Source organism: Peromyscus californicus, unplaced genomic scaffold (genome assembly GCF_007827085.1).
Source record: "Peromyscus californicus insignis strain IS unplaced genomic scaffold, ASM782708v3 Scaffold_1__1_contigs__length_55948999, whole genome shotgun sequence".
Lineage (NCBI taxonomy): Eukaryota > Metazoa > Chordata > Mammalia > Rodentia > Cricetidae > Peromyscus > Peromyscus californicus.
The window spans coordinates 37,480,218-37,703,069 of record NW_026294492.1 but is presented as its reverse complement, the minus strand read 5'-3'; the positions used below and the strand labels follow the sequence as shown (position 1 = coordinate 37,703,069).

Below are 222,852 nucleotides of genomic sequence, written 5' to 3'. Positions count from 1 at the left end.
CATATATATATGTATTGCTGTACCCATAAAAACAAAATATCGAACTCCCTTGATGTCTAGCCCACTCCCAGACACCAAGTTCAAAGTACTTGCTCAATAATTACTGGAATTTAACTCTTATTGCTAAAACAACAACCAAAAAAAAAAGAGTGTTTCTTCATCCACTTTTTTTGAACATTGACAAACGCTTTTAAAAGTTACAAGTAAGAAAAACAAGAGACAGGACTGGAAAGATGGCTCAACAATTAAGAGCACTGGGCTGCTCTTCCAGAGGACCTGAGTTCAATTCCCAGCACCCACATGGCAGCTCACAACTGTCTGTAACTCCAGTTCCAGGAGATCTGACACCTTCACACAGATATACATGCAGGCAAAATACCAATGCACATTAAAAATAAATAAATGAATTAAAAAGTAGACGAAAGGCGTAAGTCCTGTTCTAGTTTTTGGCTGGATTTTGTTTTTGATTTTGTTTGGTGGGGTCTCGCTTTGTAACTCTACTTGCAATTTGCTGTGTAGATCAGACTGGCCTCAAACTCACTGTGGAGTCAGGGGTCACCTTGAACTTCTGATCACCCCGCCTCTTACTCTCTGCTGCTCCAATTTGGAATTGTAAACATGTGCCGCTAATCTTGGCTTTCAGCAGTGCTGGGTGAACCCAAGGCTTCATGCATGCTAGGCAAGCACTCTGCCAACCCATTTTCTACTTAAAAAAAAAAAGGTAATGTTTTAATTTATATTTTTTATGATGTTTTGCCTATATTTATGTCTGTGTGAGGGTGTAAGATCCTCTGGAATTGGAGTTGCAAATGGTTGTGAGCTGCCATATGGGTGCTGGGAACTGAACCTGGGTCCTCTGGAAGAGCAGCCAGTGCTCTTAACTGCTGAGCCATCTCTCCAGCCCCGACTTTTTTTTTTATTCCCCTCTCTCTCCCTTCTTTACTGCATCCCCTATTTTCTGACTGTTCTATGTAGTCAACTCTGGTCTCAAATTCCTGATCTTGCAGCTTCAGCATCCTGAGTACTGATGCTACAGGTATACAATATCCTTGGATAGGCATGATGTTGCATTTCCTCTTGTCTTTTCATTGGTGCGTGTGTGCGTGCGTGCGTGCGTGTGTGTGTGTGTGTGTGTGTGTGTGTGTAGTATGCATACATGTATGTATGTGGTTTCCTATGTGTATGGGCTTATGTGTGTATGCATGCCTTCATGCGTGGGTATGTGTCGATGGAGGCCCAAAATTGGTTTAGGGTGTCTTCCTGGATCCCTCTTCACTTTATTATTGAGACAGGGTCTCTAACTGAACCTGGAGGTCACATGTTCCAGCCAGTTTGCTAACCAGCTTGCTAACCAGCTTGCCTGGGGAATTCTTTGTCTCTGCCTCCCACGTGCTGGGATTACAGGTGACTGCCATGAGCATCTGTCCTCATGTTTACAAGGCAAGTACTTTATTCAATGAAGCATCTCCCCAACCACCTCTTGAGGTTTCTTAACGATTATACTTATTATCCTTTAGAGTAAAACCCAGGCTGCTGGTTTCTAAGAGTCTCTGCTACGTATGTTGACCATTGACAATGGTTTCCAAACGTGTTGCACATTGCAATGAATGGAAGGCTTTGGAAAATTCTCATACCCATGAATCACTTCTAGCAATTGGGACATACTTGGTCTGAACTGTAGGCTGGACCTTGAAAGTTTTAAAAACACCCCCTAAATGGTTCAAATGTACAAGTTTGGGGAATTTAAGGCTCATTTTAAAACAAAATTTCTCTGTACTTATTTTGAGGTTAATTCTCGTCTGGGCTTGCCCTTGCGCCATTTCGCTTGTAAATTGTGGTAGGAAACAACAGGAGGTTAGCCTGAAATCCTTTCTTCCTACTGTGAGTGCCTCGGTCTCCATTAGGGTAATTGAACTCTCTGCTCTAAGTGCAGGGAAGCCATTAATGGAGGCTTCACAGATCTGCATTCCTGTTTCCTGTTCTGCTGGGTGTTCCCTCTGGCCGGCTAGGTCAGGATCTCTCTCTCTCTCTCCCTCCCTCCCTCTCCCAGTGCCTTTTCACTGTACCTGACAGGTCATACAGGTTTGACTTCCTGCTCTTATCACTATTCATGGGCAGCATCTCTCTGGTCCATCGTCCGCCCGTCCGTCCATTTATGTCACAGCCATCTTCTGGATCCTGTCACCCAGTTGCTACCAGAGTTTCTCAGACTTCCTCCTAGTCTGAGACATCTTGTTATTCCGATCCTGGCCAGCCTGATCAAGCAATTTTGCATTCTCTGTTTACCTATCCCTCCATGAGTGCGGCCAGATGGATCTGCGGTTGATGGAGGACTGTAAGCAAACCCTGTCGGGGATCTTCCACTGGCTCTGGTTGACAGCACGTGGGCCATCTTTGACAGCCAAGGTGATCTGAACTTGATCATGCTTTCCTTTGGGCTGGTAAGGCTACCCACTATCCTAAAAACACAGAGCTTCAAATCTGCAAGAAACGTGAATGCCTAAAGTCAAAACAAGGACTGTTACACCAGGGACATCATCCCCATTCAGGATGAGTCACTGTCTGTCGTCTGCCCTGGCCCTCTCCAGGGATGGGAGCGTGAGTGGGGACAACAGAAGAATAAACACTTTCAGTCCAATGAGCATTACAGAGTCCTGAGCTTTTTTTTCAGGCCATATGGTGCCCATGACAATCCTCATTGCCTCTCCTCTGCTGTCAATCACTCCCCCTTCCGTCGGCCACAGCATCATTCCCAACTGAGAGTGGGAGTCCAGACCAACCCGGGACATCAGTAATGGGCCTGAATCATTCTCGTTCTCTAAGAAAGTCTCCATTAAGTTGTTTGAATTCTTTTCTCTCTGTCTCTTTCTCTCTCTGAAGGCACCAAATTTTCAAAAACAATATTTGAGATGTTTTGAAGAAGTGTATCGCCCATACACAATACTGAGCATAAGAGCTCTTTCCCATTTTACCTTTGCTCAGGTGGAAATCCAGCCTGGGGCAACAGTTGCTTTGCCAGGATACAAGGGTCACTTTTCTTGTGTATTATTAATGCCGCGTCACTATTAATAATGACTGAACCTACTGAGCGTTTGCTCTGTGGCAGACACTGTGCCAGGCCCCTTCCATAATTCATTTCAGCAACTCCTTGCCCTGCCCCATGGGGGGGGGCAGGTCTTATTTATTCATTTCACCTTTGAGACCTTGCCGTAGAGCACTGAAAGGCTTCCATAGCTAGTGAATGGAGGTTCCGGGTACAAGCCTGCTGTGATGAGTGCCAAGTGCATGACGTTTGTCTTTACAGTTTTCTGGGACAGCCTTTCCTTGTGAGACCATTGTTTTTAAATCCCAGTAACAGCTAGGTGTTGTGGTGTACGCCTATAATCCCAGTATTTGGGCGGCGGCGGAAGCAGGAGGATTCACTCACAAGTTAGAGGCCAGTCTGGTCTTCATAGTGAGTTCCAGGACAGCTAGGGCTACATAGAGCCTGTCTCAAAATAATAAAATCCTCCTCTTTCTCCTTCTCCTCCTCCTCCCTCTCCTCCTCTTCCTCTTCCTCCTCCTCCTCCTCATCATCATCAGGGGCTGGAGAGATGGCTCAGAGGTTAAGAGCACTGGTTGATCTTCCAGAGGACCTGGGTTCAATTCCCAGCACCCACATGGCAGCTCACAACTGTCTGTGACTCCAGCTCCAGAGGATCCAGCACATTAATACAGACAGACATGCAGACAAAACACCAATGCACATAAAAATAAATAAATCTAAAAATAATAATAATAAAAAAGGCTGATGAGACAGCTTAGCTTATATGACCTGAACTTGATCTCCAAATCTGCAATGGAAGGAGAGAACTGATACCTGAAAGTTGTCCTCTGACCCCTGCACCCATACCTCACACACACATACCCCTCCCAAAAAAACCACAAACAAATAAATCCAGGTAACGTGGCTTTCTTATTGTGATTTTGAAAACTAAATTCTAATAATCTACAATAATCTATAAGATTATTAGAATTGTAAAAATGGGGGTGCAACTTTATACACTTAAATCTCACTTGAAAAATCATGATCAATGGGTTGATTGGCCAATTTTTGTTTCCTTAGTTCCTGGGAAGGGTTCTGGACATAAGGAGGTTGTGGGAAGGGAGCCACTGTGATATCCTGGGAACTGAGTGCAGATACCTGTTCAGGCACCTTTGGGTCTGGCCTTGCTCAGTCACTGCCCCGTCTAAAAGTCTCCTTATTTCACAGAGACCTAACACAGTGATGGGGCTGCGCAACCAGGCTGAAGCCTGCTGGGGCTCTTGAAGGAAAAGATAGCAATTTCCAGAAACGAGTCTTGTGGCTTAGAAATAAATCACCCGAACTGATGATGTGAGCTCATCTTCTTGTAGCCTACTCAAAAAGCAATAAAGAAGGTGGGGAGAGAGAGAGACAGAGACAGAGACAGAAAGAGAGAGAGAGAGAGAGAGAGAGAGAGAGAGAGAGAGAGAGAGAGAGAGAGAAAGTTCCTATGACAAAAATTAAAAAAAAATAAAAGCAAGACATCTTTAGACCTAGAGAATTCCAGTTTCTCCGCAGAGCCTGGCTGGAGCCCTCTGAAGTGCCTAAAAGGAATTTTGCAGGGATCCTTTTCACCCTAAAAAAATTGTGGCTCCAAGAAACCCGACACAGCTAGTTCACGCACCGTGACTCCGAGTTTTTCCTCCATTTCCACTCCTCCTTTGTGATTTTGCTTCACATCCATTAGAGGGGAAAAAAAAAGAGGTAATTTCTGCTTCTTCAAGAAAGACCAATAGAGGCTAAAACTTCTAGAAAGATGGGGATTCAAATGATTTAATGTAATTTCAGGACTAGCCTTGGTTTTATTAGCCGAGGACTAATAGGAACTGAAGGAAGAGGCCCTCCAAGGCAACATTCATTTCTGCCTTCCATGAAAGGAGAAGGGAAACACATGTTGGCTCAATGGGGGTTCAGGCTATAACTTAGTTCTTCATCTGTTTAGAGAAACAACCCACAATTCCTTTTTCTTAGAGAAAAAAGGAATTGAACTCAGGGCATCAGGCTTGTTGGTAAATGCCTGACCTCTGAGCCATCTAGCTGCCCCAAATGTAGATGATGCTTAAAAGAGAAATTCAGAATCAAAAAGTACTCCGTTCTCTTCGTCGGGTGTTATCAGTACAAGCAGGCTGCAGCCTCTGCCCAGGCAAGCTCAGAAACCCAGCTGGAGGAGGGACTTCATTCTAGCAAGCCTTCATATTGAGGAACAGGACTGCTTCACCCGTGTTGAAACAAAAACAGTGTTATCCACTATGGGATCTGATCCAGGCCAGTGCCCATCAGATCAATCAACCTCTTAAAAGTCTTTTTGGGATATTCAGCTACAGTCATGAATTAAAGATTCAAGGGAGAGAAAAATGGTGCACAGCTTCCAGTGGTTAACACTAGGTTCACATCCAAAGTGTGGGGCTGCGGCTCCTTCCCCAGGAGGCCTGAGAGGATGGAGTAAAATGGAAATGACTTCAGTGGGACAGGGGAGTCAAGTTATAGCTAAATCACACTTTAAAAGATCAACAACAAAAATCCAGACTTTTCTGTTTTCTGACGCTCTGTCTGATTACGTCCAAAAAGTGGCTGAGTGGAAGGTTTCACTAATCTGCCTACAGCTATACTTCCAAGTCTCTGATGAACCAGCCTGCCTCCATCTTAGGCTTGCAAACCATCTCACACTAAAGACAAACAGGCTCATTCCTGTTTATGATTGAACCTCTGTTTCTCAGGAATTTGTCTATGCCCTACCTGGACCCTTAACTACAGATGGTTCCGTACTGCTTGCTCCAGGAAATGGCAACCAAGTCTTCATTTTAAAAAGTTGTTATGACCACCTCGCATTCATGTTTTTGTTTCTGGAGGTTGTTATGACCAACTTTTTATTCATATGTTCTGTTCCTGTAACTCCACCTATTTGCCTACCAAATCCCCCATTTGGAAACCACCTATTCCTAAGCTATAAAAACCTTTATCTTACTCATGCCCAATGCTGATCTCTTTAGGGAGAGACAGCCTGTGTAAAAGAATTTTAAAAAAGCTTGCTTTATTTAGTTTGGCCATGATGATTTGGGTTGGTGGTCTTCTTCCCTCTAATCTGTAGGACTAACATCTCTAAGTCATGAATCCTATGTATGTGCAAGACTGTGGATGTGGTAAGGGGTGGTAGCCATAACCTCTAGATTTTACTTTCTGATTCTTTAAATTCTTCCAAGTTTTTGCAGGTTAGAGTTATGCAAACAGGTTGGCAAGCAGGGTGTCTTCAGGGGCGACAGTGGTCACACAGGCCTCCCACCATCCACGTAACACAAAAACTGTAGAATTCTGTAATCGACATCTTGAATTCTCTGTTGTTGTTGCTTTGAGACAGAGTCTCATGTAGTCCAGCTTGGCCACAGAGTCACTATGAGGTAGGAACATGGCCTTGAACTTCTGGTGTTCTTGCCTCAACCTCCTAAGCCTGTGAGGGTAAGTGTATGCCACAACCACACCTGACTACCATCAGGAAACTCTTGTTATCTTTGTATTTATGTTCTGTGAATGAAGTCAAATGGGACAACGGAGTCTTGACTTCCTTGTGGTCCTGTTTCAGTTCTCCAGGACAAACTGACATCTACTCCCTGTCCTGACACCCAGGCCCTGCCAGGCCTCTGTCTCTCTTGCTACACTGTTATTGCTGCCACCCTCCACTTGGGGTGGTCACTGGGGTGTAGCAGTGGAGAAGGCCTGTGTTCTGTTGCTGGATCCCTGGCAGGGATCTGGGCACAGCACGGGGATGGTTGGGATTGGCTGTGCTCCCCCCCCCAGGCATCAAAGGTCAGGACAGGTAGGCAGCAATCCCTGTCCTGGGGTGGCAGTGCCACTGTACATTTGACTGGTGATGAGGTTACAGCCTTACCCAAGGACAGAGTGGCCTGTGGGCCACGGGCTGGGGCAGAGGAACTCTGGGAGTGAGGTGGCTGAGTGAGTCCTCATTCTGGACTTGGGCTCTACGTCATCATTTTGCAACAGAACTTCTTGAACAGTGATCAGCTTCAAAGACTAGGGACGGGAAGTGGTGGAAAGAAGATTTCCTGTTTAATCCAGTTTTTAAATATCTCTAGCTTGGCACAGACAGGGAGGTTTCCCCAAATGAAGTGGAACTAGAAAGTGGGGGTATGAATGCAGAATGGAGGGGGAGGAAAGGCAGAAGTCTTGATCAACGTGATCCCACAGGCAGGCCTGAGCACAAAGATCCTCATCACAGCAAGGTAACGGCCACGTGGCCTTCCAGCGTAGGCTGACTCAATGCCCACGGAATATTTTTGGCTCCAGGCCACGCCTTCACAGTGTCCTGTGGGGAGGGTCATTTTGGCAAGAGAGGAAGATGTAGGGACACTCATGGCTGACATAGACCAGTGAGGAACGGGCCCAACAGGATAAGTGGTGTGGGCTTAGTGTAGCAATGGCTTCCTGTAGGGCTTCCTGAATTGTGGCGGGCAGAGACGAGAAAATGGGTCAGAACCTCCAGGATGCACACACTGAGGCACAGCATGCAGGTGTAAATGCGGCAGCCTGCTCCCGGTTCTCCTTAGATCAGCGGAGAAGGAGCCAGGTGACCTTGCACTTGAGCACAGAATGGAATGAAGTCGAGTCTCAGCTGTGAGCTCAGCGATGAGGGAAGAGCAGATATTCTCTGGTGAGGGCTGACTTAATTAGCCATTTTAATAATTCATGAGTCTTTAAAACGCCTGCCAGATCCAGAGCTCAGATTCTGCTTCTGGTATTTAGCTCTGGGTTGTCTCTCCCACAAATTGTGCCGCCTCACAGGACAGCCAGGAGGGAGCCTGGCAATAAGAGGCCTGGGTTTGGCCAGACCGCGTCCAGTTCTTAACCCTTTGGGGTTCAAAACCTCTTTGAGTATCTAGTGGATGATCTGGACCCTTGCCCTAGGAAGATATGCATATGTACTTACGATTCAGGGCTCGACTGTCTCACCAGAAGTCCCCTTTCTTGAACCCTTGCTTAAGGATCCTTGATTTAGATCGGTTCTGAATCTATTTTTAGCTCACCCCCTAGCCAGGCTGTGAATCTGTCACCGCATTGCTGTGACTCTTTGGGTTTGCGGGGCAGCCGTCTCATGCAGATGTCTGCAAAGTGAAAAATGCATAATGCGATATTTGTCCATTAGGCTTAAGCAAATGTGAATGCAGAAAACAGAACGGAGTGAATGGAAAGCCGTGAGTCAGCTCCCTGCCTGCCACCTGCTACAGAGGCTGCCTGCTGAGGCCTAGGGGGTGGGCTCTGGGGTCAGACAGACTGGGGCCCTTGAATCTCATCCCAAGTGCCTTCTGGCTGTGACTTGGAGGAGCATCTTAACCATCCCGAACCTCAGTTTCCACAATTGTAAGCTAGGGCTAATAGGATGTAGCCTGTATCCAGATTCGGAGGACCAGGCTAGCTCAGTTCTGTAAACGCTTCTGCATGGCACTTGTGAAATGCCGTGAACTCCAGAACGCTGCATTGGTTCAGTGCTGGGGGAGGGGACATGCTGCAGAGGAAACGAACACTCTGGGCTGGAGGCCTGTCCCCTTCCTCTCAGCCAGGCTAAGGTCTGAAGAGGCTGCAGGGGTGGGTGCTGGGGCATTCTGAAGCATTCTCTTGTCACAGCCTTGATTTCTTCCTCTCCATACGGCGGAAGGGTGTGGAGATATAAGAAACACTGAGGAGGGGAGACTGTGCTGAGGAGGGCTTTCTGGCTGCAAGCCCGAGTGCAGCAGAGAACAGAGCAGAGAGAAGGGAAAGCTAGCCAGAGCGCCGAAGAGCCAGGCTTCTCTTCTATTTCAGAATGGTGCAGGAGCGGGAGGGAGACGCTGCTGGATCCACCCCCGCCCCTACCCCCGCCCAGGGAAATGCGGAGCCGGAAAGTCAGCAAGGTGTATCTCCTGTTCTGCTGGGCCTCACAAGGACGTGGAGAAAGGGGAGTACTGGATGGATGACAAATGCCCCAGCCTGGATAAGGTCTGGGGTGGTGGAGGGGGACTTGGTGCCAAGACACGGGTGCTAACTCATTTTTCTAGTAACACTCCAAGATAAACGGTATTCTCCTTCACTGCCAATGAGGAAACCTGACTTCAGAGAAGCAACTCCAAGGCGGCAGCTACTTATGTGTTGCCAAGGGATCTACACCCGCTCGGGTTGCTTTTCTCTGAAATCCTCTTCTCCTTCCCCAACACCGGCTCTACTAGGTGAAAAGGGGAAGCCTGGGCAGTCCTAATTCTAGGTCCTGGAAAGCCATCCCCAGCTGCGGGACAGTGCTGTGTAGAGTCTCAGCTTGGTAAATATTTGCCCCGTGACTGAGACAGAGAGAATGCTCCTTTCTTGGTCCTGGGCAGCCTCTTGGCAGTTCACACGCACTGTTTACCTTTCCTCCCACATTCCCCCCTGAGGAATCATCATCCCCGCCCCCCCACCCCTTCCTTTCCGTCAGTCTGCTCAACCGAAAACAAGGCAGAGCGGAGTGAAGCACAGTGCCTGCCGTATATAAAACCTGTCTCCAGTCTGTCCCGTGTGGCCTCAGGTAGGCCTCCAAACAGCAAGGATTCTAGGGAAGAAAAAATACTTTCACATCATTTAGTCAGGTGGACATAATGGAATGGGTGTCTTGGGGGGATCTCCCAGCCCCACCCCTGAGGAAAGTATTTGGGATTTCCTGGGGAAGCTGCCATCCCAGGGACTGAAAGTGAATCAGTAGGAAGTTCTGGAGCAGGGAGCAGGGAGGTTCGGTCCGCTGGGGCCCCTACTGAGGTGGAACGCTGTTGCTCTAGGGTGAAGCTGTGTCCTGGCTGTTTTGCAGCTCATGGTGCCAGGGAGAGAGCACAAGACCTCCACCCCCTTCCAGCCACCGACTCCATGATGCTAATGAGCCCTGATGGTTAAATGGAGGGCTTTGTCATCCTGGTGTCTCTACAAAATCCTAGCACGGCTCTGTATTTTCTAACCAAGGCCCTAGGCTTCTTTTTATAGCGTGTCGGTTGGGTATGACATGTTCCCCCGGGGGTCAACTTTCTATTTTATTGCCACTTTAAGAGTATCTGAGCACGTGTTTAGAATTTACATCTAAATAATAGATTTCTGGATGGAAACAGCATGTATCATTACTTACATTTGGTAAAGTCCCCTTGGATAAGAAGAACCAGCATAATATTAATTTTCCTTGCTGTCACTTGACAATATGAATTGGTTTTGTATAAGAACCAGGAGTTCATTGGATTGAATTTAGGAAACTGGTAAAACAAATCTGTCTTCAGTGGGTTTGAATGATTACAGCATCATAAACACACACAGGCTGAAAGGTTAATTTATCATTGCTTCCAGTTTTATTTATTTGAGACTCCTTCATCATGGGTATAAACAGCCTTTATTAAAGATTATGAATCCAATTTCCAAATGAGCTGTAAATGGCTTTCTATAGAGAGATTACTTGATTTGTTGTTTTCTTGAATAAAACATGGTTTTGCCCCATGGGTTATGGAGCCTGTATATTAATACTGGAAGATAATTCTGTTGTGCTTGGCATCTGTGATGTGCAATGTTGGATTTGTTCTCTGATCTATCTGTCTTCACTCTCTTTAATAAATGCCAAGACCGAATGCATAACCTCTTAAGACCTGCACTCCAGTGAGTCACAAAAGAATGTCTGTCTGTATGGCGGTTTATCACTGGAATGATAATTCTGGTTCCCTTTAAAAATGCGAAAGTGTCTGCTCTTCAAAACAGACTGCGGTGAAAGGCTAGAGAGATGCTTTGGGTCACTGCGGGGAGTCATAATTGACCTCCGCCTTTGTCGCATAGTAACAGGCTGACAGGGCATTAGCTCATTGCATACCGCTGAACTACCAATATGCTGCTCTCTGAGGTGGAGGCTGGGGGCAGGACTTTGCGTTTGCAATTTAGAAAATTACCTACAGCAGACCCTTGAGGAGAGGCAGCCTGCAGGAGAGCCGTGTGCCTAGTATTTCCCCGAGTGCTGCAATGCACAAATGCAAATATTACAAAGGAAATTGGTGCCTGGGTGGGGTATTCAGAGTGCTGGGGCTAGGAAAGTCCTAGGCAGGCCAATTTCTTCCAATCCCTCAAGGCCAGTCAGTATACTTTAATATATTAGAGCTGTTGTCTGAAGGGCTAGAAAAGTTAACGTCTGAAGAGATCCTATCTCTCTAGGCAAGTTCCCTTTGTGTTACTATTTTACTGTATCGTGGACTCCAGAGTCAAAGGCATAAAGTTCTAGTGGCTGAGGGTTGTCACTGAATGTCAGTTTCAGAAGAACTGAGTCCCTGCTGCTAATGACAGTATTGTGTCCAAGTCTATAAGGTTAACAACTTTCACATTTAAAAATTCTTTTTTATTTTTAAATTAGTTTTTTTTTTCCATCCTCCAAAGGATCTCCTTATACAGCCCTGGATAACCTAGAACTGGCTATATAGACCAGGCTGGCCTCAATCTTCAGGTTATTACCCTCTCTCAGCCTCCTGGGGAGCTGGGATTGCCAGCTTGTGCCACCCTACCCGCCCCCCAGCCACAGCTGGTCCATAGAACTTTAAAGCAGCATCCAACCAAAGGCCTGGGTATCCAAATTAAATTGGGCCACAGCCTGGTCTTTGAACTTTATTGTCATTGGGGTTTTAAGCTGCTTCAATAATCCTGTAGTAAATACACATAGTTAAAGTATGTACTCTTGAATGTGTTGTGTCTCAGGAATGAGTCAGCCTAGACCAGTACAAGGCATCAAGTCAGGCTAATGTCTTAAGGGGGCTGGCCCCCTTGACACAGAGGGTGAGGGAGGCCCCGAGACTATCTGACATACATCTAAGTCTTCTCTTCAAACTCCAGACTCCCCCAAGGAATTCAAGTTTATCATTTCTCTCTGCTGTGGAAAGTAATTCTCTTCCTTCCAAGATGTTTCGGATAACCTTACTTCTGATCACATCTACAGCCAGGCATTACACTGGATCCGTTACATGGATACCAGGAGAACAGAACAACCTTCCAATACCAATAGACCGGCTACTTAACCCGACTCGGTAAGTCATGCTTTATTCAAGAAAACAACAACTCAAGGAATCTCTCTATTTACAGCTCATTTGGAAATTGGATTCTTAATCTTCATTCTTTTACTTTTGGAGACAGGGTCCCCGGCTGGACTCAAACATAGCCCAGGCTAGCCTTGAAGTCTTGCTTCTCCTGCCTCTGCTGGGAATTTAGGTGTGTGCTACTTCTCCTGTTTCATTTATTATCTTTAATAAAGCCTGCTTTAACCTCTGTCTGGACGGAAGGTTCTGGTTATCTTCTTTGTCTTGTTATCTTGTAGGTGTCCGCTCCTACATTTAGCATATGGCATATGTAATAACACTCAGCTTTTCTATTCACTGATAGATTATTAATACGTACATAAATATGACATAATTTATCTTAGCTTATTTTAGTGGGATCTGCAAATTTTGCATGATCTTAGGATTTCAGTTTGACTCTTAGCAGTAAAACTACTTTTTCAAACCTAACTTTTACTTTCTATCTGACAAGAGATTATTTCTCTTCATTATCTGTTTCAAAAGTCCATTCTATTCTAAAAACCGTGTTTTTTTTTTTTAATTTAATTTTATGTCTGTGAGTATCGTACCTGCATGTAAGTGTACTATGTGCATGTAGTGCCCATAGAGGCCAGAAGAAGATGTTGGATCTCCAGGGACTGGACTTATAGATAGTTGTGAGCTGCCTTGTGAATCCTAGGAACCAAACCTGGGTCCTCTGCAAGAGCATTAAGTGCTCTTAGCTGCTGGGCCATCTTTTTGGCCACCCCACCCCACCCCAAAACAAAACAAAAGAAACATAAACAAAAAACCCTGAATTTAAACCTTGCCCTTCAAAGTTTTTAGACTACCAACACACACACACACACACACACACACACACACACCACATTTTTATGCTCTGAGTTCCTAGATTAAACATGTTATAGTCTAGCTTCATATTTGTAGACTTTTACATTTACATTTAGAATAGGAACTTCCACTTCTATTAAAAAAAAAAAAAGATTTCTTGAACTTCAATGTAAAACAGAGCCTCTCCCTCTCCCCGGTCCCCAGTAGGAAGAGCATTAAGTAGCAATGACAGTGAGTGTGTGGTGAGAGTGGGGTGTGGGAGGAGGAGGCCTCTGTAGAGGCAGTTCTAACGCACCTGCCCGTGGAGGGCCCATGCCTCCCCCCTCCCTCCTTTCCCCCCCACCCTGCCTCTCTAAGCCTCCTTCCACCAGCTTCCCATGGGCTTTGGGTTTTCCAGTCCGGTTCAGGGTTCTCTCACAGGAGACAGCATGGGGAAGAACCTGAAATGCTCAGGGCTACTCAGAGCTCGCCTAGAGAACAAGGCACCAGGATAAAGGCTGTGTTAAGAAGTTGTGAGGACCAACAGATAGCCAGCCAAGCATTTATGAACAGGCTGAAAATAAACACATAATGATGATTTTTAATGTGTTTAAAGTGAGCAGTGTGTGTGTGGGGGGGGATGCATTTAAAGTCCCTGTGGATCCTTGAGTAAGGTGGCTTCTTCTAAGAGTTGTCAGAGAAAATACAAGTTACACTTGGGACATTTTGTACCAGAAAGCCAAACAGAACTCCAAAATTGATAGAGCCACAGCAAAAGGACATAGGAGTTGATCTGAACTGCTCACACTGACCAAATCTGGTATGACTTGAGTATCAAAAACTAAGACACTGGGGCTGGAGAAATGGCTCAGCAGTTAAGAGCACAGGCTGCTCTTCTCGAGGTCTGGAGTTCAAGTCCCAGCACCCATAGGGTAGCTCACAACCATCTGTAATGGGATCTGATTCTCTTTTCCGATGTGTGTGAAGACAAGATAGGTCACTCATGCACATTAAACAAACAAACAAACAAATAAAACTAAGACACAGAGAGAGAGAGAGAGAGAGAGAGAGAGAGAGAGAGAGAGAGAGAGAGAGAAAACCAAAACTGTACTAATGTTCACAAAAAAAGAGAAGGGCTAAGGAGTTATAAGAATACCAGATCTCTACAGAGGGACAGAGTGTTGCCCCACAAACCACTTATTAGTTAAAAGTGGAAAGTACATCCCATGATGAGGTCTGCCATCTTAAGTGATCAAATTTACTATCATTGCTAGTAGAACAACGCTCTCACATGCTCTTTAGAGTACACAATGTGGGATATACAACGCTCTCACATGCTCTTTAGAGTACACAATGTGGGATATACAACACTCACATGCTCTTTAGAGTACACAATGTGGGATATACAACGCTCTCACATGCTCTTTAGAGTACACAATGTGGGATATACAACACTCACATGCTCTTTAGAGTACACAATGTGGAATATACAACACTCATATGCTCTTTAGAGTACACAATGTGGGATATACAATGCTCTCACATGCTCTTTAGAGTACACAATGTGGAATATACAACACTCATATGCTCTTTAGAGTACACAATGTGGGATATACAACGCTCTCACATGCTCTTTAGAGTACACAATGTGGGATATACAACGCTCTCACATGCTCTTTAGAGTACACAATGTGGGATATACAATGCTCTCACATGCTCTTTAGAGTACCCAATGTGGGATATACAACGCTCTCACATGCTCTTTAGAGTACACAATGTGGGATGTGCAGATAGCACCTGTGAAGCATTTCTTCCTAGAGTCTTCAACTTGAATCTTGTCAAGTGTTTAGAACTCTATTCTAGGTTATCATAAACACAAGAACTAGAGGAACAAACTGAACGATGCTCTAAAGAAATGAACAGACAAACCTAGAATATAGATATTTTACAGGTAAGCTGAATTGAATATTTCAGAAATATCACTGTTGGGGGTTAGGGGTGGGGCTCAGTTGGTAAAATGTCTGCCTAGCATGCATGAAGGCAGAAATAGCAATATCATAAATAGAACATGCAAAAACAATTCAGAGAGGGGACATTGGGACCCAGCCCCTTCCTCTCTGTTCTCTGTGTCCTGGCCAGCATGAAGTGAACAGATGTCCTTGGCCGTGAACCCTCAGGGCCATGACATGTTGTTTCACCACAATTCCAAAAGCAATGGGGTCAAGTGACCGTGGAATAAACCCTGGAGTCAAACCACATCTTTCCTCTGTGTAGGGCAGTTTAGTTAGATCATTTAAAGCCCTTCAGAGCAGATAGCCATCTCCCCTAAGTTCCACAAGGGGAGCCTGGAAAGATGGGCTGGATAACCAATGAGAATGGGAAAAGATGAGGAGGAAAAAGGAGCAGTCTCCAGTAATGCCAACCTTCAAGTCTTGAGGACCGACGTCCCCAGTTTCACCTGTCAGTCTTACAGTATTCAGAAACCAAGTCACTACTAAGTAATTTGAGGTACATTTGCAGATACATCTCCATGCAGTCTTCCCGTGCTACCAATGACATAACAAGATCAACTCTTTTCTGAACAAACAACCTGAGAATAAAAACACACTTTGTTTAAGCTTAATTATCTGGTGGTTAGCTGCTTTAATTCTTAATTTCATGGTGCTAATATATTTTCAAAATAAGACGAGAGGCAAAAACAATTAGAAACTCAATTTAAAAATAACATAAACAAGATCACACAATGACAAAAGAAAACCCTGGGGAAGGTGTGGTTTGGTGGTGCACACCTTTGATTCCAGCACTTCCAGCACTTGGGAGGCAGAGGCAGGTGGATATCTGTGAGTTTGAGGCCAGCATGGTCTACATAGTGAGTTCCAGGACAGAAGAGCTATGTAGTGAGGGCCTGTCTAAAAAAAAAAAAAAAAAAAAAAAAAAAAAAAAAAAAAAAAAAAAAAAAAGTGCATGCAACCATGTCTACCAAACTTGTTTTGTTTGAAACTAATTTGTAGGTTAGCATACAAAGTGATGGTTTGTGTGTGTGTGTGTGTGTGTGTGTGTGTGTGTGTGTGTGTGTGTGTGTATGTGTGTATGTGTGTATGTGTGCGTGTGCGCACGCACATGCGTGTATGTGTGTGTGTATGTGTGTGTGTGTGTGTGTGTGTGTGTGTGTGTGTGTGTGTATGTGTATGTACGTGTATGTGTGTGTGTCCCTGTATATATACACCTGGAAACCAGAGGAGGATGTTGGATGTCCTGCTCTGTCACCCGCCTTATTCCCTTGGAGCAGGGTCTCTTTCTGTCACTCCTCCTTATTCCCCTGGAGCAGGGTCTCCCTCTGTCACTCCTCCTTATTCCCCTGGAGCAGGGTCTCTCTGAACTTGAAGCTCACATTTCAGTTAAGCACCCAGGATCTGCTCAACTCTACTCCCTAATGCTGGGGTCACAGGCATCATGGCCAGGTCTGGCTTTTATGTGGGTGCCAGGAAGTCAAACTCAGGTCCTTGTGCTGGCGAAGCAAGAGTTCTTACCCACTGAGTCCTCTCGCCAGCCCAAAGTGATAGATTTCATTTTGGCATCTTTATACACAAACTTTTATCTTATTCCTCGTCCTCCACCGTTCCTCCTCCATTTCTCCTGCCCCTTCTTGCTGGTCCCCTCCTTCCTCCCAGTAGTTCCCACAAGAATTTCATTACCTTCTCTTTTTCCCTCCCTTCCTCTGTCCCCATTCCCCCCCCCCCACCCTCTTTATCTCTCATTCATATCCATTTAACAGATTTTGAGAAAACGATCACTTCTCTTCGAGTTAGGAAGACATAGTGGGGGTGGGGGATGTAAGCCTTGGGCCAAGTATGAGCCAATGTCCAGTAGAAAGGAAACAGGAAGCAAATCAGCAAAGACTCGTGGGAGTGGGCTCAATACACACAGACACTTGTGAGTGATTGACGGGTGAGCGGGGCGGCTCCTTTCAGTGAAGCTAGAAAAGACAGGCCAGAGTGAAAGGCAATGGGTTGGTTATGAGATATGGTTGTTTTAGGGCATCTCCCTCCCCCTGCCCCCGGGCAGATGCCAGCAGCACTTTCAGTATTTCTAGACAGGGCCTCCATTTTGAACATCCCGATCTGTTCACCCTCTAGACACCCCTCCCCACAGGACTGAGGGGCACTTTCCAACCCGGATCATATTCCACCATACACACCTTCGAGGCTACTCCATTTCTCCAGGACTGGAGAACTCCCTGCTCAGACGGCCAAACGGTAGGCTCCTTCCTCAGTCTACTCTCCTAGGGATGCACGTTAGCTCTCTGGAGATGACATGATGACAGACAGAGCAATGATCACATCTCCCTGTTCCTTCATCCTTTTGTCACGTGGCCTAAAGCACCCCTTTCCTCCTCTTTTGCTTCCACTCAGATTCCCGAGTGTTATATGGATGTGCCCTCTAAGAACTCACATGTGAAATTTAAATCCCAAATTCATGTCACTGGTAATTAGAGGTGTGGCCTTTGGGAAGCCATCAGTATTACATCAGATCAGGGTGCCTGCCCATCAGTGGCTGTGTAAGAAGACAGACACAAACTAGCTTGGTCTGTGTCACATAGTGAAGTCCTCCACCATGCCGTGATGGAGCAAGAAGGTACTTAGACCACACCGAGTGCTGGAACCATGCTCTTGGACTCCCAGCCTCCAGAACCAGGAGACGAATTTTTGTTCCTTGTCATTTGTTGCCTCAACAGAAAGTGCAGAGATACTAAGTGTCTAGAAAGTGTCTCCCTTGCCCATTAGTATATTCTCCATGGCTTCCCATGCTCACTTCCATCACAATGCATTTATGTGTCTAACAGGCTATTGGTATTTACTGAATGAGTGGTCAAGGTTTTTAGGATGATCAAACATCCCGATTTTCCTGGAAGGGTCCGGTTTTAGCACTGAATGTTCAACAGCTTCAGAAACCTGTCGGTTCTAAGAACCCCAAACTAATATTTCAATTTTTTTTTTTGATGAGCAAATAAAAGAGTAGCAGTATATCAACATCAACATTGAAGGCCCTCACCTTTTCCTCTGTGTACGAGCATGAGCGATTTAGGATGATGGGATGATTTAGTTCCTTCCCTATATTCTTCAACCCTCATTGAACTGAGAATGCAGTAGGCAAAACATGATCTGGCTGGATTCCTGTCTGTTAGCATTTAGGGTGTGTGTGTGTGTGTGTGTGTGTGTGTGTGTGTGTGTGTGTGTGTGTACTCTTGCATGAATATGAGTGTCTAGGCTCGCGGAGGCTGAAGAGGGCATTCATTGGATTCTTTGGAGTTGGAGTTGCAGGCAGCTGTGAGCTGCCCAGCGTGGGTGCTGGGAACTGAACTCTAGTCCCCTGAAAGAACAGCTAAAGCTCTTAAGTGCTGAGCTATCTCTCTAGCCCTGGATTGGATCATAGATATTCTATAACAACTCATGTGTGAAAGGCTTGGTATCCAGGCAACATTGCCCGGATTTGGGACCTTTCAGCAGTGATGGGACCACGAGGGCTCTGACCTCACACATGGATTCATTCATTCATGGCTGCATGGATTAATGGGTTTGGGGGAGGGGCTTGATCAGAAAAGCAAGTTCTCTTTGCTTCTTGGCTGCCAAGAGTAGCTTTGCTCTGTCTCCTGCTGCTTCTAGGATATTCTCCCCCGCACTAGAGGCCCCAAACAACAGAGCCAAGTGACCGGGAAGCCTCAGAAGCAGGAGCTGTAGCTCTTTCGTCCTTTTGAGAAGTATTTTGTCACAGTGATGGAAAGCTAACAAACATATCAACCCTGTTTTGCCTCACTAAAGGAAAAACAGCTTAACTTTCTCAACCAGGTCTCCTAGTCTCTGAACTACAGAAGAAAATGATTTCTGTCCTGGCTTCCCAATTTCTTCGAGGTTACATACCTAGTGCACAGTCCAGACGCACAGAAGTGAAGTTGAGTTGTTACATACGATCAATGCCCTGGAAAATTTAGGACTTAATTTTTTCAGTTTGTTGAGAAGCCCTATATTCAAGAATGTCATGATGACCGCCCCTCTGCTCCTGTTCACCAGCAAAACCGGCTAGAAGAGAGAGGCCGTGGGGAGGAAGTTGTCCAAAGATAAGACTTGTGGTATCTCAATTCTGCAAATGAGGAAGAGGCGGTGGAGGGAGGAAGTCCATTCTCATTTTTCCCAAGATGGGCAAAGGTAGAGAACGCTAAGATCTCACCATGGGAACCGGACAGAAAAAAGATACGGCCCAGGCTCCGACAGGGTGGTCATCGCTGACTTTGCTTCTCAGCTGGCTACTGCCGGAGCTAGGCAGTGCTCTATGTCATGTTGCGGAAGACAAGTGCTCTATAAATAAATTGACTTGGAACAGTCTCAAATGCACATAAACCGCAATGGCTTTAAATGTAACCCTTGACTTTTATTTTCTTTCTCTTCTTGAGAGGTCGGCAAGGAAGGTTATGCAAGAGAGCTTTTACCAAAATCCAACCTAAGAAACCTGGATCCTTTATTTATTTTTGAGACAGGGTCTCTCTGTGTAGCCCTGGCTATCCTGGAACTCACTCTGTAGATCAGGCTGGCCTCAAACTCACAGAGATCCGCCTGCCTCTGCCTCCTGAGTGCTGGGATTAAAGGTGTGCACCACCACCACCACCGGCTCCTTCATTCTTTTTTTTTTTTTTTTCAAAAAATCATTCCCATATTCTTGCTAACAAGCATCTGGGCACCCCCACACTCTCTAAGCACACTTCTGTATATTAGACTTATTATACATTATGCACCAACCCTCTTAAAAATCCCTTCCCTAGAGGAGGTGATTATTCATTTTGTCATTCAATTTCCCACCGCTAAAAATTTCATATGTAAAATCACTGCATGCTAATGGGGTGCTGTGTAAAGAGAGAATATTTTTAGTGAGTCAGCTGAAAGGAAAAAAAAATCATTAGTAGGTCTTCTATCTGAAGATCTGAGGAGGACAAATTTCTGAGGTATACCTTGGAAAAACTTGGAAGTTACCAGAATGCAGTGTACTGGAATGGTGGCCTTAGATTCTTAAGTAGAGGTGCCCATTTTAAAGTAATATTATCACTTAATGATCTTTTTTTTTTCATTTAGGATAAGGCTGGTTAGCTCTCTTTCCTACCAGTATCATTGGCCAGGACAACAGAAATAGAAATCTGAGGTGGTGGTGTGTTTGTTTTCATTGAGTGGGCGTTCATTTGAAAGAGTCTCAGGTTTGTCAAAAGCTCATTAGAAGGCCACTTAAGGTCTGGTTTGCATGATCGAAAGAGGGCCCAGCTCTGCCTTCATTTAAAAATATGTTTAAAGGTGTGAGGGGATGTTTAATTTTGGTAAAGGAGATAAAATTCAGCTGAAGCTCTCAAAGTGAGCGCTGATAGCTGTTAGCATCGCAAATGTTCTTGCCAAATAGGAAACGATCGTGAAGGCAGGCTTCTTTTCAGTAGGTGAGGGTTCATCTTGGCTTGCCTTTTAAAAAAATATTGTTCTCTAGATTTCGAGGGTCTGCGTGGTTGTGTGGGCTGTTTTTTTTGTTTTTGTTTTTTTTTTTTTTTTTCTTTTACTGGGAAGTTCTTTCTGGCTTCGCCATCTTCGGAATTCTTTCTGGGCCGTGGTTACGCCATCAATCTTCTCTGGGCACTGTATTTTGAGTATTAGACCCTTATTTCCTCTTCAACTTCCGGCATCCTTTTTGGGCTTCTGATTTCAAAGGGGCTACTGGGGGAGACCCGTCCCACAAGCTCTCAGATACTGTGAGTCTGAGTGGCTTTCTGATAAATTACTGCTGGGCAAGGAAAGCAAAGGGGAAGTGTAAACAGAAGCCCCTTTCTGATTAGTCTGTTAGCTGAGCTGCATGGGTTCTGCACCGTAAAACAGAAAATGAGCGGCTTCCAAGACGCAGCAATACTGAGAAGCTGGGCGCCGGGTGGATGATGATTAGTGGGGGGTCCTTCCGCTTTATTTATTTATTTTTTATTGGCTTAGCTTGTTTTCGACGACACCTCCACACGGGGCGGGAAGGTGTGTATGTGTGCCTGTGGCAGGGAGGACCGGGTGAAGGAGGAAGGTCCTCCAGCCAAGCGCAAAGAAAAGCCACGCTGCCTCCTGGCGCAGTTGCCAGGACAGCGCGGCCGGAGCAGCAACGGCAGCAGCCGCACCGCGTTCCGAGTGCGAGAGCAAGTGACGCATTGCAGGTACAAACCAGCCAATCAGAAGCCGGCTCAACGACCGTCGCCGTGCCCGTCGCCGCCGCGGTGCTCCTCCGCGCCGCAAAGTAGCGCCAGCCGGGCGCGATTCCCCCGGCCTTCTAACGGCTTGCCTGGGAATGAGACCCACTTACGTCATCCGTCCCCCTGCTCCCCTTTACCTCCTGCCTGGGTCTGCCAAGTGCCTGTGGGGCAAGGGGGTCTCCCGGAGAGCCGGGGGGGGGGGGGGGGGGGGAGGGGGTGGTGGCCGGGACTCGTTCGCTGTGTTCCGTTATCTGGCGTGAGGCGGAGGGATCTGGCGGAGGGAGGTGTTTATGAGGAGCTGGGGGCCGGGGAGGAGAATTAGTCCGAGCGCAGCGAGCGAGCCGAGTGGTTGTGTGGTCGCGTCTCGGAAACCGGTAGCCCTTGCAGCATGGTGAGTGCGTCGCCGAGCTGCCGGTGGGGCAGAGATGCCGAGGCGCATTGACAGGAGAGGGGGACCTCCGCTCCCGGACACCCGCGAGGCGCCCACTTAGCCAGAAGGATGGCGCCAAAGAGGCCAGGAGGCCCCCCGCGACGGTTATGTCGCAGGTGTCCCCCGCTCGGGTTCCCCCCCCCTCGGGTTTCCTCTGAGTCGGGGGGTGGGGGGACGACCGCTGCGGGGCTTGGCCGGGGCGGGGTGGCGTGGGGTGGGGGGAAAGGATCGAGGGGGTGCGGGGCGGCGTGGGTCGGTCGGGGCGAGCGAGCGCGCGAGCGCGCGGCGCCGGAGCTGCAAGCTGCTCGAAAGGTCAGCCCCGGGGGCCGGATTCAAACCGCCAACGGCCGCCGCGGAGAGCGCGGGCGCCAGGAAGCGCCTTTGTGTCCGCCCGGCCGCCATGCGCTGGGGGTGGGTGGGTGGTGGTAGTGGGGGGGGGAGGGAGGGAGCGCGGGGCCCCGGGGCGAGCGGGCGCCGTTAGCCCGCATCCCCGCACGAGGCGAGGCGAGCCGGGCCCCGGGGGCGCGCTGTGTGGGTCGAGCCCGGGCGGGGAAGCAGCGGCGGGGGGGGGGGGGGCGGGCGGGCGCGCGGAGCCGGGGAGCCACCGCCCGGCCCGGCCCGGCCCGGCCCGGCTCGGCTCGGCTCGCGCCCCAGCTGCTGCGCTGGCACCTGCAGGACTGCGGAGGTCTGCGGGGATGGGCGGGGGAGGGGGGGCCCCAGCAGCTCCCCCCCCACCCCCCCCGCAGCGCTGCTTGTTCTACCCCATCTGGTGCTGTCTCCCAGCACCAGACTGGATGTTGAATTTTTTTTTTTTTTTTTAATCATCGTCGAAGAAAGCAAGCTTTTTTTTTTTTTTTTTTTTTTGCTTGAAGTCGGGCGCTGTCTCCAAATAACACAGCGCGTTAAAGCGAAAGCAGCCAACTTCAGTTGGGGGGCTCCGAGGCGTGTTCCGCCCACGGCGAGAGCGAGCTGGTGAAAGTGTTAAAAGTAGCAATTTAAGGGGCGGGTCGCTAAATTCTTGAGTGCTCAGGTGCACTCCTGTTCACCTCGACCACACGCGGCGTTCCTTGAAAACGACTTCGTGTTTTGGTGTGGAAGTTGCCATCTGATCTTAGTTCTTTTAGACAATAATGGCTGTCAAGAACTGGACAGTAAAAGAGTATACCGGAGAGCAGGAGATTTTAGAGGATTTTTTTTTTTAAAAAGGGGATCCTCCCGTTTCCTCTTTAAAAAAAAATAATTAATGAGGGCGACAATTTGCAATACTTATTTTACTCCCTCTGCCAAGTGGTTACAGCAATGGGTGTGTCCAGGAGGCAAGGTGACATCTTACACTCTAGTTGGGGGATCCTTGCCAACTGAAACCTCCAGCCTGTTTGGGTGTGGGGAGAGTTCACCTTGGAGAGAGCTAGCATTCATTTAAGTTTGGTGAATTCTTTGTGTTTTGGTATATATTATAACTTCTGAATTTTAATATGCTGGCAGAGTTTGTTCTCTGTAAGGCGAAATAGTACCTAAATTATAGGCATGTAATTGACACTCGTAATTGTAGTTCTTTTTTTTTTAAGTTACCAAGATAGAATTTAAAATTTTATTGGAAAATTATAATTTATATCTTACAGTGGTCCTTTTCCCCAGTAAGTTTTTATAGTTAAATACATCATTAAGGGTTTTTTGTTATATGACAGCTGTTCTGGTTACTTCATAATTTATTAGACTTGGATTCTGCGGACTCTGATAAAGAGAAAAATTACCCTATAGGGACAGACATGTATATATAATTATTAGAAAGCTCTTGAGTTACATGTAGTCAATGTAGTTTTATTGGAAGGACTGTATTTAATTGAGGTCAGGGTGATAAAAGATATGAAGAGGTAGGAAATGTTTTGTGTTCAAGTTGTTCCACTAAGCGGAAAGATCTTGACTGGCTCAGAAAATAGAAGAGTTTGCTTTGACTCCACTATAATAGAATTGTATAGCTTCAACTTAATTTAGGCTTTCAGTAAAGATCTTGATTTGTGTGAAGTTTGTACTACAGGTTTCTCTTTTGGATCAAGATGCTTTGTAGTAAAGTACCGTCTGTCAGAATAAAGACCCTCTTTTCTTACAGAAATAACTTAGCCTTTGATGCTGGTAACAAATAATTTCTATAATTGGAGAAAATAATAATGAAGCCTTTAATGTGTATCTAAGTAGCATTTGGGAAAATGAACAGATAGATGAAGATGTAGCATTTGTGTTCAATTTAAAGCCCATAGAATCATAAATTTATTCAGATAAGTACTCTAGATTTTTTTAACCACTTCTCAGCCTTTTTGAGTACTATTTAGAAAATGATTAAATGTACACAATGCATTCAATGCAGGTAACTTTGTAATGCAGATTGGTTTCTTGATAAAGGTCTACAGTGGTAACCCAAAAGGCAGGATCTAGTTCAGTAGGTTGGGGTGGAACCTGAAAGTATATTGGAAATCTCTGGAATGACAAGAACAACAGGAGGGATTACATCAATGGTTGCGGAACTAGGAGTTAAGAACTAGTCGGCTCTCCGGTGAATTAGTCTTCACCTTATTGAGATAAACACATGTTAATGAGCTGGTATTTTCCCAAAAGAATTAATTTTGGTTCTAAGAAAATGACACTCCATAGACGGAAGAGTAGTTGGAAAAATTGAGTGCCAGGAAGCTTTTTAAGCTCTTGATTTTTAGGAGTTTTTATTCAAGAACTTATTGGTAAAGTTTATTTTAAAACTTTGAACTCAAGAAAGAAAAATTTTCCTGAAACCTTGAAAGCAAAGTTGATCGGTTTTCAAGCTATCTGAGAGAGAAACTTACTTTCTGTGTGCCTGGTTCATTCCTTGAAGTTGGTTTTTATGCTGTGTCCTAAGATTATGTTTGCCAGGAGACGGAGCTGACAGTTTGGGGACCTTAAATTTTGACTTTATAAGCCAACTTCAGACTATTAGAAGATTGATTTATTGTTAGTGTCTTGTCTCCCTAAGACCTCATTTTTATGTATGCACATAAGCCCTCCCCCACCTTTCACCCAACGTATTGCAGATGAAATCACTGGAGGCACTGGCTGCTTTTCTGCGCTAAGTCATACATGCATTCCTTCTGATTTCCACATACTGCAATGCCTGCTACACATTTAAGCCTAACATTTTTAGGCTTAAAATCATTTCAGTTGATTTCACGTGCCTCATTTTGTTTCTAGGGTGCTGCTGGTGCCTTTGGGTTTCAGTTTGTGCAAGTAAATTCAAAGTTAGTGTGGAACATAGTGAGTTTAGCTGTAAAAGGCTTTGTCTAGCCATGCTTTTTACGTTTGGTATGACAATTGTGAGTTGTTTGGTTAGTTGATATACATTGATAGCTAATCATTAACTACATGATTGGTGTTGTAGATGAAATCCCTGAGAGGTTGAGTAATATGTCCACAGCTTATAGAAACCAGGGTGCTGAAGGATTGGTACTTAGAGGGGGAAAATACTTTTTTTTTTTTTTAAATCATAGGCTCTTGTACACTTGAGCATAATTGATGGCATTTTAATTTTAAGTCAACTAACTCCTTACCCCCCCCTTTTTTTTTCTTAATACTAGTAACTGCACCCAGGACCTAACATGCTTGGCAAACACTGTATTTATTGATGAACCTATATTTTTTTTTTAAAGAGAAATAAATTAATTCAGTTTATATTGTTGTGTGGTTAAATTGAATGTTGCTTTTTTTTTTTTTTTTAAATTCTTTTTTGTTTTGTGTCACTTTTGCTTTTTTTTTTTTTTTTTAAAGATTTATTTATTTATTATGTATACAGCATATGTGACTGCAGGCCAGAAGAGGGCACCAGATCTCATTACAGGTGGTTGTGAGCCACCATGTGGTTGCTGGGAATTGAACTCAGGACCTCTGGAAGAGCAGTCAGTGCTCTTAACCTCTGAGCCATCTCTCCAGCCCCTGAATGTTGCTTTTTAAATTAAGGTCTTGCTGAGTAGACTGGACTGGCCTTCAGCTAATGACCATGCTGCCATGAATCCAATCAAAATGGTTGAGGAAAATTATTGGATTCTCTTTCATATCCTTACGCTGTGCCCTAGAGAAATCTGTGAGGCCATTCCATATAAAGGTTCAACCCTTCCCCAGGGATATGTTCACTTAAAACATGAGGGACCAGGCTGTTTTTCTTCCCTCAACGAGATAATGGAGTAATCATGGTACATTTAACCCCATGTTGGTAGGGATTTTTATTTTTTATTTTTTTCCAGACAGGGTCTCAGTATGTAGACCAGGCTGGTCTGGAACTCTTAAGCATTGAGATTAAAGTCATGCACCACCATCGTCTGGCTTCTTGGTGGGATTTTAAATTAGCAGTTTGGCAGCGCCTCTCAGAACCACATTAACAGGTGTTAGATGTAAATATACATGAGCAATGGAATATTTTTACAGGTGGGGGCTATAACAACAAGAAACCTGTGTATTTTGTTTAGAATCCTGGGTTTCTTTGCATTTGCCTGCCAGTCAGGTGAGTAGTAAAAGTGAGTGGTACTTCTCACCCCCTAACCTCAGTTAGGTTGGGGAAATAACTTTGGTGTCAGGATATTATGTTTAGCCATTTATGGTAGTGGTTTTTCAATTTGAGATTCTTAAATCATTGAATGGCAGTTTTTAGTAATTTGATATTTAAAAGCTGCCATGGGAGGTTAGTTTAAATTTGGGTAGTCTATGCCAGAGGGTGGTGCATGTCTTTAATCCCAGCACTCAGGAGGCAGAGGCAGGCAGATCTTTAAGTTCGAGGCCAGCCTGGTCTACACAGCTAGTTTCAGGGACAGCCAAGGAAAAGCAAAGAAATCCTGTCTCTAAAAAGGGGTGTGGTGGTAGTCTACCTGAAAAAGGAAACTGGTTTTATAGGATTTTGCTGCTTAAAATAAGAACCCTAAATGTCCTAATATTTCTAGATATATTTTAATTGTGTATAAATTTTAGGTTTTTAAAGTTTCAGTTCATTCTGAGGTATTTGGCATAATCTTGGAGTTAACTTTGCTTAACTATGAAGTTAAACCAGTGTGTACACATTCTGCCTACCCATTGTGTCTAGGGATCATAGCACATCATGAGCTGTAACTGCTCATCTGCATACTTGTAAATCATTAACCCACCTTCTGATCTCTTTGTAGGCTGACCAACTGACCGAAGAGCAGATTGCAGGTAAGAAATACCCTGCTGGATTATAGCCATTGGGGCTTATTAAATAAATTTAATAACAAAACTCAATATCCTTAGATAAAATAATTGACCTTGTTGTATGTCATTAATGGTGTCAAATTGAATGTAGTATAAATACAGTAATTGAACCGGCTTTGACAAGTGTGAATGTGTGTGTGTGTGTGAATGTGTGTGTGTGTGTGTGAGTGTGTGTGTGTGTGTAGGGGGAGAATGAGGATAGATATACAGGTTTTATTTTTATTTTTTGTGGGTTTTGTTGTCTTTTAACTACTGTCCAAAAGGTATGCAACTTCAAATAGTTACCATAACAAAAGGGGGCAAGTAGTACATACATACATACATACATACATACATACACACACACACATATACATACATACACACAGTAACTCAATTAAATTGAAACAGAGTGAGAAAAAGGACATGGAATTTACCCTACTTTATTTAGTTGGTGTTTTTTACATTTAGAACTACGGACAGATGAAGCAATCCCTAATCCCTAAGACTGGTGTTCTCCAAAACCTAAAACTTGAGTGCTAACATGACACCATTAATAAAAGATTGTGCATTCTACTTCATACACAGATGGGTCGTGGTCAGAATGCTTGGACAACCAAAATACTGTATAAAAGTGCACTTTGGTTGTGTGTAAAGATATATATAACACATGAAACATTTCTGACCCCAAGCATTTCAGATAAGCAGTATTCAATCTGTATAATCGATTGGTGAATAACCATTTCCCTAGAGAAAACTTAACAATTGTCACTGGTATTCTGGTTTCTTTTCAGCTTTTATAACTCTTTTAGCTTTTACAAATGCCACTGTAGGGAAAGCTGTGACATCTATTGAGATGGACCTTTTGTAAGAGAGAACAGAAATTCTTGCATAAAACCCATTGTCTTTATGCTGTGCTGTTTAACTGCCAGGACTTTTGGGTTTATTCTGCTAATTCTGAAATGATGTGGTTCCGAAAACCAGGTCCTGTTAGGATACTGGCTGGACTGGAACTCATTGGATCCTGCCTCCTGAATGTAGGGGTTACAGGCATCACCACCATGCTCGGCCTCATTAGACTTGTATCGGATTTCACTGTTTTAGTTTTCCCAGTAACCCAGTGGCAGTTTGGTTTTCCCTCTCTGGTGTTGGGGATTGAACCTAGGACCTTCTGCATGCCAGTCAAGTGCTCTAGCACTGGTTCTATCCCTGGCACTTGGATTTTTGAGACAGTTCAACTGTATCGCTTAGGTTGCTCTTGAGTATCCTCTGAAGGACGAGCTGGTTTAGAATTTATGACCCTCTACCTTCCCCTCCCGAGTGCTCTAGCTTGCCCTGCTACTTGAGCATTTTAAAGCTCAGTTGTTATATCACTTGTTTCTGTAGTCCAGAAACCTGGATGCTGTTAGAAATAAATGACTAGTCCTCCGAATAGCCATCCCCCCGTATTTGATGACTATGTAAAGTAAAAAGCTACTGAATTAAAGACAAAGTTTAAATAGGGCTTTAACTGCTTCATATATATGTAAGTCTAGGGCTTGCTTTTGCAGGTTGGTGAAATACATCTGTTGTGTATGTTGAGGCAGTAAGGCAGAGCTTTGACTTCTGTTGAGTTGTGCCATTTTATTTGTTATACTATTGAATAGTCACAGCTGTACATAAGCTAAACAACTCCAACCTTCGTTACACCATAAATTACCAAGATTTCTTTCTCTGGGCTCTTTTCATGTATTTTCCCCCCTTTGGGGACTAGCTTGGGCTAATGCTTGCTGTCTGAAACTCTTGACTGTCTCATGTATCTGCCCTTTGTTTCTCAATATTTCTAGTCAGATATATTGGTCCCTCCAACAGACATTTCAGGAGAGAAAATGTATCCATTCAAGGTCTCTACCATATTTGGTCCTTCTAAATACATAGTTCTTTTAAAAAGCTTTTTTTATCTGGTCAGTGTAGTAGAATATAGTCTTCAATGACTTGTGGCATTTTTATTAAAAAAAAATTCCTGTAATTACCAGAAAATTATTTTTCCAAGGTAAGTTCTAGCTGAGATTGGTGGCATATATATGCTAAGTACTAAAGAAATGTTTTTCGAAAGGGTAAATTTTGTTCTCAGAGTTGTGTAACACCAAAAGAATACAGAACACTGCATAGATCCCAGTGGTACTAATATCGCCAAGGCCCTTCCTCCTAAAGTTCAAGGTCTGCTTTAGAGGCACAATATTTTTTTTCTCATAGCCGATAGATGACTGGTAGACAGTAATGTTCTAGAGTCTAAAGGCCGCTTGTCCTTCCAGAAAGGAAGGTTGACCAGCTGGGGACATACAGTGCAACATTGTGTGAACAGTTGAAACTATTTTTATCCTCATACTGTAATCATCACTACTACAGATTTGTTTAGAAATTCTAACAGTAAATTACTTGGTCTAGGAAAAAACCCGACTTGTTCAGGTTGAAACAATTACTAAAATTTATATCGCTTTATTAAAGAATCCCCATTCTAGTATGACATCAATAACCAGTTAATTTTGTTACAACTCTGCACTTTATTGTTTGACATTTGGAAGACTTATAGGAAAAGGTACTTTTTAAAAAGTGAAATCTACCTCAGTCTTAAACTTTCAAAGTCCAAATGTGATTAAAACCAACATTCTTACTCAGTTTATATTAGTAGTGGACATAATGACAAGGGGCTGCTGCTATTGAGATAGCTGTGACAGTCAGGGTTTTTATTGCATACTTACATTTTAGCTCCTGGACTTGTATTTCTGGTAATTAATGGGAATTATGCTTAGAATAAAATGTTTCTCTGTGTGTATACAGATTGTGCTAGTTTTGAAGAGCAAGTGAACTGTAAAGACAGATGGATACAAAGTATATATTTTGAGATAGAGGTCTGAAAGGAGTTACTCATAGCTCTGAGTCTTTAGCATAAAAATAGTCTTGGGGCTGGAGAGATAGCTTAGTGGTTAAGAGCACTGACTGCTCTTCCAGAGGACCTGGGTTCAATTCCCAGCACTCACATGGAAGCTCACAACTGTCTGTAACTCCAGTTCCAGGAGATCCAACACCCTCACACAGACATGGATGCAGACAAAACACCAATGCACAGAAAATTTAAAAAAAAAAATCCTTCAAATATTAACAACAAGCCGGGCGGTGGTGGCGCACGCCTTTAATCCCAGCACTCGGGAGGCAGAGCCAGGCGGATCTCTGTGAGTTCGAGGCCAGCCTGGACTACCAAGTGAGTTCCAGGAAAGGCGCAAAGCTACACAGAGAAACCCTGTCTCGAAAAACCAAAAAAAAAAAAAAATATTAACAACAAAAGCACATGCCTTTAATCACAACACTCAGGAGGCAGATGGATCTCTAGTGATGTCTACCTGGTCTACAGAGCTAGTTTTAGGACAGCCAGGGCTGTACAGAGACACCCTGTCTAGAAAAAACAAAATGAGAGAATGGAGAGCCTTTAGTATATGAATATAAGTTTGGCCTTTAAATAATGTCATTATTTCCTTTTTTGTGTATATAAATAGTGGGTATAGCATGAGTAATCTTTTTTTATTTGAGCTAAGACCTAGGCTCTAGTTCATGATCCTCCTGCCCCAGTTTCCCCACCCAGTGCTGGGATTACAGGTGTATACCACTGTGGCCTGGCCTGTGGATGTTGTAAACCTTTGAGATCTAGAGTGTGTAAATTTAGCCATTTCCTACAATTTAGCTTAGTTGCATCTTAAAAACATTGGAGTTTATGTACTTAATGATCATAGCCAGGTGTGTCATGGTAGAAACTATAAACAATACTGAATTCTAAATATTTTAACCTGGTAGTAAGTTAGTAGGTGATAAACTATGTGCCTGCACTGAATGTTTCTAGGTGTACCTTGTTTGTAAAAAGGCACTTAGAACTTCAAAAAGTATATAAATTAGTGAATTAGACAGTTTTCATCAAATCCTGTCTGTAGATAGGGAACACCTTGATTTGTTTAGTAATTAGGTTGATCTAGGTTAGTACTGTGTATAATTATTCAATTATTGCAGTCAATTCCTAATTAAGCTTCTGACTGATAATAGATGAGTTCCTCTGGAAATAAGTAATATTTAAGTGGACTAGAACTGTCTATACACGTGGAGAGACCAGTGAGTAACTGCAGATGAGTCAGCAATGCCTAACTAAACGACCAGCTAAGCAATTGTTTGATGCTGAAGAAAGGGACTAGTATCTGGTAATTGTGGGTAGTTTTCACAAAAGAACCCAATTAGGAGGCAGTTTTAATAGTACAAGCAAAAGATGAGGGGAGCTTTGAACCAAATATTGGTTGCAGAAGTGGGAAAAAGAGTCAGTAGCATTTAATACAACTTATTTATAGGCTTCAGAGGGGACCACTTAAAGTGACTTCCTTGGAGTTGCTGGGCATTATAGAATTTGTTACATATCTTGCTTGAAGTCAGCCAATGGGAAGCTATTTTATTGGGCAGTCAGAAAGGTGAGTAGACGAAGGTTTTGCTGTGAGTAGGCATAGATGAAATGATTAGAGATTGAAAGGATAAAGCTGGTAACATTTGACCAGAAAAACAGACAAAAACCAGAGCCTTGTTAATGAAAAGTGGGAAGAAAATCAAAATGCTCTTCTGGAAGCCAAGAGAGTTGTGAACTTTGACTTCTCATTTGGATGAGTCAAGTTAAGTGAAAATTTTCAGCTGATGAATTTGTGCTATAAGTAGTATTATCAGTAGTGGGTTGATACAGAGGGATGTTTATGAGTAGTGGTGCTCTCCAACAAAACTGATTATAAAATTAGAAGTTTTATATTCATGAGCATACTTGGATGTCAGTGGACAAGTCAGTGGAGATGTAGGTGGGTCTATAGACAGACGGTGTGAACTGGAAAGTATAGATGGAAACAGAGACAAATGTTATACTGTATACCACTTCGTAAACGTTTTGTTGATTGTCGCCATACCTTTAACCTTTGAAGGGACCTCTAGGCATCTGTAGATTGGATTTTCTAAGATTTGAAAACTCTCTGGTAGCTCAATATGAACACATAGTGATTTGGTTGGCCAAAGATTTTGACAGATTATCACAAGGTTTTTCCACCTGACTTATTAGGAATTGAAGCTCCATTTGAAATACTGTACATCTTTGCCTTCTTGAAGAGTTAGTACATCATTTTTGGGTTTTTGAGACAGGGTTTCTCTGTGTAACAGCCCTGACTGCCCTGGAACTCACTCTGGCCTCAAACTCACAGAGATCCACCTGCCTCTGCCTCCTGAGTGCGGGGATAAAAGGGGTGCACCACCACCAGATGAGTTAGTACATCTTACAGGCTGGTTTATTATTGTTAATGCGCATGTTTGGATTTTCGGTCTTCCTGACAGAATTCAAAGAAGCCTTCTCACTATTTGACAAGGATGGCGATGGGACTATAACAACGAAGGAGCTGGGGACTGTGATGAGGTCTCTGGGGCAGAACCCCACAGAAGCAGAGCTGCAGGACATGATCAATGAAGTAGATGCAGATGGTGAGTCTGCATGGGGGGGGGGGGGGGGGGAGCTGGCGGGTTTGCTGTAGAGGTGTTTGCACTGCACTTCACGTGTGTACAAACTGTTTTCAGGTAATGGCACAATTGACTTCCCTGAATTTCTGACCATGATGGCAAGAAAAATGAAAGATACAGACAGTGAAGAGGAAATTAGAGAAGCATTCCGCGTGTTTGATAAGGTAGAGTTCAAGGGCTGAATGTGTAGAGACTGAAATGGAGCTAGTGGGACCTACCTGTAGTCTTTGGAGACGGCTTTTCTGATGGTTTAAACCAACAGAAGGGTCAGGTGAATGCTCTTAAGAAGTCAGTGTGAACTTGCTCTTCTTGCCTTTGGAATGTATGGATATCCTACTTAATGACATTCATAAATCCAGTGTGGATTCTCCTCACTTTATGTGAATATTCTCCCCACACCCCGCAACAGGGTTTCTCTGTGGAGTCCTGGCTGTCCTGGAACTCACTTTGTAGACCAGACTGGCCTCGAACTCACAAAGATCTGCCACCACCGCCCCCACTTGACGTGATCTTCTACCATGAAATTGTTGGTTAATAGTGCAATTCAGATATTCCTCAGACATCTGTTCGCACCGTTTTATAGGATGGTAATGGGTATATCAGTGCAGCAGAGCTTCGCCATGTGATGACAAACCTTGGAGAGAAGCTAACAGATGAAGAGGTGGATGAAATGATCAGGGAAGCAGATATCGATGGGGACGGTCAGGTAAACTATGAAGGTGAGTCACAGTTGCATACTCTGGGTTACTCACTTAAATTGTGAGGCTGCTGCATAGCTGGAAAGCTGGAATCTTTACCCCCCAAATGAGGGTGTTGAGATAACTCTCACTAAACTTATGTCATTTAAAATGTCTGCCAACAAGACACTATCACTCAGCTAAGAATTTTGAATGTCATTTCTGCACCTGCACCTAGCAAATGGACATTTTAATAAGGGATTAACATTTGAGTGGAACTGTACAGTTTCTGTAGAAGGCGATGGGTAAAGTAGACTTGTGTCTGACTGGGTTCTGGCTTGCTTTCTGACTCTTGTCTGAGACTGAATTCAAAAGTGTCCTAGACTACTCAGAACTTGAGGATGCCTATTGCAGCAAGTATGGCTTTAGACGTGGAAGACTCTAGGGAGTTAATCTTTGCCTTTTACTTTTCACTTGTATTTTTCCTGACATAACAGTTGTAAATTTAGCCTTATAGAAGTTAAATAGTTGCCACACTGAAGGTACAATATTGACTGCTAACCCAGCAGATACCAAATTCAAGTCTAAACTCAGCCAAGATTGCTTTCCCATCCTGTTGCTGGTGATGAGCTCTGTCTGGGCCTGCACATTCTAAGCAAGCATTCCACCAGTGAGCTATATCCATAGCATTAATTGGCTCGTGTTTAAGGATCCCAAATACAGTGATTTCTGAAGTTCCAACTTGGGCCATAAACTGGCCCTCCTGTTACTGTGTAATTCCAGAAAAGGAATAGAAAATGCAGTTTAGAGTTACGATTGCTTTTGTCCTTTTGCCATTGACTCATAACTCTGTGTTTCTTATTTTTTCAGAGTTTGTACAAATGATGACAGCAAAGTGAAGACATTGTACAGAATGTGTTAAATTTCTTGTACAAAATTGTTTATTTGCCTTTCTTTGTTTGTAACTTATCTGTAAAAGGTTCCCCTACTGTCAGAAGAATATGCATGTATAGTAATTAGGACTTCATTCCTCCATGTTTTCTTCCCTTATCTTCTGTCATTGTCCTTAAACCTTCTTTTAGAAAACAAGTAACATGTTGCATGTGGCTTACTCTGGATATATCCAAGCCCTTGTGCACATCTGAACTTAGATGGAGTTGGTCAAGTGAGGGAACATCTGGGTTTTGCCTTTTAAAGTCGTTGTAGGAACTGTCAGCATGTTGTTGTTGAAGCGTGGACTGTGGACAGTCAACAATGTGTACTTCAAGTTGCACTACTGCAAAACGGGTGTTTTATCCAGGTACTCGTACACTCTTTTTTTGTACTGCTGGTGTTGTACCAGAAACATTTTCTTTTATTGTTACTTGCTTTTTAAACTTTGTTTAGCCACTTAAAGAAAATCTGCTTATGGCACAATTTGCCTCAAATCCATTCCAAGTTGTATATTTGTTTTCCAATAAAAAAATTACAATTTACCCAATTGTTGCTCTGAATCTGAGTGATTTAATACCTATTGGTGTGATAATTCTGGGACAGCGTGGAATTCCTTTCTCCTTGGTGTGATTGAGCTGTGGTCTTTGGAGATGGACTCCTGTTGGGAACTTCCTGTCTTGCTCTTAGGAAGATTGTGGCCTGGCGTGGTGGGGCACCCCTTTAATCCCAGCACTTGGGAGGCAAGAGGCAGGTGTGTTTCTCAGTTCTACAGTCTACAGAGTGAGTTCCAGGCCAGCCCAGACTCTACAGAGTGTTTCCAAGAAGAAAAAAAGGAAACCCTTTCATAAATGAACCCTTTGTAAGGAATTGGCATCCGCACACATTTAGTGTTTACCATCTTTTTTTAATTTAAAAATTTTGGATTTGTGTGTGTGTGTTGCCTGTACGTATGTGTACCATGTGTGCCTAGTGCCCTCAGCAGTCAGAAGAGGGCACCAGACCCCCAGAACTGGAGTCACAGATGGTTGTGCACCACCATGTGGGTGCTGGGAACCAAACCTGGGCCCTCTGCAAGAGATAGCAACAAGTGCTCTTAACTTCTGGACCAACTAACTTTTCAGCCTTGCTTCCTTCCTGTCTTTTAAATAGTGGAAGGATACTGTGACGTACCTTTGTCTCAGTTTGTCAGTGTGCTCTTTTAATTTAGGAATTTCAGCTGGGCTTGCTTATCTGCTTGCAACATGTTCTACTGAAGGGGTCTAAGATAAGCAGTTAACTGAGCCGTGTTTGAGGTTTTGTTTGCTTCTCCCATTGCTTTCTCTGTTATTTAAGATCAAGATATGGTTATCAAGGGTTTTCTTGTTCTAACTGCCTTTAAATACTTAATTCCATAGCAAACCAGAGCAAAGACTTTGAAACATAGTTGTTACGTGCCTATTGTGGCCCACAAGTTTCGGGACTGCCCCAGAGAGTGGGTCAGCTCTTTACACAGTGGGTGACTCCCTCATGATATAGAGGAGGGAGGGAAGTGTAGACACTGCTGACTGCTGGGCCTAGTCCTCGGGAGAGCTTTGTAGAACTAGGTGTCCACTTCTGAGGCCCGCCCATCGGTGGTAGAGTTCTAAAGGCTCCTAAGCAGCATTTCTGGCTGGAACATTTCTTTCTGAGGTGTTAGACGGCTTTCACGATCTGTGGCTGTTGTGTTGACACCACTGAATGATTTTCAGGTCCATTATCAGAGCCACAGTTAACCTGTAAGACACCATCACGGTTTCTAACCTTTGGGAAATGGCCAGTGAAATGGTGACTTCGAGCATAGTCTCTAGCCTTTTGGCCAAAGTGCCCAGCCAGTGATACCATGGTAAACCAGGGGCTGCTGGAAAATGAGAACGGGCAATTAATCATGGTATTTCTCCAGGTAACAATCTGGAAGTCAAATTTTAATACAAGATAACCAAGAATACTGTTAAAGGGAGAATACCGTGTGTGGTTGTGTGTGTGTGTGTGTGTGTGTGTGTGTGTGTGTGTGTACACATGCTAGCTGGACCCAAACTTGGCAGCAGTCCAGCCTTTGCCTTCCCAGTGCTGGAAGTGCAGGTGTGCGCCACCATGTCTGGTGTTTTCTTTCCCCAGGACTGGGAATCAAGGCCACTGAGCTACATGTCCAGCCCGCTTGTGTCAGTTTTTAATAGTTTTAGTTTTCTGTAGTCATAGACTGCAGAAGACATAAAGGAGGTAAAGTATAGAGCAGATAATTTCTGTCATCACAGCTGTTCAAATCTTTGGAAGTACGTTGTAAGTGATCATATTTGAACTCAGGGCTATGATTTTAAACTATCTCCAAGTCTCTACCATGTTACTGGTTTTAGTTTAGCAGGAGTATGGTAGTAAATTCTTTAATATTTGTAGGGTGTTTGCTCTCAGATTTCTGCCAGTAAAGCACTTTTTTTTTTTTTTTGTTTTTTTTGTTTTTCGAGACAGGGTTTCTCTGTGTAGCTTTGCGCCTTTCCTGGGACTCACTACTCACTTGGTAGCCCAGGCTGGCCTCGAACTCACAGAGATCCGCCTGGCTCTGCCTCCCGAGTGCTGGGATTAAAGGCGTGCGCCACCACCGCCCGGCCAGTAAAGCACTTTAAAAAAAAAAGAATTACATGAGTGTATGTGCATCATGTGCATGCAATACCTGTGGAGGCCAGAAGGGGGTGTCAGGTCTGGAACTGAACAGTTAACTGCCATGTGGGTGCTGGGAAACGAACCTGGGTCATCTGCAAGAGCAGCAAGTGCTCTTAATAGCTGAGCCGACTCTCAGGTTTGGGAAATCATGTTTGTGTCAGAATGTTGTTTAACCATTTATGGTAGTGAGTTTTCAATTTGAGATTCTTACGTCCATTGAGTGACAATTTTTAGTAATTGGTTTTTTTTAAAGCTGCCATGGGAGATTAGTTTAAATTTGGGTAGTATAACTGAAAAAGAGGAAACTGGTTGTATTGGATTAACAACCCTAAACTTTCTAATACATATATTGTATGGTTTTTCAAGACAGGGTTTCTCTGTGTAGCTTTGGAGCCTTTCCTGGAACTTACTCTGTAGCCCAGGCTGGCCTCGAACTCACAGAGATTTGCCTGCCTCTGCCTCTGCCTCTGCCTCTGCCTCCCGAGTGCTGGGATTAAAGGCGTGTGCCACCACTGCCCAGCTATATTTTTAATTGTGTATACATTTTAGGTTTTTAAAGTTACTTTCAAAGCATTCTGAGGTATTTGGCATAATTTGGAGTCAAACTCTTCAGCCTTCAGAGATGAAGTTTATCATTGGGAAGTACTGTATTTTCCCAAGAAATTTTAGGAAAAGAGCATTAAACATCTTGTGGTTCTGTCTTAAAACTTAGTGTTAACCAGAAAAGAACTCCTCATGGCCCTGTGTACAATGGCGGTGCCTTTGGCTGGTTCTGTTTTTCCTTTTCAGACTGACTCCTATGTCCCAGGCCTCTAACTCTTCCAACTTCTCCTGAAGTCCCTCATTCTCTTGTCTACCTCCCATGCGCTAGGATGTCCCCCAGTCATGTGATGCTGGAGGTAACGTCAGGACCGATGGATGCATGCTAGCCAAGAACTCTGCAAGTGGACTTGGGCCCAGCCCCGGCCATATATATTTTCTTAGCTATGTTCCGTGTGTTTTATTGGTAAAAGTCCTTGAAGTTATTGACCCATGGCGTTTCTATTTTTGAGGTAAGCCACTGTTCCCTCGGAAGGTTCCCTTCTCACTCTGACACCTTGTGTGGGTTTCTGGACTTCTCTGTACCTTCTTCATATTCTTCGGTCTCTAGGGTCCCAGTCCCTAGTCTACTGAGCCAGTTTTACAGCCTCAGCCGAAATAAGAAAACGAAATGAACACGGGGTGGACTTGATTAACCTGTTATATTTATTTCCATGTTAACCATGCAATCTCCAGTCATTTTTAAACTTGGTTTCTGGTACTTTTAAAAATAGTACATTGAAGCCAAGTGTGGTAGTGAATGTCTATAACCTTGGCACTTGGAGAAGTGGAGGCCTGGGCTGCAGGAGACTGAAAGAAGAATCCCAGGGATTTGGAGAAACTAGATGAAATCCTGGTTTCTCCAGGTCCCCAGCACGGTTCCAGGGGAGCTGGGGCTGGCCTGCTGCGCAGCAGGTAAAACGTACCAACCTGCTGAGCTAGATCCCAGAACCCACGTGTCAATGGAAGGAGACTGGATGTCACAAAGGTCCTCACATGTGCCGTGGACACAATGTCACACACACACACACACACACACACACACACACACACACACACACACACACAAAAGCAAATCTTAAAACTGGCCGAGTTTTTCTTAGTTCCTGTCCTGGGATTGAAATCAATTTTCATTTTAAAATCACAAGATGCTTCATTCAAGAACATCCGTTTTTAAAATTTCTTTTTTGTATATGGGTGTTTTGTCTCCGTGTATGTCTGTGCACTATGTGTTTGCCTGGTGCCCAGGGAAGCCACATCCCCTAGAACTGGAGTTACAGTTGTGAGCTACCACGTGGGTGCTGGGAATTGAACCGAAGTCCTCTGAAAGAGCACTGAGCAGTCTCTCCAGCCGCGAACATCAATTTTTGAAAGGTCCCACTGTTAAGATAAATTGGTAAACCACTCCTATGAATAGTTTAGTTCTTGTGTTCCGATTTTGTTTTTGTGTTATTCTGTGTGCGTGCATGTGCTGCAGCCCAGCACTTAAGTAGAGATCCTAGGACAACTTCTGAGAGTCAGTTCTCTGCCCACCATGTGGGTCCCAGGGATATCAAACTCAGACCATCAGGCTTGGCAGCCTCGGGCACTATTTTTCTCCCATCAGAGCCCCCGGCCCTGAGACTATATATATATATATATTTTAGATCAGTTTGTTTTCTGTGTATAAGTGTTTTCCCTGCATGTATGTGTAGGTACCATGCGTGTGCCTGGTGCCTGCAGGGTTCAGAGGGCGTCAGATCTGGAATTGGAGTTACTGGATGGTTGTGAGCTACCATGTGAGGGTTGGGAATCGGACTCCGGTTCTCTGGAAAAGCAGCTAGTGCTCTGGACTCGGGTTCTTTGGGAAAGCAGCTAGTGCCCTTAGCTGTGGAGCTGATTCTCCAAGCCCACATTGAGGTGAGTTTTAGGAAACAATGGAAAGTTGGAGATGGGAAACCGAAACCTCGTGCTGTTGAGGGCAGCCGAGCGTTGCAGCCAGACCGGGATTTGAACTCTTCAGCGACAGTGTGATGGTGTCACTAAGGAACCTCATTCTCCAGATGGAACTAATTAGCACGGGCGCTGCGGCGCTGCTGCTGTGAGGGTTACCTGAAATGTATGTGGAGTCCTTGGAACACAGTAGGTCCTCCACAGAAGGAATCAAGGTTGAAAACGCCGTTTTTAAAAACAATCTTTCTAGGTTGAGAAGCTACAGCCAAGAGAGGCCCAGAGGGCAAAGGGCCTACGGAAGAGATGGGTGGTCTGCTCTCACAGCTAGTGTTCCGGGTGGCCCCCCACCTCACCCCGGAAGTGGATGTTAAGGAAGAACACCTTAAAGCTAAAGGCGCCTACCCGTTTCCCTCTCTAGGATGTAGGATTGGGGGTAATTTGTGAGGGAATGGTAGAAATTGTGGGTACCATCAGATGCGGGCAAGCCTGCCTATATACACACTGATACCCAAGAACTCGGGCAACTTCACAGTCCCCTATACTTTATGACACACGCACACGTGACGGTCTCTAAGGATGTCCACTGAGTCAGCTTGGCTGAGGCCTGCACGGGGCATCACTTCCCTGTCCTCACCCGTGGAGGTGACCTGCAGGACTTGGCACTGGTCTTTTACACGCGCAAGCTCAGAATCGGCGGGTGGCCGGGGCTCCTAGCACAGGCGCGGAACCGGCGGGTGGCCGGGGCTCCTAGCAACCGGCTGCCAGCCCGGACCGGGGGAGAGAGGAGGTCGCAATGGACGAGCCAGCCATCGCCATCAACCCCTCCGCAGTACCAAGAGAAGACCTGGGGCGTGGAGAGCCGCTCGTCTCGACCTCGGTAGGGTAGCCCGCCCCTTGCGGCCCCCCGCAGCCTCATCTCACGGAGCCCCGGTGCCTTTTCCGCATCCCTACGCCCGCACCTGATTTCCTTCGTTTTATTTGATTTCTTTTTTCTGCCTTACCTTCTCTCTCCATCTTTCTTTTCCTTTTTCTTTTGTATTTCCCCCCACAACTACTTGCTTCAGTAGAGCGATTAGATTTCCTGCCCTTTCTCCTTCTGTTAAAGAAGGAACTGTTGGCAATTCTGCCAGACGTCCTCTGCCCTGCTTCCTAGTTGAGTACTTTTAAAAATAAATTTGGGTGAGGGTGTTTAGCCTATCATTTATCTTCTCCTTTAAAGTGAATTTAAAACGACAGATGTTCGGAGTATAGATCACTTGCCTGAGCCACACGGACAGCTCCTGTCTTCTGGACTAGTCCTGTTTCCCCCTCCTAACCAGCCCACCCCACTTCTCTGCTTTGGAGGGAGATGTGAGAAACCTGTCTTGACCTGCTTGAGAACATTTTCCAAGTGCAAAATGAGCAACTGAAAAGTCAACAGGAATTTAATAAAGAGCGTGCTGGATGGAAAGAGGTTGGTTCGGATGCATAGCATGGCATATCAAACCACGGGAATTCTTTTGTCTTCTGGAGAAATGTACATGTCTCACTGGAGCACTATAGAGCTTGTGAAGTTGTTGCAATCAGAAGAGAGTGAATTACGTCCATTATGTTTACCAATTATTCATTTTAGTCCATTCTTGGCTGAGATAATCCTTATTTCATAATCAATATTACAAACAAAGAGTTTGATTTTTTTTTTTTTTTTTTTTTTTTTTTTTTTTTGGTTTTTCGAGACAGGGTTTCTCTGTGTAGCTTTGCGCCTTTCCTGGATCTCGCGCCGTAGACCAGGCTGGCCTCGAACTCACAGAGATCCGCCTGCCTCTGCCTCCCGAGTGCTGGGATTAAAGGCGTGCGCCACCACCGCCCGGCGAGTTTGATATTTTAATGATTTGCAGTAGCACAATAGGAAAAATTCAACAGCTGGGTTCTGTGGACACTGGGGCTGAAGCAGATGTGGACGCATCATAAGCACACAGAGTGCTTGCTGTGGAGACAAGAACCCCACTGGAAACTGAGGCATGCCCAAACCATCTGCTTCTTAACTTGGCCGATGAGATACTAAAAATAAAATCTACCATTTCTCAAGCAATGATTTGGTAAGTGTGGTTGTGGATGTGTCTTCCTTTCCTGTTCCCCACTTCTCGAGACAGGGTCTCATTATGTAACCCCCTGGCTGGCCTGGAGCTCACTACGCAGACCAGGCTGGCCTAGGAGGATGCACCACCACCCCTCCACATGCAGCTAGTTCATATTTTTATACTTCTGTGAGAAAGTACAATACATGAAGATTAGTTGAACAACTTTCTCATGTGGATTTCTCACTGGGCAAAGGAGCTGTGGCCTAACATCAAATTTTGTCACATTTATTGTTCTTAGAACATCTCTGTGAGATAGGAATTGTTCGATATTTTGTTTGTGTTCTGACAAATAAAGCTTGCCTGGAGATCAGAGGGTGGAGCTAGCCACTAATTAACCTTAGAAGTCAGGCAGTGGTGGCACAAGCTTTTAATCCCAGCACTTGGGAGGCTCACGCCTTTGACCCCAGCACTCCAGAGGTAGAAGCAGGAATATAAGGAGGTGGAGACAGGATCTCACCACCCCCCTATTTGGTCTGAGGTTCTGTAGAAGTAAGAAGTCTCTAGTGGCTGCTGCTCTGCTTCTCTGATCTTTCAGCTTTCACTCTAATATCTAACTCCAGGTTTTTATTGATTAAGACTAATTAGGATCACACTTCATCTGGTGCCCAATGTGGGGGCATGAATTACGAAAAAATTGCTTGCCCATGGCTTTGTAGCTACTAGTACGCATCGGAGCTGCATGCAGGGACTCCCACCAGAGTCACAACCTCACCGGCTAGGTTTTCCTTTTTTCTCCAAGTCCTCTGAGCGAGTTCGGGATTTTTCTGTTTCAGCCTCTTTACAGCCAATGCCACAGGCATTTGGACCCCAAATGCCTCTGGAGTTAGCTGCTTTCACAGGCCTACCTCCCCCCGCCATGCAGATGGCTGGCTCTTCGGCTTTTCTGCCCCTGTGGGTCATGGGTTTTCCCTGAACCCCTCCTTGGGCTGCTGCCACACTTGGGTGCCTTACACCCACTCAGCTTCTACTGTTCTATGCAGCAGCAGTCAGCCTCACACTTCACTGTCATCATCAGCAGATTTGGTGAGACAACTGGGAATTCTTAAAGGGGGGGATTAGTTTTTTTAAAAAAGTGAGAGTTTTTCCCCCATGTTAAAAATAGGAAACACTATTACAGTGGAGAGAGTTAGGTCTCTGTATGATTACACAATGGATGGTTTAAAAATGGAACAATTAAATGAAAGGGTAATGAACTTTTTGTTTTGTTTTGTTTTTTTGAGACAGGGTTTCTCTGTGTAGTTTTGGAGCCTGTCCTGGAGCTCGCTCTGTAGACCAGGCTGGCCTTAGACTCAGAGAGATCTACCTGCCTCTGCTTCCCAAGTGCTGGGATTAAAGGTGTGCACCACCACTGCTGGAGTAATCAACTTAACAGGGATTGACATAATGTTAGTTACCATTTTGATAATTCTTATTCCCTTTGATAATTCTTGGTTTATCTCTAAAAATGTTGGTTGATATGAGTGCCAAGATACAGGTTTTAGAAGAACTTACTAAAACAGATCATAGAGGTATTCAGACCCTGACAGAGAAATTTAAAGGAGAACCAAACTTATTACATTATAAGATTAGAGAGGAACAGCCCAAGGTTTTCAAACAGCTAACCTTAATTTAACTAGTCACCTTACAGGAACAACTGCCAAATGACAGATACCCCCAAGTCCATGAAAGAGCTGACAGGGTTCCTGTGGAAATGTTAGATTTGAGGAGATTTAAGGAAGTGATAGTCTCATATGGTATACATTCACCTTTTGTGAAGCAGATGTTAAATTATGGTCAATTAGTAACAGAAATATCCCACAAGACTGGAAAGACTTGGTTACAGCAGTATTGGAACCTGGTCCTCAATTACAGTGGAGGACATAGGGGAAATATGAGGCTAAGACCATTGAACACTGAAGTGTAGGGCTAGAGGTATTGAAATCTCCCAAGACCAACTTCTTGGAGAGGGAGATTATGCTGATATAGAAAGACAGTCTCTATATGATGACCACACCCTGGCTCTATGCCATATAGCAGTTTTGAATCTTGGGACAGAATTGAAGAAGTCAGAGAACTAAGTCATTTACAAAAGTTACACAGGGCCCAAAAGAAACCTTCACTGATTTTTTACAAAGGCTGTCTCCAGCTGTAAATAGAATGATACCAAATTCAGAAGCTAGATAAGTAATAATTAAATCTTTGGCTTTTGAAAATGCTAATTTTCAATACAAAAGGGTAATTAGGCCTTTAAAGGCAAGATTAGCACCTATAGAGAAATGGACCTGAGATACAGTCAGTATTAAATTTTATAACCATGATGATGCTTGGATAGAAGAGGTGATTTCCAGAGGCTTGAAGGAAAATAAAAATGTCAAGTGTTTTCATTGTGGCAAACAAGGTCACCTCTAAAGGGACTGTAGACGGGGAGTTCCTAGAAATAGTGTTTTTTCTAGAAATAATCCAAAAGAAGGTCCCTCCCTTCTGGATTATGCAGAAGGTGTGGCAAAGGCCAACAATGGACCAATGAATGCAGATCAACAAGGGATAGACATGGTAACCCTTTGCCATTGGGAAACAACGAGCGGGGGGTGGGGGTGGGGGGGGGCTCTTGCAGACCCCATGTCAAATTTGGTTCAGTTATTCCCTGTCACTGTGGGGGAAACTCCTACCCAGAGCAATTAAAAGACCTATTGCCTATTGTAAAAAACCGTACTGCTCTGGATGACAGAACAGCTTTAGAAGATAAAACAAAAATTTCAGGAGAAACCAGAACAAGAGAGACCTCTTGATTAGAAGAGGTGATAGTTCATCAACCAGCATGACCACTCAATATAATTTAACTTATAAGACTAGCAAATGCTTTTCATTTGATCAGATATAACTTGCCAAAAGGGAAACTCCCCAAAGTTAGGGTTGGGGCAGGGTTTTGTTTTTGTCTTTCCAGAAAAATAAAAACAACCATCTCGAGGAATTTAAAGACCTTTGGACAAATAAACATCCAAAGAAGAAGGGAGAACTTCCTGGAAAAAAAAATTATGAAGAAAAGGAATAATCCAACTTAATGCAATCTCTGAAGTCTCCAAAAAGATGATGGGCCCCCACAATGATGATTCCACATGGACTATGGTAACACAACTAAGCTGACAAACACCACCTAAAGATCGACTTTGGACTATGAACTGCTCAGGACAATTTCAAAGTGGCTAGCTGGGATGATCCAGCCCCAGAGACTACCCTAGCCAGGACTTGAGACAAGCCGTGCACTTTCCCATGACATAGAGATGGGACAACAAACAGTAAAGCTAGCTCTCTCAGGACTTGACAGTAATCCCAAATACTTCTTTCAGGGCCCCCTAAAGATGCCGTCGCCCCCGGACAGCAGGAAGTAATCTTAAGAACACTACATTCACATTCTCAAGAGGTGGGGTGGGTGGTTTTTGGTTGTTCAGTGGGTTATGGATGTTTGTTATTATTTAGGGGGGGGTTGGTTACAAGTTGTTATTGGTGATGGTCAGGAAAAAAAGCTGAAGAAAGGAGATTAGATTCAGAGATCTCATTTTAAAAATAAGGGGAATACAGGAATAGGATAAAAGGGTAGATTATTGAATCTACTTTCAAAAAGCAACTACTAGTTTTAAATATTCTACATTGGCTTGGATTTTTGTATACTGATACAAATTTGAGGTTATTTTTGTTGTACTGTATCCTGTTATAGAAATGAGAGGATAAAAAGGTAGATTATTGAATCTACTTTTAAACCAAAAGAGCAGCTACTTAGTTTTACATATTTTACATTGATATGGATTTTTATATATTGATACAAACTTAAGGTTATTTTGGTTAGAACATACTGTACATACATTTCTACTCTTGTTCAAGGTATTGTACCTATACAGCCCATCTAACAATGCAATATAAATTTCTAGTGCTTGGAAGTTATTATTATAAACTATTTAGGACAATAAAGAAATATAGGTTAGTAGTCACCTATTACAATCAAACTTGTAGTCATGTTAGGTTTGTTTTCAAGGTCAAACATATATTTTAGATAGGCAAGTGGTCTTCAAACACTTCAGAGATCTACAGAATATGGCGTTTAAGGTTTTTGGTTTTTTTGCCCTCTGTGTAGCTTTGGAGCCTGTCCTAGAACTCGCTCTGTAGACCAGGCTGGCCTCAGACTCCAAGATCTGCCTGCCTCTGCCTCTCAAATGCTGGGATTAAAGGTATGTGCCACCATGCCCAGCTCATTTAAGATGTTTTAATAATGTAAGTTTTTGGTGTTTTTTTTTTTTTTTATGACAATGAGACATATCTGCTCCTGGCAGCACCAATCTACTTGAGAGAAGATGACGGGCACTGAAGAAATGCCATATGGAGTTTACTTTTTTGTGGCAAAAGTTAGCCACTGAGCAAGAAACTGCCCTTGCCTCAACTGCTGACAGTATGCTGTCCAAATTGGACAAGCAGAATAGAAAAGAAAGTGACTGCTGAACTTTGCTAAGACAAGGCAGGATAGTCTTTCAAAAATCCTGCTTCACAGAAAAGTCTATCAGATATTCCAGATCTGTAGGCTGAAGATGGATGCCTCAATGTTGCAGAGGAACCTTGGGTGACTGTCCAGGCAAGCCAGGTGTTTCTGTCACTTCTTATTTTTGGAAGTTGTTTGCTCTGCACTTCCTGTTTACTCAGGTAATATATCCTTTTCAGATCTTTGATGGAGTTGAAGACCAGATAATTATAGTTACAGTTTTTCTTGTTACCAGATTCAGAACAGAAACTCATAAAAGTGGTATAAAGTGTATATGGTTGAGAGATATAAAAGATAGTTTTGGGCTAGTAATACAAATTAGAACAGAAAGTGAATTAGATATAACACTTTGGACTCACCAAGATAGGATAGATAATGGAGAATTTTCTCTGAATTTGTCAAATGCTAATGGACTAGACATTGTTAATGTAATTATTGCCTGTATATATTTGTATATAGTTATTGTATTTATTGTATATAGTTTTTCTATGTTAGCTAAAACCTTCACTTTTTATTTGGACAAAAAAGGGGAAATGTATGATATTTTGTTTATGTTCTAACAAATAAAGCTTGCCTGGAGATCAGAGGGTGGAGCTAGCCACTAGTTAACCATAGAGGCCAGGCGGTGGTGGTATAAGCCTTTAATCCCAGCAGTTGAGAGGCTCACATCTTTGATCCCAGTACATGGGAGGCTCATGCTTTTGATCCCAGCACTTTGGAAGTGGAGACAGGAATATAAAGTGGGTGGAGACAGGATCTCACTCCCTCCCAATTTGGTCTGAGGATTTCTAGAGGTAAGAAGTCTCTAGTGGCTGCTGCTCTGCTTCTCTGATCTTTCAGCTTTCACCCTAATATTTGACTCTGGGTTTTTATTGATTAAGATTAATTAGGATCATGCTTCAAGGATGCTTATTTTAATTTCACCAAAGGGATTTTTAGATACTTAAAATCACTTGCTAGCTTAACACTTTAAGGAAATAGTATGGGCGAAATATATCATTATGTATCTTTCATTTTCATGATAGCTAATAAATAGGTTTGGTAGAGGCAATTTAGTTTCTTCAAGTAAATATTTTATACATCATATATAGTTTCAAGAGATCACCTTCTAAACAAATAAGCAGATTTTGTGTTTGCTCATAGAAACAGATCCGGAAGAGTTCAACTCTTGATAGAGAAGGATGGTGGAGGGTAACATTAACGGTGTGTATATTTCCACTCCTTCCCATTTACATTCTTTTTGTTCCTGTTAAGGTTTTAATCAGTCTTCCTTTTCAGTCGGCAACACTTAACTGTGAGAAAGTGGTTTGTTCGGATCTACACAGGTTACATTTCCCACTTGTAGCTTTAGGATTGGCCATATGAACGAGAAATTAGCTTAAGTGTTGGACACAGTGAGAGTTTAGAACTAGGGTTCCGAGTCCTTTACTGGGTCTCCAGCCAAGGCTAACCATGATCTCATGGTCTCTGTCACACCTATCGTTGGAGGGGATTTGCCTTCCTATTTTATCACTTATGGCAGAGAAGCCAGTCTGTTAACGTTGTGTCTTAGGGTGACCATTGCTGTGACACAACACCACGGCCAAAGCAACTTGAGGAGAAAAGAGTTTATTTTGCTTACACTTTCACATCACTGTTCATCACTGAAGGAAGCCAGGACAGGAACTCAAACAGGGCAGGAACCTGGAGGCAGGAGCTAAGGCAGAGGCCATGGAGGAGTGCTGCTTACTGGCTTGCTCATCATGGCTTGCTCAGCCTGCTTTCTTATAGAACCCAGGACCACCAGCCCAGGGATGACACCACCCCCAAGGGGCTGGGCCCTCCTCCACAAATCACTAATTAAAAAAATGCCCTGTACACTTGCCAGCAGCCTGATCTTATGGAGGCATTTTCTCAATTGAGGTTCCCTCCTTTCAGATAAGTCTAGCCTGTGTCAAGACGAGCCAGCGCAGGTGGTCAGTGTATAAAGTACATAAAAACAAGCTGGTAGCCTATAAAAGAATGGGCAGTTCACTTTCTCAAGGGACGATTTTTGTATTGTGGGCGTTTTCTATCAAAACGCTTCAACGATAGAGGCAAATTCCAATTGAATTAATTTTAGCAGAAAAAATGGGATGAGCTGGAAAGATAGGCACAGAATAGCAGGGACTGAAACTTCAGATCCAGCCACTCGGCCGCACTGCGGTCACAGTTTGAAGTACCAAACCTCTTCTTTGTCTATAGACCATGTGCTGTGCTAATTCATTCTCATCCTGAGGTTGGTGTTAAATTCCACCTCACTCTCAATGCTCCTTAAAAACATCACACCCAAATCTGAAAATAAAAAGCTGTTAAAAGGGACTGGATAGATGGCTCAGTGGTTAAGAGCACTGGCTGCTCTTCCAGAGGACCCAGGTTCGATTTCCAGCACCCATGTGGCAGTTCACCACTGTCTGTAACACGAGTTCCAGGAGATCTGACACCCTCACACAGACATACATGCAGACAAAACACCAGTGCACATAAAATAAAAATAAATTAATTAAAAAAAATACCTGCTTTTAGGGGAGCCTTTAGCTATCCAAGAAACTGTTCTGTACTCACTGGCCTGCATGGTCAAAGGACAACTATATCCTTGTTACCTTTCAACAAACTAACTTTTGGGCTAGAGAGAAGGTTCAGCAGATAAAGGTGCTGGTCCCTAAGGCTGAGGACTTGTGCTCAATCCCCAGCCCTCATGTGGTGGAGGGACGTTTTGTCCTCAGACCTCTACATACACACCGTGGTAATGCCAGTCCTCACTCTCCTCATACACAAAATAAATATAGAAATAAATAGATAAATAGGGTCTCACTCTGTATCCTTTGCTGGTCTGGAACTCACTGCATAGACCAGGCTAGCCTTGAACTTGCAGAGTTCTGAGGTTAAAACGTGCCTGCAATGTAGTTCACAGGTAGCTTTTAGGGTTACCCTTCTACATTCATTGTTCAGCAGTTGCTTCAGAAAGGAAAACGTCACAGTGCCTTTGAAATAGTCTTCTATCAAGGGTGTTTGGGGTGGGGGTGGCTGGAGACATGGCTCAGCAGTTAAGAAGAGCACTGGCTGCTCTTCCAGAGGACCTGAGTTCAGTTCCCAGCACCCACATGGCAGCTAACCATTGCCTTAACCCCAGTTCCGAGGGAGTCAACACCCTGCTCTGGCTTGTGTATGCACTGCACAAATGTGGCAAAACACCCTTATGCATAAAATAAAAATAAATCTGTTTCTAAGAATGTCTGTTAGGGCCTGGAGATATTGCTCAGCAGTTAAGAGCACTTGCTGCTCTTGCAGAGGACCTGGGTTCAGTTCCCAGCATCTACGTGATAGCTCTAAATTGTCTACAATTTCAATTCCAGGGATCCAACATCCTATTCTGACTTCTGTGTGCACCGGACACGCATGTGGTGCACAGACACACACGTGAGTGAAACTCTGATGCACACCCTGATAGCACTTGGGAGGCAGAGGCAGGCAGATTTCTGTGAATTCAAGGCCAACCAGGACTACATACTGAGATCCTGTCTCAAAAACCAAAATTAAACAAAACAAAACAAAAACACTGATTCACATAAAATAAATAAATTAAGAGTATTTGTTAAAATTGATAAAAAAAAAAAACTTTCTTAGATTCAGAGACAAAGAAATGCCACGTAGAAATGGCTGTGCTGCACAGTGGTCTTACAACCGGTGTCGATTTCCCACAGAATACTCCAATACCTGGCACTTACCACATAAAGACTTTTATTGAAGAGTCCCTATTAAACCCAGTGAAAGCAACCTACAACTTTAAAAACGAAGGAAGGAAAAGGATACCGCTAGTGCAGAGAAACGATCCAGTCCCAACCGACCTCCCGCATTACAAGCCTCCTGACTTCCTGGAGCTGTTGAAGAAGCAGATGGCCTCCTACTCGTTCAAAGACCGCCCCCGGCCAAACCCCACCACACTGGTTGACAAAGACGAGGTAAGGAGCCGCGGTCAGAGAGAGAAGCTGCTGATAGTACACTGGGGGGGGGGGGGGGGAGAAGGTTCGTTAGACGCAGAGACTAAACCCCACCCCCAAGGGGAACCCCTAGGATATCTCATTCCCTATAGAAATCGGACAAAGCAGAAGATGGCTCACAGCCCCGAACACTTGTTCTTCCAGAGGACCTGAGTTCGGTTCCCTGCACCCATGTCAAGCAGCTCACAGCTGTCTGGATCTCCAGCTACAGGGGATCCAGTGCCACTGGCCTCCTCAGGCATCTGTATTCACGTCTACATACCAACACACACACACACACACACACACACACACACACACTCAAACCAGAGAAATCTAAAAATGGAGCAAGGGCATTGTGCCTTGCAAGTGTGTCCAATGAGATCTTTCCTGTGAGGTCTTAACCCAAGGAGAGTGCTCAGAGGCACATTCTGGCAGGCCCCCTCACCCGGGGAACCTCTGGATCTGGCATTGGGCCACACACACTGGTCTCTTGAAGTAGTTGATGTGGTGGCCTCTTCTAAACGGAAGGTGCTATCTCTTGCTGATCAGCCTTACTAGAGTGGAAGCGTAACCTTTAAAACTCTCTCTTGGCTGGGGTGGAGCTCAGGGGTGGAGCCTCAGCTCACGGCTCACAAAGCCCTGGACTTGCTTGACCCTTAGCACCAAAAAAAAAAAAAAAAAAAAAAAAAAAAAAAAAAAAAAAAAAATTTTCTTACAGAAATGAGTCTGTAATCATGGAAGGGTCCAATCCCACTCAGCTCCACCAAAAGTTCACTGATAACCGAGCGCTGCTGTGCTTATGGGACTAGGCTGTGCCAAGGGAAAGTGCTTCTGGTCCAGAATACTTCAGTAACAAGACAAGACACGACATATCAAGGGCTGAGATAAAGAGTGTGGCAGGGAGCGCCAAGGGAGAGCTCAGTGTAGGCTGGATGGGAAGTGTCCAGTTAAGAGTAGGGTTTAGCTGGCCCTTGATGATAAACATGGTTTCTTGTAGGTGACTTTGTTGTTGTTTGGTTTTGGGGGACAGGGTTTCTCTGTGTAGTTTTGGCTCTCTTGGATCTCACTTTCTAGACTAGGCTGGCCTTGAACTCACAGAGATCTGCCTGCCTCTGCCTCCCAAGTGCTGGGAATAAAGGCGTGCACCACCACCGCATGACATGACTCTTTTTTTAAAATTAATTTATAATTGTGTATCTGTGTGTGGGTATGTGAGTGTGAGGAGAGGCCAGAGGTGCCGGATCCCCTGGAGCTGGAGTTACAGGCAGTTGTGAGCTGATTGATATGAGTGCTGGGAACTGAGCTCAGGGCCTCTCCAAGTGTCCTTAACCACTGATCTCTCTCTCCAACCCCCTCATGTAACTCAATGCTTATTACAGGCTTCCTCAGACTCTCTTAGCTGGGAACCTTGAAGAAGGCTGAAGAGATGTTGTTTCTTTCTTTTTTTTTTTTCAGACAGGGTTTCTCTGTGTAACCCTGTCCTGGAATTAGCTCTGTAGACCAGGCTGGCCTCAAACTCAAGAGATCCACCTGCCTCTGCATCCTGGGTACCGGAACAAAAGGTGTCTGTCACCAGGCCCTGCTCAAGACAGCACTTTTTTTTTTTTGGTTTTTCGAGACAGGGTTTCTCTGTGTAGCTTTGCGCCTCTCCTGGAACTCGCTTTGGAGACCAGGCTGGCCTCGAACTCACAGAGATCCGCCTGGCTCTGCCTCCCAAGTGCTGGGATTAAAGGCGTGCGCCACCACCGCCCGGCTAAGACAGCACTTTTAACTGAGGGTTTTGACCACAAATGGAGCCTTCTTTCCTGTCTATCATGGACTCTACCCACAATGAGAGGGGCAGGCAGGGTTTTGACAGCTGGAACCGAAAGGATGTCCTTCCGGGCCCTTGCATAGCCTTTTTGAAGGCCTGTGTGATGAATAGGTCTCTTCAAGGGACGTTGGCTTGTTGCTTCACTCATTTCCAGGCCTCCATGTCTTAAACGAAGAGAGGCTACCATCAGTCCTCAAGATTCATGGCCACTGGCTGGACACAAGAGGTTGTAGCTGGGTACAGTGGTACACGCCTCTAATTCCAGACCGAGGCTGAGGCAGGAGGATCTCAAGTTCCAGATAGCTTGGGCTACATAATACTCTATCTTCAGCCAGGCAGAGGCAGGCGGATCTCTGAGGGCTACACAGAGCCTGGTCTACACAGAGAGTTCCAGGACAGCCAGGACTACATAGAGAGATCCTGTCTCAAAACAAAACAAAAACCCTTTGTCTTCAAAAGCAAAAATAAACAAGAAAGAGGTGTGATTGCTAAGTGAACGTAAAACTTCCAGCCGGATGTGGACACACATGCGACATGGAGTTGCTTGCTAACGCCTCCCTGATCCGGACTATGAAAAGAGCAGACTGTAAGGTTCCTTGGGTAAACCTGACTCTGTTTGCTTCAGTGAACAAATACATACCCTGGGTTATACTTGGCTTTACGACTTGGTATCAGGTAACCGAGCTATGGGTGAAATCCTGCTGGCCACCTCGCCTCCCAACTCGTTCTCTGCCATTTCCTCCCTTCTGCTCTCTCTCTGGTTCTTCACCCACCCCCAGGGGCCAGCCAAAGGCTCACCGTGGAAATACCACACAGAAAACCGTGCCGGGCCCAACTAAAAACCTTAATTAACAGACCCACGAGCTGAGCTTACCCAGAGGGCTGGACGAGCCCTCTGCAAACACAGCCTTCCTGTGTCTTTATGTTTTCTCTTCCCCTCCCCACGGCCCACAGAGGATTACGTTCCAGAAGCTGGGGAGTTTGGTGTTTACCTCTGTGAAGGTATCCGAGAATGTTCAGAATGGAGACAGAATTAATCTCTCTGCTCGCCTGTACAGTTCAAATGCTGATGTTTCAATAGCCAACCTCGACAGAAGAATTTGGATCGGGATAGGCATAGGAGATGTACATCGATGCCATTTCCTAAAATAGTATGGCAGTCAGTTTTAGAGTATAGCTCATCCATATTGGTGGCTTTTTGTTTGTGTTTTTGGTATTTTGAGATGTAAAAATGTGATCTCTCTCCCCGCTGCCTGCTTTTCCCACTGGTCCATGGTTTCTCCCCTTATTTCTGAAAGAATTCGGCTTCCTTTACTCCGTCCCCCCCCTGCCCCCCCCCCGCCCCCCAGTGATTTTTAGTACCCATAGAAGTGGCTGGCTTCTTGGTTTCTTCATCCTTATCTTAGCCACTCAGATTTTTTTCCCCAAGACTCATAATTTCAACGCTCCATAGTGTCAATCAGATGACTCTTCTCCGGTCACCATCCCGGCCCCCATTCCACCCGAACTCACTGATTCTTGCACTTTTACACTGCTCTCACCCATCTCGTGTTTTCTCTTTGTCACAAGCTTAAATTTCACAGTCAGTCACGATGCCCCCTCCCCATGTCCCCCGTCATCATCTCTGGCTTGTTTGGCAAAGCCACACCTTGGTTCAGCCTAACTGTGTGCCTGGCAGCTGTTCACGTTCTCAAGGGACTGTCTCAGTTTTTAAGGCCTTCGCTGCCGGTGAGATCAGACGGCCTCTCAGTCTGTTGACATTCTCACTGCTACGGGGCCCTGTCTCTCATCCCTTCTCTGACACCTCTTTCCAATCTGTCTTGGTTCTTCTTCTCGGCCTTCTTCACTCTCTCCGCTCCTCTGTCCTAACCTGTTCACCTTGGCATGCCCAGGAATTCACGATCTCCCACATCTGGACTGTCCCCCTGGACAGTGAGCTCAGCCAGTCTCCAGGTAGTAAACACCGCCGACTCCTCAGTGATGGCCGGAATTCACATCTCCTGCCTAGATGTGTCCTTGAGTCCCACTGCCTCTTTGATCTCTTGTGCTTGAATGGTGCCTGCAGGGTTTCTCAGCCTCAGGACTCCTGCCGTGTTGGATAAGTCTTCGCGTGGGAGGGCTATTCTGCACGTTGTCACTGGCCTCTACACATTAGATGTCATTGGTATTCTTCCCTCTCAGTTTTAGTAACCCAAACCATCATTAAACATTGCCAAGTGTCCCTGGTGGACCACAGTGCTCTGGCTCCTGACCCTGGGTAATGGCATTGTGATGTGTGTGGCCTCCAAACACTTTTTTTTCCCCTCAGGGTTGACAGGTCTGTTGGGAGTGGAATTTGCTTGCTCAGTTTCTTCCTTAGCAAATTCATTCTGGGCCCATAGGAATGCTACTGCTGTCCTTTGCCACACATGCTGCTCTGTGTTCTGTGGCTCCACTGCATCGCTTTTCCAGTTCCCAGGGTCCTTTGGGGGAGTCCTTAGATTTTTCAGCATGTGGTTATCTGTGACAACATGTTGCTCCTTGCTCTGCAAAATGTATTTTTGTGAATTCCCCAAGGCCTGGGCTGTTTTCCTCCCAGAGAAGGTTCACTTTTTCCTTTGAAACTTGAGGGGAGCTGTTGGGCTGGCCCTGCGCAGAGGGCATCGTTTCTTCGGTGATGGCTCATTTCTGCAATGCAGATCTTGATCGGAGTCTATGCAAAGAACTAGCCCAGGGTTATATTTCCTCAAGTGCGGGTCTCTTTCTGACTCCGCTTGACATCAAGGCAGTCCTCTGCAGTCCGTTGGCAATGGGGTGAGGTGGGAGAGCTGACTCTCAGGAACTAACCTTTTGGGGTCTCAAAGGCATATGGGTGGGGCTCTTTTAGACTACTCCACCCTATCATTGGCTGGCCCAGGCTTCGGCCTCTGGGTACTTCTGGGGCTCTGTAGTTCCCTCAGACTCAGCTGTACTCTTATGCTTGATTCAGTCTGTACCAGCAAACATCAGCAGGCTAAAGCCTTTATCTCCCTGGTTTCTCACTGTCCTTTGGAGTCTTATCCCTGTTACCTCATCAGCAATGTCATGTTTAAACTGTGCATGTTTAAATGCTCTCCCTTGTTTTTAGCATTTTATCCCCCCCTTTTAGTTGCCAGTGCTAAGAAAACTCATCTGAATAACCTAACCTGTCACTGGCAGGAACCAGGGCTTTCCAGAACCTTTCCCGAACTATTTTGAACTCTCTACACATCATTTTTCTTAACAGCAGACAAATCTGATGTTCAGACAGATCTTTCGCACTCAGCCACGCCCTTGTCACATGTGGAGTTACTGAGGATGGCGTAGACAGAGCTCTAAATCTGTCCGTCTGTCCCAAGGCAGGAAGTGCTGTGCTCAAGACCACCTGCGGAGCGGGCGTGTCTTACATCTTAAATGCCCCCGGTGTACTTCAAACAGAAATCTGAATCCTGAGACTTAAACACAGGCATTCCAGCTTGAAATAAACATGATAGGGGGGATTCAGGATAGCCTCAAGTCAGCTCCCCCCACCCCGAAAGAATGTGGTTCCACAATGAACGACTAGGAGAAGGTGGTGGCACTGTCCAGACTGCAGTCAGTGACTGAACACAAAGCCTGGTCCCCGAAAGAAGGTGGATCCACTGCCTTAAAGATGAACAGCTTCTAGAAAACGCTGACCACTGTGTCATCCACACCTGCCTTCGAGGGTGAGAATGGGCTGTGTTCTCTTACCATGCACCTGAAACAGACATCCTGGTTTCCAAATGGGCAGAGGACAGGAGCTAGCGGCTCACCACAAGCTACAGCACCGACTGGAAGACAAAGTGACGCTTGGCTTCAACTAGTAATTCGTCACAAAGGAATAGTGACAGTGGGGACAGTTTCCCCTGATGACCAATGTGCAGAGGGGACAAGAAAGAGAGGTCATCGTCATGACTAATACGAAGAGCAGTTGGAGTATTTTGTAAGGCAATTTGGCAACCTAGAAATCTTTTTTTTTTTTCAATACAAGTCTTTTATTGTCCCCACAGACACCCCAAATCGTACTTATAATTCAGGATCTTGTTTCTGGAGCTGGGTAACTTAGGTCTTACTCATCAGCCTGCCTCACCGTTCCCTTTTCAGACACACAGACGCCACCCCAAAACTTTCATGTCCTTGTTTTTAAATGTTGCGGCTTGCTGAATCAAAGCTGCCGAATTTGAGACAAGTTCAATGTCATTTCCTTCAAGGGTTAATTCATCCTTCTGGGCTGGAGAGAAAGAACGAACAACGCTTGTTCTCATCTGCACCCTGCGGACGTATTTTCACCCCCAAAATTTCAGATTTCAACCAAAGACCCATTCTCCTGAATAACGACATTGATGGAGAAATGAGCATACACAGCAGTCCAGCGTGATATCATTGATCCTGTTCTGAACGTAACTGCCGATGGTCGGACAGTGACCAGTTCCTTTCTGTTAGCCCATTTCTGTTACCCCACCTGGAGCCTCTTCTTTTTCTTGCCAAGGAGACTCAGCTCCATGTTGTTTGATGGAAGTCCCTCTGGAAGGTTCCTCTGGGGCCCTTCGCAATGACTGTGTGCCCCTTCAAAGTGATGTCGACATTTTCTGGAATGATGATCGTCTGATAGCTGAGAATGGGCTTCATTCTCGCAGTAGATGGGGCAAAGAGCAGCAACCTAGAAATATTTAAAGTACAAGTAGCCTTAACTGTGGTGACACCGAGTTAGGCTGTCTAGGGAGCATGCTCACTTGAGTGAGATCTACAGTCTCGCTAGTTCATCGAGTGCTTATATAACATGGCAGCATTATTTGTATTTCATTTAATTAGAGGACTGATACAAACACCGGACCCCCACACATCCGTGCGGCGGCACACTACTAGGCACCCCACTAAAAACAATGTGGCGTTAACATGAAAGCGCCCCAAGTCATCATTAAATGAAGAAGGTAAATGTAAATGAATTTTATAGCCTAATCCATTTGTGCAAATGAAAATAAATACACACTTGGGCGAGGTTTATTTCTCCCTTTTCCTTGAGAAGTGCATAATCATGATTGGTGAACCTCCATTTGGGGAGTGGGCGTAAAGGGGGCCAAGAGACTCAGCCTTGGTCTTTCTGAAGAGTGGAGTTGTTTCCAGCGTGTGAGCCCTGCACTTTCTCAATTGTGTTCATTTGTAAAGAAAAAAAATCCCAACTAATGCTTGTTCTCCTGTCCGGTGCTCTCTCATGCTTCCTATGTTCCAGTTTAGAGAGTCTCGATTTGACTTCCTAGCTTAGGAAAGTCTATGAAAATCACAATTAAACAAATGAAGTTGAAGACGGCCTGAAGCGCCTGTCTCCATTGGCGTTTGTGTTGCCTGTGAGAAGCTCAGGTAATGGACAAGGACATGGATTTGGTGACACTGCCCAGGGAGAGGCAGGTCGGGACCTTTCTAGACTAAGTGGACGGTACCTAGTAAGGAGGGGAGGGTCCAGTCATCACAAGAGCGCAAGACCCAACAGCCTGAGTCGAATCCCTGGACTCCATGGCTGGAAAGAAAACTGACTCCTGAAAGTTGTCCTCTGACCTCTACACACATGTCACCTGATACATGCACAAGGTACTCACATACACACTTACATCACACACACAATCATGCACACACACTCTTACACAATCATTAACACACTCATGCACACACTCACACACTTATACACACACTTACATCACACACACAATCATGCACACACACTCTTATGCAATCATGCACACACTCATGCACACACTCACACACTTATACACACACTTACATCACACACATAATCATGCACACACTCACAGACATGCACACATATCACACACACAATCGTGCACACAAACACTCTCACACACTGACACACACTCTCACACACTTACGCACACACACAAATACACACACACACACACTAAATAAAATCTTTTAAAAAAGGAAGAAAATGTAGAGTAGATGAAGCACGGATTTATTGCTGCAGTGAACATGGCCGCAGGAAGACGCTGAGCCTGGGGACATTTCAGCAACATCCTCCAAAACTGAAAAGTAAAGAGAACAAAGACTGGAAACCTCCTGAGTGTCCAAGCTCTACAAAATGTGTCGAATGAACTTGTGAAAGGAAGGGAAGAACTATTTGGGAAAAAAAAAGATGTTTCTCAGACTGTATTAGGTACCAAGAAAAAACTCTGAAAGAAGCCAGAGGTGAAAACATCTACCAAGGAGCCAGGCTAAATCTTCCACCCAGCTCCTTTGCAGACACCTTGCCAACAAGGAGAGACTGGGGTGGAGTGTTTAAATGTCCAGAGAGAACAAATCCACCAACCTAGAACTCTGGACCCCAGGAAACGGCCTTCCAAAAGGGATGGAGAAATAAAAACTTAGATCAACAAAAATGGTGGAAATTTATCACTAGTAGACTCTGCAAGAAACATTTAGAAAAAGTGTCTGAGGCCAGGGAGACAGTTCATTTGGTAACGTGCTTCCACTCAAGCAAGAGGACCTGCGTTTGGACCCCCAGGCACCATGCTTCGGAGTCGGGGTGAGGCAACAAACTTCACATCTGTAACCCAGTTCTAGGAGGCAGACACAGGAGCATCCTTTTAGTTAGCTCACTGGCCAGCCTGCCTAGCCACTCAGTGCTCCCTAGAGTCAGCGGGAGAACCTGTCTAAAACAAAACAAAACCAAACCAAACCAAACCAAACCAAACCAAACAAAACAAAACAAAACAAACAAAAAACCAAGATGGCGAGCCACTGAGGAATCACATGATGTTGACCTCTGGTATTCTTTCCCCTCTCTCTCTCCACACACATGCATGCATACACACACACACACACACACACACACACACACACACGAACATTCCACACACACACAATCACATTTTAAAAGAAGTTTGTTTAAAAAAAAAAAAAGAAAAGAAAAAACCCACAATGGTGTATGTCAGAAACTTAACTCTACATTGCTGAAACGAAGAGCCACTGAAGAAGGACACCCCAAGGTCAAAGTTTTCATTGTGTTGTTTCATTTTTGTCTATTGACTAGCTTTTGTTTACTGAGGTAGAGTCTTGCTGTGTAGTCCAGGCTGACCTTGAACTCATGATCCTCATTCATTTGCCTCCTGAGTGCTGGGGTTACAAGTGCGTGCTATCACACCTGGTTTCTAATTTATTTTTTATTTTTTTAGTTTTTTTGATAGTGTGAGACAGGGTCTCTCTGTGTAGCCCTGGCTGTTCTGGACCTCGCTGGCTTCAAACTCAGAGATCCACCTGCCTCTGTATGTGGTCATGCATATTTATAATACATGTAAACACTGTATGTATGTGCATGCTTATCAATAAATGCAGTGCATGATAATGGAACAAGATACAGGAGGAGAGAATTTTTTTTTACATAGACAGGCTCTCTCTACATAGCCCTGGCTGTCCTAGAACGTACCGTGCAGACCAGGCTTGCCTCAAACTCACAGAGATCTGCCTGTCTCTGCCTCCTGAGTGCTGGGATTAAAGGTATTTGCCACCATACCCAGCTTTTTTTTTTTTTTTTTAAACTTACTACATTTTATTATAGCTCAGAGGCTGGCTTTAATTTCCCCACACTCCTGTGTAACAAGGCACTTCATTGTCTACAAGATGGCATAGTGTCATTTGTGAGGACGCTGGGATTCAGTAGGGATGTACTTTGCAGATTCCAGGGCAACCACTAGCCAAAGTTAAAGAAAACACTAAAGGTGCTTTGCTAAGAGGGGAGAGAAAACAGAGGAGCAGAACATGCTCGAACTTAGAGGGGAGAAGAACACGGAAAACTAGAAAAAGAAATGGCATTTTCAAAACTCAACCCCATTCATGATAAAAACAAAACCAAGCAACTACGAAAAACTCACTATCAGTAGGGACCAGGGAGACAGCTCAGTGGTTAAGAGAACTGGCTGCTCTTCCAGAGGACCCGGGTTCAATTCCCAGCACCCACATGATGGCTCACAACTGCCTGTAACTCCAGTTCTAGGGCATGACCTCTTCTGACCGCCATGGGCACCAGGTATTTATGTGGTCCACAGACATATATGTGTGTAAAATACTCACTCACAGAGAAAAGTCTAAAAAAAAAATAAAATAAACATAACATACAAATCCCTCCTAAAATGCAATGATAAGAAAGCGACTCAAGATCGGGGAGATGGCTCAGTGGTTAAGACACTTGCCACCGTGACTCCCGGAAGTTGTTCTCTGACCTCCACACTCACATGGTGCACACAGCTTCTCGTGAATCACACACACACACACACACACACACACACACACACACACACGCACATTAAAAAATGGGCCAAATACCTTAGCAGACATTAAAGAAAACACACAGCTGGCAAACAGGTTTGTATGTCATCAGGAAAATGACGATTAAAATATCAACCCCAGAGTGGGATCCCACTGTCCACCAAGGCCGGAACACAAACACCACCAAGTACGAACAACAGGGACTCTGGTCCATAGTAAGTGGGAACACACAGTGGTGGAGTCACGTTAGAGACAGTTTTTCAGACGTTTACATCCCTTTATCATGTGATTCAGCCATTTCATGCCTTATTACCTATAGGATTCGAAATCACACGTACATGCACACACACACACACCAAACTCATATGATGGTTGTGGAAGCTTTACTCATGATTGTCAAGACTTAGAAGCAGCGAGGATACTCTTCAGCAGTTAACAAAGATGTGCTGTGGTACATCCAGACAACGGAACATCATTCAGCTCTAGAGAGAACCGAGTTTTGAAGCCATAGAAAGACATACAGGAAGCCTAATATGTGTTCAGTGAATGAAGCTGCTCTGAGGAGACCACCTACTGTGTGGATCTAATTACGTCAGCATCAGGCTTAGGAGCTGAGTGCCAGCAGTTTTTATTTCATCATTTCTTTTTTTAAGACAGCCTTAAAAAAATGTATAGCCAACATTGGCCTCAGATTTGCTATGTAGATGAGACTGGCCCTTAAGCTGAGTCCTGAGTGGTGGAGTTCCAGGCCTGTGTAACCTCATCGAATTTGGGCTGTGCTGGGGATCAAACCCAAGGCTTTGTGCACGCTCAGCAAGCACTCTGCCTCCTGAGCTACAAGCCCTACTTTGTAAGCTTTCTCATTTCATCTGCTCTTGGTGCTACTATCTCAACCTTGAGTTTTTTTGCTTAATCAAGGACAGAAACCAGGAGGAAGCAAGAATACCATCCAAATGAGGCTTTACTGGGGCGTGTGCTCCTGCATGCTTGGTACAAGCATAGAGCTCTCGAGCTGGTTCTTAAGGATGCAGAGAGCAAAGCTCTCTAGACAAGAAGGCAAGCGGGACCCCAGGATTTCTCACACAGCTTGACCGTTCTTCAGTGAAGGCCATTGATCTTGTCCTTGACATGACAGTCTGGGCGTGTGCATTGTTTTGAGTCTGCGTCTAGCTCACAAAAGATGGCGGAAGTGCTTACAACTGTTACCTCAGAAAGGTCATAATATATTGGTCAAGTTCAGACAAATTGCCTATGCAAGTATTGCCAGAAAGCATGGGGGGGAGGGGAGGCAACGGCTCCTGTATGTGGTCACTTACATCTCTGAAGACAGCTTACATCCTAGAGACAAATCTTGACCAGATGTTAGGCCATCCTACTCAGTCTCAATATGACATGGTGAGTGAAGAGGAAAATCCACAGAGGCAGTGATATCTGTGGCTGCCAGGAGTTAGGAGGAAAAGAGGGGCTAACAGGCAGAGCCCGGAAGATTTTAGGGCAGGGAAAATTCTCTGTATCATCTATAATGATGGGTGTGTGTGTGTGTGTGTGTGTGTGTGTGTGTGTAAACCACTGTACATCTGTCCAGATTCACAGGGTGTACAATGGCGAGGGTGAACCCTATGTCATGATGAACCTTCGGTGCAGACAATGTGTGATGTAAGTTCAGCAGCCTAAACAAGTACGTTGCTCTGCTGGTTAATGTTAATGGGGAACTCCCAGACACATGCAAGGGCAAGGGAGCTATGGGAAACCATTGTGCCTGCCTCAATTGTATTGTGAACCCCAAAATTCTACAAACAAGGTTTTAAACTTATGTAAGTGGGGGGGGCAGGCATACTGGTACATGCCTTTAATCTCAGCTCTGGTAGGGGTGGGAATGGCAGAGGCAAGTGGACTGCTGTGAGTTCAAGGCCAGCCTGGTCTATATATCGAGTCCCAGGACAGCCAAAGTTGCACAGTGAGATCTTGTCTCAAACAAACAAACAAACAAACACCATACATATATGTGAAAAGTGAATACATGTTGACTGTCTCGAAGCTCCGCTTTTGAAAGTATACCTTTTCCAGTAGTAGAGAAGACGTAGGGGAAATGTCGTGTGCCTGTCCAATCGAAGGTTATGAGTGAAGGTAACACGGTGAGCTTATGAGCTGTATTAACCTGTCGTTGTGTCTGTCCCCTCTCTGCAGTCACTCCAACTTTGCCCAGGACAGTACGAGATACTCCCCGCACCTGTTGCCAAGAGTGCTTCCAGGTAACTATAAGCCCATCAAGCTACTTTGGATCTCACACGAGACCTCATATTTGCATATGTGTTTATGTACCGATCCTGGTGGTTTTCAAAACCTCACCATGAACCTCATATCCAGATTGACATTTTAAAGTATTTAATGAGAGATGAGCAATAAATTAACAAAGATATCTTCACTTAAAAAATAGATTTAGAAAACCATTTTTAATTAATTAATTAATTAATTTATTTATTTTCTACATATAGGAGCTTCGTATTTCGTTCTGCGGTTCAAAGATTCCCACCGAACTATTTCACACCTGTAAGTAAAATGGAGAGCGTTAGTGCAAAACGGACTTGATGCTTACTCCTGATGTATTATCATTTTGCTCACATAATAGTAAGTGATGACTGAATGATTAAGGCAGTTAATACCAGTTATACATGTTAGCTCCATTCTACATAACTGCGACAAAAATACCTGCCCAAAGCAACTTAGGTGAGGGGAGGGTTTAATTTCAGCTCATAATGTCAGAAGCTTGAGCGCATCGTGGTGGGGAAGGCATGGCGGAATTCATGGTGGTGGAAGCATGCGACCCTGGCTTGTTCACATCACGGTCACATTCACAGAACGTACGGTGCCAAGCGTGAACCCTAATGTCATTACGGACCTTGGGTGCAGAAATAGCGGGCCAGAACCAGAAGTGGGTGCAAGCTTCAAAGGTCCGCCCCTAGGGACCTGCTTCGGCCAGCCATGCCTTACCTCCTAAAGGCTCCATGGCCTTCAAAGTAAAGGCACAAGCTGGGGACTGGGCATCTAATTCACGAGCCTGTGAGGGACATTGACTTTCGAGCCCTAATAGTCTGGTTCTGGGCCCTCAAGACTCACGGCCGTCTCAGAACACAAAATGAATTTAGTCTACCTCCAACCTGTCCCGACCCCGTTATCAGTCTCAGCAATCCGAACACCATTCAAAGATCCAAAGTCTTTTTGGATACTCAAGGCAAACTCTTAGCTGTGAGCCCCAGTAAAGTAAAAACACAAGTTTATGTGTTCTCAGTGTTCAATGGCACAGAGTAAAAGAGTCCCTCTCCGAAGGGATGAGTGGGGACACAAAAAGGAAAAATGAGACCGAAGCGAGACCCACAGCCCGCAGAACAAACATACTGGGCATGTGGTGGAACCGTCTGGGCTCTAACCGGTCAGAGTCCGCATTCGCACAGCTTTGCCCTTTGCAGCCTGTGACCCTCGTGCAGCTCTGCTGGGTACCCACACTTTTCCTTGGCAGACATCTTGTGTTCTTGGCATCTCTAGCATTCTGGTGTCTCCACTACAGCTTAGGCTTCACTTCCACAGCTTTCTGCACAGCCCTGTCAGGGGCTACCTGTGGTGGTATTGTGTTCCCCAAAATATTGTGCACGCTAATAAACTTATCTGGGGTCAGAGAAGAGAACAGCCACAATATTAAACATAGAAGATAGGCAGTGGTAGTACACGCCTTTAATCCTAGCATTCCAAGGGCAGAAATCCTTCTGAATCTCTGTGAGTTCAAGGCCACATTGGAAACATCCAGGCCTGGTGACACACACCTTTAATCCCAGGGAGTGATGGCAGAAAGCAGAAAGCTATATAAGGCGTGAGGACCAGGAACTAGAAGCATTTGGCTGGTTAAGCTTTTCGGCTTTTGAGCAACACATTTCAGCTGAGATTCATTCTGGATGAAGACTGAGAGGCTTCCAGTCTAAGGGAACAGTATCAGCTGAGGAATTGGCGAGGTGAGGTGGCTGTGGCTTGTTCTGCTTCTCTAATCTTCTAGCATTCACCCCAATACCTGGCTCCAGGTTTGTTTTTATTAATAAGACCTATTAAGATTCATGCTACAGCTACCTGCAGGGAACACAACCTGGTTACGCATTGCCCGGCCTCCCAGGCTTTTCTCTGGAACCTTGGTGCAAGCCTTGCCGACCCATTGCTTTTGCAGTCTGCATGCCCACAAAACCAGAGCCATACAGATAACACCAAGCTTTTCTACCAGCTCTAGATGGACTATTGCTGCCCTGGCCTCCTAGAATCTGTGTGGCTAAACCTGGAAGAACATTTCCCTTTGTACCCATGTCCAGCAAGGCACTCCGGCTCTTTTTAAACGGGAAGTCTTTTGAATGCATTTTTAGTTTTGCATCCTGGCTCTTTCAATAAACGGGGTCTTGCCCTCAAGGTATCTTTCCTATTGTCCCAGTGCGAAGTGCACGGTTTCTCCTAAATGTCTCCCATCTCTCTAACCGCTGCTGCTTTGTCTGTAGTTCTTGCTAGCCTACAACTTTAACTGTATTCATGCTTCTTTTTTCATCATGCTGCACGTTTTCCAAATCCCTCTGCTCATCTCTTCACCCTCTCTTACTGTAAATCTAGCAAAAAGCAGCCAGCAGCAACCATGCCATAGCCTGACTGCTGTTTGGAATTTCTTCTTCCAAATTAATTGGTCCATTTCTTTTTAATTTGTTCTCACTTCAATTTTCAGGACATGGGAAGGACACGAGCCATTTTTAAAATATTAATTTTTGTTTGGTCAAAACGTAACCCAAATGACCGCAGTCTGATTCCTGACAGATTCTCGTTTCCTTCTGAGACCCGTCTACTGTATGCATGTCTGTCACATTCTAGTGTTTCCAACTCTCACCGGAACGGCCCATCATGCTCTGCGCACAAATTCTAGGGGGTCTATAGCCTGCAGGTCCAAGTTCCCACACGTTGATTTTACGAACCAATCCCCAAAGCCTGGGAACTACAGGGCCTGCTTCACCTCAGCAATGATTCCAACTCTCAGTGCTGATTTTTTGGGGGGGAGAGTGCTTGTTGTTGTTGTTTTACTTTTTTAAAAAATATTTTTAGACATATTTATTTTATGTGTGTGAGTGTTTTGCCTGCATGTGTGTGTGCATGCATCATGTGCATGCCTGTTGCCCGCAGAGGTCAGAAGAGGACACTGGATCCTCTGGGATTGGAGCTATAGATGATTGTGGGCTACCAGGTGGGTGCTGGGAACCAAATTCTCCAAAAGAGTGGAGGACCTGAGCCATCTCTCCAGCCCATGTTGTTTTTCCTTGAGACAGGATCTTATTATGTAGTCTGGCTGGCTTGAAACTGTGTTAGACCGGGCTCTCTCTGAGCTAACAGGGACCCACCTGCCCCTGTCTCCCAAGTGCTGGACCTAAAGGTGTGCAGCTCCACTCTAGTACCGATTTTTCTGTATTAGCTACTTTTCACATTGCAGTGACCAAGACAACTTAAGGGAGCCCACAGTTTCAGAGGGGCTTCAGTTCATCATGACAGGGACAGCGCATTCATGGAAGTGGCTCCGTCAGTGGCTTGTGGGAGTAGGATTGGGTAATGGGGGGTCTCCACATGGCACAGGCCGGAAAGCAGAGGACTAGCCTAGAGCCGTGAGCTAGTATGACCTCTAAAGACCTGCCCCTCTCTGATCCACTCACTAACCAGGACCCACCTAAAGGTTCCATAGCCTCTAAAATGGTGCCACAAGCTGGGAACCGAGCACCCAACACATGAGGGTGCCCCCCTGCAGGAGACATTTCCAGTTCAAACACTAACAACGTATTTGAAGTAGACATCTGCGAATTTCATTGTGAATCTCATTCATAAAAAGTTATAGAATTAGATGTCCATCTCTTTAAATATGTATTCTTACACACACACACACAATGTAATTTACTGTATGGCACTGTGGATTTAACTCAATGGTACCGCACTTGCCAGGCATATGAAAGGGCCTAGGCTGAATCATCAGTACCTGAAAAAGAAAGAAAGAAGGAAAGAAGAGAGAAAGAAAGATTGACTGATTACTGTGTAATTTAGTGACTTTAATTAATAACAATGCACTATACTGTTGGAAATCATCAATAAAATAGACTTTGTTTTCATACAAAAATGATAGCTAGGAGGTAATGCATTTATGAATGATTAATTTGTTTTTAAACAAGACTTTATTTTTTATTTACTGTGTTTGTGTTTACCCATGGAGGCCAGAAGAGGGTGTCAGATTCCAGAAGTGGGGTTCCAGCTGGTTGTGAGCTGCCTGATGTTGGTGCTGAGACTGGAACTCAGGTCCTCTGGGAGAGCAATAACGGATCTTCACAGCTGAGCCATATCTGTAGCCATTCTAACAATGATTATACAATGCCAATAGTACATTTACCCGTGTAAAAAAAACTAGTCTGGGGAAAACTAATCAAATGTGATTTCTTAAAATAGTTTTATTCTTACCGAAAATAATACGTGAGTCAAATGTCAAATGTCAGTTGATGCCACAGAGCATAACAGCAGGCCCTTTCTCTGTCTCCCTCCTTCTATATCCACTTCCTTGAGGGTGATCATCTTTAATTATCATAGCTACTTCTTCTGGTATTTTCATCCATATTTCTTATACAACTAGTTTTTAAAAATTTAGGCACGATCTCTCAGTTCTCTCTGTATGGAGTATGATCCTGTAGCTCTCTCAACCCACCCCTCCCCCATACACACATAGCATTTGATACATTTTGATTTTGCTTCCTGTCAAGCTATATACTTCTAGAACTTTTTATTCTCTTGACATCAGTAACTGCTTTAATTTGATTTAGTTTGTTAAGAACTCCAGCTTCACAAGACAAAACAAACAACAAAACAACAAGAAATTCTTCCCAGAAACACTCAAAGGCATCCGATAATTTTTTCAGTTGCTTTTATGTTTTTCTCCTCTGGAGAGGCATCCCCGTCCCACCCACAACGTTCTGTTGTCTTCTTGTAGTCTAAACTCATGCTTTCTAGCCTCATGCATGGTCTTTCTGGAACATTCCTTCATCGTCACCTTGGCTATGTCTTGCTGCATGCCACCATCTTGGTAGAACACACTGCTTCCCCTCCTTCTCAACTTGAAGGTGGCTCCTTTTTGGAGGCTTCAGATCTTCTAAAATGCGTCGTGGAGACACAATGTCCCCAGCTCTGTAGTAAAATAGCACAAGACACTCGACTAACATTCTTTGCAAGTATTCTGGAATGTTTCTTGTGTGGAGGTCCTTGCCCTGGTCTCTTTTCAGACACGACTTTATCCATTCCATCTTCTCAATAAAATCATTTTGGTGACTTGGAACATCCTGTCCTTCAGAAAAGGGGAAAGAATACTTTCAGGAAAAATGTTCACAGGCAAAGAATTAGCCTGGGGCTGTGATTCATGTCTCTCCTGATCACACATTCCTGGAGCAGCTGTGGGTTTGGTTTAGACCCATAAACTTGTAAGCTGCCGAGAGCAGAGTCCTTTGATCCCGACAGTGGAAGACAATGGCCTGTGGTGTGAGTGTGGAAGACAATGGCTTGTGGTGTGAGTGTGCAAGCACAGAATGCTTGTGAGAAGAACTTACTGTCAACCTTCCGGTAACAAATACAAGAACTTAAGCCAGATAAACTCACAAACTCTTATACTTAGGCCATTGTAATCCAATTTCTTATCTGAAAAACTTCCTGTGGCGGACATTATCATTTAGTTTAATTTCCGTAGAAATTAACGTGAAAGTTCTAGAACTATTAGGGACTCAGCCCTGGAAGGAGCTTCAGGAGTTAACTGTGCGGTGGTTTCTGGCTCTAGGCACGGTATTCTGTATTGGCCCTAGACGGTCTCATTCACCCCTCACCACTCGAGCAGGTAGAATTTACTTTATCTCTATTTGGTAAGCGGAAATTCATTGCTTAAAGTCACATGGTTATTGAAGGGAGAGTTAAGATTTAAACCTAGCCTATAATGATGTAAAAAACATGAGCTGTAGGCTATCATGTCTAGGGAATGACAACAGTCTTCAGGCAGGAGAAGCTGATCTGGGGTCTATTGGTTGCGATTGTGTCCATCTGTCCCTTAACATTATTAGGGAGCTAGGTATTTGGAGGAATGGTAAAGTTCAACATCAGGGACTTAATTAAAACTGTATCCAGAGGACTTTGATCTGGAACCTAACTCCCTCCTCATATGGAATGCCGGCCACTGGATATTTTCCCCTTGGGCAAAAGATTGGTGGCGTTAGTACAGTGGCATATGCCTACAGTCCCAGCCACTTGGGAGGCAGAGGCAAGAGAATTGATTGAGTTCAGGAGGTCAAGGGTGGCTTAGATTACATAGAAAGGATAAACGAGGCAAGATGTCCATATAGGTGAATGGTAGGGTATTTGCCTAGCTTGTGAAGGACCAGTGTCCTTCCACCCCACCAACCACCAAAAAGAGAGACATAATTTAAAATAGTAATGGAGTTTATTCTATGGAACAATCTCAGGAAAACCAGAGGGAAGAGAACCACACACTTGATCCCAGGAAGTACACTGCAGTGCTGTGGAGTTGACTGATCTCAGGATATCTGTCTTAGTGTTTTACTGCTGTGAAGAGATACATGACCACGGCAACTCTTAGGAAAGAAAACATTTAATTGGGGCTGGCTTCCAGTTTCAGAATCCATTATCATCATGGCGGGAAGCATGGCGGCATGCAGGCAGACATGATGCTGAAGAAGGAGCTGAGATTTCTACATCTTCATCCCCAGGCAGCAGAAGGAGACTGTGTCCACACTGGGCATAGCGTGAGCATAGGAGACCTCAAAGCCCACCTCCACATTGACAGGCTTCCTCCAACAAAGCCACACTTCCCAATAGTGCCCCTCCCTATGGGCCAAGCACTCAAACACATTCGTCTATGGGGTCCATGCCTATTCAAAGCACCACCATATCCAAGCCATGTGCCAGAGTTTCTGTCAGGCACATGAGATAAACCTCCAGGAGTGATGGAGATACGCAGCATGGAAACGTCAGACAGAATTCTGTGAACAGAAGAGGAAGAACTTCTCAGTAATACAATTACTGTCCACAGTGAGATGAGACAGTTAGTTGTCAGCCTGGGAGTCTCTGTCCAACCAAGCTAGCAATCAGCTGTGAGGACGGGATAAAAATATCTTCAAACAAGGTAAGGCTGAGGGGATGAGGTGGTGAATAAAGCATGTGCCACACAAGCATGAAGATCAGAGTTCAAATCCCCAGTGCCCATGTAGAGCTGGGCACAATAGTGAGCTTCTTCAGTATACCTCCATCCTAGGGCAGGATTTGGGATGGAGACACGAGAATCCACAGAAACCTGTGAGTCGGTTAGTTTGGCATATGGATAGTGAACAACCAAGAAGGTGTCTTAGTTAGGGTTTCTGCCATTGTGATGAAACACCATGACCAAAGCAACCTGGGGAGGACAGGGTTTATTAGATTTACATTTACATATCACTGTTTATCATTGAAGGAAGTCAAGGTAGGAACCTGGAGGCAGGAGCTGATGCCAAGGCCGTGGAGGGGTGCTGCTTACTGGCTTGCTCCTCATGGCTTGCTCAGCCTGCTTTCTTATAGAACTCAGGACCACCAGCCCAGGGATGGCACTACCCACCATGGGCTAGGTCCTCCCCATCAATCACTAATTAAGAAAATGCCCTACAGGCTTGCCTACAGCCTAATCTTATGGAGGCATTGTCTTAATTGAAGTTCCCTCCTCTCAGATGACTCTAGCTTGTGTCAAGTTGACATAAAACTGTCCATCACGGAAGGTGAGGATCAACACTCTAGGCTGTCCTCTGACCTCCACAAAACACTTTCAAACATGAAAAAAACTACATACAGTGACCTCCAAAATGCCTTTTTAAAAAGATACTACAAGTGAAAAAGTACAGGAAAATGAACATACTCTGAAAGAAGTCACGGGACCCAAAAGAGCAGTGAGATGTCCCAGGTGGACCACTCTGCAGCAAGTTCCACAATTTATACTGAGAATGAAAGCAGCACACGCCCAGGGAACCGTTCCTAAGGAAAAGGGAACTGGAGCACACCTGGCCTCATGGGGGAGGGGTAGGAAAACACGTACAGCAGCTTATGCAAGTGAAAAAAAAAAACCAGGGCACCCATTAACTCCAAGTAAAACAAATGACTGTGAAGAAAAGAAGAAAAAAGAGAAATCCTGGTGTTACTTGGCCTTGCCAGGAATAATGTTCATCTAGCAAACAACTGTTGAATGATGTGAACCGCTGTGTTGAGTGGGCAGGGGTGAGAGCCACACCCCGATGCAGAGAACCAGCCAGGAGGTAACTTCTACAGCAGAAATCAGGAGATAACAGAACCACACCGCTGCCCAGCTACAGCCGAGAGTTGAGCAAGCCTGTTTCAGGTTCTCTAGGTGACACGTGGAGAGCTGTTTCCGAGAGTTAGTCATGAGGTGGGTCAACTAAGTGTTGCGTCAATGAAATTCTGCACGCACCTTTCTGGGCTCCGTGTCATATGCTCTTAGAAAAGAAAAACAAAAACATGCCTCAGGCAATGAAATTGGAGAGGCCCTGGACTAGACTTTTGGTTTTCATTAGAAGGTTTTTGCTACCAATTTTTTTTTTCCAAACTGTATTTTTTAAAATTCATAGTCTCAAAAAAATTTTTTAAATCGCATTTATTTGAGTGTGTGTGCTCGCACATACATGTGTAGAGGTCAGGGGTCGGGTCACATTCGTAGGAGTTGGTTCTCTCCTTCTACGGACCCTGGGGACTGTACTCAGGCTTAGTAGTAGGCTCTCTTAACTGCAAAGCCATCTGGCCAGCCCAAAATTTAAAACTTAGTAAAAGTGTAAGAGTAAAGAAAAATGAATATAAGTTTCAGTTTTTCTGATAATATTTTATGATAGCATAGTAACATTTTGTTTTGTTTTGTTTTTCGAGACAGGGTTTTTCTGTGTAGCTTTGCGCCTTTCCTGGATTTCACTCTGTAGACCAGGCTGGCCTCGAACTCACAGAGATCCGCCTGGCTCTGCCTCCCGAGTGCTGGGATTAAAGGCGTGCGCCACCACCGCCCGGCTCCTTTTTTTTCTTGATTTTGATTTATTTGTGTGTGAGTCTGGATACCTGAGTGCAGCGATCTATCTGCAGAGGTCAGAGGACAACTTTTGAGTCAGTTCGGGCCTTCGTGGGTCCCGGGGACTAAGTCGGGTCTTCAGGATTGTGTGGCAAGTGGTTCACCCCAAGTCTTCTCACCAGCCCACATCTCTAGGTTTAGTAACTTGATTTTAGTTCTGAGCAGGGTTCTATAGCCCAGGCTGGCCTTGAACTCATGATCCTCCTATCTCAGCCTTCTGGTGCCCTCCAAGTGTGTGCCGCTACCTCCCTCCCCCTTTAGGAAAAACAAAACACCAAAAAAAAAAAAAAAAAAAACCCAAAAACCAAAAACCAAAAAACCTTGAAATTATATTTTCCTAAAAGCATCTCTCAATACTTCGGTATTTTAAGTCATTCTTTTTTGAAATACTCATAGTGTCGATAATCTGGTCTCTCTCCTCTTTATCATGCATTGGCCAAGCTAACTCTGTCAGTTCTCACGATGCACCAAAGGCTTTTCCTGCGATCTGGGTACGGCATCGCGTCCATCGCTTCGTGAAATGCTGCTGCATTTCATGCTCAAACTTGCATTTTCACCTTGAAGCGGGTTTATATTTTGTTTTCAGTGTATTGCTTGATGATCATTTCAACACAGGGGGGAAAAGCTGACTGATGTGTCAACCTGCCCACAGCCGCGGTGTTACATGAAGAGAGATTTTTGAGAAAAGTTTTCATGCAGCCTAGGTCGGCCTCCAACTTAGTTACAGTTGCTGATGACCTCTGAACTCCTGCCCCTGTCTCCCAAGTGTTGGGACTACAACTGTGCCCCGCCACACCCTGCTCTCCATGCTTGTCTTGGCCTTAGTTCTATTGCTGTGAAGAGACACGTGACCAACTCTTACAAAGGAAAGCATTTAATCGGGGCCGGCGTCCAGTTTCAGAGATTTAGCCCATTGTCATCATGGCAGGTGCTGGAGTAGCTGAGAAGCTGAGACTACATCATGATTTGTAGGCACAGAGAGAGAGAGAGAGAGAGAGAGAGAGAGAGAGAGAGAGAGATGAGAGAGAGATTCAGGCTTGGTGTGGGCTCATGAAACCTTAAGGGCCACCCCCAGTGACACACTTCCTCCCATCAGGCCACACCTCCTAGTCCTTCTAATCCTTGCAGACAGTTCTCCCTGGTGACTAAGCCTTCAAATATATGATCTGCGGGGACCACTCTTGTTCAAAGCACCACAGTGTTCTTTTCGGGAGGATGTGGCACATGCAGACGACGGAGAAGGCTTCTTACTGTTTAATGGCACCATCCCTACGTGTCCCGTTAGTCACCAGGTGAGATTTTTAGTCTTCTTGCTACTGTTGACTTGTATAAACTCTACAGCAAAAAGGCATTAACATGTATATTTTCTGAAGTTTTTCAGAGATTTTACTTTATTCTTTGGTTTTATTTATAGAAAAGGTCAAAATACAACATTTTGACGTCAGCACACTTGTTAACCACTTCTGGTCCGGAGGCCTCAGGGAAGAAGAGCGTGCCTTGGCTTTCTTCCCCACACCCCACTCTTCATACAGTGCTCAAATGTGTCAAATAGAGGAATGAAATCTATATTTCTCTTTTTTAAACTACAGATTTAAATTTGAATTTTGATTTAGACATTCTTTAATTTCCTTCTAAATTTTAATTTTGATTTTTTTTTTTTTTAATGACAGGATCTCTTCATATAGTCTTGGGGTTGGCCTGAAACTTACTATGTGGACTAGTCTGGCCTCAAACTCACAGAAATCCACCCACTTCTGCCTCCAGAGTGAAGGGATTAAAGACATGCACTTCCATGCGCGGCTTATAAAACATTTAACTCTCTAATTCTCCTGAAATGGGTTTGGGTTCGGTTACACGCTAAGGTCACAATGCCACCTGAGCCCTGTTGACTCAGCACAAGCTGTCTGTCGCCTTGCTGTGTGTGTGAAACCTGCGGTCACCAGAAATCTGACCTGTAGACCTCAGGCAGTCCAGCACAGACACTGGCCGGGTCATCTTCTCCTTTTTAGAACAAAGTTAGGTATAAAATATGCACGCACATGCTGTTTCTCTTCTCCATGTGGCCTGCGAGGAGCTCAGTGGAGTTTGTTTATTGGCTAAGCATTAAAATCTCAGAGCCGCCTAGTAGAACTAATTGGCAACCATATGAAAGCAGAGTGGATTATTTTGTGTGATTTTATTTTTAAAAATATATAATGGATAAACTTATTTATTCTGTTGCCATTGTGAATTCATGAATATATTGAACAACATATTTGAATTCATATTTCCTGATTTCTTTCTCCATATCCTGGTCTGTAGGGCGTTATCCTTTATAATTATTTTGTTTTCTATCATATACATTTCAAGTTAACTTGTAGAACTGTTAGGAAAAAAACCTAAAACAACATCTGCCTCAGTAATGTGAAACTTGTGTTACAATGCTCAAAATGCTTTGAATCATTAAAGAAAATGAAGCCACGACTTTAAATTCAAAATCAGGAATAGCGAAATGCCTTCAGTGGTATTCCTATGCCCTTCAAAGGATACTTAAAATGTATCCATTTGATGAGTAATTTTTAAATGTTTTAATTTTTTTATTTTTTAATTTGATGTGTATTGATGTTTTGCCTGCATGTATGTCTGTGTACCATGTGTGTGCAGTGCCTGTGAAGGCCAGAAAAGGACATTGGATCACCTAGGACTGGAATTACAGACAGTTGTCAGCTGCCATGGAGTGATGGCAATTAGAAGTCAGGTCTTCTGCAAGAGCAGTCAGTGCTCTTAATCACTGAGCCATGCCTCCAGCCCCTAAAAAATATTTTAATTAGCAAATATTAATGAACGTACCAATGGATTTAATGATGACATTCCCATACATGTACAGAATGAACTTTGACCTATTGTCTCCTTGTCCTCATGTGTCCACTCCGACTCCCGATGACTGCCTTCCCCAACCCCCAGTCCCCCCTTCCACTTTCTTGTCTTTTTTTTTAATATAAAAAAACTTAATGAGGTCTTTTTGTAATTCAATGGGACCTGGGTTCAATCTCTAGCCTCAAAAGAGAAAGAGTGTGGAAGGAAGGAAGGAAGGAAGGAAGGAAGGAAGGAAGGAAGGAAGGAAGGAAGGAAGGAAGGAAGGAAAAAGGAAAGGAAAGGAAAAAGGAAAGGGAAAAGGAAAAGGAAAGGAGGGAGGGAGGAAGGAAGGAGGGAGGGGAGGGGTGGAGGCAGCTGAAAAGAAAACCAAGTGAATTGGCTTTGAACTTGAAAATCAAAATCACCCCAGCATGGAGAAGTCATCTCACTGTGCTCACATGCATGTGGGCACCACGTGAGTGTGCATGTCAGCACAGTGAGAATGACTTCTTTTGTCCCAGGTAAAGAGGGTCTTTAGGTGCATTTTTGGGTAGATGCCGGGGGACGGGCTGTACCGTGAGTAAAGGGCCTTTTTCCACCCTCAGAAAGATGATCATATTTGAAATTCAGCAGCCACCATTTGCTTCAACACTGTGATAAAGACCAAACGCCACACACCCAGGACTAGTGCCATTCCTGAGACCAAGAGAGCTCTAGAGAGACACACAGAACCAAGGCTACATCACTCCGATCAGAGACCCCAGGGAGGCCACTGCTGGCCTCTGGGGAAACTTCTTCTCTTTAACCATTTCATTGGCTTTGCAAACGACCTAAGGAAGACTCTCGATCTTAAAAAAAATCATAATTGTATTCCATCATGACTGTGTTTCAGAATGTGGACATGAAACATACCAGATATTCAGTACAACTATTTGGGACATGTGGGAACTACTGGTGGTTTTATTTAGTATTCCTGTTAGGGAAATTGGAGGTAAGGAATTTTCTTACAAAAAAAAAAAATCCTTATTATGTACTTGGCATGTGGGCTGCAGAAACCCAGAGTTTTTCTTATCTGCCGTTGGTAGGAGTGAACATAAGTGCAACCCTTTGCAAAGCAGTTGAGCATTAAGTGTTGAGCTTTAAAAAACTACATGACCAAGCCAGACGGTGGTGACGCACGCCTTTAATCTCAGCACTCAGGAGGCAGAGGGAGGCAGATCTCTGTGAGTTTAAGGCTAGCCCGGTCTACACAGTAAGTTCCAGGACAACCAGGGCTGTTATGCAGAGAAACCCTGCCTTGAAAACAAACAAAACAACAACAAAAACTATGTGACCAGTGCTAGACAGAGGGCTCAGTGGTTAAAAGCACCTGCTGCTCTTGCAGAGGACACAGGTTCGGTTCCCAGTACCCACACAACAGCTCATAACTGCTTATAACTCCAGTTCCAGGGGATCCACACAGTTTTCTACCCTCTGTAGGCACCAGGCATGCATGTGGTATGTACATAAATGCATACACTCATACCTACCCCCACACACAAACCAACCTATGAGAACCAGGGTTTAGATCAGGGGTTCTCAACCTTCCTAACCCTGAGACCCTTTGATACAGTTCCTCATGTTGTAGTGACCCCCAACCATGCAATATTTCATTGCCACTTCATAATTATAATCTTGCTACTGTTATGAATTATAATATAAATATCTGATATGTAGGCGATATGATAGGCAATCCCTGTGAAAGGGTCATCTAACAGTCAGTCCAAAGGGGTGATGACACACAGGTCGAGAACTTCTGGTTTAGTTCAATGGCATGTGGGAGGCCTTGGGTTTGATTCCCAGCACCAAAACCCACACCAAAACAACCTCACTAATTCCCCATTGAGACAATCCTCCTCCCAGATACAGAAATAGCCAGTCATACAAATATTGCATCAAATGAGCCAGGCGTGGTGGTTCATGCCTGTAATCCCAGCACCTGGGAGTTGGAGGGCAGGCTATCAAGATTTCAGGCCATCACTGGCTACATCAAAAGTCCCAGACCATCCTAATCTAAGAAAGACCGTATCTCAAATGAAAATAAAACCGAACACCCAAATACACCATCAAGGAATTGTTTCTAATGATAGTAAGTTTAGTTAGAAGGAAGGAATTGACCTTTAAAGAATTTTACATATCCACCCAAAGGAGTATTTGTAGTCATTAAAATGATTACTGTAAACATTATAAATGGCATCCCAAACTTGGATGACAATGTATAGTTAAAATGCAGCTGACAGCAATTCCAGCACTCAGGAGTCAGAGGCACACAGATCTCTGTGAGTTCAAGGCCAGCCTGGTCTACATAGTGAGTGCCAGGCCAGCCAGGGTTTTGTAGTGAGACCCTGTCTCCAAACAAACAAACAAACAAACAAACGCAGTGAGCAGGCCTGGTGAGATGGTGGCTTGGCTGTTAAGAGCACTGGCTGCTCTTCCGGAGGACCAGAGGTTTTGGCTCCCAGCGCCCACATAGCGACTTACAACTGTCCGTCAACTCTGGTTCCAGAAGACCTGATGCCCTCTCCGGGCCTTCAGAAGCACCACATGCACATGGCACACACACATACACTCAAGCACACAGGCAAACATTAAAGGAATAAATGAATAAGTTTTTTAAAAAAGAAAAATGCAACCTACAAATAATATATAAATTATGATCAGTGCGGGAGAGATCATGTATATGAAAAACCAGGAAATATGAGCCAAACTGCTCTCATTGGCATTGCGGAAATACTATGGACTTGGTAAGGTGGTCGGTTACTTCGATGGCACTGTGGAGAGGCTGTGACTGGGGGGTAGTTATTTCTTTTCTAATGCCTCACAATCTCTCAGAATACAATTTTTGAAGACAGAAAGTAGATAACATCTTGGTAGTGGAAACAAATTTGATGTCCAAGGACCATGGTTTTTCTACTTGACGGCAAACATGTTTCCAATGCTTTCTGTATTTCCTTAACCTGACAGCCTGATGAGGAAGAAGGAAAGTATCAGGGAGCCAGGAAGAGCCCGGAGACAAGTGAGAGTTTCGTGTTGTTTGTGTTGGCCACATTTAGGAGAAAGTGCCCTGGATGCGAGTATCAGAGTGTGGCCTCCTCCGTATTGAGGAAAGCTGGCTCATCCCAGCTCTTCCTGGATTTAAGGAATGGGTTCAGTTAAAAACTAGGCTAGCCGGGCGGTGGTGGCGCACGCCTTTAATCCCAGCACTTGGGAGGCAGAGCCAGGCGGATCTCTGTGAGTTCGAGGCCAGCCTGGGCTACCAAGTGAGTTCCAGGAAAGGCGCAAAGCTACACAGAGAAACCCTGTCTCGAAAAACCAAAAAAAAATAAAAATAAAAATAAATAAATAAATAAATAAATAAAAAATAAAAACTAGGCTGACAGCTTGAAATTCCACGGGGAACAGAAAGTAATTAATAAACATGGTCGGAATGAATAAAGCAGAAAATTGATTTCTGCTTGGATGGAACTTGGAAATTAGGGTGATTAAGGCAGATCCCAGTCCAGGCTCCTCATAGATGAACCATACTTGTGGATAACGTATTTTGAAAAAAATACTTTTCAAATATAGCCACAGATCTACTAGGATTTAAAAATAAAATGTCTATGCTGGCATTTTTTTTTCTTAAAAATGTAGTCTGTGCAACTTTTCCCATGGTGTTAACCTCACAGAGCTGTGTTTTCCTGTCCAGCTGTGAGTGTGAAGCACTTCCTGAGTGATTTTCCTATAATACTATCTGATTAAAATAGGGAGAGAGAAGATGAAGAATGAAACAGGACTTTTTTTCCCATTGCAAGTGACAGAAACCCATCCCAAACTAGCCTGAGCAAAAAATAAAAAAATGTAAAGGCCAGTTGGTGTCTCGGTCTGTTTTCTAGTGCTGTGACTAAGCACCACTGACTGGAAAGGTTAGGTAGAAACTGGTCTTAGGCATGCTATTGCTGTGATGAAACACATGTCCAAAAGGAACTTGGGGAGGCAAGGGTTTATTTCACTCACAGTTCCATATAACGGTTCATCTTCAAAAGCAGTGAGGGCAGGAACTCACACAGGGCAAGAACCTGGAGGCAGGAACTGATGCATAGGCTATGGAGGGGTGCTACTTGCTGGCTAGCTTCCTCTACCTCGCTCAGCCTGCTTTCTTATAGAACCCAGGACCACCAGCCCAGGGATGGCACTACCCACCATGGGCTGGGCCCTCTTCCATCAATCATTAAGAAAATGCCCTACAGGCCTGCCTACAGGCTCCTATCATATGGAGACATTTATTTGTTATTTTTTTTTTTTTTGGAGCCAAATTTGAAGCAATCTTTATTAATTACTGATTGGCCAGGTTCATATCCAGAATTTCCCAGAGCATGGGGCTGAATTACATTAGTCAGGGAGTTATAAAGGCAAACCGCACAAAGCTATGTGTGTACTTCCCTCCTTCCTTCAGTCAGGGGCAAGCATACATCCTACCTGTTACATACCTCCTACCTAAGTGTGATCAAGCACACAACCTGTGCAGTTTGGGTAACCAAGCCTGTTCACAGAAGTGAAAACACTCAGTTTGCTATCTTACATGAGCAGCACCTCCCTACCCCACCCCTCCCCCCACCTCACCTCCCTCCCCACATTCCAGGAATTTATCTGTCCTTGGGCAAGTGGAGCTTTACAGGTTAGAGGCATTTTTGTGGAGGCGCTGTTTTAATTGAGGCTCCCTTCTCTCAGATGGCTTTAGCTCGTGTCAAGTTTGTATAGAACTATGCTGCACAATTGACCCCTTGTCAAGTTGACACACAAACACATCACCATTAAGCCACACCTTTCCCTTCTCATTTATCCCCAAGATCTCACATTAAAAAACATGAATAACTTTAAAGTCCAAAGTCTTTACAAATTGAAACACATTAAAAGTTCAATCTTTTAATATTTAATATTTTAATACCCAATCTCTTTAAAAATCCAAAAATTCTTTTAAAAAAAAGCCTTTCAGGCCGGGCGGTGGTGGCGCACGCCTTTAATCCCAGCACTCGGGAGGCAGAGCCAGGCGGATCTCTGTGAGTTCGAGGCCAGCCTGGTCTACAGCGCGAGATCCAGGAAAGGCGCAAAGCTACACAGAGAAACCCTGTCTCGAAAAAACCAAAAAAAAAAAAAAAAAAAAAAAAAAAAAAAAAAAAAAGCCTTTCAGCTGTGAGATCTTGTGAAAACCAAAAATTAAGTTAAATACTTTCTTCAAGAGGGAAGAACCAGGGCACAATGACAATCTGAAAAAAGAAAAGCCAAACTACCAACAGTGTAAATAACTCGCTGTCCAATTATTTGGGATTCACTCACGATCTTCTAGCCTCCTCCAAAGGGCTTGAGTCAGTTCTCTGGCCCAGCGCTCTGCAGCACACACAGCTCATCTTTTAGGCTCCAGCTGGCCCCCCTCCATGGCTGCTGCTGTCCTTGGTGGTCATCGCATGGTGCTGGCATCTCCAAAATGCTGGGTCTATGCTGCAGCTGGGTTGTGCTTTCACCAATAGCTTCTCATAGGCTCTCCTCATGGGGCCAAGCCTCAACTTCTCTGCATGACCCCTTCAATCCTGAGCCACCAACTGCCACTGAGGCTGCACCTTCACCAATGGCCTCTCCTGGCCTCTCACAGTGCCAAGCCTCAGCTGCTCTCCATGACCCCTTCATGCCTTCAGAACCAGTACCACCTGGGTGACTCTTACACTACCAAGTTCAGATGCCAGCATGAGGTACAACCTTGGCCACCTCTGGCACACAGCTTCTGTGTGCTGACTTTCAGGAAATAACTTCCCAGAAGATTTCACCCCAGTGATACTGGTTTCTTCTTAATCGACACTAATTTCTCAGCTCCAGCCGACCAGCATCAATTGTCCCAGGAAAACAAAGGATTTACTTTATTGGTTCTGGTCTCTTGTTAATCACAGTTGGCTCTTCAGCTCCGGCTGACCAGGCACCACAGATTCTTCATACACATGGCCCGGTAGAAAAACAAAGGTTTTACTTTATTGGTTCTGGTCTCTTGTTAATCACAGTTGGCTCTTCAGCTCCGGCTGACCAGACACCACAGATTCCTCATACACATGGCCCAGTAGAGACTTCGCTTCCTGCTGAAGTTTCACAAGCCAGGCCTCCATCGTCTGCACTGCTGAGAGCATCCTTGTCCTCAAAGCTCCGACAGAACATCCCACCGACCTCGCAGCACTCAGTGGCTCCTCTAGCTCAGAGTTCCAAAGTCCTTCCACATCCTCTTCAAAACATGGTCGGGTCTGTCACAACAACATCCTGGTACCAACTTCACTGAGGCTCCCTCCTCTCAGGTGACTTTAGCTTGTGTCAAGTTGACATAAAACTAGCCAGCACGCGAGGTTTCACTGGGGGTCTTGCCCCCTCCTCCCATCGCGGTTCTTTAGGCTGGGAGGTTCAAGGTCAGGTGGGTATATCTGGGAGGCACTTCTTGCTGATGTTAGGTAGCCCAGGCCATCATCCTTGCTAAGGGGCCTCTTCCCTTAGGAAATGGCAGTCACATTGAATGAGGACTCAATGCTGATGGCCTTATTTAAACCTTAATAACCCCTTAAGGGCCCCAAATATCATAGATTAATATCTCACAGTGGTGACAAGATCCCAACATAAACTTAAAAGGGGACAGTCCATGGTGGCATTTATTGGTGCGTGTACCCAGAACAGTGCCTAGGTGTGGCTTTAGCTCCATCCCCATCCTTCAGACTTCTTTCCTTCTTGAGCTAAGACAGCCACAGGAGACCCACATCCACATCTTGCCTCCTCAACCAGCGGGTGTTAAAAGGCAGGATCTTCTGACTGGCCAGATTAGGCCATGTGACTGCCCTTGGGCCAATTACCATGACCAAGGAACAGAGGATTCTCTACCAGACTGCCTCAGTTGTCCATCTGTAAGTTGATGGTGGAGAGGGAGGCTTCATCCTGCCCAAGACATGGGAATGTGTTTAGGATGGGCCAGGGATGCTGGCCCTCCTACCACACCACTGAAACAAGACAGATAGCTTCTGTGGTCTTAGAGAAAAGGAATCTACATGTGCCAGAAACATGGAAACTAGGAAGGGGCTTTTCCAGATGTTTGAGGTCGCTGGCTCCCTTCTGTTTCACTTGTATGAAGTTGTTTTCTAGTTAGTTCAGCAGCCTGGAGAGACTTGTGTGTGGCCTCCCAATGCCACTGCTGCTGATGCGGAACCTGTGAAGTTAGCTTTGTCTGTGATAACGGCATCAGCAGGGGGAGATGGTTTCTGCCAGTAGCCAGCCCCAGTAGCACAAGTTCCAGGCCAGAAGTACCAATTCAGATCCCAGTTACCAGTGAGATCCTCTGGCTGCCTCGTTCCCCTAGAAACAAGGAAGGACTGCTAAATAAATCTTTTTCTCGAATTACGCTGTCTGTGCTTTTCAGTTATAGCCAGAAAAAACAAACCAAGGCGGTCATTCTCCTGCAGACCCTATAGCTCCTGCTTGTTTTATCTGTATCATCAGAGATCTCATGCTGGCCTGGAACTCACAGTCTCTGCTAAGGCTGCCCAGGTTTGTGATCCCTTGGCATAGCCTAGCTTACCTGCCTAACCGGAAGCTCAGGCCTCCTCACTTCCTGTCTTGTTCAGAAAACTTTATCACCCAGGTAGACCTCAGAGCTGTGGTCAGATTCTAATTTTACAAAATGTGTTTGGCCCCTGGCAGGTTTGCTGAAGCACATCTCTGCTGAGTTTGTCTATCAGAATCTGTAGAATCCCAGCATCTCCCCTCCTCTCCCCGCTCCCCACAACATCTGAAAGTTGCCTGTGCCCAGGAAAAGACAGGGACTGATGACGTATTCATTTCCTTTCTGCTGTGATAAAACACTCAGACCAAAGACAGCTTAGGCGAGGAAAGGATTTATTGGTTTGAAACTTCCAGGCTGTGGAGGGTGCCACTGGCTGGCTCACTCTCAGATTCGTGCCTCGCCAGCTTTCTTACACAACCCAGGACCACCTGCCCAGGAAGTGGCACTGTCTACAGTGGCCTGGGCTGTATCAATGAAGACAAGACAGTCCTTTGTAGACAGGTCCACAGACTAACCGGATTGAGACTACTCAATTGAGACTCTTGGCTGGGCCAAGTTAATGCTAACCAGGACAGGCTGTGTGCTTTTAAAAATGGTTTTTCTTTTGCGCTGTCACTCTAGCAGACCTAGTACTCATCACGTAGCCCAACCTGGGCCTCAGACGCTTGGCAAAGCCTGTCTTAGCTTCCTGCATGCTGGGGTTACGGGCCCACACTACCATGCTTGGCTTGAGCTCTTTTCATTTTATTTTATTTATTTATTTTGGTTTGGTTTTGTTTTGTTTGGGACAGAGTTTCTCTGTGTAGCCCTGGTTGTCCTGGAACTCACTCTGTAGCCCAGGCTGGCCTCGAACTCAGGGATCCGCCTGCCTCTGCTTCCTGAGCGCTGGGATTAAAGACTTGCACCACCACCACAGTCCAGATGCTTGAGCTTTTTTTTATCTTAAAGAGGAAAAGCTTAGATCTAAGTGCTTGTATTTCCAGTGCTGTGCTCCTTCCTGTGCCTGGGTGCTAAGTCCCTAGCTCTAGCCTTTCAGAGCCTCTCTTCTCACTCGGTCAGTGGTGGGAACTGTACCGCCTGCTCCAGGCTGTTGTGAGGGTCAGATGGGGGCAGATATGTGAGGAGGCTCTGCCAGCGAGGGGCGGCAGCAGGGATGGAGCAGCTCCCCTGGGGCACCTGTGATGATGGGCAACGGGGTCTGCTGAACAGGCTGGGGAGAAACCCCACCTGCCTGCAGGAGAGAAGACGTCACAGTGACCGATGGGCAGAGACTGGCAATCCACGGTGACATTAAGCATTTACATCCCCTATCCAATTGTAAATACCCTTCTCAATGCTCATACGCACACACAAAGCAGCAGAGCTGTGACGGAGGAAGTTGACTGTTTGCTCTCTCACTGTCTCTCCCGACAGGAGCACGTGCAAGTGTCTATTAATGTTCACCTTCTGTGTCGTGGCAAAGAGAGTTCTCACCCGAGATGTGAAATGTGTCTACTTTCTGTAAAAAGACGCCGCCGCGAAAGTGGGTGTAGCGAAGGCACGCTGATTACTATAGAGGAAGGTTTAGCCATTTCTCTTATACTAGAAGTTTTGTAGCCTGCCAGTGGTGTCTCAAGTCTTTAATCCCAGCACTCAGGAGGCAGAGGCGGGTGGCTCTCTGAGTTCAAGGCCGGCCTGGTCTACAGAGCAATTTCCAGGACAGCTAGGGCTACCCAGAGAAACCCTGTCTCAAAAGACAAAACAAAAGTACTTTGTCATATAGTTTATTTTCCTTCTGTATGTATATAATCTCATGTACCTTAAATTTTTAAGTAAAATATCAAATTGTATAACGTAACACAGTTATTTCTTGCTCTCCGTGGAGCATTAGTTCCTGGAGCACCTCAGACATGAGACTCCATGGATGCTTAAGCTGCTGGTATAAAAGAACACAGTGTCTGCACCTCACTTGCAAGCCATCTCCCGTATCCTGAGAATCATCTCCAGAGTCTTTGCGACAATGGCAATGTGACCAGATCAGTGACCCTGTGTGCTTAGGGCACAAGGACAAAGGTTCGTGTGCTCAGTGCAGACATGTTTGAAACAGTCTTTCTGACCCTCCATTGGCTGACTCTGTGAGTGTGCGGCCTGTGGAGACAGGGTGGAAGAAAATGATTCAAATTCCCTCTGCATGCGTGTGCCCCGGTCCAGCCTCGAACACTAGCCTCTGCTTGATTGACGTGTAGCTTCCTCTCCTCCTGTGTTCTTATCTCCCTGTCTATCGATAGTCTGCTTTCTTCAGGGTGTAACCCCAGACCCCTGTCACATTGAGCTTGCTGTGTACCCCACCCCATCTCCATGGCCTCTTCCTACAAACATCTCATGATGGTATCTCTCAATTCCTTTTTTAAATTTTTGTCTCCACCCATTTTTGTGCGTGTGTGTGTGTGTGTGTGTGTGTGTGTGTGTGTGTGTGTGTATATGTGTGTGTGTACAGTGCATATGTTTGTGTGTGTGTGTATGTGTGTGTGTACATGTGTGTGTGTGTGTGCAGTGCATATGTTTGTGTGTGTGTACGTGTGTGTGTACGTGTGTGTGTGTGTGTGTGTTGCAGTGCATATGTTTGGGTGTGTGTGCAGTGTGGCGGTCTGAGATGGATGACAAGCATCTCCCTTGATCATTCTTCCACCTTATTGATTGAGGCAGGGTCTCTCAACCAAACCCAGAGCTCTCCAGTGTGGCTGGTCTCACTAGCCAGCGTCTTCTGGGGAGCCCCTAGCTCTGCCCTTGGAAGCTGAAATGACAGGCAGGCTGCCACACCCAGCAGCATTTATTTGGGATTCCGGAAGCTGAACTCTATTCCTCACGATTGTGTGGCAAGTGGTCTCACGGCTGAGCCGGCTCTTCCGCCCGTATACTCCTTTCCACCACAGCCGGCTCTGCTGTGGCACTTTAGTTCTTGTTCTCTTACTTTGAATCAGTCTCATCCTTGCAATGAGATCGCAGCATCCTGTCGTCAATGTTCCTACGCTAACGTTTCTGATATCTCCCAGAATCCCTCACTGTAATACTTTGTATACAGCAGGCTATAGTGAATGTGTGTGGGGATTTAACCGCTCAGCTTCGTTTGGCCAAGATTTGACATATCCATCAGTTCCAACCACTGGGGACAATACATGAATCAGAAAGGTAAATGGAAGAGAGATGTTAACTTGCCTAGCGTAAACTCTCCCGGGCCTGCTAATCTGCTAGTTTTTTGGACTTTTCCATGAATTAGATTAGCACAGAGCAGTTACTGCTTTCATTTACTTTTCGAATGCGGCGATTATCCCGCCAGAGTTGAAATGAACGGTATACCCTCTCTGCCCCTTTGGGCCTGCCTTGACCTTCCTGGGCCAACCTAGCTGTCTGGCCTCACAAACGCTTCCTCTTCCTTCTGTCCATCCCAGATCAGATACAGCTCTCCAAGGGGCTTCTTGGGGACCCTGAGACCATATCAGTGTGTCCTCTGACATCACATCCATCCCTTTGCGTGACATATACACTATATATAATATTTTATATTTTTTCTGGTGAGATAGATGTTCCCCCACTAAAATATAAGCTATGAAAATAAGAAATGTATGTCTTTCTTGCCAACTAGGACTCAGTTCTCCTAATAAGAAGAGCAGCGATTTTTTTTTTGTTTTTGTTGTTGTTTGTTTGTTTGTTTTCAAGACAGGGTTTCTCTGCATACCCCTAGCTGTCCTGGAACTCACTCTGTAGACCAGGCTGGCCTCGAACTCAGGGAGGTTCACCTACCTCTGCCTCCTGAGTGCTGGGACTAAGGGCATGTGCCACCACGGCCCGGCTGGAACAGCGGTTTTAAGTTGCAGTATGATTAAGAAGGCAGGGATTTGTTTCTATGCTGTAAAAGGCCCTTTAGTGACCAGTTCAAGCCAGGCTGCTCCCTGTGCTGCTCCGCTGAGAGTTTCTTCTGTTTTCATCGACAGAGAGCAGAGGATGTGGGGTCAGCCGGGAAAGACGGTAGGGAAAAGTGCGTCTGTTCCCCCCAAAGGAGGGCCCCTGAAACTGTACATCTCTGCCACTTCCCGCTCCTCAGCCTGATGTAACTCATGTGGACACATCCCGAGAGGTCAGGAGATTGAATTTTTATTCTGGGTATATGTATGCTCAATCCAAAATTGTTCTAAAGCCCCCTAATAGGAGACCAGATGCTGGGAGACAGTGACTTTCAGCTACGTTCTCAGATTCTAGCCCATGGCCTGGAACATGTACATTGGTTGAATGATGTAACTAGAGAAACACTTCCGTATTTGTTTTCTTGGCTGCTGTAAAGCAACAAAGTACGACCAATGGGGTGTTTGTTATACCCAGTGCGACAGATGTGAGAAGTCCCAGGTCAAACTGTCCCTCAGCTGCTTCTTCTGAGTGTGGTGAAGACCTTCACTCTATGTTTTCTCCTAGCTGTGGGGCTTGCTGGAACATTTTGGCATTCCTTATTTTATAAATTTCTCTCTCTCTCTCCCTCTCCCTCTCCCTCTCCCTCCCCTCTCCCTCTCCCTCTCTCTCTCTCTCTCTCTCTCTCTCTCTCTCTCTCTCTCTCTCTCTCTCTGTGTGTGTGTGTGTGTGTGTGTGTGTTTGTGCATGTGTGAGTGTGTATATATGTGTGTGTGTTCAAATGTCCCATTTTTAACAAAGGGACACCAGCCACACTGGACATGCGTTTACCATGAGATGCGATCTCAATGAATTAGACCCTGTATCCAAGTCATGTCATATTCTGAGGTCCTGGAATATGAATTCACAGAACTTAAAACTGTTTGAGGTATAGGTGGAGACAGTATGTGCCCAGCTGGGACATGATCTGCTGCCACACAGGCTGCAGGTGCTGGACACCGCTGCTCTTATTGCCCCTGAGAAGCCGCTGCAGGCAGATGCACCACTGCAGGCAGATGCAGCTGTCCCCATCCTCTTAGCCCAGAGGAACAACGGACTCAGGGAGGTTAGGGGTTACTAATGGCCTACCATTTCTACAGTGTCATCGGCCATTCCAAGTCAGAATCAACAAGTCAAGGTATAAGGCATTTTCTTAATCAGTGATTGATGTGGGAGGTCAGCCCATTGTGGGTGGGTACCATCCCTGGGCTGGTGGTCCTGGGTTCTATAAGAAAGCAGGCTGAGCAAGCCATGGGGAGAAAGCTAGTAAGCAGCACTCCACCATGGCCTCTGCATCATCTCTTGCCTCCAGGTTCCTGCCCTGTTTGAGTTCCTGTCCTGACTTCCTTTGATGGTGAACTGTGATGTAGATCACAGCAGTAGTAACCCTAAGAAAGATGTCTCTGCAGTGGTCAGTTTAGGGAAACTGAGATACCAAAGCACGGCCCTAAGGAAAGCAAGGCTTAGGGACCATTTCTCTTGACTATTTGAGAGGGGCTGATGGCTTCTGCCGTGCCACATCCCTCCTTTCCTGACCACATCACACACCAGGGAAGCCAAGGCTCAGGCTGCCTTCTATGATGCGGTGATCTGGCGGTCCTCAGTGTGGGAGGCGTCAGAAATCTCAACTTTAGAAGGGCGGGCACAATGCCAATGGTTGCTTTCAAAGCCTCCTCTTTGAACTCGGTTGAGAAATGGCATCTCCAGCCACCTGCGCACTTTGCTGTCCTCGTGGGAGGGAGTTGGACTCCGCTGGAACTGCTTTCTGGCTGTTACAGGACCAATCTCACCTGGCACAGTTACACCTTTCCCTGGCATTCCTGTGGCTTTGGAATATGCTTTGGGGACCGTATCCACTTCCCTCATGTTACCACTGGACGATTCCATCTGTCACATGTGGCGGTAATTTCTTCCCGTTTCAAGCCTTAGTCCCTGTGATTCAGAGGACTGCCCATGCAAGGCAGCTGCCGGGTGGCAACAGGAACACATCAGTGCTCATCGGTGTTGACACTCAGACTCCCACGGGATTCCAGACTTGGCAACCCAGGAAAAGAAAATCACTTAGGGAAAAGCAGGCAGGATGCCGCATTTCCGTTCATGCCAAAGGCAGGGCCCTAGGTGCAGAATGGAGGCCACACTCGGCATCATCTTTGGCCGCTTGAAAGTCTCCATTGTCACAGTGGAAAAAAGAAAAGGCTGAAGAAATGGTCACCGCAAAATTCTCACGACTTTTACTTCTTTGTTCATGGTCCCTCGACGCAGGCTCAGGCAGAGCTGACACCATGTAGAGACCTTCTCCCTAAAGATGGCCTCTGTCACCTGCGGGCATCAGTTGGAGACGTTAGCGGTTTCATCTCGGCGGTGATTTATGAAAATGAGCGCCTCCCTTGGTGACCAGACTTGTCCCTGGCTATTAGCAACAGACTGCCCTCAGGGCAGAATGATTAGAGCGGCAGTCCTAATTGCATGGCTATTGTGACCACCAGCGGCACGGGAGCCTGGCTCATAAATCCCTTGAGGATCTCTGGTCCAGGCACTTGTTCTGCCAAATCCCCGGGGCCCGCCTGGAAGAGTCCTACTGAACAGCAGGCTCTACCGGGCATATCTGTATTCTGACCTCATGCTGACTTAGCGCTTCTGTTCTCTCCTTTCCTTTATCCAATTTCCATAGTCACTTATCTATATATATACTAGCTATGGTTATTCTTCATATTTTGAGAGCATTTTTGTTCATTGTAGAGAAATTGGAAATATAGATCATTGCCAGGTGGCAGTGATGCACGCCTTTAATCCCAGGACTCAGGAGGCAGAGGCAGGTGGATCTCTGTGAGTTCGAGGCCAGCCTGGTCTACAGAGTGAGTTCCAGGACAGCCAGGGCTATGCAGTGAAATCCTGTCTGGAAAAACCTTGTAGTTAAGATGAAGTCTAACATCTGTTCACATCAGTTTAATATCCGATGTACCCTCTACCTGAAGATACTATAGTAATGGGACTCTTGGAGCTGGGGAATGAAATAGGAGCTGGTTTGCCCAGCCCACACTTTGGCCTATCCTATCAGTGAGTCCAAGAATGGTGTACTCCTGCCTGGGACTTGGAAACTTACACACTGGACATGGTAACCCATGCTCAGCACTCAGAGGCCATTTGAACTAAGCATGGTCTACACATGGAGATCCTGTTTTGAAAAACAAAACAAACAAAAAGCTATTTTATACTCATAACAACACTGAGTCAAATTACTTAACCAGAAACACATTACTAGTCACTTAGTTTAGTTCCAATTTTTTGCTTTTGGAAGCAAAGTCACTGTGAATATCTCTGGCTAGAATTTATCCAATTCACATTCTTTATTTCTTAGGACAAACCCCTAAGTGTGGAATGGCTAGGTCAAAAGAATACACATTTCCTAAAAGATTTATTTTTACCTTTTGAAAGTTGTGTGTGTGTGTGTGTGTGTGTGTGTGTGTGTGTGTGTGTACGCACGCACACGCGCAAATGCCCTGAGAGACGAGAAGAGGACATCAGATCCCCTGGAACTGGAATTACAGGCAGTTCTTAGTCCCTATGCTGAGGCTGGGAACCCAACCTGGGTTTTCTGCAAGGGCAGTATGAACTTTCTTCCTTACTGTTATTTTATTTTATTATTCTTCCTCTTCCTCATCCTCTTCTTCTTCCTCTTCCTCCTCCTCCTCTTCCTCCTCCTCCTGCCTCATCTCTTTGCAGAATGCACTCTTAACCACTGAGCTATCCCTCCAGCCCTTGATACTGTTTTTAACTTCATACTGTGAACACACAGCCTATGGTTTGGGATACAGGACTGTGGCAGGATGCTTACCTAGTGTCAGGAGGCCCTGAGTTTGATCCCCGTGCCACAAAAAAAACCCAAACCAAAACAGCATCCATACCTGGACATGTGAGGCTGACTATTACAGAGAGCCCTCCTCGGCTCCGCTCAACAGTGATTAGCTTCTGGACGTTTCCCCACTTTCTCTCCCATCTTCAACCCATTCCTTCATTTGTTTTAGGAGCAGAGCCAAGACACTCTGCCAGAAAGAATCATTTCTGCTTTTTATCCTGCTCCACCCTTGAGGCAATGAGCACTAGCTATTTGAAAGTGGGAGAGAGGTTCTTGCTCACCCACCCCAGCTTCCTCTTTGCCTCTCTGAACCAGCATGTGCATTTTAAAGTAGATCCTGCCAGCCCACTGCAGAGACTTCAATCAAATTATTCTTCTGCCACCATCCCCGAGGAGTGCCCACGCTTGCTAACCCTCAGGTCATTTTTCTCCTCTCCTCTTGGCTTCTCTACACCCACCCCCTCTCCTTTTTCAGTTCTTTTTCGTAGAATACAAGCTACGTAAGTGCTCTGTCCTTGAACACCACTGTGGTGGTTTGAAAGAAAATGGCCCTCAAAGGGAGTGGCACCGTGAGGAGGTGTGGCCTTGTTGGAGTGGGTGTGGTCTTGCTGGAGGAAGTGTGTCACGATGGGGGCGGGCTTTGAGGTCTCTTGTCTCAAGCTTCACTCAGTGTGACAGTCAGTTGACTTCCTGTTGCCTCTGAGTCCAGATGTAAGGACTCTCAGCTTCAGCACCACGTCTGCTTACATGCCGCTGTGATGATAATGGACTGAACCTCTGAAACTGTAAGCGAGCCACCCCAATTAAATGTTTTCCTTTATAAGAGTTGCCGTGGTCATGGTGTCTCTTCACAGCAATAGAAACCCTAACTGAGACAACTGCCAACAGTCCTCTTTTCCATTTGGAAGAATACCACTGTTACCTGTTACTATTGGGAGTTATCTGGTTATGAATGAGTTCTCTCATTGAATATTTGCATTTCCTCCTTTGTGAATTGTCCTCTGTTAATTTTTCTGCAAAGTGTTTGCTGTTTTTTGAGATTGCCATTTGTGTTTACCCAATAGTGTTGCGCTTGCACCAGTGAATTGCTAGGACTACTTTTTCAGACTCACAGTCACAGATATATGCCTTCATAGGAGAGTCAGTATGCTTTCTAAAGCCAACAGCTGATCCACAATTCACAGCTCACAGCCAGACCAACAAGCAGGGCAGACTGGCTGGAGGTGTGTGCATGCACGGTTACCGAGTGTGGGACAGGAGCCTGCAGGCACTGGAGATCCCAGCAGGGCATGGAGAAACACCCTGCATGGCTAGTTTATGTCAACTTTACACAAGCTAGAGTCATCTGAAAAGAGGAAGCCTCTATTGAGAGACTGTCTCCCTAAGATCTGGCTGTAAGGCATTTATTAATTAGTGATTGATGCGGGAGGGCCCAGCCTATGGTGGTGGTGCTATCCCTGGGCTAGTGGTCCTGGGTTCTATAAGAAAGCAGACTGAGCAAGCCATGGTGATCAAGCCAGTAAGCAGCACCTCTCCATGGCCTCTGCATCAGTTCCTGCCTCCAGGTTCCTGCCCTGTGTGAGTTCCTGTCCTGATTTCCTTCAACAATGAACAATGATATAGAAGTGTAAGCCAAATAAACCCTTTCCTCCCCAACTGGCTTTAGGTCAGGGTGTTTCATCACAGCAATAGAAGCCCTAACTCAGACACACCCCCGGGTCACTCAGTCTCTCTCCCTCCTCTCATGGTTATTATACCTGGGACAGGTAAGATAGATAGCATGCTTACTACTCCGAGTTCTTTTCTCTCTCTCTCTCTTTTTTTTTTTTTTTGGTTTTTCAAGACAAGGTTTCTTTGTGTAGCTTTGGCGCCTTTCCTGGAACTCACTCTGTAGCCCAGGCTGGCTTCGAACTCACAGAGATCCGCCTGGATCTGCCTCATGAGTGCTAGGATTAAAGGTGTGCACCACCACCGCCTGGTGCTACTCCAGTTTCTTATGATTTTAGGTCACACTCATGTAAGATCCTGTAGTTGGAATTTTCCTATCCTGACCACCCACTCCCCATTCAGGTAGTTTCTTCCAAATTACCACACAGAGACTTAATATTATTTATAAATGCTTGGCCAATAGCTCAGGCTTGTTACTGGCTAACTGTTACACTTAAATTAACCCATATTTCTGTTTATGCTTTGCCACGTGGCTCATGGCTTGTTACCTCATTTTCTTTTTTTTTTTTTTTTTTTTTTTTTTGGTTTTTCGAGACAGGGTTTCTCTGTGTAGCTTTGCGCCTTTCCTGGGACTCACTTGGTAGCCCATGCTGGCCTTGAACTCACAGAGATCCGCCTGGCTCTGCCTCCCGAGAGCTGGGATTAAAGGCGTGCGCCACCAACGCCTGGCCGTTACCTCATTTTCTACACATCCTGCTGTCTCGGTGGCTGGCTGGTGTTTCTCCTGACTCCACCCTTCTCCTTCCCATCATCCTTAGTTTGGTCATCCCACCTATACTTCTTGCCCAGCTATGGGCCAATCAGCATTTTATTAAACCAATTCGAGTGACAAATCTTTACAGTATACAAGAGGATTATTCCACAGCAAGATCCTGCAAACCCCAGTCTGGGAACTTTCTATCACATCATTGATGATGTGTTTATTTGTAAGAGGCAAATAATGCTTTAAAACACACCAAATGCTAGTGAAAATGAACTCTCTCTCTCTCTCTCCCCACTCCTTTTTAAACTATTTTTCAGCATGAAGGCCCTGGACCAGGTGAATATAACTTAAAAGCACCCTCAGTGGGCTGCATCACTTCTTGTTTTCGATCTAAGGTTCCCCGATTCTTGCCTGTCGGCTCAGTAAGTATTCCAAGAGAGAATGTGCGTTCGGGGGGTGGGCGGTGGGAGTGGGGGTAGGAATGGGGCGATGAGGGGGGATGGGCAGTCTTAGAATTCCACCTGTGTGGGTGGGGGTTGTCACACACAATGTAGGTTGCACTGAATTCCCAAGGCTTCGGTTAACCCTCGAGTTACTTCTGTCTTAAAGGCAGGCCACTGAAGGCTCTTAGGTAGGCCAAGCCTGGGAGTTATTCCAGAAAATAACATTGTAATTACCTCAGTGGCCTTTTCTGTTTTACATGGGAAAGTCTCCTCCCTGTGAAAGTGTCTACCAAGGGAGATGTTTGGAGTTAAACCCACCAAGCACAGAGGGGTTTGCTTGTCAGGTTTTTTTTTTTGTTTTGTTTTGTTTTTGGTTTTTCGAGACAGGGTTTCTCTGTGTAGCTTTGCTCCTTTTCCTGGAACTTACTTGGTAGTCCAGGCTGGCCTCGAACTCACAGAGATCCGCCTGGCTCTGCCTCCCGAGTGCTGGGATTAAAGGCGTGCGCCACCACCGCCCGGCTGCTTGTCAGTTTTTTCCAGGGAAGATGCTCTGTCTCTGGGTACTTGAGGCTGCAGACATCTGCTCAAGGGATTACTTTTTTGACACATTTCACACCTTGTACTGCCTGCTGGATTGTCTCACTTAAGCCTTGTCCTAGAAACATTTTTCCCCCTCTCAAAAATAAATGTGTTTTTCTGTCTCGGGTGATAGATCTGATGTAGGGACTCCACGACGTTCCTTTGTAGGACACTGGCAAGAGCAGTTGGTCCTTTGGATGTTAACCACCCCCATCCCCTGGGGTCTGGATGTCACTCTGTCACACAAGCAAAGACCACTTCCTCTGAGGGATATTCGGGTCTCCCGAGAGGCAGCAGGGACCCTTCCTGAAGGGTGGGGCTCTGTAGGTGTCTAGTGCAGCTCTCCTGGCCTCAGAATCAGCTGTCTAGTTCCATCTTGTGTAGGGCCATCCTCCCTGGTGCTCAGGGCAGCGCATCACAGCCACTCGGGTGGGTAAAAGGACCGCATCCGGAAGCCCGACAATTCTTGGGAATGTTTTACAGGGGTCAGGTCCCAGCTGTACTGGAGAGGCCTCTTTGCTTCCAAATAGTGTCATGGGCGTGGAGGACAGGGAAGGCATATGTGGAGTCTGTGTAAATATTAACTCTGTTTCTTTGGGGACCCATCTAGAGCCTGAGTGAGAGCTATTGGCTCTGCTAACTGAGTCCTCTAGTTTCTAGGTGTCGGTCCTGATCCAGGCACCTCGAGGTCAACGACTATTGCATATTCTGCATATCGGAGCCCCTCTTTTACAAGAACTTTGTCTGTATAGAGGACCAAGTCAGGGTTTGCCAATGGTTGGTTTGAGAGATCGGGACGAGCTGTATAACCATCCACGAGGACCTCCTCACAAGAGTGGGCAGGCTCCCCTTCCTCTCCTGGTATATGTGAAGTCTGTTACCAGCCAGCCAGAGGTTTCCCTTGGAATTAGAATGTTTGTTATGTGATGAGGTTTATGGACCTTAAGGGGACAGCCAAGAGTCAACTTTTGGGCTTCAGGAATTAGGAGTCCAGTGGCAGCCACTGCCCACAGGCACCCAGGCTAGCCCTTTGCTACCTGATCTAATTCTTTACTTAGGTATCCTACAGGCCGAGGAGAGGTGCCTTTGAGCTGGGCCGTCACTCCCGAAGCTGGGCCCTGTCTCTCAGCTATGGACTCATGATTTTGGGCTGAGTAGGTGACCCTAAGGCAAGGGCTGTCGCCTTCAGAATGTCAACTGCAGAGCGGCTGGACTACACAATTGGTAGAGGGACCCTTGGAGAGTTGATACAGTCAGTGTAATTACAGACAGATGGACAAGTGGCTGGAGAACTTCCATACATCAGTGGCATCAGCACTCTCCAAAACAGACACCCGACTGGGTCTATAGGGCAGACCTTTCCCATGATAACCAAACTGCCAAGAACACTGAGAAAGTTACCAGAAACTACAGTGCCCACCAAGCAGGGACTGGTGTCTGGGGTTGCTGCTTTCTCATAGAGGGAAATTTCAAGGTCACCTGGTGACCGTGAAATTAGAACCAAGGGATCCTATTGGATGTTCTCTAGCGGGATGACAAGGTGACAGAGCCACAACCATCAGCCTTCCAAGGTGTGGTTTTGTGTGTGTGAGTGAGTGTGTATGCGTGTGAGTGTGTGTGTGTGTGAGTGTGTGTGTGTGCGCTTGCGCGTGCGCCTTGCCCAATCTCTCATTCTGTGGGCCGGCCTTACAGGACTGCACACTCTCGCTGTATCCCATTAGTAGCACTAATAAAGGCTTCCGCTTCCCTTGACGTGTGGCCGGGACTTGATTAGATTTCCAGGCTGCCCCTTTGCTTTTGGCCGAGCAAACATCCTGTCTCTAAAAAGCAGCTTTTGTCGGCAGCTGATGTCATCCACCAGGCTGACTGCTCTGTTCCATGCTCAGGGGTGATGCTGTTTCCACCCACTGCCTCCCAAAGGAAGAGAATGAGCAGCAAGGAAGGGCAGGCGTGACCAGGAGTGAGATTAGTGAATGATAGTGATGGAGCCAAGACGCCGAGTGCTGGCCGGGCAGAGCGCTGTCTGATTTGGCAGGGCTCCTGTGAGCCTTACGTCCCCCTACCAGGCAAAACCACCGTACAAGTTGGCGGCTTGGGGCCATACTGGTATTGGCACCAGGATTCCAACCCAGGCCTGCTGGATGTGGAAACCTTATCATTGTCCTTTCCTCCTTCCTCATTCTTTCTGTGTGTGTGTGTATGTGAGTACGAAGTGTGTGTGTGTGTGTGTGTGTGTGTGTGTGTGTGTGTGTGTGTGTGTATGAGAGAGGGCTGGAAGAGGACATTGTCTGTTTCTATCATTCCCTGCCTTACCCCTTTGAAGCAGAGTCTCTCCCTGAATGTAGAGCTCACATTTTTCAGCTAAGAAGGCAGCCAGCAAGCCCAGAAGTCCCTCTCTCTGGAGTTATGAGCACATTCAAGATTATGATCGCCTTGTTCCATGGGTGCTGGGATCTCAACTCAGTCCCTTCTGGTTGCACATTCAAGATCATGATCGCTTTGTTCCATGGGTGCTGGGATCTTAGTCCCTTCTGGTTGCACAGGAAGTCTTCTTGACTACTGAGCTTCCTCTGAAGCCCCTTTCTTCCTCTTTTTTTTTTTTTTTTTTAAAGACAAGGTCTTACTATATAGTCCAGTTGGGTCTTGAACTTATGACCTTCCTGCCTCCACCTAAGTGCTAGGTTTACAAGTGTGTACCACTGTGCCCAGAAAGCCCAGCCCTTGGCCACCACACTGATGTTCTTTCAAGGGGCCCATGATAATGACTCTGTGGCTTTCAAGACCGTGTATGTGTGCACCTTCAACATGAGAATCAATGACCAAGAACTGGTCTCAGTCTGAGGGAAGGATACTCATTTCTGCTTTAAAGACAGACTTTGACTAAATACTTGATAAAATGTTTTGTTCAAGAATTTCAACAGACAGGCGGCGGTGGCACACGCCATTAATCCCAGCACTCAGGAGGCAGAAGCAGGCAGATCTCTGTCAATTCAAGGCCAGCCTGGTTTACAGAGTTAGTTCCAGGACACCCGGGACTGTTACACAGAGAAACCCTGTCTCAAAAACAAAACAAAACAAAACACCAAAAAAGAATTTCAACAAAACAAATACATGATGTCTAAAAACAAGCACTCAGGCTGGAGAGATGCCTCAGGCTAAGAGCCCTTGCTGTTCCTTGCAGAGGACTCATGTTAAGAGGCTCACGACCATACCCTTGTGCATATGCCCACAAACATACACACAATTAAAAGAAGGTAATTATGGGAGCTCATGGAGTCCATAGCGGGAGCTAAGATACACCTCACTCCATCATACTGCCCGTGGTGGGAACAAGGGAAGCCATCTGGGCTATGGACTTAGACGTGTAGTTGCAGGATCCAGTCTCCCCAGCCTCTTGCTGCTAGACCAGGGGTAGTAGCCAGAGGGGAGATGGCATCCTCTATGACAGGAACTGCCTGGGCCAGTGCCATGGGAAGAAATCACACTTTGAGGTATCTGGAGAGAGCAGCCTTTCCCTCACCCCCAGCAGGTGTCAGTGGCCTCTGGCTTCCCTGTCCTTGTCACAGCCTCGCAGTGCCTCCAACAGGAGCCCCTTCAGTTCCCAAGACACACTCCTTATCTCTCTCCGCAGGGGATGGGTCAGCCACAGCTCATCCAGCAGCCGAACCAGGAGTTCAGACTGTCAATTTCACCAACCCCACTCCCCCTTTTTTTGTCTGTTTCAGAAAACGCCGGGTCCAGGAGCATACACAGCTTCAAGACAATTCCCTAAGCAGTCCCCAACCATTGCCAAAATGGGTAGAGAGCACAGCCTTTTCTTCAATAACACAATTGGCTTTTAAAATAAAAGAATATTGGTGCCATGCTACTTTGAGCTTTAACAAGTTCTTTTGTCTAGAAAGATCTTGCCTATTGTAATCTGGCCCGTTTCTTGTGGGGGTTGGCCCCGGATCAGTTGCTTGGGTGACCACCCTGTAGGGTCCTAGTCTGAACAATTGGTTGCTCTGCTTAATCCAAGAGGACAGCTGTCCCAGAGGCCGGCCCAGGCTGTGCCTTGAAGCAGTGTGCATGGCCGATATGTCCAGGCTATGTGGTGTGTGGCCTTCTCCATCACACTAACGTTGGAAGACCTCCAGATCCCCTCGAAGGCTTCTATGGGTCGGTTGCTTCAAGCCACAGGTAGATTTGGCAGGCTCCCAAAAGGTGGCACTTTGTTCTTTTTCAGCTTCCTGAAAAGAACAGTTTGACTCAGCCATGTGTCACATCACAGCTAACGTCCTGGTCACTGATGGATACATATATGACAGAGGCCTCTGGACACTACAGTGTAGCAGAAAAACCTCCATGGCCTAATGACATTGTGGTACAAGGTAGTGCAAGTTTGTGGTGGCAAAGCCATTAGCCTGCCTGTCGTGTGCAAGTATGACACTGTTCCACAGGACTGTTCTCCTGGACAAACAGCCACCATCTTCACCGTCTGCTTGGTGACTACTGGTGTTCCCTCAGAAGGAGGGGCCTGGTCGTGGGCCACCCGGGTGTCCAGCCATGCCACTCTGGTTGTTATATCAACTCTGTGTCCTAGCTGTACGTGGCCTCAGTGAGGAGCTTCCAGGAATGCAGGCTGAGAAGGACTAGGGAGGACGTCATTGTCCACACAGCCGGGTGGGAGCTATCATCCACGCTGGCTGCAGACCTTCCAGCGTGCCTGCCTTAAGGCTACCCATGCTCCTTTCAGTCCATAAATCCTCTGTACATGGAAGTTTCTGTCCTAACAACTCCCAAATACTCAGCAGCTGCTTCCCAAATTACCGCACAGAGGCTTATATTAATTATAAATGCTCGGCCGATATCTCAGGCTAATTACTAACTCCTACACTTAAATTACCCGTATTTCTCATCTATGTTTAGCCGCATGGCTTGGTACCTTTTCTCAGTATGGCATTCTCATCTTGCCTCCTCTGAATCTGGCTGGCGACTCCTGACCCCACCCTTCTCCTTCCCAGCATTCTGTTTGGCTTTCTCACCTAACTTCCTGCCCAGCTACCAGCCAATCAGCCTTTTATTAACCAGTGAGAGTAATATATGTTCATAGTGTAGAAAGGATTGTTCCACAGCAAACCTCACCCACTACTCTGTAAGCCAGCCTAATAAACCCACTGGTTTCCCAGCGTGAACTTTAGAATTATACCCTAGTTTGTCATTGGGACCTTAGGAGGGGTAGACATTGTTTGTGTCTTCCTCAGGAAGGAATTTTAACCATAGATACATTATAGCGATTGTACAGAGCAAAATGCTTGGTAATAGATGGCTATATTACTGGTTTGATTATTGTATTACAACTTTACCCCTTCTCTTGCCAAGTATAATTTTTCTATATGTTTAACTTGTGTATGTGTGTGTGTGTGTTGGGAGTCACACACAGGGTCTTATGTACGATAAGCATGGGTTTTATCACCAAGCCTCAGCTCGGCTCATTTATCATTAGTTTAGAGTGTAGGCCTTTTTTTTTTTTTTTTTTTTTTTTTTTTTTTGGTTTTTTCAAGACAGGGTTTCTCTGTGTAGCTTTGCGCCTTTCCTGGTACTCGCTTTGGAGACCAGGCTGGCCTCGAACTCACAGAGATCCACCTGGCTCTGCCTCCCGAGTGCTGGGATTAAAGGCGTGCGCCACCACCGCCCGGCTGAGTGTAGGCCTTTTACTTATTTAAAAAGAAAAAAAAAAGCAAGTTCACAGTAAAACAGCATATTATGGGATAGGGAGATGGCTCAGTAGGTTAAAGTGCCAGAACCATATAAAAAAGCTGAGCATGATAGTGTGTGTATAACTCCAGTGCTGGGGCAGAGGGCCAAGAGGCTGGGACAGGAAGATCCCAGGTTCTCTGGCCAGTCAGTCTAGCTGAATGGCAACCTCCAGATTCAGTGAGAAGTATTGTCTCAAAAAATACTATGGAGAATGACAGAGGAAGACACGCCAAGTTGACCTATGGCCTCACATGCAGGCATGGGCCTGTGGGTCAGTACACACTGGTGTGCACACATGCACAAATATCACACACATACACAAACACCCCAGTGTACAATGTTATACCCATAGCAACCTCAGGCACCTCATGTTCGCTCATGATTGTATCATTTTCTTGTATTTAATTGAATCTCATATTTTGTCCATCATGGCTATAGAAGCAATCACATAGGTGTTCCATATATATGCACACATATATATCATATAACATATGACATCTAGGTTTATGTTTGCATACAATAGTAAAATCAATTAGTGAGTGTGTATGTCCCCATTCTGATTCCAAGTCAACGGAAATCATAAGTATCTACTACGTGCTGGGTGCTGTGCTGGGGTTGAGGGCCTTGGATCAGAGATGAAGTGTCTTGGGATTGAATTTGGCAGGGCAGGAAGGGAAACCAGGCCTGAGAAGGAGCCTAGGAGCTATGCCAAGAAGCTCCAGCAGGTCTCTGAGGCCTGAGGCTCCAAGAATGTCCTCATGCAGGTGACGGCTCTAATGTAAAGACCAACCCTAGTCTTTGAAAGATGTCAGATCACTGCCAGTGCCCAGAAGAGGACCACAACCTGCCACACGTGTCCGGTGGAAGGAGAAGACAGCAGAGTCAAGCCCCAAGACATGCAGACAGGAAGCCTGTCCAGCACCCAAGGGACCGAGGCTGAGATGAGCGGGGAGGAAGGGGAGGCTGGTCAGGAGCAAGGACCACCCTCTGTGTAAAGGGCCAAGGCAGGGACAGACATTTGTTGAAGGAGGGAGCCGAGGAAATGTGACTCTGAAGTGGGGGGAGAGGGCATGGAGCAGGTGCATCTGTCAGACGGCAGGACTGTGAGCCTCGTACACCAGAAAGTCCTTTCCCAGGTCCAGGAGGACCAGCAGATTGGTCCTATGAAAGACAGTAGGGCTCAGCGAGGAAGAACAGCCCAGAGTTTGGCAAACACTTTAGAAATTAATAAAAGTAAAAAAAAAAAATCCTTTTGCATTGTGATAAGCAAAGAGTGGACAAGGCACCAGGGTCCCTCTCTGAATTGAGAAGCCCTTATAACACATACTATTCCTGTCTTCAGTTTTGGGGAAGAAACTCCCCTCCCACCTGAGAAACCATCCTGGGCACGTGGGATGTCAGAGTTTCTTGCCTGTTTTGATCAGAACACAGTGACAGGGCAGAGAGTTGTAGCTGGAGCTTTCTCCAGTCCTGCTCAGCCCCACGGACCCCACAACCACTTATAAAATAATCACGCAGAAGCTCAAATTAATTAAACTGCTCGGCCATTAGCTCAGGCCTACCACTGACTAGCTCTTACACTTAAACTCAGCCCATTTCTGTTCATCTATATGTTGCCACGGGTTCTGTGGCTTTACCTGTGTGCCATTACATGCTGCTCCCTGGACGGCAGGCTGGCGTCTCCTAACTCAGCCTTCCACTTCCCAGAATTCTCTCTCTTTGTCCTGCCTATACTTCCTGCCTGGCTACTGGCCAGTCAGCATTTTATTTAGCTATCAATCATCCACAGCAGAGAGTCTCAAGGTTTTTTTTGTTGTTGTTGTTGTTTGTTGTTTTTGTTTTTCAAGACAGGGTTTCTCTGTGTGGCCCTGGCTGTCCTGGAACTCACTCTGTAGACCAGGCTGGCCTCGAACTCAGAGCTCCGCCTGCCTCTGCCTCCCAAGTGCTGGAATCAAAGGCGTGTGCCACCACCACCCAGGAGTCTCAAGTTTTATTCTCTGAATGGGCCAAAGTTCCTGCAGGATAATTCCAAGATGAGGAAAGAGAGGATAGACCTGGTTTGACATTGAACTTGATGAAAAACAGAAAACAACAAAAACACTCAGGAGGCAGAGGCAGGCAGATATCGTATAAGGTTCAAGGCTAACCTGGTCTACAGAGTGAGTTCCAGGACAACCATGGCTACTCAGTGAAACCCTGTCTAGGGGGGTGGGGAGGGGACTTGACACATTGAGCTTGGCTATGAGACTGGAATACTGACACTTAGCAGCTAAGAACACTCCGCTCATAAAATGCCATGTCTGAGAGGAAGCCCTCCATAGAGCACTACAAATCTAAGGGACTGCAGACCTCCCTGGACTGGTCCCCACCCCATCTTAACCCATCTTCAATTCCTGAGGGTCTTCCTTTAGGGTCTGAAGGGGGCAATCCTGCCTCCCCTCCTCCATTAGCTCCCCTAGGTCTCTGCCCTGGTTCCCCTGAGCAGCTTCCTCCTCCCCACTCCCACCCCCCCTCCAGCTTCTCTGTGAGTTTGGCTCCAACCGAAGGGAATGTGTCTTCTTGGCTGCAAATGTCTCATGCTATGTCCATGTGAGGTTTCCTCTTCATTAAGCAGAGGACGTCAAAAGTCACGGCACCGAAGGGGACAGCCAGCCTGGCCCTTTCCTCCCTTTCCCATCCCTGTCCTGTCTCTGCGCTCTAGACCCACAGGCATAATAACTCCTTCCCCCTCAGTGGCTATGTGGCAGGTGTAAATATTGAGGCTAAGGACAGCAGGTTGCCTGAGTGACCAGCCCTGTGTCCAGCCTAATATGAAACAGGCTAGATGTCATTTACACACACACACACACACACACACACACACACACACACACACACACACACACACACAAGCTATGCTTAGCTTACCCAGTCATTTGTCAATGGACATGTGGATAGCTTCCATGGTTTAGCTTTTGTGAACAATGCTGCTATGTACACGAATGTATAGATATTTCTCTCTAGGACTCAACTTTCAATTCTTTGGGGGAATCCCAGTAGAATTGAGGATCACAGTCGTCCAATTTTTAATCTTTTTTTTTTTTTTTTTTTTTTTTTGGTTTTTCGAGACAGGGTTTCTCTGTGTAGCTTTGCGCCTTTCCTGGATCTCGCGCTGTAGACCAGGCTGGCCTCGAACTCACAGAGATCCAGAGATCCGCCTGGCTCTGCCTCCCGAGTGCTAGGATTAAAGGCGTGCGCCACCACTGCCCGGCCAATTTTTAATCTTTTGAGGAACCACCATACTGTTTTCCACAGTGAAGGAACTGTTTCATGTTCCCAAGAGTGCATAAGGGTTTACAGTTAGCCTTATAATCACCAAAATGATTTCTGTCTTGGTAGCAGCCATCTTAATGGGTGTGAGGCGGTACCATATAGCTGTGATTTGCATTCCCTCGAATCGTTAGTGATGTTGGGCATCTTTTCTTAGACTTACTGGTCCTTAGTAAATTTTGTGGAGAACTCTGGAGAAATCCTCTGCCTGTTTTTAAAGCAAGCTGTGTGTTTGGGGTTGTCACTGTGTTTTAGAAATTCCTTGATAGTCTGGCTCTGGGCCTTACGCATCCCAGGCAGGAGGTTGACCACTAACCTGTATCCTCAGACCCTGGACTGTAGTACCTTTTTTTGTTTTCTTTGTTTTGTCTTGTTTTTCCAGACAGGGTTTCTCTGTGTAGCCTTGGTTGTCCCGGAACTGGCTCTGTAGACCAGGCTGGTCTTGAACTCACAGAGATCCTCCTGCTGTGAGAGCCAAAGTTACATTTTAAGTTTTCATTACTATGCCTTAGAGATCCATGAAACAAAAATGCCTCTGGTCTGCAAGCCCCTTGCCCAAGGATGGATAGTTCCTGAAATGCTGGAGGCTATTGTTTGTGTAAAATAACAAGTCACATGTTTTCACTCCCCTAAACAAGTTTGTTTGACCCATTTGTACCCGATGTGCTTGATGATATGTGGGAAGCAGGAAATATGTCAGGATGTATGCTTGCCCCTGATTGGACCTGATGGGAAATGCAATGAATCATGGGTTTTCCTTCTTAAGCCCTCGCCATACTTGATTCTGGGCCATTTCCTGGTAACTGGGGTATGGACGTGGCCAGAGCCTATCCACCTGGCCAATATGTAATTAAAGCTTGCATCAAATTTGTCTTTAAATTGTGGTAGTGGTCTTAGTCTCAATCAGTGGGATTGACGCTGCCTCTGCCTCCTGAGTGTTGGAATTAAAGGTGTGGTACAGTAGGAGGTGAGGCAGATTGTAGTATCTTAACAGAAACAACACAGTTTGCAAATATTTTCTCCTACTCTGAGGAGCTTTTTAACACTGTTGATAATGTCTTCTACGTACGATTTTTAAATATGCATAAAATAGTCTCTTTCTTCCTGTTGCCTGTGCCTTTGTTACCACAACCAGGAAGTCTTCAGAATATGTGTTCTCAGGCTCCACGCTGTGTTTTCTTCTAAGACTTTAATATTTCAGGTCTTATATTTAGGCTTTGATCTCTTTTTACTTAATTTTGTGTTTGGTTTTAGGCAGGAGTCCAACCCCATCCATTTGCATATGGATATCCAGTTTTCCCAGCCTGTTTATTGGAATATCTATCCTTTCCCTATGGAATGGTCTTGGTGTCCTCGTCAAGTTATTTGGCCGTATATGTTGGGGTTTATTTCTGGGTAGACTGTCAATCCTACTCTGCTAGCCTGTATATCTGTCTCTATGCCAGTAACTGGCTGTTTCAGTTTCCATAGCTTTGTAGCGATTTTGAAATCAGAACATGTGATCCTCTAGCTTTATTCTCCCCTTTAAGGGGTGTTTGGCTTGAATGAGGGGTTCCTAACTGTGGCTGTGTATTAGAATCCCCCGGGTGTCTTTACAGATCCTACTGCTGGGTGACTCTGTTAGGTTTTGGTGGGAGGGTATTTTATGTTTCTGTGGTTGTAATAAAATACCCAGAAAAAGGCAACTTCAGGAAGAAAGGGCTTATTTTGGCTCACAGTTCAAGTACAGTTCAACTCAGTGAACTCAAGGTGGCAGCTTGAAGCATCTAGTCCCGCCCACAGTCAGGAGCGGTGGTTTGGATGAAAATGGCCCCCATAGGCCCACAGGGCGTGGTACAATAGGAGGCGTGGCTTTGTTGGAGGAAGTGTGTCCATGAGGGCAGGCTTTGAGGTTTCAGATGCTCAAGCTAGGCCCAGCGTCACTTTCTCTTCCTGCTGCCTGAGGGGCCGATGTAGAACTCTCAGCTCCTTCTCCAGCACCATGTCTGCCTGCATGCGGCCATGCTTCCTGCCATGATGATAATGGATTAAGCCTCTGAACTGTAAGCCAGCCCCAATTAAGTGTTTTCCTTTATAAGAGTTGCCATGGTCATGGTGTCTCTTCACAGCAGTAGGACCCCTAAGACAAGCAGAGACAATGGGTTAATCTATGCATGCTTATGCTCAGCTTGTTCCCACTGTTTGTGTAGCCCAGGTCCTAAACACCAATCAACATGGGTCTGTCCTTATCAATAAACACAAGATAATCCTCCACAGGCATGCTCAGAGATCCATTTCTCAAGTGATTCTAGATTTTGACAACACCAACCATCCCATTGGATAATGTCTTAGCCACTGTTCTATTGCTGTGAAGAGACGCCATGGCCAAGGCAGCTCTTATAAAAGAATGCACTTAACTGGGGGCTGGCTTACAGTTTCAGAGGCTCAGTCCATTATTATCATAGCAGGTGGCACAGGGCCAGCTACCAACATCTGAACTGAAACACTGGTAGCTTTAAGGAACAGGGTCCTGCTGGAGGAGGTTGTTCCGAGCTGTTGAGGACAAGATGGATTCATTTTGGCATCTGGCTAAGGGTTAGAGAATAGGAAGGCACAGCACAGAAAGTGTTCTGGGGGAAGCTGGAGCCTCGCACATTGGCAGGGGTTGATAGTTCTTGCTAAGTAAGACAGTCAGGGGCCTGACTCCTGGCTGAGGTTCCCAGACCCTTTGGTTTTAGCCAAGCATATGTGGAGTCTACCAAGCCCAAGGGGAAGGTTCCAGGCTTGGATTCAGGGCCTGCCTGCTCCACCTTCTCCTTACAGGAACTGGGTGGGGGGTGGGGGGAACTATGCTTGCGGCTCCAGACAGGTTCTCCAGTGGCCACATTATTCAAGGGTTTTAATAGTATACTGAGAACAACAGTATACTTGGGTGAACATAAAAGCAAAGGTTCTGACAATTGTCAGGTGGCCCAAGTGTCCCTTTGTCTCATAGATGAAGATCCTAATGGTGACGGTACACATTTCTAACGTAGTTTATAGACTAGGATGTGTAACTTTATAATATATATATATTTATATATATATATATCCAATTTGGGTCTCAAGGCACAGGCCTGTAGTCTCAGCTACTCTGGAGGCTGAGGCAGGATGCTTACAAGTTTAAGACTAGCCTAGGAAACTTAGTTAAGACCTTGTCACAAATAAATATGAGAGGGGTTGAGGGTAGCTCAGTGGTAGAGCACTTGTCTATCATATGCAAGGCCCTAGATTAATATTTTTAATATGGAAAGGAGAGAGAGAGAGAGAGAGAGAGAGAGAGAGAGAGAGAGAGAGAGAGAGAAGAGAGGAGAGGGGAGAGGGGAGAGGGGAGAGGGGAGGGGGAGAGGGGAGAGGGGAGAGAGGAGAGAGGGGAGAGAGAGCATGCACAGGCCCCGTAATCTTAGTATCTGTCACCCACTAAGTAATAGTAGGTAAGACATGATGATCTTTTTCTTGGGGACAGAGTCCCCCCCCCCAACCTCCCCCACCTCCCACAAGTTTGTGGACTATCAAAGGGGTGATCAGCAGTCGATTAGGAACAGACACTCAGGAAGTCCCAGCTCATGCATCACTGTAAGGATCCTAAGAAGCCAGTTCAGCTGCTGGAATTGGAGAGGCACGGGGATGGAATGGAGCCTGAGCTCCGGCCGTCCTGTTGCCCTTGAGAGCGGGCAGCCATCTCCAGACCCAAGTGTAGAGATCCATCCGCTCCCCACTCTGCACCCATCCCCTCCCCCTCCCCGTTCCCAAGGCAGCTCTTCTCTGCTGTCCTCTCCACCATGGCTTCTGCTGCTCCTCAACTTCTTCAGCCACCGGCAGCTGCTTCTCTCCTTGTCTCCTGGTTATCCTGAGGTCAGACCTGCTGCCACCTCTGGGGATGTCAATGGCCAGAGGAGGTAGAGAGGAGGAGGAACCGTATTGACTGAAAGACCAGAGAGAGGACAGCGGAAGGGATTCCGGGATGCTGGCCACCAGGAAGTACTGCTGTACAGAGCACTCCTGCAAAGTGGGAGGATGGAGAGAGGACTGGCTGAGAGCATCAGGTCAAAGGGAAGACAGCAAACTTTGGTTTGAAAGACGCCCCAAAGTGTGAAAGAGTAAAGGGGGCATGGTCGCTACACATATTTACCTCAAATGGTTCAAAACCAAATAGTGGTTTTGAAGGTGATGAATGACAGCTTGCCGAAGTCTAAAGACGTAGTTGAGTGAGGGAAAGGTCAAGTGATGGAGAACAGGAGGATGATGACCATCCGTACCTGGATAGGTTCTCCCATGCATGTGTACGCCCAGTCCATCCGCCAGCCTGTGGACCAGCACATGGACCCACAACGGTCCATCCAGTCAGCTGGACATCAGGGTTCTGGAGTCCCACAGCCTGACACACAGTTCCCGTAGTCTATTTATACTCCTCTTCTGAGCTCCATTAGTATTTGGGGAATCCACAGCCTCTCGAGTGACCTTTGCTTAAGGAACTACACCGCTCTAGCTTCAGAGGGGCCGGGTGATGGGCACCATGGAGCTCTGTCTTGTCTCCTTGCTAGACAGCCTGGAGATACTGATGGTGATGGTGGCGGGGGCCCTTCTAGGTGCTCAAGGCCCCTGGACTGGTGCGGCCTTCCCAGGACCCTGTCAGAGAAGACTCCCATGGTGCCAGTGTCCAGGAGCCCATTTTCCTTCTACCATGGCAGTGAGAGATTGCTTGTGTCTCCTCTCCAGAGCCCCTGAGCTCTTTGTGTCTTTAGAGGATAACAGAGGACGGAAGACAAAGCCTGTATTCTCAGGCAAGGGTGGGTAAGACATGACAGTCTCTTTGGGACAGAGCCTCCCCCTACAGGGCTATGGACTACCAAAGGGGTGATGAGCAGTTGACTGTGAGTCCAGCGTCATGTAAGTGGCTGAGTGCTGGGCATGGATATGTGTTAGGTTTGTCTCCATCACCTTCATCCAAGAGAAGACCTAGGAGGAGAGGGACCTACCACGCTCCACAGGTAATGAGGACAAAGACCAAGGTGGTGTGCTCTCCTGTCTGCCCCTCCAGAGGGATCCATGCTGTACCCATCAAACGGAGGCGGCCCGGCCTTAGGAAGGACTAGCCGGTGGAGCATCTCAGCAGGGACTAGAATTCTAGTCACATAAGCTGCTATCTTTTGTGTCCTGTGGTTTCTGTCACAAATGACTGGATCAGGGCAATGCACGTCCCCAAGGGGAGCCAGCCTGTAGGATGCCGAGCGACCCACACAACAAGTGGGACCAAGTGGACCCTCTGGCCCAAGAACCGAGTGCTGGGTGGCATCGTGCCTTAGGAGTAGGGCAGGGGAGAGGGGGGCTGAGGGCCAGTGTGGTGGTGGTCGAGTCCTCGAAACCGTTCTTACATAACCATAATCCACAAAGCAGGCGCTAGTTCGCGAATAGTTGCAGGTGAGAAAACAGGAACAGAGGTTCAGCAATGTGCTCAAGGCCACCCAACGGGTGTGGGGGGGGACAGAGAGGGGTTCCGGCTTGGTTGGTAATCACGGTTGTCACTGTTCTGCCTCATCAGGGTACAATGAAGGTCACGGCCGCTTTCGTACCAGGTCTGTTTCCAAGTATCTGACCTAGGGCTCCCCGGAGCAACTCTTGCCCGCCGCCCCGCCCGCCCGTTGTATTATTACCTCCAGGGAACCTGTCTTCTTTACATCTGAAAGCACTTGGTGACAGTTCCAGAGGACCCCTGGCAGGGCACAGCAGGAATTCTCCAGGCACCTTCCTCGAGCCCCAAGATCCCCGGCTCAGCACTGTGGGGCTGGCCTCGAGGCCGCTCAGGGAAAGGGGAGGAAGAGCCCGCAGGTGGGGTGGGCAAATGGGAGGCTTGTTTCCCAAGGCCAAGAAATATCTGCATGGTGATGATATTTGAATCCCCGGTCAGGGTGCTTGTACAACAAAGCACTCTGGCACCCAAAAGGAGCTGGAGTGGCGACATCTGAAATTCCATTCATATTCGGGTCCACAGATTAACACTGTTAATTGAGACGCCCACAAGTGTGTGTGTGTGTGTGTGTGTGTGTGTGTGTGTGTGTGTCTCGGGGTGGGGATATGCCTTAGAAAGTGGAAGGTGGGTTAAGAGGGTCAGAGTGAAGGAGCAGGGGGCAGCCTCAAGTCTTGTCCCCAGACTTACGCCCTTATCGGGCACAACGGGTTTAAATAGGAAGCTGGCTTTTTTGTTCTCTAATGAAAGCTGGTGAGCACAGGGTCTGTGGACGGGAATGCGGGCAGGGATGGGGTGGGTGTGGGTGTCAGGAAATGCCCGGATTCAGTGAGTCTCCAATGTCTGACCCTCCAACGTTTGACTAGTTCTAGGTCAGCATGGCAACACTTTCTCAGATAGAAGGCTGAGCCTCCGCCCTTCCCCCTAGGCCCTCTCCTAGACTGGCAGACAACACCACCATTGTGTCTACGACAGCCTTAAAGGGCAGAACATTGAGGGCTCGGGCGTGTAACAAGTAATATGATGTCAGCTGTCAGTCACTTAAGTTTGTGAGCTGCCTGAGGAAGAGGGGAGAGCTAAGGAAGCTGGTCCACTTGGGAGAGACAAGAGGATCCAGAATTCAAGGTCATCTTGGCTACATCCTGATTTCAGGCCAGCACAGGCTACATGAGATCCTGCCTTTGAAAGAAGGTGGGGAGGGGGCTAGGGATGTAGCTCAGTGGTAAAAAGCACACACGTTTGCCCTTCTTAAGGCCCTGGGTTCAATGTGCAATATCACCATTACTGAATGGGGAAAAAAAATCCAAAAACAGTTGGGCTCCCCCAAAAGCCCTTCCTCCCTAGGCTACCAATGTCACGTGACACTGGCAAGGGTAGGGATGGAGGCTGGCTGCAGTGGGAACCTGGGGCAGCAGAGGCCTCTGGGGGAAGTCACGTAATGGCCGTCCTCAAAGCATGGGAGTGGGGGTGAGGGCTGCCGTTCTGGGGGTATAACAGGCAATCCCTTGGGGTCATGATAAAATAGAGCTTCCCTGGGAACTTACATCATTCTTTGAAAATATTTGGTGCATGTTTTGTAATAGCTTATATTTGTAAAGTTACATAATTACTGAGATGCATTGTTATGGGCTTCTCAGCAGGCAGGTCCACCTGGATGTGGCCCAATCACCCCCAATCTTAGAAGTTCCCTAGTGGTCAGGCTTGTTTGAAGGATAGGCCACAAGCCAGGACCAGCCCTTGCTTAGCTCCCTCTGCCTCCTCCTAGCACTCCCAGGCATTGGCCCTGACCCCTAGTCTCCCTGCTCACCCGACAAGGCTTTCCTCTTGGAGCTCCAGACCTTCTCGGAGGCTGGCCCTTTTTTCCTCCTCCTCACCCTCCTCTCCATCACCCTCCCTGTCCAATGCCAGCCTTCGGGGCTTCTCCTCACCATTGTGTGCATGCCAGATAAATGAACACACTGCTTCAGACAGTCCTGTTTCCCCGTCAAGGGTCTTTTATTCAATTTCCAAGGTCACTGTCAGGTACTGGGCCCTGTCCCCCATGGCCTCCAGAGAGGGAACTCTTAGTCAGAATGCATTTGGTGTCTCTCCCACTGCCAAGACTGACCATCTCTTCAAGATATACCAATAGTATCTGCTTATGTTTCACTCTTTCTAACAGAATTCCATAAAAATATAGATCTCTAGCATATATATCTATCTATATTTATATATATACACACACACAGAGACCCTTCAACCAAGAAACCAAGGATTGAATGTCCTCCCTCTGGCCCGGGGCTGTGGCTAAGGCAGTATAGCATGGAGCCAGGCTCCAGTGGTCTTCTCCATCCAAGGAAGCTGTGGCCAGCCATGGTAAACCGGGCAGCTCTCAACCCCTTCCTAAACATTTTAAAATGAGAGCAAGGTGAACCTGAGGGAGATACGAGAGTGTGGGGCAGACAGAAAGGAACTCTCTGCCAGGCCTTGGGGGATGGTCTCCTAAGGGAACATTCCAGAAGCAGAGTAGCAGGTTGACAAGCCAGCCAGGAGCATCTGCCCAGCGGCCTGGACCCTGGCAAGCAAAACACAGGGCACAGCAGGGGGAGCAGGCCAGGTTCCTCCTCCACCCATCCAAACACGGCTTCTGTGGCGATCTGGGCAAGGGAGCCTACAGGGCCAAGCTGGGGCTTTGGGTCACTCGACAAAGCCCAAGGTGAAGACCAGGCTGTGGGTGATGATGAGTATTGGGGTGAGTCCTAGAAATCGTCACTTGGATCTCACTCACCCGAGTGGGACCTGCACTGTAGGGAAAGCCTTGAAGGAATGTGTACTCAAGGTACTAGAAATGGCTAGGCCAGAACCGTTTTATATCCCAAGGCCCATCCTAGAGGTCCATGGAGCCTACTGGCTGGGGCATGTTTCCAGGGAGACGGGAGTGGGTAAAAATGGAAGACATAGGGACTGTGTTTAGGAGGCCTGGCCTGTCATGAGCCCCAAAGGCACTTAATGGCACAGAGAAAGCTCTCTGGAAACCTCTCCCCACGGAGGCAACAGCGGGCATCAACAGTGCTAATTCAGTCTATAGGAACCTGTGTCTGAGACCTCACGCTGTGGCTGTCCTGGGCAGGGCCCAAGAACAGTCTTCAAGGTTGCCCTGCCCTGAGACTGGGAGGTTCTCGAGCCTGCCACAGCTCTGTAGAGTCACTTAGATTGAAGCCAGTTTGTCTCCCAAGGCACCAAGAAAGGCCAGGAAAAGCCTGGCCCAGCCAGAGGGCAGCTAGCTGGCAGGTTCATTTCTACGGGTACACCAACTCAAGATTGGTTCATCCCAAACCAGGAAATGGGGGGGGGGGGAAGCTGAGGGTGGAGCTTGGGTCCAAACACACCTTTTTATCTAAAGGGGCCCCCCTGCCCAGCAACATCACAATGCCAGCCTCCAGGGAGCAAGGCATTTGCTTTGGATGCAAATCTCGCCCACCCAGCTTCAGAGGGGATCTCAGGCCTAGTTGGCCCTGCAGGGGGTGGGGTGCAGAACTGGCTTCACAGCCTGTGGAAATGTTCACTAGTCATCTATTCCCTGAGGCCCCGCACCTGAGTGCAGGGGTCCTTCCCTGGCCCCTGCTTGTGTCTGCAGCGTGCACGGGACAGCCCGCAGCTGCGGCGGCGGAGGCTCATAGCTCTCTGGGGATGATGGAGAAGGGGAGCACAGGGCTGCTGGCCTCCAGCTCCAGGGCAGTGAGAAAGCAGTCGACGGCAGCCTCATTCTGGCCTTGGTCCTGCAGCACCTCACCCAGGCTCTGCCACGCTTCATGGCAGGTACTCTGCCTCTCCACAGCATCCCGCAGCACCTTCTGGGCCAGGCTCTTGTGGCCCAATTGACTCAGCATCAGACCCTAGAAAAAGCAGCACAGGGCAGGGTTAACTAGACCTGGGCAGGGGGAGCCTAGCAACCAGGGTGAGCGCAGCAGAGGCTTGCTCCTGGCCACCAGCCGGAGAGGCCCTAGGTCTGGCTTGGCCACAGACAAATGATCATGCCCTTTATTCATGCAAAACCTATCTGTCCTCGACCAAGCCCTGCTTCAGCTCTGCAGGAACTGGGTTCCTTTTATCTTCAAGAGACAGGCCTTCAAGTCTAGACCTGATTTTGAGTGGCTCCATGGGGGGAGTTCTAGGCCCTCAGTTCACTCTTCAGCAAATGGGGGAAAAGTTAATGAAAAATATCACAGCATGGCTGTTTAGGATGACGCGGCTGAAATGAGCCGCGGCTACAAAGCTGTCCAAGACATCCCGCCAGGAGCATGCTGCCTGCAGCAGGGAGCGGTCCCTCACCCCAGGAGCACTGAGAGCACAAGGCACATCTAGTCTGTGACAAAGAGGGGAAGCATCTCTGCTTACATCTGCATCCTGGGGACAGCTGGGTCCTGAGAGCTGAGCACCCAGCAGAGTCCATGCTGGCAGGTGAGGGGCAGGGGCGGGAGAGGGGCAGGGTCAGAGTTAGACGGGGCTCCGGGATGAAAGACCTTGGGTGTCCAGGTCAGGAGGCAGGAAGCGTGGTCCTGCAGTTTACCTCCAATAACTATTACCAGAGAACTAGAGGGAGTGCAGGAACAGTCACCAAGCAGGTGGGAAGTGGAGCTGGCAGCCTTGAACATCCTCCCCCTTCCCCCTCAACACACACACTGGGGACAAGGGACATGGTGACGGGGGACAGGGAAGGCCTCGGGTTCCAGAAAGGCTGCTACGGACCATTCTACTGATCCCTTTGTCAAGCTTTGAAGGCATCCCAAGATGCTGAGAAGTGGGCCCTTTTCTTGTTCCAAAGAGTGGAGGTAAACCTCCAGCTCTGACTTCCTGGGTAGGCAGGGGACCAGAGTGGGTGTGGGGAGCTGTCTTTGTGCTCGAAGCCCCCTCTCTGCAGCCCGCCCACTGACGGCCATGTACATTTTTAGCTGGATTATTTTCCTCCTCCCTAAGCTCCCTAGAGTTAGTTAGGCCTTTGGTTTCTATGGAGACGCACCAGGAAAGATGTACATGGCTGACTTCATAAAGTCCTAAGAGAGCTTGGAACATGACCAATTAGGCAAGAAAGATGGTGCTCGGGAAGACCAGGGAAAGCTGTCTCCAGAGGTGTGGGCTGCAGGCCCCGGGGCCAGAAAGCAGGGAGGCAGAACTGACTTCCGGGATGGCACCCTCCTGTGACCCTAAGCATAGACACACCCAAGGAACTACTCAGCTCAGCAATCTCCAGGGAGGCTGTAGAAGAGCGGGTGGGGGCAGGGTATAACCTCAGCAGGGCTGACTCAGGGTTGCCGGAAGCAGGGGCAGTGTGTGTCTGGCCAGCAGTGCCCCAGGCCACACTGTCCTGCCCACATGGCCCAGGGCAGGACCTTGAGTAGCTCGCAATGGAACAGGGCCCATAGGGTGGAGGAAAGGAAGGTTCTAGCTGATAACTGCCAGACACCAAAATGAGGTACCCGAAAACGGGAGGTCTGGAGCCTGTGAGCGTTAACCGCAGGGAGTGACCGAGGCCCGAGGTGGCCAGCAGGGCCCACCAGAGAGGGTGTTCTGAGCTTGCTTTCTGGCACTTTCCTCCACAGCAAGTTTTACTGGCAAAAAAGAGTCCCACTGCAGAGGAGTTAGAAATCCCATGGATCTCTAGCTGAGCCTGGTGGTGCAAGTCTGTCATCCCGGCCACTTGGGAGGCTGAGGCAGGAGGATGACAAGTTCAAGGCCTGCGTGGGCAGCAGAGTTCCAGGCTGGCCTGGGGAACTTAGTGAGGTCATATCAAAATAGAGAACTGGGGGTGTAGCTGAGTGGTACACCACTTGTCTAATATGTGGGAGGCCTTAAATTCAACCCCAGGATGACAAAGAAAGAAAAAAAGAAAGAAAGAAAGAAAGAAAGAAAGAAAGAAAGAAAGAAAGAAAGAAAGAAAGAAAGGGGAACGGGTGTTTGGGAAGGAGCCAGATGTGTCTGCAGGCTGAATACGTGTGTCTCAGTAGAGGACAAAGCCCAGAGCTCAGCAGTCAGAAGGCCTGGCTGGGTTGAATCCCAGCTCTGCCACTGACATGTACTGTGACCCCAGCAAACAGACATCACTCTTTTCCCTATCTGAACCTGGAGATGGGACAGTCCTTCCTCACAGGGCCATTGGGATTCCGGAAGGACGGAGTTGGAGAATCCAGACACCCGGTAGGCAGCTGGCACACGACAGTCTCTTTAGGAGGAGCACAGGGATGTGGGGCAGGGAGAGGCCAGCACTGCCCACGTCTGGGAGACGGCAGGATCCTCCGTTAGGGAGGGCTGCGCCGTGGATATGGCTCATGGCCCCCTGCCCCAACATGCTGACCTTAGAGCCTGAAAGAAGACACCAGGCCAGGCCGGGGTCAGGCTAAGGCCTGGAGGCCCAGGGCCTGTAACAGGATCCGTGGCCACCTGCCCCTGACACCAGCAGCATTTGTGTTTGGTAGCAACTCGGCACTGTTTGCTGCCCGACAGCTGGGTGGGACCCAACCACAGGAAGATGCAAGGTCTCACCTGCTGTCCCCAGCCTGGCGCTACCCCAGGGGCCATCAGCACCCTCTGGGACGCTTCGTGGGCTGCGGGAACAGGTCTCCAGGGAGATGGTGGGAACACAGAACTGGTGTCTCAGTTCCATCCGCATGTCCCCATTAGGTCCTCTCTCCCTCCCTGGCTGTCCCTTGTCGGCTGAGAGGAATCTAGTCCTGTGAAGAGGCCCTTAGCTGCTGACCCTTCACTGGGGTGCCGTGACTGGGCTGCCGAGTCACAGGGATTTGGTAGCCATGGACAAGTCATCTGTGACCATGGAATACTATAGCTGTAAGGCGTACTTGGGCTAGAAACAGCCACCACCGGGGGACAGGCCTGTGTTCAAAGCCTCCAGAAGTTCCTGTCTCTAGGCCCTCTTTCCCCAGCTCTCAGGGCGGGTACCTGCCCATATCCACGTTTCAGGGCTCTGCTCTCCCAGGAAGCCTTTCCTGAGGAGAGCAAGCCTCAAGAGACACCACCTCCAAATCACATTAGGTTACTGTGGGGCTCTCGCGTGTCTCCCCGGCTTGTCCTCCAGGAGGAGAGGGACGGTGCCATTTGCCTGCCAGCCTCTCTGCTCTAGGCAGGGCAGCAGCTTGACAGAAGCCAGGGGGGAGGGACCTGGACGCAGAGCCAAGGACACCTGGCTCTGCCTTAAGGGCTTCCTGGGCTGGACTTCAGGCCTCCCCGAGCCCCCAAAGCAGGCAGTCTGAAAACCGAGGGGGATGCGGGCATTTCCCTGTTAGGAGCCAGGTTTTCTGTGGAGCTACAGGTTAGAATTGAGGCTACAGTTTGGCATAGAGAGGGTCTTGCCAGCCTTTTCCTATGCTCTGCCACTCAACACTACCTCTGTCTCACCCCACTGATCCAGTGCCCGTGGTGTTTCCTAGAGTTGAGGCCAGGCCGGGTTGGGTGCGGCTTTATCGTCTTTTGCGTCTACCCTGGGAAGCAGTCCTTAGTTCTAGGCCAGCTGTGGGCCAAGCTGAGTGTTCCTCCCCACCCCTGCCCTAAAGTATTTATAGAAGCTATTTTGGGAATTTTCTTTCTGAGCTCCAGGCACATTCCTGGGATTCTGTAACAGCCTTTCCAGCTGGGAAGCTGGGAATCAGCTGGGAGGCTGCGGGAGTCAGCAGGTCCCTGGAGGCCCCGGGAGCCATTGCACAGGAAGTCTCCTCTTCAGGCACATTTGGGGAGGCTGCATGCTTCCAGGCCAGTGCTCCAGGTCTGATCAGGTGTGTCACTGTCAATCTGTCTAGCCAGACTGGGGACATACCCTTCAAGTCCCACATCCCTTCCAGAACATGGTCGCTGGAGTCACAGGCCAGTTCTACTTCCCTGTTGGAAGCGAAGGATGCAACTCTTTCCAGATCCACCCAGTGCCCAGCGGATATGCTAACCCCAGGTCTCTTGAAGAGGCCCTTGCTGAGGAAGGTACCCAGATTCCCCGGGAGCCCAGCCTAGGAGGAGTCATCTAGGGTAGGTGGTGGCTGCTGACCTTATGTTACCAAACTCATGCCCTTTCCTTTCTCTTGTGGGTCTCCGGGGTGCGGTGTAATGGTCTAGAGACCCAGCTGGCTTCTCTGACTGGCTGGGGCTATCTGTCTTCAAAGGAGCCTCTGGGCTAAGAGGCCAAAAGCACTGCCCAGAGGCAGGTCACATCTTGTGATGCTGTGGCTCACAGAGACCAGGAAATAGAAGTTTTCGAAAGCCAGGCCCACCTCTGGCCAAGGCTGGCCCTGACCCATCCTCTTAAATTCTCAGGGGTCCAGCAGGAGGCTGAGCTTTAGTGGAGAGACCAACAGCCATTTGAGGAAAGGGTGGCTTATTGGACAAGGGGGTTAATTAGGGGGGTTGCACCCTGTGGCAACCTCCAGACCGTCTTTCCCGTTCCTTTGTTGATAAAGTGGATTCTGGAGCTAAATCAAGTCAACTGTGCCCAACTGTCATCATGATCTGAACCTGTGCCCAGCCAGGCAAGCCGGGCCGGGCAGGGTGGGGGTGGGGAGGAGATTCTAAACCCTGGCGGTCTGATGCGGGAATGGGTAGCACCTTGCACCTAGGGAGCACCCAGAACTCTTCCCCACCTCTGCTTCTGTTTGCCACCAGGAGCATGCCTCCAGGGAGAAGTGGAGAGGGACTCACAAAGAAATCACCTCAGCTGGGGGTCGGATGGCCAAGATGGTCCTACCCAATGAACTTGCCTGCCAGAGGGCAGCGGAAGCGTCAATCGATGGCTCCCCCGACCCCCATTCTCCACAAACGACAAGATTTCTGGTCTTCCCACTCACCCAGTTGCCTGCACTTCTCAAGCGATGCACTGCGGCTCAGCTCTGGAGCCGGCAGCACACCGCTTTGGCCCCTGCGACCCAGGGCGCATGCAGCAGAGGCAGATGGGTCTGGGGGCCCTGAGGTCCGGCTGCTCTGGGTGCCATTGCTCTGCCCATCACTAGAGAAACCCCCAGCCCCCAAATGGCAGGGCACCAAGCTTTACTTCTCAGCCTCTCAGGACACCCTTCCTCTGGAACGCCAGCAAACAGATGGTGAACCAGCCTGGCAGGGTGACAGCCCAGAGCGCAGGGCCAGCAGAGCCAGCAGAGAGCCTCCCCAAAGCCAGTCAACCACAGCGCCTCTTCAGCTACCTCAGCTCAGCCAACCAAAGAGGCTGCAAGACGAAGTCGCAAATCCCCCCTCTTCCCTCCGCCTGGATCCTCTGGGGAGGCAGTCACTCCTCGCCTTAGCTAAGGTCAGTGTGGCCTTGCACTCAATTCATTCGGTCCCATCCAGGACACACGTGGGGCCTGTGCCCTGAATACCTGTGCCCGGGTCACCTTTTTCTGGGGGACTTGGTGCAACACGCCTCCGAGCTTGCCTCAACCAGGAGCAGTGGAACACAGCCCAGGAGCTCCACTTCATAGTGACCAAGGTACAGATGACCTCAGCCACTGGCCCCTGACCTTACACAATTAGTTAACGTCATTCTAACAGCAGCCCTGTGTACTAGGCACAACCATGCCCATTTTACAGACAGGAACACTGAACCTCTGAAAAGGTGAAGGAACCTTGGCCAAGGTTAAAGAGTGAGCAAGGCAAAGTGGACCACAAGTGCAGGTCAGGTGGGCTTGAAAGCCACGTTCAACCTCGGGCCAGCTCTCCCTGAGCCAGCTCCTAAACTGCGGTCTTAAAACGCATTCTAGCTAACCAGTGCCAGAAGCAGTCCCAAGGGAGTTCTGACCTCTCTGTCTTGGCTTTTCACTTCCTCCTCAGCTCCCTACCGATCATCAATATTCCCTGGAACTACAAAGCAATCTGTACCAAAGACCCTTACCCACATTGATACGATATGGTCCAACAGAAGTCCACATAAAGGTACGGCTAGAGCTCAGGCTACTTGCCACTGTGGGACTCATGGGCACTCTGCACAGCTTTCAGCTCATCTGAGCCCTAAAACACGCTTTGAAGTCACAAGGGCCAAAATCATTATTCCCCGTGACATAAGGAAGAAAAAAAAAATCTAGCCCAGCAAGCGACATAATGCCTCAGCTCTCTCATAAGTTGTGGGTGGGCAAGGCTGGCCACTTCTGGTTTGCCACCCCTAGAATCTAGTACCACTCCTCCAGGACTGGGATGGCTGGGTGGGGATGCCACACAGGCCTTTATAACCAGAGTCCACCTCTCTGGCCTCAGAAACCAGTCCTCAGTGCTGTAGATGGGAGGCGTCAAGAGTTGTGGAAGATGTGCAAAGATGTCTCTGAGGTCACGGCCATTTCTGATCGCCTAGGGTGGCTGCTGCACGCTGTAAGGAGTGGATCAATGAGGGAGAATAGTTAAAGTCACTCTGCTATCAGGGAGGAAAGAGCTGGAAACAGTGCTACCTCCCTGCCTTCCCAGGGCATGTGGAAGAAGAAAGAGATGGCCGCAGAAGGAACTGCATCCCTGGGCATTAGACTATGAGCCAAAGCTGGTACAGAAGAGCTTCCCACTGTGACTGTGGTGCCCAAGGCGGAGAGGTTCTGGCAGAACCTGCAGCTAATCCCCAAGAAGTGAGCAGGAAGCTGTGTCTCTGGGGTCCATCCCTGGGAAAGCAAGGCAGATGCTACCCACAAAGACCTTGCATGCCCATGAACACCCACTCAGGGCTGAGGGCCTCAAGTTGTCCCGGGAGCAGAGAAGCACCTTGAACTCCGTGGGCAAGCCAAGGGTGGAGGGAGCGGGGCCACCCGAGGCTGGAGCTCGAGTCTTTAGTGGAGCCGAAGGGCTGCAGAATGTACTATCCCTACATAGGCCACCTTGGCAAAAAGGCTATTTTGAGCTAACGGCAACTAAAGAGGAGCAGACACAGGAAAAACTCTGCCTTCTGCCCATTTGCCCAAAAGCAAAGACATTTACAAAGCCCGCTTTCATCTCTATCAGAGGGACAAAGGTCGGTTACAGAAGTCAACACTATGTCCTTATGGGACCCAGAACGGCACCATAGAACGTACACAGCCAAGCTCACTCAGGAGCCTCTGTCCACCATTAACTTCCCATTTGTCTTCCCCAAACCTGCTGTCCCCAGAGATTCGAGGCCCTACTCCTTTGTCTGGTCACCCCTCTAAAACCTCATGAACGACCGATGACCTGTTAAGGTGTCAACATAGGAACACCCCCTGGGAGGGCCATCACTGACATGGCCAGTCCGTTGGCCACTGTCCGGGCTCCTGTGTTCTATTTTTTTTTTTTTTTTTTTTTTTTGGTTTTTCGAGACAGGGTTTCTCTGTGTAGCTTTGCGCCTTTCCTGGGACTCACTTGGTAGCCCAGGCTGGCCTCAAACTCACAGAGATCCGCCTGGCTCTGCCTCCCGAGTGCTGGGATTAAAGGCGTGCGCCACCACCGCCCGGCCTGTGTTCCATTTTTGTTGGAGGTGTCCAGTGCTGCTGAGAAGTTCTGTGACAGAATGTAGGGCGAGAGCCCGGGGTCCCTTCCTGCCCTCCCTGAAGATCAATCCTCCTCTGAGGACACTGGCAAAGGCCCTGCTTCTCTACTCATGCTCTGTGGGGCAGGCAATGTCAGGCTTCTCAACTAGATCCTTCTGCTAACACACTTGAGTCCAAGTGCTCCAGCTGAGGGGGCTTCCGGTGGGGGAGGAAGGTGGAGACTGCCTGGTCTGATTTTCATTCGGAAACCCCTGAACGTGCATGGGTAACAGTGGATCACTGCTCTGGACTCTGCTGTGGGCACAGTAGAGTGTTTCTGTTTTTTCTCTTTTTCCTGACACAGAACTACCATGGAAGGCAATCCTTCCTGCCTGGTCTGGTGCAGAACCCTAACTTGTGTGGAGGGTGAAGTTAGAACCAGGAAGAGAGCTCCCCCATGGCATCCAGGGAGGGTGATGGCGGAACAGAGCTACAGAACATCTTAGCTTTGCAGGCTTCTGCCCCCAGTGAGCATTCCTCTCCTGGTACTTGCCAGCCCCACCCTATGACGGTGGGGTCAAGCCTGGCCCCCTACACAGTACCCTAGGAATATCCCCACCCCCTTCTTTCCAGACCCCAGGGAAGGGGGACTTCCCCATGACTTCAGAAGAATTTTCCAGCCCAGGCTTGTACGTGGCTGAAACACCACAGGGAAAGATGGCTCTCCTAGTTGCACCTACTAGGGGTTGAGTTTATGTAAAGGTTCAGTGGTGTTGGAATAGCTAGACTGTCTTCCCTGGGAACCTGCCTTGGCAACGGCTTCATGGTGGGGAGCCAGTACCCACCCCTCTATGTTCTTTTCTTTGGATAATTCTCTAAGGCTGTATCTATCCCGGAATACACGAAATGATGTCTCTTTCATTCTCTACGGATACTTTCACAAGGAATTCTTGATAGAAATAGCAAGCTGACTTAACCCACTAGAACTATTTTCCATGGTGTTATAGCACATTTAAAAAGAGCTCAGGCTCTACTGATGCTCGGTGGAAAGCAGTGATATGATTGATTACTAATGTCTGTCGGTGGAGGGGGCTGGAAAAGAGAGGTCTGTATGCTGTCTTTCTTCCTTTCCCATTTCACTGCAGACTTTCATGGGCACGATCTCATTTGATTAGAAAACCACTATAATCTGGGGACAATTATTATCCATTTACAAAAGGGGACATTGGGAACAGAGAAGTTAAGTCTCTTCTTAAGTCACCCAAGTAAACCAAGGCCAGAGCCAGGATGAGCACCCGCCCAGATGTCCTGAGTCGCAGGGCAGCACAAGGAAGGCATTTGGATGAGGGGAACACTCGAGATCAACATGCTAAAAGCATTCACACGTCTTTAGGAAAATATGCTTAGTAAATCTTCTCCAGGCTCGCAGTTTGCTATTCTTTATGCATATGTGTGGGAGGGCTGGCAGGAACAAAGCCTGTGGAAAGGGGATGGGCTGCCCACGCAGGAGCCGACTGCCCCTCTGCTCGCGGGTAACCGAGAGTGGGCGACCTGGCTCCGACTCGCTCCAGTTTCATTAAATCAGCAAGGCACCCCAGGAAGAGAAAAAAGGGACCATTTCAGTAACATCTGCAGGGAGCGACTCTGGACAGCTATTCGGTTACCATGGAAACCCATGGTTGGCAACCACTTCCATTTCAAGCAAATAGCTACAAACAATAATAAGCATAAATGAAAAATGGTACGCTGTTCCTTCAAAACTGTACTTGTTACTGGACGTTGTTGGGCTTTGGGGCTGAGACTGCAGGCTGGCATTCTCGAATCATGCCAGCCCAGCCCTCCTCGATAACGGGGTTTTCTGGACATGACCCCCAGTGAGGCATTAACCAGCAAAGCCGATGTCTGAAATGCAGGAGGAAGGGGGATGTGCCTTGTAGCTAGCAGGGCTGACCACGGGCCGGGAGGGAGCTATGGGAAGGGACAGGGCTGTGTGACGCTGTGGCCTGTGATTTCTTTATCTGGGGCTCAAAATGCAAACAGCCGAAGGAACGTGGCGGCAGGATGAGGGCTGAGCAGGGAAGCTTTGCTTGGCTCTGTTTTCAAGGACTGCTGGGGTTAGAAAGGATATAAAGATGCTTTGGTCCAGCCTTTCCCCCATTCCCTCAAGTGATTTCTGAGTATACACCCAAACTCTTTAAACCCAGATTGAAAACCAACTCCTATGGCCTCTTATCGGGGCTAAATTCCCTTCTGGCAATGGAAACCATCTGACCACACGGGACTATTCCCATCCTGTGATCTCCACGTGCCAGATGTCAGGGATACTGCAACAGCCATCCTCAAGGTGAGGGGGCATCCAATTGGAACCTAGACCTCAACAGGACCTCGCTCACTGTGGGCTCTGAAATGGTCCTTCAGAGACCACTCGTGCCTCAGCAGGTGGGCTTACTTCATGCCACTCCATCTGTCCTGATCTCTGTTGTCCAGAAGCAGCTGCAGAGAGCAGGGGCAAAGGTCACCTGCAGAGTCTTACTCTACCAGAGTAAGAAACACAATGATGTTTCCTGGACCATAGACTCTTCACTGGATGGATAAGCAAAATTAAGGTTCAGAGGTGGTGACTCACCTACCCATGATCACCCAAGGTAGAAGGTAGGTGGGACAGGATAAGCACTTCTCAGCTACCGAACCTCTCCACCCATGGGTGTAGGTGTATCACTGTGCCCTTGGTACCCAAGTCCTGAATCCATGTTCTAGAACTAGCATCTGGTGGACTCTTTTACAACCCCGGGGCCATTCTCCATATCCACTCATGCCAGACTTGACATGGCTCACCCTCGAGAACCTTGAGTCCTCCAAGGACACAGAGCTGCCATGGAATGAATGGAAGAGGCAGCCCAATGTCTGGGGAAGAGTCTGAGGACCCTCATACAAGGTATGTTGGGAAATGCCTAAAGTCTGGGGTAGCTCCCAGGTTAAGACTCTAACAAGTGGTCATGGAATCTTGGGGTATAGATCACACATAGAATTTCACAGCAATATGGAAGCCACACACACACACACACACACACACACACACACAAAATGCCAACCAACCCTTCTGGATTTTCTTTTTCATCAATGTAGACTCTGGTGGTGGGGGAAACAGCTTACCCCTCTAAGACACATACAGATGCCCCTCACAGCAGAGCTTGCAGGAAGCCTAGAGACGCCCTGGCAGCGGCAGCCTCAAGGGGCTGGTGTGAAGGGTGAAGAGACGGGAAAGGAGGTGGGGGGAGGCGAGGGGGACTCACCAGGCTGTGCATGATGCACACGCCGTCCGGGTTCACGGTGAGCGCTTCCTTGTACAGCTGCTTAGCCTCTTCCAAGTTGCCCTTCACCTCAGCCAGCCGGCCTCGCATGTAGAGCACCGAGTGAGAGGTGGGGAAGAGGCCCGCAGCCTCCTGGATGCAGAAACCTGCTTCCTTGAGGTGTCTCTGCTCCATGAACAGCTCAGCTGTGAAAACAGAGGGGCCGAGGGACGTGTGAGGGGCGGGTGGTTAAGTCAAAGGCAGCGAGCAGCCCCAGCCCACATCCCTGAGCCAAGAAAGTCACAGCACAAGGCTACCTTGCTGGGAAGTATAAAGATGACACTGAGTACCAGGCTCTAAGTGCCTACTCTGTCAGTCACGTGCTGGATACAAACTGCCTCGGCCAATGCCACACAGACCCTGGAGAAAGTACTTTCACCACCCCACTTTAGAAACCCGGAACTGCATAGACAGAAACGGATCGAGTCAGGGTTGGTACCAGGCTGTCTGACTTTAGACCCACCCGGCAGCGGGGGAATCGCGTGGCCCGGGGTGGAATGCCTGCTTGCGTGTCTTTGACACGCTTCAGTGTCTGTCCACTGCCTTTGTCCATTGCTTCTGTGGGCGAATGACAGGGTGGGGACAGACCTGGTGACTCTCCCGGAGGCCTCTCCGTCCAAGCAGATTAGCCGAGGGACTTACTAGGCCCTGGCATGCTCAGGATGAGGTGGGAGTGTGCTTAGAGGCCTGGAGGGTACCAAGTCCTGTGAAGGATGGGGGCAGTGAGATCTGGGGCCTCTGATGAGGCACCCAAGGCTCAAACCAAGTGGCACAGTGACATGGCTACCACCCGTACTTAAGGAGGCCAACTGGGGGCAAGCCCCAACTTCCCTTACAGGTAGTCTTGGAGGGAGGCACGCGTAATTAGGATCTTCACTATAAACAGTTAAGCTGAGGGGGTGGTGGCGCAGCCCCTCTTAGAAAGGCCAACTGCTGGACTGGCCTCCCCTCCCCCCACAGCCTGTCCCTAACTCTGTCACACACACACACACATACACACACACACACACACACACCCCTTGCGGCCAGCAGGCAGCATCATCAGCTCCTTCTGCAGATCTAGGGGAAGAGGTGCAGTTTCTCCCATCCCCAGGCAGCCCACAGAACTGCGCATTTCAGCCCCACACGGCACAGGCATTCGCCCACCACCGACGCTTTTAGCAACGCCGCCGCTCGCTGGCCCACTCTGCCTTTCTTTCCAAGCAGCTCCCCGGGCTGGGGCTGGGGCTGGGGCTCGGCTGCCCCCTCCCGGAGCTGGTGCCCATACGGAAGTCACAGAAGGATGGCAAGGCAGATGGGGAGCGCGGGAGGCCAGCGGAGTCTGGCTTGCGGCGCTGCCAAGAGCTTTTCCTAGCGCGGGGCTGCAGGCTGAGGTTACACCAGTTCAGAGCATGTCTGGGGTGGGGAAGGTAACAGACGCTCCCCAGTGGAAACTCCCAGAGAGAGGTGGACAGACCTGACTCAGGCGTCCCTTCTGCCCGTCGGGAAGACAGCCTAAGAACTGTAGTAGGCAGCAGGGGGGGTTCTTAGGCAGGAAGGCCACCTAAAGTTCATTGTATAATCCAATCAGCTTGCCTCATCCCAAAATATGACAGAGAGCGTTTGGAACACTTTTTTTTTTTCTTCTAATGTGGTAAGAAGCTGGGATAATCAGAGGAGGCAAACTCTCATGCTGTGGTTATAGGGACAGGTAGACATCCAAGGCTCCTCTCCTTAGAGGCAGAGTGACACCAGGAGATGGGGGCTTTGAGCCAGGCCCTCACAGGGCGGGGCTGGCCAGTGGTCAGGGATCCGGCTCTCTCCCTTTTCTGCTCTCCTGCTGAGCGGTCCCCGGGGCCTTTGCACAGGCTGTATTCCTAACCGAGTGTAGACTACGCAAGTATAGTGAGCCCTGACTACATGTCCAGTCCCCCGTAAGGAAAGACGTGGTAGTGGCAACTGAGCCACCAAAGCACTTGAGGGGTCCAGGACAGTGACACGACAGAAACCATTTCGGGGTGTTACAGGGACAGGGCAGGCCAGGTCGGTGCCACTGTGGTGTGGCCGGGGAGGTGTTTCTAGAGGAGTTCACATTTGAGCAGGTAGAGAGAAGGGAGAGGCCAACCTGCAGGCAGGCTCCGCTGTGGCAGAACCCCCAGGGGACGGTGGAGAGACGGGGGCGGGTGGGGGGGGGTGGGGGAGAGGGTGGGGGGGGTGAGGCTTGGTGCAAGGTGGATGCCCCCCCACACACACCAGCACCTGTGGGGGGGGTTCTCTGTGGATAGGAGCTCTGAGGATCCAGGGTCATACTCTTAACGCCTAGATCTCACTGAGCAGCCCCAGCCAGGCTGGGCCCACTTGGCTCCCGTCATGGCTCATTAAGCTGTTTACAACTTGCTGCCCTGCGCCTCCAAGCCCCCAGGAGACTGTCCCTAGTCCCAGCCTTGGGTACTCCTCAGTGTGGTCCTATCAACAGATTTCAATTAGTGCTGGGGACCCTGGGGCGTTCTGAGGCCCTGGACCCAGGCGAGAAGCCACACACCAAGGACCACTCCCCGAGAAGTAAGTGGGCTACTCTGCTCTCCCACGGGTCTCTATATCACTTAGGAAGCCAGGTGACGGAGTCAGAGAGGCAGGTCTCCTGAGGGCTCTGGCCACGCTGTGAACAGTCCCTCACACACAGGTCCAGCCCCTCAAACACAGGTCCAGCCTCCTTGGCAAGGCCTCAGCCTTGAAACCAGCCGCTCAGGTTCTGGGGGCTTCGATGTACCATGTCTTCCTACCCTCCGTCCTCTGGGCAGGTGCCCTCAGCAACTGCTTGCTGTTTTACCAAACATGGTGCTCTTAGCCAGCCAGCCGGCCAGCCAGCCGAGACTGCAGCAGGAGCCTGGTGGCATGGTGCCCACCACTGCCTGGATCCTCTTCCTCCTGGCTGTCGGACTCGCCATGCCCACACCCGTGTGCTCCCCTGGCCAGGGCTGGGTTAGTACGCATTGCTCCGAGCTTAGCCTTATCTAGGGCAGCCAGCAAACCTTTGTTCTTCCCTGAGTGCCAGAGCACATCCCTCCCCCAGCTCCTTTTCCCTCTTCCTGCCTTCTTTTCGCTGGTCTCATTATCCTCCCTGCCGCAGGCTCTGCCTCCTCTTCAGTCTGTTTCTGGTTCTCTTCCTCCTGGCTCCCGGGTTCCCTCCGCTACCCTCCACAGGGTACAAATGGAAAACATCTGCTCCCTGGAGCTTTGCAAGCGGCCCTTTTATTGTTCTTCTCGGAGACATCCTGGTCTAACCCTGCACCCGGGGGCTGAGTTCTCTCTCTAAGGCCCATTTCCACACTCTTGTGCAACAAGGCGGGGGGGGGGGGGGGGGGGGGAGTCTTGTCCTCAGGCTGTTCCTACGCTGAGAAGCAGGGGGCCCTTCCAGGATCTCGGGGCCTTCCCAGGTGAGAACCTGCCAAGACCTCAGAAAAAGGAAGGGGTTGTGCAGGGCCTGGGACAGGAAAGAACTAGATACAGCTCTAAAACAGTGCTTCTCAACCCGTGGGCCATGACCCCGGTGGGTCCAACGACCCTTTCACAGGGGTCGCATATCAGATATTACCATCACGATTCATAACAGCAGCAGAATTACAGTTATGAAGTAGCAATGAAATAATTGTATGGTTGGGGGTCACCACAACATGAGGAACTGTATTAAAGGGTCGCAGCATCAGGAAGGTTGAGAGCCATTGCTCTAAAAGGCATCTCCCCTGCCTGGCCTTGACCTCCACAGTGAGGACATTTTTATCCATCTCAAAGGAGGTAAGCGTGGCTCCCCCGTGAAGCAGGCCCTCAGGAGATGCGGATGCTCAGAATAAAGGTAGAGAGAAAAGGAATGTGGGTAGAGAAAGGTCAGAGGGTCACGGAGACTCCACAGAAGAGCATGGCCCTCCAGCACTGAGTCCCAGAGAGCGTGGCTGAGGTGCGGGCAGTCAGGGCCCAGGACCTCACTAGTCCTGACTGTGGGAAGGGGGGGGGCAGTGTTAGAGCGAGTGAGGAGCAGGCAAAGAGCCAAGGAAGACAGAACCAAGAATAATGAAGGGCAAAGAGGGATAAGGGGAGGGAAGGTTGAAGTCAGGTGGCTTGTGGGGCCCTTTTCTACAACATGCTGTCAGCCTGGCTCTGCCCTGAAAGGCAGGGCCCCTCCTAAGGGCTCTGTGTGACTTTCTAGCAAACTTCAGTTCAGACACACACACACACACACACACACACACACACACACACACACACACACACACACACACCCGGGGTGGCTTCCACTTGCAGGGTGAGGCCCCTAAAGCTCTCAGGTAACATGAATGACTGGGGACTGGAGACCAGGTCAGCTTCCTGCAGCAGAGAGAGCCCAGAGCTGGCCAGGAGTCCTTGGACCTCCAGGGCAGGGGAGTCCCCGTGTCCACACCCCTTCTCTCTGGTACACCATATGATGACAGAGATGCTTCCAGGAGTGAGAAGGGGTGTGTGTAGGTGTGTGTGTTGTGGAAAGGACCTCTCCACACTGGAGATTCTGGCACACACGTGCGTCTGGTAGCAGCATTCCCATTCTCACAGACCCACTGCCCAGGAAGCAAGACACCCACCCCCTACCGCTAGCCTCAGAGCAAATCCTCCCGGAAGCTGGGGGGCTTGAGGGAGTAGAAGGAGAACGTAAGTGTGGGAGAGAAAGCATAACTTTGCCAGCCAGAGTTGTTTCACGGGGGAACTTACTGACCAGACTTGGCGGCGGTTTATCCCGAACCACACTCGGGATGAGCTGGTTCAGAAGTGATGAAGGATCGGTTTCTTCTCGGCACATTCACGGGATCTATTAGCATTATTGTGTGTGCAGGGGCGGGGCTGGGTTGAGGGGGGATGCTGACCTTTATATGCTCAGCCTGGGTCAGGTAGGGCAGTTTGGGGATGAGTTGTGGCCTTGGTGACCTGGTCCTGGCAGCTTTTCCTCCAACAGGTACTCAGTACGTGCTGGTGAACATGGCGGCCCAGGGACAGAGGATGCAAATGGGTCCCAACATGCTCATGATGAGGGACCTAGGACACATTCTCTCACTCCCTTCTCGGCCATGGGAGCTGTACATCCGTCTATTTCCTGCTTCCAGAAGGACAGATCTCATGATGTATATAGTGAGGCATAGGGACATGCAGAATAATGCCAGAGTCCTTTGCAGTTGGGGACAGTCAAAGAATGGAGCCCCAGCCAATGAATCATGAGATGAGGGGATGCATGCAAATTCTACGGTATGTCCTTATGGGAAGAGGGAGGGCACTTCCCCCTCCATGTTTATCTTCTGCCTCAGAATGTGAGTGTCACAAGGAGCCACTGTGAAGTACATGGATGTGAGCAATGCCCTAGAGATGGCAGAGTGTCACCTGAGGCTGTCGTTTCTGTATGGGTGAAACAGGCTTCTCCCTTGTATAAGACAGTTTCGGATCTGTGACCACACCCGATTTGTCCGCTGTGACTTATGCTCTTCCCTGTGTCCACAGGCTGCTCTCAGATTTCTCTGGGCAGTGACATCCAGGATAATGTCCAAAGCAGGAAGGCTAACGTGTGACTTACTGAAGGGTGTATGCTTACGGTGTCATGCCCAAATTTTGCTCCAGGTTTTGAAAAGCCTTCCCCTTTCCTCAGAGTTATTGCTGGCACACGCCACTACCCCAGTATAAGGCGATGCGTCTGAGAAACCCAAGGTGCTTTCAGACGCATCCCAAGTGCAAATCCAAGACACATCAGGAAAACAAAAGGCCCGGGGAGCTACCAGCAGGGGCTCTTCAAGGGTGCAGCCCTTGAAGCTCACATGACCAAGGTGAGCTCCAGCGTGGGCTCTGTTACACCTGCCTCTCCACAGCTCTCTGAAAGGAGTAGAAGCATCACTGTTTTTCACGCCTTTACACTCCTTCAATGTTCCCTTTACTCTGCAGCCCCCGCCCCCTGCTCCCCAAGCATCCTAAGGAATCCTGAGATGCGAAGTGGGGCAAGATTTGCATTATTATTACCATGCTGTCGTGTCTAGGCTTCCTGGGAATCCTGGGCCACTTTTTCCCCCTCCAGATTCAGAGTCCACGACAGGATGCATACTAATGTGTCCACATGTGGATAGATGCCCCGGGGAGTAGCCTTGGGCTCTCATTAATGAGCATTCTAACTCTTGCCAACACCACCTACCCAGGGAACTGGTTATCTACTTCCTACTGCTTTCTATTCCATCCCCCTCCTTGGGGACTATAGCCCACTCCAGTGAGGACAGCGGGGAGGGTGAGACTAACCAGGGGGACAGGGGGACAGGGCCCCAGGGCCCCAGGCTTTGGCAGTTTCAGACCAAAGGCAGGGTGGCCTGGTGTAGGTTCAGACCTCCTCTCCTCCTCCTCGACTCTGCTGGAGACATTTAATTCTACTGTTCACTCTTACTCTTGATTTTTCTTTCCCCTGTAATCCACCACACCACGGTCAGGTTAAATTGCCAAACACTTTCCAGCGAGTCACTCCTTGGCATTTCAGAGCCAAGCACACAGTCTGGGGGTGCCTCACAGCCTCTGGCCCACCATGAACCCAAAAGGCGGCTCCAGAAGCCATGTGCTAGCTGCGGAGCACCCACGATGGGTTGTAGGAACTGCTTTTGCTTATGAGTCATTGCAGACCCGGGCTAGCCAGTTGTCAGCCGGCGAGCACGCACGGGACTCTAATCTGGGTGACTCCAGCCAGGGCTTCCGGAAACCTACCCTGCTAGCACTCATTTGCCTGTAGGAACAGTGCTGGCTGGGGATCAAAAGGCATGTCACCTGGACAGCCGTCTCCATGTCATTAGCCCTCTGGACTATTCATTCTCGCAGCCCCACCTGACCTCAAACCTCTCACATTATTGCCACCAGGAACCTCTCAGGTTAGGGAGGCAGGCATTCTCCCCACTGGGCAAAGAAGAAACCCCCCAGCCAGCCAGCCAAGACAAGCAGAAACCTCAGGGAAAGGGAAGTAGGTGGTCTTGTTCTTCCGGAACATGCCTCTCCTGGGGCACCAAGACAAGATCCCAGTATCTGAGTTCTGAGTACAGTCTCTGAGGCTAGGATGGGGAAACTTGAAGAGGGGAGGGAGGAGAGAAAATGAGTTTGGAAAGAGAACTACAGAACTCAAGAGTATAAGCCTATGTAAGCTTCTTCAGAAATCTCCACCTCCCCCACCTTCATCCTCAAGGACAGGGTCTGGGCATCTGGCGGCTTCAGCCATACAGATGAGCATGGATCAGGGGACACTCACCAGCCTGGAGCCAGATCTGTTCCAGTGTGGTCCACAGCTGCATGGGGCCCTGCTTCAGGACTGAGGTTGTTATGGTCAGCTCCGACATGGCCTCCTCCAGCCTCGAGGCTGCGATAGATGATGCCCGCCGAGAGCCTGCAGAGCAAGAGGGCATAGGGCTGAGCAAAGTCAGGGTACCACGTGCCCCTGGCCTAGAGCAGTCAATGCCTAGCTACAGGGCAAAGAGAGCATCCCGGGCAGCTGCCAAGAAACCAACTCACGGACCCTAGGAGGGTCTTCTGTCCACCCCTCTCCACAGAGGGGCAGATGTGCTTTTTAAGGGGTAATTTGGCAAAAATTCCACTGAGGATTTATCCCCAGGGAAAATAATCATAAACGACAGCAAGGATGCTCATTTGACTCCTACCTTTAATACGGGAAACAGAAAATTACCCAAATGTTCAACAATAGGAGCTGATTAAAAATAAGTGAAAGTGTAGTCCCACAAGGCTCTGAAGACACGCTCGTGTGGCACTGATATGTAAAGGTAGCTGTCACATTATTCAGGTGAATGGAGAACAGTACAAGCACATTACAACAACTAAGTATGAGTGTGTGCGGAAGGAATTCCCTTTCCTTAGGTGGTGAATGGAGGGGTGATACTTTTCTTTCTTTTGTGATTTTGACTTTCTGTTTTCACAGTACACACGGTTCCACAGATGTTGAGACCCCACACATTTGAAGCTGGGAGGCAAAAGATCCTTGGACAATAGCTCACAGGTAACCTATGCCCTCAGAGAACCTCTCTTGCTGTGGTTATGGGCCGTGTGGGCCCTGCTCAGGATAGATAAGCTGTTGACATTTGAAATTCCCATGCAGGTGAACCACGGGCGCTTTCTCTTTCTCAGAGACAATAACAGCTGCAATAAACTCAGGAGGCCTCAGGACAAACCACAGACGACCGGTGTATGAGACAAGAACATGGGAAGCCTTGACAACTGGACGCAATTCTTCTCTCTTTAATTACAAGAGCCTGCCCCCCTCCCCCCACCGAAACACACACCATGCCCTTCCTTGGAGAAGGTAGTTTCCCAAGCAGCCAAGCAACCTCACAGTATGTCTCTAGAGTCAAGTGCTGGGTTTGGCTAGTGAAGTCCACTCCATCTCTCTAACAACAAAGCATGGCTTAACCAGAGTGGGTGGGTGGGGGGAGAGGGAATAAGAGCAGTTTTACCAAGTCCAACCCCACTCACACTTCCATCCTGCGACTAATTTCTCTCGTGTCCTCGAGGGAGGGTTCTACTTGAAGCAGGTCCTCGGTTTAAAGATGGACATTTGTAATTCCTGATCTCATTTGAATTTTATGAGCCCTGGGTTTCAGGATTAGTTTTGCAGTAAAGAGTCCAGTTTGAGGGACTGGAGAGATGGCTCAATGGTTAAGGGCACTGACTGCTCTTCTCGAGGACCTGGGTTCAGTTCCCAGAACCACATGGTGATTCACAGTTGTCTGTAACTCCAGGTCCAGGGGATCCAACACCCACACACAGACATGCATGCAAGCAAAACACCAATGCACATAAAATACAAATCATTTTAAGAGTCAGCCTTGAGCTTCGAGCTGGAACGAACTCAACCCATTCCTTTCTGTTTGACCCCAGGGTCAGACACTGGGCAGACTCTGGCCAATGGCTTTGCTCTGAGGGGCAGCAGTCTCTGTCCAGGTCAGCTTTCTGTCCCATTCTCCTCCCCTTCACTCTGCTGAGGAGGTATGAACCTCCTTCTGTTGCCCACAAAGGGTGGCCACCACCCCTCTGTGGGCCAATTGCCAGCCCCACCCAGAGCCAAGATCAATCCCGATCTTACCGGAATCTGCGTCATGGGCATCCGGCAGAGTCAGGTGAATGCCATTCTGTTTCTTCACCGTGAGGCCTTCAAAGCTGCCATCCCTCTCCAGGCCTCTGGAAGGCAAAGGAGGGCAGGACTCCATGATGCCGAGGACGGGCACCCTCAGGGCCAGCAGGGAGCATGAGGGAACCCCATTTCAGCAGACTCTTAGGCTAAGAGTCCAAGCTCAAGAAAGAGAGAAAATCCAGAATGGCCGGAAAGGACAGACAGACAGACAGACCAGCGTGGGTCCTATACACACACAGGCAGACACAGACACACCAGTGTCCATGCCCTCTTTGAAGGTGAGGCCTCTACCTCCAGGCACAGGGACTGTTGGCTGGCTCCAGTCTAAGAACAGTCTGGGTGAAGGGCCAGGGGCCACGCTCTGCAACGGAACCCCCAGACTGCCAGGCAGCCCCAAAGGAGCTCGGATTAGGGAGAACAAGTGGCAGACAAGCAAATGTGGGGGTCTCATTTTGTTTTCCGTCCATCTCTAAGTCCCTGCGTCTCCCACCCCACTGGGGGGAGGGGCTTTCATTTTCTCAGAGTGGGAGGTGGGAGGGGCCAGGAAGGAACCTTTGCTCAAAAAGGCAGAAACTGTGGCACTCTGGACCAGCCCCTTCCCATGTCCGAGGAAGCCAATGGCACTTGGCATGGGTTGGGGAAACTCAGGAGAGCCACCACAGGAAAGGTGCCAGGGGGTGTCTTCCCATTGGAGGTACACCAAGATGTTGGCTCCATAGACGATGGCGCCACAGTCGAGGGCATCTTTGTTTCCTGACAGAATTTACACTGGCCCTGACGTGGTTTGTAGATGCTCAGTCATCTTAAGTGGGCATCAAAGAAAACCATCTCTCCAAACATAGCAGATCAGGGATGGTTCCTTTCCTTCCTCACTGTGGTTTGAATAAGAATGGCCCCCATGGGCTCATATAATTGAATGCTAGTCACCAGGGAGGGGCACTATTGGAAAGAATTAGAAGGATCAGGAGGCGTGGCTTTGTTGGAGTGTGTCACTGGGGGAGGGCTTTGAGGTTTCAAGCCCAGTAAGTCAGTCAGTCTGTCTGTTTCTGTCTCTCTCTCTCTCTCTCTCTCTCTCTGCTTGCAGGTCAGGATGTAGCTCTCAGCTACTGCTCCAGCACCATGCCTGCCTGCACGCATGCATGCAGTCATGCATGCTCCCAGCTAACATCATAATAGACTAAGCCTCTGAAACTGTAAGCAAGCCCCCAATTAAATGCTTTCTCTTAGAAGGTTGCCTTGGTCATGGTGTCCCTTCATAGCAATATAGAGCAGTGACCAAGACTTTTTCCCCCTAATTCCAGAAGCACCTGAGTGGGAAGTCAATGATGTCCTACTCTTCTCGCCTACCTGACTTTTCCCATGGTCCTTTCCTTTTGAAACCGAGCATGATGTGCAGCTTCAAGGCTATTGACCGACACCTGCAGAGGAGCCTAGGTTAGAGCTCCCTTCCATGCAGGCGCCCATCAAACCTTTTCTCTTTCCCCATGAGAGATCCTCTGCTCAGGCACTGAAACAGCCCCTCTTGAGAGACTGTGCTGCACAGTTTAAGGTTAACATTGCAACATGTTACTTTGAAGGACCTGTACCAGGTTGTGGGAGCCCGTTCTTGGGTTCCTCGTGGCTTTACCCAGCAGGTCCGCATAGAGGATGATTAGACCACGGGCCTGAGTGCAGGTGTCTGGGATGGTCTGCACTTGGCTGTGCTGGGGGAGGAGGTCTTTTGCTCCACCCCTTGGCGTCTCTATAAAAACCCTGGGGCAGAGACAGGGCCCATTGGAATAGGTTCCAGGCCCTCTCGAGGCTATCCTTTATTTTCTATCTGTTTATCTCCGCGAGATTCTCCGCAATAAATCCTTCTAATATTTCCTGCTGCTCACACTCAAGAAAACTCTGGGGAACTGTGGGGGTGGTGGGTAAACGCCCCACACCAGGTGAAGGATGGGCCAAACTAAGCAAGTCACCAAGACTGTTATGGACAGGGCTGAGTGGCTGCTGGGTGGCAGTAGCTTCATGAAGCAGGGACTAGGGGTGATGAGAACATCGGGCTAGCAGCGTGGTTTGAGCAGAATACAGGGGTGTTGAGTGTGAGTGGTGTAGGCTGGCTAGGTTCGTGGTAGGTCGGTCAGACCCTCCCGCTGTGGATTTTGGTCTTAGTTTATGATTGCCCAAAATTAGATTTTACAAGCAGTGGTTTCTGGCTCTAGGTTTCAAAGAAAAACCCTTCCTGTCTCCTGAGGCAGCCAGGAAGGACTGGATCCAGATTTGTGGGCCCAAGCAGTGACCTGGCTGAGCTCTGCTGTATGTTGGGATGAGATAGTTGTGGTGGTTTCCTGAAGAGGTAGTCTGCATTATGAGCTCTACCAGCCTCTCAGGACAGAATGGAATATGTGTGTGGTGACTTGGAACATCAGGGTAAGCTCAACTGTCCCTGCCCCTGTGAGAACACCTGGCAGCTCCACAGCCTGCTGCTGAGTCAAAGCTACCACTCTGTGGGGCCTTGTCTAGACTGGCCACATGTACAGCCTACCCGCCAGCCAGATAAGGAGCAGCTAGCTCCAGGGCAACTCCTGGGCAAACCGAGCCAGGCTGGGAACCTGCTCTAGCAAAAGGCATTTGAATGCAAATCCACCCAGATTGGAGAATGGTCTTTGGGTTTACAGTGCCCATCACTGGGGAGTGTTTCTACTACTTGTGTGAAAAATCCATCACCCATAGCTTTCTGGAAGTTTCTACCCACTAGTTCTGCCCTGCTCTGGAACCTCCCAGGCTTGGTAGCCTGCAGAGGTTTTTTTCACTCCATCCTATTTCCTTGGGTCTCTGATTTCACTAGGAGAGAGGTTCCTTCCTCTAAGGAGAATTGAGGCCTTCTAGGTTCCCAGAGTGCCTGTGCATATGCTCCATGGTCTGGGATTCAGGGTTCACTTCCCAGTATTATCACTTACCAGGTAAGCAACTGGCAAATTAGACAAATCTCCAAGTCTCAGACTCTGCTAATGCAGAAGACGTAAGTGGCTCATGAATCACAAAAAGGAAGAAGCCCAGGACCCGACTCAGGAGCTCAAGCATGGCTTTTCTACTTTTCCACCACCCTGAGCTCTGTCTTCTAACCAGGTCTTCATGTGTGGTATAGAAGACTGCCAAGGGATTAAAACTGAGCCACGATCTAAAAATCCCTAAACACCGAGTTCCACATCTCCATCCAAACCAACCACCACATTTTGTAGGGACCGTGGCCTCTGAGACAACCGCTAGCCTGGCAGCTACCACCTGTCAACTCTGCCCTCTACCCTGGGACAACCCAAGGGGCAATGCCAGCCACTTACCCCAGCTGAGAGAAGTTGTAGAGGGTCTGCCACAGCCTCAGCATTTGCCTGCAGGTCACGAGGGCTTCTTCTGGGCCTTTGAGCACCTGCTCCAGCTTCACCTTGGTGAACATCAGGCTACGGGGAAGGATAGTCACAGTCAGCAGGCCCTGGCTTTTCTCCAAGGTTGGGGCTTTGGGGGGGAACCCCACATGCTCACCTCCCCAGCCCACAGAAGGCACAGCCTCTGACACGCCCATCAGACTTTCTGTCCATGCCTCAGTTTCTTCCCTTCTTCATAGCCAAACAATGAGATACCTTTCAGCGTTTGCCGGTGTCTGCCCTGTTCACCCTACCATCTGCCCTTGATCAGACAGTATATCTCTCAGCTGGGACTCCCAGCCCTGCCTGGTGTACTCTGCCCTTTTACAAGCTCAGCTAAGCAACATCTGGAATACTACCAACACATGGCCAGGATTTATACTTCTGTGCCCAACAAGGCACAGGATGGCACCTCAGTAGGAGCCACACTTAGAAAGCAGCCTTTTTATCTTATGTGTATGGGTGTTTTGCCTTGCATGTGTGTCTGGGCCACACTCCTGCAGTCAGAAGCAAGCTCTGAATCACTACCCTGAACACATCAGCAAAGGCCAAAGCATTTAACCCAGATCATTAGCACCCTTGTTCACTAAGGATGAGGAAGGGCTGGGAAGCCCTGCTGTGTCAAGTGCTAGCCCTTCCTCATTAAGGAGGTCCACCTGTGCTGGAAGAGGGGGGGCCAGGCAGCATGGAAGTATCACAGTGTTTTGGTGTTTTTGAGATCAGCACACTGGCAATACTATTATACAGCCGCTACCGGGCAGCCTTTGCAGAATGGCTGAGCCACCGAGACCCACACAAGGCTGGGGCCTAGCTCCCAGAGTGGTCAGCAGCAGCGAGCCCCTTCATCCACTGCCACCGCTGCTGGGAGAATCAGCATGACCATAGACTTGGTCACGGTCCGTGCTGAAGCATGGCGCACGTGGCCACACATGCCAGCTCCAGGAAAGCTGAGCTGTGCTGGGAGCCCCACCCGAGGTGCCCGGGCTGCGGCCTGACCCACGGAGAGTCAGCCTTACTTTTCTCTGCAGAGACCTGGGCCTCCATGTCCCCCCCCCCTGGGCTTTTCACCTCTTTTTGACTATGACTTCATATATAAATAATAAAGACGGTGGAATTTACCCTCGTGTGCATTTCAGAAGAGGGGTCTGGGCTCTGGGCACATATTTGTTCCCACTTTCCCTCAAAAACGCCTTTTATGCTGCTGCAGATAGCATCTGCCCTCTCCCTACCACGGCCTCATCTCTCCATTTCACACAACCTGGGCTTACCTTATTTTTGGTAGGCTCTCACGTAGCCTAGGATCGCCTAGAACTCATTATATAACAGAGAACGACCTTGATCTTCCCATCTCTACCACCAAGTGCTGTGATTACAGGATTACAGATGGGTACTATAATGCCCTTATGAACAAAAACTTCTGAAGGGAACCTGTCTGCAGAGGCCGATTGGCTGATTAGAATTTCAGGACTGTGGATCCCGGAATGTTGCAAGTCCAGAGGCTCCCTTATCTTTGGCTAAGTTCTGGCCCTCCAGAACAGCCATTCCTTGCCCATATCTCTGTTGGAACTAACATCATGTGACAGTAGATAAAGAACTTTCTAGAATCGATCGGCTTAGCAAGCAACTAGCTTCTACCGATCCCAAAGCTGAGAGCGCCGTCAGACAGGACCCTGGGCCTCTAGAAAAGCTTCCCCCATCTCGCTGACCCCGCCTCTGATGCACCCGCCAGTGCATTTTAAACTTGCCCCGATTTATGACGTCCTCTGTTCTGTAAAACTAGAAAACCTTTTAAAATGGCTCACACATTGGAACACGGAATTCGGAGTAATCTAAATCTGTGTTCCTGGGACCGTGGTCACCCAGAATGGCTCCAGAATAAACTATCTCTTCTTCTCTTTAAGATGGGAGCTATGGTTTTTTTTTATGTCAATACCCTGTTCTGTGTGGTGTTAGGGATTCACCCTGAGTCTCTTACATGTTATAAAAGCACCTTACCAATTTTGAGGTTTTTTGTTTGTTTGGTTGGTTGGTTTGACTCTTGAGATAGGCCCTTGCCATGGAGTTCTGTCACACCTGGAACTCTCGATGTAGACTAGGCTGGTCTTGAAGTCGTGGATGAACCACTTGCCTCTGGGATTATAGGCATGCACCACCATGCCCAGCTCAACTTAGACTTTAAACCCCACTTTCCCCAACCCTTCTGCAACCTTTCTTGAACATGAGCTCATGACCCATCCCCTGCCTATGAGGTCCTGAGGGCAGAAACTGAGCAGAACAGGTCCCAGTCCTGAGCGGGGGAGCTGCAGGGGACAATGGGCGCTGCCTCCACCTGTCCTTTCCAGATCCCCGCAGAGCCCAATATACCACTGTCAGGAGGTGCCTCTGCTTCCGGAATTCGAAGTAGAAGAGACAATTTCTGCCTCAAGGCAACAATTAGAGTGTTATAAATGTCAAGCTGCCCAAAACCTCAAATGCTGGGTGTGTGGATCTGACTCCAGTGCAAGGGAAGGAACAGGGAAGGGGGTCTCGCTGGAGCTGGTGTCTGATGACAAAGTGGGTGAGGGACAGCAGGAGTGTGGGAGAGTGAGCAGGGAGGAGGAGCGTGGGAGAGCAAGGGAACTCGGGCTGGACAGGAAGACTACTTAGAGCAATGGTGTTGGGGGTGGGCGTCGGTCTAAACCAATCTTCCCTTAGGTAGCCAGAGCAGCAGAGTCCTAGACCAGTTACCAGGGCTGACCAGCCTCCAGCTTTCCGGGACTCTCCACAGACAGCCCTCTTGGCCAGATCCCCCTTCCCATGGCTGCCACTGAGTCACACCAAAGTCCCGGTGTCAGAGCTAGGATGGGTCCCTGGAAGAGGCCAGAGGTACCATGTGCCTGGGATAGAGAAAGCTGAGCTTGATGGACATTCTCTATCGACACAGGACGTGTCCCCCTGGTGCCTGACATTCCACTTGCATGAGTGACCTGGAGTGAAATTTCTCAACCCAACCACATCCTCTCCAGGTTGGGCAAGAGCTCCAACCATCACCCTTGGGTGTGAGCCTCAGGCTGAGGGTCCCGAGGCTCCAGATTAGCTCCCGAGGAGTCTTCCTGGGCGGGTAGTTGGACACTGCCAGAGGGCTCTTTTGACAGAACTTGTCCTGCCTGGTGTCCACACCATCAGCACACATGCCTCAGTGTGGCCTCAAGGCCTTCCAGTTTGGACTCCAGCTCACATTCTTCCTCTCCCCCTGTGACCTTGGCCTGAGGACACTGGGGTCAGCAGCTCCTTGACACCTTTTCCCACTTTGTTTCACATTGTGGCCTCTGCTGGGGCTCACCCTTCCCCCTGTCACATCTGGCCAAATCCTGCACAGATGTCACCCTCCAGCTCTTTCAGTATCTCCACGGGGCTGTGGCTCAGTCAGGGGTTCTACTGCTGTGAAGAGACACCATGACCATGGCAACTCTTACAAAGGAAAATATTGAATTGAGGCAGCAGCTTACAGTTCAGAGGTTTAGTCCATTATTATCATGGTGGGACATGGTGGCTGGGAGTATGGCAGTGTACAGGTAGACAAGGTATTGGAGAATTCTACATCTTGACCCAAGGGCAACAGGAAGTGAACTCAGATACTGGGTGGTACCTTGAGCATATATCAGACCTCAAAGTCCACCTCCACAGTGACACACTTCCGACAACAAGACCACACCCACTCCGACAAGGCCACACCCCCTAATGGTGCTACTCCCTTTGGGGGCCATTTTTTTTCAAACCACCATAGGCTGACTACACCCCTTGCCAGTGTAAGACTTCACAGTGTCTGGAAGTGCACACTGTTGGCCTGTCTCTAACTCAGCAATCCACAAACCCAGGTCTGTAAAAAACTTGGATCCATTTCTTCTAAGACATTTGTATCTAGCCCAGAAAATGCACACATTTGTTCCCTGCCCAGCTATTAAGACAGAGCCCTTGGCATGCCATTGAGGCTGGCTGGAGTTATGGCCACGGCCTCATCAGAACCCTGTGCTCCCAGGGGAGTTTCTGGGGGACAGGTAGGGCAGATTGAACAAGGCTGGCTCTCCCTCATCTTCAGGCCCATCAGATGCCAGATAGGTATCTTTGAGTAAGTAATGATAAGACTTTAGGAAAAAATTCCAAGGCCCAGGTCCTCTTTCAAGAAGCCCCTAGGTGGCTGTGTGTTCAGTTGGCACTTAATTACACGTCATGTCTCTCTTGCTTAAAAGTTTTAATGAAGATAAGTTCATATGAGGTATTTTTAGCCGGATATTCCAGGAACAAGTGTGTGGCCAGTGCCGGGGTATGTGGGAAAGTAACCATTTATCTTTGCGTTCCCATCTGTTTGTGTCCACCTGGCCAAGGAGTTTCACCAGCTTGCTCACGTCCCTCAGGGGCAGTGTGCCTCACTTCCCCAGTTCCTGGGTGGGTACTTAGCATAATGCAGTGTGTGCTCGGCACGGGAGTCTGGTCACTTGAGTTCTTAGGGCTGCAGTGTGGGAGAGACACACAACACCAGGCAGGCAACACACCACCACTCCAAGCTGCTCACAAACAGGGTCTGACCTCACAGGACAGGCTCTGAGGAGGAGCCACATGCCCTAGGTGTGCCGTGTGGGTTCTAGGTGCAATGTGTGGGTTCTAGATGTGTGGGTTCTAGGTGTGCCGTGTGGGGGTCTGGCTCTTTCTGACTGGGTGTGTTGGTAGGGTCTTCCTCTCTTGGGTCAAAGGTAAAAATGTATAACTGAAACATGTCCGTAAGACTGGAATACCAGAATCTACTGGACACCCCAACAAAAGCTATTCTAGGAGAGGGATGGTCATCTTTGATGACATTATTGTCTTTAAACTGCACCGTCAATACCGGCCTGGGAGACAGAAACTTGAACCAAAGTCCCACCTCTGTTGAGCATGTCACAGGTTCCATACCTGTCAAACAGGAGGGAAATCACCTACTCACACACTCCCCCTGAGGCTGAGCCCTGATGAGCTGGCAGCAGCAGCTGAGAAGCCCCAGGGAGGCACACAGCTGTCCACAGCTCATCCTGCCTGATGTTCAGGGCAGGCCCCTGCTTTGAAGCTGAAACCATATGAAACACAGAAGACATTTCTAGGCCAGCTGCCTCTGAAGGCTCTGGAAAGTGCCTTAGCTTCCTGGCCTGTTCAGGAAGTTCTCTAGCCTCTGAGATGAATGGGAAAGCATCCTCCTCAGTTGGGATAACCCTCTTGCAAACATCTGGTCCTAGCAGGGAGCTAGAGTGCAGACTTCTAGAAGCCCACTGTCTAGTTCTGCTCTCTTGAGCATGTCCCAGGCTTGGGCTCCCTCACACACATCTTAACTGTTCACCTTGTGTACCGTGATGAGTTAGGGGATCACTTCCTGCCAAATGGGATTCGGGGATACTTCATCCTTTCCGGCTCATTTTGGGTTCTCTACGAGTGCCCCAGCCTCTCCGATGAGCCGATGCGGCTGCGAGGCAGAGATTGCATGACCTAAGCTCTCCAGGGCCCGCGCACGGTTCCCCTTGAGAACGATTCCCAGTTGCCCTCAGACCTGTCTTCCTGCCAGGCCTGGGTTTGCCTAGGCTGGGGCCAAGCTCTTATCTTCCGGAGTTTTTCCTTCATACCCAACTAAGAAACCTGTGCCAAAGCACAGAAGAATGTAGTTGAGTCGGAAGGATTCCTCAAGGCCTAGAAAGCTGTGGATGTCCCCAGGGCCCGAGCAATTTGAAGGAAGCAAGGCTTCAGGGAAGCTTCCAGAACGTTCCATTCTCCCTGGCCCCACTGGTCCCCGCTGTGCTCTTGGGATCTTGGGAGGCTTTTCTTGCTCTCCCTGGCTCCTTGAAGGGTGGCAGCAGGTGTGGCGAGTGTAAGGAAGGGAACATTATCTCTTTAAAGGACAGTAATTAGTAATTCTAGCTGGGCCTGCTGCGCCGCATTAATGAAGACTTCTATTTTTATAGAAAACATATAATTGAGTGAACAAGCAGGCTATTCTCTTGAGCGAGGTGGCCATACCCCTGTAAAGTCTAACTCCTCAGGCCAGAGCCTGCACACAGCACGGAATGCACGTGGAGGGTTCCCTGGCTTCCCCAGCTCAGACGCAGAAAGCTTAGCTGACTCTGATGACTCTGGTATCCCTGCCCCTAGCCATGGAGCCTGAGGTAAGACACGGATTCAGAGCCTCATCGGCGTCCTCACGTGTAAAACAGAAACGGCGACAGTTCCTACCATTCCTAGGGCTGCTGGGAGGGGAACAGGGAGATGCAAGAATGGTGAGGCCCCCACGGGTTTCCAGCATGTCATAGTGTCTAGCTATTGCTGGCATAGGTTCTAATCCCTCCTCGGCCCCTCACCAGGTATTTAATCTTGCTTGATATATTATCTAACCTTGCCATTAACTTCTTCATGTGAGAGTTAGAAGGTCAAGTCATGGTGAGTGGTGGTGCATGGCTATAATCCAACCACTCAGGAGGTAGAGGCAGGAGGATCAGCAGTCCAAAGCCAGCCTGGGCTACGTGAGATCTCATTTTACTAAAAACACCACCAGCAAAGAGTCCACCCAGAACAACTAGGCAGGAGCAGGGCTGTGAGATGCCCTGTTTCCTCCCTTCACTTTCTCCCGTCCCTCAAGTCCCCTGTCCTGCCAGTCAGGGGGTCTCCTGAGATGTCCAAGCGTCCGGCCTGCACCCATCCTCCACCCTCCACTGGGGCAGTAGACAGAGGAGAGGCCACAGTCTCTGCCACAGAGGGAATTTCAAACTCAAATAACACAATGAGGAAAGGTCAGCAGCAAGTCTTCAGGGGGGTAGCTTGGCTCTGAAATTCAAAAACTAAGAACGGAGGAGTCTCCAGGGACTAGGTAATTTGGACGCCAGAGAGGTCAGGAGGGTAGCCAGGAGGGCAAAAGCAGGAATAAAGGTCTGGAGGAAGCACAGGGGCCCCCATCTTGTGACAGGATGACAGGAAGGGCACAGAGACGGGGGGGGGGGGGGGAGGGACGTGGACTCCCCACCCACAGCACCACCCAGTCCTCTTGTCCTGCTTCAGCCTGTGATCATCTGGCTCTTACAGGTAGGCCCAGACCTTGTTTAGGATGCCAGGGTCATGCTAAGCAATGCAGGGCTCCCTAGATCCTCTAAATTCCACTGCTTTGGGAAAGCCACAGGGGCAAAGGACCGATTACCCACCCACATGCTCTTTGACAGTGTGATGTGTACAGGGACTCTAACAAGACTGGCCTCCCTGGAAGGAGGAGGGGCCATCTCTAGTCCCGGTTTTATTACTTTTCCCCAGACTAATCTTTAACACTCAAGGGATTCTTTTTAGCAGTCCTTAACCCCAAAGCTAATGATTTTTCCCTGGTGCGGAGGATTACTGTGACCCCTGTTCCCTAATCCTTGAAGGCTCACAATGATCCTGCACCTCTTAATGAATTGAACTCGATCCGACTCTTTAAAAAGCAGCGGCCCCAAAGTCTCAGCTTCCTGGAGTAGCTCCTGTCCTTCCGAGTTTCTGCTCCACCAGTGAGGAGCCCCAGCCCGTGGATCTGGCACACCGTGCTCTGAACGGGCAATTCCCATCCGTGTGTAGTGCGGACTGCTGGCTTGACTCCACCAGCCCGGTCTCCCAACCTCAACTTCCTTCCACCACAGGCCACCTCCAGACAAACTCCCAGTGACCTCGCCAGACTTGAACATAAAGCACAGAACACAGGGCCTTGCCATTCCAGGTAGACTGTCTGAGGAGATCTTAGGTAGGACAAGGGCAGGTTCTGACCTGGTATATACAGCTGTAGTCTTTTTATCTATCATCCCCGTCCAGTGTGCTGACTCTATGACCTCCCATTAAAGAGGCAGGCCAGCCCTGCTCTTGTGGACAGAGACCTCTCAAGTCACACAGGGCGAGACCAGAGGTGCTCACGGGATAGGCGAGGAGGGGAAATGCTGAATGTCAACCCAGCTCAGCCGAGGAGGAGCTGACCTTTGAGAAGGATCCCACGGTGCCAGTGATTATGCCTGGCTTTAGCACTTCCTCGGCCACATGGCCGGCGAGTCCTGGCTGCTGTCCCCACGCACTGTGGCAGCCAAGCATGTTTAATGAACCCAGCAAAGTGATAAACTATGTTTGTGTTAATACCTTTGATTCCAACCCCCCTCCGTGAGTGTTGGTATTTTAAGCATCCTTTTGATGTGCCACAAGTCCTTAATAAGAACAATCAAATAAACACACTGGGTTTAAGGCAGAAATGCTAGCAGGAGTCCCAGGACTCTGGATCCCTTCTGCTTGGTGGATTGCACCTCCAGAAATATGTCACACGCAACCTGAAAAATAGGGGAAGGGGGCCAGGTGGCTCAGGGAAATGCCCTGGAGGTTCAACTTTAGCCTCCACTGGATCTAGCTACAGTCTGGCCCCAGTTAATACCTAGTTATTTCACCTCAAACATTTTCCAAAACAGCCCTGGTTTCCCGGGGCAGATGGCTGCAGTACTGCATTTGTTTATCTGGGGCGAGCAGGAGCTTGTAGAGAGGGCTATATGGTTCCTACCCTGGCAAGTGCCTCTGGGGCTCCAACACACCTTCCCTCAGGACTTCCCAAGTCTCCTGGGACTAGGGGCTGGGCCAGCAGGGGCTCTCAGGAATGGCTATTCTGGCGGATAAGGGTGGGTAGCCCTGCCCACTGTGGAGCAGGGGAGAGAACACATTTACTCCCGAGTCACTTTTGGTATGCCCTGGGCCCTCAAAGTCAGCCTGGCAGGCTGCCAGGGCTGGGCAGGGGACATGACTGACAGCTTCGTTATTGGAAAGCTCCCATCATCAGCCTAGGAACTTTGTTTGGTTTCTATGGTGACCTTCACTACAAGGGCCTGACTAAAGCTGAAGGAATGTGTTACCTAAAACCATCGCCTGACAGGGCTCATGGCTTCAAGGAAGTATGCTCTTCAGCGATCCATTCCTCTCCGGCCCGTATCCCTGTCCCTCCTGGTCAGGCTCCCCAGCTGCCTCTTCCATGAGAAGGAAGGACCAGCAAAGACAACTCTGGACCTGATCCAAATTCTCACATTCCCCACAGGAAGCCTGTGGTCCTCCTGGCCTTGGGCCTCCTGGCCAGCTGGCACATGTGTCTCGGGCTTAGTCGGAAGCCCATGGGATTTCAGGAAGCTGCTAGGGGTATCTGGTTCCCATCATACCAGGTTCACACTGTCCCCAAGGAGGCATCGTCTCTGCTTTATCACGTTTCTCCCTTTTTAAACCTGAGCCGCACTACCCAAAGGCCATCCTACAGCATGGAACTCAAGGGCCCCTCCATTTTGCTTCCTAATCTCTGAGTCAGAAGGGTTTTCAGAAGCTAGACTCCATGAAGACTGGGTTTGTGGGCCTAGATGGTGCCTGGAGCCTGTGTGGGAACAGCGATCCCTACAATGGACTCCAACAAAAGCTGGGTTCTGCTTCGCATGCCTAGATGGTGCCTGTGTGGGATCAGCGATCTCTCTACAACGGACTCCACAAAAGCTGGATTCTATTCTGCACGCCTAGACGGTGCCTGTGTGGGATCAGTGATCTCTCCACAAAAGCTGGGTTCTGCTCTGTGTGCCTACATGGTGCCTGGTGCCCGTGGGGGAACAGTGACCTCTCCATAAAGCTTTGCCTTGGTCCCCAGAGCTGCGTCACTACTTGGCTCAGCCTCACCCGTATCCCCTTCCTTCAGCTCCTGGCTCACTGCACACATTCAGTTCCAGGTGTCAATGAGACTGCTTGTGGCATTCCCTCCACACTCCGACCTTAGAGACAGTTGTCCATCAGCCCATGACCTTCTTTAGTGTGTCTCACAGTACACTTCAGAAGCAGAGGAGGCGGGGTAGATTTTTTTTTTTTTTAAGGAGGTACAAGTTGCTGTGGTTGGCATGGGTAAGTAACAGAAGTAATTCCAGGGCCGTGACCTAACTGGATCTCATACTGGGATAAACTTATAAGATGGGGGTCCACTCCCAAGCAGTGGCAAAGCCGGTACCCCCACACAGACCTCCTGGCTTTCTTCCCCTGGGGGACAGTTCTTGAGTCTGCAACACTGATGACTTTGCAGACAGGATAAGCCTCTAGAAGGCCTGGCCACCAGGATAATGGCTGTAAGTTGCTCGGTGGGAGACAACCTATATCATGGGCCTTAAGTATCCCCTAAGAATAGACTTCGATCAGGACAATGAGGTCAGGCCAAGGAGGTACGGTCTGCTGTTTTGCTGAGTGATATTTACTGGACTGGTTGTTTAATTAACTGCTAGCAACAGCTGGAGCCACACATGGCTTGTTCCCAGCTCAGAGAGCAGCTGGAGAAGCAGGACGCACAGTCAATCGAAGAGCAATGACATTTTTCAGTGATCCCTGACCCGTAATGGACTCAATGACATTTCCTGCTAATCCATGGGTTTTTGTACTCCAGGGTTTCATCTGTGGGGAATAGTATTGACTTATTTGCAAAGGGACATAGTCACTCAATAGAACTGGGGATGTATATGCATAATTTTTTTTCTATAATACAGATTTATTTTCTCACACTCCCGTGGCCTGAATCCCATGAATTCCTCTTCTGGTTAGTTTTGTAGCCTTCTAGGGCCAGATCAGATCAAAGCAGAGCTCCCGAGTCTGGGAACTGAGGGGCTCATGATAAAGAATGACTTCTCCACCTCATCTGACCCTTCCTAACTGAGCAGACTGAGTGTGTGTGTGGGGGCTTCTCTTCAGGGTAGAATACACTCATTCCCCGCTACTCTGCAGAACACTCTGTAGGACAAGGAATAAACGTGCAGGGTCTCACACCCTAGAGTTCCCGCTGTCCCTCGAAGCAGTGTGATGTCTCTGAAGGAGAGCAGTTCCCACGGCATAGGCTGCCCCCTTAAGGCTCTGCCTGCAGAAGCAGAGACTATTTTCCAGGCTGCTCCACACAAACATGTGCACAGGGCTTGGAAGAAGCACCAGGGAGTGGGCACAGTGAGGCTGCATGATGGCAAACAGCACAGTCTACACCCCACTACCTCTCTGGGGTCTTGGCCCATCTAAGAACCTGCAGAAAGCTAGCTCCCTGCCTGCAAGTAGGAAAAGTTCTCATTCATGTACACCCATAGGGCTGAAGGGGTGAGGGTAGATGTGGTGTGAGCTCAAAACCTCTCTGTCCTGCTGTAAGGACACTCAGGGGAACAGGGCACACCTAGGTGAGGGCAAAGGAAGGTGTGGAGAGTGCGGCCTCATAGAGCAGTGGGGCTCACTCACATCACATGGGAGGGAGGGGGCTGCCCAAGCATCCTCAGAGCAGGAAGATGGGGAGGAAGCCACTGGGAACAGGAAGGCGGGAAGAAAGCCACTGGGAGGAAGCATCTTCCTGGGGTGGTCCAGGGAAGCAAAGGAATAGCTCTCACAATACCCCAGTACACCTCACACTGCTTGGGGTTCAATTAGACTTTCAGCAAGGGCATTAGCCTTCCACAGCAGGTCAGGGAGGTGCACGGGGCTAGAAGGCCAGAGCTGTGAAGCCGTGAAGAGATGTTGAGGAGCAAAGTGGGAGACCCAGGAGTGGAAAGGAGTAGCCCTGCTCCTCCCTGTTCCACGTCTGGGTTTCCATGGAAGAGCTCATTTGGAAAGGAGTTGGGGCTAAAACAACTTTTAGCACAATGGCCCTTGTGGCACCTTTTCTCTTCAGTGCCCAGCCCTGGCAGTGGGCGGGGGGTTCCTTCTCTTCCAACCCTGGGGCTCCAAGCTTTTTTTTTCTTTGAGCATTTCTTTTCCCACTTAGCCCAACGGATAGAGTAAATACACAGGCACGCACAGGCACACACAGAGACGTGCAAGCATGTAGAGAACACACACAATGGCACACGTGCCAGCAGCAGCCAGTCAGGACCTGCCAGGCCCGTAAGGATGGAGCTTGGAAAAAGCAAGGTAACACTGTGAAGAGGACAGGCCTCCTCTTTTCTGGATTTTTACTACGTACAAAAGTCATAAGGCTGGGAAGACGTCTGAGTGGGTGAAGGTACTCGCCGCCAAGCCTGCAGACCCGAGTTCTATCCCCAGGACTCACAAGATACAAGGTGAGAACTAACGACCTCAAGTTATCCTCTGACCTCCACACAGGTGCCACTGCATGTGTGTACCACCCCATATAAATGTCACTTTTTAAAATTAAAAATAAATAAAATAAAAACACTACCACCTGGTCCTGCTGCATTATACTTGGGATTCCTACTGTCCACACCTGATTTATCTGTGTTTTATAATTCCTGAACGGTGTGTCTTATAAAATGAATAATCACTTCTCCAAGGCTGGAGCAAGGCTCAGAATCAGGGCTATTCCTCAGTACATGGATGGATTACCAAAGTGGACACACACTTTACTTATACCTGGCTGTGTGTGAACAGCTGGGACCCACTGGGGCGGGACAGTGCGGTATGTATGGGAGGACCAGATAGGATCCACCAAGCTGGGGTGGTTTAGACTTCAGACAGCAGACAGTCGGGGCAAGGAGAAGCAGGAGTCATCAAATCATGACCTCCCCCTGGATCCCTTCACAGAGCCATGATTCAGCTTTTGCCTTGGCTAGGTCTGATGTCCTGGTCTGATGGCAATAGGTCCTCCGTGGTGGGTAGGGGAAGGAGACCGACTCCTGCTCCACCTGCAGCTGCTGCCCTGTCCCAGTGCATGTGAACCCTGCTCTAAGAACCCCGCAGGGCACGTGACTAGTGTAGTAAACATGCAGGGTCAGGGCCACCCTGGAGGAAGATAATGATTTCCCCAGCTTCCAGTAAAGGATGCAGTTAGGATGGCTCCTTTGTCCTCCCAGTTAGTTTTAGAATTTCATCCTTGGCGAGCAGTGTCAGGGCCATGATTACGTCTCATGCCTTACCAAGTGGTACCCTCTGCACTGGAGGGCTGAGTGAGAAGCATTGCATTTATACAATCCAGCAGTTTCTCCCCTCTGGGCCCACAGCCTCTAAGGGGGGGGCCAGGAGCACTATGGGCTCATTAATCCCCACCAAGCATCCTGTGCATACTGCCACAGCCCCTTGTCATTCCTATACCACCTTGTCCCTCTACCCAGGAAGTGTCTAAGCAATGGGCACTTATTCTCCGTGTACTGGCTAAAATATGCCAAACTGAGGTGTGCCCAGGCAACTATGTAATAACCAAGCCAGCCCTCCCCCCAGCAGTGAACCCAGGAGACTCACTTGAAATTCTCAGGGTACTCGGTGATGGCCATGTTGATGACATCCAGGGCATGCTGGTAATGCTTCTGGGCAGAGAAGAGCAGTACTAGCAAGTGGAGGGCGTTGGCATCATCTCTGCACACCGTCAAGGCCTCCTGAAGATGCTCCATGGCGCTGGAGATCTGCCAAGAGAGCCCGTCAGTGTAGGGACCTCACCTACGACTCAGATCCCAGCCATGGCTCAGCTCAACTCGAGGGAGCCTGGGCCGGTGGCAACCAGGGTGTTCATACAACATTTCCCATCAGGCAGCCTGGCAAGGGGTTTGGGGAGACGAAGGCAAGCATTTTGAAGGGGAGGAGTTGGGAGCCTGGACAGGCTGCCTGCCACATGTGGAAACCCCTTCCCAGGGCCTTGTCAATGGGTCAGAGTCCCACCCAGGGGGAAGGCAGGGAAGAAGGGGTGCTCTAGGGAGGTGGTGCGGTGTGGCCAAAGGCAGCGGGGAGGGGCAGCAGAGATGAACGGCAGAAAGGAAGGTGTGTCCTCCAATGTGGGCAGTGTGGAGCCCAGCAAGAGGTGAGGCTTGGTTTTTGTACTACATTGTGTTTTTTCAACTTAATAATTAAGTGTGGTTCTCTAGTCAGCTTAGATAAGGAGGATGAAGCCAGTTGTAGAGGTCTGAGAAGCTACCACGGGTGGTTCCAGGGTAAAGCAAAGCCTTTCCTTCAGGTGCGGCAGACCTGCTGCCACACAGAGCCCCAGCGTTCACGGCTTGGGTTTGCCTCCCTTCCCAGTGCTGAATGTGGGGGTGGGGTAGGGAGGCAGGCTCCCACTGCTCTGAGAATCCTGCAGACAGGCAAGGAAGACAATCCACCCCTGGCCCTGTCGTCTTGCCAAACCCTTGCTCCTCACTGGGCCTGGGAAAAATCAGATAGTCTCCTCTGTTGAAGAAGTTGCATGGGGTACAACACGGCTCAGGATGGATTAATAGGTCACCCTGGATGCTGCTCCCCATCCTACCTGAGTACCTCCACCCACCCCCTGCTCGGCCACATAGGTCAGTAAGCTCAGTAAACTCTCCTCACATGGCCTGGCCTGCGAGCGCTTGGCAGAGGCTGGGGAGTTTCCACAAGTATTAAAAAGTGAAAGAAATTATGGTCGTCACTAGTGTTAACACGCTCCTTCAAAGGAGGCTGGGTCGTCCTTCACTGTCCAGTGTGACCTGCCAGGTGGTCCTGCATCCCCCTTCACTACCTCCTCCTTCTCCAGCAAGACCGCCTCTTGTTCCCAGCCCCCTGCGCCCTGCTATTTGAACCCAAAGAGCATGCTCTTTGGGGGGTACTATTGGGGTGTTAGAGAAAGCAACACCTTACTTGTGAATTTGAAAGGTCTGGGTCTCTTGTGCCTGGGAGCCCCTGCCTCTCGGAATTCCATGTCCTACACATCAGGCATATGGTGGAGCTGGAGAGTTTCTCTCTAGCTCCTGCCAAGCCCCGGCAGTCCCACAGGCCACTTATAAAATAAACACACAAACTCTTATAGTATTTAAACTGTTTGGCCTAATGGCTCAGGCTTCTAGCTATCTAGTTTTTACATCTTAAATTAACCCATTTCTATAAATCTATACCTTGCCACATGGCTCGTGGCTTACCAGTATCTTACATGTTGATACTTATGGCAGTAGCTGGCAGCGTCTCCTGCCTCAGCCTTCCTGTTCCCAGAATCCTCTTCTCTGCTTGTCCCGCCTATACTTCCTGCCTGGCTACTGGCCAATCAGCATGTTATTTATACAGAGCAATATCCACAGCAGCCTGGGAGCCCATGCTTCTCGGAATTCCATGTCCTACACATCAGGCATACGGCTTACCTGAGATGGGTTAAACTGGTAGGGTATGTACACCTGGACACGCTCACTTACCTTCTAACCCTTTGTCTGCTCAAGCATCCCTATCCTGAGAGGTTGGTGTTTCAGTGCTGATTAGCACAGGCTAAACCCACACAGTCTGCTAATGCCACACTGGATGAGTGAGGAGCTCAGTGTAGGCTGGCGGCTCTCAACCTTCCTAACGCTATGACCCTTTAATACAGTTCCTCATGTTGTGGTGACCCCCCCCCTGCCCCAACCATAAAATCATTTTTGTTGCTACTTCATAACTGTAAGTTTGCTACTGTTATGAATCGTGATGTAAAATATCTGCTATGCAGGATGTCTAACATGTGACCCCTATGGGGGGTCGTGACCCACAGGTTGAGAACCACCGACGTAGGTCAACTCTCCTTAAGCTGCAGGTTCAGAGTGCACATTACAGTAATGTCCAGCCCATCATCTCCATCCTCAGACTTCTGGCATTCACTCAGCTCGGTTGCCCAGAATGCATGAGGCGTGTTCTCCCTGCTGTCTCAGTAAATGGCACCCTCATCGCAAGGCCCTACTTCTGTGGAAATGCCCATCCATCCCCTGCCTTCCTCTCAGCCCCCTGCCTCTCGTGTGTGTGTGGAGACTGTGACTGCACAACCAGAGGGGACCGGGAGAGACACAGCACCAGGCATGGGAGAGGAGGGCTAGGATGGCCTATTTGGACAATACACCATCTACGAGCCCAGCGCACAGGCTCTTCTGTTACTCTCTTCATGCACGCCACAGTGGGGTATGTAGATGATGGAGAGACACCCCTCCTATTCACACCCTCACAGAGCCAAAAGTGCACCCCAGCTCTTCCACTGCTCTGCTGGTACCTACGGCCAGGTAGACACACCTCTCTGGTCTGCATTTCCTCTATAGAAGGATGTGGTCAGGCTCCTGTGGTTGCTCCAAGGCTCGGGTATGAGACACATCCTGCAGCACCCCAGCTCAGTGGCGTTCCCAAAGCCTCTCTTCCCCACTTCAGCTTCCCGAGACCCCACAACAAAAACTGTAGGATTCTTCCTCCTAGTTCAAGGGTATGTGCTCAGGGCAGCTGCATTTGTTTTGGTGACTGTCCACATCAGGACTCCTTAGTCCAAAAAATATTTTTTTAATGCAGTGCCAGAGACTATACCCAGGGCCTTTCATACGCTAAGTACGTGCTCTACCACTGACCAGTGCGTAGAGCCTTTAAGAGTCTTGCTCCTTAGCATACCTGAGACACCAACCTCTTGTGTTCCCTATGGTGCTTTGCATTCCCAGAGTGCCAGGCCCAGCACATGGTCTCCTTCTGGCCGCTAAGTGTCAAGCCCAGAATTGTGTGTAGGTCAAGGAAAGTGTGAAGAAGTAGCTAATAAGATCGGTGTGGCTACCACCTTAGCATATGTGACTCTCCAAGGCTGGTCTTGCCCCGTGCCTCACCAAAACAGACTCCAATATCCTGGGAGGGGTATCCAAACCCCCGATATCACAGCTCAGGGCAGCAAACCATGCTCTAGGCAGAAAGTCACAGATACTTAAACAGGTAAGGATTACTACCTTATGAGTCCACTCAAGGCCCTCAACCTTCTGGGACTCTCTAGATGTGGTGTCCACAAGAAAACAGCACCAGACCTCACTGGCCTAACAAACATCATTTTTGGAAGATGGGCACCATTCATCAAAGACGGGTGAATAATTGAAGAGATTAAAAAATGTCACAGAGAAACCCTGTCTCGAAAAACCCAAAAAAAAAAAAAAAAAAAAAAAAATGCATCACCGAAGGTTTATCATTAACGTAATTGGCAAAAAAAAAAAAAAAAAAAAAAAAAAAAAAAAGCACCAGGTTCCTTTACAGGGGGCTAAAAATAGAGCCGTCTCAGGTACCTTTCCGTCTGTTCCCAGAAGCTGAGTGATGTTCCTAGAGGAGAGGCATTCAGTGAGCAGGGCCTGGGAGTCAGGATCGTGGGTAAATAGTGGAGGTGGGGGAGGGATGAATGAGTCACAGAGGAGGAGGTGGTGTGAGAGGAAGGGAGAGGAGGGGCAGAAAGCAGGAGCAGTGACGTGGGGGGACCGCTGGGTAGAAAGCAGCTGAGACAGAAGGACTCGGAGGTGGAGGTGGAGATGGCGGATTCAGACCGACAAGTCAGGCTGGACAAACACTGCTAAGAGTCCAGGTGGAAGGCAGGAGGAAGGGCTTTCGGTGGTGGGACTACGGGGCAGTGGGAAGTCAAGAACATGTGGGCTCCAGGGGAGGGTGAGGAGGGAGGAAGAGGAGCCCCACTGCTCCTGAGTCAGAGGAGACAGCTAGCGAGCTGCTCCAAGGTCAGGGGTGATCACCAGACCAGCCTCCTGGCAGGGATCCAGGTACCTGGGGCCCTGTCTCCAAATGGGCCAGGCGCCTCTCAGCTGGGGCAGGGTGAACTTGGGGTCAAGGCGTGAAATGAGGCCGTGTGGTCCCTGCACGGGATGTTGAAGAGGAAACGAACGAAGCAGCTACCCTCTCTTGTCCGAGCACGAATGGGGGTCTCTTTTTTTCTCTTTTGCTCAGTTTCTTGAGACAGCATCTTGCAGTGTGTCCCAAGCTGACCTGGAGCTCACTCTGTAGCCTAGGCTAGCCTCAAACTCAAGAATTCTGCCCTAGCCTTCTAAGTATCAGGACTGCAGGTGTGCACCACCATGCCAGGCTGTAGACAGAGCCTATGAGGCTTCCCCGGAGCTGTCCTGGGGCCTCAGGCCACCTACAGTCCCCAAACAGTCAGGGTGTATCAGAATCAGCAGGCACTGAGTCAAGGCCACCACAGATACCCAGAGTATAGCCTGAGGGCTTCAGGGTGCATAAGATCAAAGGAGACTCTGAAAGGCATGGTTTAGGGGAGTGCTTATGAACTTGGGGTCCCCTGACACTGACCTCACAGATCACTGGGGGAAAGGTGGTTCTACCCGGAGAGCTGCTGGTGGCCATGGTGGTGATGGTTTTGGTAGGGCAAAGGTAGCTTACCTACTGAACCCCTGAGGTCAGGAGCCTGCAGTGGGGTCTTTGGGGTCAGGAGAAAGCTTTGGGGTCACACAGAACCCATCCAGAAATAGCCCCATGTGCCAATCACACTTTGCCCATGTCGAGGGTAAGGCCAGGACACAAACAAATGATGCTGTGGTCACTTACCCATTTCTCAGGAGACTGCCGTATTCTAAGGAAAGTCAGGGCACTGAATAACCCTTTCTGTGTGCCCATCATAAGTGGGCTGAGGTGTAACCACACTGACCGAATCCTCACTGGACCCCTCACACAAAGATGCTCACATCAAAGACAAGGGTACCGAGGGACAGACAGTCACACAGATCTGAGGATTAGGAACACACCTGTCGGACGAGGGCAAGCTGCAGGGCAACATAGAAGATAATCTGGGGGTCATCGGGTGCCAGTGCCTGGGCTCTGTAGGGGAGAGAGAGCCGAAAGTCAGTTACTGTCAGTGGTGTGCTGGGTGCGGTGGGCAATATGGTGGGAGATCATGCCAGCCCCCCTCCCCTCAGATGGCAGGGGATGGCTCGGGCAGAGGTCCCCAGGCAGCTCATGGTAGAGGACAGTAGCTCATGGAGGGCTGGCACAAGCTGAGGTAGGACATCACCGAGGTGACAGATCTCAAAGGAATGGTAGGGCAGGGAAAAGAGAGTGTGACATCTGTGAATGGCAGCCTGGCTGTTTCTCTGTGGACATTGGTTAGTCTGACTACGGCTTTCCTACTAAAGGACACTCATACTGCCCCGAGGAGGATGCAGGGCCTCTGAACTGCCCATCTGAGCAAGAAGTCCCAGGAACGTAACACTGGCGGGGAGAGGTGGGGGAGTCCCAGGGCTGGAATATCTTGCTTTTTTGGTTGGGGAACAACCTGACCCAGAGGGAGGCTGGTGTGTCATATGCTCCAATCACACTGGTGCAAGGAGTCCTAGCCAGGTCCTCCCCAGTAACAACCCTCTGCCACTTCAGTGTGGGGGACGGGGACACACGGTGGGTCAGACCGGGGGAGGGAGTAGCAAGGCAGGTCTGATGAAGGAGCTTCAATGCCTTCCTCCCTCCCTGACTCCAGGAACTCTCTGTGAAGCTGGGGGTGGGAAGTTCCTACAGCTCTGGTGTGGTCAGGCTAGAGGACACCGACAGCACTCCCGAGGCCCTGCTACCTGCAGGACACCGTGGAGCAGTGGTTCTCAACCTTCCTGATGCGGAGACCCTTTACTACAGTTCCTCACGTTGTGCTGACCCCCCAACCATAAAAAGATTTCGTTGCTACTTCATAACTGTAATTTTGCTACTGTTATGAATCGTAATATAAATATCCGATATGTAGGGTATCTGGTATGCGACTCCCAGAGAGGTCATGACCTACATGTTGAGACCCATTGATGTACAGACTGCTTTTCCTGCTTTCTGTCCAGCATCACAGTACCAGTGGGAGCCTGAGAGCCCCAGGAGCAAGGGCTGGGCCTGGCAGCTGTAGTAACCCAGTTCCGAGCTGAACACAGGGCTCCCCAGTGCCCAGCACTGAGGGCAAGGTCACCGGACACCCCAATAACCCCCTTCTGCCTGCTGGGTGACCGGCTGGCCTGTGGTCTCCTTATCCATAAAAGGGACGACGGAGACACCCATCTCAGAGGGTGAAACCTCACTGTGGGACCCTCCATTTTACCGCTCTGCACGTGAGGAAGCAAAAGATTAGGCGGGCGTCTCCTCACCGCTCAAGTGTCTGCAGGGCCTTGCGGTGCAACTCATCTTGCTTGGACTTCAGGGTGGCTGCAGGAGACATGATGGATCGGGGTCACTGAAGAGGTGCAAGCATCTCCCTAGTCCATCCCCAGGGCACAGGAACCTAGCAGGAAGGAGCCTAGCAGGGCCCGGTTTGCAAACCCCAAGGTCCCGTGACAGGGTCCAAGACACAGAAGACTGCTGTGACTAAGGGACAGTGCCTGAAGATGCCATGCCTTTGGGTGTGAGGAGCAGAAGACAGCCGATACGAGATGGTCCTGTTATGGCTTCCAGGGTCCCTGGAGCCTACACACAGGGGCTGGCACTAGGGGGCACGGGCAAAGTCTGGGTGGGGGTCATCGCTCCCTCTCTTCCAGACTTCAAGGACACAAAAGCCGGTGTCTGCCCGTCCAATGGGGAGGCCCTGGGCTGAACTAGAAGGGCCGAGAACAGAACACCAGGCCTGGGCCAGGAGGGATGAGAGCCATAGGAAACTCCCCTAGGTGTTTGGTACTGTGTAATGTTTGGGAAGGGACTTCAAAGACCCCAGAGGATTGCTGCAGAGCTGAGGACAAAGGCCCATGAGAAGTAGAAGGAAAGCCACAGTGGGGTGGAGGGCTGACAGCACTGCAGATAGGAGGTACCCGGAGGACCACAGAGGGCAGTGTGGGCTGGGCGGGACCTACGTGGTGACAGACCTGGGTCCATGAAGAGGAATGGCCCATTGGTGGGTAGGTGTCTGAGCAACTCTGGGAACTGAGGGGTATATGTGTGTGTGTGTGTGTGTGTGTGTGTGTGTGTGTGTGTGTATGTGTGTGTGTGTGTGTGTGTGTGTGTGTGTGTGTGTGGTGGGGTGTGTATATGCATGCACATGTCCCAGAGGAGTGCTTCTGTCAGTGGAAAGTAGCAAGGAGGGATCACGAGTGGAATGAGACCCCTCGGAGGCAGCTGGGAATCCCGAGGCCTCGTCCACAGGCCTGTTCTCCTGGGACCTGGCACTCACCATCAGTGGCCTGCAGGCTGTAGGTGAGACCCAGGGCCAGGTAGGCTTTAGGCAGGAACTCTCCTGCTTCCTCTCCAAGGCTGATCACCACCATGGCAAAGTGTTCCGCCTCTTCCAGCTGGAAAGAGGAAAGGCAGTGGTCACTGGGGTGGCCTTTGCTGTCCTGAGCAGGACAGGGAACAGAGTCACCAACCTGGGACAGTGTCAGCCCCAAGTATAATAAACAGAACAATTCCTTACGCTGGAACTGTGGGCAACGTGACTTCTCCAGGCCATACAACTACTGAGCAGAAGAGCCAGCTGTTTGCTATACCAGGAAGTACCTCCCTGGAGCTATGTCCCCTCCAAGGAGCCAGTACTCAAGGTCACAGGTGCCAGCTCTTCCAAAGAGACAGACAGACAGACAGACACTCCCTGCCTGGGAGAGCCAGCTCCCAAAGTCTGCTGTGCTGAGAGTATGAACTCAAAACAGGCCAGAATGTGTGGCTCCCTCCTCATGTGGTCTCTGTAGGGAGGACCCGCTCAGCAGACAGAGGGGAGCCAGGGCTGGCTGGGCCTTGGGAACATGTGCCTTGTTGAACATGGCCGGCCCTGCAGAGTAGGCAGGCTGCCACACAGGCTAGTCTGGAGCTCGCTCCCTCCCTTCCTGAGCAGGAAGCCAGTGAGCTTGAACATTGAAGGGAAAAAGGCCTTAGGCTGTTTTTGTCCTGGGAGCAGAGGGACTGGTCCAGTTGGAAAAGGCCCAGCTGGCACTGGCCACGTGAGCACACATCATACACAACATGGGACCCAAGGAGAAGGCACATGAGCGGGGATTTATGGACACTTTGTGGCACCCCTAGCCATGAGGCTGGCTGGGGTGCAGGGCTGGGGCTAAGGCTGTATCCATTCTCATGTGTCTCCACCAACTCTTTCCCACATGCCCCTAACCTGCTCTGTGGAAAGCACAGCAAGACGTCTATGTGTCACCCAGGATATGTCAGCTCCCAGGGCTGCTTCAACATCTCCCTCCCACTCACACCCCACTTCCACACTGCCAGACAGACAACCATGTTCCTAGTGCAGGTATCCCGTCCAGCTAGAGAACCACACAGGTGGACCAATGGGGGCGAGAGTCACACTCACGTTGGCTTCTAGCAGGGCCCGACCCTCCTCATATCCTGACTTAAGCTGGTTCCCTCGGCAGGAGTAGGGTAGCTCTGACTGCTGGCCACAGCTGGGGAGGGTGCCCAGGTAAAGCATCTCCCTGGTGGGTAGTAGAATTGCCCGAGACAGAGGTCACGGAGAACTGAATGGGCTGAGTCCCCAGTTTGGACACAGCCATGATGAGCCATGTGCAAAAAAGAAAACAAACAACACCCCCACCCCAAACCTGAAGGAGCGGAGCACCCACTGTGCGAAGAACGAGACTCCTGAATGTACCATGTTCCCTACAGGGCCAACACTATTTTGAGATCTGTTGCCACCCACAAAGCAACCCTTCTGCATGTGGATTTACTGCGGTAATTATACAGGAAAAATAGTATTAATTCCAAGTAAGTTAATGTACAATACAATAATTACACATGGTATTAATAGACATGGGTGCCTTAGCTAGCAAATGGGGAGAATGCTGTCATGGCCAGAGTGAAAACCGAATAAAAACAAAACATTTTCCTAGGCACACAATCTCTCCTCATCTAAAGCAGGTGTGGCAATCTGAAAGCCTTAGAATTCAGCTCTGAAGGGCTAGGAGCCCAACCAGGTTCCAAAACAGCCCCTGACTCCCAGGTCAGGTCTCTTCGCAGAGGCAGGGGCAGCTCGGGGACAAGGACAGTGCTGAGCACACTGCTTGGGCTCCACTCCTCTGAGGTTAACTTGCAGGCCTCAGTTCCTTCTTCTGTAAAATGGGGACAACGGTGTCACCCTCAGAGGGCTGCTGGGAGGACTGATGTGATGTGAATGCTTGGTGTGCTTGACTAATAATTGTCAAAGATGAATAGCAGTGAGTACATGTAATATGTACAGAGGCCACAATTACTACGCATATATGTGTGCATATGTATATATTAACCACACATCATTGTGCTGAAAAATTTGCAAGCAGCATCAAAGGACCTTCGGAATCCAAAAAAAGGACGCTAATACAGCCTGCCTTTTGTCTCCGGGCCTGGCAGTTCATCCCAGAAAAGCCTCAATGACACAGGACAAGCCAGCACCCGGCAGACCTGCCCAGTCCGCTGCGCAGGTACATATGCTCTCCAACCCCATCTGAGGCCGAGGACACATTTGCCACCAAAGACCACCCACTAGACACTCACCCTTTGCGTGGAGGACAACAAATCAGAGTATTTTCCACCCTTCTCTTACGGTCTTTTTTTTTTTCTTCCAAGAGTTCTATTCCACAACCCACTGAGTCTTTGGCACATGATCTGAAAACAGTTTCCATCTCTCAACCGCCCAACACCATTTCTACCAAGTAACCCTTGCCAGCCTCCTCCTGCTGGGGACCTCGGGTCCAGACTCCAGACACTTCCTCCTGTGGCCTCCGGGACGATGCTGTCTCTGCCACCAGCTCAAGATCGTGGCACGAGGTCCTCTTTCTCACCAAAATGCATCTCGATGAGGGGTTCCCAGTGCGGTCTCCTCCCCACCCCACTATGCCACTGTCTCTAACGCCCAAATTCGGAGCAGCCAGGTGACCTTGCCATGGCCACCTAGGGAAGGTCCTCCCTGCCTCTGTGCTTCTGAACAGCCTGGGGCCTGACCGCCATGTCATAGCACCATGGCAGGAGATTATGAGGAACAGGGAGCTTGTGTGACATCCCCACCCCACGGTCAGCCACTCAGCAAATGTAGAACTGTGACCCCAGCCCGGGCAGGTCTGAGGGCTTCATAGCTGCCCCTCTGCACTTTCTCAGTTTTCTCAACCCTGATACTTGGAAAGAACGATGCGCCGCATAGGGTGCCCCTTCGGTGGTTTGGTCTTGCTCTTTGTAAGTACGGAAACACTCTGTGCCTTCCCAAGTTCCTGGGTCTCCGAGGCTTTCCTAATTTGGTCCCTGCGCAGCAGACTCGGCTGAGCTGGCGCACTGGCTGGGGCTCAGGGCTGCCTTCCGTCCCCGGGCAGCCTCATTCACCTGCACTGAGCAAAGAGGATCCCGCCTCAGATTCACCACCCGCTTTCTCTCTTCCCAGGGACCGGGGAGAGTTCCATTCTGAGACTGCAGGGCTCTGTTTAAAGACCTCCAGCTTCTCCTGAGTCCCTTCCTGTAGGACTGGAGCTACTTTGTGGAAAATCTGCTTTTATTTTTTCCTCGGGGTGTAATGGGCACTTTTTAACTTCTGCAAGATGGTGGCAGAAGAGTGGGTGTTCTTCCCTGCTCCGTCAACAACCCATCTTCCCGGGCTTCAAAGTCGAAAGCAAAGGCATGTCCTTTCTAAGTGATTACTATTCTGAAGGTGCTAAAAAGAATAATGACAACCATTTGTCACATGCCTGCAAAGTGCCATGCAGACACACACCATCTCCTAAGGCTCACAGCCACCCTACTAGTGGGCATGCCAGTCACCAGATTATAGACAAGGAAACTGAGGCACAGAGAGAGCGAGTCACTCCCTCCAAGTCACACAAGCTAGTGAGTAAGGTAGACTGAAGGGCTTGAACCCTATCTGTTCTCCACAGCCTACGCTCTTTCCTGCACCCATGCTGCTCCCTCAGGGATATGAAGCCTGTGAGAGGTATTACAGGCCTTTGCACGGGAGCTTACCTGCGTCTGATTTCACCTCTTCTGCTGTCTGTGTGGTCCTCTACACCTCCTGAAGGGGTTCCAACTTTTTAAATTAAATCAGTTTTAAATAACTGGGTTTGGAGGGATCCAAGAAAATATCTACATCTTCTTTTCTATCTCCGCCCCAAATTTGCCTTGTGGCCAGAGTGCAAGGCAAAAGACGAGGAGGAGGAGGCACTTAACCAGACACAAAGCCCATACTAGGCAAAGTTCATAATGAAGGACAGAGTTCCTGGAGGGAAGGGGCACAGGTACTGGCCGGCATCACCCCCTGGCCTCAGGAAAAGACACAGCTCTGTCCTGGAGAAGCACAGAGGATCATACCCCAGTTCATACCCCAGTTCATACCCCAGTTCAATCCACGCCCAAGGTAAGTACAAACAGGACTCTAAGAGGTCCAAGAGCAGGACTGGTAAGGCGGCTCAGTGGGTAAGAGCACTGGCCGCTCTTCTAGTGGGCCTCCATTAGATAGATTCCCAGAGCCTACAAGGTTGCTCACAACCCTCTGTAACTCCAGTCCCAGAAGATCCGGCGCCCTCTTCTGGTCTTTGTGGGCATTACACACGCATGGTGCACAGACAATCAGGGAAAACACTGTCACTTAAAATAAAACAAAGGAAAACTAATTTTAGGGGAAAAAGAGGGGCAGGGGCCCAGGGGAGGCATCCAAGTCCCCAGCAGCTCGCCCCCATCCCTACTCACCTGCAGAGCCTTGCTCCCTCCTGTGTCTGACCCCCCCCCACCAAACTCTGACCCCCCAGTAACAGACGGCCTTTCTCCCTTTTCTGATGACAAGTCTGCGTGTTTAAGTTTCCTTCTGGGCTTTTCTATTTATGTTGTCATTGATTCCTTTGCTCCTAACTCATCTGATTTCAATTTGGACTGATTTGATCCTAATTTTATTACCATGTAATCTGAATGCACATAATCACTGTAATTATGCTGCGGAGGGAAACAGCTCCTCCACGGTGGGAAGACCTAAATTTAGGGCTTCCTGGCAAGGGCGCCATTGGCTGGGTGGACTCACAGCTCCTTGGAGCTGGCAGCTCGGGGGAGCACATATGCCCTCCCCAGCCCTGCTCCCAGAGACATGGGTATTTTGGGCTGCCACGAAGGGATGAGCCCAAGGTTTCCTCTCAGAAGTCCTGGAATAAGAGGAAGTCTGACTGGGGGTTGGGTAACAGCACCTCCAGTCCTCTTTGCTGCAAGGGTTTGGCCCGGGACTCGGCAGCCTGTAGTTTGCAGCCTGCAGCTGCATGCCACCTACGAAAGAGTGGGTGCTTACTTCGGATCTAGAATGCAGAGGAAGGAATGGGGGCTACGAAGCCTCTTGGAAAGGATGTGTGGGGTATAAGATGACAAGTGAGAGGGATGAGGAACTTGTTCTGTGTCACTCAGAGCATAGAAAAGGGGCTCTCCCTGACATCGGGAAGCTGACTGGGGCCAAAGACAGTGAAGATGATCTGGATAGAGTTACCGGTTAGAGATAATATTAGTGTTGTACTCCCCAGGGTCCAATGCCCTGGGTCTGAGCTCATCAAAATCCTGGGGCTCGGGGCTCCAGATTCTGTTTCCTCACTGATCTTTTGGGGGGCACCTTCATGACCCTCCAGCAAAGACCACCAGCTGAGAAGTACCCTTGGAGCTACAGTCTCCTAAAAGCCGCCCCCGGAGAGAGTGGGGAGCAGACGGTAGGACCAGGAAAGAGGTCGAGGGGTGCAATAAGAACCAAGAAGGGATAGCAAGGAAGCCATCTTTGTTTTGTCTCAGGCTAGGGTTGAGATCGACCCCCCGCCCCTTCCTCTATTAACTATGCACTCATCTGCAGCCTCTTTTCCAACAGGCTGGTCTAGGTAACTCTGAGGACTTGCCAACTCCCCTTAGGACTTTCCACCTGTCTGACTCTCTGGGGATCACATTTCAAAGGGCTATGCTGTCAAGATCAAAGTTGGGGGGGTCCTCAGAGACTCTCCTCCCGTCCCTACACACAAATGGGACCCTTTCTTCTACTCACACCCCCCCACCTCGTTCCCACTTGCTGGAGCTCCCCCCCCCCCCCCCCCCGCAGCTCACTCACCCAGTGCAGGGACCCGATGCAGACCTTGGCAGCCATCAGGGGCACCGTGGGATCCGAGGGCTGCAACTTCATGCACTCACGCAGCAGGGACACGGCGTAGGCCGACTGCAGAAGAGAGAGGAGGGAACACAAGCACTGGCCACACTAGCTCCCCATACTCGGGGGTGCCCTACGCCCTCAGGGGTAGTTCCCCCAACAGTGCTTGCTCTGTACCCCTTTCTTCCTTCTAGGAACCAGGAAGGGAGCCCGGGTGATAGTCACTGCCGGCGGCGAGCCCCCCTCTGAGATGGAGACCATGATGAACCTCACCCTCTGGAGAACAGTTAACAGTTAACATGATAACAAACAGAAACTTTCCAAAAAGAATTCAGATCAGAACCATAGAGATCTGAGAAACAGACAGGGCCCCTCTAAGCTGTGACAGGACTGGACAGCTGTACAAAGGCTGGGAAGAAGGTGAGGAGGTGGGAGGGCCAGAGAGACCCTCCAGACAGGAAGCGGAGGCCCCACAGGGCTCCAGGACTCAACCAGGATTTGCCGAGGATAGGCGGAGAAGGGCCAGAAGGGAAGGACATCCAGGCCCAGAGAGGCGCGTCACCTATACCAAGAGGAATGACAGAGAATACTCCAGATCTCACCATGTGCCAGGCACTTTTATTTTTTCTAAGTCAGGGGCTGCCGAAAGAACCTGCGGGCTGAATCTAGCCTACTGCCTGTTTTTGTAAATAGGGTCCAACTGGAACTCAGTCACGCCTGTGCGTTTATATACTATCTGTGGCTGCTGCATGATACCACCTTGGTGGAATGGCTGAGAGAGACTGGCTATTAATAGTCAGTCGAACCTGACTACTGCCCGACCCTTTACAGAAAGTCTGCGAACTCCTCGGCGAGAGTGTCGGATTGTCATAACATTCCTACCAGACAGACAGCTTTACAGCTGAGAGAAGGGAGAGGCTGGTTCAGAGCCCCGTAGCCCGTAAATGACAAAGCAAGGATTTGAACACTGCCTGGGCCTAACGCTTAAACACTACCCTGTGTGGCCTCTGTGGTGATGACCTGGGCCAGAGGAAGCTGGTTTGCTGGAGAGATGGAAGGGTGTGTGTGTGTGTGTGTGTGTGTGTGTGTGTGTGTGTGTGTGTGTGTGTAGTCTGGAAACTTCTGCTTTCTGAGCCCAGCACTTTCTGAGGGAAACTCAACAGTTACTTTCCTGTCATGGAAGCTCCTACCTGTGACCCTCAGGTATATGCGTGTGAGCTGGACCATTACCAGTTCTGGGTCCCACTGTGGGCTGAACTCCTCACTTTAACCTAGCCTTCCTCTTCCCTAGCAACTCTGGGGGTGCCACTAAGGAAAAGAGGGTTCTGGCAGGCTCATCTGCCTGCAGTAGGCTATGACTGGAATGTGTGGCTCCCCCGCCCCCAGCTCACCTCTCCGGTCCCCACCATCTATGGAAGAACTTTCTTCCACCCAGTCTTACAGATTTCCTTGGGCTCTGACTGGGCTACGTTGAGCAGTTCTCCAAGAATCCATGTGCTGGAGCTTGAACCTCAGAGTGGTTATAGCCTCGAGCAGTAGAACATGAAGAGAGAGGGTCTAGTGGGACCTGGTTAGGTCATTGTGTGTACCCTAAAAGGACTGGACATCTTTCTCATAATTAGTTCTTGCAAGGGATTGGTATAAAGTGAACACGGCCTGCTCTTTCCCATCTGGCTTCCTGTCTGGCCCTACAATTTCTCCACTTGCACATACTCCTGTGACGTCATCCACCTTGAGGTCCTCACCAGAACCCAGCCAGTGTTGGCACCCTGTCCTGGAGTTCCAAAACTATGAGGCAAATAAGCTTCTTTTCATTATAAATTCCTCCGCCTCGGTTGTCTTATTATAAGTAACAGAAAATAGACCAATGAGGCTAATTGTAGGTATCTTCATCCAGGGCCTGTACTGGGCTCACAGTACCGGGCTGGGGTGGTGGAGCCCGATGAGACCTCAAGGGAGGTCACAGAAAGCAGGGCAGCTAGGGGGACAAACGCCCAAATCATTCTAACAACACAAGAGGACAGGGCAACCACAAGAAAGGGCCAGAAAGTGACGGGCCTACTGGGAGTACTCAGTCCAGAAAGCAGCCAGAGGCCTGCCGGCCCCACCTCCTCAGAGCCCCTCTCCTGGGAATGCCACACTAAGTCCCTCACCACTGTCCCTCGACCCACACACCCCAGCAAGCCTCAGGCTTCTCCTCAGCTTTCCTTAGGCTGTGCCGACCTTTGCATATTCTGGAAACACCAGATTCTCTAGTCCTGACCCTCCCCAATCCACCCACCCCTTCCCACCCCACCCCCACGCAGACCAAAAAACACTGCTATTTAAGGAGCCGTCTGAGGACCCAGCAGTAGGAGCAGCCGGCTTCTTTTTTTCCCCCTGTCATGCTGGTTACCTAGCAACGCAGCCAATGCAACTGCCTCGTGGAGACCAAGAGAGGGAACGACCTAAATCATGCCACAGAACTCATCCGTTATCCCCGTGGGGCGAAACACCAGGCATATTTATATCTACCCGGCCGCACCTTCTGGAAGGTGCAGAACCTGGATTCCCACCTCGGGCTCGGCAAAGGCAAGCTCTGGCCACTCCCCTGAGGTCTGCCCAGGGCAGTCAGGCCAATGGTTTGGGCAGGCAGGATTCCCAGGGGGCGGTTGGAGAATGCCTTCCTTACAGAACAATCTCACAGTGCACGATGTGCATGATGGGTGGAGCCTCACATATAAGGAATTCACTGACCACTCCAACTCCCTACGCCCACCTTGCGGGATCGCCAAGGAGCCAGAGTAGGGAATGGCTTCCCAGAGGCGGGATGCTAAGCTGTCTGGACCTCTCAGGACCCAGCTTCTCCATAAGGGGGTGGGAGACCCCTCAAGTCCCCAGACAATTGTGGTGTCTTTTCCTGAGGCTGGATTCACCAGGAACTCCCTCAAAATTAAAGCTAACTTCCATGGATAGTTTGTGGGTTTTGTTTTGTTTTGTGTTTTAAAGGCGATAGCTTTTTTAAAAAAAAAAAATCCACAGAACAGTGCCCTGCTCTAGGCTGTCTCCATCACTGCTATTCTAAGGCTAAAGGTGTTTCCTGTTTGGGGGAGGCAGGAAGAAGCTACTCAACACTGCTGTACACAGAGGATCGGCATAAGCTCCAGCCACACCTCTCCAGCCTACCGTTACTACCTAGGCAGTAACAGGCTGGTGCCTTCAAGTCCTACGCACCTACTCCGGGTTCATCTTTCTGGCCCTCTCCTTGGTTCACACTCCTTCCCTCCCCCCATCTACTTATGTGATCCTGCCAGGTGCCTGGGAGTGCCTCTAATCCTGCAAGGCCAGCCCCTGTCTGTATTCTGAATTCTCCTTGAGATCCGACAACACCCTACCGGGCAGAGCTAGTAGGTCATGCTGTGACTTCAAGATGCTCTGGGAGGTGGCTGCAAAGACAGATGCCCAGCAAAGGATGCTCAAGGAGACTCCCCGCTGACTTTGGCTGTGCTCGGCAGCCTCTCCCTGCAGTCTAACAAGACTGCAGCACCTGGTCCCTCCTCCCCCTCCCTGCCAGGCCCTGGTCTGTCTTACTGCAGAGACCCAGGGCTGCCTGGCACTCCTCCATCCGTGGAGGCGGCACTGGCACACTGGGAGGGCCCTCCTCAGAGACGGCTGCGGGGCTAGAAATGGAATGTGGCACAGATGGGCCAGGGGGCGAGGGATTCCCTCAGCCCCATGAAAGGGCCGTGGGTATTTACAGCTCTTGGAACCATCTGCGAGCTCATGCCACCTTATTTCCTGCATTCGTAGCATCCTTAGCCCCAGCTCCCTCGGCCCCCGGCTCCGGAAAGGTTTTCCTTTCATGTCGCTGCTTAAAATAGAGGCTTACATAAGTGTAGTTCTGATCGGAGAGAAAATCAGGGATGCCGGAGTAGGGGCCGGGCAGATGGAGGGCGAACGCCTGCCCTGGTGCCTGCCGCGTGCTCCGGGCAGCGCTGGCTTCTTCTGCTGACCCCACCCAGGTACCTCTCACTACATCCATCACATAGTCTCCCCTCCAGATTCCCACTCCACCTTACAGCTCTCCCTCCTAGGCAAGTTCCCAACTCACAGGCAGGCCTACTTGGGGCAGGAGCAGTGTTCTTCTCTCCTAGAGCCACACCAGCAGAGATGCTGTGATATGCTTGTGGTGGACCATAGGGAAGAGAGAAGCATCCAAGCTCATACCTGCATGTGGGCACACTCACTATCACGAGCACGTATTATATAGGGCCTTCCCCATCCACGTTCACAGTCAGTCATAGCAATACTGGGTCAGTTCCCAGTCAACACACATCTCTCCAGCATCTAACTCTGAGAAACCCCTGAGAGGGACTGGAGGTCCCTCAGAATCTGTAGAATCCATAGTTTAACCCCCACCCCCACAGCCCTGGGCCTTACCTTCCCACAGGCTACCATGGAGAGGGCCACTTGGTACCAGAGGTGAAATTCTCCAAATGCATACTTCATGGCTCGCTCTAGGCACTGGGGAGGAAGAAGTGGTCGGTCAGCACTGGCCCCACTACCCAAGCCACTGCCTTCAGAGAGCTGCAGGGCAGCCTCGTTCCTGTTGGAAACACAGGGGTAATCCAGTCCCTGCCATGCATGCTGCGCAATGCTTCACATCTCTACAGCCTTGGTTCCCATCTCCATAATACATGGATGATCTCACAGGGTCATTGTGACACGCAAATGACATCCGATTTGCGACCATGTTTTTGAAGGACACCACCCAATAAAAATAACAACTAGTGTTTATTATCATGGGACATGGTGGGGCTCTCAGCTTTTTGCATGTATCAACTTACCTATTTTTCCTAACCACCCTGAGGGGAGATCTCCAATAATCCCCACCCCGTAGATAACGAATCTGTGACTGAGGCTAGGGTAGCTTGCCAATGTCACAAAGCTAGGAAGAGACAGGCCAGACGGAGACAAAAGCGGCAAGCGAGCAAAGACAGATGGTCACCTCGTGTGATTCCCTTTATGAATGACCTAACTCCCAGGAAGTGAAGGAGGTTGGGCGGCTGACCCTACCTCAGAAAGCATGACGTACTGGCCGCGCCTGCCCAGCGTGATGCTCAGGAGGTCATAGATGGCTGATGCATTCTGCAGGCTCACTTTCCGGTCCTTCTCCTGCTCGGGTGACCGACTCAGTACCACGTCCCGAGTTGCCTGTGGGTGGGAGGTGGTTTGGAAAAGATGGTGGGGATACCTAGCATCACAGGTCCCATATTGCAAAGCCACTCACTGTCACATTTCACTGCTGCCACAGCCAGGTAACTGACCCCACTCTCAGAAACGACCTCCCCTAAACCCACAAAGCTCTCTCCAAAGACAGAAAACCCTTGGTCCAGATGAGTGTGGGGGTGCCATCCTAAGGCTCAAGGTCCTTGTATTCATTATGGAACTCTGCAAGACTTCAAACCTACAGAGAAGTTTCAAGGACAGTGGTACGGCTACAAGTGTTTCATCTAACTTTATCACCTGGTGACATTCAGCACTCCCGCTTCACTTCAAACGTATTATCATTAATGCCCTCTCTCAGTAATGTTCACTCTTCCTTCTTCCAAGATCTCAGAGTAACTGATCAGTCACAACAGTTGCAGAGCAGGGACATCCCGGGGCCTAAAAGGACTCTCATACATTCACGTGGCCGCGCTTGGCAAAGCTGAGCTTGGGGCCCCACACTCTTGCCGATAACTCCCAGCGTCCCCTCTCCGACCCCTCTCCTTCTGCCAAAGAGGTCCTTGTCTAACATCACCCTCCCTGCTCTGCTCCCCACAGGCTGTCAACCAAGGACTGGCCTGCTAGATAGAACACAAAAGGAGCTATTGGCCCTGAAACCTCAGTATCCCACCAGAGCCCAGGCCCCATCCTGCCCACCAGCCCTCCTCACGGCCTCCTTCTGCACAGAGCCACCCTCCCTCCTGCAGGCAAGGGACTGGAGCTCCCATGAACCAGTGGCTGAGGAGACAGAAATACCCTTACTTGAAGGCCCTGGGTTGAAATGTGTTCCCTTAGAGGCCCCTAGAAGCTAACAGGCCTCCTAGCCCCAAAGAACTAACACCCTGAGGGGCATCTGAGGCGGGAAGATAGACTGGTGGCCATGGATCTGGGCAGGTGCCTTTTCAGCCATGATTGTGATCAGTGTTCCTCCTCCTCCTCACAAAACACAGATGGCCGAGGAGGGGATGCCTGGGAGACGATGCCAGGAATGGCAGGAAATCCTCAGAAAGATCAATGCTAGAGCCAACCTGATACACCGAGCCAGGAACTGCAAACAGCTAAGGAAGAGAAAGCGCCAAGAAATCCCCCTGCCTCCCGGAGAGACCCGCCCACACAGCCACGTGGGAACACAGCCTGCCTTCCATCCCTCGCAATATGCCTCTCCACTCCTCCACCTCCAGCAGCTCTTAGCTCCAGGCACTCAGTGGGGACCGTGGGTGAGTGGGCTCCTCCAGGCAGCAGGAAGGGGAAGACGGCATGAAGTACAGCGATTCGGGAGGGGGCTACGGGACGCATCTGTGCATGCATACTGGAATCTAGACTTTGGGTAGGAGGAAGAATTCAGGACGGAAGGGATAGATAGGCCCGGTGTTCCGTAGGGGTGGCTTCTCCTGAGGTAGAGGGACCCTTGCTGGGCACATCCGAGAACTGAGGAGTCCACCCTGCACAGAAGCCATGTTGGGGGGTGGGGTAGTGAGGAGTATGCTGTCACTGATTCCCTCAGGGTGACACTTAAACTCCTTTCCCTGGTGGCCCTCCTAACTGACTTCTCACCAGCCACACAACACTCCGTGCTGTTTTCCTGTCTTCAAGGCTCAGCTGAGTTTGGTCGCTTTGCGGTTCTCTGTGTCAGCCTGCTGGCAACTCCCAGCTCAGGTGGCTGCTTTCCTGCAGCTGACCCACTTCTCTGCATCACAGGCACACACCAGGGCCCTGGCAGCCCCGGCTGGCTCGTCACTCCCTGCGGCAGGGCATGCCATTTCTCACCTGAGCTCCTTGAACACAGAGCTTCATAAATCCACCTTTGTGGGGAGAGCAATACCCCAGGCAGACGACTCTGGGCTGGCACAGAGACTCCTTCTCTGTCTACCCTAGTCCTCTAAGAGGACAGGTCTCTGGGTGTGTCTGGTGGGGAGGAGGGGTGGATTTTCAGAAATGGGTGTTATTAGAGCAGATAGAACATAAGACAGAGCAAGTCCTCCAGATGACCTGGCCCCTTAGCGGACAGACAGCAGTGAGGACATGCTCTTGTGGGTCCTTAGTGCTTTTTGTACAAGAGGGGACCATAGTTCCCGCAGGACAGCCAGAAGCAGAAGTCTGCCCAGCTGTTACCATGGCTTTGGGGGCAGGGCTAAAAAATAAATAAATAAATAAATAAAAAGCTGGGTTAGTGTTGGTTGCTGGGCAGTGCCTGTGTATGTAACCATGGTAACGGGTTTGGGTAGGGAAACTGGAGCAGAAAAAAAGGAAGTCAGTCCTAGGGCTGGCTAGTAAGCCACAAAGGAGCATGAATCCATGTGTGGCTCAGGAGCCAGAACAAACCTCAGAGGCACGGGGCACCACCACTAGGCTTACATTCCATGCCAGGGGCGCCCCAGCCTTCCCCATCCCTCTACCCTGGGCTCTCTGCCCTTAGGCACACAGGCCCACAGGCTTCATAAGTAGCCCATCCACTTAGTCCCAACCACATTCTTTCCCTTCCCTATGTACATACACGGCCTCGGAGTTCTTTCACTGAGAAAACTTCAAATCCAATGAAGACTTCCAGACCCAGTGCAGCAATGTGAATGTACTTGCTAGAGTAAATACAGCGACTGAGCTGCCTTCTGTGTCCCCCACTGTCCCCCGCCATCCCCCACGGTCTCCCACTGTCCCCCGCTGTCTCCCACGGTCCCCGGCTGTCCCCCACGGTCCCCCGCTGTCCCCCATGGTCCCCCGCCGTCCCCTGCCGTCCCCCGCTGTCCCCTGTGCCGTTCCTGGGATAAAGGTGGATATTCTCCCTGGGTTTTTTCCCTGCCCACCCTGCCTACTACTCACTGCTGTGATTCCCACACCAGCCTCTGGCTCCTGCTATGGGATGCTCTACCTTAGTTCAGTGGAGCATTTGATCCCCAGGCAGGACCCCCAGAGGTGTCCCTATCCTTCACCTTTCTCCTTCTGGTCATTCTCCTGGGATAACCTGTCCAGGATAACCAGCCACACACCAATCATCTAACAGCTCCACACCTCACCAGGACCCACCACTGCTCTTTGGACAAATGTCCCTGAGACAAAAACAGGAATCCTCTTTTCCTCGGGCAGGCCCAACTCTTGTTGAGATGCCCTCCCTAGGTGCAGGCCTTGCGTTACCTTCTCTGGAAGGGAATTCTCACATCCATCAACTTATCTGGCCCATGAACCCCAACGTCAGTGAAACAAGTATGACCTTCCCGGGGAGAGCTCTGAGCCCCTGGGGATGGACATCCAGAGCCATCTAGGCCCTGTGGCTTTCCTGCCTACCAGGTCAATTATCCTGACAGTTCTCAATCTCTGCTAGATACAGCTCAGCTCTGAAGAGCTCCATCCTCCACTTAATCCTAGACCTAGAAAGACCTGGACCATCTAAGCAGGGTAAATGGAACACTTTCTAAGTGGCATCTGATCATTCCCACGCCCTCTTGCCAACACTCATCCTATTTTACAGAAGACTGAGGGAGACCAGTAAACAGACCAACACACACAGAGGGCAGAGACCCCACTGAAATCCAGACACCCTGGTTTCACCCTGGCTGCTTCCCTGATTCCAGGTTCCTCTGGGAACATGTCCAGTAGTCTCAATACTACCAGGGCTGGTTTTTCGGAAGAAGGAACCAAAGCAAAATGCAGACAGGGTCTCCCCAGTGAAGTCTCGGGTGCTGTCTCTTTGCAAAGAACAGGGTCCTAAAGCCAGATGTCCAAAGCCCTGCTCAGAGATTTCAGAGTCAGCTTCTCCATCAAGCAAGAGAGCCTCAGGGCCTGCTGACACCCCAATAGTCACCCCAGAAAGAAGGACCCAGGGAGCTTCTGTGCCCACTGATGCTCCCCCTCCCTGGAGGACACCATCATGTGCGGCTCCTGCTGGTGTCCCCCACTGGTAGACATGATTACCACCAGTTCTTGAGCTGCCAGTCCAGAGAGCCAAGAGCTTCTGTGCTCTGTGACAGGCTTCATCTACCCAGCGACACAGTTCCTGTGGCAGATGTCACAGTCTTCCTGTCACGGGTACTGAACCACAGGCTCTGAGCTGGCAGCCTTCTGCCGAGCAAGGCCTTGTGTCAGAGCAGAGTGGATGCCAAAAGCGAGGACGCCGTGTGTCTCATCGCTGAGTCCCAAATGGAAGCACGCCTAGGAAGCCCTTTCCTTTAAGACGACGGACTAATAACCTCAATCTCCCAACTCGATTAAAACCTACGTGTTTCCAAAGGCAACTAAGTCAGAATCAAGCCTTCCCTGCCCCCAGGACAAAAACATGCATTGAACAAACCGAAGAGACAGCTTTGTGTTCATTTTCTTATTTAATCCACCCAAACTCCTTCCACGGAGACCTTATTAACTCCATCTGACGGATGAGAAAACAGGTTCAGAGAGAGAAGACTCTAGCTCTGCTGTGAGTGACAAGTCCAAGACCCACACAGCTAGGTGCCTGCTACTGAGTACATCACGGAACTAGTCTGTTAAGGTGCAGGGACCCAGTCCCAGCGACACCCCCAGCCTCCGACACTTGCTCCATATCAGGCCTCTGTACCTTTCCAGTTCTGAGAGGCCACACCAACAATGCATTCTTTTCCGGCTCAACACAAAAGGGATCAAGGGTTTAGCTGGCTTCTGCACTCCCTACACTATGTGGGAGCGCACTAGAGATCAGCACTTCGGACTGTTCCTTTATTTTACAGACGGTGCTGAGCACGGTCCAGCCCAGCAAAGCTGCTCAATAAGATTAAGGGATAAACAGTGCTGAGTCCGGGAATCGATTGTTGGAAAGATGGCGGGTGAGTGGATGGACAGGTGGGTGGGCAAATAGATGCATGCATGGATGAGTGTGGGTAGACTGGTAGATGTATAGATACGAGTGAGTGGAATTTGACGTGCTCTTTTAGCCTGAAAGATAAAAAAGTAGGTTCAAAACACAAATCTTTTTTTTTTTTTTTTTTTGGTTTTTCGAGACAGGGTTTCTCTGTGTAGCTTTGCGCCTTTCCTGGAACTCACTTGGTAGTCCAGGCTGGCCTCGAACTCACAGAGATCCGCTTGGCTCTGCCTCCCGAGTGCTGGGATTAAAGGCGTGCGCCACCACCGCCCGGCTCAAAACACAAATCTTAACCAGTTATAAATCAAATCCCTATGTTACTGGGAAAACGATGGTGGATTTCTGTTTATCTCTTGGAAGACATGGTTCCATCATCTGACCACACAGGTTAGCACATAACAAAAGCCATATCCTGGCACCAGACACACACGTGGACCCCATGCAATTATTCTGAGTTCCCAACCGTAAAAGTGGGCTACAGCATTCAGAACCCCACAAACACCCTCTGCCGGATGGCTGCTCTGGACATCCTGGAGTTGGGGAGTGACGGTGACTGTGACCGTGGGCTGGCACTGCAGGAGTGGCTGCAAAGTCACAGCCGAGGCTGCCAGCGGCCGCTCTAGAGGTTTCTCTACAAGCCTGCCATCTGCAGCTAAAATGAGCCAGCAGCAGAGATGGGAAAAATCCCTCAGGCGCACAGAGGCCATGCTAAAAGTTCATGGAACCTTAGGATGCACTGAGGGGTTAGAGCTGACAGTTCAGTTCATCTTCTGGCTAATCACCAGTGCAGCTGTAGGCGTCAGCAAGAGACAGGGTTTCTCTGGGTAACAGCCCTGGCTGTCCTGGAACTCACTGTGTAGACCAGGCTAGCCTCGAACTCACAGAGATCCGCCTGCCTCTGCCTCCCAAGTGCTGGGATTAAAGGCGTGCGCCGCCACCGCCCTGCAATATTGACTGATATTCCCAGCACCCACATGGTAGAAAGAGAGAAATGACTTTCACAAGTTGTCCTCTGACCTCCATAATCATGCTATGATGTGTACATGCCCACATATACAAAAATAAAATAAGTTAATTAACAAAAAGAATGTGCTGGGCACGGTAGTGCATGCTTTTAATCCCAGCACACAGGAGGCAGAGACAGGCGGATTTCTGTGAGCTCAGTGCCTACCTTGGTCTACATAGTGAGTTCCAAGCCAGCTGTGGTGGCTTGAATAAAAATGGCCCCATAGGTCCATGGGGTGAGGCACTATTAGGAGGTGTGGCCTTGTTGGAGTGGGTGTGGCCTTGATGGAAGAGGCGTGTCACTAGGGGATGGGCTTTAAGGTCTCAGAAACTCAAGCCTGGCCAGTGTTACTTCCTGCTGCCTTAGGAATCACCTCCCCAAATCCCTCATTTCCAAATGTCTGATGGGGTTGCTGTGGGCAAGAGGAAACAAATCAGCCAATCCGAGCAGGTACCTCTTCCTAGCAACCATGCAAGCCAAACCATGCAGCCTCTTTACCTAGCATGCTACAAGGCATTTTCCCAGGGCTGTACTTAACTAGCCAGCGTGGAGCTCTGCGTCTCCTGGACAAGTCAGCAGGCTACGCTCAAGGCAAAAAGGAAGAGCTGCTTGGAGAAAGGTCTACGTTCAGGGACACTCACAGGCTCCGGGTGTGGGCCACAGTCTAGTAACAGGCCATTCTCTGCTTTGAGACTTAGGGCAGTTTAAGGGATCTGGGCCAGTGGTGTCAATAACCTTAAAGGAGAGCCACCTGAGCTCTGGTCCCTGCTCTGATCCAGAAGAAGCCACTGGGGGTGGGGGTGGGGGGTATGTGACAAGCGCAACTGAAGACAGAAGAGAAAGGGCCAGTGGGATGTAGTGGCACATGGCTTTAATCCCAGCACTTGAGAGGCAGAGGCAGATGTCTGTGAGTTCAAGACCAGCCTGGTCTACATAGTGAGTTCCAGGGCAGCCAGGGCTATATAGTGAGACCTTGTCTTGCATACACACACACACACACACAGAGAGAGCAGCGGAGGGCTTATTTTAGTTCCCAATTCCAGGTTCCGGTTCATCATAGCAGGGAATGTATAGCCCCAGGGACATGAGGGAACTGGTCCCATCACATACACAGCCAGGAACAGAGACTAAGGGAACACACGCATGCCTGTCAGCGCTTAGTTCCTCCATTCTCACAGTCCTGAATCCCTGCCCAGGAAATGACGTCACCCCACAATGAGCAGGCCTTCCCGCTAATATAATCAAGACATTCCCCCACAAACAGTCCCACAGACCAATCCGATCTGGACATTGTCTCATGGAGATCCCCCTCCCAGGTGACCCTAGATTGCGTCAAGTTGGCCAAGTCAACCGCCTCACTCTTTTCTGAGGAGACAGACAACAGCGACCCTGGCCCCACCCTGTTAACAAACTCTCCCAAGACGTCACGCATTTTATTTCCAAAACTACTTCATTAGCACATTTATGGATGACAAAATAAGGAACAGGGGCAGAGCCATGACTGAGATCCAGGAGCCTGGGGTCTGGGTCTTGTGCTTGTAGAAACTAGTTAGTGAGATTGGCGTGGCTCATATCATGAACACAAAGCTCATTGTGACGTGACCCTGACCAAGATACATACACACCCTGGGACCCTTCCCTTATTTCCTCTTCTGTTAAATGGAGACACACTAGCATTAATCTGACCTGAATGAAACTGTCAACATTCCTTTACTCTCCTTCTTTTGGAGACAGGTTCTCAGGTAGCCCACATTGGTACCAAATCTCTCTCTCTTTTTTTTTTTTTTTTAAATCTGAGAATGACCTTGAACTTCTGATCCCCTCCCCCCGCCCCTCTTGAACCCACCTTCTGAGCGCTGAGATTATAGACAAAAGTCAGGTTTCACGTCATGTTGGGGACAGACCCAGGGCTTTGTACATACTAGACAAGACTACACACAAGAGTGGCATCCCCAGCCCTGATACGTATTTTTGTAAGCCATAAATAATTGAAAATAGGGAATTTCATATGATTCAACATAATGTTTACCCAGTGAGGCAGCCCCCTTGGCCCCTAGCAGAGAAAGGTCTACGTGTAAGTTACACTGTACCCCTTGGCACACAAGGCTGACATTTGCCCACGTCTTCAGAGACGGGGGGGTACAGTCTCACAGGAGGGTATAGGTGATGTCATGGCCAAGTGGAGGGGCTCCAAGAGTTCTACAGCAAGACTCTAAAACTCAAAACTGAGATTCAGTCTGTGCTCAGAGGAAGGAACCATTTCCAGTTCCCTAACAAACAAATCTGACACTCGGTACTTCCACCTCCAAATCCAGCTACACAGCTAGGTGTCTCTCCACCCCGAAGCAACACTTACCCACTGCACAAGCATGCACTCAGCATGGCTTTAATGACAATGCCTTCTCAGCTGGTACCCAGGTTCCAGATGCCCTTCACACAGCAATGTTCAGATCTAGAACGGCCTGGCCTGGCCTGGCTGAGGAAGGGCAGTCTCCCTGCCCTGCAGACCAGTCTCCCTCCTCATGTCTGCTTACCAGAAGACCTGTGCAGCCACACGTAACCCACCCAAGTGCCCTGGACATGCCCTGGCATGACCCACACAGACACCCAAACAAATACTCTTTTGTGATCACCGAACGGCCCAGCTCAGGGCGTCTCGCTTTCTTAACCTCTACTTCTCAGATGCCACATCTAAGAGACCTGTTTCTCGGCTGGCTGTCCCAGTTCCGCAACACCGATGGACTCCAGAGCTGAAGGACTTGGACCCAGCTGTATGGACATATCCCCTTACTCCTGACTTCTACAATCCACATTCCTCCCTTCTTGAGCTTCCCTTGGTACAAGAGATCCATCCTTCATCTCACACCTCCAGGGCTACCTGACCACGCCATGCTCTCCTTCGAGGAGCCTCCACAGTACTCTGAAGACAGTGCCTACTACTGTGGTCACCATGGGCATGTATGCACGCACACTCTCACATACGCATCTGCCCAGGGTGTGGGAGATGGGTCCCCACTGCCTTATTTTTTTCCATCGTATGCAAACACAGATAGCCTGGATACCGGCATCATTCACTATTCATGACCACCCCCCCCCTGACCAAAATGCAAGCGCCGTGAGGTCAGGGGCCTGGCTCCATTGTGCTTGCCACCACATGTCTGGCCTCTAGAACAGGACCAGGCACAAGACAGATAATCAATAGTTGTCGCAAGAAGATGAATTCTATCCAAACTTACCTCTGAGTTATCACCATCTTAGGAAGAGGAAACTGGGACTCAGAAGGATTGAGTGCTTTGTCCCCAGCCCCCAGCTAATGAGTACAGCGCCAGAGCCCCAATCCAGGTCTTGTGCCTCCAAAATGCATACTCCTTCAGCTCCTTGTCTGTTCTCTTACATCAGTCACAGCACCTAGCTGCTCAACGCACACTGCTGACTTGTTTGTGATCATCAATTTTTTGTAATCCCAGAAGGGGATTTCACATGCACTCAGTCCCTACCCACCTGGGACATTGGGTCTCTCATCATAGCCCAGCATAGCTAGCGTGACCAAACTTAAGACTGATGAGCCAGACTTGCAGGGTGAGAGAGAGAGAGAGAGAGAGAGAGAGAGAGAGAGAGAGAGAGAGAGGAGGGAGGAAGGAAAGGGAGGGAAGGAAGCAGGGCCAAGAAGCTCACACCTTCAGGGCATCCCTGGGAGGCAGAGCTGGACTAGGCCATGGATACCCTGCATCTATCCCAGCACTCTCCACAACCCCAATCCCCTGGGGTCAGTGGTACCTGGGGCTTACCATGGACTCACTGATGAGCAGCAGTAAGAGCGCCTCCTCTATGTTGTCCTTCGGGCAGTAGAGGCTGGAAAACACAGCAGCATTCCAGCATTCCTGGCTGCAGCCCAGCCCACACCGACAGCACCTCTGGCCCCCCAAGCAGTCCTTGTGCCCCGAGTCAACATCAGCCTGGTAAGGTGACCCTTCTCCTGCATAATTCACAGGCACCGAACACCATGTGCAGCTCTTAACTAGCCCCAGAGTTCTGAACCTGAAAGGCTGCTGCCATCCTGCAGAAGAAACGGCCCATCCATCCCCAGGCTGAGGCGAGGCATGGGGGAAAAAGCAAGAAGCCCTGCTGGGGACTACAGACTCCACCATCAACTGGCACATAGAGGGGTGGGCTGGGAAGACAGGCAACCTCCAAAGGCGTGGCTTCCGGGAGCCATGAAGAATTCTCCCCCAACCCCACCAGAGACCATCTTTCCTTAGTCTCTAAGATGCCCGCCTGGCACTGGGCAGGGTGGAGGAAAGCAGGGTGCAGTGAAGAGCCAGCAGCAGGGAACGGAGCCTTGAGATCGGGAGAGCGGTGTGGTACCACGGGGCGGGCGGTACTCACTTGTCTCCCTCATAGAGGTGAGGTTTCCGGAGGCTCTGGGTGATGAAGGAATTCTCCTCCTTGCTCATGAACTCAGGCAGAGGGTAGGACAAAGGACTCCAGTAGCATTCCTCACTCAGGGAATGCAGCAGAACCCCTGCCAGGTGCTTGGCCGCCACCTGACAGAGATCGAGACACTTGTCGGGCTGGGGTCAAACTTCTTCAGCCTGCCTAGGTGACCCTGGTTCCCAACTAGCAGATCTGCCCACTGCACGCTGTGCTTGGCCCGGGTTTCCATTCCCAAGTCCCTCACTGTCCCCCTGGCTTTTTTGGTTTTTTTTTTTTTTTTTTGGGGGGGGGGTTTGGTTTTTCGAGACAGGGTTTCTCTGTGTAGCTTTGCGCCTTTTCCTGGAACTCACTTGGTAGCCCAGGCTGGCCTCGAACTCACAGAGATCCGCCTGGCTCTGCCTCCCGAGTGCTGGGATTAAAGGCATGCACCACCACCGCCCGGCTACCGTCCCCCTGGCATCGAAGGTCATCGCCCCTCCCCCGACGGCCTTGCATAGCTCTACCCCATTTCTTTTCTTCTCTCCTTTCAGCTCTACAAGTGAGGACACTGAAGTCCCTTCCAGGTGGGAGAAGGCAGGAGGCCACAGCTACAGGAGGCTCCCTACCAGACGCCTTCTAGAGACTGACAGTCGACCCAAAATTCTAGTGAGAGACACGGCCGTGGCTCTGATTTGGGGGGAGCAAAGGTCTAAGAACACAGACCTGAGTTGGGACATGAAAGGAGAGGCAATGACCTTTATTAAGGTCGTGAAGAAACGAGCAATGCCACACATCATTAGGATGGTTTTGCTCGTGCAAGGGATGGCGGTAGATTTCAACTCCGCTCTAACGCTAGGAGTCATCTTCAGTGCCCTGATGAAGAAGATGAGATGAGCAGGGGTGCTGGTGGGAAAGCATTCTGGGATCAATTAGCAATGTCTGCTGAGAGCAGAGGAGGGTGAGCACAGGCATGCGTGTGACATCTCTGGGTCAGGGACCTCTTGCTAGAGCTTGCGTTTTCTCCCACCCAAATCGACCTCTGCATAAACCAGCCACAGCCTTCAGTCAGTCCCATTACCACTTTGAAGTTCTGCGTCGCTTTGGTCTCCACAGTCCTCAGAATCTCCCGGAGCTCCCTCATGCCTTTCACGATGTTCCTGGAAGAGGACAGCAAAAGTGGGATCGTGGCTCACCGAGCTCCACAGACCCCCCTCCTATAACCCAGCACCTACCACGAGGCCTGTCTGCTTGGGTTTCCTTTGAACACCTTCAGTCAGTGGAGAGAAAAGCCAGAGTTGTCACTCCAGGACCCTCAAGGCCTGGGACTGCAGGCTGCAGCTGGTAACCAGGAAACCCGCTGCTGCCCCCCCCCCCAACCCCCAGCTCTTCAGTCTCCAGGGGCTTTGCAGCCTGGGAACTACACAGGACAAGATTGTGCAGATCAAGTCCTTGGCCTCCAGGGAAGCTCTGGAAGCTACAAGCTCCCAGGGCTATAAATGTAGAGCTTTGTTTGTAAGCCCGAGAATGTAGTCACCTGGAGGAAGGTCAGTCGGGACTTCCCCGGACCTGCCCAGTTCAGAGAAGAAATGGACAGAAAGCAGGTGGGGAACCTCAGCCTCCTGATCCCTCTCTCCTGTGTCAGGGAAGCAAGCCTTACCTCTGTGGCCCACGGTCTCACCTGCAAAATATGGGCTTATGCTCAGCTCAGTGTCTCCAGACTCCTTGTTGGCAAGCTACATTCTCAAATTTTACTACTGGTCCACCACCATCATTATTATATTATTATAATTACTAATATAATATTATTATAAATATTAATATAGTAATTATTATAGTATTACTTTTGCTTACATCTTCTTTTTACTTAGTAGATATCTCACTTTAATTTAAAAAAATACTTGAAATCATGACTTTGTTGTGCTAGTTGGTTTTTGTGTTTGTGTTTTTTTTTCCAAAATATAGTAAGTGCAGAAGTATTTTTAAGCACAGAAGTAATTTTTCAAGCTAGTGTGTGTACTACTTAATTCCACTGTGCTTATCGCTAAAGGTACTCAGCCTACACGCTAGGAAATGATGACTCACACCAGAGCTTTGCAAAGCACAGTCAGTCCCTGGACCAGCAGCACCGATATCCCAGGAACTTCAGCATCCCAAGAACTTGTCAGAAGGGTCTGGAGAGACGGCTCAGTGGTTAAACACACTTTCTGTTCTAGCAGAGGACCCGGGTTCGGTTCCCAGCACCCACAGGTGGCTCACAGCCATCCATAACTCCAGTTCCAGGGGATCTGACCCTTCTTCAGACCTCCATAGGTTAACATAGAGTATACATGCATGCAGGCAAAACACTTAAAATACATGTAAAAATAAATGAATCTAAAGAAAATTTAAAAGAGAAAGAAAGAAATGCAAGTCCTATGCCATTCCACCCCACAAGAAAACTCAGGAACCATCGCTGAAGAGGACACAGAAAGAGCCAGAGGTCAGAGAGGACCAGACCAAAGCAGGATTTTCTAGAAACCACAGGACTGCTGCGCTCATGACCTCTCGGCGGCTGTGGTTGCCGGCTGGCAGACCAAACCAGTCAACATTCTATCCTGGATGGGGGAGGAGCCCATGCGCCCCCATCCCTAGCTAGCTGAGGAGTTATTGACAGGGGATGGTTTCTGGGGGAGAGTCGGTTGTCTTTAAGGGTGTGGCTCTGGTTCGGCTCCACACCAGGAGTATATATATATTCAATACCAATTGGACTCGGTGGATTAGAAAAGAAAGAAAAGGACATGAAGTGTGGAGCAGGATAGGGAGGAGGTGGATCCAGGAGGAGTTAGAGGGAGGAGGAGGTGAGTAAGACCAAAAGACACTGTGTGCATGTATGAAATCCTCAGACAATTAGTAAAAATGTTATATTAAAAAAAAAAGACATGTAAGTTCGGAGGCCCCATTCCGATCTGTAATGGGGGACTCAGGTGGGAATCTGGCTTTGATCAAACCAGGAGGCACTCAAGTCTGAGAACCACTGCCTCAGATGGCCCCAGTGCCCTCCTAGTCAGAGAAGCCGGGTTTCAGAAGGGCCAACCGGACATGGAAACACCACACTCCTGGGAATACGAGGTGCTTGGTCTCTGTGTGTCTCCCTAGCTATGGGAGGAGCCCTCATTTCTCCACAGAGCTCTCGGGAAAGTGATAAGGCACGTCCAAGCACACCATCGCACGCGGGAGAGGGGTCATTCCGAATTCTTCTCTTTTCTCCTAACTGGGATTCTAAAGGCTTTGTTACTGACAGTGTAACGTTCATTAGACTTTACAGGGAGCTCAAGGGTAATAAGAATCTCTAGCAGAAGGCAGAAGGGCTTGACGGACAGGTCCTAGTGTCCCTCAGTCATCTTCTACCATTCTCCCAGGCCCCAAGCAGGAAGAACGGATTCCCAGTAGATGGCCCAGGCCCATCACAAAGAGGGAAGATAAAGACAGACAAAGGAGCTCCCAGGAAAGAGGAGACAACCATCCTGACAGTTGAGTCCACAGCTGAGGCAGGCTGGTCCCCGGGGCTGTCTAGAGCCCTGTGGCCCAGAGGAGACAGGCTACTCCTGGGGCTGCGGGTGATTTTCCACTCTACGGGCGACCTGCCAGCCTCTTCCCTGGCAGCCTGGCCCAAACTGCTACGAGGCTGGAGCCAAGAGTGTCTCATGCCTCCTCTTCCTCTGCCGCAGGAGGGACTGTTCTCTCTGTCACTCCAAAGAGTCTTCACATCCCCAGAGCAGCAGAGAGGCTGCTCCTGGAGGTCGGGGAGGGGACCCCGATGTCCAGGCACTGACCACCCCAGTACACATACAAGGAACTAGTACTGCATTCTAACACGATCCTGTGTTCCAAAGCTTTCTGTTTGTTTGTTTTTAATAATTTTCAGATCTATAAGGGATCTGGGCATCTGAATAGGCTCCCAGGAATTCCTTTGCAGAGTAAATCATCACCCTCAGGCATGTTTTCTGTAAATCTCAATTTTTATTGACTGCCCTTAAAGAAACAATCCACACGAGAGGTTCCGGTGGCCACGACCACACAGGGAGAGCTGGGCTCCTAGCCTAGGATGCCTGGCTCTGCCATGTGTGCCGAGAACGCCCCCTGTCTCAGCTTGCCCCTCTAAGAAATGCCTAAATGGGGGTTCTCAAATGGCCCAGGTGGCCACAGCCTGAGCAGCCCTAGCCCAACCTGCGGCTGCCTGCGCCAGGTGGAGCTGGGGCTTTCCTCAGCCATTTCTGGCTGCCCCGTGAGAAACCAGCTTGAAAGATCTCTTTGTTCTGATCTCTCCCGCTGACCTTTCTGAGCCAAGCTGCCCACTTTTAACAATATCCAAACAGAGTCTCAAATAAACCTTGGCCCAGAAACAGGCTACACGGGGAGAAGCCAGGAAGCCATTTATTCCAACTAAAGTCAAGTCCAATTGGCCAAGAGGCGGAGTAGAGGGGTGTGCAGAACAACTCAGCTTACAGAGAACTCCAGGTGGAAGGTGTAGGCCAGCAAGCCCCTCTGCCCCCTCAGCCCTTGGTGGTGCTCATTTTCCAAAGCCCTTGACCGTGTTCAGGCTTCACAATTTTTTACAAGACTACATCACGCCAGTCTAAACAGAACGTGTGACTCAATGTCCTTAAGAGATGACCATTGGGACCAGTGGTGGAGCACACCTTTAATCCCAGCATTTGGGAGGCAGAGGCAGGTGGATCTCTGTGAGTTCGAGGCCAGCCTGGTCTACAAGAGTGAGATCTAGGCAAGCCAAGTCTACACACAGAAAACTCTGTCTCAAATTAATTAATTTATTATTGTTTTTTAAAAAAGGAAAATAAATTACCATTGCGACATAGGCTGTAACTCAGTGGTAGAGCACTTGCTAAGCATGTAAGTGGCCCTGTAATCCATTCCAACACCATCAAATATAACTAATGTAATAAAATACTCCACCCTAACCCCTTCTGGTGGGGAACTAAAGCCTGGAAGGTGCTTGTCTTTCTGGGCATTACCTGCCCAAGGCCATCGGCTGACACAGCCCTTTCAGGTCTGAGACCCTGGAGGAAGACAACATCTGTCTTCCCACCTACATACTCACTCTTTCCTCTCCTGGCCTTTTGAGCTCCAGAACTCCTGGGACTCAGTTCATTGTGTCATTACAAAGTGCCTTTGCATGCTAAATACCTGGTCGGCTGCCCTGTTTGCAACCGGCAGCCCGTAAGTCACTGTGGCGTAAATGAAGGGAGACTGAGTGAATGAACAGCTCCTCCATGGCCTTGCATATAAGGCATCTGCCATCAGTTAAACTAACCGTTCTTGATTCCCCGGGAATCGTCAAAAGGGTTCTGCACACAGTAGGTACTTAATGATGAGGGTGTTGATTTGAAATAAAATGATAAATTAGAATTGTTTGAGAAAGTACTGGTACATACAACCCTAACTCTAAGTCCCCATTTGAGGGCTGGCCCTATAAACGAGAGGTTTCCAGGCAAGTACCCGGAAGAGCATGACAAGGGGCAGTCCCCAGCCACTGAGGACAAGGTCAGGTGAAGGCCAACGGTTACTCAAGCTGTTCATTTTCACCAAAGACCCAAGTCATCTGCCTCAAAGACAAACAATTTCCACCTTCCGAGTCAGGCTGGGCATGGAAGACAGAAGGTGTCAGGCGTGGAGTTCTCCCAGACAGTGAGCTTTCTTTTCCAACGAGCTGGGGAAGGCTGGGGAAGTGGGCACAGACAACAAAGAAGAGATGTGCCTTGAGAGAGGTCTGTGCCCCCAGAGCAGAGCACCAACCCAGAATGCTGGGGGACACAGCACAGGCTTTGGTGTTGAGCCTTTCAGGTCCCTGAAACCTGATGACAACCCTGTCCCCCTCCACCGCCAGGCCCTGCAGATACATTTATCCCTCCACCCACCGCCAGGCCCTGCAGGTACATGTATCTCTCCACCCACCACCAGGCCCTGCAGGTACATGTATCCCTCCGCCTGCCTCTAGGCCCTGCAGGTACATGTATGCACGTGGCTGCTGAGAACGAGACATTATTGCCAATAATCTAAAGTGGCACCTTGCTTTCAGATTAGCACCTGGCAGACAAGGTAGGGCAAATTGGGAGGAGGGGATTGGCTGATTGATTGATTGATTGATTGATTACAGGACTAAAGGAGCCACCTAGCCAGGGGCGGAAGTAAGATGACTCCCTTGGAAAACACTCCTTTCTCTCTTGGTTGGGATGCAGTGTAAGGTACACATTGCCTTGGTCATTAAAACAATGCATTAGAAAAAGTAAGCATAAAGCACACAGCCCCCCAGCCCCCGGCTCAAACTCACCCCAACCCTGAGCAGAGCATGGGTTCTGCCAGCTCTAGGCAGAAGGAAGGGGAAATACCAACCCAAAGAGAAAATGGCCCTTTGCCCACGATGCGTGAAGGAGCAGAGTTGGCTCCAGTTCCTGTTCTTGGCAGGTGCCCGGGGCCCTCAGTCCTCTCGTGGTCAGAGCACTGACAGGGAGGGACATGAGCTTTCTTGGCTCACAGTGCACACTACCTTGCCCACCTCACCGTCCTCTGCTGCCTCACCCCCGAAGCTGCTCTGTGCAGACCCAAGCTCCTTCCTGAGCCTCCTCTACAGGCAGAATTCTGGGTCCAGCTGGCCATCAGTGCCCTCCTCCAGGGTTCAGAAAGGTGCCTCCTCCGGGAGGCCCAGCTGCCACAAAACTGCCTGAGGCCAGGCTCCAACTGGAATCCACGCCTGCCCTCTAGTGGCTGAGGCTGGGAAGTGAAGGGCCCCAGCTTCCTGGCCCCCATCCTGTTCTCAGGGCCTTTTTAGGTTAGGGCTTTCTAATTTAGCTCAGTTAGTTAGGAGCAATATCACCATAGCACAAAGATCAGGAGTCACTGGGAGGGATTAGCTGCCAAATAAAGAGGGCAAGGCCCCTGGAAAAAGTGAATGTCACTCAGACACATGAGTAACTAACTGGGCACGGGTCTCAGACTTAGCCAGAAAGAGGCCTCGGCTTCTGGAGGCTCGGAATAAGAAACTGTAGGGATCAAGTGAATGACACCCACTGTGCGCAGTGGACAAGATCAGTCTCAGGAATAATATCAAGTCCTTGGCTGGGCAGGGGTAGACTCTGCTGAGGTGGGTGTTTTGTGGGGCCAGTAGACACTGCTTGGTCTGGCCCCACCCCATTCTCAGCCGAGGCTCCTCCTCCAGGACAGCTGGGCTCCCCTAAAAGAACCAACCTCAAACACAGAGCGGCACCACAGCTGGCCCCACACACCGCAGCCACCCCATCCCAGGCAGCAGCCCACTCCTGGACCTCTATGGCGATGCCTAAACCTGTCCACAGGTCCAACCACAGCTGTTGCAGACTATTTGTTTACACTGTGAAGATGTGTCTTTGCTAAGGCGCTTTCTGATTGGTTTAATAAAGAGCTGAATGGCCAATAGCTAGGCAGGAAGAGGTTAGGCAGGACTTCCGGGGACAGAGAGGACTCTGGGAAGAAAAAAGGCAGAGTCACCAGCCAGACACAGGGAGGAAACAGGAGGTGCAAGATGGAAGAGAGGTAATACCACATGGCAGAACATAGATTAATATAACTGGGTTAATTGAGACAATCCTAAGCCAAAGGCCAAGCTTTCATAAATAATAAGTCTCTGTGTCATTATTTGGGAGCTGGCTGGCAGGACAGAGAAAGACTTATTACACACAGCGGGTACTGGGGGCTCTTTGGCTGGTTTCTGGGCTGTCTCATGACCTTAGTCCTGTTCCTCCACTGGTCTGGAACCCTCTTGCCCACTGACAAGGTTGTCTCTTACTTTTCAAGGACCCCACAAACTCAGACGTGCAGGGCTGTAATTTATTCCGCTGCAATGTAACCCTGCCACCATAGAACTTCTGCACTTTAAGCTAAGACAATGGTTCTCAACCTGGGGGCTGTCTGTCCTTCCACCCCAGCGCTCCAGTGAATGCCTGTGGACATACTTTTGGTTGTCATTCTTGGTGGGGGTGCTTCTGGAATCTCATGGGTAAAAGGCCAGAGATAGGGATGTTGATGAAAACCTACCATGGCCCAGACAGTCTCCAAAACTAATGCAAAACAGAAACAAAACGGTGTTAAGGCAGAGAAATTTTGGGCTAAAGAGACTAACACACTTGTGGAAGAACAAAATTAGAGCCGGTGATTCCCAAACGAGGATACAACTGTGACCAAAGGACAACAACATGTGATTCCAAAGGTCGCTGATGCAGCCCTACTGTGGGCAGGCTGTGCTGGGTCAGGATTATGAAATGAGCAAAGCCGTAGGTGGAGGGGTTGGATGAACTCAGGGGATATGCCTGCTTCCAAGGCTTTGCCACCCAATGGCCTAGGACTTCCGACGAGACCCTTTCTTCCTCTTTTCCTTGGTGACATGGGGACTGTATCTGTTCCTCCTTCACTGGATCACACAGAAGGGCAACACCCTTCTGCCTGTCATGCACTCAGCAAACCTTAGCTACTAGTATGAGAAAGGGTTCTGAGAAACAATCTGTGACCCAGGTGGGCCCAGAGCACTGCAAGACCTGCTTTAAATATGTCTGTAACTCAGAGGCCATGGCTGACAGGGGGCTGAGTAACTGCCATATGTCCCGTGGACTTCTACCCACACTCAGACGTTAAACGCTTGAGCTGTTTACTTGGCAAGACGTGATGATTAATTTCCATTCCTCTTTATGTGCTGTGGCTAGGGTGGAGCCCGGGTCTTGGCTTCTGGGACTGAAATGCGTGCTTCGGGGGGGAGACGTGATGAGGAGATGGGAGCTGAGTTACGTGGGACAGAAAAACATCTGAACTGACTTGCCCTTTTTCCAGGGAGCCTTGGCAAGTCAATGCTTCCACCTGCCGGGGGTACCTCGCACACACTCTCACTCACAATTTTCCTGTTTGGGTGTGCAGGATGCGGACGGGAGCAAACAGGCAGCTTGGGTGTGGTACAGAGAGGAGGGAGGGCCTGCAGCCAGAGCCACCCTCTGATCATGTGACCGAGTCACAGAGGGGCAGAAGGAACCAAGTTAGTGCACCGAAGATCCACTCCGGGGCCCTGATTACCAAATCAGGGCACAGCCCTTTACACAGTCCCCGGACGGCCAGAATGCCTTTCTGCACCCCAAACCTCGGAAAGTGGGGGTAGGGCTGAAGGGCACTCAGTCCTGTCCTAGAGTCTTAGTGGGTGTGGTTGAGCCAATGACTCCTGTCCCTCAGGAGTGAAGTAGGGCCACGTGACCTTCTTCAGAGGTGTATCTACCAGGCACATGATCCAGGCTGGCACCTACCAGATGCCTGATAACCAACAGTTCTCTCTCCTTCCCTCCTGGCTGACCTCTCTACACCTGCTGAAAATGTGGAGGGGGAGAGGAGCAGCATGGTGTGTGTGCTGGGGGGGGGGGGGGCGGGTAACAGCAGCACCTCCCCAGCCAGATTAAGCCTATTCCTTCCCTCTCACTGGATGATAATCAGAGGACAAAGAGTTGAGGGTGTAGAGACAGAGTAAGGAAACCACAGCCCCGCATTTCCAGTCCCCTCATGACTTTCTCTAGGGCCCACTGACTTTTCCCATCAGACGCCCAGCTGCAGCATCAGCGGAGCATGACCAGGCTCTGGGAAACCACCGCGAAGCTGCAGGCACTGGGAGGGTGGGGTGAGTTCAGTAAGAGGACTTCCGCTATGAGAGGTGCAGCCTGCCTTTAAGAGTGCCAGCTGCGGGCTGTGGATGCAGCGCGGTTGCTGCAGACCTCATTCAGCACACACGACGCTATGGGTTCGATCCCAGCAGCACATAAACTGGCTGCGTGGCACACACCCGCTCAGGCCAGCACTCGGAATGTGGACATGGAAAGATCGGGAGTTCAAGATCATCCTCACAGAGTTCAAAAGGGATGCCGGCTCCAAATACAAATCAGACGGATCTCACCTGTGTCATCTTGGCCCCAGCCGAGACAAAGTCACATCTGTTCTCTGCCTCAGTTTCCCATATGCGAAGTAGAGATGCTAACTATGATCTCAGAGAGCTGTTGGGAGGACTAAAATATGCAAGCAAAGCACTTAACAAGTGTCCGGTGGGAAATCCGAATGGAGTTAAGTGGCACAGATTATTATAAGGATTATTCACTAAATGAATGGTTGGAAAGAGAATATTGAAATTAGGACTGTCCCTGCCCTGCAGATTTTATTCCACAAGACCTGCATACCTAAGAACATCCTCTCTTTCATTGTGTCCTGCAGGATCCTGGAGGCTTCTAAACTCTACAGCAGGGGTCAGCAAAGTTTTCTATAAAGCATAGATGGTAAATATAAGCCCAGTGTAGTGGTGCACTCAGGAGGCAGAGGCAGGAGGCTCTCTGTGAGTTCGAGGCCAGCCTGGTCTACAGAGCGAGTTCCAGGACAACCAGGGCTACGTAGTGAGACTCTGTCTTGAAACACACCGCCCCCGCCCCCGCCCCCCCCCCCCCCAAAAAAAAAGATGGTAAATAGAAGTTTGCTCTTAGGTCTGTGCAGAGACAGTTCACGAATGAACGAATGAGTGTGGCTGATATAATGACAGCTTTGCTTACGGAAACTGGCGACAGCCGATCTGCTCTGCAGGTTCCCACGGGGCTTCATAAGGGGCTGACAACCTTAAACAAATGACCCCGACCTTCCCTCGAAGCTCCAAGGCAGGGATCTGAAGGTGCTATCATCTTTTCTTGCGCATGAGAACTTCTCACTAGCAACTGGAGAGGCTCCTGAGGGGAGGGATGTCAGATGGCATCCCGGATGCAGCAAGGCCAGGAAGGCCAGGACAATGGCACCCAAACTATAATCTCTAGACAGTCAAAACAGGAACCAGATCGCTACACCACTGTCTCTGAAACAATGATCCGCAACTGAAAAAGGACCCCAAAAATATCAAAACACGTGGCGGTGGGCGGAGACAGCTGGGCTCCCCAGTGCCTCTGTGTGCACTCTGGGGCCCTCCATAGCCACAGGTGGCCTGGGCAGCCCACCCAGAGCAGTGAGCTGCCTGGGCTTTCTGGACTTTCAGATCCACATGTCTGTGGTTAAATGAGGATACCAACGCTGCCTGGCCTTGTACTCAAGAGACTAAAATAAGAAAAGGGTGCAAAATTTATACCTAGGCCAACAGCCTCTTCAATCATTAACTGAATGAAAAAAATCACTAAAAACAGCTGACAATGTTCCTGGTTTTCATGGTTGTAGCAGTTCTGACCCCAGCATTCTGGCAGGTGTTCATTTGTGGTTTAATACCCACAATGCTGTGAGGCAGGCATGGTCCTCCCCGATATTTCACAAGCCAGGGAAACAGGTTTGGAGAGGGGCATGCTCATGGTCACACAAGCTCTGGCAGAAGCTTGTGGATTGGCTCCCAAGGGTGGTGGTTTTTATGGAAGCCATTAAACAAGCATAATGGGTCAAAACTGGTGATCAACTCAATCTTCAGCCTCTCGCTGGCAGAGAAAACCTGTGGCCTTGGCTCTGGATAATCACAAGGGACATTTTGAGGTCTATTGTATGTGTTTGCTAACACATATATGCTGTGGAATAATCCTTCTGTACACTGTGAAGATGTGTTGCTATCATTATTAACAAAAAGCTGATTGGCCGATGCCTAGGCAGGATTTTTGGGGCAGAGAGAGCGCTGGGAAGAAGGAAAGGCGGAGTCAGGGAGTCAGGAAAGTCATGAGGCAGACATAAAAGAAATAACACGGGAAGTTCATGGACGAGGGGAATGAGCCTCTGGGTAGCATATGGATTAACAGAAATGGGTTAATTTAAGTTGTAAGAGCTGGCTAGAGACAAGCCTAAGCTATCGGCCAAGCATTTATAATTAATAATAAGTGTAGTAGACAGTTGTTCTGTCTATGACTTTGTAACACCGCCCCGAGAGATGTAACAGGAAACTGTCCTACCTACCTATGACCTTGAAGTACCTGCCCCCGGGGTGTGGCTTGGGGCTACCCTTAAGACCTGAGACCACATAGGCCCCTCTCTTTTCTCACTCATGGGCTGGGATGGTGTGGACCATCTCCGCGGCAGAACAGTGTTGGACTGTACCTCAGCTTTCCAGGACCCTATGATAAATTTCCCATGCTGTAGTGAGTTTTCCCCCCAATAAATTCCTTCACCCTTTAAGCAGACTCTGTGGATTTCTCGCATTAAATAAGTCTCTGTGTGGTTACTTAGGGAGTGGCTCGTGGGACAGAAAATTCCATCTACACATACAGGTATAGATTTATTTTCCTCCTTCTGAAAACAACAAAATGCTAAAGTACATGCTGCTTGTAGCTGTGAGCCCCTTGTGTTCCTGGCTGCCTTTCATTCTCATGAAGTTGTCTCCTGTTGGGGTGGAGGGGAATATGGCTGAGTTCACTACTCCTCAAGTCAACCCAGGGCTAGGTGGACACAGACACCCAATGACCATGGCCTGCAGCTGGGAACAGCAGGCTTTAGCCAGGCCCTAGGTAGAGACTCACAGGAATCAGGGACAGCCAACCTCTGGGAAAGGGTTCTGGCCACATAAGCTTGGGAAACAATGGGTTGAAAGACGTAGACTCTTGACACGAGACCAAACAGAGCAGGTGGTAGACCTCTGGGAGGAGGCAAAGGCTGTAAAGTTCTCAAGACCTTATTTGATCTGAAACCCTTGTTTGTAGGTATCACTTGGTGTATGGGTGCTCCAAGTGCCCTGGGCCTCTGGTACAGCAGGGGGGGTCAGTGTTTCTATCCAAGGGTATCCCTGTTCAACCAAACATCCCTGTACAGTCAGAGCTATATCACTTTTCAGGATGTGGGATGCCTCTGAACTCTGTCTTCAGTGCCTGGAACAAAAGTAGAGTCCTTTCCCAGATTTTGGAGCTTGGCTCCATGAGGTAGAAGCAGCTGCGAGAGATGTAGGTAAGCATGCGGCCTGGGCCTTGGGAAGACCTATAGCCCTCTCCCCCTCCCCCCCTTGATGAGACAGGGATACTGCACGAATTCCTGAACAGGATTAAAGGGGTCCCAGGTGGAAACAGTTTACCTCTGTACAGTCCTCATGCCTGGCAGGGCACCAGAGCAGGAAGTAAAGCCCTAGAGCCACCACCCTTGGGAGTGAATCCACACTCTGCTGCCAGAGCCCGTGTGAGTGACCATGGGCAAGTTCCCAAGCTCTCCAAACCTGTTTCTCTTGCTTGTGAAATAGCGGGAAGGGCTATGCCTGCCGCAAAGCATTGTGGGTATCAACCATAAGGGAGCACCTGTCAGGATGCTGGCGTCACAGCAGAACATCCAAAGGTTCTGGGTCTAGGGAGCTTTCAGGCTGCAGGACACACAGAGGGTGGCTCGTTGAGGTGGCATGGAGCCTCCGAGGCCGGCTAGTGCATCTCCTCCTCGCTGTGTGAAAGGTAATCTAGGAGATGAACCACTCCTTATGTCTGCGGACTGGTCTAGCAAATCACCGAACCCGAGAACAGATCATGGAAGCTGTGGTTTGCTGCCAAGTGGGTAACCTGGCACCTGTTCTTCACGAGTAGCATCTAGAGTGATGGATGGGGAGTCTTACGGCTCTGAGCCTGTTGGTTAATGTCAAGATTGATCTGAATTGTAAGGGCTATTGAAGTCGTTGTGGGTGGAGGAAACCCCACATCACAGATGTGGTCTGTGTTGAGGACAGAAGTAGAGAAAACGTAGTGTTTGGTTTTCTAACTAAACAGATGTGATATGCAGGAATTATCTACTCAAATGCAGGTTAAATAAAAAGAATGAAGTCACATATCATACCAAAAGGAAGCCATGTGACCCGGATCTGACCCTTGGCCACCTTGAGAAGGAAGTAATATCTTCCTAACCCCATCTACTGGCTGGCTGTGAGGATGAGTGAGGGGAGGTGAGACACATGACATGCCCCTCTTCCATGGGGACAGGCTGCATGCACTCAGTGACATCCTCCAGCCCCAATCCACAATGTCCAGAGGGGACTGTAATGGTTCAAAGGAAGGAGCTGAGGGAGCCCTAAATCTCTGCTGCGCAGGCAGCCAGGAACTCCTAGCTCCACCTGGATGGCAGCCTGCAGGGCCACCTCTGAGTCATGCCTGCTTGCAGGGCACCCTCTGATGCTCTAGCTTCCTTCCTTACAATGATCACCCACCGCACACCAGAAAGCACCACTCCCCGGCTTGGCATAGAACACCGCCACCACCTCACTGGTCATAGAAACAGATGATGAAGACTGACATTCTGGGGCCCCCAAGGTAATGCACAGGAATGCAAGCTTCCTGCTCCCTCTGATGATGGCTCCCCAAAAGGATGAGAGATTTTACTTTCACCATCTTTCATGCCTCATGATCCATTGAAAACTGAAGCGGGCTAAGGAAAAGGAAATAGCTTTGCCTATAACTTCCCAGTGAGCACCACCAGGCCAGTGCTGGCTGGCAAGCCCCTTGCCCTCAGCACCAGCTCCTAGGCCTTGGGCTGCCATTGGTCCCTCTGAGGAGAACCACTCCTGGCTCTCCATCCATGCCTGCCTGGGCTCCTCCTGTGCACACCCAGGCTTTACTGCTGCAAATGCGTGTACAACTTGATCCTCTGAACACTCCATCTGACGTGGGCATGACCTAAGCAAGCCAGCTCTATGCAATTCTCTAGGAGAGTGCGCACGCACGCACGCGCAAGCACACACATATATGCACGCACAGGCCCAGCGAGAACAGAGTGAGGCAGGTGTGGAAAGCCCAGACCCAGAGAGGAACATCCAGGGCTTCCCGGGCCAGCAGTCACCTACCCTTTCTTCAGGTTCTTCACATATGCACTCTGGAGGGCGGCTTCCAAGAAATAAGTGAGTTCATAGTCAACTGAGGGACTGCCTTTTAGGTGCCTTGATGTGCTGTTGTTTGAGGTCTGAGGAGGAAGAGTAGAGGTACAGTGGTCATCTAAGAGCTCAGAGGCCTGACAGGACACCAGGTGCTCTTTACATCTGAAAAGCACATGGCTCGGAGCAGACTTCTATGGAAAAGAGAAATGTAAAGATCTCCTGCCATAGCTGTCCATCAATGACCCGAAGGACCTTGGTGAGAGTCCACCCAACCAAATCTCTAAGCAGCCTCTGCCAGAAATGGGTGCTGAGTTCTGATTATAATTTCCTCTTTTCTTGATAGCCAACCAAGCCAGAGGCTCCAGGGCCGGGGCGATCTGACCCTCAGAGACCATCCGGTTGTTCCACTTCGGGGTGTGAGCTGCTAACATCATATAATACTAGGCTGGCCCTCATAGCAAAGAAGATGCCAGACCCAAAAGTCAATAGCAACGAGGTAAAAAAAAAAAATCCCTTGATTAATGACTTGATGGCCCAAGGTGGACTGCTCTGGAAGGACCCATTATGAGAATGGGTGGCAGCTGATTTACACAGCAAAGGATATTTTAGGTATCTTCTGGACTGTTATGGCTCTCAGCTCCCCTTCCTTTGCGAACTAACTCTAACTCACTCTGGTTAAAGAACCTTCCATCGGGCTGGAGAGATGGCTCAGTGGTTAAGAGCACCGACTGCTCTTCCAGAGGTCCTGAGTTCAATTCCCGGCAACCACATGGTGGCTCACAACCACTTGTAATGAGATCTGGTGCCCTCTTCTGGCCTTCAGGGACACATGCAGGCAGAATACTGTATACATAATAAATAAACCGGGCGGTGGTGGTGCACGCCTTTAATCCCAGCACTCGGGAGGCAGAGCCAGGCGGATCTCTGTGAGTTCAAGGCCAGCCTGGGCTACCAAGTGAGTAGTGAGTCCCAGGAAAGGCGCAAAGCTACACAGAGAAACCCTGTCTCGAAAAACCAAAAAATAAATAAATAAATAAATAAATAAATAAATAAATAAATCTAAAAAAAAAACCAAAAAGCCACTAACCTTCCACCTGCCAAACAGTGGTGGGGCCTGCCTTTAATCCCAGCACTAGGGAGGCAGAGGCAGGTGGATCTCTATGAGTTCGAGGCCAGCTTTCTCTACAGAGCGAGTTCCAGGACAGCCAGGGCTACACAGAGAAACCCTGTCTCAAAGGGGTGGGGGGAACCAAACCAAACCCCCCCCCCAAAAAAAAACAAACAAGCAAAATAGAACCTTCCATCTCACCTCGACTAAATATCTACAAAGCATAATTTCTCCTTGCGCGCCACAGAGATGTGCACAGGTGTTAGAGATTCTGCCCTGGCGTTCCTGCCAACACTACTCATTGGCTGCATGAACTTGGGAGGCTGTGTACTGTCTCTCTAATCTTGACCCTCTTTAAAGTGGGAATTGTAGCAGCACCTGTTTCATCCCCCATGGAGAGGGTTAAGTGACAGAATGTATATAAATTCCTCAGCACTGCATGATGTGAAAGTAGGTCCTTCATGCGGGGAGGAGCTGAGCTCCTCCGCGAGGCATACTGGGTGGGGGTTGATGCCCTGTGTACCGTTAAGACAGGCCCGCCCTGGGAAGGTGGGCTGTGGCTCTGGGAACTTGTTCAAATCCTGCTGGCTGCCTCTGTCCACCTCTGAAAGACTTGGAGAATGAGGACCACAGCCCATCTTCCCTGGAAGCTCAGCAAAGCTCTCCCGAGGTGCCAGACAGCAGGGAAGGATGAAGGATGGCAAGAATCAGCCTGACCCTGTGTTATGCCCAAGAGACCAGTGGTTTGATCTCGCTAAACTTCATTTACTACAGGGCCGCAGAGGCGTGACACCTCTGACCGAGGGTTGTTGTCGGGGGTGATCAAGTGAATAGATACAAACAGGCATTGTCACATCTGGCCCTGCACGTTCAGCTCACCCTGGGGTTCCTGCTCCCTCGAGTGTGACATGGACCCACTTATTTATTGGACCCACTTATTTATTAAAGGTCTCTGAGGTAGAGTTCCTAACAGAACCGTTGCACCGTAATGAGTTCTCCAACCAAAGAAGTAGCGAGTCTGGAGAGGAGGCGCTTTCTTCTAATATCCAGGAGGACCAAGGAGGTTTGTGTTCAAGAAGGAGGAGCTATTTGCATAGTACTCCTACCCCAGCTCACCTTCTCCAGCTCCTGCAGGAACACCTGAGCCACCCAGGAGGCCCTCTCAAAACAAGCAACCACTTCCTCCTCCCGCTCAGTCAGGCGGATGTGGGAGGCGATGGAGTTGGGCAGACGTTCCAGGGAGAGGCCTGCAGGGAGAAACAGAGAGCCTCAGACCTGCCCTGCTTGGGCCCCCGTACTCCAGGCCCTTCCCACGGGCACGGGGTAGGCGCATCAGAGGGGATGCATGGTTTGGAGCAGTCAGTGGGAGGCCGAGGTCCATGGAGGGGAGGGGGTAAGCTGAAGCAACAGTGGTGTTAGCAGCCGGGAGCAAGCAAGAAAAGGCACCGGGGCCCCACATGGTGAGTCTTACTGTGCCAGCCCTGCCCAGCCTTGCAGTACAAAGTCAGCCCCAGGAGCCGACCATTCACCGCCGGGGAGTTATCTGTGTGATGAGCTACCTGCTTGCAGTGGATACCTGCTGCTCTGGCCTTGTCTTTCAGCAGCAGCAGCACCCCGCTTTTCCTCTGACCACCCGCCATTGTGGTCAGAGGTGACAAGCTAAGGGTGCCAACATGGCCCAATACGGGCCAATAGAAACGGTCTCATAAGTGCTACTCACTTCACCGGCATTGTTAAGCTGGTGCCAGAGGCTCACCTGGAAATGCTAGAGAAAAGTCTGCCTTAAAAAATGTTCCAGGGCTGGAGAGTTGGCTCGGCGGTTAAGAACATTTGTTGCTCTTCCAAAAGCCCGAGGTTCGATTCCTAGCACCTGTCTGGCATCTCACAAGCTTCTGTAACTCCAGTCCCAGGGGAGCCAATGCCCTCTTCTTACCTCAGTGGGCACCAGACATGCACATAGTACATAGACATACATGCAGGCAAAACATCCATACACATAAAATCATAAAAAAATAAATCTATAAAAAAACTTTTAATATCTAGCCAGACTTGGTGACACATGCTTATGATGTTAGCATTCGGGAGGCTGAGGCAGGAGGATCATGAATTTGACGGCTACCTAAGACAACTTACTAGGACCTCATATCAAGAAAAGAAAAAAAACAAACCAAACAAACAAAATAATGTCCACACAGAGTAAATTTAAATGACACTACTCAAATGCATACATTAAAATGATTAATTTTATGCCACGCCATTTTCTTTACCGCAGTTTAAAATGTCTTTCAATTAGTAAGCATATAGCTGCAAGGACCAGACAAGAGTTACTAAACCAATCTGCAAAAGACAAAGGAGGAAAAGCATTGTTAGATATATTGGGGGTTGGGGAGAGAAAAAGTCCACATAGAATAATGATTGGAAAAGTGCAGATTCCAAAATACAGTGTTGGGCCGCCAGGACGCTACCTTCTCAGCTCCACCTCCTAGAAGTGTCCATGTACGAGCCAACATCCACCCACCTACCCACATACGTCCTTTTTCCTTCTTACTTTGCTTTGTCAGAGTCAGTTCATTGAACTATTTCTGTGACTTGCAGATAACCTAGACCTGACTAGAGAACGCTGCCCCTTGGAACCAGGGTCTCCCAAGAGGCAGAACCACCTTGTGTGTCACGGACACTGATAACTTATTCATGGAAAGGATCAAGAACACAGTCCTCTAAGCCTCAACTAGCTGATCCTCCCGCCCCTTCTGCAGGCTGCATCTCTCCGGTGGGTGGCCTCAGCAGCCTGCTCTACCTGAGGTCTTGCCTCACTCTAACCTGAACTGCACACTGTTTCCAAGGGACCTTTCCAAAGTCCCCAGGGGTGCTTCTTGCTACAGAGAAAGTCTAAACTAGGGTTGCTTCACCCCAGGCCTGCCAAGATCTATCCTGATCATCTTTCTGATTCTTCTTACCCCACCTGCTTCATCCATCCCAACCTCCTGCTCCCACCTGCCCGGGATGCCATCCTGGCTTGCCCAAGTTGTTCTCCCCACCTGGATTTCACCACCTCACCAAGTCCACGGAGTTACTGATCATCTCCTGATCTACTGAATGCCACCTCCTCTACGAGGTCCTTCCAGACAAACCAACTATTCTCTCCTCTCGGTCCTGGCTTATACTTCTCATGTCGCACTTAACTCATTTTTCATTGCTCGCCAAAATAGATTGGTAGGCTCTTTCTAGTACCGGCTTTTTAAAAAATAATAATAATTTATTTAAATTTAATTTATTTTATGTGCATTGGTGTGAAGGTGTCAGACCCCCTGGAACTAGAGTTACAGACAGTTGTGAGCTGCCATGTGGGTGCTGGGAATTGAACCTTGGTCCTCTAGAAGAACAGCCCAGTGCTCTTAACCTCTGAGCCATCTCTCCAGCCCCTCCAGCACCAGCTTAATGGGGTTCACTGTCCCCCACCTGGCACACAGTAGGTACCAGACAAGCATGGGCTGTCTGGGTGGAAAAAGAAGCCCAATCATGGCCGACAGGGTACAAAGTGCTCTGCAAATACAAGGAAAGGACTTAGCGTTGTTTTTCTTGGCTACAATATCAACATATACAGATTCAGTGACCTTGCTCTCTTGCCAGGCTGGGGTGTGACCGTGTCCAAAGGCCAGGAACCTCAGCCTGGGGGAAGGTAGGCACAGAATGTGAAGGCCATTGCTCAACACAAAGTTACCCAGGTCACTGAGTGTCAACGTGGCATCTGCCAAGTGACTCACTGTGGAGAGCAGCAGAAAGCTCTCCACTCTGCAGGACCAAGGAAGGGGGAGGAACCGAAAAAAGAGGCAGGAGGCAGGCTCCACGACCTCTTCCACGGCTGGCCCAGACCTCCCTCCCGAGGTGTGCTTCTTGTCATCGTGCAAGAATGTGGGACAAGAACAAAGCTGCTGAAGAAGACCAGCCCAGAACACTAACACCAGGGGACAGGACACGGCCAACTCTGAGAGATACAGAGTGGATCTGCTCCACGGCAGCGGCCTTGGGCTGCCCAGAGATGAGCTATAGTGGGCTCCCTCTGCACACTTCTCGGTCAGGCTGCTGGACCAAGTCTCCCACGGTCTGGCTCCTACAAAGGTGAATTGAGAACACTGATGTGGGGCCTCCACCTTCCTCCCTGTGCTACAACTGTCCCCATTGCATCCCCCCGATCCTCCGCACCTCCCACCCCCACCCTGCTCCCAAGCAAAGCTGCCACCATGCTTCTCCAAGAATTCTAAGCCCACTGTTTCTAGTAAGCTCAAAGCAAAACTACCTCCTCTGTGAGACCCTCTGTGATGTTTAGTATTGATGGGCAAGTTGATGATACTATCCATGCCTCTGAGCATGTCTGTCAAAAGGCTTTTCTGGACTGGGTAAATTGAGGTAGGGAGACCCACCCCAAATGTTGGCAGGACCATTCTGTGGGCTGGGGTTACAGAACAGACTGGGGGTGTCATGTGACCAGCAATGCCTTCCTGCCCTTGCCATCACAAATTTCTACTCAAACCTGAAGCTGGATGGAATAAACTCTTCCTTCCCTGAGGTGCTTTGGTCAAGGATCTGTCTCAGCCAGGAGGAAAGTAACTAATACCCTCTCCCTTCAAGGATCTGTCTCAGCAAGGAGGAAAGTAACTAATACCCTCTCCATCAAGGATCTGTCTCAGCAAGGAGGAAAGTAATTAATACCCTATCCCGGGTGTTTATTTTCCCTCCCTCTGACTCAGCAGAGAATGTTAACTGCATTTCCCACTTCGTGTTTTTTGATTTTGTTTGGGTGGCTCAGGGGTTGGAACCCAGACGGGCATGCTCTAGGCAGGAGCTCCGCCGACACTCTCCATCGCCAGCCCCAGCATCTCCTGTTCATATACCTTTACCCTGGCTTGTCACCACGCTATTTCTTTTTTTTTTTTTTTTTTTTTTTTTTTTTTGGTTTTTTCGAGGCAGGGTTTCGCTGTGTAGCTTTGCGCCTTTCCTGGAACTCACTTGGTAGTCCAGGCTGGCCTCGAACTCACAGAGATCTGCCTGCCTCTGCCTCCCGAGTGCTGGGATTAAAGGCGTGCGCCACCACCGCCCGGCAATCACCACGCTATTTCTGATGGGTCCTTCCAGCCCGGTGACAGCTCAAAGCCTGTTGTTTAGAAAGTCCACAGAAATGAGCAAAGGCAGGCATGCCGCGTATAGTGCCCGGGAGGGAGTGGCTCCACCCTCCATTTAAAAAACACATCTTGAAGAACTCCCTACCAAACTGTGACAGATCCCTGAGGCTCTCCTGTCTCAGAGAAAAGTAAACGGCCTTTAAGGAATAAGACTTAAGACTGTCCTCTGGCCGGGCGGTGGTGGCGCACGCCTTGAATCCCAGCACTCGGGAGGAAGAGGCAGGTGGATCTCTGTGAGTTCGAGGCCAGCCTGGTCTACAGAGCGAGATCCAGAAAAGGCACAAAGCTACACAGAGAAACCCTGTCTCGGAAAAACAAAACAAAACAAAACTGTCCTCTGGCATGCACCTGCATCTACAGAACACACACATGCGCAGCCATGAAATACACATGCATACAAACATAGACACACATGAACATACACATACATACACAGATTAATTTCTTATAAATTATAATAGTCAAATGAAGCAAGCCATCAAAAAGTGCATACGATGTGATTTCACTTACATGGCATTCACTATATTGGTGGTCACCCGGGGGATGGTGGTGCGGGTCAGCTGGGAGGGGGTGCTAGGAAAACTTCTAGGGTGGAGGGGATCTTCTGCTTCTAGGGTGTTGGCTATGGAGGTATTCACACTAGTCCACATCATCAAATTATACACTTTGATCTATATGAGCTCACAAATATGAAATTTTATATGAAAAATATTTAAAAGAAATAAAAGAAGTCAAGCAGATATGTTCAGTGAGGTGATCCTCTGTAAGATACTTCCTTTCTCTTTTTAAAAAAAATTTATTTGTATTTTATGTGTATGGGCATTTTGCCAGCATGTATGTCTGTATACCATGTGTGTGCCTGGTATCCAGGGACACCAGGAGAGGGTGCTGAATCCCCTGGGACTGGAGTTACAGATGGTTGAGAACTACCATGTGGCTGCTGGGAATTGAACCTGGGTCCTCTGGAAGAGCAGTCAGTGCTCTTAACCACTGAGCCATCTTCCTCCAGCCCCTGTAAGATAACTTTCAACATGCTTAAGACCAATAAAGTTCCCAGAGCCAGAAATCCTTGGCTCTAACTGCTAAGGAGGCCAACCTCCTGCCCACAATGTTTGGAAACCTACACCAGCCCTGAGAGAGATCTCCCCTCCTCCTGGTGAGTCCTCTTCTACACAAGTGGCCAAAGGGTAACACAGCACCAGGTCCAAGTGGAGACACGCAGCTCTTGAGCCCACCTCAAAGGTTCCTGGTGGTTGTGGATCAACCCTGTGGTCTGGGCAGGAAGCCAACAGCTCCCTGGCCCTGCTTCCTGTGCCCACTGGGGACTTTCTGTGAAAACAACATCAACAAGCCAAGGAAAAGGCCCCTTTGAAAGGAACTCGGGAGCTCTATATTTTTCAGGCCCAGCCCTGGCCTTAGCACCAGGCTGGTCATAGCTCCTTCAGTCTGAGATGACTCATCACATCCCTGCAGCAGGCCTTCCAACAAGGCCCGCCCTTGGATCCTTGAAGCCCTGGGCCCTGGATACAGAAGTGCAGAGCAAAGGAGCCTTCTTTTGCTAAGAGACTCCCTTTCCATTCACCCACTCTGCCAGCGAAAGAGCACCCACAGCATGTACAGAAGATGTTTAATCTTGGGTTTACCAAGCGTGGGCACCCTGAGTGGTGGGATAGAAGAAAAGGAACCCTATTTCTTCTTTAACTTAAAGGTCAGGTGGGCAACGGTTGTCACAGATCACATCACATTCAAAAGTGGGCAACTTCCAGGCAGTGGTGGCGCACACCTTTAATCCCAGCACTTGGGAGGCAGAGGCAGGTGCAGCTCTGTGAGTCTGAGGCCAACCTGGGCTACAGAGTGAGTTCCAGCTACACAGAGAGAAACAAACAAGATAAATACTATGAGATTATAATTAAGTGAATTCAAATTCATAGAATAAAAAAATTAAAGGATGGTCACCAGGGGTAGGAGAGAAAAGAGGAAGTATTGTTTAACCAACACAGAGTTTCAGTTTTACAAGAAAAAGAGTTCTGGAGACTGATTGCACAGCACTGTGTGACCCATGCGAAAATGCATGCTTTGTGTTTTCATTGTTTGTTTGTTTGAGACAGTGTCTCGGTACCCCAAACTCGATCTTGCTGTGCAGCTGAGGATGGCCGTGAGCCCCTGATCCTCTTGCCTCTAAAACCCAAATGCCCACACTACAAACGTGCACACCATGCTCAGCTCTTAGAATCTTTATGATATATATGAACCTATGTATCTCTGATACTGGGGAATAAACTAAGCATGACTCAGCCACTGAATATATAAACTACCGTGTGTGTGTGTGTGTGTGTGTGTGTGTGTGTGTGTGTGTGTGCGCCTTTTAACATAATTTTTATATTGTCTTTTGGTCTTAAGTAGCGCAGGCTAGCCTCAGGGATGACCATAAACTTCTGGTCCTCCTGGCTCCATCTTCCAAGTGCAGGATTACAAAGATGTGCCACCACCATGCCTACTCTTATGTGGTTCTGGGGAACAAACACGAACCTTTGTATATACTAGGGAAGCATTCTACCAACAGAGCTGCATTCCCAGCTTTAACATCATTCTTTAAAAGATGTATTTCTTTTTATTTTTTGTATATGAATGTTTTGCCTGCATGTAGTAGGTGCATGCCTGGTGCCTGTGGGCACCAGAAGAGGGCATCAGGTCCCCTGGGACTGGAGTTACGGGTGGTTGTGAACACCATGTGAGTGCTTGGAACAGACTCAAGGACCTCTGCAAGAGCAGCAAGTGCTCTCAACCACTGAGCCATCTCTCTAGCCTCTCACAAAATATTTTAAAAATAATTTTCAGACAGGGTTGCCCAAATTTGCAAATCTCCTGCCGCAGCCTCTCCAGCAGCTGGGATTGTAGGCAAACACCACTGTACCTTGCAACATTAACTTTTAACAGTAGATGTCAACGCATAGCTTATGGACTGGTCCATAAAAATCTGTAAGGAAAAGAGACTGGAAGGATATATCTCAAAATGTTTACAGAGACCAAAATCCTAGTTTATCCAAACAAACAAAAAAAGAAAATGGGATTACCAACAAAGCCTAGCTCATAGGGAAGCCATGTGAAGTAAACAAATGAAATATGATAAAGGGCTTTGCTATGATGCTCACAATATCCTCCTAGTAAGCCCACTTTCTCCAGGCCCACAGGTGAGAGACCTAACTCAGGGAGAACAGATTCATTCTAAGACCCCTTGGGTACAAGTACCAGAAAATAGACCAGATGCCAGTCCTCTGGCTTTAACACTTAGGCGTCCTCCTTGCCCTCAGCATCCACCAAGGATCTCCAAATGCCCTCTTCTCTTGCCTATCACTTGAGCGCCTGATGGCTGAGTTACAGTTGTGTACCCTGCTGGTAGGGTAGGTCCAAGGATGCATGCTGACTTCTCAAACGCACTCCCTAAACCCTATCTACACTCACACCCCTAACTACTTCCAAGGGAAGGCTTCAGTAACAGAGGAAAGGGGCTATGGATTGGATGTGAACTGTCCTCCATGGGCTCATGTGTTTGAATACTTTCGATAGTAGGTTAATGAGGGAATGTCTTTCTGTACGCTGTGAATATTTGTTGCTCTGATTGGTTGATAAAGAAAGTTTTGGCCTATGGCAAGGCAGCTTAGAGGCAGGCGGGAAATTCAAAGAGAGAGACAGGAAGAAGGCGGGGGAGAGATGCCAGTGAGCTGCCCAAGGAGCAGCATGTAATGGCACACAGGTAAAGCTATGGAACATGTGGCGACATATAGATTAACAGAAATGGGCTGAGTTTAAGTGTAGGAACTTGTCAGTGGTAGGCCTGAGCTAATGGCCGAGCAGTTTTAATTAATATAAGCTTCTGAGTGATTATTTTATAAGTGGCTGTGGGGTCCATGGGGCTGGGTGGGACCAGAGAAAACTTTTAGCTACAGCTGTTGGTGCCATCCGGAGGTTGTGGAACCTTTACAAAAGGGGGTCTAGCTGCCAGACACAGACCACTAGGGCTGGGCCTTCAGGATTCTAGCCTAGCCCCAATTTTAGTCCAGCTACAATGTGAGCAAGCAAGCCCTGCTGCCATGAACCAAGCTGCTCTGCCACACTATCCCTACCGTGACAGGCTGCACTCTCTCACGCCAGGAGCCAAAGCACACCTCTCCTCCCTTAGGTCACTTCTGTGGGGCTGCCAGGACGCAATGCAGGAAAACCACCTGCCTTCTGCCTCCCCCGCCCGTGGCCTCCCTTCTGTGGGGGCCATCTTGCCTTCACGGCCACAGACAGTAGAAGATGCACCTTTACCCTGTCTGTGTTCTGTCAGCCCAGGGGGCGTTTGGTGCATGCTTGGTGAACTGGCAGTGAACACACCCAACCTTCTCCTGAGATGCCTCCTCTCTAGCTGGAAGCTAGTCTCTCGCTCTGGGGCCTACAGCCCGGAGCCCAGGCTGCAGCACACGGGGTATATCCCTTCCCCACAAGCCAGACAGCCTACACCTTGGGAAAGACGCCAAAGCCAACACCTAATTCCTGCCATACCAGGGCAAAATACAGCAAAACAAAAACCAGATATGCCACTATATCCTGGCCCGGGAGCAGCGGGTGCTTTTATTTTTAAAAAGTTTAATAAGCCATAAAAAAGCCCTTGGATTGTACTGGCAGAAAGCAAATAGAAACCACCATTGCCACACCTAAAACCCGGAGCGGGTAAAGGGCTCAGGCAACCGAGCCCTCAGAGATACTTCATTTTCCTCCTTCCTCCCTCAAAGTTAACTAGATGTGAACAAAGGTCACGTTCCTTCAGAGCCCACAAGCTGGTCTGCCCAAAGATGGACAGGAGAAATGAAGCCAGCTTGGCTGAAAACACAGGGCAGTGCTGGTCCTGAAGGACCCCTACCCTGACCCCAATCCCATCACAGATGGAGCCACAGTGATTCCAAATTAGGAAGTGATAGCTAAAGTCTGGAAGGCTCAAGGTGTATGTCTGGAGACGCAGGGGTCTCTGTATCATCAGCACACTGAACGTACCAGAGAAATGGAAGGGGCAGGCAGGAGGCGAGGAGAAGGAAGCTGTTTGCAACACTACGACCCTCTGAGCCAAATGACGGTAGCCCTCTGGTGCCAAACTACTGCAGGCCCAAGATGATGAGAACAGGCCTTAAAGCATCTTGGAGCTGGTCAAAACCTCAGGGCTAAGACCCACAGAAGAGAGGGCAGCTTGTAACCCTGGGCCCGCAGAGGTCTAGGACCCAGAGCTTTGAAGAGGGAATAGGCTATGGAACACTTTATGGTGGTGCAACCCAGAGCCAAAACTCTAGGACACCAACCAAGATACCCGAACCTCTCTGCCAGCTCTCAGCTCCCAATGCCCTCTCAGTGGGACACCTGACCCCCAACTAATACGTCTCATCTCTCCTATACTCACCCACTGAGTTAAGATATGGTCCTCCCCACTTCCCGGGGCTTTATTCTTCCGCTTAGGCAGCAATGGTTCGCTCCAGGCTCAGGTCACTTTCCTAGCTCACTGGGAAAGGCCCTACGATCAGGTAGTGCCTGTCACCTCCCTCTCCCACAGTGGCTCGACTGGACTGGTACTCCTTGAACATATGGGATGAGCCCAAAGCTGCTGTCACAGAGAGCTGGGCTCACATCCTGCTCCCGCTGCTCACGGTGTGGCCTGAGAGGAGTCACTGCAGCCTGGACTCCAGAGGTCTGCCCTCTTTGCCTTTTATCCACTTTGGTACCAGCACTCTGATTTCCTCCTGAGAAGTCGTCCTTATCAAACAGGCCATAAGATCAGATGAGGGAATTCCACCCCTGGACCAGGCCAGTGTTCTAGGTGTAGCTCACCATAACGGCCTCAAGGTCAGGCATCACCAAACCAGATGGATGGGAACCTTCCTCGGGCACGTTTTCCCTCTAAGGTTGAGAGTGCTGGTCTGCAAAGACCCGTAAACTTGGAGACTTTCGTCACCGCTGCGAGGCCCCAGATCCAGGTAAGCCTGATACTATTCCACACGCGGTTCCTTCTCCGTTTTATGAGTATTCTTCTAGCATTTCTATTTCTATAAACCTAAGGCCGGTGATGTAGAAACCGTCCCCCGGAAACATGGTATCAGAGGGGACAATCCCTGAAATGTCGGCTTGGCTGAGCCAAAGTAATGGAGGAGCCGTGAGGATGTTGCCATCTCTCAGCTGAAAAACTGAAATTCCAGATACACAGCCTCAGCACCACGGGTTGAAATGCAGCCCCTATAACCTGTAGGTGAGAGCTTGAGGCCATGGGGCCTGGTAACAGGGCATGTGCCCCGGTCCCGTCCATAGCTTCTCTATTCAACCGAGGGCTGAAGGCAGAGAAAAGCCTCAAAGCCTGCTGCTGAGGACGGACCCCTCGAGGCCTGAAACAGATCCAAGGACTTTGAGAAACAGTCGGTGGCTCGGGTTCCTCATCCATGGATCCTGTGCCAGTTGCCAAAGGCCAACCAAGAGTTCTAGGGAGCCACAAAACCAGACAGAGTCCCAAAGCTGCAGACAAGGCCTCTCCACCTGTAGAGACCACAAGGGCATCTGAGGTAGTCCACTCACTCACACTAGAAGGGAAGCCGTCCAGCAACAGCAACAGTCCATTCTTCACAAACCGTCTCCTTAGATGTCCAGAAAGCTGAGCATCAGGGCAGATCCTCTCATGAAATAGGCCGGGGCAGATGTGGCCAAGACATCATGGCCATGCAGAATCTATGGCCATATCTTCTCTGGGGGTTTCTAATTCCTGCTTTCTAGAGTTGGCAGAGTCCACTGACGTTAAGACCGCCTAAGCTAAGGGCACGGAGTGGCACCAGGGAGCTCATGCCACCAATTCTGGCAATACTTACCTCCTCACAGAATGCTGCTTCCCTTGGAGCCCCGTCACACCTGCCCACCGTTCCCACAAGGGAACGGACCCAGCTCTTCACCCTTGGCATCTCTAACAGGGGCCTGCTTAATCACTGCTGGCAAGGGATACTGTTAGTGGGATGTGGGCCAGAGACCTCAAGACACACCACGAGAGGCCAGACCCCTGACGAAGGAGCCCACTGAGCCGACAGAAGAGGGTAAACACACGGCAAAAAGTTCCAAGTGAGCCTGGCGGAGGAGAGACGATAGGCCGAATAACCTAGGAAACTCCTGTGCAGGGGCGCTTAAACTGTCCAAACGCAACGTCAGGGTTCGTGCATCGAGTGAAAGGAAGGCTACCACCAACAAGGACAATGACTCAGGAGAAAGAAAGAGGACAGGTCTATTCAGAAACGGAAGGTCTATTCATCAAAGTATCTTCCTACTTTAGTGGAGGAAATGTATGGTTGTATTGTTTTCGGCTTCTCTATACATTTATTCATCTAGGTGCACACAGCATGGGAAGCAGAGGACAGCTTTCAGAAGTAAGCTCTCTCCTTTCACCCCGTGAGTCCCAGGGACTGAACTCAGGCCATCAGGTGAGGTGGTTTGGATGGGAATGGCCCCCCTTAGGCTCCCACATCTGAAAGCCTAGTCACCAGGGGGAGGAACTCTTATAGGATTAGCATTAAAAGGTGTGGCCTTGTTGGGGGAAGTGGGTCACTAGAGGTGGACTTGGAGGTTTCAAATGCCCACGCTGGTCTCCCTCAGCTCCTTCTCCAGCACCACACTGCCTGCTACCATGCTTCCCACCATGATGACAACTGTAAGCAAGCCCCCAATTAAATGCTTTCTGTGATAAGAATTGCCCTGGTTGCCAGGCGGTGGTGGCGCACGCCTTTAGTCCCAGCAACTCGGGAGGCAGAGCCAAGTGGATCTCTGTGAGTTCGAGGCCAGCCTGGTCTACAGAGTGAGATCCAGGACAGGCGCCAATATTACACAGAGAAACCCTGTCTCGAAAAACCAACCAAACAAACAAACAAAAAGAATTGCCCTGGTCATGGTGTTTCTTCACATTTTGCAGCAACAGAATAGTGATGAAGACATCTTGCTTTACAAAAGCCCTCACCCACTGGGAATGCCACCAAACAAGGGGGTCACTCTGCCAGTTCTCTATTGTTTCTGAATGAACCTGACATGGACAATACCTCTTTTTACCCTTAGAGAAATTGAGTGGTCATATATTCCTCACGCTATAGACATGCTGTTCTTTAAACAACAGAAACCCAGCACTACTACAACCAGCCCTCTTTCAAGGTCCCCAGTGAGGTTTAGGGTAATCATCTCTGCCTCCCTGGGAACAAGAGCCCCAGTCTGATAAGGAGGTGTACCTCAGGTCCTTCTAGATGCTCTGAGGGCCACACTGCCAAGTCCCTCTGCTCTGAAGGGGAAGATGGTGAGCTGGGTGTGCTTGCACATCTTTGAGGATGGGATAGAGAGATCAGAAGCCTGTCCCGAACCCCAGAAGAAGAGTAGCAGCTCACATTTGGCCCCATCAAGTCTCCCAGGCTGGTGAGTTCAGGTTCCCCTCTAATACAAAAGCTCTGTGCTCTCTCTTAGTCAGGTGTGTACTGGGGAGCACCACATGGAACCCCCCAACAAAGGAGTCGGAAAGCTGTAGTCTAGGGCTGTGGAGATGGCTCCGTGGTTAAAGGACTTGCTGTACAAACATAAAGACCAAAGTCTGGATCTCCAGAACCCACAGAAATGCTGGGTGAGCAAGACAGCCTGCCTGTAGTCCCAATCTCAGAAGGCAGAGACAGGATCCTCAGGGCAAGCTCTGGGTTGAACTGAGAGACCAACCCTGTCTCCATGAATACAGCAGAAGAGCAATTGAGGATGTGTCCCGACATCAACTCCAGAGCCCCACATACATGCACGCGCATACACACACACACACACACACACACACACACACACACACACACACACACACACACACATATCCACACATGCATGCATGTCACACACACAAACATGAGCACGCAAAAATAAAGGAAAAAGAGAGCTATAGTCTGACAGCCGGAAGTGCTGGAACTGGGTCAAGCTGGCTCATTCGGAGACCACCCAGAATCAGAAAGAGCCAAAGCTGACAGGCTTCTGGGGCATGGAGGATGCCAGTTTCAATAGAAGCTAACTGATGTCGTGGGAAAATGGCTTCCCTTCCATCAACCTGTTTCTTTATAACACAAGGATTTGGTCTAACTCTTTTCTGCCTAGAATTCTGAGCACGACATCAGAGGTTGTCTATGAGGTCTGGCTGCCCAGGTTCCAATCCTGTGCTGGGTGCTCTGGCAGAAGCCACCTGCTCCAACCTCAGCTCCTCATGTGTAACACGGGAAGACGAGAACACCGACTCAGGGGTGTGCGGATTCAGGTGAGGTCACACCCGACTTGGAGTGAGGATGTAATGGCTATTAGTATATGACCCAGTGAGCTCGGGGCTCCTGCCGTCACTACACCCGTGCTCTCAAATGAAGTCAGTCCAACAACCAGCCCTTCCCATCTCCTTTGGTGCCCTCTGGGTGAAGAGACCCACCAGACCCCACAGGTTCGGTTAAGTCACAGCATGCATACACTGGGTGGCCTTGTGCATGGTCCCGAGCACACAGGGGCTCAGGCAAACCCCAACATGCCAAGCAGCAGGTGGGGCCACTGCAACAGGACAGGGAGGACAATCGGAGAGGGGTCAGGCAAGGGGCAGGGGTGGGCACATGCAGTCACTGAGGGATGGGGAGCCAGCACAGCCTGCTGCTGAGCGGCCCACGCGAGCAATGCCGGATCCTTACCTCCCTGGCAGGACCTCTGACCACCAGGACGGTGTTCCCCCAAGAAGCTGGAGGCATGCTGGAGAGAGTAGAGAGCAGGACACAGAGAGCAATATGTACTGAGCCAGGCTGACAGGAGAAAGGACCGAAAAGAGCCCCAGGGGCAGATGTTCAGTTCAGGACATCCACCGCTCAAGTGGTTCCCAAGAGACCCCCCAAAGACCTGAGCACCAAACACTGTTCACTTCCGGCTACCGGCCAGTGCCACGGCACAGAGCGAGGTGAGCAAGCTGAGGAGGAAGGCCCTTCCAGACTGGCCCTTACCATGTGGGTGCTTGCTCTCCAGCCCACCTGCCCAGGGAGACCAATGTGGTATAGGCTTCCTAGGATGATGGGGACCCAATAGGGAAAGGACTCAGGGACCTCAGGCCCCTCCAGCCAGAGTCCAGGTCATCCATAGATGTTACAGTTACTCCTCTGAGGACCCAAAGCCCACAGAGGAATGTATCAGGACAGGGAGCAAACACTCGTTTTCCCATGCCAGCATCACAGACTGAAGGTTCTGGTCCTCACTCCATCTGGGTAACTTTGGGCAAGGAACATTTCCTCTCTAGGTCTCGATTTCCCCATGTAGAAAGAGGGTACCACATACTCTACCAGAGCCAAATCCCACTAGGAGTACAGGTGACTTTTCTCTGAGGGTTGATTTTACTGGAATAGAGAGATGTTCAAACATCCCAGAATTTCAGTAACAGTCTGGGAGGAGAGGATTTCACTGCCCCTAAGACCCAGGGCAGAAAGTGTGCCACGTGAGAGTGTGTGTGTGTGTGTGTGTGTGTGTGTGTGTGTGTGTGTGTGTGTGTGATATCAACACAACCGGGAACCAGTCCCCTTCGTGAAATTCCTCTCACTGATCCTGGGCCCCTGTGTTTCTTCTAGAGCATTCTTTGCCCTGGGAGGGTGGAGAGCTCCTCCAGGACAGGAAGTCTTTATCACTGGACCTCTGCAGCCCCCCCTCTCTGTTCTATCCCTCTCTGCTCACAACAGGGGCCCCACACCCGGACAGTGACAGATCCTAGCAGTGCTGATCACTAGATAGAGCAGCCCGGACAAGTACTGGCATGCCCAGTAAGGTTTTTCTTGACCTGGTTATACAACTCATCTGGTCCCGAGAACGCTGGGAGGGCTGGTATCGCAACTTCCTTTTACAAATAAGTCAACAGAAGCCAGGAAAGGTGAAGAGGCAGGCTGCCCGAGGGCGCCCAGTTTGGTAACTAGTTGTCAACAAGGCCCAGGTGAGAACCTGAGTCCTCAGAGTCCCTGGAGCACCTGCCGTTCCCTGACTTGCGGTGGGTAGCTGTGGCCCGGGGTTAACATCTGGACACTGCCTTGCAGACCCACCCTCATCACTGTCCACTGCCCTGTGCTGCTGCCTGCTCTAGACACCTGAGACCGAGTGGAGCAGCTGGACGGTGGGGGAGGCCCAAACAGCTGTGCACAACTACCTTTGATGACGAATGCCTCTGCCAGCAGCCGCATCTGATACAGGGGCTTGTTCTCCACGGACATGTCATCGATCCCGGCCCGTGCGTACATGCTGATGGCATCCCGGTACGAGCCCTCCACATAATGCAGCTTGCCCAGGATCAGCATGGCCTCACACATGTACTGTGGCTGAAAGGACAGAGACATGTTAGCAGGTTCCTGCTCCAGAGCTTCCACCATGTCCATCCTGCTCCTCCCCTACCGAGCCCCAAACCATGAATTGCCCAAGACCCTGCTCAGAACTCTCCTTCCTCCCCCAGGAAGTCTTCCATGATGCCTGTGCCCTACTGCCTCCACACCTCAGTCCACTGCCTACACTGTGGCTCTTAATGCTATGACATGTCCCCAATCGCTTCGTGTGTGTGTGTGTGTGTGTGTGTGTGTGTGTGTTGGGTGAAATTAGAGAATTAGGTGAAAGGCTTTAGAAAGAGCCCATGAGGACCCTGAAGTTGGCACATCTACCCCTGCAGCAGAACTTTTAGAAGGGGGACCAGCCGCATTAGCAGCATGGGACAGAGGACAAATCTTATCATAAGTAGGGCCAAGTGCAGAGCCTGGGAGGCTCCAGATACCCAATCCAAACCCTGCTCTCTGTAGTGTTGTTTATATGCAAATCTCCACCCTCTCAGAGGACTCTCCAGGCCTCCTTAGGGACTCAGCTGCTCTGCTTGGCCCTGGCCAAGCCACCCCAGAAGGGAAGGTGTTCAATGTCAATTCAGCCAGTCCTGCTGACTGAGAGAGGCTGAGGTGGTCTGGCTGGGCAGTAGTCCTGAACTCTAAACGCTAGCCTCAGATGTGAGTCTAGTCTACTCTGAAGATTTCCACCTCTTACGAGAGCTTGCTACAGCCTTGTGCACAACCGGCCTTTTAGACCAGGCTCTGGCCATTGCCCTTGGCACAAGGGCACTCTGGAGATGAAGTTCTGGTCCCAAGCCCTAACCTCTCCCGCCAGCAGGAGGGTGATTTCCCGGTCTGTGAGGGGGTAGGTCGGTCAAGGTATCTTTATCCCAGGGCAAGCCTCCACCACTCTCATCATCACCCTCCCTCAGAGAGGCCAAGTAAGAGACATGGGTGAGGCAAAGCCAAGCCCCACGGAAGCCACATTCTCCACTCCCACTAATCTCTCTGATTTTGGAGAGTTCCCATTCCTTCATTGACTTGGCTCACTCAAAACCTTTCCCATGCCTGTCCAGACTGTCATCTGTTCCCTCAGCCCCACCTCCCCCTGGAAGCCTCCCCAGCTCCCAGGATGCTCTCTTCTGTTAAGTTCCCACAATGCCTCACAATTTAGAGGTGCCCCTACACATGTATCCTGTTCTGTCTGACTACTGTTAATGCTCAAAGGCTGATTTTTTTTTTAAGTCATTTGTTTCCCCAAAGAGGCCACCCACTTCCTCAATCATGGTCACAGGTGACACATCCCCAGAGGGATCCACCCCACAGTGCTTTTGAGCTGTGGGGTATCGTTGTCATTCCCTGGAGAGGTCTCCCATCCTCCCTACTCGGCCCCATCTTCCTTGAGGGTGAAGGAAAGATAGCAACACCCACCCCTGGCTTCCCATCCCAGGAAGCTAAGGACATCAATAGGGCAAAGTCTAGAACACAGCTTTGAACTGCCCCTGAGAGAAGAGCAAGATAAACGCAGGCCATGAGCAGTGATTGGGATCGTGCACATGGGAGAAAGGGCCTCAAGACTCAGGAGGACACGTTCAGGGCACGATGAGTGGGCGTGGCTGCGGGTAGACCCCTGCGGACTTATGACGGCTTACAACACTGGCATCCACTAAGTTGTGGGGGGACAGCAATACAGTGAAGGATTTCTAAAATGAAATGTTTGCTGTTTTAAAAGCTGCTCTCGGTGCCAAGAAGTATATCCATCCTGATATCTGTTGTCTCTGATGACGCAAGGGTAACCATAGAGTTCTACTGCTATAATGTGATTTTTTTTCCCTAATGTCTTCACTTGACAACATTAAAAATCAATTACCCTGACTCTGACCTTGGTCTGTTGACCCAAATCGCCCAACATGGCCAAGTAGTAGGATTCCTCTAAGACTTCCTCAGGTTGGGATAAAGATTCCCCTGCTAAATAGATCGTAGTCACCTCTCCTGTCTCTGCCTCGTGTCCCTGTACTCTAGAAAAGATGCCTCATAAAAAGGAACAGACGAGAAAGTATTTCACTCTCAAAGTGCAGCCTGTAGAAGCCATCCTTCAAGCAGTCCAAGTCTCTTGGTCATCTTATTTCTAGTCTAGTTTTTTTTTTTTTTTTTTGAGACAGCACCAAACAGTATTGGGGAGCATCAGAGCCTGAGAAGTCACAGCAGATGGAGCTGCATTGGCTAAGTGACCGCCTCTCCCAGGTCACAGAACTGGGGCTAACAGCATTCCATTGTAAAAGGTCCCCCGGAAGCCTTGATGAAATGCTGCAATTCCCGAGCCCACTGGGTGGCAGGAGTTAGCACAGTGGAAGTGGGCTAGCCAGGGCTTCAAGGATCACCCAGATCATAGTGGACGGTCAAGATAACAGAAGGCACCCCAGGGCTACCCTCCCCATCTCTTCTCCATCCGAGCAACTTGGATACAGAGGAATCCACCTGAGCACACCTGCTGCCTAGAGACCCCAGCCCCACCCTGACCTTTGGAGCAAGATAACCCGGAGACTCACCGGCAGCTTCCCGTTGTTCAGGACGCTGCTCAGCCGATCTTTGGCTTCGGTTAGCCTGCACTCATTCTTCTCCAGCAGAGGGATGGAGTCTTTTATTTTGTCGTGGTTATCCTTCAAACACTGCTCCAGAAGGGCCTCCGCTAGCAGCAATTTCGCAAAGTCATCTGAAAAACAGGGCAAGGATCCCTGAATCCTTGAACATGCATGGTAGATAGACATCCTGGGCACCTAACTGCCCCTACCCAGCACATGAACGGCTCAGGTCCGAGAAATAAAAGATGCATTTCCCATAAACCTAAATAGTCTTTGAGAACGGCAGGGAGTGCTGAGCCAGCCTGGGCAACAGAGCAAGAACTCATCTAAAAAAGAAAAGGACCCAGCCAAACCGTGGAAGAGGGAACCTGTATGGTGCGGCTTAACAGCGCATTTCACTCTCCTTGTTTCTGAGGTTGAGTGCAATTGATTTGCTCCATCTTTAGTGACTTTAGTGTGGCTTGGGATGACCTAGCAGCCAGAGCAAAGAGTGAATGCGGCATGTACGGTTTTTTGTGCATTTCCAGCGTGTTTACGTTCAAGAGTCCTCTCACACATAGAGCTCATTTGCATATCCCATTACCTGGCGAGTAGCTTTAGACTATGTGACTGTGCTTCCCCCTACCACAGTGAAATTCCCATCTTGTCGCCACTACATTCCTGTTACCTGTGACAGAGGAACGGGCATGCGCACGCGTGCGCGCACGCGCACACACACACACACACACACACACACACACACACACACGCACACACACTCCCCACAGGGGAGCCAGATGTCTGGTGTGCAAAGCTTAAAGTCCAACAGCCTCAGGTGGTTCTGCTCACTGCCTGCCCATCACCCCGGATGAGGAACTAGTCCATGGAAGTGCCTAATAAATGTCTGTCTGATGAATCAGACCCCTGGCTCTCGGGAGAGGAAGCCAACAGACCAGGGGGGTATGCCAATTCTGTAGTGTCTCTAGGAACAGCCGCTCTGTCTCACCTTTTCAAAATGCTTTCGGCTGCCACACTGCTCCACCCTGAGAATCACCGCCTTCGCTCAATCTCCCTCTCTAAAGCACAGAGCACCCTGACCTGAATCTCAGCCACACAGTCCCTTAAGGGTTTTGCCCCAAGGAGGCACCATCAGACCCTTTGCTACCAACCTCAAGATTTTAAAAATTAGCATTTTGAGGACTTGCCTATGAAAGCACCCCTTTCAAACTACCATCCGGTGATAACGGAGCATAAGCTGAAGAAACTTCTACAAGGGGCTACTTGGCAACATCCTACAGATGCGTTTGCACATGTAAAACAACCTACTCATAATTCCTGCTCATTCAGCAGCATTTACACTAGCCAAAGGAAAAAAAAAAGTAGACAGGCTGTATGTCCATCAATGGGCGGCTAATTAAAATTCCCTACGTCCATGAAAAGGGACACCCTTCAGCCACAAAAAAAAAAAATGACTGAGGATGCTTTGTATGTGGAAATGTGGGAGGAACATCAACAGAGCAGAGCCAGGAAGAGGCGGGCAGATCTCGATGAGCTTGAGGTCACCCTGGTCTACATAGTGAACTCCAGACCAGCCGGAGTGACATGGTGAGACCCTGTTGGTGAAAGGAAGGAAGCAGGTAAGGTGAGCAGATCCTGGTAGTGACACAGCAGCATCAGCTCTCCGCAAGTTCCAGGCTAGCCTAGTCTAAAGAGCGAGTTCCAAGCCAGCTTCATGAGACCCGCCCTACAAGAGGGGAAAAAAAGGAAGGAAGGGAGAAAAAAAGCAGTGTGCACGACAATGACAGCAGTCATAAGCCACTGTGTGTTTGTCCATGCAAGTGACAGAACACACACACACACACACACACACACACACACACTCAAGCACACGTGTCAGAAAACCTTGGGAACAGGCTGGAGACGCAGTGAGACTTTCCACTCCTGTGACACCTTTGGTAGGTTTGAACTATGTGAATATACTACCTACTTAAAAATAAAATTTAAATCAACCCAGGGCTGAAAAAGGAGAGCTTCACTTCCAAATCTCAGCCCGGAAAGTGGCGGGTGTCTAGCAAGGACGCACAATGCTCAGGGCTCTGCCCTGCTTTGTAAAACCCACAGCAGGGTTCCAAGCCAGCTCCAGGGAATCATGTCCCTCCCCGGGTTCCTTCTGTGAGAGGGTCCCGCCCCTTAGCCCCAGGAGCCTCTCCACCTCCTGAAGCTTCACTGGCCACCTTGCCACAGTGTCAGCCACCTCTGCTGTTCACCTAGCCTTCCCAGAGCTCCTGGCCCCTCATCTAGATACCTTTCAGGCCAAAAGAACCTTGCTTTGCTCCCAGGATGCGTCCCTCTCCACAAATGGGAGTGCCCTCTGAAGCCATGCCGCCCGGGGTGGTGTGCACCAGCGCAGGTCTTGACTTGTGACACCTCTCCACGTGTGCAAAAACTTGAGTGCACATGTAGAAACCAGACAAAGCACTGTTGAATTGACTGAATCGAATGACTTTAAAAAAAAAAAATCAGAAAGGTGAAAACTGTGTTTTTTTTCTTTTGTTTTCATAGGGCCTCATTTTTTTGGGGGAGGGGAGATCAGAGCAAATGGGGCTTAACCAAAAACTCTCCCCTCTCCAAAGTTGAGCACTGCTCTAAATTCTGAGGGAACAGGACCGTGACAAGGACACTAATATCTGTCGTGAGCCTGCTAAGTGCCAGGCATTTTTATCGTATAGGTTTATTTAACCTGCACAGCCCTAACAGGTAGATAATAGTCCCACGGAGTTCATGAAGTCTAGCGATTCGTTAGGGTTGTAGCCAACTGCACGACACAGACCAACAAGAATGTCTCTCCAGCCTCTCAGAGCAGAGATCTTGATAACTCAAACAAACAAACAAGTGAACAAACATTTACTTAACATACATGAGGGGTGGCACGCAGACCCTCACTCAGCAGGGATCAGAATTCATTTTACTTCCTTCGCTCAATTCTCCTTCTCCTTACTTCTTCCCCTGCTCCCTATCCTACAGTTCTTCACTGATAAAGCTATGAAACCAAAGGGCACCTGGGGATCCCCAGGCCTAAATTGTCATTGTCAAGTAAGAGTTTGGTGGATAAGCACACCCCTGTCCTCCAAGGGCCAAACCTGCTCCCAGTTCAGGCCTGGGTCAGAGAATCCATCCAGCTTCTTCTGTCAGGGTTATGAAGGCCCATGGCGACCCCACTCTAAGCTCGAAGCCCTCAGCAGAGGCCAGCAGGCCTCCCTGGGCAGCCACATCCTCTCCTCCCCTGACCTGTCCTGAATGCCTGTGGTAGCTACTCTCCTCTCAGGCCTCCAGAGCTCTGGGGGGCAGGTGCCAGCGCTTCCCTTGAAGCTACTGCCTCCTGCCCGGCCCTCACATTTGGAAAACACACGCGCCCATTGGCAGCTAGGAAGTGTGGGTCAAGTCACCCCTCTCTCTCCTCCACTGGCAAAGGAGTTTCTGTGGCTTCTCCGTGCCCAGCCTCGGAGGGGAAGGTGAGCGAGAGCACCTGATGTAACATTTAAAGGGCAGCTGTGTTTAAAACACTCTTCCCACTTGAAGAAACAAGTCATTCAGCTAAAACCCAAAACCAAAAGCTGGGGGGCTTTGAGAGACGACAACGGTATCGTGGTGACATTTTAACGGGTTCTTAGTTCACAAATGCATACTGAGTTAGTAAAGTGTGGGACAGCAATGTGCTGAGGAACGCCAGTGAGTCAGGAGCATCGAGAGGGCTCAGTAAGTAAAGGTGCTTGTGACTAAGCCTGAAAAGCTGTGTTTGGTTCCCAGGACCCACATGGCGGGAGGAGAAGACTGCCTCCTGCAAGCTGTCCTCTGACACACACCCACATGCATGCACACACACACACCATACACACACACACACACCACACGCACAACACACATACGTGTGCATGCACCAAATTAAGTTGTATGTTAATTTTTTGTTATTGTTATTGTTTTTGTTTTTTCGAGACAGAGTTTCTCTAGGTAACATCCCTGGCTGTCCTGGATCTCGCTCTGTAGCCCAGGCTGGCCTCGAACTCACAGAGATCTGCCTGGCTCTGCCTCCCAAATGCTGGGATTAAAGGCGTGCTCAACCGCCGCCGCCGCCGCCACCACCACCACCACCACCGGGCTGTGTGTTAATATTTTAGAAGAGTGTTCATGAGTTCATACCCCCTGAAGCTGGTTGGTAATAGAATGAGCTTCCTTCTTTTTCCTGAAAGTATTTTGTAAATGTTTCATAATAAAGTGTTAACAAAATTAAAACACTGGATGGCTGCAAGACAGCTCAACTCAAACTTGTCACCACGCCTGGCGACCTGAGCTAGTTCCCCAGAACCTAAAGGGTGGAAGGAGAGAACTGGCTTCCTGCACACTGGTCTGACTTCCACACCTGCCCCTCCAATAAAATAAAGAAAAGTAAAGAAAAAAGTTGTTTAAAAAAAAAAAAATCAGCCGGGCGGTGGTGGTGCACGCCTTTAATCCCAGCACTCGGGAGGCAGAGGCAGGTGGATCCCTGTGAGTTCGAGGCCAGCCTGGGCTACCGAGTGAGTTCCAGGAAAGGCGCAAAGCTACCCAGAGAAACCCTGTCTCGAAAAATCAAAAAAAAAAAAAAAAAAAAAAAATCAAAATAACTGCAACGGTTTTGTTTCCACACAACCAGACCTCATCACCACAGGCGGTGGGTGCTCCATGGTTCCCTCTCCCAGGCTCACCAACCACCGGATGTGAGTTTGAAGAACACACACAGAGGTAGTAACTGCCTCCCCCGTGGTGGGAGCAGCCGCCTCTGACAGGAAAAAGGCCTGCGGCTGCTCTGCTTCAGCCAACCAGCCCAGGAGCCGGCTCCTCCCCCTCCTCCCCGCCTGGCATCCAGGTTCTGATGCCAGGCTGAGTCTCGACAGGAAGCTCTCACACAGCAGGACCTCAGAGAAATGGGGGCCCCTGGGTTCAGCCACCCCTCCTGAGTCCCTTCCGCCCTTTTCCACATCATGTCACCATCGGTCACCAACTCAGAGTCCGACAGGACAGGTGAGGAGGTGTTTGGTTGGTTGGTTGGTTGTTGTTTTTTTTGAGACAAGGTTTCCCTGTGTAGGCCTGGCTGTCCAAGAACTCACTCTGTAGATCAGGCTGGCCTCGAACTCACAGCGATCCACCTGCCTCTGCCTGCTGAGTGCTGGGGTTCAAGGTGTGTGCCACCATTGCCTGGCTCAACAGGCGAGGTTTTAATAATCTTCTAGGCTGGAGAGATTGCTCAGTGGTTGCAGGGACCCCCAACCTTGTCTCCCAGGACCTACATCAGGCAGCTTGCAAACCCCCATAACTCTAGCTCTAGGAAATTCAAAACCTTCTTCGGGTGGGCCTCCAACACATTCGAATGCACATATACACATAATTAAAATACACAAAATTAAAAATGTAGATCCTTTTTTTTTTCTTTTGTCGGGGTCTCACTATGTAGCCCAGGCTGGCCTGAAACTCACAGAGATCCCTCTGCCTCTGCCCTCTTCCCAGTGCTGAGATTAAAGATGTGTGCCAGGCTGGAGAGACGGCTCAGTGGTTTTAGAGCACACTGACTGCTCTTCCAGAGGACCCAGGTTCAATTCCTAGTGCCCACATGGCAGCTCACAACTGTCTGCAACTCCAGTTCCAGGGGATCTGACACCCTCACACAGACATACATGCAGACAAAACACCAACGTACATAAAATAAAGATTAAATAATCTTTAAAAAAAAAAGAAAGAAAGAAGGAAAATAAATAAATAAAGACGTGTGCCATCACATCCACAAAAAATAATAAAAAGACTATGCTTCCTAGGTTGCAGTTTGGGGGTTAGTGCCAGCACTATTCTCCCCCCAGATGGGTTCCCATTCTCTTGAGTAACTAAGGAATCCAGGGAAAGAGAGTGGAAAATGTTCTTGCTATCTGATTCCTTCCTCTTGTTGGTGTGTGTGTGTGTGTGTGTGTGTGTGTGTGTGTGTGTGTGTGTGTGAACATTGGGATAGCGTATCTAGATTTAATGAGGGAAACGTTACCCACAGAGCCAAGGAGAGACCACCTGTTTTTCACTGGTCAGTCTCCCCGTTTATATTGGTCAGTTCTCACGTAAAAGACAGCTCAAGCTTCAGGCCCCGACTAGACCACTAGTGCCAGCCTGCTGGCAAGGACTCGTGCATGAATGAACACAAGCTCTAGCAATGTGCCCATGATGTGACCTCTTTGCTTCGGTGTACCCACATCAAAGATGAGGAGAAAACGCCTCACAGGGTTACGAGTAAGAATTTAACTGATGCTGTGCCTCAGTTCCCAAAGGGGTTCTGTAGAAGGTGGTCCGGTTAGATTTGGAAAACGTGGTATACCTTGTCTTCACCTCACATTGGGTGAGCCCATTAAAAAAAAAAAGTCCTAAAAGTTTGTGGTGCTCATGGTTACCATTGGTGCTGGGCATCAAACCCAGGGACTCCACCACTCTGCTCCATCCTCTTAGTTTTGGGCATTTTTTTTTTTTTTTGAGAAAGAATTTCACCAATACACAGCCTCAAACTGTGTATTTCAGTTTGTATTTCACCAGAGTGGCCTCAAACTCGAAAGTGCCCTCTGCCTTTGCATCACAGGTGGCTAGGACTACAGACTCGGATTTTAAAGTCCATCATTGAATCCATTCTTCTCTTCCCGTTTTGGCTCTAGCCTTTTCCTCCCCGGGATACTGATTAGCCAAGTGCTGAGCCTCGCTAGAATCTCTAAAGAACAATTTAGGAAAAGCAACTCCCGGGGGATGGAAGGAGGCCCTGCTTCCTTGATCTGTGAGGTCAACCTCACTCAGATTCCCACAACTTACCCAGGAACAACCACCGTGGGCGTCAATTCTCAGTCCCACCCTCACCAGCCTCACAAGGGATTGCGACAATTTTTCTGCTGTGCCCGGAAGAGGGAAGCACTGACCGGAGCCCCCAGGCCATGCTCAGACTTCTTGGCCTCTTCGGGATCCCTGCACGCAGCACTTTCCTTGGGCAGACACCTTGCTTGCCCTTCCCAAACATCAGGCAGGACCGCTGCAAGGTCCGCCGCTTCTGCGAAGCCCTGTGCCTTTCCTCTGAGCTCTACAATCCAATCCATAACTGCGCACCATCCTCCCTCCTATGCACTCTGGGCGCTCTGCAAGGGTGGGCATTCTGTTCTACGCATCTTTGAGAAATAGCACAGATGAAAAGTTGTACTCGAGATCCTGGGTTCAGATTTCACAACTTACTGGCTGGATGATGAAGTTATTTACCTATAAAGTTCAGCAAATAGGAATAGCTGTGAGGAGTGATGGCTTGATTAAAGTCCTGAGGACTTGTCTGACACACAGTAAGCAAAGGCATAGACTATTACTGTTATTATAATCATTCCCCACAGAGGCGTCCTGGGCTGGGTGGTTTGGAGAAACTCTTTATATCCAGACTTACTCTCTGCCTCTTTCGGAAAAGGTGGGTGTGTACACGCGGGGAGGAGGGGGGCTCTGAACCGCTCTCAAGGCAGAAGCAAGGCACCCGAAACAGGATCTGGGGCTGGAGACTGGGCGGGGTTCTCTCTCCGCCCCATCAGGGAGCTTTCCCGCCCCAGCACGAGAGCCCAGCCCAGCTAAACCAGCCCTACTGCTAAACCACTGCCAGGGCTGGATGGGGCCAGTGTCCGCCACTGGAGAAGAAACTGAGGCTCGCCGGCCTCTTCTCCGACCTACCCAGGCGCTCAGCAAGCCTCGGTCGAAGTCTGCTGGGGGACAGAGCTCGGTTTTCTACTTTTATTGAAGGGGAAATAAGAGAAGACACGGAGGAACAAACTCAGCCTGAGGGAGTTTAGGCAGTTAGAGAGGCTAGAGCCCCGACCAATGCACTCACTCCTCTGATACCCACAGAAACCTCCATTTCACCGTAGGGTTACCTACATGACCTTAAAGGGCAGGAGGCACAAGCTTTTTCTCTCTCTTCTCTCCAAACACCCAATCTGCATGTGATTTTTCTCTTGGGCAGAAAGACTTTCCTAATTGCCTCGGCTGCGGGAGAGTAGCACCCAGCGCCAGCTCGGGACGCTGGGTCGAGCCGTGCTTCCTGGAGGAGGCGGTGCTTTTTTTTTTTTGCGCACTCGCGGCCGGCGAACCTGCCCTTCCTTCACTCACCGGTGTCCAGAGAGATGAACCTGCCGCCCGGGCTGTTTCGCCGGTTGCTACTGCCGCCGCCGGAAATGCCCAACGTCTGCAGATGCCGGACCAGCTCGAACATGCGGTCCCAGTGGCCCTCGGCGCGGCAGCGCTCCATCTCGCTCTCCACCTTCAGGTGGGAGCCGTGCGCGCCCTTCGCAGCCATCTTCGTGCGGGAGCTGTCATGGGAGGTGTGGCGGAGGAGTGGAGACCAGGCCGGGGACGGCGTCCAGGCTGGGGCACACTCGCCAGCAGGGTCGCCCGGAGTGCAGATGGCATCCGGGGCCCCGGTGGCAGCGGGGGTCCGGGTGGCGCCTGGTGGTCCGCAACAGCAGCAGCGGCGGCGGCGGCGGCGGCGGCAGCGCCCAACGCACCGCCCGGAGCCTCCGAACTGGGGCTGCGACTGCGCGACCCCAAAGAGTCCAGAAGCAGCCTCCGCCGCTGCTGCAGCAGCTCCTGCCGCTGCCGCCGCTGCCGCTGCTGCAGCTGCTGCCACAGCCCCCGCCTCGAGCCGGGGCGTCGCCAGCTGCGGAGCCACCCGGGGCTGCGGCTCCACCCCCGAGTGGGCGTGCCTATCGCCCGCCGGGCCGGGCGCGCGGGCGGCCAGCGAGGCCACAGCAGCCAGGCGCGCGCCGGGCGCTCGCGGACCGCCCTCCGCCGGACCCCCGCCGCTGTCCCGGTGCTCACTTTAATGCTGCGGGGAGCCCGGGCGCCCGGGGGCGCCTTGCTCTCGTTCCCTCCCCATCCCGTTGGGACTCTCGGCCCGGGATCCTCCGCCCGGACCGCCCGGCTTTGTGTGGTGGCCCCGTCACCGCCACTGCCTGCCGCACGTCACAAATCCGAGGAGCGACGGACAGGACAGCCCCAGCCCCAAGCTCCTGGGGATCCCGGCCTGATGCACCCCGCCGCGCCCCGCGGGGCTGGGGGCAAACCGGGCGGGCCAAGTCCCTAGGCTATTCGGACGCCCCCGACTTGGAGAAGGCTTATGTTTGTTTTAACTGCCGGACTCCTCTTTCCACTGGACTTCCTACTCTGGGTGGCTGGGTTTACTCTGTTGCTCTGGGTTCTTAAAGACGATCCCAGCAGCTTTTCCACTTACTGCTATTTCTGTTTGGTGTCTAAAGGCTGATCAGAGCTGCAGCGAGCGCTCAGCTTGACTCTAAGGCGAGCGGTGCCCAGAAGTTCAAAGGACTCGGGGCGGGGCTTGGAGGGAGGGGCCAAGACTCTCCAGGCCAGATGGCTGGCATCGTCACCTCGTCCTCTGTGAGACGGGGAATTGAGGATGTCACTCAAACCACAGCCAACACTGAAAACCCCCAAGACCCGCACTTAAATCACTAGTTAGTGGTGTGGCCCAGTCTGAAGATTTCCGAGGTGAAGGCCAACTTTTCAGTAGCCTCGCCCGACCAGCTCGAAACTGATCGCTTCCTACCTCTCCCAGAGGTCTTCCCACTCCCTGCCTTTCTCTGTCGGGAAATTCACTGTTTTAAATTAGAACAGATATAAGGGCTGGAAGGTTCTCGGGTTTATCAGAGCCCGGGCTCCTGACGTCCATCGCATCCAGCTTCTCCGTGGATATCTTCCCTGGGAGCTAAATGCGGCCCCCTTCTTTCCTGGAAGGGAAGATTGCCTGCCCCTGTGTGCTGCCCTGAGTAACTGGGGTTCGGCAGAACTAGGCTTCACCGAGGAGGGAGGAGGCAGAAGGAATGAAAGACTGACTTGGGTGGCCTGAGAATACATGGTCAATTTGTGCTAGCCAAATTGTTCCTGGGAGTCACCCCTGGGGCAGGAGTGAACAGCAGGGTTGACAGAAACAAGGAGACCCCCTCTTTCCTTCCCCCTCCTTTGTCAACCCCTACGGCAAATACTAGGGGACTGGATGCAGAGAGCACGTTGCTTGTCTGACTCTGCCGTGGGTTTGTGTGCAGGTATGGGAGAGGACATGGAGTTCATGCTTCAGATTTATCGCAAGTGTTCCTCCATGTGCCTGACCCTTTCCCCTTTCTCCGCTATTCTCCGGCAGAGCCAAGACCCCGATCCTCTAACGATCAACATTTTTCAAGAGAGTGAAAACCTATAGGAAAAAGAACAAGGAGCAGCTGTGATGTATTAGTAACATCTGCCGAGAAAAAAGACAAAGAGCAAAGTGGTGTTCGTTGGATGGAATGGTGCACACTTGCTATATCAATCATAGCTTTCGGAAGCTAGAGGCAGAGGGAATGCAGAGAATTTAAGGCCAGCCTGGACTGCAATAATGTGTTCTAGGCCAACCAGGGATACATTGCAAAATCCTTAAAAAAAAAATCCAAGCAGAGGCAGAGGCAGGAGGATCTCTGTGAGTTCGAGGCTTAAAGCAGACCTGAAAACCAATCAGATTGCAAACTTAATTGCTGTCTCTAGACCAGGGAAAGGGTTTGCCCCTGAACTTCAAAAAAAAAAAAGGCTGTAACAGAATACTGATGGTATTTAAATCTCACTCTTACTCCGTGTTTGCTGTGTAGCTGGGTGGCTGGGCCCTGGAGTCCTTCCCCTTCTCTGGCTCCTAGATCCTCTTCAATCTAGGTTTATCCTTCTATATACCCCTTCTGCCTGCCAGCCCCACCTATCCTTTCTCCTGCCTTGCTATTGGCCAGTTCTTTATTAGACCATCAGGTGTTTTACACAGGCACAGTAATACAGCCTCACAGAGCTAAACAAATGCAACATAAACAAAAGTAGCACACCTTAAAATAACATTCCCCAACATTTCCTTACAAATTAACAACCT

General features: G+C 49.2%; 3 protein-coding genes, 1 long non-coding RNA gene, 1 other non-coding gene and 1 pseudogene across 10 annotated transcripts; 4 read left to right on the top strand and 2 right to left on the bottom strand.

Moving 5' to 3' along the window:
- Positions 1-21,488: 21,488 nt before the first annotated feature.
- Calm2 (calmodulin 2) lies at positions 21,489-34,565 on the top strand. Its single transcript, XM_052746513.1, has 6 exons — positions 21,489-21,593; positions 26,804-26,834; positions 32,229-32,372; positions 32,466-32,572; positions 32,992-33,127; positions 33,956-34,565. The coding sequence occupies exons 1-6, from the start codon at positions 21,591-21,593 to the stop codon at positions 33,982-33,984; spliced, it is 450 nt and encodes a 149-aa protein (XP_052602473.1). The 5' UTR covers positions 21,489-21,590; the 3' UTR covers positions 33,985-34,565.
- A 3,731-nt stretch (positions 34,566-38,296) lies between these two features.
- Stpg4 (sperm-tail PG-rich repeat containing 4) lies at positions 38,297-96,653 on the top strand. Its single transcript, XM_052746512.1, has 7 exons — positions 38,297-40,079; positions 46,973-47,032; positions 49,552-49,809; positions 62,123-62,187; positions 62,431-62,485; positions 92,081-92,185; positions 96,511-96,653. The coding sequence occupies exons 1-7, from the start codon at positions 39,996-39,998 to the stop codon at positions 96,625-96,627; spliced, it is 744 nt and encodes a 247-aa protein (XP_052602472.1). The 5' UTR covers positions 38,297-39,995; the 3' UTR covers positions 96,628-96,653.
- On the bottom strand, positions 55,227-56,476 carry LOC128115624 (60S ribosomal protein L9-like; annotated as a pseudogene).
- On the top strand, positions 88,366-88,559 carry LOC128116110 (U2 spliceosomal RNA). Its single transcript, XR_008220371.1, has one exon. It is a non-coding gene; the product is annotated as a U2 spliceosomal RNA (small nuclear RNA).
- A 12,636-nt stretch (positions 96,654-109,289) lies between the features above and the next one.
- Positions 109,290-220,499, bottom strand: Ttc7a (tetratricopeptide repeat domain 7A). 6 transcript variants are annotated; one of them, XM_052746503.1, is made up of 21 exons: positions 220,065-220,499; positions 211,869-212,032; positions 209,163-209,331; positions 207,679-207,786; positions 193,887-194,017; positions 191,633-191,748; positions 177,914-177,992; positions 176,809-176,966; positions 176,211-176,274; positions 166,403-166,540; positions 165,767-165,850; positions 161,312-161,416; positions 155,465-155,582; positions 154,452-154,509; positions 153,084-153,156; positions 147,862-148,022; positions 134,566-134,682; positions 131,195-131,289; positions 129,353-129,487; positions 122,035-122,237; positions 109,290-111,193 (listed from the first exon to the last, which is right to left on the bottom strand). In XM_052746503.1, exons 1-21 carry the CDS (start codon positions 220,249-220,251, stop codon positions 110,972-110,974), a joined length of 2,685 nt encoding a protein of 894 aa, XP_052602463.1. In that variant the 5' UTR covers positions 220,252-220,499; the 3' UTR covers positions 109,290-110,971. The 6 variants fall into 6 exon arrangements, with proteins under 6 accessions (XP_052602463.1, XP_052602464.1, XP_052602465.1 ...); XM_052746504.1 differs by lacking the exon at positions 207,679-207,786 and having other exon boundaries at positions 220,065-220,491; XM_052746505.1 differs by lacking the exon at positions 220,065-220,499 and having other exon boundaries at positions 207,679-207,736; positions 211,869-211,984.
- LOC128115623 (uncharacterized) lies at positions 164,723-168,759 on the top strand. The gene is made up of 2 exons (XR_008220227.1): positions 164,723-165,348; positions 167,545-168,759. It is a non-coding gene; the product is annotated as an uncharacterized LOC128115623 (long non-coding RNA).
- Positions 220,500-222,852: the final 2,353 nt, after the last annotated feature.

Excerpts from the sequence above, each read along its gene's own strand:
- Ttc7a (XM_052746503.1), bottom strand. The coding sequence starts at position 220,251 with ATGGCTGCGAAGGGCGCGCACGGCTCCCACCTGAAGGTGGAGAGCGAG. Across the intron at positions 191,749-193,886 it reads TCCTGCAGGAGCTGGAGAAG|ACCTCAAACAACAGCACATC; the intron begins GTGAGCTGGGGT and ends CTTCCTCCTCAG. Across the intron at positions 153,157-154,451 it reads GCCCTGCAGACACTTGAGCG|AGCCCAGGCACTGGCACCCG; the intron begins GTGAGGAGACGC and ends TCTCCCCTACAG.
- Calm2 (XM_052746513.1), top strand. Across the intron at positions 32,373-32,465 it reads CAATGAAGTAGATGCAGATG|GTAATGGCACAATTGACTTC; the intron begins GTGAGTCTGCAT and ends AACTGTTTTCAG. Across the intron at positions 33,128-33,955 it reads CGGTCAGGTAAACTATGAAG|AGTTTGTACAAATGATGACA; the intron begins GTGAGTCACAGT and ends TTATTTTTTCAG.
- Stpg4 (XM_052746512.1), top strand. The coding sequence starts at position 39,996 with ATGGACGAGCCAGCCATCGCCATCAACCCCTCCGCAGTACCAAGAGAA. Across the intron at positions 49,810-62,122 it reads CACTGGTTGACAAAGACGAG|TCACTCCAACTTTGCCCAGG; the intron begins GTAAGGAGCCGC and ends CCCTCTCTGCAG. Across the intron at positions 62,486-92,080 it reads CACCGAACTATTTCACACCT|CATGAAGGCCCTGGACCAGG; the intron begins GTAAGTAAAATG and ends ACTATTTTTCAG.